Source organism: Chiloscyllium punctatum, chromosome 9, assembly GCF_047496795.1.
Source record: "Chiloscyllium punctatum isolate Juve2018m chromosome 9, sChiPun1.3, whole genome shotgun sequence".
NCBI classification, from domain to species: domain Eukaryota; kingdom Metazoa; phylum Chordata; class Chondrichthyes; order Orectolobiformes; family Hemiscylliidae; genus Chiloscyllium; species Chiloscyllium punctatum.
Genome location: NC_092747.1, coordinates 75660469 through 75945295, shown reverse-complemented (window position 1 = coordinate 75945295; position 284827 = coordinate 75660469). Strand labels below are relative to the sequence as shown.

Sequence of the window (284827 nt, the reverse complement as noted above, 5' to 3'; positions counted from 1 at the left end):
AGTTGCTGGTGAAATGTTGGTTGTGGCTGCACTCCCATGAAAGGGATGCAAGGAGGATTAGGGTCAACAGCAAGCCCAGTAATAGCAGCAGGCCACTGCAAAGGTCAAAGAACAAGTAGAAGTCACAGTTGTAGGATTCCTTGGGATGTTTTGGGCTGTGGAAGAGCCAAAGGTTTTTGCCCATGAATCTATTTTCTGAGCATAAGTGAGTATCAATGCAGACCCATCTGTCCCAGATCACTGAGGTATACCTATGCCAGCTGCTAGTGTGAAGCTGTCCTTCTCCCACTGGCTCTCAAGGTCACTGCAGTTCCAAACCCCTCTATTCCAGGAAGCGACAGTGACCTATGTGGAATCTCTCAGTCAAGCATCCACAAATGTATCCAGCTAGTGACCAATGTCATCTCTACAAGGTCACACTGGATCTTTTCGTTTGACTTCAGTGCTGCAGCCTGGGAATAAGATTAAGGAATAAAACTGGATTACCCCAGGTACGTGGTGTTATCGATTTACATGTGTGGTACTGAAAGGGCCCCAACAGCACTATGGAATTCAACAGGAAGGGATTCAATTTGATTAATATTCTTGATTAATGATCAATGATCACTGTTACCACTTGCTGAAATTTGTGCCAACTGCCCTGGCAACTGCAATGACTGGTACACCCTGAAGTATTCCTATTTACATTTGAGGTTCCAGATAGGTTCCAAGGATGTTTGCTTGGAGACAGGATACCAACAGCAACCATTTCTAACGATGGCATTATGCAACCTTTTTGACCAGGGCTATTGGCTGTTTAAAAATGTGGTTTGACTGATTGGACCAGGATGTGGGGGTGCTCATGTGGATAATATGCTATGTTCTGTATCATTGGAGGAGGCAAGGAGGTAATGTGATAAACACTGAGAAATGGATAAATGATCCACGATAGTGCTCACCTGTGTCAGGCTCTACAAGCCAGACAGGACCTGCTTGACATCCAGTTTCAGGAGATGAGAGCGAGGAACGTACGCAATCATGAGTTATAATATAGTCACTAGCAATCATGCCAATGTTTGCATTGTGGGGGCAAACCTGCAGCCTTACTAGTTTTGACTTTTTTTTAATGGCTTTAATTGTTCACTTTGCCTGATTACTTGCCAGTATGTGATGTTCCACAATCAGACAAGATGCAGGACTGCAAGGGACATTGGAAACAGAGTAGCAGTTAGACTGTGGAGCGATTATAAAAGGGGACCCATTTTAGGACAGTGCTTTGTAGACCCTTTGCTTTCTGCTGACCTCCTTTGTCCATGGACGTCAAATGAACATAATTATGTATGTTATGGACGAGGCCAGACACCCTCAAAATAATTTAAGAAGGTAGCCCAGTACCTAACTTTTCTAATCTTAAGCAGCTGTAAATTAGATATTCCAGGAGTGATGGAGCTGGCCCAATCACTTGCTTTGAAATAAAACAATTTATTTACATACAAACAAAAAACAGAATGTGGAATAATGTAACTTATTCGAAAACCTAATCGACTCCATTACATCTTAATGATGTTCCAAATGCTTGCAACATGCCTTAAACACCTCCTTGGCAAAAAAAAAGGTAAATTCAAACACCGGTTCTTACAGGATAGATGTCAGAGAGAGTCAATCCCAGGAATCATTGTACTGTTTTTGTCAATGGTGTAGGAAACCCCCAATTACCTTTTTGTTTTTGGTTCTAAGTTTGTTCACTGAGCTGGTAGGTTTGCTTTTGTCCATGAAAACAAACCTCTAGCTCAGTTAGCAAATATACATCCAGAACCTCAACCTTAGTTACAAATCTTCTCAACTTGCTAACACCTTTGTTTTTGCATTCAGTAGGGCCATTTATCCATGTGCAATACTGTGGCTCAAGAAGTGATTTGGGTATTTGGCAAATTCACTTTTAGCCAGGCTTATCACTAAGCCTCCCTCCCAAAGTTTATCAAACAATTTTGATAAACATTGCGAATGTTCCTTCCGTGTGTGACTAAAATTCACCAAGTCGTCGATATATATCACACAAGTGGTTAATCCGGAAATGACATACTGGTCAGTCTTTGAAATGTGGCCGGTGCATTTTTCATACATTATTTTAAATTGATTACAGTCCATTTGGAATTACGAAAACCAAATTTGTCTTCAGTCTTTCCTCTGAGCAAGTCCAAGTTAGAAATGTAAGTTGCTTGCCCCACATTTTCAAGATGTGAAGGAGCCAGTGTTGGACTGGAATGAACAAAGTTAAAAATCATCCAACATCAGGAAGAACTAGTTTTCAAAGCATTGCTTCTTCATTAGGTAGCTGTGGAACAGGATCATAAGACACAGAATTTGTAGCAGAATATTAATGTCATGAAATTGAAATGATTATATTGAACAAACCTAGATTGCTGTTAAGTCTTTCATCTTTTAGAATGGGTTGCAGATTTCTGTTCATTAATATGTAAATCTCAGAATTTCTTTTAAATCGCGTTCTCAAGTTAACTTAAGGTTTTATAACAAAAGGTGACATCTCAGCTCAGTATCCCAATCTTGAGTCAGATTGGTTCCATTTCTAAAGTAGGGATTTGTAAAGTATTACATAGATTGATTGCCTGTAGGTTGTGCGCTTTTTGAGCAAAATAGAATGTAGCCGCACATATAAGTCTGCACATGCAAACCCCATAGATTTGTGTGTGCATGCATGAGAGGGAGTGTGTTTGCATGTATATATGCTTGGTAGTGTGAGAGAGAGAGGATCTGCGTGTGTGTGTGTGTGTGTGTGTAAGAGTGTGCATTTTTTAAAACAAAACCTTAAGTTAATTCGAAGTTCTGTGATTTACATATTAATGAACTGAAACCTGCAACCTATTCTAAAAGATGAAAGATTTAACATCAATCTAGGTTTGTTCAACATATCATTTGTTACATGATACTATAACCTTTTGCTATAATTTTGTCTTATAATCCCATTCCACAGCTACCTGATGAAGGAGCATAGGTCTGAAAGCTAGTGCTACCAAATAAACCTGTTGGACTAGAACCTGGCGTGCTGTGGTATTTGAATTTGTCTATGTTTTCAATACAGTCTTACAAGTGTAGAATTGGATACATATCAGTCTTTGTAACTGCATGGACTTTATGATAGTCCACACATAACCATTGGATACCACTGGTTTTGGTACCATTACTATGGTTGAGCTCCAGAGTCAATTCCACCGCCAGAAAACTCTGACTAAAAGAGCCAAGTATTGGTTAAGCGTCTGAATTCAACACCTGGAACAAAAGACGCTAACACCAAAACGTAGAGTCCTAGAGATGTACAGCACAGAAACCGACCCTTTGGTCCAACTTGTCCACGCCGACCAGATATCTCAACCCCATCTAGTCACACCTGCCAGCACCTGGCCCATATCCCTCCAAAGCCTTCCTATTCATATACCCATCCAGATGCCTTTTAAATGTTGCAATTGTACTAGTCTCCACCACTTCCTCTGCCAGCTCATTCCATACACGCACTACACGGTACATGAAAAGTTGCCCCCCTCTCCTCCTCCCCTACCCCCTCGCCCCCTCTCCAACAGGTTTAATTGGAAGCACACTAGCTTTCAGATCGACGGTCCTTCATCAGGTGATTGTCTCTTTTATATCTTTCTCCTTTGACCCGAAACCTATGCCCTCTAGTTCTGGAATCCCCTACCCCATGGGGAAGATCTTATCCATTTATTCTATCTATGACCCTCACAATTTTATAAACCTCTATAAGGTCACCCCTCAGGCTCCAATGCTTCAGAGAAACAGCCCTAGCTATTCAGCTTCTCCCTATAGCTCAAATCCTCCAACCCTGGCAACATCCTTGTAAATCTTTTCTGAACCCTTTCAAGTTTCACAACATCCTCCTGATAGGAAGGAGACCAGAATTGCATGCAATATTCCAACAGTGGCCTAACCAATGTCCTATACAGTCACAACATGACCCCCCAACTCCTTTATTCAATACTCTGACCAGTAAAGGAAAGCATACCAAATGCCTTCACTATCCTATCTACGTGCGATTCTACCTTCAAGGAGTTATGCACCTGCACTCCAAGGTCTCTTTGTTCAGCAACACTCCAAAGACCTTATTATTAAGTGTATAAGTCCTGCTAAGTTTAGCTTTCCCAAAATGTAGCACCTCTCATTTACCTAAATTAAACTCCATCTCAGCCCATTGGCCCATCTGATCAAGATTCTCTTGTAATCTTAGTTAACCTTTTTCGCTGTCCAGAACACCTCCAATTTTGGTGTCATCTGCAAACTTACTAACTATACCTCTTATGCTCACATCCAAATCATTTATACAAATGACGAAAAATAGTGGACCCAGCGCCAATCCTTGTGGCACTCCATTGGTCACAGGCCTCCAGTCTGTAAAACAACCCTCTCACCACCACCCTCTGTCTTCTACCTTTGAGCCAGTTCAGTATCGAAATGGTTAGTTTTCCCTGTATTCCGTGAGATCTAATCTTGCCAACCAGTCTCCCGTGGGGAACCTTGTCGAATGCCTTACTGAATTCCATATAGATCACATGTACCGCTCTGCCCTCATTAATCCTCTTTGTTACTTCAAAAACAACTCAAATCAAGATTTGGAGATACCGATGTTGGACTGGGGTGTACAAAGTTAAAAATCACAACACCAGGTTATAGTCCAACAGGTTTAATTGGAAGCACACTAGCTTTCGGAGCAATGCTTTTTCATCAGGTGATTGTCACCTGACAATCACCTGATGAAGGAGCGTCGCTCCGAAAGCTAGTGTGCTTCCAATTTAAACCTGTTGGACTATAACCTGGTGTTGTGATTTTTAACTCAAATCAAGTTTGAGACATGATTTCCCATGCACAAAGTCATGTTGACTATCTTAATCAGTCTTTGCCTTTCCAAATACACATGCAGCCTGTCCCTCAGGAGTCCCTCCAACGACTTGCCCACCACCGACATCCAGCTCCCTGGACTATAGTTCCCTGGCTTGTCCTTACCACCTGTCTTAAACAGTGGCACCACATTAGCCAATCTCCAGTCTTCTGGCACCTTACCTGTGATGATCGATGATACAGATATCTCAGTAAGAGGCCCTGCAATCATTTCCCTAGCTTCCCACAGACTTCTAGAGTACACCTGATCAGGTCCTGGGGTTTATCCACTTTTATGCATTTCAAGACATCCAGCACTTCCTCCTCTGCAATATGGATATTTTCCAAGATGTCACCATCTATTTCCCTACATTTTATATCTTCCATGTCCTTTTCCGTAGTAAACACTGATACACAATATTTGTTCAGTATCTTCCCCCATTTTCTGTTTAATCAAAAGAGATATCTCAATAAAACAAAATCAAGAAAGAACCCACTCTAATCACTACTGCAGACCTACTGTAAGGCAATGCTTAAAATATTCACTTGTTCACTTTTATCTGTTTCTCTACTGTGACCTCTCCCAAACAGGTTCCTCCAAGATTAGTTGTGAATTTCACTGTTAATTTTCTCAGACAAACTAAAGGGTAAAGGGACGGCTGGAAAATGGGAAGCTTTCAGAAATGAGAACCAGAATCCAGAGAAAGTATATTCCTGTCAGAGTGAAAGGGAAGGTATAGGGAATGCTGGATGACTAAAGAAATTGAGGGTTTGGTTAAGAAAAAGAAGGAAGCATATGTCAGGTATCGACAGGATAGGATAGATCGAGTGAATCCTTAGAGTAATGAGGAAGTAGGAGTATACTTAAGAGGGAAATCAGGAGGGCAAAACGGGGATATGAAATAGCTTTGGCAAATAGAATTAAGGAGAATCCAAGGGTTTTTACCAATATATGAAGGGCAAAAGGGTAACTAGGGAGAGAATAGGGCCCCTCAAAGATCAGCAAGGCGGCCTTTGTGTGGAGCCACAGAAAATGGAGCTACTAAATGAATATCTTGTATCAGTATTTACTGTGGAAAAGGATATGGAAGATATAGATTGTAAGGAAACAGATGGTGACATCTTGCAAAATGTCCAGATTACAGAGGAGGAAGTCCTGGATGGCTTAAGGTGGATAAATCCTGAGGACCTGATCAGGTGTACCTGAGAACTCTGTGGGAAGCTAGAGAAGTGATTGTTGGGCCTCTTGCTCAGGTATTTGAATCATCGATAGTCACAGGTAAGGTGCTGGAAGACTGGAAGTTGGCAAATGTGGCGCTACTGTGTAAGAAGGGTGGTAAAGACAAGCCAGGGAACTATAGATGGTGAGCCTGACCTCGGTGGTGGGCAAGTTGTTGGAGGGAATCCTGAGGGACAGGATGTACATGTATTTGGAAAGGCAAGGACTGATCGGGACAGTCAACATGGCTTTGTGTGTGGGAAATCATATCTCACAAACTTGATTGAGTTTTGTTTGAAGAAGTAACAAAGAGGATTGGTGAGGGCACAGCAGTAGATGTGATCTATATGGACTTCAGTAAGGCGTTCGACAAGGTTTCCCGATGGGAGACTGATTAGCAAGGTTAGATCTCATGGAATACAGGGAGAACTAGCCATTTGGATACAGAACTGGTTCAAAGGTAGAAGACAGAAGGTGGTGGAGGGTTGTTTTTCAGACTGGAGGCCTGTGACCAGTGGAGTGCCAAAGCATTGGTGCTGGGCCCTCTACGTTTTGTCTTTTACATAAATGATTTGGATGCGAGTATAAGAGGTACAGTTGGTAAGTTTGCAGATGACACCAAAATTGGTGGTGTAGTGGACAGTGACGAGGGTTATCTCAGATTACAACAGGATCTGGACCAGAGGGGCCAATGGGCTGAGAAGTGGCAGATGGAGTTTAATTCAGATAAATGCGAGGTGCTGCATTTTGGGAAAGTAAACCTTAGCAGGACTCTTAATGGTAAGGTCCAAGGGAGTGTTGCTGAACAAAGAGACCTTGGAGTGCAGGTTCATAGCTCCTTGAAAGTGGAGTCGCAGGTAGATAGGATAGTGAAGAAGGTGTTTGGTATGCTTTCCTTTATTGGTCAGAGTATAGAGTACAGGAGTTGGGAGGTCATGTTGCGGCTGTACAGACATTGGTTAGGCCACTGTTGCAATACTGCGTGCAATTCTTGTCTCCTTCCTATCTGAAAGATGTTGTGAAACCTGAAAGGGTTCAGAAAAGATTGACAAGCATGTTGCCAGGGTTGGAGAATCTGAGCTACAGGGAGAGGCTGGAGAGGCTGAACAGGCTGGGGCTGTTTTCCCTGGAGCGTCGGAGGCTGAGGGGTGACCTTATAGAGGTTTACAAAATTATGAGGGGCAGGGATAGGATAAGTAGACAAAGTCTTTTCCCTGGGGTCAGGGAGTCCAAAACTAGAGGGCATAGGTTTAGGGTGAGAGGGGAAAGATAGAAAAGAGACCTAAGGGGCAACCTTTTCACACAGAGGGTGTATGGAATGAGCTGCCAGAGGAAGTGGAAGAGGCTGATACAATTGCAACTTTTAAGAGGCATTTGGATGGGGGTGTGAATAGGAAGAGTTTGGAGGGATATGGGTCAGGTGCTGGCAGGTGGGACTAGATTGGGTTGGGATATCTGGTTGGCATGGACGGGTTGGACCGCAGGGTCTGTTTCCATGCTGTACATCTCTATGACTCTATAACTCCAATGTCCAGTGATACATGCATTCAAACAGCAAAGGCAGTAACTATGCAGATTCATTGCTATGTTAATTTGCAATGTGGGTTTTTTCCTTGCTGTCTTTGAGTCCAGCAACTCTAATTCAAAATCAGAACTATAGATCAAATCCTGCGAAGACCCACCAATCTGTCATGGACCAGCCCAGACCCCCTCAAAACATTTTACTAAAGTAGCCCAGGACCTAAGTTTTCTAGTTGTTGTAAGCAGGTGGACATTCCAGGAGTGATGGCCCAACTACTCCATTTTAAACTAAACAGAATAACGTAACTTATCTGAAAACCCAATCAGCTCTATTGCAATTTAGTAATGCTGTTCCAAGTACTTGCAACATCCCCATAAACACCCACTTTACAAAAAAAGGTAAAATCAAACACTGGTTCTTCAAGAGAGATTTCAGAGAGAAAGTCAGCCAGAAAACCTTTGTTGAATCCGGGAACCTTCTCCTCTCAGCTATTTCCTTTGACCAGCACCTTCAAACTGACTGCTTGCTAAAACTAAACTCGGAGAACTGGCCACTCCCCTTTTAACACTCAAGTGTTTTGAAAGATTTAAAAGCCTTCTCAAGTAGACATTTCCAGACACATTGGAATCTTTGTCTTTTGTGGGTTTTTTTTCCTCACAAGACGTCATAGTTAAAGGAGCAGCATAGTCACAAAGTGTCAGTACCCTATTTCTCTATCTTGAAAGATACACAAACCTTACCTGCCTCCTGTACTTCTTGCTCTCCAACTAACAAGCAAGAGATGAAGAACAGATTTGATTTCCTGCCTCTCATCTATGTCGTTTGTTCTGTTCTTTTTTTAGATTAGATTACATTACATTACATTACAGTGTGGAAACAGGCCCTTCGGCCCAACAAGTCCACACTGACCCACCGAAGCGCAACCCACCCATACATTTACCCCTATACCTAACACTACGGGCAATTTAGCATAGCCACTTCACCTGACCTGCACATCTTTGGACTGTGGGAGGAAACCAGAGCACCTGGAGGAAACCCACACAGACACTGGGAGAACGTGCAAACTCCACACAGTCAGTCGCCTGAGGTGGGAATTGAACCCGGGTCTCTGACGCTGTGAAGCAACAGTGCTAACCACCGTGCCGCCCTCTCCGTGCAAGGAGAGAAAGTAAAGGCCCAGTTAGGGAGAAGTGGAGTGGTTCGAAAGAATGGAACATTGGGATTAGGAGCGGGGGACATTCAACTCTATTCCATCATTGAACATGATCATGGCTGATTTTATCCTGGTCTCAACTCCACACTCTGGCCTGGTCCCCGTTACTATTTATCCTGCTTTTCATCAGAAACCTATCTCTTTTTTTTCCTGAATCTGTTGATTGGTTCTGCCTCCACTGCAGTCTGGGGTAATGAGTTCCATAGATTCACAATTCTCTGAGAGCTGTAGTTTCAGTTTGAACCTACTTCCTCATACGTGATACCCGTGATCGCTTGTTCAAGATTGTTCCACAAAAAAGAATATCTATTTAACGCTCACTTTATCAATCCCCTTTAGCGTTTTGTATGCCACAATCTGATCCCTCCTCCCATTCTTCTGATCTCCATTGAGTACGAGTTCAAGCTATTCAACCGCCCCTTGTACAACAGCCCTTTCATCCCTGGAATCAATTTGGTGAACCTCGTCTGAACTGCCTCCACTACGACCACATCTTCCTCAAATACTGGATGCAATACTCCGGATCTTGCTAACCACTTTACTTTTATAATCCAGTCCTTTTGCAATAAATGCCAGGATTCTATTTACCTTTCTTATTATATTCTAAATGTGCATACTCACTTTCTGTGGGTTCATGCACATGGTCACTCAGATCCCTCTGTGTTGAAGCACTTCCATTTACCCATTTACCCATCTGCCAGATACTGGTCCATTCTAGCCTATCAACATCCATCTGTAAATTTGTTTTCTCTTTATCATAACCTGCCTTCCCATCTAATTTAGTAATAGAACTTTACAGATGATATGTTGCACTCTGTCCCTGTTTAGAGATGATTTATCTATGTGGTAAATAGTTAAGGTCTAAGAATTGAACTCTGCGCCACCCTACTAGTTACATTGCACCATCCAGAGAAGGACCTAATAGTCCGATTCTCTGCTTTCTGTCAATAAGCCAATCCTCTATCCAAGTCATTACTCAACCCTTAACACCTTGAGATCTAACCTTCTGCGGCAGCTTGTCAAATGCCTTCTTGAAGTCTACATATACCACATCCACTGGACCCCATTATCCACCTTGCTGGTTACATCATCAAAGAATGACAAGTTGTCAACCACAACTTGCCCTTCATGAGACTGCATTGAGACTGGTGAATTGAGTTTTGTTTTTCCAAGTGTTCAGTTATCTCTTCCATTATGATTTGATTCCAGCAAATTATCCACTACGGAGGTCAAAATGTTATTTTTTCTACAGTTTCTATAGATCTGTAGTTTCCATTTTTTTGCTTTCCTTCTTTCAAATGAGTGTCATTTCATCATACTTCCAATCCATTGGTACCTTTCCATAATTCAGGAATTTTGGAATATCATAACTAATGCATCCCCTATCCCTACTGCTATCTCCTCTAATAACCCTCGGCCATGGGGACTTACCTGCTTTAATTCTCATCAGTTTACTTAATACCTTCTTCCTAATTATAGTAATTTCACTATGTTCCTCTGCAGTAATTGCAGTAGTTGGGAAGAAATCATCTTCCACTGAGGAAACAGACAAAAGTTTGGTTTAGTGCCTGCCATTTGAGTTTCCCATTTTCATCCTCTAAAGGACCAACATTTATTTCATTATCCTCTCCCTTTTTATATATTCATAGAGGGTTTTGGTATCAGTGCTAATGTTTATTGCCAGTTAACCTTAGCTCATTTGATTTTGTTTTTAATAGCAGTTTGGCATTTAAAGTTCTCTCAATCCTCCAGAGTGCCACTAACTTTTGCAGTATGACATGCCCTGGTTTTCACCTTTGTTCTCCTTGGCTTCCTTATATGGCAATGGATGATGTTTCACTTTTCTACAATTTCTCTCCCTCTCAGGAATATACTTTTATTGAGTTATTTATCACTGATCTTTGACTGGCCTGCTCCTTCGTATTTTTGTCCAGTCAACTGAAGCCAACTCCTTCCTCGGGCCTGTGTAATTACGTTTGCCGAACACTCGAACTCTTATATGCAGCTCTTTAAATCCAAATTTGAAACTGTAGCATGTTGTGGCCACTCTTTTCATGACCATTTATCAATCCTTTCTCATTACATAATACCAAATCTGCAGTAACAAGTTCTGTTTGGCTCCATAACTTGTTGCTCTAAGCAGCAATCCATCATCCACTATATGAATATTTCTTCCAGGCTACCATTGCCAAATGGGTTAATTCAATCAATATGCATGTTCAAATCACCCATAATCATTATTGTGCCCTTTTCATAAGCCCTCATGATTTCCTGATTTATCCTGTGCCCTACTTCAGAAGTACTGTTCTGGAGCCTGTAAATTTCTTCCTCTTTTGCTAACATCCTTGTAAATCTTTTTTGCACCCTTTCCAGTTTAATAACATTCTTCCTATAGTAGGATATCCTCAGCAGTGGCAACATTTGTAGATATTCTTGAACTATTTCGGAATGCATATTTCTCCAATTTGTTTTGTTACTGGGTATTATTTTCAAGAAGCTGAAAGAACATAGTTAAAAATCACGTGACACCAGGCTATAGTCCAACAGGTTTATTTGGAAGCACTAGCATTCACAGTGCTGCTCCTTCATCAGGTAGCTGTGGAGCAGGATCATAAGACACAGAATTTACAGCAAAAGATCACAATGCCATGCATGCAACTGATGTGATATATTGAACAAACCTAGCTTGCTGTTAAGTCTTTCATCTTTTAGAATGGGTTGCAGGTTTCAGTTCATTAATATGTAACATAGAGCAAGAGTGAAAAAGAGAGCAAGATTTCGAGTTCTGTTAAAATCCTACAACATGGGTACAGGCCCTTTGGCCCAGACTAGTCTATGCGGATCAAAATGGCCATCCACGCTAACACCATTTCCCTGCACTTTGCCCATATCCTTTTAATCCTTTCCTATCCATATATTTGTCCAAATCCCGTTTAAGTGTTGTTAATGTACCCGCCTCAACCACTTCCGCTGGCAGCTCATTCCATATGCATAGCATCCTCTGTACAAAAAGATTGATCTTCAGGTTCCCATTTATTCTTTCCCCTCTAACCTTAAACTGATGTCCTCCAGCACTTATTCTCCAACCCTGGCAAAAAGACTGAGTGCATTCACTCTATCTATACCTTTCATAATCTTATTCATTTCTATAAGATCCCCCCTCAGCTTCCTATACTCTAAAGAAAAAAGTCCTAGCTTGTCCAATCTCTCCCTATAATTCAGTACATTGAGTCCTGGCAACATCCTTGTAAATTTCTTCTGAACTCTTTCCAGGTTAATAACATCCTTCCTATAGCAAGGTAACCAAAACTGAACAAAATACTTCAAGTGCGGCCTCACCAATGTCCTGTACAACTGCAATATAACTTCCCAACTTCTATACTCAATGTCCTGACTGACGAAGGCCAGTGTGCCAAAAGCTGCCTTCACTGCCCTGTCTACCTGTGACTCCACTTTCAGACAACCGGGCACCTGAACTCCAAGGTCCCTCTGTTCAGTTACACTCCTTCAGGCCCTACAATTCACTACAAAACTCCTACCTTGATTTGACTTTGCAAAATGCAAGACCTCACACTCATTTATATTAAACTCCATTTTCCATTTCTCTGCAGCTTTCCCAGCTGATCAAGATCCTGCTGCAATTTCTGATAACCTTCATCACTGTCCATGGTACTGCCTATTTTAGTGTCATCTGCAAGCTTATTAATCACGCTTTGATATAGATAACAATATACAATGACAAAGATAAACAGCAATGGGCCCAGCACCGACCCCTGCAGCACACCAGTAGTCACACGCTTCTAGTCCTGCAAGCATCTTTCCAGTATTATCCTCTGCTTCCTACCATTGAGTTAATTTTGTATCCAATTTGCCAGCACCTCCTCTTGATTCCATGTGATCTACCTTCCCAAGCAGCCTACCATGTGGAACTTTATCAAAAGTCTTACTGAAACCCACATCGACTAAGCTGATTGCCCTGCCCTCATTAACCTTGCTAGTCAACTTATCAAAGAACTGCAACAAATGTGAGAGGCATGAACTACCACGCACAAAGCAAACTGACTACTCAGAATCAAGCCCTGTCATGCATAAAAAGCATGTATATATTATCCCTCAGAATCTTCTCAAATAACTTAGCTACTACAGATGTTAGGCTTATTGGTCTATAGTTCCCAGGTGTTTCATCGTTTTTGAATAAGGGCATAACACTCACTACCATCTAGTCTTCCATAACCTCACCCTTGGCTAATTCTGATGCAATTATATCAGTCATAACCCCCACAATTTCTTCTCTAGCCTCTTGCGGTGTTCTTGGAAAGAGCTGGTCAGGACCAGGAGAGATATCCACCTTGGTACATTATAATAGGTCCAACACCACCTCTACTTTAACATGGACTGTCCCAAGATATCATCACCAACTTAACTCAGTTCCAAGTCTTAATGTCTTTTTCCATGGTAAACACAAGTGGACAAATATTCATTGAGGACCTCGCCATCTCCTGTGGTTCTACACATACATATCCACTTTAGTCCTTGAGGGTCCTATCTCTCACTTTTTTTCCTTTAATATACTTAAGCAATCTTTTTGGAATCATCCTAATCTTCTCAGCCAAAGCTATCTCGTGCCTCCCTTTTACCCTCCTGATTTCCTTCACTAAACTCCTGAATCTCCTACAAACCTTCAGGGATTCCCACTATCCCAACTGCCTGTATCTCAGGTATGCCTCCTTTTTTTTCTGTTCAAAGCGTCATATCTCTTGTCATCCAGAGTTCCCTACTCCTGCCAAACTTGCCCTTCACGCTCACAGGAAGATATAGACCTTGAACTCCAGCTATCACACTTTCATAGGCCTCCCATTTGCCAGAGTTCTCTTGGCCTGTTCCAATCAACCCCTTCAAGCTCCTGTCTAATTCCATTAAAATTTGCCTTGCCCCAAATTAGAACTTGAACCTGTGGACCAGAACAAAGAACAAAAAAAATTATAGCGCAGGGGCAGGCCCTTCAGCCCTCTAAGCCTGCACTGGTCCAGATCCTCTAAACCTGTTGCTTATTTTCTAAGAATCTGTATCCCTCTGCTCCCTGATTATTCATGTCTCTGTCTAAATGATGCTATTGTGCCCATCTCTACCACCTCCACTGGCAACACATTCCAGGCATCCACCACCCTCTGCATGAAGAACTTTACTGGCATATCTCCCTTAAATATCTCCCCTCTCACCTTGAACTCATAACCCCTAGTAATTGAGTCCCCCACTCTGGAAAAAAAAATGCCTTGCTATCCACCCTGTCTATACCTTTCATAATTTTGTAGACCTCAATCAGGTCCCCCCTCAATCTCCATCTTTCTTTGAAAATAATCCTAATCTAATCAACCTCTCTTCATAGTTAGTGCCCTCCACACCAGGCAACACCCTGGTGAACCACCTCTGCACCCCCTCCAAAGCATCCACATCCTTTTGGTAATGCGGCCACCAGAACTGTACACAGTTTTGTTCCTTTCCATAACTATTCAAAACTTAATAGAACTATGGTTACTGGTCCCACTGGTCACTCCACCACTGTCACCTCAGTCGTCTGTCCTGCCCTATTTCCCAAGAGTAGTTCAAGTCTTGCCCCTTCCTGAATAGGATCCTCGACATACTGCTTGAGAAATCTTTCCTGAACACACTTAAAGTCATAGAGATGTACAGCATGGAAACAGACCCTTCGGTCCAACCCGTCCATGCCGACCGACCCTCCGAAGAGCAACCCACCCAGACTTATTCATCTCAATCAGATCCCCTCTCAGCCTTCTAAACCCAAGTGTATACAAGCCCAGTTGCTCCAATCTTTCAGCGTAAGATAGTCCCGCCATTCCGGGAATTGACCTCGTGAACATACGCTGCATTCCCTCAATAGCCAGAATGTCTTTCCTCAAATTTGGAGACCAAAACTGTGCACAATATTTCAGGTGCGGTCTCACTCGGGCCCTCTACAGCTGCAGAAGGACCTCTTTGCTTCTATACTCAATTCCTCTTGTTATGAAGGCTATTAGCTTTCTTCACTGCCTGCTGTACCTGCATGATTGCTTTCATTGACTGATGTACAAGAACACCTAGATCTCATTGTACTGCCCCTTTACCTAACATGACTCCATTTAGGTAGTAATCTGCCTTCTTGTTCTTACCACCAAAGTGGATAACCACACACTTATCTACATTAAACTGCATCTGCCATACATCCGTCCACTCGCCTAGCCTGTTCATGTCATCCTGTATTCTCCTAACATCCTCCTCACATTTCACCCTGTCACCCAGCTTTGTGTCATCAGCAAATTTGCTAATATTACTTTTAATACCTTCATCTATATCATTAATGTACATTGTAAAAAGCTGCGGTCCCAGCACTGATCCCTGCAGCACACCACTGGTCACCACCTGCCATTCCAAAAGGGAGCCATTTATCACTACTCTTTGTTTCCTGTCAGCCAACCAATTTTCAATCCATCTCAGTATTTTGCCCCTAATACCATGTGCCCTAATTTTGCTCACTAACCTCCTATGTGGGACTTTATCAAAGGTTTTCTGAAAGTCCAGGTATACTACATCCTTTGGATCTCCCTTGTCCATCTTCAGTGTTACATTCTCAAAAAAATCCAGAAGATTAGTCAAGCATGATTTCCCCTTCATAAATCCATGCTGACTTTGACCTATCGTGTTACTGCTATCCAGATGTGTCGAAATTTCGTCCTCCAGCAATTTTCCCACCACTGAGGTCAGACTAACTGGTCCATAATTCTCTGTTTTCTTTCTCCCTCCTTTCTTATAAAGTGGGACAACATTAGTCACCCTCCAATCCTGAATCTGTAGAACATTGGAAAATAATCACCAATGCATTCACGATTTCTAGAGTGACCTCCTTCGGTATCCTGGGATGCAGACCATTAGGTCCCGGGGACTTATCAGCCTTCAAACCTAACAGTCTCTCCAACACCATTTCCTGCCTAATGTAAATTTCCTTCAGTTCAGGTCCTTCAGCCACTACGACATCTGGGAGATTGCTCGTGTCTTCCCCAATGAAGACAGATCTAAAGTACCAATTCAACTCTTCTGCCATTTCTTTGTTCCCTGTAACAAATTCACCCATTTCTGTCTTCAAGGGCCCAATTTTAGTCTTAACCATTTTTTTCTTTTCACATACCTAAAAAAGCCTTTACTACCCTCCTTTATATTTTTGGCCAGTTTACCTTCGTACCTTATTTTTCTTTGTGTATTACTTTTTTAGTTATCCTCTGTTGTCCTTTAAAAGCTTCCCAGTCCTCCGATTTCCCACTCATCTTTGCTATGTTATACTTTTTCCCTTTTGTCTTTATATGGTCCTTAACTTCCCTCATCAGCTACAGCCAACCCTGCCTCCCCTTAGGATCTCTCTTTCTTTTTGGACTGAACTGATCCTGCATCCTCTGCATTATACCCAGGAATACCTGCCATTGTTGTTCCACTGCCATCCCTGCTAGGGTATTGCGGTGGAACAACAATTGGTGTTCAACGATTTCTGGAGTTGTTGAACCTTTGAACCCTCCGACCTTTTTCTATTGGTGGTTGGCGATTCCTGGAGTTTTTGAACTCCAACCTTTTTATATTGACGGTTGGCAATTCTTGGAGTTGTTGAACTCCGACCTTCTTACATTTGTGGTCGGCGAACTCTGGAGTTGTTGAACTCCGAACTTTTTATACAGATGGTGGGTGATTTCCGGAGTTGCTGACCTCCGATCGAAGTTCTTGAACTCCGAACTTTGAACCCTCTGACCTTTTTATATTGGTGGTTGGCGATTCCTGAAGTTGTTGAACTCCAACATTTTTATATTGACTGTTGGCAATTCTCGCAGTTGTTGAACTCCAACCTTTTCATATTGGTGGTCAGCGATTCTCATAATTGTTAAACTCTGACCTTTGAACCCTCTGACCTTTTTTATACTGGTGGTTGGCGATTCTGAGAGTTGTTGAATTCCGACCTTTCTTTAATTGGTGGTAGGCAATTTCTGGAATTGTTGAACTCCGATCTTTGAACTCGGACTGTTTCTTAGATGTAGTGATTGAAGTCGATCCGCTTTAAAAGGTATATAGAAGGTCAGGGACTTTCTCAGAATTATGTGTGGGATATAGGTAAATTAATGTTACTTCTGCAATTCTGCAATTCCATTTTACAAAGTAAAATGAACTCACACCAGTGTGTAATTGTTTTAGCCAAGAGCTGAGTCAACAAGAATGGAAACGATGTGGAGGAAATATATAATTGTTTTTGTATTAGCTAAAACTGTATGTCAGAATGAAATGTGACTGCAAAACAATGGTAGACATTACAGGCAAGTAGATAAGATGTTTGAGGGGATGAAGTTAAGCTAGATACGCCTGTACAAACAGTAGATATAAACATCTGTTTCCCACTTTTACAGAAACAAAGGAACAAACCCCAATTAAAAGGGTCTTAGGGATCAGAACGGCCTCGGGAAAGGCACAGATGGAGGGGGTAGATAATGATGAAGAAAGAATATGCCCAACAATGACCTATAGCGGGATGAGGTCAAACGGCCTTGTGAGGCCAGAAATAAGCATTTTGTCACATACAAGGCCGGATAAGGCAAGAGATAAACAGGAGTAATGGGTGCCGGTCTTAGGGAAGTGGAGGATGTAAACAGGGGAGGAGCAATGTAAAACAAAAGAAACCAAATTATATAAATATTGTGTATGAATTGAATTTGATGTGTATGTCCTCTGCCTTATAGACACTGGACATCACACCCACTTGCAAGTGTAAAATAAATGACACGACTGATTCAGATCTTGTCTTGGACTGAAATTATTGAAGTGAGTGATCTTTGTTTCTCACAATTGGTGGCTCGTCCGGGATGTTCTTCCATCGCCGGGGGGAGTGGCTGGCCCTGGACACTGGGAAGATGTGTCCCGTTCCCCATTGAGGAGCGGTCTCGTGTCCCGGTTTTGTCCACTCCCTTGGATGACTGGTACGAATCCCACAAGAGAGACATCTGAATCAGACAGTGATAGAGATTTTTTGCAGAGATTAAGAGACTCAATGTGGAGATATTCTGGAATGAACCCTGAGAACCCAGTGACACAGGGTCTTTTGAAAGTACATTTTGTGGCAAAGGCATGGCCAGACATACAGAGAAAGATACAGAAGATAGAAGGGTGGAGTGAAAAGCCATTAGATGAATTGTTAAGAGAGGCACAGAAAGTGTTTGTAAAGAGAGAGGATGAGAGACAAAAATAGAAGGTGAAAATGATGGTAGCTACGGTTGATGAGGTAGTTAAGAAAAGAATGGAACCAATAGTGAGCAATCGGAGCGGCGGGTGGCAGCATGTCGGACAGAGAGGACAAGGGGGAGAGAGAGAGGACAAGGGGGAGTATTTGATAGAGGGTTCGAGCGACAGGGGCAGAGCTGGAGGTCTCCACAGGCAGGATACTATTATTGCGGAAAGATAGGGCACTTTAAGCAGGAGTGTCCTGCTCTGAAAAGGGAAGAGAGGGCAATTCCGCTTATGATTTTTGATGAAGAATAGGGGTGTCAGGGGTTCCTGCCCTCGGGGGCCCACCTTGATAAACCTGAAGGTGGGACCGTGTAGGGAAGAGGTAGTCTTCCTAGTAGATACGGGGGCAGCATAGTCATCACTGAATTTTAAACCAAAGAAAGTAGAAATGTCGACACGGTCAATTACTGTTTCGGGGATAAAAGGGGAAGGCTTTACTGTTCCAGTATTTGAACCTATGATGATAGAAGGTCCTAAGGATAGGGTCACAGGGGAACTGTTGTATATCCCTGATATAGGAAGTAACTTACTAGGGAGAGACTTAATTATCCTCTTAGAACTGGGGATTAGAATTCAGGAAAAAGAATTAGTTGTACAAATGGCAATGTTGACAGAGGACATGGAGAGAGAGAGATAGACCCTATTGTATGGGCTAGGGAAGGGAATCGTGGAAAACTACAGATCCCTCCCCTTGAAGTAAATTTAAAAAAAGGAAAGGGGACGTTGTCTGTGAGCGACAATATCCCATTTCCATAGAAGGTAAACGAGGACTGCAGCCAGTAATTGAAGGACTGATTAGAGATGGACTGTTGGAGCCATGTATGTCTCCTTATAATACTCCAATACTACCAGTGCGGAAATCCGATGGAACTTATCGATTGGTGCAGGATTTGAGAACATTAAATCGAATAGTACAGATCAGGCACCCAGTGGTGCCAAATCCCTATACGTTATTAAGTAAGATCCCTCATGACCACAAATGGTTTAGTGTGATAGATTTAAAGGATGCCTTTTGGGCTTGTCCCTTGGCAGAGGAAGGTAGGAATTTGTTTGCCTTTGAGTGGGAAGACCCTAAGTCAGGACGGAAACAGCAATACCGGTGGACTGTGCTCCCCCAGGGGTTTACGGAATCCCCGGATTTATTTGGACAGATGTTAGAACAAATATTGGAGAAATTTAGCAGCCCCAAGGGGACTACCCTGCTGCAGTATGTAGATGACCTCTTAGTAACAGGAAAAAGAAGAGAAAGAGTAGTAGAAGCCACTAACAAATTATTGAATTTCCTGGGCCAGCAAGGACTGCGGGTATCTAAAAACAAACCACAATATGTGGAGCAAGAAGTGAAATACTTGGGACATTTAGTTAGTGAGGGAAAGCGAAAGATAAGCCCGGAATGGATAGAGGGAATAGTGGGGTTGCCACTGCCCAGCACTAAATGGGAGTTACGCAAATATTTGGGTCTCACGGGTTATTGCAGATTGTGGATTGATTCCTATGCACATAAGACTAAGAAATTATATCTCAAACTATTAGAGGGGGAACCAAAATGTCTAAGTTGGGATGATGAGGAAAAAGAGATCTGATCCATGCCCCCGTGTTAGCCTTACCTTCCCTCGATAAACCTTTCCACCTCTTTGCTACCGTGGATAAGGAAACGGCTTTGGGAGTATTAACCCAGAGGTGGGGAGGAATGAGACAACCAGTAGCATATCTTTCGAAGCTATTGGATCCAGTATCCCGGGGGAGACCTGAGTGTGTGCAGGCTGTGGCTGCCACTGCGCTGTTGGTGGAGGAAAGCAGAAAGCTTACATTTGGGGGAGCCCTAATAGTAAGCACTCCACACCAAGTGAGAACGATCCTAAGCCAAAAATCTGGGTGATGGTTGACAGACTCGCGGATTCTGAAATATGAGGCAATATTAATAGAAAAGGATGGTCTAGTGTTGGTCACTGACAATTGTTTAAATCCAGCTGCCTTTCTTTGGAAAGGGGAAGGAGACTCTCCTCAGAATCCAGGGCATGACTGCCTTGACATTATAGAATACCAAACTAAGGTCCACATGGACCTGAGAGATGTTCCACTTCATGCAGGGGCTAGACTTTTTATAGGCGGATCATCCCGGGTGACTGAAGGGAAAAGACATAATGGGTATGCAGTCGTAGACAGGACAAACGGTAGTGTGGTGGAGGCAGGAAGGTTGCCAAATGGGTGGTCAGCTCAGACTTGCAAACTCTATGCATTGGAAAGAGCCCTTAGGGCATTAGAAAATAAAGAGGGAACAGTATACACTGACTCTAAATATGTATTTGGTGTTGTGCGCACTTTCGGCAAGGTATGGCAGGAACGAGGGCTGATCAATAGCCGGGGGAAGGAATTAGTACATGAAGAATTGATTAAACGGGTCTTAGAATCCCTATTACTCCCCCGAGAAATAGCAGTAGTACATGTAAATGGTCATCAGAAAGGAAATGAACCAGATGTGAGGGGAAATAGATTAGCTGATGAAGTGGCTAGGGAAGCCACCCTGAACCCACAAGAAGTGGTGATTCATTCCCTAATACCTACTGTCCCAGGTCCTCGGGAAGCTCCTATATTTACTGAAAGCAAAGAAAATGAATTGAGAGATTTAGGGGCTGTAAAAACAGCAGACGGGCATTGGAGGTTACCTGATGGAAGGGGAATGTTAAACAAAATGATGATGCGAGAGATTATGGCTGTCCTACACCAAGGCAGCCATTGGGGAGTACAAATAATGTGTGATTTGGTTCTTAGAGAATATGGATGTAAAGGAATATATACAATTGCTAAACAAATGTGTGAGGGATGTATCATATGCAGAAAGGTAAATAAGAAAGTCTTGAGAAAACAGACCCCGGGAGGAAGAGACCCAGGATTGAGACCTTTCCAGAGTATACAAGTAGATTATACTGAACTCCCCAGGGTAGGGAGACTAAAATATATGCTGGTCATAGTAGATCATTTATCTGGTTGGGTTGAGGCATACCCCCTAGCTACTGCCACTGCGAGTGGAGTGTCTAAAACAATATTGGAGCACATAATTCCCCGATATGGGCTCGTGAACCATATTGATTCCGACCAAGGAACTCACTTTACCTCTAAAGTGTTACGGGGGGTAATGAAAGGGTTGGGAATTTCCTGGGAGTTCCATACTCCATGGCACCCGCCATCATCGGGAAGGGTTGAGAGAATGAACAAAACACTCAAACGACAGCTCTCTAAATTGATAATAGAAACCAGACTCCCTTGGACCAAATGTTTACCTATGGCTCTCTTGCGAGTACGAACAGCCCCAAGGAAAGACTTGGGACTATCTCCCTATGAAATCTTATTTGGATTACCTTACTTGGGAACGAATGGAGAATTGCCAATTCCCGAAACTAAAGATTTGTTTTTAAAGAAGTATATACTGGGCTTCTCCTCCTCTTTGTCTTTCCTCAGGAAACAGGGTTTATTGGCACAGACTCCACCCCTTGAATTCACCGTTCATCCCATCTGGCAGGGCGATTGGATCTTAGTAAAATCATGGACAGAGACTAAATTGCAGCCGGACTGGGAAGGGCCGTACCAGGCTCTTTTGACTACCGAAACGGCAATAAGGACGGCGGAGAAAGGCTGGACTCATTACACTCGGATCAAAGGGCCAGTGGACCCTCCCGTGGAGAGCCGAATCAACGCAAGATCCGCTGAAACTCAGACTAAAGAGACTTTGAGTAACTAATTATGCAGTGGCGACGCGAGCGCAGGATTATTTCTGTAAGATTGTATATTAAGTCGTTTTGTGCTTCAGCATGATGTTTAGAATACTGGGAATGCTTAGAGTTATGATGCTAGTCCTCTTAGTATTGGGATTTTGTCAAATATCATTTTCATATGTATTATTAACGGTTCCTGAATCTGATAATCCACAAGTAATAGACGCTGATGTATGCAGCTTAGTAAATTGTGGGGATGTAGATAATCAGAGACAGTGCCGCAGCTCTGAGATACATCTTAAGTCCTATGGGGATGGCCTTGGGGATGGTACTTAGTATAATGGTCTTGTCACAGTACACCGGACCCCCTTCTGACCAGCTCGCGATTGTCCTGATAAAAAGTTTAACCCAATATACCTGACAATAAGGAAAACCACATGGCACGAAACAATCCTGGGGGGGGGGGGGGCACCTATGAGATACAATTAAATGAAACATTTGGGATAGAAATGAAAGCAAATGGGAAGGATTTCTTAAGCTGTTGTTTCCGAATTAGTGTAGGACAGGGAAAACGGGTAGAATTACTGGGTAATAAGATACAATCTTTCACCCCTCCCGCTGATCCTAAAGTAGTAAAATTTATAGAGGTAAAGGACTTGAAACAGACCATTGAAATAGAAACTGGGTACGGGGATGCAAATGCCTGGGTTGAATGGGTAAAGTATACTGTAAAAAGTCTGAATAAGAGCAATTGCTATGCATGTGCCTCTGGTAGGCCAGTGGCCCAGGTGGTTCCCTTTCCGCTCGGGCGGAAGCGAGGCAGGAAGGGCCTGAAATGTATGATAGCCCTGTACCAGGATGAGACTGCATGGAATGATAGGAATTGTACCTCCCTATCTCTGATGTTCCCTCCCTTGGAGAAGAAAGATGCAAAAGTTCACCCCATATTTTCCGTCGCCGTTGGAAATCACACATCGTGTGTGCGTAGACGAGGTACAAGTCGGTCGAGAGATTTGGGGAAGCTGAAATTATGTACAGAGATTAAGAATGTTACTGAAAGGGAACTACTCAGCACTAAAGGTTCCCCGAGTGGATCTGTGGTGGTACTGTGGAGGCAAAATATTGAGACCCACGCTACCTCCAGATTGGAGAGGGATATGTGCAATTGTACAATTGGCAATTCTTGGCATTTGAGAAGGAAAAGATAGTAGGGAAAAAGGGAAGGGGTAAGAGATTACTGTTAGACACTTCTTTTGATGACAGGATTTATCTCGATTCGGTAGGAGTCCCTAGGGGAGTACCTGATGAATTCAAGGCTCGTAACCAGATTGCAGCAGGCTTTGAGTCAGCTCTCTTTTGGTGGGTAACAATTAATAAAAATGTAGATTGGATAAATTACATTTTCTATAATCAGCAGCGATTTATACATTATACAAGAGATGCGGTTAAAGGAATATCAGACCAGCTTGATGCGACAAGTAGGATGGCATGGGAAAACAGAATGGCCCTTGATATGATTTTAGCAGAAAAAGGGTGTGTGTGTGTGTGATGTTAGGAGGAAGCTGTTGTACCTTTATTCCTAATAACACTGCACCTGATGGTTCAATTACTCGGGCCTTAAGGGGATTGACTACCTTAGCAGGGGAACTGACTGAGAATCCAGGAGTAGACACATTCTCACAGGATGGCTTGAATCCTGGTTTGGAAGGTAGAAGGGGGTGGTGGTTTCTATCCTTACTTCCCTGATAGTAGTAGTCGGGGTATTGGTGGCCATTGGCTGTTGTATCATACCCTGTATACGAGGGCTCACCCAAAGACTGATTGAAACAGCCCTGATGAAACAGGTGCCCCTAAAAGAAAAATGCAGAAGATAACAAATGGTAATTAAAGAAAAGGGGGAAATTGTGGGATATAGGTAAATTAATGTTACTTCTGCAATTCTGCAATTCCATTTTACAAAGTAAAAATTCCATTTTACTCACACCGGTGTGTAATTGTTTTAGCCAAGAGCTGAGTCAACAAGAATGGAAACGATGTGGAGGAAATATATAATTGTTTTTGTATTAGCTAAAACTGTATGTCAGAATGAAATGTGACTGCAAAACAATGGTAGACATTACGGGCAAGTAGATAAGATGTTTGAGGGGATGAAGTTAAGCTAGATACGCCTGTACAAACAGTAGGTATAAACCTCTGTTTCCCACTTTTACAGAAACAAAGGAACAAACCCCAATTAAAAGGGTCATAGGGATCAGAACGGCCTCGGGAAAGGCACAGATGAAGGGGGTAGATAATGATGAAGAAAGAATATGCTCAACAATGACCTATGGCGGGATGAGGTCAAACGGCCTTGTGAGGCCAGAAATAAGCATTTTGTCACATACAAGGCTGGATAAGGCAAGAGATAAACAGGAGTAATGGGTGCCGGTCTTAGAGAAGTGGAGGATGTAAACAGGGGAGGAGCAATGTAAAACAAAAGAAACCAAATTATATAAATATTGTGTATGAATTGAATTTGGTGTGTATGTCCTCTGCCTTATAGACACTGGACATCACACCCACTTGCAAGTGTAAAATAAATGACACGACTGATTCAGATCTTGTCTCGGACTGAAATTATTGAAGTGAGTGAGCTTTGTTTCTCACATATGAAAACCTGATTTGGGTGAATTGGCCAAATTCAGTACTTAAATTGCTTGGTGAAAAGAAAATATTGTGATATTTTATAACAAAAGTTTTAAATGCTTATAAAATTAATAAGGCTTTGTGAAATTCCGATTGTTGAATAATAAAATGTTTGAGTCGGTACTGTAAAAGAAAGTGGTTTTAAAATGGGTAATTATATAGATAAAGTGGAAGATCCATCTTCCACGTCTGTGAAATTATGTGAGAAATTTCCAGAAAAATCAGAGGCTTTTAGAAAACTTTCTGGAGCCTTAAATAAAGCATTGAATGATGAGCAGTGGCCACTAGGTGGCCCTAGAATTATTCAATTGGTTGAATCAGTGTTATGTTCATGGCAGGATACTGCCACTAAATTGGGGATTGAATTAACTGCTGATGATACCATGAAATCTGTCGAGGTCCTCAAAAATGAATGTGCTCAAGTTGAACGTCAACAGAAACAAAAGGAAAAGTCACTAGTGGCTGGTAAGCAAACAGAACAGTTCAATGGTTGGCCTTGGTTTAAACCCAGGAGACATTGGAAATTCAGATTAAGATGAATGGTGTTCTTATTTGTCGTCGCCACTACTGTAACCTCTTCTTGAGGACAGTCAGTACCTATGTGCTTTCACCTTTAATGGACAAAAGTTAACGTGGACTCGACTACCTCAAGGTTTCATTCATTCTCCAACACTTTTTTCTCTCAGATTCTACAGAAACAATTGTGGTCTTTAACCCTGACAAGTGGATCTACACTAGTCCAATATGTTATTGACCTCCTTGTAGCCAGTACTGATGAAGAATCAAACCATTCTGATGTTGTTCTCCTCCTCAATTACTTGAAGTACTTAAGAAATGCAGTCTCACCACAGAAAGTTTCCATCGCACTATGTCAAGTTTCTAGGCTTCATTATATCTGCTGACTCACACTCTCTGGAACAAAGCTGATCACTCCTATTTTCAACTTCCCAGCCCCATTCATCACAAAACCAGTGTGCCAATGGCTGGGAACTTCTGGTTAACTTCTGCAGACAGTGGATTCCCATGCGGGTCTCCTCATTAAGAAGCTAACTCCATATTCCTCCTACGAAGGTACCTTTACCTTCTCCTCAGAAATAAAGCAAGCCTTTGTTGAATTAAAGCAGGCTTTGTCACAAGCTCCAACTCTGGGAAGACCTCAATATGACCGACCCTTCCAATTGTACTGCACTATTCTGGATGACAATGCCTCTTCAGTATTTACACAACTTCATGGAGATAAACTTCGCCCAGTTGCCTATTTTTCTACTAAACTTGACCCTGTTTGTTTAGGACGTCCTCACTGCACCCAGATTTTAACTGCCATTTATCTCAGTTTACAATCCACAGAAAATCTTACACTACAACAGGATATTGTCAGCTACAGTTCTCATTCAGTAGTTGCCCTCTTGGGAAATTTACAAATTCAACATTTGATGGCTGCTTGCCAAAACTGCCAGTGAAATAACAAAACAACAGTTCCTTAACAAGATCTAAAATATGATAGCATACGCTGGCTACGTAGCTATCCAGCTCAGAAATCAATCCTTAAAAAAGAATAACAGTAGCATAGTGTCTGTGTGACCACCCGGTTCAGGAATCAGTTGCCAAAAATAAAACAACAGTAACACACTGGCTGTGTGGCTCGCATGCACAGAAATCAGTTCTCCAACTGTAACAAACTGGCTGTGTCCAGCCAACTCAGAAATCTGTCACTTGACCTCAGGAGATTCTAATGTCCTAGTTATATTATTTTTTAATGTCCTAGTTTTTTGCTTCAGAGTCAGTCTCTTGACTGAGGAGATTCTGATGTCCTGGTTATATTTTATTTGAGGAGATTCTGATGTCCTGGTTATACTTTTTTCCTTTCTTTAATATTTATTTTTCTCAACTGAGGACATTCCAATGTTTTAGATTAGATTAGATTATTTACAGTGTGGAAACAGGCCCTTCGGCCCAACAAGTCCACACCAACCCACCCAGACCCATTCCCCTAACACTACTGGCAATTTAGCATAGCCAATTCACCTAACCTGCACATTTTTGGACTATGGGAGGAAACCAGAGCACCCGGAGGAAACCCATGCAGAAACGGGGAGAATGTGCAAACTCCACTCAGTCAGTCGCCTGAGGAGGGAATTGAACCTGGGTCTCCAGCGCTGTGAGGCAGCAGTGCTAACCACTGTGCAACTCACATGTCTTAGCAATAGCTTTTTTTGAGTAGATTATAATGGCTACTTTTTTTATTTTATCAAACTGTACAAAATACAAACAGTAAACAATAAACAGCAGTTTACAATGAACAGCAATTTACAGGGGAAAGAGGCAGCAAGGTCTAACCCCACTATACAACCAATTCACAGGGAAATCGCAAATCCTACCTTAACTTACCAAAGAAGAAACAGTAGATACAAACATATACAAAACAGTCCAATAATCCGAAAAATAAAACAGTGAATATTACACTGACACCACAAGTGTCAACACCACTGCCCCTCCCACAATCCGGCCACTGAAAGGCAGCCTTTGCTATGCACCTTGCCTGCCCCATGCCTTTCTGTTCTCCATCCACCCTAACACACCTTCCAGCCACCTCCAGGACAGCCCATATCTAACCCCCCTGGGACATCTGCACTTAGGACAGCGCACACACTTTTCAGCCCACGGCCTGTCCCTATGCCCCTTCCGGCTTTCGTCTGCCCTGACACACATTCCGGCCACATTTAGGACAGCCCATCCTGTATCCTCATCGGGATGATGCTGCTCAGGATGGCCTACCTACCTTCCAGCTCTTGGAATGGCCTACTCATCTTCCCGCACTCGGGACAGCCTACCCATCTTCCAGTTCTCGGGGGGTGACAGCTTTCGGGACAACTAACAAAGCTTCTGGCTTTCAGAACAACCTACTCACTGTCCAGTTCACAGGAAGGCCTGCCAAACCCAGGGACACACAATATACAGTGCAGGTAATAAAAACAATCATCAAAAACTGAGTCCATTATCAAAACAAAGTCCATGCACAGAGGTAAAGTCCATGCCAAAAGGCATAGTCTGCTCCTGAAGCCAGCAAATGCATACCTCACATCACACAAACAGGTGTTCAATCTCTACTGAGGCCTTATGAAGGTACAGTTGACTGACAGGGGCTCAGTCGAAATACAAAAAGGTGAAAACACATGCACAAAGTGCAAACAATAAAATCCATAGTGCAAGTTGCCAAGCCCTGCCACAAAATCAGCATAGTCCTTGACCGAAAAACAAAAAGAGTTACACACAGGCTGCAACCAGCCAATGAAATAACAAAATAACAGTTCCCTAATAAGAACAAAAATATAACAGTATACACTGACTACATAGCCAGCCGGCCTCAGAAATCAATCTTCAAAAAGAACTAATAGTAACAGTTGTGTGACCAACCAGTTCAGGGATCAGTTGCCAAAAATAAAACAACAGTAACACACAGGCTGTGTCCAACCAGCTCAGGAATGTGTTCTCAAAAAATAATAGTAACATACTGGCTGAGTGGCTAGCCAGTTCAGGAATCTGAGCTAGCCACTTGATCTGAGAAGATTCTAATGTCCTAGTTATATTTTATTTTTGAGGAGATCCTAATGTCCTGGTTACATTTTTGTTTGAGGAGATCCTAATATTTTTTTCCCGTCACCAAGTCACCTTTTATTTACTAGTTCACAGTAGACTAGCTGTGGTCAGCCAGCTTATAGTTAGTGTTCTCAAAACTGAGGAGGTTCTAATCTCCTGGTTTTTTAAAAATTTTATCAAACTGTACAAAATACAGACAACAATGAACAATAAACAGCAGTTTACAATAAACAGTAAATTACAGGGGAAGGAGGTGACAAGGCCAAACCCCAAACCTCACCGTACAGCCAGTTAACAGCTGACAATCCCACCTGAGCTTAGCGAAGAGGAAACAGTAGACACACATACAAAACAGTTCAATAAACCATATAATAAAACAGTGCATAGTTTGTTTTTATGTTATCAAACTGTACAAAATACAAACAAACAGTCAATAATGAACAATAAACAGCAGTTTACAATAAACAGTGATTTACAGCAAGGCCAAACCCCAACACAACCATACAACCAGTTCACAGAGAAATGTGGAATAAACCCCAAATCCCACCTTATCTTATTGAAAAAGACACGGTGGACACAAACACATAGAAAACACTCCAATCTACCGAACAATAAAGAAGTGCATATTACACACATCCCTGGCAACCCAGCAAATAACCAACCCCTCACACCTTCCAGTCGCTCAAAGTCAGCCTGCCTCTACACCCCTTCCAGCCCTAGGTCCGTCCCATGACCCTTCCAGGTCTCGGTCCAACCTGACACGCCATCTGGCCACTTCAAAGTCAGCCCATACAAATACCCCAACCTGGGTATTTCCTGGGACAACAGCATCTAGGGTGGCCTACCCACCTTCCGGTTCTCCATCCGCCCTCTGCAGAAAATACGGAGGCATGGGATTGAGGGTGAATTAGTGGTTTGGGTCAGAAATTGGCTAGCTGAAAGAAGACAGAGGGTGGGGTTGATGGGAAATGGTCATCCTGGAGTTCAGTTACTAGAGGTGTACCACGAGGATCTGTTTTGGGGCCACTGCTGTTTGTCTTTTTAATAAATAACTTGGATGAGAGCGTAGAAGGATAGGTTAGTAAATTTGCAGATGACACTAAACTCGGTGGAGTTGTGGACAGTGTGGAAGGATGTTGCAGGTTACAGAGGGACATAGATAAGCTGCAGAGGTGGGCTGAGAGGTGGCAACTGGAGTTTAATGTGAAAAAGTGTGAGGTCATTCATTTTGGAAGGAGTAACAGGAATACAGAGTACTGGGCTAGATCTCAGTGTCCATTTGCATAGATCCCTGAAAATTGCCAGCCAGGTTAATAGGGTTGTTAAGAAGGTCTATGGTATGTTAGCTTTTATTGTTAGAAGAATTGAGTTTCAAAGGCATGAGGCCATGCTGCAGCTGTAGAAAACTGGTATGGCTGCACATGGAGTATTGTGTACAGATCTGGTCATCACATTTTAGGAAGGAGGTGGAAGCATTGGAAAGGATGCAGAGGAGATTTACTAGGATGTTGCCTGGTATGGAGGGAAGGTCTTATGAGGAAAGGCTGAGGGACTTGAGGTTGCTTTCATTAGAGAGAAGAAGGTTAGGAGGTGACTTAATAGAGACATACAAGATGATCAGCGGATTAGATATGATGGACAGTGAAAGTCTTTTTCCTCGGATGGTAATGGTTAGCATGAGGGGACCTTGCTTTAAATTGAGTGGTGATAGATATAGGACAGATTTCAGAGGTAGGTTCTTTACTCAGAGAGTAGTATGGGCAAAGAATGCCCTGCCTGCAACAGTAGTAGATTCACCAGCTTTAAGGGCATGTCAATCATCTTTAGATAAATATATGGATGATAATAGAATAATATAGGTTAGATGGGCTTCAGATTGGTTTTCAGAACCTTCTCGCTCACAATAAGACTTTTGCCTGGTATGGAAGGAAGGTCTTATGAGGAAAGGCTGAGGGACTTCAGACTGTTTTCGTTAGAGAGAAGATGGTTAGGAGGTGACTTAATTGAGACATACAAGATGATCAGAAGATTAAATAAGGTGGGCAGTGAGACCTTTTTCCTCAGATGGTGATGGCTAGCACAAGGGGACATAGCTTTAAATTGAGGAGTGATGGATATAGGACAGATGTCAGAGGTAAGTTTGTTACTCAGAGAGTAGTAAGGGCATGGAATGCCCAGCCTGCAACAGTAGTAAGCTCGCCAACTTTAAGGGCATTTAAATGGTCATTGGATAAATATATGGATGATAATGGAATAATGTGGGTTAGATGGGCTTTGGATCGATTTCACAGGTTGGCACAACATCAAGGTCTGTATTGTCCTTTTTCTATATTCTGTGTTCTACACACCTTCTGGTCTGTGGACAACCCTGACGCAACTTCTGCCCACCTCTAGGATAGCCTGTCCCTATACTTCCCCGGGGCAATGTCTTCAGGATGGCCTTCTCAATAGCCCTCAACCCACCCCTTCACAGCTTTTGGCTTTTGGTCTGCCCTGTCACATCTTCTAGCCACCACTGTGACAGCCTCTCTTGCCCCTTCCTCAGGACGATGATGATTAGGGCATCCTACCCACCTTCCGGCTCTTGGTCCATCCCTATGCACCTTCCAGCTTTCAGTCCACATTGAGACTCCTTACACCCACCTCTAGGACAGCCTGTCCCAACACATCCCTGGGACTCACGCTATCTACCCACTAGCTCTCAGAGTGACAGCTTTCAGGATGACCAATGAATCTTCTGGCTCACAGTAAAGCCTGCTGGAACAAGGGACACACAACACACAGTGCAGGTGATAAAACCAACCATTAAAAAAGTTGAGTCCGTGACCAAAACATAGGCCACTCCAGTATGCAGAGTCTACTCCTGTACGTAGCAAATGCACACTTCACAGCACACACACAGAGGTGTTCAATCTCTGCAGAGAGCCACCCCCAGAGGCTTGGGCCTACCGTCAGAGACAGAGTTCATTTGAAAACTGCAGTTGACTCACAGGCGCTCAGTCCAAACACTGAAAATTGAAAACACATGCAAAATAGTAAGTGCAGACACTAAAGACCATAGTGCAAGGGCTAAATCCTGCCACAAAATCACCATTGTCCTTGTTCAAAAGTAAACAAAAAGAGTCACACACAGGCTGCAACCAGCCAGTCAACAACAGTTGACTGAACTGAAATACAACAGTGACACACTGGCTGTGTGGTCAGCCAACTCAGAAATCAGTCCTCAGAAAGGAATAACAGTAACAAATTGGCTATGTAGATTAGCCAGTTCAGGATTCAAGTCTAAAAAAAAACAGTAACATACTGACACTGTGTGGACAGCTAGTGCAGGAATCAGTCACTTGATCTGTTCTAGTTATTTTTTTGAGGCGATTCTAATCTCCTGGTTATTTTTGAGGAGATCCTATGTCCTGGTTATATATTTGGTGAGGAGATTCTAATGTCCTTTTTTTTTGACGTGTGCATGTAGGTACACAGTGAAGAAACAACGAGTGTAAAAACCGTTACTCACATTCCAAAAAGCACTGGAGTTGCCAGTGACAAGCATTGCCCCATTCCTAAGGGCGAAGCTTGAGTGAACAAAAAAGTGAAGGGGAGACAGGCGTTAAATCAAGTTAGTGGTGGTAGGTGAAACAAAGCATTCCAGGCCCCATGGTGCCCACCTCTCCCTGAAAACTTCAAGGATATTGGAGAAGGATATGGTCCTTCTCCAGGGACACCCAGGGCTGAACATAACCACAGGAAGAGGGGAAGACAATCAGCCACCCCAATCCCCTCCATGGTCCACTGCCTGGACATTTAATGGTCAGCCTGGCCCATGAGGAGATCCTCTGACCTACCCTTCCCTCTCCTAGTTTAGAAAACTAAGTGGGGACTGCAGATGGCCCCACTCTGTATATACATGGTCCACAGACTCCACAGCCCCACTGAACAAACCGATGGACTGGGAGTCCCTGAAACACTGCAATCTGCGGTTACAGGTGGCTGCTGCATTCAGCATCCTCCACTGCAGATCCCCAAATGAAAGGAGGAGGACTCCCGCATATAGAGACCTCCACTGGGGATCCCCACCACCAGGTGGCATGCTAAAGTATGTCCAGGCAGTGGATAAAGGAGAAGAGGTGGATAGTGTGCAGCAACAGTTGATATAGGGCCCAGCATTTTACATCCCTAAAGAGGACAAATCTAAAACCCCGGAGGTGGCTCAGGTTGTGGGGCACAAGCTCCCGTGGGAGGTACGGGAACTTGGGTCCGATGTGAATTTCCATCTGGGCAAGGGGACACGCAGATGGGTTTCCACTGCACACCTGAGCATCCTCCAACTGGTTCACAATGTTGGGTCTGAGCACTGCCATTTTAAGGCGTTGAATGGCTGTGGCCATGAAGCGGACTTTTACCCCAACCTGCTTGCCAATTCCTGTTTCAGCAGCCAGCCTAGGCCCTCAACACCCAGCAGGTTCCCAACTCTGGTCATCCTCTCCACGATGGCCCTCTCCTCTGACAGCCACTCGAACCTATGAGTACAGAGGTGTGGATTCCGGAGCAAAGGCTCCCTGACAACAGCTGCTACTCCTAACAGAGGGTGGGTATGACACGAGTTGACCATGTTCCATACAGTGATCAGGTCCTGGTAAAAGACAGGCAGCATCCTTAGGGCGACTTCCAAACTGTCATGGTTGATAAACAGGAGCCATGTGTCACAGTTGAGGTTGCACAGCTGGTGGAAAAAATCTGTCACCAGGGCGAACCTAGGAAGAGGCTCAGTGTAAAGATATTGCTGCAAAGTCTGAGGTGGAAAGTTGCCACCTAGGTGCAGACACACACCAACGACTGACTCATAACCTGTGCCATGACCCAGTGTGTCTTTTTGTTCCAGAAGAATGAACCAATGTTCTATGGATGTCAGCGACAAACCCAGGGATGGGACCAAAGGGATCAGCCTTTACTACAGCATGGCAGCCACCAGCTGGTTTATGACTAGCACTCAACTCCTGTAAAACAGCACTTGGAGCAGTCCTGTCCAGCAGTCTAGGCGAGCTGAGATTTTGTCCTCCTGCTCCTGCCAATTCACCAGCCAGGCTGAGGTAGACCCCGAGATGGATGGCTGAACCCCTGTAACTCCTCTGGCAGAGGGTTCACCTGCCACAGATCAACCAGGAGCCTTGAATACTTGGCACAGTTGATCCTGGTGGAAGACACCATCGTGTATACCGCCTGGCACGCGTGCATCCTCCTCATGTCAGCCGGTCAGTTAAAGTGAGCACATCATCAGCGTAAGCCAATTCGGCTACCCCCTTGCCTGTGCTGTGTTGAATCAGCCCCAACAACCACCTCTGCAAGAGACACAGGAAAGGCTCCATGCACAGGGAATACAGCAGGCTGGACGAGGGGCAGTCTTGATGCACCCCTCTCCCAAAGTGAAGGGATGCTGTCAGGGACCCGTTAACTTTAATCTGACACTCTGTGGTGGTGCACAATATTCAGATCTGGGTGACAAACTGCATCCCAAACCTGAATGCCTGTAGAGTCCCAAGCAGACACTCATGATTGACCCTGTTGAACACCTTTTCCTGATTGACAGACATGAAGGTGCTTGGCTGACCAGCCCATCGACATAAATGGATCAGGTCTTGGAAGTTGTTGTGAATCCTCCATGCCTGGACTGTGTATGACTGTTCAGGGTGCATCATGTGAGCCAACATGGAAGCCAGACAAGAAGCCAACACTCTGGCAAAAATTTTATAATTCATGCCAAAGAGGGAGACCAGATGTCAGTTCTTCAGAGAATTAAGGTTGCCCATCTTGACCACCCTGCACCAAGACAGGGGCAGTTGTCTGGCATTAAGACATTCCCTCAGAACTTGCACGTAGTTGCACTCCAGGACATCCGGAACACCCTGAAGAACTCCAGTCAGCCCGTCCAGCCCCTGAGACATGTCCCTTGAGACCCAGTCGAGAGTGCCGGTCAGCTCTTTGGGTGACAGGATCATCGAACCTTCTGATGTAGGTCCTCCCACAGAAATCTGTGAGCATTCTCGCTGGACGTGCTAAAAGTGTGAACCTGAGCCCTGATGCCCTCCGGAACAAAGACAAGGGACCCATCATCACAAGGAGCTGCTGATGGGTGCCACGCCTTTTTTGCAGCGAGTAGAAGGGGGAACCATGGTCTAGGTCCCGCAAGAGCTGGATCTGCGACTTCACGTACGCGCCCCAGGACCCAACAAACTGCAGGTCTCTGAGTGCGGCCTTTTTCTCTTCGTACACCCCCCACAGGGCTAGGTCCACATTGGGCTGACCGAGATATGACTCCAGATCAACCACCACCTTCTCCAACTCCTCGATACTGAATTTCTGCCTCTTCGTTGACTCCCTCGCATACTCTTGATAGAAAATGCGAATGTGAGCTTTGCTCACATTCCACCATAGCCTCAAGGAGGGGAAACGCCTCCACTTTCTTCTCCAGCCAGCCCAGAACTCATGAAACGAGTCCCAGAACCGCTTGTCCTCCAGCAGCAGGTTGTTAAAGTGCCAGTACGTGGACCTGAGCCAGGTGCCGAACAGAAAGTGTTCTACCCAACAGGGTAGAACAATTCGTGCACAGCACGAATTGAGGCTGCTGGAATGTGGGAGGTGTACACCCGAGAAACGTATAGACGGTCAATTTTGGATTCTCTGATGCGAAGCACACTACTGCTAATATGAAGATTACCATAGCCACCCTCAACATCAATGGCAGCAGGTAGTCACAACTCAGAGTCCACGTCTTCCCGATCCATTGGTGCAGGAAGTAGGTGGTGTGCTTTCTGCAAGAAACCCAAACTACCCCAGGAGATGAAGCCACCTGGCTCCTGGAGTGGCAAGGGAGTGTCTACATGAGTCACCTCACCCGCAGATCTGGCAGGGTGGCTATCCTGTTGGCCTCACATTTTCAGCTGGAGATCTTGGAGGTCAGTGAACCTGTGCCAGGCTATTTGTTTCACCTGATGATATGACAAGGGGTGGTGGTGTTTCACTTTGTGAATGGCTACGCTCCCACAGTCAGTCCAAGGGAAATGCACTTCCATGGAGAAGTGTCCGTGGAAGTGAAGGCGACGGAGTCAGGATGGAGATTCTGCAAATGCCCACCAGGTTGAAAGACTTGACCAAGGCCCCCAACTTCCTCCCCTACACCAAATCAGACCGGGCACTGCCATGGTCCCTGTCCTCGTGGATGCAGTAAAATTCTCCCCTGAGGACAACACACTGGCCTTCATCAATGGAGGTTACAGCAACAGACATTTCTCCCCAGAAGTGCTTTTCCCTTGGTCCGACTGTGGGAGCGTAGCCGTTCACAAATTGAAGCACCCCCCACCTTGAGCCACACCATCAGGTGAAGAAAATGGCTTGACACAGGCTCCCTGACCCCAAGGATCTCCAGCTGAAAATGAGATCCAACAAGATAGCCACCTCACCAGACCTGCGAGTGTGGTGACTCATGTAAAGCACCCCTTGTCACTCCAGGAGTGAGGTAGCTTCATCTCCTGGGTAGTGCGGGTTTCTTGCAGGAATCACACCACCTACTTCCTGTCCCAATGGACTGGAAAGACCTAGAATCTGTGCTGTGACTTCCTACTGCCAGTGATGTTGAGGGTGGCCATGGTAGCCTTCATGTTAGCAGTACCACCACCAAAACAATTAACACTTACTTTACTGGGAGGATGAGGGAGGGGCACAAAAATCCCCTGCCCTCCCCAGGAGTGCACCAAGGAATTTCCTGACCAGCTTTTGTTTGTTAATGTCCAGTCTGTGTGCTTGACGAGCTGCCTAAGCTGATCAGTAGACTAGATCGAAAGACCTGTAGTGGTCGAGCACCCTTAGGCACTTTCTTGGCGGAGGGCACCTGGAACGCACCCCCACACCCCACCACTGAGCCTGATCCCTCCTCCGGGCAGTCACCCTTGCTCACCGGCCCCTTCCCCACTGAGAGAGTCCAGGTTGGTCCGACACTGCCCATTTTGAGGGTCACCAGCAGGAACCTCCTCAGTGCACTCCATCAAAGAATGCCCCAATATGATCGGCTGGAGGCTCATGACCCTGGTCTTCTCTTGACACCAGGATGCCTGGCTCCTCGGGGTAATGATCCTCTCCCATGGCCAAAGCAACCAGGGAAACGGTCTGGGAGTGAGGAGTGAGGAAAACACCTTCCTCCCCTCCACCACTCTATGACCCAGCAGAATTAAAATGATCACAGCCTACTCTGCGACCTACATGGGACTCTAGATCATCCCTGGGGGCTGGTAGAATGGCGGCAGCAGAAGAACTTGCTGCAACCCCTGGGGCTCCAGGAAGGTCAGGCCACTGTGCGGGAGAGGCAGGAGGCCCTGCTGGCTCACCCCCTGCAGAAGGAGAGTGCCGCAGACATGCCATGGGGAGTCTGTCCCGGAGAAGATAGTGGCTGTTGTAGACGCCCACCCTGGTGGTTATGGGGTCTCATGCTCCTCCCCCCAGCTTCTCCAGGAATATGATTGGCTGGGGAAAGGCAGGGTGTATGGTGAGGGCAGAGAAAGTCAGAAGTGTCCCTGTCCTGGCCCGGGTTATCAGATGATGTTGGGCGAGGCAGGGGCCCAGCCATCTCAGGGTGTAGGGCAGCAACAGATTCCCCTAGTTCAGAGCTGGAGGCTGTATGAGTGGTGTAGGGTATGGGCTCAGGGATCCCAAGGTCAGGTGTCATGGGACAGGGTCCAGACACGGAAGGCCAGAGGTTCAACACATTAGGATAGAACACAAGTATGGAATCAGATGGCTGGAGGTCAAGATTCACGTGCTGGAATGAATCTGGCTTGGCCATAGAGGCATTGTCGCACGAGGCGGGGCAGGTCGAGGGTCCATTTCCGAGGAGGGACATGGGACATATCCAAGCAGGTTGGCTCTGTGTGGTACATCTTCCCCCTCGCCTTCCATCCGGCTGGATGCTCAATCCCTTCCCCACTAGAGGCTGAGGTGCCATCAGCTTCTGGTTTAGACTCCACTGATGAAGTCTGTGATTTCATCTTAAAGGGAGGGAGAGTGGAGGTGGCAGTGCCACCTGTGGCTGCTGGTGTGGGCTGGGAAGCCTTCTGGCTAGTAGTTCTTCCTTATATGCCCCATCTTGTGACACAAGTGGCACTGCAACACTGTGCACCATCCAGGAGACTTGGTAGGCCACGCCTTCAATGAGCCCTTGATGATGTCCTCCTGGGCCAGGCCAGTGAACACCTGGCTCCGGAAGGAATAAACATGTTTGAGGGCACACTCCTTCAGACCGAGCAGGAGTAGCCACACACATGACTGGACTTTCCCCAAAGTTTGGAGATGGAGGAGGTGGAGATGACTGGCAATGAAGGGTGGTACGTTGGAGATCATGACTCTCTGGGCAGTAATCTCCAACAGTTGACAGGAAGAAATGAAGGGTGGGACATTGGAGATCATGACTCTCTGGGCAGTAATCTCCAACAGTTGACAGGAAGAAATGAAGGGTGGGACATTGGAGATCATGACTCTCTGGGCAGTAATCTCCAACAGTTGACAGGAAGAAATGAAGGGTGGGATGTTGGAGATCATGACTCTCTGGGCAGTAATCTCCAACAGTCAACGGGAAGAAAGGTCCTGCCCGCTGTTAGGCGTTTCTGCATGGTCACCTGCTCGATCTTAAGGAAGAAAACAGCCAAACATGCGGGCCACAGTGAAGATGACCAGTGGGCCAACCACATTAACCATGGCCTTACTGCAGGTCTCAATAATCATGTTCAGGTGGGAATAGGCCTTCACCCCTCAGTATTTCATCAGGTGCCTGAGGGGGGGGTTGAGGTTGCAGCCAGGGCTGGAACAGCTGAGCCTAAGACAGCAGATATCATTAGCTTATATTACATACAGTGTGGAAACAGACCCTTCAGCCCAACAAGTTGACAACAACCATCCAAAGAGTAACCCACCCCGACCCATTTCCCTCTGACTAATGCACTGAACACTGTGGGAAATTTAGCATGGCCAATTCACCTGACCTGCAGATCTTTGACTGTGGGAGGAAACCCATGCAGAGAATGTGCCCTAGACAGTTGCCCGAGGCTGGAATCAAACCTGGGTCCCTGGTGCTGTGAGACAGCAGAGCTAACCACTAAACCACTATGCTGCCCCATCCTGGTGGAAGTACGGTTTGTACCTGCCATTTTAGGAGAAAGTGAGAACTACAGATGCTGGCGATCAGACTCAAAAAGTGAGGTAGTGGAGAAGCGCAGCTGGTCAGGGAGCATCTGAGGATCAGGAAAGTCAATGTTTCAAGCATAAGCCATTTTAGGGCTCGCTATGGTGTGCTGCTGTACAGCCCCAGGTGGTCTTCTTCTGCACCGGCCTCAAGCAATAAGGGTAATCCTGATGCTAGAAGGCGCTGACTGTGGCAGCGACAGTCCCAGGAGTTGGCGAGTCCCAGGCAATAGCAGTGGAGATAGGGCAAGGCAGTAGCCGTGGTGGCAGGCACAGGCAGCAGCAGCAGTAATAGTCTCAAGTGTTGGTGGAGCCCAGGCAGCAGCAGTGGAGGCAGGGCCAGACAGCAAGGGTGGACATAGGCTTAGGCAGCAGCAACAATCCCCAGTGTTGGTGGGGTCCAGGCAGCTGCAGTGGAGGCAGGAAGAGGCAGCAGCAGGAGCAGCAGCAGTGGTGGTGGTGGTGGTGGTGGCTGCTTATGTAGGTGAATACAGTCTAGTAAAAGAAAAAAAAATGAAAAATACAAACACAAAGAAGAAAGCCATAAGGCAAATGTCTCCTAGTCTGGCCAGCCAGCTCAGAGTCTGTCCCTGACTGATTAGATTAGATTAGATTACTTACAGTGTGGAAACAGGCCCTTCGGCCCACAAGTCCACACCGCCCCGCCGAAGCGTAACCCACCCATACCCATACATCTACATCTACATCTACCCCTTACCTAACACTACGGGCAATTTAGCATGGCCAATTCACCTGACCTGCACATCTTTGGACTGTGGGAGGAAACCGGAGCACCCGGAGGAAACCCACGCAGACACGGGGAGAACGTGCAAACTCCACACAGTCAGTCGCCTGAGGCGGGAATTGAACCCGGGTCTCCGGCGCTATGAGGCAGCAGTGCTAACCACTGTGCCACCGTGCCGCCCACTCCAGGAACACCCAGGCTCATCCTTCAAACCTGTAAGGCCTTGCTCTTTCTTGTTTTGGGTTATCTTCTGGATTACACGGTAGCAAGATAATGAGATTCTGAGGAGCTTCTAATCTCTTAGTTATATCAAGCTTTTTCTATTTTCTTTCCAAGCCAAGTTGGATTCAGTTCCCTGAACTGAGGAAATTCTGAATCCCCTTTTTCTCCTTTCTCTTTTAAAAAAAAATCCACACTAACGCTTATTTTACCCCAGCACCTATGTCATGTGCATGTAGGTGAAGGACACAGTGAAAAAACAAGAAGTGCAGAAAACTTTATTCATATTCCATTACCAGGAAGAAAAAACACCCGAGTGGCTGTGGCAAACAGTGCCCTTTTCATCAGGGTCAACATCCAAGTGATTGAAAAAGTGAAGGAAAGCGTAGGGATTAAATCAAAATAGAATCGGAGGGTGAAATAAGGTACTCCATGCCCTGAAGTGCCCACTTCTCCCTGAAAACCTCAAGGGCACTGGTAGATCCTGCATGCTCCTTCTCCAGGAACACCCAGGCTCATCCTTCAAACCTGTAAGGCCTTGCTCTTTCTTGTTTTGGGTTATCTTCTGGATTACACGGTAGCAAGATAATGAGATTCTGAGAAAGTGAGGAGGCACTACAGAGAATATTTAGGATTTGTGGTATGGGAAGTTGGGGGCTGCACTGCAAGAGTGGGGTGAGGAAAATTGTCCTAGGCAGTAGTGAGAGTGGCAAAACATGAGCCTTGCTAGGTCCTGTAGTAGAGGTACAGTAAGTGTGATACAGTAAGTGCAGAGGAGAATATCACTGTCATTTCTGCAGCAGTTGCTGTTCCTCCACATCCTAGAGATCACACTGACCCAGATAAAAACCTTGTACCAAGTTGCCATATTCTACTGTTGTCTCCTCATCGGGCTCTCCAGGAAAGGATTTTTCTCCTTTGCACCACCACTTCTATCTGAATCTCGCTGTTGGAGAATCACAGTGGCATATTCCCTCCTCTACCATTTTCAAATACTGTCCATGAATGAGCAAGGCAGCTTTGTTAAGCCAGTGCTTGTCCATAGTGCAAAGTGGACTAAAGGCGATGCCAATGCAAGGGATGCACTCTTTCAGCAGACATCTGCTGGGTGAGGAGTCATTATCATGCATCACAAAAATAGAATTTTGATGAGAAAGATGTCAAAGCCTTCTTTGCTTTGTTTGAAAGATTAACTAGACAGCTGGAGTGGTCAGAGCACTTGCGGATAATGCTAGTTCAGACTGCTAGGCAGAGCTAGTGAGGTATTTGCACACTGTCAGATGAGGGGTCAAGAGTTAAGCAGATGTCAAACAGACTATTTTGAGTTCTTATGAATTGGCACCAGAAGCACAAAGACAGCGGTTCAGAAACTTAAAGAAGGAACCAGATAGAACTTTATCAGAACCTTGTGTCAGCAGTTAGATAGAATGAAATATCAGCAGTAAGCAGTCAGAGATTGGGGGAGGGGGAAACAGATTGAACCGGGAGGTCAGACAATGGGACGATTATTTCCCCAGAAAACGGCATCTCTCCGAAATGGGAAGGACCTCATGAGGTAATGATAACAGTTTTAGTAAGTGAAACCGGCATAGGGAAATGGTGCCGCCCTTCCCATATAAAAATATATAATCACTAACCGCCAACTGACAAGGTAGACAAAAGACAGAGAATTATAGACCGGTTAACTTAACTTCTCTAGTGGGGAAAATGCTTGAGTCTAATATCAAGGAAGAAAAAGCAAGGCTTCTAGATGGAAATTGTCCCATTGAACAGGCACACCATGGGCTCATGAAGGCAGATCATGCTTAACTAATCTCTTGGAATTCTATGAAGACATTACTAACAGGGTGAACACCAGGGACCCAGTAGATACAGTGTATTCTAGATTTCTAAAAGGCATTTGACAAGATGCTGCACAAAAGCCTGCTGTATAAGATAAAGATACAAGGCATTACAGGCAATATATTGGCATGGATCCAGGATTGGTAAACCAACAGGAAGCAAAGAGTGAGAATAAATGAGGACTACTCTCATTGCCAATCAGTGACTAGTGGTGTGCCACAGGGATCAGTGTTGGGATTACAATTATTCACAATTTACATTGATGATTTGGAGTTGGGAAACCACATGTATTGTGTCAAAGTTTGTGGATGACACCAAGATGAGTGACAGAGGAAAGTGTGCAGAGGACTATGAAACTTTGCAAAGGGACATCAGTGGTTTAAATGAGTGGGCAAAGGTGGGCTTCATCTGGCAGATGAGGTACACTGTAAATAAATAAAGTCAACCATTTCATTAGAAATAACAGTTATAAAAAGGACTATTATTTGAATGGTAAGAAATTGCAGCATGTTGCTGTGCAGAAGGACCTGGGTGTTCTTCTGCAGGAATCACAGAAGGTTGTTCTGCAGGTGCAAGTGGCAATTAAGAAGGCAAATGGAATTTTGTCCTTCATTGCTAAAGAGATTGAGTTTAAAAGCAGAGAGGTTATGTTGCAGCTATATAGAATGCTGGTGAGGCCACACCTGGTGTACCGCTTTCAGATTTGGTCTCCTTACTTGAGAAAGGATGTACTGGCATTTGAAGGGGTGCAGATAAGGTTCTGGATTGATTCTGGAGTTAAGAGGTTTGTTTATGAGGCAAAACTGAGTAGACTAGGATTATATTCTTTGGAATTTAGAAGAATGAGGGGGATCTTATAGAAACATATAAAATTATATATAGAAACATATAAAACCACTAGTCACTGATTATAGGATAGAAGTAATGAGGATGTTACCACTGGCGGTTGAAACTAGGACAAGAGGGCATAGCCTCAAAATTAGGAGGAACAGATTTAGGACTGAATTGAGCAGAAACATCTTCACCCAGATGGTTGTGAATCTATGGAATTCCCTGCCCAGTGAAGTGGTTGAGGTTTCCTCAAGTAAATATTTTTAAAGCTAGAATAGATAATTTTTTGAACAGTAAAGGAATTAACGGTTATGGTGAGGGGGCGGGTAAGTGAGCTGAGGCCATGAAAAGATCAACCATGATCTTATTGAATGGCCAAATAGGCTCAAAGGACCAGATGGCCGACTCCTGCCCTGGTTCTTATGTTCTACCTGGCAAGGTCTTGTGCTTTGTCTTCCTGTCTTAACAGAGTACTCCTCATCGGAGCATGCTCATCGGTGACCTTCCGAGTCAAGGTCATATGCGGTCTGGGTTGACACACACCAACAATGACTCCGGCAAAAACATAGAAGAGTGAGATTTATTAAATCGGCTTAAGGATTCCTGCGCGGATGGAGAGATATGGATTGAACCATTCAAGAAAGGACAGTTAGTCATGTGCTGCCCTTTTGATGTGTAACTACTGTATAATGGAATTTCAGTGACAGTTTTCTACCAAATAAATAGCGAGAGTGACAATTCCTTGTTCACGTCTCAGACCCCCTATCCCCGCTTGAATTCTATCCTCAACAGCACCAGAGGCTCCAGTTTGCAGGGTCAGCAAGTTGTGGTAATTGAAGGATATTGCGGTTTGCTGATGCAATCACAAGGAGATAGGCCAGGTAACATTGGAGCAGAAAAGGAATTTAGGAAACTCAGACAGATTCATACTTGTATCTGAAGTGTAGACAATGTGAGCAAGAGACCAAAACGTAGGCAAGATAGTAAATCGAGGTGCACAGGAAAACTGACATACCAGATTAGGATTGGGCAGCAATCTACCCCAGTACCCCCGACATGAAATGAAAATATAACATATTTACAGAGCCACAGTTTATTCGTAGAACTCCCCTACCTATCAGGGTACTCCCGAAGTTGGAAATAGTTACCATTAGGTTATTGATCCAATTGAATTTATCTCTCCCGCACCAATGCCTGAGAGCAATGAAGAATCTCTTTGCGTCTTTTGCACTGGATTGCTACTCGTCCAATACCAACATCGAGTCAAGTGTGGCCGATTGCCAGCCGCTGGGGCCGGCTATGCAGCAGGGGTTGCGACAGTCAATTTAGTTGACTTGGCCTCCCCGCAACAGTAGTTAATGAACCTAAAGGGGGAAATCAAAAGTTAATGCGAAGGGGGTTAGATTACCAATACAAGATGATCAGTATTGGTGTCTGAGATGCTAAGATTCATGTTAAAACCATTTCCTCGCAAAAAGACACTGAGAAGGCCACCCAGGTTATCTGCATGAGAATCAACAATAATACAAAGGCTGCCCGCAAACTGTCTCTGTGCGCGATGATTGCTTCCTACATTCTGACAGACTACCAAATTCAATGACCATGCCTTTGAACCATCAACCCCCAACTTGGATCCAAGATCGAGGCCTCCAGCAGTGGGTTGCAGACATACACCCTTGCACCAGGGAGCTGGCACAAATCCTTGTTGTCATACCCCATGACGTGCCAAATGTACTCAGCATAGTCTTAAAAGTTCCAGAATATGCTAATACATCCTTACCTCTGTTCTGTCTCCAGGATCTGTGATATTTTAATGGAACTGAACATTGGACCCTCAGAGACTCCGCATGCTGGACAGTAGAAGAAGGTGGACAAATAAAAGCTGTCAACAAGGAAGAATGGAATACATTTTGTATATGCCCTACCAATGCGATTTCCGAACATCTACTATGGACTTCGCCACTACGACAGTTGCGATATCCAAAAGGAACAAATCCAATTAACATGTTATATGCTAGTGAATCAACAAGGATACGTTGCTTCCCCAGCAGTGCATTGTACCAAAAGACACCTGAACTGCTCCCTTGAGGGGCACTTTCTGGTTATGACAAACTTAGAGTCATAGAGATGTACAGCATTGAAACAGACCCTTCTGTCCAACCCGTCCATGCCGACCAGATATCCCAACCCAATCTAGTCCCACCTGCGAGCACCAGGCTCATATCCTTCCAAACCCTTCCTATTCATATACACATCCAAATGCCTCTTAAATGTTGCAATTGTACCAGCCTCCACCACTTCCTCTGGCAGCTCATTCCACACACATACCATCCTCTGCGTGAAACTGTTGCCCCTTAGGTCTCTTTCATTATCTTTCCCCTCTCACCCTAAACCTATACCCTCTAGTTCTGGACTCCCTCACCCCAGGGAAAAGACTTTGCCTATTTACCCTATCCATGCGGCACAGTGGCATAGTGGTTAGGTGGCACGGTGGCACAGTGGTTAGCACTGCTGCCTCACAGCGCCAGCGACCCAGGTTCAATTCCTGCCTCAGGCAACTGTCTGTGTGGAGTTTGCACATTCTCCCTGTGTCTGTGTGGGTTTCCTCCGGGTGCTCCGGTTTCCTTCCACAGTCCCAAAATGCGCAGGTTAGGTGAATTGGCCATGCTAAATTGCCAGTAGTGTAAGGTGAAGGGACAAATGTGGGGGAATGGGTCTGGGTGGGTTGCGCTTTGGCGGGTTGGTGTGGCCTTGTTGGGCTGAATGGCCTGTTTCCACACTGTAAGTAATCTAATCTTAAAAAAAACTTGCCCACCACTGACATCAGGCTCACTGGTCTATAGTTCCTTGGCTTGTCCTTACCACCCTTCTTTAACAGTGGCACCACGTTAGCCAACCTCCAGTCTGCTGGCACCTCACCTGTGATTACCGATGACACAAATATCTCAGCAAGAGGCCCAGCAATCACTTCTCTAGCTTCCCACAGAGTTCTAGAGCACACCTGATCAGGTCCTGGGGATTTATCCACCTTTACCCAATTTAAGACGTCCAGCACTTCCTCCTCTGTAATCAGGACATTTTGCAAGATGTCACCATCTATATTCCTACAGTCTATATCTTCCATATCCTTTTTCACAGTAGATACTGATGCAAAATACTCATTTAGTAACTCCCCCATTTGCTGCGGCTCTACACAAAGGCCGCCTTGCTGATCTTTGAGGGGCCCTATTCTCTCCCTTGTTATCCTTTATGTGTTTGTAAAAAGTCTTTGGATTCTCCTTAATTCATTTTGCCAAAGCTATCTCATGTCCCCTTTTTGCCCTCCTGATTTCCCTCTTAAGTATACTCCTACTTCCTTTATATCCTTTAAGGATTCACTTGATCTATCCTGTCTATACCTTACATATGCGTCTTTCCTTTTTCTTAAATAAAGCCTCAATTTCTTTGGTCATCCAGCATTCCCTATACCTACCAACCTTTCCTTTCACCCTAACAGGAATTTAACACCCTAACACCCTAACTTTCATTGAATTCTCGTTATCTCATTTCTGAAGGCTTCCCATTTTCCAGCCATCCCTTTACTTGCGAACATCTGCTCCCAATCAGCTTTCGAAAGTTCTTGCCTAATACCATCAAAATTGGCCTTGCTCCAATTTAGAACTTCAACTATTAGATCTGGTCTATTCTTTTCCATCATTATTTTAAATCTATGATAAGTATGATCGCTGGCCCCAAAGTGCTCCACCACTGACACCTCAGTCACCTGCCTTCTGTCAATTTTGCACCTTCTCTGGTAGGTACATCCACATATTGAATCAGAAAATTGTCTTGTACACACTTAACAAATTCCTCTCCATCTAAACCCTTAACACTATGACAGTCCAAGTCTATGTTTGGAAAGTTAAAATTCCCTACCATAACCACCTTATTATTCTTATAGATAGCTGAGATCTCCTTACAAGTTTGTTTCTCAATTTCCCTCTGACTATTAGGGGGGGTCTATAATACAATCCCAATAAGGTGATCATCACTTTCTTATTTCTCAGTTCTACCCAAATAACTTCCCTGGATGCATTTCCAGGAATATCCTCCCTCAGCACAGCTGGAATCAAAAATGCCACTCCCCCTCCTCTCTTGCCTCCCTTTCTATCCTTCCTGTAGCATTTATATCCTGGAACATTAAGCTGCCAGTCCTGTCCATCCCTGAGCCATGTTTCTGTAATTGCTATGATATCCCAGTCCCATGTTCAAAACCATGCCCTGAGTTCATCTGCCTTCCCTGTTAGGCCCCTTGCATTGAAATAAATGCAGTTTAATTTATTAGTCCTACGTTGTCCCTGCCTGCCCGACTCGCTTCTGCTCTCAACTGTACCAGTCTCAGATTGATCTCTTTCCTCACTATCTCCCTGGGTCCCACCACTCCCCCACCGCACCCCCCTCCTCATCTTACTAGTTTAAATCCTCCTGAGCAGCTGCAGCAAATTTCCCTGCCAGTATATTAGTCCCCTTCTAATTTAGGTGCAATCTGTCCTTCATCTACAGGTCACTTCTACCCCAAAAGAGATTCCAATGGTCCAAAAATGTGAATCCTTCTCCCATACACAAGCTCCTCAGCCATGTATTCATCTGCTCAATCCTCCTATTCCTGCCCTCGCTAGCTCGTAGCACTGGGAGTAATCCAGGTATTACTACTCTCAAGGATCTCCTTTTTAAAGTTCTGCCTAACTCTCTGTAATCTCCCTTTAGAATCTCAACCTTTTCCCTTCCTATGTCATTGGTTTCAATGTGGACAATGACCTCTTGCTGGCCCCTCTCCCCTGTGAGAACATTCTGCACCGTCTCTGAGACATCCTTGATCCTGGCACCAGGGAAGCAACACACCATTCTGATTTTTCGCTGCTGGCCACTGAAACGTCTGTCTGTACCTTGGACTAGAGAATCCCCTAACACAATTGATCTCTTGGAACCCGACGTACCCCTTGTTGCATTAGAGCTAGTCTCAATACCAAAAACTTGGCTGTTCGTGAGAATCCATCATCCCCTACATTTTCCAAAACTGCATACCAGATTGAAATGGGTATATCCACAAAAGACTAGCTGCCTTCCTCTCTGGAGTTAACCCATCTATGTGACTGTATCTGAGACTTTGCCCCCTTCCTATAACTTCCATCCATCACATATTGTTGCTGTTGCAAATTCCTCATTGCTTCTAACTGTTTCTCCATTTGATCTGATAAGATTTGTAGCCAACAGCATTTATGGTAGATATAATTCACAGTAACCCTTAAACTCTCTTTAAACTCCCACATCTGAAAAGAAGTATGTACCTGATGAAGGGCTTTTGTTGAAATGTCGATTTGCCTGCTCTATTCCTGATGAAGGGCTTTTGCCCAAAACGTCGATTTTCCTGCTATGCTTTTCCAGCACTACTAAAGAAGTACATATCACTCTATTAAAGGTCATTTTTGCTCCTTCACAATCTGCAGAACCAGAAAATAACACTGTCTTATTCCTCTACAAACACTGCCCCAGGTTAAATTAGTAGGTATGGCTTATATTTTAAGTTTAATTAAGAAACATGTCTCGAAAAACATATAATCAAGAAAGAACCCACTCTACTCACTACTGCAGATTCTCTGTAGGCCGCACTTAAAACAACAATTAACTTACCTGATTCTGTGCTGTGAACTTCACCCAACAGTTCCTCCAAGATCAGTTGTGAATTTCACTGTTTGTTAATTTTCCCAGATGCAATCCAATATGCAGCGGTACATGAATTCAAACAGCAAAGGCAGTAACTGTGCAGGTTCTCTCTCTCTCCTGCAATGACCTCACCATGTGCTTTCTTTGTCTGTTCTTCTCCCTTTAAAAAACTGCTGTTGTTTTGACTTTTTTTTCCCCAAAGTTCCAAAACAATGCATATAAAACAGTAATTGCTGCTCCTGGAATTCGAGGAAATCATCTCCAGCACCTAAAATACCTCAAAAAAGGTGTTACAGCCAGAAATTTTTCCCATCCTCCATCTTGGATTACCTGGAAGAAATCACTGCCGGGAGTCTACTGAACCCCTCCCTACCAGCACCACCCACACACCAGGATATCAAGGTAAAGGCAAATCTCACGGTATCTTCCACACTGGAGGCCAACTAATGCAATTGCTGCAAGACCTCCTCCCACCCTTACCCCCTATCCACCATGACTGACAACAATTATTAACTGAAGCCCAGGACGTGGAATAGCAGTGTATACAAGAAGGAATCCAGATTAAGGAGACTAAAGTCAAGGTTGAGTGAGTTCTACAAGAGACCAAATGGTAAGAGCGGTTCTGGAACTGGGGATTAAATATTAATATGCACCGTTGGATCAGGATTCTCTCTCACATCCTCGTATTGTTATAAGTGCTTGCCTTGAACATGTTTACCATTTTCGCCTGCCGTATGTAAAGGATGCTGGTGTCCGCACTGCACGCAGGGAATAACTTATCCTCTTAATAGAAAAATCAGTAATGAAGCAGTCTGTATGCAGGCAGCTAAATAGTATCTAACTGACCTCATGGCCATATGGAGAAAGCGGGGACTGCAGATGCTGTCAAAAAGTGTGGCACTGGAAAAGCACAGCAGCATCCGAGGAGCAGGAGAGTCGACGTTTCGGGCATAAGCCAGTCATCAAGAATGAAATCAGCACCTCATATTCTGCCTGACCTGCTGTGCTTTTCCAGTGCCACACTTGTCGAAGCATGACCGTATGGGCCAGGAGGGGGGAATACTGTAGTAGGAGAATGAGGAGTGTGGGATTCTTTTGGGTGAGAGAATACTAGAAAGAATATCAGGCTTATATAGAGTCATATAAGTGTGGAAACACACCCTTCAGTCCAACCTGCTCATGCCGACCAGATTTCCACAATCCAATCTAGTTCCACCTGCCAGCACCCGGCCCATATCCCTCCAAACCCTTACTATTCATATACCCATCCAAAAATGATTTCACCAAATCAGATATTATATATATACTTAATAAAAGCAGAGGTGGTTAGTAAACTGATTATTGCAACTGGGTCTTGAGATTTCACTCACTATTGCCAGTTTACTCATTTATTCATATTATTTCATGGTAGTGCTATTTTGATAGTAACTTTCTCAAATGGGACTGAGGCCCTATTCAATATGTATCTAACAGGTACGTGCTAATGGAGAAAACTTGACCTCCAATCTATTCAAGTCCTAGTAAACGGTTCTGAGGAGACATTAGTATTATAATCTTATCATAGTTTTGGGTGACTTAATAGAGGGACCACGGTTTCATCAATAAATGAATGAATGAAATGCGGTTAGTAAACATAAGCAAGTGACCACATAAGGGAACAGGCACTCTGTTTGAATCCGACTAGTAGATATGTAATATGTAATGCCCAACAATCTGAAGTAATCAAAATGCCTAGTTAATTGAATTATAAATTTGATGTCGTTGATTTAAAGGACTGATGTAATTAACTGCCTAGTCAAATGATTTACACACTTGATGTAATTATCACCCAGTTTGACTTATGGACTTGATTTGATCAACTGCACAATAATAGTTAATTTTGATGTAAGAAAGTATAAAAATAGTATAGTGCAGTTGTTTGACAGAGTGAGCTTGATTGTGCGGCGTGACGCTGTTGTTCCTCTCCTTGCTGTAATCGATTACCATTCGAATAAACTGCTGTTCCTGCTGAATTCTCGACACCTTCAGAGTCTTCTTGCCTAAAAGACCGAGGTAACTTCTACAAGAGGGAAATCAGAAGAGTAAAAGAGGACCTGGCAGATAAGGTTAAAGCTAATTCCAAGAGGTTCTACAGCTACAGCAAGAGGGTGGCCTTACCTTACAGCAAATGGTAAGGTCCCCTTAAATATCAGCATGGCCATCTGTGTGTGGAGCCACAGGAGATGGGGGAGGATTTTAAAGAATATTTCCCCTCTGTGTTTATTGAGGACAGGATTACAGATGCTAAGGAAATAAGGGAAACAAGTGGGGATGTTTTGCACCTCAAACATATTACTGAGAGGTGGTGTTTGCAGCCTTAAAATGCATTAAGGTGGATAAATCCCCCTGATTAAGTCCATCCTCGGACGTTGTGGGAGGACAGGGAAGAAATTTCAGAGGCCCTTGCAGAGGTTTTTGCTTCATCTTTAGCCATTGGTAAAGTTCCGGAAGACCGGAAGGCGGCTAATGCTGTTCTATTGTTTAAGAAAGGTAGCAAGCCAGGGAACTATACACAAGTGAGCCTGACACCAGTGGTAGGTAAGTTATTGGACAGGATACTGAGGGTCAGGATCAACCAACATTTGGATAGTAGAGGTCTGATTAGGGCTAGTCAGCATGGATTTGTGCACAGGAAGTCACGTCTCACAAATCTGTTAAGAGTTTTTCAAAGAGGTAACTAAGAAGATAAATGAGGGTAGGGCAGTAGATGTTGTCTGCATGGACTTTAGTAAAGCCTTGACAAGGTCCTGCACATCAGGCTAGGTCATATGGGATCCAGGCAGTGCTACCTAAGTAGATTTAAAATTGGCTCAATGATTGTAGGGGGGGAACCGGAGCAAACACGCGCCGAATGTGCAAGTGCAACACAGACAGTTGCCTGAGGCACCCCGCCACCCCAAAGGTTTTGGGGACCTTTGCTATTTCTTATTTACATAAATGATCTGGATGTGAATGTACTAGGCATGATTAGTAAGTTTATGGATGATACAAAATTAGGAGATATTGTTGGTAATGAGGAAGGTTATCAAAAATTACAGAGGGATCTTGATCAGATGGGGATGTGGGCTGAAGATTGGCAAATAGAATTAAAGATAGAAAAGTGTGAGGTGTTGCACTTTGGAAAGTCATACCAAGGTAGGACTCATACAGCAAATGGTAAGGTCCTCAGGAGTGTTGTGGGACAGAGGCACCTAGCAGTACATAGTTTTTTGGAAGTGGTGTCACAGGTAGACAGGGTGAGGAAGGCACTTAGTTTGGAAGGCCTTCATTGGTCAAGGCAACAAGTATAGGAATTAGGACATTATGTTACAGTTGTATAAGTCATTGGCGAGGCTGTATTTAGAGTGTTGTGTACAGTTTTGATCTCTCTGCTATCGGAAAGACACAGTTGAACTGAAAAAAGTACAAAGAAGATTTATGAGGATGTTGCCAGGACTAGTAGGCCTGAGCTATAGGGAGAGGTTGGCCAGGATAAGACTTTATTTCTTGGAATGTAGGAGAATGAGGGGTGACCTTACTGAGTTATGTAAAATCAAGAGGGGCATAGATAGTATGAATGCATATAGTCTTTTTCCCAGTGATGGGGAATTGAAATCTAGAGGGCATAGGTTTAAGGTGAGAGGGGAAAGTTTTAAGAAGGACCTGCGGGGCAAGTGGTGCGTATACAGAATGGGCTGCCACAGAAAGTGTTGAGGCAGGTACAATAGTAGCATTTTTTTAAAAATGGAGAGTTACATGGGTGGGAAGCGTTTGAAGGAATATGGACCAAATGTGGGCAATTGGAACTACTGAGTGGGCACCAAGGTCAGCATGGAGCTGTTTGGGCTGAAGGGCCTGTTTCTATGCTGTATGACTCTGTAACTGTACGAGGCAGGGACACTAAGGGACACGAGAGGGAAGAGCCTGTAAAACAGGCCAAACATCTACTTAAGCAAAATAAATTTGCAAACTGTGACTGACTTTTTAGGACATATGGTTGTCCTGGATCAGGTGTTGCCAAGGAGAGCAAAACTGAAAGCTGTTCCCAAAATTAAATGAGAAATCTTGAAGTTTTCAGGAACGTGTGAATTTCATTGGAAGTTTCTGTGTGATTTCAGTACAATAGCTGTACCTTTAACAAATGTATTAAAGAAACAAGCAAAAATTATAAGGCTAGCAGAATGCCAAGCTGCATTTGAAAAACCGAAGGCAATCTTAACAAATAAACCAGTGTTAGCCAACCTAAGTTTCCTGAATTCTCATAAAGATGCTAGTGATTTGGTGGTGGTTATTGGTTTGCTACAGGCTGATAAGTCAGAAATAGAGAAGATAGTGGAATACTTCTCTAAGAAACTAAACCAGTATCAGAAGTTAAAATTTAAATGCTATTCTAGCAACTGTTCCATCTCCCCAGCCTCAAATGGACTTTCCATTGTGTTAGGCAAAGCTATGACTTTCACTCTTCTCAAAATATTCCCTGGACATAAATAAACTCCAGCCACAGATAATTTCTTAACTACAGGGGGTCACCAATTTATGAATTTCTTAGTTACAAATACTTGTACTTATGAACAAGATCTGATGTGAACATTTCCTATCATTCATGACAGTTATTTTATATTGTACAGTATTGTGTTCAAACTTGTGTACAAATCGACTTATGACATTCTCAAGAACGAAACATGGAACTGCCTGATAGTTCAGATAGCAAGTCACACTCCAATTACATTTTGTACATTGGAACTAGAATGTACTCTCCACTTATCCTATTAACCAATTCTTTGGCCTGAAACGAACTCTCCCTGTAGGGAAAGCTAAATTGGTTTCCAGTCAGATAGTTTGGATATTCTCTGTCTCCCTTAGAATAAAATGAGCTTGGATTCTTCCTTTGAAGAAAAAAGGGTTAAACTACTTTTAGATTGGAAGTCCTCATATCTGTCATGTACCTGATTTATTTCTTCATTCATAGCTGCTTTTGTGGGCGGCATGGTGGCACAGTGGTTAGCCCTACTACCTCATAGTGCCAATTCCTGCTTCAGGCAACTGACTGTGTGGCGTTTGCACATTCTCCCTGTGCCTGTGCGGGTTTCCTCCCACAGTCCAAAAATGTGCAGGTTAGGTGAATTGGCCATGCTAAATTGTCCATAGTGCTGGGGGAATGGGTCTGGGTGGGTTGCTCTTTGGAGGGTCGGGTGTGGACTTGTTGGGCCAAAGGGCCTGTTTCCACATTGTAAGTAATCTAATTAATGTCTACCTCAGATCTCTTATTTAAAGTTAAACCGACAATCTGACCTATGGCCTTTTCCTTCTGAGTTTGATTTTTGGATTCAGAAAGAAATAAGGGATTGTTCTATGAAGAGAAATTGAGCAGACATGCAACACAGTTATGGGTTATGGCTTACGGCGGATGCAAGGAAATGGAGTTGAGTCCAAGATTAGAACAACCATGATCATATTAAATAGTGCAGAGAAGGCTCAAGGGGCTGAATTGCCTACTCCTGCTTCAATTTCTTAATTCCATTTCCTTTTTGTTATCTTTTTTTCTGTTCTTTCTTTATCAAAAGGATTCTGGGTAATCCAAGGAGGACAGAAAAAATTTGTGACTGTAAGAGTTGCTTCTTTTTTGAGGTATTTTAGGTGTTGAAGGTGATTTCCTCAAATTCCTGGAGCAGGAATTACTGTTCTATAAGCTGTTGCATTGTTTTGCAACTTTGGGGGATAAAGATCAAAACAACAGCACTTTAAAAAGGAGGAAGAGAGAAAAAGGCAGAAACCATATAGTCAGAAAAAGAAACCTGCACTATTGTCTGACACAGCAGTGAATCTGCACATCTACTGCCTTTGCTATTTGAGTTCAAGTATCTCTGGACATTGGAGTGTGTCTAAGAAAAATGGTAAAACAGCAAAATTCACAGTTGACCTAGGAGGAACCTGTGTGGGAGAGCTCACAGCACAGGAGACATTTTAAAGTGTAATCTTGCTGTACGTGTACAATACTGAATAGGGTGAGTTTTTTTGATTATGTTTTATTGAGACCGGTTTCTTGATTCAATTTTAAAAATATAAAACATGAATACTAAGTTAGCCTGGAGCAGTTTTTTTTAGAGCAGTACCATGGTGCTATTTTCTGGGCCTGTAGATTGTTAAGGGAGTAAAGATGGCCTTTAGGAGAGTGATGTGCTGTTCATTTCAGATGTGGGAGATTAGGGAGAGTTTCCATGTTACTGATGATTATGTCAGCAGGAAGTGTCTTTGGTTGCGAATCCTATCAAATTGAATGGATTGATTGGAGCAGCAGTTTGAGGCAATGAGGAATTTACAGGAGATCGGGGTGTGATAGATGGCAGCTATAGGAAGGGAGAAAACTGATCAATAAGTCAGGCAGATTGGTTACCTCCAGGAAAGATAGGAGAGGGAGGTAGGTTGTGCAGGAGTCTCTTTTAGTTATTGCCATCTCAAACAAGGTATGCTGCTTTGGAAAACATAAGGAGTGATGTATGCTCAGGGGAATGTAGCATGGACAGCCAAGTTTCTGCTACCAAGACTAACTATAATATAACAAGGGGTATGTCAGGTTCCAAGCGATCGATCATGACAAAGGACTCTCTAGACAGAGGCACAGACAGACATTTCTGTGGCCGACAGAGAGAAATCAGAATGGTGTGTTGCCTTCCTGGTGCCAGGATCAAGGATACCTTGGAGAGAGTGCAGAATATTCTCAAAGGGGAGAGGGACAAGAAGGAAGTTGTGCCCATTGGAAATAACAACATAGGAAGGGAGAAGGATAAGAATCTGAAGGGAGAATAGGCAGGAATTTAAAAAGAAGGTCCTTAAGGTAGTAATATCTAGATTACTCCCAGTGCCACAAGGTAGTGAAGATAGGAATAGGAGGATAGGGTGGATGAATGTGTGGCTGAGGATCTGGTGCAGGGGAGAGCGTTCAAATTTTTGGATCACTAGAATTTCTTCTGGGGTAGAAGTGACCTGCATAAGGAGGACAGATTGCACCTGAACTGGAAGGGGACTAATAAACTGGCAGGAAGATTTGCTAAACCTGCTCAGGAGGATTTAACCAAGTAATTTGGGGGGGTGGGACACAGGGAGATAGTGAGGAAAGAGATCAGTCTGAGACTGGTACAGTTGGGAAAAGGAACGATTCACACATTCAAGGCAGGCAGAACAAAGCAGAGAATGAGGTTGGGCTGATAAATTAAGTTGCATTTATTTCAGTACAAGAGGCCTAACAAAGATGGTGGTTAGGAACATAAATCTAGGATATCATAGCTATTATAGAGATGTGGCTCATTGGTGGACAGGACTGGCAGCTTAATGTTCCAGGGTAGAAATGCTATAGGAAAGATAGAAAGGGGGGCAAGAGAAAATGGGGAGTGGCATTTTTGATAAAGGACAATAAAATGGCTATACATAGGGAGGATATTCCTGGGAATACATCCAGGAAACTTATTTGGGTAGAACTGAGAAATAGGAAAGGGATGATCACCTAATCGGGATTGTATCATAGACCCCCAAAATGGTCAGTGGGAAATTGAGAAACAAATTTGTAAGGAGCTTTCAGTTATCTGTAAGAATAATAGGGTGGTTATGATAGGGGATTTTAACTTTCCAGACATAGACTGGGACTGCCATAGTGTTAAGGGTTTAGAATGAGACGAATTTGTTAAGTGTGTACAAGAAAATTTTCTGATTCACTATGTGGATGTACCTACTAGAGAAGGTGCAAAACCTGACCTACTCTTGGGAAATAAGGATGGGCAGGTGACTTGAGAGGTCAGTGGGGAAGCACTTTGTGGCCAGCGACCATAATTCTTTCAGTTTAAAAATAGTGATGGAAAAGGATAGTCTGGATCTAAAAGTTGAAGTTCTAAATTGGAGGAAGGCTAATTTTGATGGTATTTGGCAAGGACTTTCAAAAGCTGATTGGGAGCAGATGTTCGCAGGTAAAAGGATGGCTGGAAGCATTCAGAAATGAGATAAGGAGAATCCAGAGACAGTATGTTCCTGTAAGTGTGAAAAGAAAGTCTGGTAGGTATAAGGAATGCTGGATGATGAAAGAAATGTAGATTTTGGTTAAGATTAGATTAGATTACTTACAATGTGGAAACAGGCCCTTCAGCCCAACAAGTCCACACCGACCCTCCAAAGAGCAACCCACCCAGACCCATTCCCCTACATTTACCCCTTCACCTAACACTACGGGCAATTTAGCATGGCCAATTCACCAATTAACCTGCACACTTTTGGACTGTGAGAGGAAACCGGAGCACCCAGATGAAACCCACACAGACAAGGGGAGAATGTGCAAACTCCACACAGACAGTTGCCTGAGGCAGAAATTGAATCTGGATCTCTGGCGCTGTGAGGTAGCAATGCTAACCACTGTGCCACCATGGAAAAGAAGAAAGCATATGTCAGGTATAGACAGTAGAGATCAAGTGAGTTCATGGAAGTGTATGAGCATACTTAAGAGAGAAATCAGGAGGGCAAAAAGGGGTCATAAAATAGCTTTGGCAAATAGGGTTAAGAAGAATCCAAAGAGTTTTTATAAATACATTAAGGATAAAAGGATAACTAGGGAGAGAATAGGCCTCAAAGATCAGCAAGGCAGCCTATGTGTGGAGCCGCGGGAGACACAAAATGACTATTTTGCATTAGTGTTTACTGTGGAGAAGGATGTGGAAGATATAGAACCTGGGAAATAGATGGTGTCATCTTGAAAGATGTACATTTTACAGAGGAGGAGGTGCTGGTTATCCTGAAATGCATAAAAGTGGATAAATCCCCAGGACTGGATTAGGTGTACCCTATGACTCCATGGAAAGCTAGGGAAGTGATTGCTCGGCCTCTTGCTGATATACTTGTATCATCTATCATCATGGGTGATTTGCCGGAAGACTGGAGTTTGGCTAACATGATGCCAGTGTTTAAGAAAGGTGGTAAGGAAAAGCCAAGGAACTGTAGACAGGTAAGCCTGACAATGGTGGTGGGTAAGTTGTTGCAGCGAATCCTGAAGGACAGGATTTACATATATTTGGAAAGGCAAGAACTGATTAGGTATAGTCAGCATGGTTTTGTGTGTGAGAAATCATGTCTCAATAACTTGGTTGAGTTTTTTGAAGTAACAAACAGGATTGATGAGGGCAGAGCGGGGACATGATCTGTATGGACTTCAATCAGGTGTTAGACAAGGTTCTTCACGGCTGACTGGTTAACAAGGTGAAATACACCTCGTGAAATACAGGAAGAACTAGCCGTCTGGATACAGAACTGGCATGAATGTGGAAAACAGTGGGTGATGGTGGAGGGTAACTTTTCATACTGGAGCCCTGTGACCAGTGGTGTGCCACAAGCATCAGTGCTAGGTACGCTACTTTTCATCATTTATATAAATCATTTGGATGTGAACATAGAAGGTATAGTTAGGAAGTTTGTAGATGACACCAAAATTGGAGGTGTAGTGGACAGCAAAGAAGGTTAACTCAGAATACAATCTTGACCAGATGGATCAATAGGCTGAGGAGCGGCAGATGGAGTTTAATTTAGATAAATATGAGGTGCTGCATTTTGAAAAAGCAAATCAGGTCAGGATTTATGCAATGGTAAGGTATTGCTGAACAAAGAGACCTTGGAGTGTAGGTTCATAGTTGCTTGAAAATAGAGTTGAAGGTAGATAGGATAATGAAGAAGGTGTTTGGTATGCTTTCCTTTATTGGTCAGAACATTGAATCTAGGAGTGGGGAGATCATGTTGCAGTTGGACTGGACATTGGTTAGGCCACTCTTGGAATATTACGTGCAGTTCTGGTCTCCTTCCTGTTAGAAGGTTGTTGAGAAACTTGAAAGGGTTCAGAAAAGATTTACAAGGGTGTTGCCAGGGTTGGAGGATTTGAGCTTTAGTGAGAGGCTGGGGCTGTTTTCCCTGGAGCGTTGGAGGCTGAGGCGTGACCTTATAGTGGGTTATAAAGTCATGAAGGGTATGGATAGTATAAACAGACAAAGTCTTTTCCTGAGTGGTCTCCTCTACACTGGGGAGAAAGGACACCAACTCGCAGAACATTTCAGGGACTATCCCTGGGACACATGCACCAAACAACCCCACCGCCCTGTGGCCAACCACTTCAACTCCCCCTCCTACTTCGGCTAGGACATGCAATTCCTGAGCCTCCTCCACCACCAAATCCAAGCCACCTGATGCCTGGATCAAGAACGCCTTATATTCCACCTTGGGACCCTCCAATCACATGGCATCAAGGTTGACTTCATCGGTTTCCTCATATCCCCTCCCCCAACCTCATCCCAGTTCCAACCCTCCAACTTAGCACTGTCCATTTGAACTATTGTACCTGTCCCTCTTCCTTCCCATCAATCTGCTCCATTCTCTCCTCCAACCTACCACCATCACCACGCCCTCCCCCCCGCCCCCAACACCACCACATGCATCTACCTATTGTCTTTCCAGATATCTCACTCCCTACTCTTGTCTTTATCTCTCAGCACCCTTTCCACCCCACATTCCTGGTGAAGGACGTATCATCGATTCTCCTGCTCCTCAAGATGCTGCCCGAATTGCTGTACTTTTCCAGTGTCACATTTTAGGACTGAGATGAAGAAGAATGTCTCCACTCAGAGTTGTGAACCTATGGAATTCTCTAGCGGAGAATGCAGTTGTAGCCAGTTTTTTTAGATATATTCAAGAGGGAGCTGGACTTGGTCCTTGTACTATAGGGATTAAGGAGATTTGGAGAGAAAGTGGGAGTGGGAGATTGAAATTGCATGATCAGCCATGATCATATCAAATGGACAAATAGTCTACTTCTGTACCTGGTTTTTAAGTTTGTATGTTGTCCATCAGAACAAATAACAAAGGCATTACTATAGAAGCTGTGAATGATGTCCCATTTCAAAGCAATGGCTTTAAACTTTATTCTGGATGGCAACAGAAGTATATTTGCTGCCCTTGTCCTTTTCAATAGTAGTGGTTACAGATTTAAAAGATGCTGTGTAAGAATCCTTTGTGAATCTTTGCAGTGCATCTTATAGATGATGCACACTGATATTACTGAGTAATGATGGCAGAGGGAACAAATATTTGTGGATATGGTATCAATCAAGCAGATTGCTGGGTCAAGTTTCCTGACGATTGTTGGAGCTGCACTCATTCAGGAAACTGAGGTGCATTCCATCACAATCCTTGTGTTTTGTAGATGGTGGATAGGCTTTGAGGAGTCAGGAGCTGAGTTACCCACTACAGGATTCCTAGCCTTTGACCTGCTGTTGTAGACATACTATCTATGGGACTAGTCCAGTTCATTTTGTAAGTAATCCCAAGGGGTTGTTAGTGGAAAATTCAGCAGGAGCACAACAGAAGATCGAGCATGCTCAGAGATTATGCAAAAATCTCAATACTAGTTTCCAGTGATTCATCTCCAGACAGAGGCAAATTACTGACTACCCATTCAAGATAGCAAAATTCATGAATGTTTAATCTATGTCCCCCAATCAGACATTCAAAACATTCTCAAATTTAGAAGATTCGATATAATTGGAGAGGAAGCTGACTTATCGTGGAGAAGTTATGAAACTGAAAGAGCTGCATCTGAAGTGGGATGCTTACAATGATACCATAGCCAAAGTGAATCAGATTGATATGATGAACTCTTTGTATTAGATGTTGAGGACTATAACACCATACAACCAAGGAACTGCAGTATGCTATTCAATCATCTGAGTTCCTCTATCATATCTGAACTGTTCCACAAGGTGTTCCACAAGGATCTGTTTTGGGACCATTGCTGTTTGTCATTTTTATAAATGACCTGGAGGAGGGGCTTGAAGGCTGGGTGAGCAAGTTTGCGGATGACACGAAAGTCGGTGGAGTTGTGGACAGCGAAGAAGGATGTGGCAGGTTACAGCGGGATATAGATAAGTTGCAGAGCTGGGCAGTAAGGTGGCAAATGGAATTCAATGTAGCTCAGTGTGAAGTCATTCACTTTGGTAGGAGTAATAAGAAGATGGATTACTGGGCTAATGGTAGGCTACTTGCTAGTGTGGATGAGCAGAGGGATCTTGGTGTCCATGTACACAGATCTTTGAAAGTTGCTACCCAGGTAAATAGTGCTGTGAAGAAGGCATATGGTGTACTGGGCTTTATTGGTAGAGGAATTGAGTTCCGGAGTCCTGAGGTCATGTTGCAGTTGTATAAGACTCTAGTGTGGCCTCATCTGGAGTATTGTGTGCAGTTTTGGGAAGGATGTGGAGGCATTGGAACGGGTGCAGAGGAGGTTTACCAGGATGTTGCCTGGTATGGTAGGAAGATCGTATGAGGAAAGGCTGAGGCACTTGCGGCTTTTCTCATTGGAGAAAAGAAGGTTTAGGGGAGATTTGATAGAGGTATACAAAATGATTAGGGGTTTAGATAGGGTTGACAGTGAAAAACTTTTTCCGCTAATGAAGTCAGCTGTTACTAGGGGACACAGCTTTAAATTAAGGGGTGGTAGATATAGGACAGATGTTAGGGGTAGATTTTTTACTTAGCGGGTTATGAGTTCATGGAATGCCCTGCCAGTAGCAGTGGTGGACTCTCCCTCTTTATGGTCATTTAAGCGGGCATTGGACAAGCATATGGAGGTTATTGGGCTAGTGTAGGTTAGGTAGGCTTCGGTCGGCGCAACATCGAGGGCCGAAGGGCCTGTACTGTGCTGTATTTTTCTATGTTCTATGTTCTATGTTCTAACTGCGTCCAATATGAATTTTGCATGAATTGGACAGTCTTAGAACAATATAATTGTCTTTCAAAATAACTTCTAAAATTACTTCAACAAATAAAATGTGACACATTGATTTATTTTGAATTACATTATACGTTTCTTAACATAGTTATTTTTTATATTTATTATGTATTTATGCTCAATGTATAAGTCAATCCCTGTTTTTGGGAAGATTTTTAGAGGCTTCAGAGATGGAGTTAAATGTAAGAACTTATGATTTTCTTTGAAATGGAAAATGTCAGCAATTCTCTCATCCTGTTTTATGCAATTTCTTTGACTTGAAAGGCACATTCTATTTGAATTGTAAACTTTGGCCAGACATCAAAAACTTACAGTTTCTTGATAAATACATTGTGCAGCATTTAATTTCTAGAATAATGTACATGATCAAACCCTGCCATACTGGCCATCCCATCTCTCCCTGAAAGTTTCAAATAGCTATGTGGTGACAAGTGAAAGATCATGTCAATTTGGAAATCTCTTGATTGAGAGTTGTTTTCAAAGCTTTCAAAAGGATGGGGTGACATTGATTGAATTTCACCACTATGCTATTTTTCCCAGCATGTACTTAAGGGAATACAAACTTTCACTTGAAAAAGCAGTTTCTATTCTAGAACCTTCCATCTCTGCAATTTGATGATTTTGGCCTCATGCGCCACCCCACAATTACTAGCTTCATCCTTTTATAACAGAATTAAAAGGAAGTGCAGAAATATTTTGCTTGTAAGTGACAATACATATTTCCTACAGTATGGTAAACAAAGTGAAGGGAAGGGCTCTTGCCCAAAACTGTTCCTGTTGAAGGGCTCTTACCTGAAACATCGATTCTCCTGCTCCTTGTATGCTGCCTGGTCTGTTGTGTTTTTCCAGCACCATGTTCTCGACTGTGATCTCCAGCCTTCACTTTTTCCAAAGTGAAAGGAATGTCAAGATAGAGGAAAGAAGATTAGTTATTTCTTGGAGCTTTATATTCATAAATACCATTTATCAATATGTTTGGAGATTATAGGGAGAAATAGACCAAGGCCACTTCCTAGGCAGATATTTGGATCTTACAAATTCTTGACAAATTGGGAACTGTAAGACAGAAAATCAGGTCTGAGCCAAAAATGACTCCGTCTTTGAGCTGACCTAGAACATAGAACATGGAACAGTACAGCACAGTACAGGCCCTTTGGCCCACGATGTTGTACCTGGCATTTATCTTAATCTAAGATCAACCTAACTTACAAACCCTCAATTTACTGCCGTCCAAGACAATTTACTTGTCCAGCAGTTGCTTAAATGTACCTAATATCTCTGACTACTACCACTGCTGGCAGTATATTCCACACACCCACTACTCTCTGCATTTCCTCTATATCTTCCTCCAAATCACCTTAAAATTATGACCCTTTGTGACAGCCACATCTGCCTGGGGAAAAGTGTCTGGCTATCTACTCAATCTATGCCTCTCATTACCTTGTACATCACTATCAAGTCACCTTTCTTTCTTCTTTTCTCCAGCTCACTTAACCTCTATTCATAAGACAAACCCTCCAATCCAGGCAGCATCCTGGTAAATTTCCTCTGCACCCTCTCTAAAGCATTTACATTCTGATCGAGGCAATCAGAAGTGGACACAATATCCCAAGTGTGGTCTAACCAGGGTTTTATACAACTGCAGCAAAACCTCACGGCACTTAAACTTAATCCCCCTGTTCATAAAAGCCAAAGTAGCATATGCCTTCTTAACGACCTTATCAACTTGGGTGATACCTTTATGGGACTGTTGTAAGTGCACCCCAAGATCCTTCTATTCCTCCACACTGTCAAGAATCCTGTATTTAGCATTCAAATTCTACCTTCCAAAATGAGTCACTTTGCATTTATCCACGTTGAACTCCTTCTGCCACTACTTAGCCCAGCTCTGCATCCTGTCAATGTCTTAGTGTAGCCAGTAACAGCCCTCAACACTATCCACAACACCACCAACCTTTGTGTCATCGGCAAACTTACTAACTGACCCTTCCATTTCTTCATCCAAGTCATTTATAAAAACTACAAAGAGCAGTGACCCAAGAACAGATCACTGCAGGGCACTAATGGTCACTGGCCTCCAGGTGGAATACTTTCCATTCACTACCATTCGCTGTCTTCTTTCAACCAGCTAATTCTGTATCCAGACAGCCACATTTCCCTGTTTCTCATACCTTCTAACTTTCTGAATGAGCCTACCGTGGGGAACCTTATCAAACGCCTTACTGTAATTCATATACATCACATCCACTGCTTGATCGTCACCAACTTTTTAGATTAGATTACTTACAGTGTGCAAACAGGCCCTTTGGCCCAACAAGTCTACACCGACCCACCGAAGCGCAACCCACCCAGACCCATTCCCCTACATTTACCCTTTCACCTAACACTACAGGCAATTTAGCATGGCCAATTCACCTAACCTGCACATTTTTGGACTATGGGAGGAAACTGGAGCACCCGGAGGAAACCCATGTAGACATGGGGAGAATGTGCAAACTCCACACAGACAGTCGCCTGAGGCGGGAATTGAACCCAGGTCTTTGGTGCTGTGAGGCAACAGTGCTAACCACTGTGCCACCGTGCCGCCCACTTGTCTTGTCACACCCTCAAACAACTCAATAAGGCTTGTGAAGCATGACCTACCCCTTTAATCAAACAGTGATTTTAGAAATAGTCATAAATCCTATCTCTCAGAATTATTTCCTATATCTTGGTTCCCACAGATGTAAGACTGACTGGTCTGTCATTCCCAGGGATTTCCCTGTTCCCTTTCTTGAACAGAGGAACAACATTCGCCTTCCTCCAATCATCTAGTGCTACTCCTGTAAAGAGTGAGGATGCAAAGATCATTGCCAGAGGTGCAGCAAGCTCATTCCTCACTATCTGGTGTGTACCTGGGGTGTTATCCGTCTTGATGCTTCCCAGAATTTTCAGCACATACCAATCTGTTCAAGCATATTAGCATGGTCCATGGTGTTCTCACTATCAACAAGGTCCATTTCTCTAGTGAATACTGAAGCAAAAAAACACATTTAGGGCCTCTTCAGACTCCAGGCACATGTTCCCTCCTCTTTCCCTGGTCAACCCTACCCTCTCTCTGATCATTCTCTTACTCCTTATGTAAGTGTATAATGCCTTTGGATTATCACTAATGTGCCACCTGAAACACTTGTGGTGTTGGCATTGATGATAATGTATGGTAACAAATAGAAATTAGTATTATGTATACTACTGCTAGAAAAAAAAACAAAGTAGAATACATAATGAGATATAGTTGGTCACATTTCTCCAAGCCAAAATAAAAATGCCTTTTCATAAATCTTGAGGATCACCCCTTGACAGATTCATATTTGAAGGAGCATATATTTTGATGAAAAATAATAATTTTCATTATTGCATCAACTTTAACTTAGCAAAATGTCCCAAGGAACTTTGTAGCAGCATTACCAACCATTACCTGGCAAGTTATATACTGCTTCTGATTTTAGTTCAAATAAATTAGAGCAAGTAAAAATAACACGAAATATAAATTGGACTGCCTAGTTGCTATTACTTATTTTACATTGCACAATGTCTATATCTAATCCTATGTATCAACATTAAAATATGTCATATGGCACCTTCTTGAAAATTATATATGTATATTGTCCATTGCATTCTCTTAATGGATATACAATATGGTTTCTTCAAAACGCTCATTTAGCCAACCATGATCCATGCATTACAAAACCACATCTTCCTCCTCTGACAATGATATAGCATTTGTCACCCTTCAGTCTTTTGTGACAGCATCTATTTAGAAAGACTTTTAAATAATCTCAGATGAGACTTCCATGAAATGCTTTATGAACCCTTATGTATGTAACCTTCAAATTACCTTTGTATAGCCATTAATATAGCCTCCGTTGTACAGGGAATTGATTGGATCACAAGACTGGCTTTTCAATGACAGAATTCTAGATAAAATAATGCAACGTATAAAATTTGAACATACCTGATATTTGTGGTTATAGTAATTTTTACCAAGTCACAAGAAAAGTAAAACAAACCCCTAATTAATTCTAATGAAGGCAAGTGTACACACAACTATTGATTACAGGTGGAAAAAGGTGTTCACAAGTCTTTGCAAGGCAGACTTACAATGATTCCCTGGAGACAGCACAAGGGTCTGAGTGACATACTTAGAGTCATAGAGGTGTTCAACATGGAAGCAGTCCAACTTGTCCATGCTAGCCAGATATCCTAACCCAATTTTTGGCTTTCATTAACAGGGGGATTGAGTTTAAGAGTCGTGAGATCTTGTTGCAGCTCTATAAAACTTTGGTTAGACTGCACTTGGTCGCCCTAAAATAGGAAAGATGTGGATGCTTTGGAGAGGGTTCAGAGGAGGTTTATCAGGATGCTGCCTGGACTGGAGGGCTTATCATATGAAGAGAGGTTGACTGAGCTCGGACTTTTTTCATTGGAGAAAAGGAGGAGGAGAGGGGACCTAATTGAGGTATACAAGATAATGAGAGGCATAGATAGAGTCGATAGCCAGAGACTATTTCCCAGGGCAGAAATGGCTAACACAAGGGGTCATAGTTTTAAGCTGGTTGGAGGAAAGTATAGAGGGGATGTCAGAGGTGGGTTCTTTACACAGAGTTGTGAGAACATGGAATGCGTTGCCAGCAGCAGTTGTGGAAGCAAGGTCATCGGGGACATTTAAGAGACTGCTGGACATGCATATGGTCACAGAAATTTGAGGGTGCATACATGAGGATCAATGGTCGGCACAACATCGTGGGCTGAAGGGCCTGTTCTGTACTGTACTGTTCTAGGTTCTAATTCTGTCCTATTTGCCAGCACTTGTCCCATATCCCTCCAAACCCTTCCTTGACATATACTCATTCAGATGCATTTTAAATGCTGCAATTGTCTCAGCCTCCACCTCTTCCTCTGGCAGCTCATTCCATACACACACCACAATCTGCATGAAAATGTTGCCCCTTGTGTCCCTTTTATATCTTTCCCCTCTCACCTTAAACGTATGCCCTCTAGTTATAAATTCGCCCATGCCATGGATATTTATCCTTTCCATGCCATCTCACGATATTATAAACCTCTATCAGGTCAACGCTCAGCCTCCAACGCTCCAGGAAATACAGCCCCAGCCTATTCAGCCTCTCCCTTTGGCTCAATTCCTCCAACCCTGGCAACATCCCTGTCAATCTTTTCTGAACCCTTTCAAGTTTCACAACATTCTTCCAATAGGAGGGAGAATAGAATTGCATGCAGTATTCCAAAAATGACCTAATCAAAGCCCTGTACAGCTGCAACATGACCTCCCAACTCTTATACTCAACGTTCTAAGCAATAAAGGAAAGCATACCAAATGCCTTCTTCACTATCCTATCTACCTGCGACTCTACTTTTAAGGAACTATAAACCTGCATTTCAAGGTCTCTTTGTTCAGCAACCTTCCCTAGGACTTTACCATTAAGTGCATAAGTCCTGCTTTGATTTGCTTTTCCAAAATGCAGCACTTCGCATTTATCAAACTTAAACTCCATCTGCCATTCCTCAGCCCACTTGCCTATCTCCTCAAGATCCCATTGTATTATGAGGTAATCTTCTTCATTGCCCAGTATACCTCCAATTTTGGCGTCATCTGCAAACTTAAACTATACCTCCTATGTTCACAACCAAACAATTTATATAAATGACGAAAAGTAGTGGACAGAGCACCAATCCTTGTCACACTCCACTGGTCACAGACATCCTATTGAAGAATTCTGTGCACTCCATCCAATGTATTGCTCTGCAGAATTGACTAATATCAGGAATTCACACAATAGCAGTGCCACGTGAAAATAACAATGAACTGTGATGGTTTAGCATCAAGTGAAGCTGTAGGTTGTTTCTTTAAGCCTGCCTTCAAAGTTCGGACTGCCCTTTTCATCAGATCATTAGATGATAGATAGTATGATGTTATCCTTCTGACGCCATTTGACTTTAGGAAGTACTCAAACTCCCTGCTGATGAGTGATGGCCCATTGCCTGTGACCAATAACTCCAATGTCTATGTTTTGAAAAGTACGCTCATAAACTTTCAATCATAGTCCCAGTACTTGACAAATGAACTCTATGCATGTCCAATTGTTTTGAATGGACTATGACAAAAAACAGCCCGTGATAGGACCAGCATAATTGACATGTAACTGAGAACAGGGTTTTAACTGCCATTGAGGAGAAAGTGAGGACTGCAGATGCTGGAGATCAGAGCTGAAAATGTGTTGCTGGAAAAGCGCAGCAGGTCAGGCAGCATCCAAGGAGCAGGAGAATCGACGTTTCAGGCATAAGAAGCGTTTCCTGAAGAAGGGCTTACGCCCGAAACGTCAATTCTCCTGCTCCTTGGATGCTGCCTGACCTGCTGCGCTTTTCCAGCAACACATTTTCAGCTTTAACTGCCATTCCCATGAATGTGGGGGAGCTGCTGGCAACAATTTTTGTCCTTGTTGTTACTCCAGGTAAAAACAAGGACTGCAGATGCTGGAAAGCAGATTCTAGATTAGAGTGGTGCTGGAAAAGCACAGCAGTTCAGGCAGCATCCGAGGAGCAGGAAAATCGAGGTTTTGGGCAAAAGTCCTTCATCAAGAATAGAGGCAGAGTGCATGCAGGGTGGAGAGATAAATGCTCAACACCCTGCAGGCACTCTGTCTCTATTCCTGATGAAGGGCTTTTGCCCGAAACCTCGATTTTCCTGCTCCTCGGATGCTGCCTGAACTTCTGTGCTTTTCCAGCACCACTCTAATCTAGAACCTTGTTGTTACTCTAGGCATTGCTCACCAACATTGCTGTGTCAGCATCCAATCCTGGCCACCATACATAACTTCTAATCAGTATCTTCATTTTGGAAATCCCTGGATGACGCAGACAGTGGTGAACTTGTTCAGGATGACTATTCTTGCTCCCTAAAATAATATACTGTCCACTGTGGTGATCTGATCTCACAGGGTCCAGAAGGTTTCAATTCTGGTCGTAATGGCCCTTTTGTTGTCCCATCATAACCACCAGATGTTTTAGTTTTGCCAGTGCCAGGTCTTTACGTTCCACCATCTCATATTGTCAGTGGCCATCGAAGGATGTCCAGAAAGGTTAAAATCACAACAAACTCTTCTATTGGCAGCACCACTGGTGGTGCATCTGCCAGTGGGAGGCGGTTCAAGACATACCATTTGCCGCTTGGACTCCAGGATGGTGTTCCAACTTGTAATTGTACATAGTCAGAATAAGAGTCCACCACTGAATTTGATCTGAAGCTATGGGCAGCATGGTTCTCTCCTGTTTAACTAGCCCCAGCAGGGATTTGTGGTCTATCACAATGACAAATTTATGTCTGTTAAGATATTGATGGAACTTTCTTACACCATAGATGACTGTCAAACCTCCCTTTTCTATCTAGGTATACCTGTATTTGGCATCAACTGAAGTCCAGGAAGCATACGCTATCGGGCATTTCTCTCCACTGAGCTACTGGTGAGCCAACTCTACCTGATACTACATATGGCCTGGTGCCGCATGTCAGCACCACAGTTCACTTGGGATCGCAGATAACAATAGCTGCTTCTTTATTTCCCTAAAAGCTATGACTTGGCTATGAGACCAGTTCCAAGGCTGACCCTCTTTCAACAGCAGATGTAAAGGTACCATAATGGAGGCCAGGTTATATAAGAATTTTTGGTAATAATTCACCAATCCAAGGAAAGACTCAAACTCTGGTACAGATGTGGGACCCAGGGCACCTTTGATCACTCACTTTATCTTTCAATGTATAGGAGAATGTAGATGCTGGAGATTAGAGTTGAAAAGTGCGGCACTGGAAAAGCACAGCAAGTCAGGCAACATTTGAGGAGCAGGAGAATCAACATTTTGGGCACAAACCCTTCATCGGGAATGTGGAGATGGGGAAGGGGGATGAGAGATAAATAGGACGGGAAACATCAGCTCTTTTCTCTCCTTACAGATGCTGCCAGACCTGCTGAGATTTTCCAACATTTTCTCTTTTGGTTTCAGATTCCAGCATCCGCAGTAATTTGCTTTTATTTTAATCTATAAACTAGAATGAGTTAGTGCAGAGAAAGTTTGCAACTATCCACGTGAAGGTGCATGGCACTGAATGTGGATTTCAGGGAGCAATGAGAACAGTCTTCCAAGGAATATTGAATGTCTAGAAAGTATCTGAGTCTACAAAAACATGAAGAGTCAAACTCCAGTTGGAATCCATGTGGAATGTGTAGCAACACAGTTGCTGTTGCAAAAGGACCATTTGAACCATTACACATTCCTCAGTCACCCCCAACATTCCATTGCCTTAATATGGCATACTTTATGTAAATACAGACACTATTCAGGACAAGTAGCTTGTAGCCATTCATAAACATCCACTCCCTTCAACATTAATGCTATCTAGGACAGAGATGAGGAGAAATGTCTTCACCCAGACAATGGTGAGATTGTATAATTCTCTGCCACTGGAAGTATTTGAAGCCAAAACATTGAATGCTTTGAGTAAGGAGTTAGAAGGGATCTTGGTATATGGACGAAATGGGAACAGGGAACTATTGGATGACCAAACTGATCATATGGAATGTGGAGCAGGCTTGAAGGGCTAAATGGTCTATTCTTGCTCCTATTTCAAGTCTGTGTATTACTGCAGAAAGGGCAGCATATAAATGGGGCCACAACCTTAAGCTCCCTTCCAATCCACTTTTCATCCTAACTTGGAAATATATTGCCATTCCCTCAGTCTCGTTGGTTAAAAATCCTGCAACTCCCTCCCTTATGATATTACACATATACCTATAGCATGTGGACTGCAGTGGTTCAAGAAGGTGTTACGTTGGCTCAATGGTTAACACCGATGCCTTACAGTGCCAGGTACCTGGGTTTGATTCCGGTCTCAGGCGATTGCGTGGAGTTTGCATATTCTCTTTGTGTCTGCATGGATTTTCTCCGGGTGCTCCAGTTCCTCTCACATTCCAAAAGATGTGCAGATCAGGTGAATTGGTCATGCTAAATTGCCCATTAGTCAGGGGTAAGTGCAGGGAAATTAGTCTGGGTGGGTTATTCTTCGGTGGGTCGGTGTGGTCTTGTTGGGCTGAAGGACCTGTTTCCACAATGTAAGGAATCGAATCTAATCTGAAAGGTAGCTCATCACCACCTTCTCAATGGCAACTAGGGATGGTCAGTAATTTTTTTTCTGCCAGTTACACTTATATGAAGACCCATGATTAAATAGAAACTTACATATTCTAATTGTTCTTCCAAATCAATGATATCAAATGATTTGAGATCATAAGGAGTGTTCCAAAACTGTGCAGAAAGTTGTTGAGATTTCCTGCTCAATCTACTCCTGTGGTTAGTATAATTAGTTTGTTAATAAAGATGTTAGTTTACAACTGTTATTATGCTATCTCCAAACTTGCCTAGAAATCTGAAATAGTTCAGGTCAGTTTGGTCCTATACACATTTAACAGCAGACTTGATGATATTTTATTATATCAAGGGTACAAACAAGAAACAACTAGCTGTTCAGGATTAGTTCTCCTACTTAGATGCTGGCACTGGTTAGGGTAGTCTTCTCACACAACAGAATATTTGGCAGAGTTACTTGAAAACTAGTTAACAGAGGAGACAGTGGGCTACCTAGGATATCCTCCAGCAAAGGGTGGATCCACTGCCAATCACTCCATATCCACATTATAGTAAGAAATATATCTCATTTTTGTGATGTTTGCCTAGTCAGTAATGTTGTATGTCAAGCATACCAGAAGACAGGTGGTTTAAAAGCAATATCATCATAGTAGCAGGAGACTTTTGTCAATGGCGCAAAATATTAAGTATAGGTAGTGCAGCTCTGCAAGTGCTCATGGGGAAACTACATATCAGTAAGTCTCACATCAGTGGGAGGAAAGCAACTGGAGAAAGATCTGAAGGAGAGAATTAATCTTCATTTGGACAGGCCAGATTTGATTAGTGATAGTTAGTATGGCTTTGTCATAGAGAGAACAAATTGATTGAACTTTACGAGGAGATGACCAGGTATGTAGGCAAAGTTAATGCAGTTGGAAAAGTCTTTGACAAGGTCTCACATGTCAGTGTGGAGGAATAGAGGGATCTGGGTGTGCAAGTACATAGATCCCTCAAAGTTGCCACCCAAGTGGATAGGGTTGTTAAGAAAGCATATGATATTTTGGCTTTCATCAACAGGGGATAGAGTTTAAGAGCCATGAGGTTTTGCTGCAGCTCTACAAGTCTCTGGTGAGGCCACACTTGGAATATTGTGTCCAGTACTGGTTGCCCTACTATAGGAAAGATACAGAGGCTTTGGAGAGAGTGCAAAGAAGGTTTACTAGGATGCTGCCTGGACTGGAGGGCTTGCCTTATGAAGAAAGGTTGAAAGGCTCGGACTTTTCTCTCTGGCGAGAAGGAGGAAGAGACGAGACCTGATAGAGGAATAATAGAGTCAATAGCCAGAGACTTTTCCTCAAGACAGGATTGACTGGTATGAGAAGTCATAGTTTGAAGATATTAGGAGGAAGGTACGAAGGAGGCATCAGAGGTAGGTTTTTTACACAGAGAGTTGTGAATGCATGGAAAGCGTTACCAGTGGTGGTGGTGGAAGCAGAGTCATTGGGGATATTTAAGCAACTGTTGGACATGCACATGGATAGCAGTGAGTTGAGGGGTGCGTAGGTTGTTACTATATTTTACATTAGGATTAAATCTCGGCACAACATAGTGGGCCAAAGGGTCTGTTCTGTGCTGTACTTTTCTATGTTCTATGTTCTAAGGTAAAAGCACTTGGGATCCAAGGTAACTTGGCAAGTTTGATCACAAAATTGGCTTTGTGGTAGGAGAGAGAGGGTGACGGTAGAAAATTGTTCACATGGCTTGAAGCCAGTATCTAGTAGTGTAACAGAAATCCGTGCTGGATCCCTGAATGTTTGTGAAAACTGGCTAACCGGTAGAAGTCAGAGAGTGGTGGTAGATGGTAAATATTCAGCATGGAGTCCAGTTACAAGTGGAGTTCCGCAGGGATCAGTTCTGGGTCCTCTGCTGTTTGTAATTTTTATTAATGACTTAGAGGAGGGAGTCGAAGGGTGGGTCAGTAAATTTGCAGATGATACAAAGATAGGTGGAGTTGTGGACAGTGAGGAGGGCTGTTGTCGGCTGCAGAGGGACTTAGATAGGATGCAGAGCTGGGCTGAGGAGTGGCAGATGGAGTTCAACCCTGCCAAGTGTGAGGTTGTCCATTTTGGAAGAACAAATAAGAATGCGGAATACAGGGTTAATGGTAGGGTTCTTGGTCAGGTGGAGGAACAGAGGGATCTTGGGGTCTATGTACATAGATCTTTGAAGGTTGCCACTCAGGTGGATAGAGTTTGTAAGAAGGCCTATGGAGTATTATCGTTCATTAGCAGAGGGATTGAATTCAAGAGTCGTGAGGTGATGTTGCAGCTGTACAGGACTTTGGTTAGGCCACATTTGGAGTACTGTGTGCAGTTCTGGTCGCCTCACTTTAGGAAAGATGTGGAAGCTTTGGAGAGGGTGCAGAGAAGATTTACCAGGATGTTGCCTGGAATGGAGAGTAGGTCGTACGAGGATAGGTTGAGAGTTCTCGGCCTTTTCTCGTTGGAACGGCGAAGGATTAGGGGTGACTTGATCGAGGTTTATAAGATGATCAGAGGAATAGATAGAGTAGACAGTCAGAAACTTTTTCCCCGGGTACAACAGAGTGTTACAAGGGGACATAAATTTAAGGTGAAGGGTGGAAGGTATAGGGGAGATGTCAGGGGTGGGTTCTTTATCCAGAGAGTGGTGGGGGCATGGAATGCGCTGCCCGAGGGAGTGGTAGAGTCAGATTCATTGGCGACCTTTAAGCGGCATTTGGATAGGTACATGGATGGGTGCTTAATCTAGGATAGAAGTTCGGCACAACATCGTGGGCCGAAGGGCCTGTTCTGTGCTGTATTGTTCTATGTTCTATGTTCTAAGAGAAATAACTGTAAATTCTGAAGTCTCAGCTGGAATCTGCTACAAATAAACACCTGATAGAGATTATAGATACCTTACCAAAGCAACATGAAACTCATGGAAAGAAATGAGCACTTATTATACCAGAGCATTGTAGGCAATGAATCAAAGGCAGATAAGCAGGATTAGTGCAGCTTGGCATTTGTTGGTCGGTATAGACAGAATAGGCTGAATGGCCTGTTTCTTTCCTGTATTATTATATGGAAAGGAACTGCAACTGTTGCAGGTTAAGATCAATTAACTAGTACAAATTGTGGAAGCTCTGATATTGATGTCAAAGTAACTAAAGAAACAGTGATGGGATAGGAATTTCTGCAAGAAACTCAGTGACAAGCTATAGAGAAAATAAACATCTTGAAAAAGGTAGAAGACAGCGGGTGTTGGTGGAGGGTTGTTTTTCAGACTGGAGGCCTGTGATCAGTGGAGTGCCGCAAAGGTCGGTGCTGGGTCCACTACTTTTCGTAATTTATATAAATGATTTGGATGTGAACATAAGTAAATTTGCAGATGAAACCAAAATTGGAGGTTTAGTGGACAGCAAAGAAGGTTACCTCAGATTAAAATGGGATCTTGATCAGATGGACCAATGGGCTGAGGAGATGGAGTTTAATTCAAAAAATGTGAGGTGCTGCATTTTGGGAAAGCAAATCTTAGCAGGACTTATATACTTAATGGTAAGATCCTAAGGAGTGTTGCTGAGCAAAGAGACCTTGGAGTGCAGGTTCATAGCTTCTTGAAAGTAGAGTCACAGATAGATAGGATAGTGAAGAATGCATTTTTTTAATGCTTTCCTTTATTGGACAGAGTATTGAGTACAGGGGTTGAGTAGTCATGTTGCAGCTGTACAGGACATTGGTTAGGCCACTTTTGGAATATTGCATACAATTCTGGTCTCCTTCCTATTGGAAAGATATTGTGAAATTTGGAAGGGTTCAGAAAAGATTGACAAGGATGTTGCCAGGGTTGGAGGATTTGAGCTATAGGGAGAGGTTAAATAGGTTGGGGCTATTTCCCTGGAGCGTCGGAGGCTGAGGGGTGACCTTATAGAGATTTATAAAATCATAAGGGGCATGGATAGGATAAATAGACAAAGTTTTTTTCCTGGGGTGGGGGAACTAGAGGGCATAGAACATAGAATATAGATTTGGGAGAAGATTTGTAGCTCGGGTGCTCATTGTTGTGGTTCTGTTCTCTGAGCTGGGAATTTGTGTTGCAGACATTTCGTCCGCTTTATAGTGATATAAATATGGTGATATAGTGATCACTATAAATGCCGGAGGAAACATCACAGATGCGCTTCACAGGAGGCTCCCAAGCACTGAGGATGTCACCTAGACAGGGGATGAAACGTCTGCAACACAAATTCCCAGCTCGGCGAACAGAACCACAACATAGAACATAGAGCAATACACTGCAGAACAGGCCTTTTGCCCTCAATGTTGCGCTGACCTGTGAACTATTCTCAGCTTGTCCCCCTACAATATCCCAAATTTATCCATGTGTTTATCTAGAGATTGTTTAAATCTCCCTAATGTGGCTGAGTTGACTACATTAGCAGATAGGGCATTCCATGCATAAAGAACCTGCATCTGACATCTGTCTTAAATCTATCTTAAATCTATCACCCCTCAATTTGTAGTTATGCCCTCTCGTACAAGCTGTCATCATCATTCTAGGAAAATGACTTTCACTGTGTACCCTATCTAATTCTCTCATCATCTTGCATGTCTCTATTAAATCCCCTCTTAGCCTTCTTCTTGCCAATGAAAACAGGTTCAAGTCTCTCAGCCTTTCCTCATAAGACCTTCCCTCCAGACCAGGCAGCATCCTGGTAAATCTCCTCTGCACCTTTCCAATGCTTCCACATCCTTCCCGAAATATGGGGGCCAGAACTGTACACAATATTCCAGGTGTGGCCGCACCGGCATTTTGTATAGTTGCAGCATGACATTGCATCTCTGGAACTCAATCCCTCTACGAATGAAACCTAACACACTGTATGCCTTCTTAACAGCACTATCTACCTGGGTGGCAACTTTCAGGGATCTATGTACATGGACTCCAAGATCCCTCTACACATCCACAATACCAAGAATCTTTCCGTTGACCCAGCACACTGCCTTCATGTTATTCATCCCGAAGTGCATCACCTCACATTTAGGTGCATTGAACTCCATTTGCCACCTCTCAGCCCAATTCTGCAGTTTATCCAACCTGTAAAACTCTTTCCACACTGTCCACTACTCCACCAACTTTAGTGTCATCTGCAAATTTATTAATCCATCCATCTATGCCTGCGTCTAAATCATTTATAAAAATGACAAACAACAGTGATCTCAAAACAGATCCTTGTGGCACACCACTAGTAACTGGACTCCAGGCTGAATATTTTCCATCAACCACCACTCGCTGCCTTCTTTCAGAAAGTCAGTTTCTAATCCAAACTGCTAAATCACCCTCAATTCCATGCCTCTGCATTTTATCCAACAGCCCACCATGTGGAACCATATCAAAGGCTTTACTGAAGTCCATGTGTACCATGTCAACAGCCCTACCCTCATCTACATGCTTGGTCACCTTCTCAAAAAACTCAATGAGGTTTGTGAGACACGACCTGCCCTTGACGAAACCATGTTGACTATCTGAAATCAAATTGTTGCTTGCTAGGTGATTATAAATCTTATCTCTTATAATCCTTTCTAAACCTTTCCTACAACAGAAGTAAGGCTCGCTGGTCTATAATTACCTGGGTCTTCTCTACTGCCCTTCTTGAACAAGGGCACAACATCTGCAATCTTGTACCAAACCTGTAGACAATGATGACTCAAATATCAAAGCCAAAGGCTCTGCTGTCTCCTCCCTAGCTTCCCAGAGAATCCTCGGATAAATCCCCTCTGGCCCAGGAGATTTGTCTATTTTCACTCATTCTAGAATTGATAACACCTGTTCGTAACTAACCTCAATCCTTTCTAGTCTAATATCTCATACCTCATTCTTCTTCTCCACAATATTCTCCTTTTCCTGAGTGAAAACCGATGAGAAATGTTCATTTTGCACCTCTCCGATCTCCACAGGGTCCACACTCAACTTCCCACTTCTGTCTTTGATTGGCCCTATTCCTATCCTAATCATCCTTTTAGAACATAGAACATAGAACATAGAACATAGAACAATACAGCATAGAACAGGCCCTTCGGCCCACGATGTTGTGCCGAACTTCTATCCTAGATTAAGCACCCATCCATGTACCTATCCAAATGCCGCTTAAAGGTCGCCAATGATTCTGACTCTACCACTCCCACGGGCAGCGCATTCCATGCCCCCACCACTCTCTGGGTAAAGAACCCACCCCTGACATCTCCCCTATACCTTCCACCCTTCACCTTAAATTTATGTCCCCTTGTAACACTCTGTTGTACCCGGGGAAAAAGTTTCTGACTGTCTACTCTATCTATTCCTCTGATCATCTTATAAACCTCGATCAAGTCACCCCTCATCCTTCGCCGTTCCAACGAGAAAAGGCCGAGAACTCTCAACCTATCCTCGTACGACCTATTCTCCATTCCAGGCAACATCCTGGTAAATCTTCTCTGCACCCTCTCCAAAGCTTCCACATCTTTCCTAAAGTGAGGCGACCAGAACTGCACACAGTACTCCAAATGTGGCCTAACCAAAGTCCTGTACAGCTGCAACATCACTTCACGACTCTTGAATTCAATCCCTCTGCTAATGAACGATAATACACCATAGGCCTTCTTACAAACTCTATCCACCTGAGTGGCAACTTTCAAAGATCTATGTACATAGACCCCAAGATCCCTCTGTTCCTCCACCTGACTAAGAACCCTACCATTAACCCTGTATTCCGCATTCTTATTTGTTCTTCCAAAATGGACAACCACACACTTGGCAAGGTTGAACTCTATCTGCCACTCCTCAGCCCAGCTCTGCAACATATCGAAGTCCCTTTGCAAACGACAAATGCCCTCTTCACTGTCCACAACTCCACCTATCTTCGTATCATCTGCAAATTTACTGACCCACCCTTCGACTCCCTCATCCAAGTCATTAATAAAAATTACAAACAGCAGAGGACCCAGAACTGATCCCTGCGGAACTCCACTTGTAACTGGGCTCCAGGCTGAATATTTACCATCTACCACCACTCTCTGACTTCGACCGGTTAGCCAGTCGAATTGGCCAAATTTCCCTCTATCCCATGCCTCCTGACTTTCCGCGTAAGCCTACCATGGGGAACCTTATCAAATGCCTTACTAAAATTCATGTACACTACATCCACTGCTCTACCCTCATCCACATGCTTGGTCACCTCCTCGAAGAATTCAATAAGACTTGTAAGGCAAGACCTACCCTTCACAAATCCATGCTGGCTGTCCCTAATCAAGCAGTGTCTTTCCAGATACTCATAAATCCTATCGCTCAGTACCCATTCCATTACTTTGCCTACCACAGAAGTAAGACTAACTGGCCTGTAATTCCCGGGGTTATCCCTATTCCCTTTTTTGAACAGGGGCACAACATTCGCGACTCTCCAGTCCCCTGGTACCACCCCCTTTTATTCCTCACATACCTATAGAAAGCTTTAGGGTTCTCCTTTATTCTATTTGCTAAAGACTGCTCATGTCCTCTCTTTGCTCTTCTTAACTCTCTGTCTAAATCCTTCCTAGCTGATCTGTAATTCTCCATTGCCTCATCTGAACCATCTTGCCTAATCAGCACATAAGCCTCCTTCTTCTTCGTAACAAGAGAGGCAATTTCTGTTGTAAACCACGGTTCCCTTACCTTATCACTTCCTCCCTGCCTGACAGGGACATACCTATCAAGGACACACAATATCTGTTCCTTAAACCAGCTCCACATTTCCATTGTCCGCATCCCCTGCATTTTGCTCCCCTATTCTATGCATCCTACTTCTAGCCTAATCGTATTATAATTGCCCTTGTGCCATATATAACTTGACCTATCCCTTTCCATTGCCAAACTAAACATAACTTAATTATGGTCACTCTCTCCAAACTAAACAACTAAATCAAACACCTGGCCTGGTCATTACCAAGTACCAGATCCAGTGTGGCCTCTCCTCTTGTTGGCCCTTCGACATACTGTGTTAGGAAACCCTCCTGTACACATTGGACAAAAACTGATCCATCTGACATAATAGAGTTATAGCATTTCCAGTCAATGTTGGGGAAGTTGAAGTCCCCCATAATGACCACCCTGTTCCTTTCACTCCTGCCCAGAATAATTTTGCTCATCCTCTCTTCCACCTCCCTGGAACTCTGCGGAGGCCTATAAAAAAAACTCTAAGCAGTGTGACCTCTCCTCTCCTGTTTCTAACCTAAGCTTACACTACTTCAGTAGACGGGTTCTTATCAAAAGTTCTCTCAGCCATCGTTATTCTATCCTTGACTAACAAGGCCATGCCTGTTCTTAATGAAAGATCTAAACCCTGGAACCTGCAACATCCATTCCTCACCCTGCTCTATCCATGTCTCCGAAATGGCCACAACATGAAGTTCCAGGTACTTATCCATGCTACAAGCTCACCTACCATATTTTGGATACTTCTGGCGTTGAAGTAGACACACTTCAAACCAGTTTGCTGTCTGCCAGCACATTCCTGTGACCCTGAAATCCTGTCCCTGTCCTTCCTACTCTCATCCTCCTGTGCACTGCAACAACACAACCCATGTAGCAAGTGGGCGGCACGGTGGCACAGTGGTTAGCACCGCTGCCTCACAGCGCCAGAGACCCGGGTTCATTTCCCGCCTCAGGCGACTGACTGTGTGGAGTTTGCACATTCTCCCCGTGTCTGCGTGGGTTTCCTCCAGGTGCTCTGGTTTCCTCCCACAGTCCAAAGATGTGCTGGTCAGGTGAATTGGCCATGCTAAATTGCCCGTAGTGTTAGGTAAGGGGTAAATGTAGGGGTATGGGTGGGTTGCGCTTCGGCGGGTCGGTGTGGACTTGTTGGGCCGAAGGGCCTGTTTCCACACTGTAAGTAATCTAATCTAATCTAACACCTCCGGTTCCCATCCCGTTGCTGAGCTAGTTTAAACTCACCTGAATAGCACCAGCAAATTTCCCACCCAGGGTATTAGTATCCCTCTGGTTCAAGTGAAGACCGTCCTGTTTGTACAAGTCCCACCTTCCCCAGAATGAGCCCTAATTATCCAGGAATCTGAAACCCTCCCTCCTGCACCATCCTTGCAGCCACATGTTCAGCTGATATCTCTCCTTATTCCTTGCCTCGCTATCTCGTGGCGCGGGTAACAAACCAGACATAACAACTTCTGTTTGTTCTAGCTCTCAGCTTCCACCCTAGCTCCCTGAAATCCTGCCTTACATCCCTATCCTTCTTTCTACCTTCGTGGACAACGACTTGAGGCTGGTCAACCTCTCCATTTAGGACCCCAAAGATACGAGCCGAGACATCATGGATCCTGGCACCTGGGAAGCAACACACCAACCGTGAGTCTCGTTCGTTCACAGAGACCTGGGCCTCACTGCATACCCCTGGTAAGTCTTCCCCCTCAACAGTATCCAAAACAGTATACATGTTTTTCAGGGGAATGACCACGGGGGATCCCTCCACTGACTGACATTTCCCCCTTCGAACAGTTACCCAGCTTTCTTCGTGCCTCGGAGTAACTATTTCCCTGTAACTCTATTCTGTCACAGCCTCTGCCTCCCGAATGATATAAAGTTCATCCAGCTCCCGCTCCAATTCCCTAACACGGTCTTGGAGGAGCGAGAGTTGGGTGCAATTCCTGCAGATGAGGAACATTGCTCTCCCTGCACTGCCATCCCTACTAGTCCCCTTATCACAAAGTAAAAATGAAGAGACGCTTACCTGATATGTCCCTGGTCTTTAAGATTAGAGAAGGTGGTTGGGTGGGATGCCCTACAAAGGTAGGGTCTTGGGTTGAGAAAACACTGACTTATATAGCTGGATGGAAATAAAAATAAGAATGTCCCTCCTTTCCAGAATCCTCTGCTCTCTGACTTCAAATTTAAAAGCACAAATGAGTGACTAATAGTCAGAGGGAAATTGAGAAACAAACTTGTAAGGAGATCTCAGCTATCTGTAAAAATAATAGGGTAGTTATGGTAGGGGATTTTAACTTTCCAAACATCGACTGAGACTGCCATAGTGTTAAAGGTTTAGATGGAGAGGAATTTGTTAAGTGCTTACAAGACAATTTTCTGATTCAGTATGTGGAAGGTGCAAAACTTGACCTACTCTTGGGAAATAAGGGAGGGCAGGTGACTGAGGTGTCATAGAACATAGAACCTAGAACAGTACAGCACAGAACAGGCCCTTCAGCCCACGATGTTGTGCTGACCATTGATCCTCATGTATGCACCCTCAAATTTCTGTGACCATATGCATGTCCAGCAGTCTCTTAAATGACCTTGCTTCCACAACTGCTGCTGGCAACACATTCCATGCTCTCACAACTCTCTGTGTAAAGAACCCACCTCTGACATCCCCTCTATACTTTCCTCCAACCAGCTTAAAACTATGACCCCTCGTGTTAGCCATTTCTGCCCTGGTGTCTGGTTATCGACTCTATCTATGCCTCTCATTATCTTGTCTACCTCAATTAGGTCCCCTCTCCTCCTCCTTTTCTCCAATGAAAAAAGTCCAAGCTCAGTCAACCTCTTTTCATAAGATAAGCCGTCCAGTCCAGGCAGCATCCTGGTAAACCTCCTCTGAACCCTCTCCAAAGCATCCACATCTTTCCCATAATAGGGCGACCAGAACTGGACACAGTATTCCAAGTGCAGTCTAACCAAAGTTTTATAGAGCTGCAACAAGATCTCATGCTCTTAAACTCAATACCCCTGTTAATGAAAGCCAAAACACCATATGCTTTCTGAACAACCCTGTCCACTTGGGTGACCATTTTAAGGGATCTATGTACCTGCACCCCAAGATCCCTCTGTTCCTCCACACTGCCAAGAATCCAATCCTTAATCCTGTACTCAGCTTTCAAATTCGACCTTCCAAAATACATCACCTCGTATTTATCCAGGTTGAACTCCATCTACCACTTCTCAGCCCATCTCTGCATCCTGTCAATGTCCCGCTGCAGCCTACAACAGCCCTCTATACTGTCAATGACACCTCCAACCTTTGTGTCATCTGTAAACTTGCTGACCCATCCTTCAATCCCCTCATCCAAGTCATTAATAAAAATTACAAACAGTGGAGGCCCAAGGACAGAGCCCTGTGGAACACCACTCACCACTGACTTCCAGGCAGAATATTTTCCTACTACTACCACTCACTGTCTTCTGTTGGCCAGCCAATTCTGTATCCAGACAGCTAAGTTCCCCTGTATCCCATTCCTCCTGACCTTCTGAATGATCCTCCCATGGGGAGCCTTATCAAATGCCTTGCTGAAGCCACATACACCACATCCACAGCTCGACCCTCATCAATGTTTCTAGTCGAATCCTCAAAGAACTAGTCAGTGGGGGAGCACTTTGGGGCCAGTGACCATAATTCTATTAGATTTAAATTAATAATGGAAAAGGATAGACCAGATCTAAAAGTTGAAGTTCTAAACTGGAGAAAGGCCAATTTTGATGGTATTAGGCAAGAACTTTCGAAAGCTGATTGGAGGCAGATGTTCGCAGGTAAAGGGATGGCTGGAAAATGGGAAGCCTTCAGAAATGAGATAACAAGAATCCAGAGAAAGTATATTCTTGTCAGGATGAAATGGAAGGCTGGTAGGTATAGGGAATGCTGGATGACTACAAAAATTGAGGGTTTGGTTAAGAAAATGAAGGATGCGTATGTCAGGTATAGACAGGATAGATCGAGTGAATCCTTAGAAGAGTATAAAGGAAGTAGGAGTATACTTAAGAGGGAAATCAGGAGGGCAAAAAGGGGACATGTGACCAGTGGAGTGCCACAAGCATCCTCTACTTTTTGTCATTTATATAAATGATTTGGATGCGAACATAAAAGGTACAGTTAGTAAGTTTGCAGATGACACCAAAATTGGAGGTGTAGTGGACAGCAAAGAGGGTTTATACAGAGAGTTGTGAGAGCATGGAATGCATTGCCAGCAGCAGATGTGGAGGCAGGGTCATTGGGGACATTTAAGAGACTCCTGGACATGCATATGGTCACAGAAATTTAAGGGTGCATACATGAGGATCAGTGGTCGGCATAACATCGTGGGCTGAAGGGCCTGTTCTGTGCTGTACTGTTCTATGTTCTATGTTCTATCTTGACCAGATGGACCAATGGGCTGAGAAGTGGCAGATGGAGTTTAATTCAGATAAATGCGAGGTGCTGCATTTTGAGAAAGCAAATCTTAGCAGGACTTATACACTTAATGGAAGTTCCTCGGGAGTGTTGCTGAACAAAGAGACCTTGGAGTGCAGGTTCTTGGCTCCTTGAAAGTGGAGTCGCAGGTAGATAAGATAGTGAAGAAGGCGTTTGGTATGCTTTCTTTTATTGGTCAGAGTATTGAGTACAGGGGTTTGGAGGTCATGTTGTGGCTGTCCAGGACATTGGTTAGGCCACTGATGGAATATTGTGTGCAATTCTGGTCTCCTTCCTGTCAGAAAGATGTTGTGAAACTTGAAAGCGTTCAGAAAAGAATTATAAGGATGTTGCCAGGGTTGGAGGATTTGAGGCTGAACAGGCTGGGGCTGTTTTCCCTGGACCGTCGGAGGCTGAGGGGTGACCTTATAGAGGTTTACAAGATTATGAGGGGCATGGATAGGATAGATAGACAAAGTCTTTTCCCTGGGAGCAGGGAGTCCAGAACTAGAGGGCATAGGTTTAGGGTGAGAGGGGAAAGATATAAAAGAGACCTAAGGGGCAACTTTTTCATGCAGAGGGTGGTACGTGTATGGAATGAGCTGCAAGAGGATGTGTTGGAGGCTGGTACAATTGCAACATTTAAGAGACATTTGGATGGGTATATGAATAGGAAGGATTTGGAGGGTTATGGGCCAGGTGCTGGCAAGTGGGACTAGATTGGGTTGGTATATCTGGTCGGCTTGGACAGGTTGGACTGAAGGGTCTGTTTCCATGCTGTACATCTCTATGGCGCTATGACTCTATGACTCACCACTCCCAGCAGGCCCCTGGTGCAAGCTCCCGCCCTTCAAGTTGCTGCTGCCGCTGAAAAACAGAAATGGAGGACTCCCATGCTCATGGTAATTTTTTAAACATTCAAATCAGTGACTCACTGCTCCAGGCACGCCCATGATGCAAGCTCCCACCCTTTGAGTTGCTGCTGCTGCTGCTGTAAAACAGAAATGGAGGACTCCCGCACTCGTGGTAATTTTTTAAAGGTTCAATCTCACCGCTCCCGGCAGGCCCCTGGTGCAAGCACCTGCCCTTTGAGTTGCCGCTGCAAAACAGAAAAGGGTTGAGTAACCCTTTTTCAGAACGTCCTCCAAATAGTTAAAGAAGACCTGCTTCTAACAAACCCATGCTGTCTCTTCTTAAGTATAATATAACTCTCTAAATATCTGTTTCCACTGATTACCAGGCCAGAGTTTCTGGGGAAAGCTTGTTCCCATGCCAGCTATTCTTTCTTACAAAAGAAGAAAGCCCATTCTGAGGGGGGATGCTGCTCAGAAATGTGGTGCCATACTGTCATTCTGACAGTTCTTTTATAAAATGTAACTATCAGAGAAAGGACAACCACACCTTTTCACTGCATTATCAGCTGTATATTTTCAAATGATGGAATGAAATGGTCCTGATTAGATTAGATCCCATACAGTGTGGAAACAGGCCCTTCAGCCCAACAAGTCCACATCAGCCCTCCAAACTTCAACCCACCCAGACCCATTTCCCTCTGACTAATGCACCTAACACTATGTGCAATTCAGCATGGCTAACTCACCTGACCTGCACATCTTTGGAGTGTGGCGGAAACTGGAGCACCTGGAGAAAACCCATGCCGACACAGGGAAAATGCACAAACTCCAAATAGACAGTAGCCCAAGGAGAGAATCAAAGTAAGATCCCTAGCACTGTGAGGCAGCAGTGTTTAGCACTGAGCCACCATGCCACCCAAATTGAAATGAAAACAAAATGATCCTTATAGCTACAGAAAATGTTTCAACATGTAAGGTACATGTTTAAGGTCTTATGGGACACTAGTAGTGTACTTATCTCTGGGTCAAGAAGGCCTGGCTTCATTTAAGTCCAACTGTTCCAGGAGTGTGATAACATCTCCAAAGAAGTTGATTAGAAAAAATGTCTATGAGGCAAGTGTGAGAAGATGATGGATCAGTAGGTTACCAGCTGTGATAGGGTTAGTGTGCCAGTTTGAAAACTGCATCAGGTAAATATTTTATTATCTGTGTGGGCTGGAGGAATCAGGTGTGATGGAGAGGAATTGGGTCTATGATATTCATGCTGGGTTGTTACAGACCTCTGGGTCTGATGTGTGATCTGTGCAGGTAGTGCATTCATCCCTTCCTGATCAGCAATCTTCATTTAAAGAATGATTTCTCCATTTGGGCATACTTGTCTGCTGTTATAATGGTGCATCTGGCACTCATTTATACTACGTAAATTGGGGTGACAACTGTTTCACACAGATCTCAAGCATTTTGACTGGCACCCCAGGGCTTAAATCTGGCAATGGTTTAGCTGTTTGTCAAACAACATTTAATTTTCTATCTTTTCACCTTCATTTTGTCACTCACCAATACTGCTTCAGTCTTCTGTAACTTTTTTGCAATTGGAAGAGAGAACTAAGAGCAGTATGACTTTGAACTGGAAACTTTCCATGCGAGTGTGTGTGTTTCTGCTTTCAGTGATTGTCTTGAATGCATCTGTGAAGGATTTGCTCAATTTCTTTATGATTTGGTGATTTTTACCACTGTCTGTGCCTTTCCATTTGCCTGGTGTATGATTAGATTAGATTAGATTACTTACAGTGTGGAAACAGGCCCTTCGGCCCAACAAGTCCACACTGCCCCGCCGAAGCGTACTCACCCATACCCCTACATCTACATCAACCCCTTACCTAACACTACGGGCAATTTAGCATGGCCAATTCACCTGACCTGCACATCTTTGGACTGTGGGAGGAAACCGGAGCACCCGGAGGAAACCCACGCAGACACAGGGAGAACGTGCAAACTCCACACAGTCAGTCGCCTGAGGCGGGAATTGAACCCGGGTCTCCGGCGCTGTGAGGCAGCAGTGCTAACCACTGTGCCACCGTGCCGCCCCAAATGATGTTGAATTTTCCAATCATTTATAAGCAACTAAATTCTTTAATTGTGAATATCACTCCTCTTATTAAATGGAGCAATAAAGGAAAACCAGAGAACTGCAATCCAGTTGGCTAACATCTGTAGTGAGGACATTGTTGGAGTCTGTAATCAAAGAGAGGGTAACTAAATACCTTGAAAATTTTCAGTTAATCAGGGAGGGCCAGCATGAATTCATGGCATGTAGGTCATGCCTAACTAACCTCACTGAATTTTTAAAAGAGATGATGAAGGGAGTGGACACAGGAATGACATAGATGTTGTTTAAATAGACTTCTAAAAGGAATTTGATAAAAACACATGTAAGAGACTGTTAACCAAGGCAGAAGCCCACAGAATTGAGTGGGAATTGGTTGAGTATTTGAAATTGGTGATAGAAAATAGGAATCATAAGTTGATTCTCTTAAATGATAAGCCTATAATGCTCTCATCATAAAGTGTGACCAACAAGATTGTACAAATGCTGGTTGTTGAGCTAAATGTGGGAGTTTGAATATAACTCAAAATCTTTTGTATTCTTAGAATCTAAAACTGTGGGTAAAGGAAGGCTGACATTTAAGGCTTTTCTTTTCTTTCAGGATGAAGGAAAGTATTTACAAGTTCTCCTAGTACTATAGCTATTTGTTCCAATGAAGCTAATTAAGTAACGTGGTTAGATTTGGTTCTTGCAAGCCTTATACTACAAAAGATTGGCCTATAGTGTTCGTAGCACAGAGTGACTGACCAGCAAGAGTGTTAGGACTGGCCATCACTGGGTAGCACAAGATGGCTGCCCTCAACTATTGCTGACAATGTTGCAGCTAAAGCATAGATAATAAAACTAACATTCGCAGATAGCAATATTTGAATAATAGGATAGTTATAGCTAATACATACATTTGAAGAGCATTCTTTAAGCCATGGATAAAGCAATGCCAATTTTCGAGGTCATAACTAACATTACTTGACATTTTATTCAACTATATAAGCCATAGATAAAACAATTCTAGACCTCACACTATTAATTGTTTAAACAATATTTATAGAACTAAATTAGTTCATAAAATGATTCAAACCAGCCCACAAATGATTCCTGATGAAGGGCTTTTGCCCGAAACGTCGATTTCGAAGCTATTTGGATGCTGCCTGAACTGCTGTGCTCTTCCAGCACCACTAATCCAGAATCTGGTTTCCAGCATCTGCAGTCATTGTTTTTACCTCACAAATGGTTAACACCAGTCACAAGTTTTCTCTCATTCTTTCTCTTGCTCGCTCAAGTGATAACTGTGGGAACTGATCAAAAGTCAGCATTCTTTTGTTTTACCGAGAGTGAGAAATTTCTAATTAACTGTCAGTTCTGGCAAAAATTACTTGAACAGGAAACTTTGTGGAAAAGTTTCAGAAAACATTAACTATGATTGAGCCACGAGCCTGTCCATCTACAAGTGAGCCAATCATAGAGCGTCAACTCGATTCTACTGACCAATGATGATCTAGAGGCGGGGTGTGTGCATTCTAACAAAATGTATAAAGAAAGACATTTTGAAGCCTGTGTGATCTGATATTTTCTTTTTTGGTTCTTTGTTATGTCCTACTGCTTTTTTTGGTGCATTTGTGATTTTGTGCTTTTTTTGTACTATATTCTGTATCTGAACTATTCAAATAAAAACGTCATATTTTTGAGTCAACTTCCATGACCTGAACTCTCATTGAAAGATCTAGCAAAAAGTGTGTTAATGCTGGGACTTGAGTTAAATGTGAGAGTTTAAGAAAGTTTTGGGAGGAAGTATTGCTCTGTCTTGTTCCGGCCAGTTTTGCAAGGGCCTGCTTTGTGGTCAAGGTGCTGCTGGTTAAATCTAAGAGAGAGTTTAAGGTGAATAACAGGCTTTGTTGAGGAGGCCAAGCAGCAGCAAGGTAATGGTAAGACTTTTTTTCTCCCTAAGACTACCAGATTTTAAAAGTGCAGGGATGGTAGTCACTGGGGTGGTTTGCTCCTCCTGTCAGATGACGGAGATCAGGGAACATTCAAATGTTCCTGGCAACTATGTCTGCAAGAAATATGTCTGGTTGCATCTCCTCAGACTGCATGGATAGGTTGGAGCAGCAGTTAGAAGCATTGGGAAGGTGTTTCCACTGGTAGGACAGACTAGAACCCAAGGGCACAGCCTTAAAGAAAATTGAAGACCTTTCAGAATGAAGAGAAGAAACTTCTTCAGCTAGAGTGCTGGATCTATAGAATACATTGCCACAGAAGGCTGTGGAGGCCAGGTCATTGAGTGTAGTTAAGACCTGAAATAGATTAGTTATTGATTGTTGAAGGGAGCAAGAGTTATAGGGAGATGGTGGGAGAATGGGATAAGAATCTTAGCCATGATTGAATCACAGAGCAGATTTGATGCGCTGAATGGCCTAACTTCTGCTCCTATGTCTTATGGTCTTGTAGATGACCCTACTAAAGAAGGGACAAAACTCAACCTTCTCTTGGGAAATAAGGTAGGGTAAGTGACTGATGTGTTAGTGGGGAGCACTTTGGGACCAATGATTATAATTCTATTAGTTTTACAACATTTATGGAAAATAATAGGTCTTGTCCACAAGTTAAATTTGTAAATTGGGAAAAGGCAATTTTGTTGATACTAGACAGGAGCTTGCAAATATTGATTGGTGGAGGCTGGTAAAGGGACATCTGGCAAGTGGGAGGCTTTCAAAAGTGAAATAACGAGAGTCCAAGGCCAACATGCTCCTGTAGTGTGAAGGGAATAGTTTGCAGGTGGAGGGAACACTGGATAACTAGAAATATTGAGATTCTTGTCAAGAAAAGGAAGGAGGCATATGTCAGCCATGGGCATTTGGGATCAAGAGTAGGGGGTGTAGGAGTACACTAAAGAGGGAAATCAGGAGGGCAAAAAGGGGACATGAGATAGCTTTGTCAGATAATATTAAGGAGAATCCAAAGAGATTTGACAAATATATAAAGGGCAAATGAGTAACTAGGGAGAAAATAGGGCCCTTTGAAAATCAATGAGACCACCTTTGTGTGGAACCACAGGAGACGATGAGAGCCTAAATGAATATTTTGTCAATATTTACTGTGGTGAAACACATAGAAGCTAAGGAACTCAGGAAAATTAATAATGATGTCTTGAAAAGAATCCACATTAGAGAAAAGGGGGTCCTGGAGGTCTTAAAGTACATAAAAGTAAATACATCTCCAGGACCTGTACAGTGATATGTACCTCTTGTCAGATGTGGGAGTTTAAAGAGAGTTTAAGGATTATTGCAGATTATATCTGCCATAAATACTTTTGGATGCGAATCTTTTCAGATCGAATGGATCGGTTGGAAAGACAGTTAGAAGCAATGAGGAATTTGCAACAGCAACAGTATGTGATGGATGGCAGTTATAGGAAGGGGGGAAAGTCTCAGATACAGTCACATAGATGGGTTAACTCCAGGAAAGGTAAGAGAGGTCGGCACCTAGTACAGGAGTCTTTTGTGGACATACCCATTTCAAACAGGTATGCAGTTTTGGAAAATGTGGGTGGCACGGTGGCACTGTGGTTAGCACTGCTGCCTCACAGCGCCAGAGACCTGGGTTCAATTCCCACCTCAGGCGACCGACTGTGTGGAGTTTGCACATTCCTCCGGGTGCTCTGGTTTCCTCCCAAAGTCCAAAAATGTGCAGGTTAGGTGAATTGGCCATGCTAAATTGCCCGTAGTGTTAGGTGAAGGGGTGAAATGAAGGGGGGTGGGTTGCGCTTCGGCGGGTCGGTGTGGACTTGTTGGGCCGAAAGGCCTGTTTCCACACTGTAAGTAATCGAATTTAAAATGTAGGGAGTGATGGATTCTCAGGGGAACGTAGCACAAACAGCCAAGTTTCTGGTATTGTGACTGGCTCTAATGCAACAAGGGGCACGTCGGGTTCCAAGAGATCAATTATGTTAGGGGATTCTCTATTCCAAGGTACAGACGGATGTTTCAGTGGCCAGCAGCGAAAAAGCAGAATGGTGTGCTGCTTCCCGGTGCCAGGATCAAGGATGCCTCAGAGAGGATGCAGAATATTCTCAGAGGGGAGAGGGGCCAGCAAGAGGTAATTGTCCACATTGGAACCAACAACACAGGAAGGGAAAAGGTTGAGATTCTAACGGGAGATTACAGAGAATGAGGAAGAAATTTTAAAAGGAGGTCCTTGAGAGTAGTAATACCTGGAATACTCCCAGTGCTACAAGCTAGCGAGGGCAAGTAAAGGAGGATAGAGCAGATGAATGCAAGGCTGAGGAGCTAGTGTATGGGAGAAGGGTCTGTTTCCACGCTGTACATCTCTATGACTCTATGACTCTAAGTGTATCACAAATGGCCTGGGGAGAAGCTAGGGAAAAACTGCTGAGCAGAGATATTTGTATCATCAATAGCCATGGGTGGGGTGTTGGAGAAATAGAGAGTGGCTAATGTTTGCCATTATTTAAGAAAGGCTTCAAGGAAAAGCTACAATCTAATGAGCCTGACATCAATGGTGTGTAAGTTGTTGGAGGGGATTATAAGATACAGCATCAAATGCATCTGGAAAGGCAAGGACTAGTCAGCATGGTTTTGTGCTTGGTAAGTTATGTCTTACAAACTTGATTGAGTCTTTTGTGGAAATGACTAATAAGATGGATGAAAGCAGATTGGTACACATTTAGCAAGGCCTTTGACAAGGTTATGCATGGTACACTGGTTAGGAAGGTTAGATCATGTGGAATGCAGGGAGAACCAGCCTATTGTATACTTAAGATTAGATTCCCTACAGTGTGGAAACAGGCCCTTTGGCCCAACCAGTACACACTGACCCTCCGAAGAGTAACCCACCCAGACCCATTTCCCTCTGACTAATGCACCTAATAGTATGGACAATTTAGCATGGCCCATTCACCCGACCTGCACATCTTTGTGACTTGTGGGAGGAAACCGGAGCACCCGGAGGAAACCCACGCAGACACAGGGAGAATGTGAAAGCTCCACACAGACAGTCACCCGAGTCTGGAATTGAACCTGCAACCCTTGTGCTGTGAGGCTGCAGTGCTAACCACCAAGCCACCGTGCTGCCCTAAACTCGCTCTACCGACTGAGTTATCCGGGCCTGTGTAGTTGACATAGTTGACTTGATGGACACAGCTACCTGATGAAGGAGCAGTGCTCCAAAAGCTAGTACTTCCAAATTATCCTGTTGGACTATAACCTGATGTTGTGTGATTTTTAACTTTGACTGTAGGAGACTGAGGGTGATGGTAGAGTGTTACTGTTCAGATTGGAGGCCTGTGACTAATGGGGTGCTCAAGGATCATTGCAGGGTGCACTGTTGTCTGCCATTTATATAAACAAGTTGGATGAAAATATTGGAGGTTTGGTTAGTAAGTTTGCCGATGATGCAAAAGTTGGGTGGCATGGTGGCTCAATGGTTAGCACTGCTGCCTCACAGCACCAGGGACCCAGGTTCGATACCAGCCTCAAGCCATTGTCTGTGTGAAGTTTGCACATTCTCCCCATGTCTGTATGGGTTTCCCCTGGGTTCTCCAGTTTTCTCCCACAATCCAAAGATGTGGAAGTTAGGTGAATTGGCAATGCTAAATGGTATTCAGGGATGTCTAGGTGAGGTGCATTAGTCAGGGGTGATAGAGTCAGGGAATGTGTCTAGGTGAGTTACTGTTCGGAGGGTTGGGTGAAATAGCTTGTTTCCACACAGTAGGAATTCTTGATGGTGTACTGGACAGTCAGGAAGTACAGTCAGAGTACAAATGTGATCCTTATCAACCCAGACCGAGGAATGGCCGGCAGAGTTTAATTCTGATAAATGTGATTGTTGCATTTTGGTAAGACAAACCAGGACAGGATTTACACAGCTAATGGTAAGCCCTGGAAAGTGTTGTTGTACAGAAATCAAGGGGTGCAGGTACACACTTCCTTGGAAGTGCCATTATAGGTAAACAGGGTGGTAAAGAAGGCATGTGGCATGGTTGCCTTAATTGTTCAGAGTATTGAGTATATGAATTGGCACAATATGGTGTTGCTGTACAGGACATTGATAAAACAACATCTGGAGTGCTGTGCACAATTCCTGTTGCCGTGTTATTAAACGGGAAAGCAGGCAAAAAAGATTTACAATGGCATTACCAAGACTGGAGGGTTTGAGTTATTAGGAGTGGTTGGAAAGTCTTGGACATTTTTCCCTACAGTGTAGGAGACTGAGGGCTGACTTTATAGGTATTTATAAGATCATGAGGGGTATAGATTAGGTGAATAGCCAAGATCTTTCCCCAGGTTAGGGAGTCCAACACTAGAGGATGTTGTCTTAAGATAAGAGGGGAAAGATTTAAAAGGAAGCTGAGGGGCAACTTTTTCACACAGATGGTGTTGCGTATATGGATTGAGCTTCTAGAGAAATGGTAGAGGTCAGTACAATAACAGCATTTAAGAGACACTCAGATGGATACATGGATAGGAAAGCTTTAGAGAGAAATGGAACAAATGCAGGCAAATGGGACTGGTTCAGTTTAGGAAACCTGGTTGACATGGATCAATTGGGCTGGAACTTTCTTGCTATATGACTTAGAGTCATAGAGTCATAGAGATGTACAGCGTGGAAACAGACCCTTCGGTCCAACCCGTCCATGCTGACCAGATATCCCAGCCCAATCTAGTCCCACCTGCCAGCACCCTGGCCATATCCCTCCAAACACTTCCTATTCATATACCCATACAAATGCCTCTTAAATGTTGCAATTGTACCATCCTCCACCACTTCCTCTGGCAGCTCATTCCATATACGTACCACCCTCTGCGTGAAAACGTTGCCCCTTAGGTCTCTTTTATATCTTTCCCCTCTTATCTTAAGACAACATCCCTAAACCTATTCCCTCTAGTTCTGGACTCCCTAATGCCAGGGAAAAGACTTTGCCTATTTACCCTATCCATGCCCTTCATAATTTTGTAAACCTCTATAAGGTCACCCCTCAGCCTCCGACGGTCCAGGGAAAACAGCCCCAGCCTGTTCAGCCTCTCCCTATAGCTCAAATCCTCCAACCCTGGCAACTTCCTTGTAAATCTTTACTGAGCCCTTTCAAGTTTCAGAACATCTTTCCAGTAGGAAGGACACCAGAATTGCACACAATATTCTAACAGTGGCTTAACTAATGTCCTGTACAGCCGCAACATGACCTCCCACCTCCTGTACTCAATACTCTGACCAATAAAGAAAAGCATAACAAACGCCTTCTTCACTATCTTTTCTACCTGCAACTCCACTTTCAAGGAGCTATGAACCTGCACTCCAAGGTCTCTTTGTTCAGCAATACTCGCTTCTCCCCACCCCCACCCTCCTCTAGCTTATCTCTCCATGCTTCAGGCTCACTGCCTTTATTCCTGATGAAGGGCTTTTGCCCGAAACGTTGATTTCGCTGCTCGTTGGATGCTGCCTGAACTGCTGTGCTCTTCCAGCACCACTAATCCAGTATTTGATTTTCAGCATCTGCAGTCATTGTTTTTACCTTACCATTAAATGTAGAAGTCCTGCTAAGATTTGCCTTCCCAAAATGCAGTACCTCACATTTATCTGAATTAAACTCCGTCTGCCACTTCTCAGCCCATTGGCCCATCTGGTCCAGATCCTGTTGTAATACACCTCCAATAAACTTCCAATTTTGGTGTCATCTGCAAACTTACTAACTGTACCTCTTATGCTCGCATCCAAATCATTTATGTAAATGACAAAAAGTAGGGGGCCCAGCACCGATCCTTGTGGCACTCCACTGGTCACAGGCTTCCAGTCTGAAAAACAACCGTCCAGCACCACCCTCTGTCTTCTACCTTTGAGCCAGTTCTGTAATCCACTTTAGGATTCCAAGTTGACAGAATGTGGCTAGTGTGTAGTTATCTTTATTGGATGAGAAAGGACAGAATGGGGTACTGTCTCAATGATATGAAGTTAAATACATTGGATGTCCAAGGAGACTTGAGAGTTCAGTTGCTTAAATCTTTAAAATGTTACAAACAGGCATAGAAAATAATCAAGAAAGCTAGAGCAATTCTGGTTTTCTATCCAGAGACTGGAGTACAAGGATGCAGAAGAAATGCTGTAGTTGTTAAACCATGATTAAACCCAGGTAGAGTTCTGTGTGCAAATCTGGGCACCACACCTTAGGAAAGATATACTGGCCTTGGAGGGAGTACAATATAGGTTTACAAGAATGATACTTGGACTTCAGGGATAAAGTTACGCAGAGAGATGATACAAATTAGACCTTTTCAGTCTAGAATTTAGAAGTCTTCAAGATATTAACAGGAAAGGACAGGGTATACAAAAATAAACTATTCACATTGGTTGGAATTTCTAGAATGAGGGGACATAGTCTGAGAATTAGGGCCAGACAGTTCAAGAGGGATGTTCGGAAGCATTTCTACACACGCAAAAGTAGTAGATATTTGAAACTCTCTTCCACAAATGGCAGTGAATGCTGGGTCATTTGTTAATTTTAAATCTGAGGTAGATCAATTTTTGTTAAACAAAGATATTGAGGGAATTGGTCCAAGGGCAGGTATATGGAGTTACATGACAGATCAACCATGATCTCATTGAACAGGCTCAAGGGTTTGAATAGTTTACTCCTCTTCCTATGTTCCTATATGAACTAAGTGTCATTGTTGTTCATGATGTCAGGAATGCTATAATGTGTTTTTAGGCATTTAACAATCTCATGTTGAAGCCAACTGGTTCATTTCCCATTGAGTGAGAGTATTGTCTACATGACAAGTTAGCCAGTTTCTGTGAGTGAAAGAGATCTACTCCCAGTTTCATTCATTATCCATTTGGAATGCCTTGTGTCAACAGCAGCTTGTTTACTTGGTACTCATTGTAAGCACTGATGTGTTGTTTGATGCTTTTGTTCCTGTTTAGCTATTTGAAGATTTTTGCATTTGCAAGTTGTGGCAAAATTCCTTTGGTTGTCATGGAATAGGATGATCTTTACTGGCTTTTATTTATATCTTTTGGGCTAATGCATATTCTCAGCTTTTCTGATTGTTTCACCATCACCATGTTGTTGATTCATTCTACAACAATTGGCACTTTATTCATTACTCACTTATTTTCCAGTTCTTTTAGTTTACATTTCAGGCTGACCATGAGAGCAACTGGAACTTTCATCAAGGTGGTATTTCCCCTAGAAGATATTGTGACCCAGTTACCATATTGTTGTACTCCTCTCAGATCCAAGGTTACATGGTTAGTATGCTGCAGCATGTTGCAAGTCTGTTTCAGCATATTGAGAGTTACAAGTTTAAACTTTAGACTTGTCCTGGCTGAAGTGAGTGGAATTTGCTGGCAATACCACACGGGATAAATGTGGATTTCAATAGCTTCCGCATTTCCCTCTCCCCACATTGTCCCAGTCCCAAGTCACCAACTTGGCAACGCTCTCCAGATCCGTCCATCACTGCCTCTTCTGACCTATCACCTTCTCCCTCACCTTCATCACCTAACACTTTCCCAGCTACCTTCCCCCAACCCCACCCACCTCCTGTTTATCTCTACACCCCAACCCACAAGTCTCATTCCTGATGAAGGGCTAATGCCTGAAACGTCGATTCTCCTGCTTCTTGGATGCTGCCTGCTGTGCTTTTCAAAATCACACTCTTGACTCTGATCTCCAGCATTGCAGTCTTCACTTTCATCTTGACAACGGCCATCCAGAATGGAAAACTCTAGATCCTTGTTTACATTTTTGGACTTGGCTGGCAAAATGTACTGTCGGTTTGGCATGAGTATCATATAGCCTTACCATGTATTTGAAGTCTTCACTGCTGTGCTGCCATGTTGCATCACTTCACACAGATCTGTGAAGGTTATGATGTGGGACACCATTTTGACATTTTACGTTGACTCTTTCTGCAGTCTTCAACCCAACAGTCACAAACTATGTCTCATCTGTTAACTTTATTAATCAAAATTGTTATACAGTATAAATTGCTTCATTAGAATCTACAGCAGATATCTCTTTAGTGACAGGACATGTTGGACGTGTTCTCTTTCTCATGAAGTCTTTTACAGTATTTTGATGGGCTGAACAGTCTAATTTCTGCTTCTATGTCTTATGGTCTTATTAGTGTTTTGTATTTTGACTGTGATTATTTTGCCCTTCTTGCCTGGAAGATTTTTCAGCATAATGCAGGATTTGATCTGTTCTGCTATGAATATGCTACTGACTTATTGCTTTGACACTTCTGCACACAACAATTGCCCTCTTTAGTGTAACGCATTTTCTCATTCAAGGTCCCTTATGTGCAATACAATCCTATCTTTAACGAGATCATCTTTTAATTGCACAAATTATAGGTTTCTATGAGCTGAGTTAATGACATTACATATTGATCTTTTTTTACTTTTTGGTCCCTAACACTCAATATACACCATTCATATGTAACTCATTTGGATTTCATAACATGTTTCAAAGTTTTAAAATTTCTACCTTGTGTTTTTTTCCGGATTTCAGAGTTTTAGGGTAGACTATATTCTAAAACAATCTCTTCCCAACAGTGATAAAAATATAGTGACTTGTAACTCTTCTGACAAATTTGTTGCTATTTAATAATTCAGCCATTGTGTATGGAAGTAATTCCAGTTTTGTTTCAAACCTTCTATCATTTAAATATGAGTTGGCAAGAGAAAGTTGCAACCATTATTTTCTGAACCAGTGTTTCCACTATGGTTGGCACTTTTTGTTCTTCATTTTCAATTTGCTTTATTGACAGCTCATAGCTCTACCTGTGAATCTCTGTAGGTAGCTGTGTTTTTGTATGGCACTGCCACTTCTGATACTATGTTTTGTGTGTATAATGCTGCATTACGTTCAGTACAATGTTTTCTTAAAATGAACTTAAAATTTCTGCCTGTGGCATGTGTGCTTAATGGTAGAGAACAGTTTTGCATGACTTAATCTCAGACTAGGGTAGAGTGGTAGATTATGCAAAGCCCTGCTGCTATCTCCATCCTGACATTCTTAAGCAGCCTGGAATACAAGCTTAAAAAAATGAAGAACTGCAGATACTGGAAATCTGAAACAAAAACAGAAATCACCAGGGAACCTCAGCAGGTCTGGTACCATTTGTGGACAGAAAGCAGCATAATATTTTTGATTGGGTGACTCTTTTTCAGAACTGATTGTAGCTAGGAAAAGGTGGTGTTTATGCTAAAAAAAGTCTGAGAGTGAGGATGGAGTAGACGATGGGTGGAGATAACTAGAGAGAGAAAACAGCAGTTGAGCAGACAAAGGATGATATGATGATTAGCCAGGGAGAAAGAAATATTGCTAATAGGGATCATCAGTGAATGAAAATGAGTTATCTGTGATGAAAACAACACAGGTATTAAAAGGCTGGGGGTCTGGGAATGGGTACAGGGCATGGAAGAAGGTGCTTATGCCCTAAAATTGTTGAACTCGATAGTCAGGGTTTCAGGGTCCCCATGAAGAAAAAGATGCTCTTCTTCCAGCTTGTGCTGAGCCTCACTGTTTCACTGCAGCAGGCCCAAGATGAAAATATTGGGTCAGAGAATGTGGCGATATACTGTGCAGTGGGCAGCTGGAAACCTGGAATCATTTTAATGGACAGAACATTCCACAAAGTTGTCATCCAGTCTCCATTGGGAGATGAGACCACATTATCAGCAGTGAATACAGTAAACTAGATGGAATGATGTGCAGGTGAATTGCGACTTCAACTGGAAGGTGTACCTGGGGTCTAGGGTAGTGAAGAGGGAGGAATTAAATTGTAGGTGTTACAACCTCTGGAATTGTATGGGATGGTGCTATGGGGGGATGTGTGGAGGCATTGGGAATAGAAGAGTAGTGGACCAGATTGTCCCAGAGGAAAGAAGTCCCCGCTCCCTCTCCCTCCCTACCACTCTTCAGCATACATTTATTTACAAGTAGCATTTTAACTGCTTCTCAGTCTCATTAGATCTCACTTTCCAGGATGCTTTCTGTCTTCTGTAGTGAAAATAGATTCAAGTCATTATCTTGTCTGTAAATTTCTTTTTTCTAATTACTGTTTTTCTGCCTCTCCCTGCAAGTGAGCCATATTTATTTTCACTTTTTCTCTAGTAACTTTCAAAATTGAAAATGCTGGAAATACTCAACACATCAGGCAACATTTGAAATCAGAGAAAGAAAAGCCTTGAATAATGAGACCCATTAACAGACTATTGAATACGATCAGAGAATACAAAATCAGAAGAAAAGTGATAGAATACAGTTATAGTTGACCTCTAAGCAGAAAACAGACTGTGGATCTAAGTTTTTTGGAATGGCAGAATTGGGAAGTAGTATTCAGCAAGGATCTGCCCTGGGGTCCATGCTATTTACAATGTGCATTAACTGTTCTCACTGTGGATTCAGAAACATAATTTCTAACTTTGTGGATGATATCAAATACAAGGAGAACTGCTACAACTTAAAGAAGGATATTAATACACTTGTAAGATGACAAATAACAAGCAAATGAAGTTCAATATAGAGAAATGTGAGGTAAAACATTTTGTAGAAAGAAAAGAGATGTCACTTATTTCTTGGAGGTACATTTTTAAGTTGGAAAAGAAAAAAAATCTTACGGAGTACAAATACAGCATCACGAAGGGTTAGCAAGGCTATTACAAATGCAAATCGTACTGTGGACTTTATCTCTTAAGGGACAGGATTGAAAAGTGGGAAAGTTATGGTAAATGTCTAATGATCCTTAGCTCACACTTCCAATACTATATGCAGTCTTCATTATCATACTTACAATGGATCTAGAGCATTAGAGAGGGAAGATTCACAAGGATAATACCAGAAATATATGGGTATTGTCCAGACATGACTGGCAGGTTGGATCTCTACCAAAAAAGGTTAAGGGTGAACTAATAAAGCATTTGAAATGGTGAGATTCAAATAAAATCAACACAAAGAGCACTTCTGAGGCAGAGCAAACTGTTGAGAGTGTTGAACTTTGAAGTGAATACTATAGATATAATAAAGGGGAAGCTAGGTAAGTAAGCATATGACTGAGACAGGAATGAAAGGGTCATGATGATAGATTCAATGGCATGGACTGGTTGGGCTGAGTGGTTGGTTTCTGTCATATACATCCTGTGTTAACTTTCCAGATTACTTCTCATAAGAACTGAATTTCAGATTTCCAGCATCTGCAATATTTTGCTTTAGCTGATTGAAGTTATCTGAACATCACTGAAACCTCACACTCGTTTTCACAAATATCTCAGTTGTCAGGATTCTGTTTGTAATGTCATTGTGCTTTTAAAGGAAGCATAGTAAAACAAAGCACTCATCGACAGGGACAGAGTACTCAAAAATTAATATTCTTTTCACTTTCAAAATAACCGAACAGTCATGCAACAAAAACATGCAGAGCCAGTTTGTTTAGATTTTGAGCTAAGAGGAGACGCTCGGGACTGTTGGCTTGACAGCTGATCACGCTCAGATTCTTAGTTCTGACTCCACTCAGCCACCGCCGTTTGCATATTCGGACCTCAGTGCTGATATCACAAAAGGCTGGGGCTAAATTGTTTGTTTTGTAGCAATTTGTCTAATTGAACTGCTCCGTGAAATCTTGGCCTAAGATGTTTGACACTCGCTGTGTGTATTGCACCAAATTCAGCTAACTTAACAGTTTGATTTTCGAGCAATGATTTAGCTTTCCATTTTAACCCGCATGATTATGGCTTGTTTATTAATTGTAATAGATAACATGGCTGTTTTATAAAAAGGTAAACTTTGGTTTGTAGGAGCAAAACCTTTTCGATGGAATTGAAATTGCTTGTTCTGTGACCAGCGTTTTTAATAACTTAATAGAACCCATATCAGGGAAAGGCAAATCACCGGGAGCATTCTGTTGTGTGTCAAAGCGAAAGAAAGAAACGGCCGAATTGGGAGATTAATTTTGAAGAATTATTCATTTAGTGATAATTAGAAACCCAAACCCGTTGACAATTCCACCCGTTAAGGAAATACGTTTTCAATCTTTCTTATGAATAAAGTTTATTTGGGTTGCATTGTCTAAGAACTGTGGTGTAAAATAATTTTAACAATCACACAACACCAGGTTATAGTTCAACAGGCCTATTTGAAAGTACAAGTAAATAAATTAGCAGTTTCCGATTGCATAAATGCAAACGCGGTCAAGTAGCTTATATAGAAATCTACAAACAGTTGATTAAAAATGAAATTTTCCTTTTGTTTTTACTTTTTTGCCAAGATTTAACGTTTAGATCGCAACAACTTTAAAACCACTTCATCGGCCCGTTAAAGCAGTTTGCGGCGTTCTGTGGTTGTGATGGGCGTTATATGAGTATAAATATTTCTTCGTTTTAACAATGCTCTAATCGCATTTAACTTCATAATTAATTAGTTGCTTTGCTATTAAAAACACTTCATGCTTGTCACTGGCCACGCGGGTGTTTTCCTATTTTCCTGGGAAAAAATAAAAACACTTCATGTGGCTGTACTATGGTGCCGTCCCGTGCCTCCGCTTCTCGTCAGAAGATTAATTACAGGGAAGACTCTGGAATGTTATTGGTTAGAGCCAATGTAACACCCTGGTTTTATTAGTCTAGGCTTCAGCCTTAGCGTACACGCCTGTGCAATGATTGGTCAAGAGGCGGGACGCTGGCCGCTGTCCTGTGTAATTGAGCGGTTGGAAGAATGCAATTGGCTGCAGCTGTTAAATTGTTATGTGAAACTCCAGAACAGCTGATGGGGGAAGATGGTGAGCGGCGTTTTGCTCGATGCGTTGAAGTCCTGTTTTCATGGTTGTTATGTGTCCGAGACTAAATGCTGGCTTTTATTTACATTGATTCATGTTCACGTGATGGTTAATTTCTACTGCGGCTTTGTGCAGCGAGCGACTCTAGATCGTCATAAATGATGCTCATATCTCTAAATTGCAAAGAAAACAGGAACACTATGAACTCAGAAAAGCTCTCGATTGCCTACATGATCTGCACAAGCTGTCAGAAAATCCTCCGAAAGGTAACCTTTTAATCTAGTTGTTACTTGTTATGCGATTCAAAATCCATAAAGTCGGCTTCTACGGCTTGGAGAATGGGGAAAGTCACTAATATGCCCTCCATGAGCTGGTTAAAGTGGGGTATCTCGAGCACACGCCTAATTGATATTCCACTTAAAAAGTGTAGAAATTGGATACTTTGGTTCACGCACTTTGATTTTCACTACATAACCCGCCAGAGCTTTGCGAGTTGGATGTGTAGTTTAGCTTTTAAATTGTTATGGGCAATATTTACAAGATCAGTCCAACCGAATTGACCATCTCTTGGTTCGATCGTGGACTTTTTTTTAGCTGCTTACTATCGGCGGTGAGATGTCAATCAAAGTTGTTTTTTCCAAGTTGCGTCCACGGAGCTCCTTGCGTTTGCTGTTTGTGCTGTTGTTTTATCAAAAAAACAGGTGTATCTTATAACTGACCACCGTTTCCTTGACGAAAAGACTGCCGTGAAATTGTTCCCTTCGTTCTTCGACACTTCATTCTCCCTCGCTCGTTGGAACGGGACTTAAATAACTCTACAAAAAATTCTTCTAACCTTTAATCGGTTTTTAGAAAAGAAAATTGACTAATTTTCACTCTGGAATGTCCAATTTCACTTTATTTGGTCATCTCCACTGTTGTACAGTCCTTGATACTGTTGAGCAGCAGCGCTGATAATGCAATTTCATTACATCTTTCCATTTCAATTTGGAATGGTTTTAAATTTCTTTTTCCGACTGCTTTAGTACCCGGTTTATGTTTCTTTTAACACTTATGTCCGCAGTCAATCTTAATCTCCTGCAGATCTGAGGGCAATTTTAACGTTCATCCATTTTTTTTCTATCTTTTGGGGCAGTTAAAGATAGAAATAATTTGGGAGAATAAAATCGGATCCATTTCGCATTTGAATCGAGGTGCAATTAAATGATCAGTTTTGTCAACGTTGATTCCTCTCTGGGAGACACTAGGAGACATTCCATAGTTAGAGTTTCTGCCCTGGAAGTTGTTGTCGTCGAATTCGGCCTCAATGTTGCTGTCAAGGAACTGTCTGGGGTGGGGGTTGTGTGAGGAAGTGTCTATAAGGGTGTGTGTGGGTGTCTGTGTGTACGATGGTCATCACCTGTAATGTGACATGAACCCAAGGTCCTGGTTGAGGCCCTCCCTATGGGTACTGAACTTGGCTATCAGCCTCTGCTCGGCCACGTTTCTCTGCTGCCTGTCCTGAAGTCCACCTTGGAGGATGGTCACCTGAAGGTCTGAGGCTGAATGTCCTGGACCACTGAAGTGTTCCCCAACTGGGAGGGAACCCTCCTGTCTGTTGATTGTTGTGCAGTGCCCATTCATCTGTTGTCGTAGCCTTTGCTCAGTTTCCCCAATGTACCATGCCACCAGGCATCCTTGCCTATAACGTATAAGATAGATAATGTTGGCTGAGTTACATGAGTACCTGCCATGTACAAGGTGGGAGGTGTTCCCATGTGTAATAGTGGTATCTATGTCCACAATCTGACACTCCTTGCAACGTCCACTGTGACAGGGTTGTATGGAGTTGTCCTGAGAGCCAGGCAGTTTGCTACGAACAATGATCTGTTTGAGGTTTGGTTGTTTATGGCAAGTAGTGGAGGTGTGGGGAAGGTCTTGGTGAGGTGCTCATCCTCATTGATAATGTGTTGCAGGTCACGAAGAACATGGTGTAATTTTTTTCAGCTCCTGGGAAGTACTGAACAGCGCTTAGCTTAAGACTGTGATGACTGACATCATTGCAGTGATTTCTCCGATGGCTTAACCATGTTCGACTACTTCATCAATGGCCTTCATGAGGTCTGAATTGGGAATGGTAGCATTGTGCAGGGTTTGGCACTATTTGGGGTGACTTAAATACTGGAATGGTTCACACACAAACAAGGGGGCATAGCTTTAAATTAAGGGGGGGTAGATATAGGACTGATGTTAGGGGTAGGTTCTTCACTCAGCGAGTCGTAAGTTCATGGAATGCCCTGCCAGTAGCAGTAGTGGACTCTCCCTCTTTATGGGTATTTAAGCGGGCATTGGATAGGTATATGGAGGATAGTGGGTTAGTGTAGGTTAGGTGGGCTTTGATCGGCGCAACATCGAGGGCCGAAGGGCCTGTACTGCGCTGTAATGTTCTATGTTCTATGTTCTATGTTCTATGTTCTATGTTCTATGTTCTATGTTCTATGTTCTATGTTCTATGTTCTATGTTCTATGTTCTATGTTCTATGTTCTATGTTCTATGTTCTATGTTCTATGTTCTATGTTCTATGTTCTATGTTCTATGTTCTATGTTCTATGTTCTATGTTCTATGTTCTATGTTCTATGTTCTATGTTCTATGTTCTATGTTCTATGTTCTATGTTCTATGTTCTATGTTCTATGTTCTATGTTCTATGTTCTATGTTCTATGTTCTATGTTCTATATGGAATACACTCCATTTCTCTGGATGAGAGAGGTTTGAAGCACACCCCCAACTGGACACTGTCCAGGACAAAGTAGCTTACTTGACTGGCATCCTACCTACCACCTTCTGCATTCACACTAGCACTGATGCACAGTGGCAGCATTATGTACCATCTACAAGATGCATTGCAATTATATAGCAAGGGTCTTCGATATTCCAAACCTTTGGTTTCTATTTTACCTAAAGAGAAGGGCAGTAGGTACAAGGGAACTTCAAATCCTGCAAGTACCTCTCCAGACTACTAACTTGGAATTAAATTACTGTAACTGGGTAAAAATTTAAGTCCATCTCCAATAGTACTCTAGCAGTACTTGCACACCTGATTTCTGCAGCAGTTCATGAAGGTAACTCATCGGTTTGTTCAGTGGCAATTAGGAATGGAATATCAATGCTGGTCTAAATTATTATTAACAAGCAAAACCAATGTGTTCTTAGTTGGTCTCCATTTGAAGCTGAAATGCTGAGATCTGTCTTCTCCTTGACAACTAAATATCCTCAAGTTTCTATATCTATTTAACTTAAAACTGTATATAAGGCTAGTTTGAATATCTGTGTACATAAGGTCACAATTGTTCTCCAGTAATCCTTGCTCTGGTTCATTACCACAGTTTTAGAAGTACGTACAGAGTTGCTGATTTAACAGCAAATTATTCAGACTTCTCAAATACTAGCATGTCAGTGCTTAGCAGTTATCAGTCTAGTTGGATGTGGTGAAATGAAAAGATTGGAGGAATGTTTAAATTATCCATATTGTGTTTTCACCCCCATTTAATTTAATTCACCCCATTTTGTGTGTGTGTGTGTGTGTGTGTGTGTGTGTGATTGCTGACCTACGTTGTTTCTTGGCCTAACAATGCCTTTTTGTTTAGAATTCCCACACCCTTGAAATCCTTCCAAGGGATTTCTCTGCCCTAATGCTAATTTCCTCCACCCCTACAAACCTTCTGACTTGAGTTTCTCCAACTTTACGTCGGCTTCAGCTGGCTAATCTCAAAAGTTAAACTGAGGACCAAGTAGATATGCCAGATGTTTCTTCCAGTTGCTGTCAGAAATGCATATGCGCACAAGTTGTTTTCAAATTAAGTGACTGAGGAAGAATGCAAATATGTACAGACTTCACTGTTGATTAAAGATAATATAAAATTCTCCTTTAAGTCCATTTTGTTATTGTCTTTAAATATTTTCTTTGGCTAGTGATTTCATATGTAAGCATTACAACACCAACTTTTTTTGTCAAAAAATGCATAAGTAATTATACAATGAAGTTGCAAAGTTTGTTTCAACGTCTGACTCTGTTTAGTTAGGCATTTTTGATTGGGTATTAACTGTGTAGGTGTAGTTTGACTCCTTGAACAAAAGGCCTAACGACATGTGATGTAGGCCTGATATCAATGCCAGTCTGACTCTGAAAAAGACAGTGTTGCAGAAATTTTATAGTAAGGATATTATTTTTTCTCTAATGACACATACTTTTTTTTAGTCTTTACAGGAGTTAGCAATTCCTCTGTGCTTATTCTCTAGTGTCCATTAATCACCCTCGTTATGCTGACCTATACTGCCTCTTGGCCTAAGGTGCCTTGTTTTGGTTTGGAATTCTCACTTCTTCAAACCCTTTCATGGCCTTTTGATTTGTACTTGAGTACATATGACAATAAAAAGTGAAAAGTGTATAATGTGGCACAAGGTGCCATCTTCTGTACATGTACCTAGGTACAGAATTGTAAAAAGGTAAGCAGAAGGAATAAGGTTAAAAGTTAAACATTGCAGTAATTCCATTAAAGTGTAAAACATAAAAAGTTAAAAGTTGCACACTGCAGACTTTTCACTTTAAAGTAGAAAAAAGCTGAAAATTCAAACATTAGTCAGTCTTAAATGCTTAGCAATGGTGCGACTGTACCTTGAAAAATCACCTTGAGACCAGAAGTCCATGCTGGAGTACTGAGTCCACCCAGGCAGGTCACCAAAGAAGGAGAAAAGGAAACAAGTGGAATGAATGAGCATCCTACTTTTCTGCCATCTTGGCACCTTGGTCCTTCCCTACCTACTTATGTAACCTCCTCCAGCCCTACAAACCCTTTGATTTCTGACCTCCTCCGACTTTGGCCTCTCAACAATCTCCAAGTTTGATTGCTCTGCTATTGTCGGGCATGTTTTCAGTTCCATACATCCTAAGATTTGGTATTCTGTCCCTAAACATCTGTGCCTTTCTCCAATGTGGTCCTTATAACCTAATTGATTAAGTCATCTGCTCGAATATTACCTTAATGGGTTTGGTGCCAAATCTTCAGATTCTGTGCCTCAGGGTTTGGGTTTTAAATGGCGTAGATTTAAAAACATTGTTACTCATAAGTGTTTGAACAATTTTATGCAAATTTTATGCCTACATTTGAACAATTTTGATGTTGTTGTGCCTCCATTCAACACTCGTGAGGTGTTTAAATTTTAATAACTTTAATTTCCAAATAGCTTTTACTCCCAGTGGCCTTGGACATAGAAGCAAAAGTGGTCCATTCAGCTGATGGAGGCTGATTTTTCTCTTTCAATGAGATCATAGCTGCTCTGATCATCCTCAACCTGACTTTCTTATCTTGTTCACGAGAACCTCTAATTCCCTTACTGATTAAAAATGTGTCTATCTCAACCTTGAATGAAATCAATCTTGTCTATCCAGTTAGCAGCATTCCAATACAGCTTCCTCTTTTAAACATTTACACAGATTGTGCTTCAGCCACATTTTGATTTTTTTATTTTTCACTTTTGTGCTGTTTACTGAATTGCAAACCTAATAAGAGTGCCTGCACAAGACGTGGTGAGTTGCAGTATTTGCAAAATACATTGGGCAAAATTTGAATAGTCACAGATGACCGGTCTTTGTGGTAAATAATACTTAGCAATCGGTGTTAATTCAAGCTTGGCCAATTTTGAATTGGTTCATTTTGCAAGTCTCTAACTCCTTTTGCTGAATAATTTTTCACATTGAGATACAAATATATATTCTATTACTTGGAATAATACGTACATGGTATATAACTGAGGTGGGGTTCCTCTATTTCAGTAAGGGATCTTACATTAAAATGCATGTTTTATGACCTCAGCATTTTAATGCAAAACAAATACTTTTTTTTGAAGTTTGCTCCCTTTGTGGTCATAAAAGAGAAGATGTCATCCAGTTTGTGTGCAGTTTTTATTTTAAAACTAGATATTCAACATGACAGAAATATTGAGGGATAAATTGACTAACTCTCCAGGAATAAAGTTACAAATCACGCAACACCAGGTTGTAGTTCAACAGGGATTTGACTTGTCCGACCTTCTTTTCCACCTATCCACTCCACCCTCTCCTCCCTGACCTATCACCTTCATCCTCTCCCCCACTCACCCATTGTACTCTATGCTACTTTCTCCCCACCCCCACCCTCCTCTAGCTTATCTCTCCACGCTTCAGGCTTTATTCCTGATGAAGGGCTTTTGCCTGAAACGTTGATTTCGCTGCTCGTTGGATGCTGCCTGAACTGCTGTGCTCTTCCAGCACCACTACTCCAGTATTTGGTTTTCAGCATCTGCAGTCATTGTTTTTACCTTGTAGTTCATCAGGTTTAATTGGAAGCACTAGCTTTTGGAGCACTGCTCCTGACAACCACCTCATGGAGTAGCACTCCGAAAGCTAGTGCATCCAATTAAACCTGTTGGTCTATAACCTGGTGTTGTGATTTGTGACTTTGTACACTCCATCTGCATCTCCAAATCATGACTACTACCTCCAGGAATAACTCTCCTGTTGTACTCACTTGGAATAGCACTTGCAGTAACTAGAAAAACTACATCAGCTACTCCAATCATGTGTTTTTTTTTATTTTCATTCAGAAGGCTTACTCATCCAGTATTAACTGCCCTAATTTTCAAACCGTGCATGCAAAATATCCTACCCATTTCAAGTCCGTTAATGTGTTTGTTGGCTTAAAATCTATATACAAGAGGTGCTAGACTCGAAGGTTTAGAGAAGAAATTTCACAGCTTGCAGCCTTGGCAACTGCCAGAAGTTAAGTGATTAGTGTTGGAGTTTCTCAGGAGCCAGAAATAAGTGTTGATATCTTTGGGGAAGGTTGTGGGGCTGGACAAAATTTTAGTCAAGGAGGAGAGTAACCGTGTTGAAGATAAGAATTAAAATCTTAATGAAACATTGATTTAATTGGGAGCTATTGTAGTTCTGTGACAAAAAGGGTGACTTAGTGAATTACACTTGAGCGTTTTGGGTAAGCTTGAACGTATGGAGGGGAGAAAAATGGCAACAAGCAAGGAGTGCATTGGACTAATCAGATCCCAAAGCACGTTGAACAAATTTTCAAAAATGAAAACTTGTATGTTGGAAAAACCATGGAAAGGCATGACTTGGTGATTGACATCTCATTGAGTCTAGAGAGGAACAGTGAAGATGAGATCATAGGATGACATTTCCTGGACTATGTCCAGCCTGAGCTGGCAGTCTTATTGTAGAGGTGGTTTAAAAGAGATGATCAGCAATGTCAGTGCCAAAATTTCCCTTGTAAATGTTGAAGGAGGGGTACAAGTCTGCATGCAATGTTGTGATGAATGTTTACAGGAAGAAAAACAAGACTTGCTCTGCAAGGCCAAGTTTATATTTGACTCAAAGGGAAAGGTGAGAACTAGGGCACTGATGTTTTAGAGAAATTATCAGAGCACTGTCATGTAGTGAAAAGCTGAGACTACCTTGGCAAGACCAAGCTGCCTGGTCACCCTCCAGATAGATGAGTTGAAACATTCCAGGAATCAGAGGGAGGTGAAAATAGGTGTCCTCAATTAAGGCACACATGACCATATGAACAAAGTAACATTAGAAATAAGAGCAGACATTGATCATTTGGCCCCCTGAAGCTTGCTCTGCCATTCATTAAGATTAACATTGATCTGTTTGATTTGAATTCTACACTCTTTTCTACTCTTGATTCTGCTTCCTAACAAGATCTTACTCTGCTCTTTCTGAAAAATGTTGAATGAGCCTGCCTACAGCATCTTCTTGGGCATAGAGTTCTGAAGTGCTTCTCCTATCCTGACAAGGTGACCCCTGTTTCTTGACTATTGCACCTTGCCGAAGTAATGCAGTTTAAAGACCAGTCACTCAATCCCTATAGATAGAAAAAGACCATTTCGTCCTTTTGAGTCTGCATCAACTCCCTGAAGAGCATCCCATCCTATCCCCATAACCCCTGCTTTTACTATGGCTAGCCCACTAGCAATTTACTATGGCCAATTCACCTAATCTGCACATCTTTGGACTGTGGGATGAAACCAGAGCACCCAAGGAAAACTTGCAAACTCGCCGTAAACAGTCCTAGAACAATACAGTGCAGAACAGGCCCTTCGGCCCTCTATGAAATCTATCCAAGGCTGGAATCCATGCAAGTCCCTGGTGTTGAAAGGTAGCAAAGGTTTTTTCCTCTTTTGAAAACTCCAATGGAAAGGAGCTCAGCTTGTCCAATTTGTCCTCTTAAGATGACAAACTCATTCCTGGTATCAATCTAGTTAAATCAACTCTGAACTGCTTTCAATGCATTTACAGTTTTCCTTATATAAGATAATGAAGACAATATGCAGTATTCAAAATGTGGTCTCACTAATATTCTGTACAGAAGCATTGCTCTTCGATGTTCAATTCCTATCTTAATAAAGGATAGCATTCTAATAGCCTTGATTATGTGCAGTACCTGTATACTAGCTTTCTGATAAGGTATCAGAACACTTCAATTACTCTGCATGTAGGAATTCTGCAGTCGATCTGTTTGTCATCCTTCTTCTTCTAATCTTGATTCCAAAATGAACAACTTCACACTTTCTCTTTTTTTTTACTGCACCTGCCAGATTTTTGACCATTCACTTAGCCTATCTTAATTACAACTTATTTTATATTTTCATAACACACTTACTTACAAATGCTTTCTTGGTGTTGCTGCAAATTCAGTTGTCATGTCTTTTGTTCACATCAAAAAAAATTTATGTAAATTGTAAAAGGCTGAGTCCACAGAATTGACTTCTGCAAGGCTTTGCTCATCACATTCTGCCAATCAAGATCCATTTGTGCAAACTGACTCACTGGTAGAAAACCATCTTCTAACAACACTGATATGTTACCATCTACATGAGCTTTCACTTTCAGTATTAATCTTTTGATATGACACCTGATCATATGCTAACTAGAAATCAAAGTATAGCACTGTTACATGCTTTCCTTCATCCATATATTATTCCTTCAAGGAGCTCCAGTAAACTGGTAAAATATTATTTGTCAAAACCATGCTGACACTTTCTGATCAGCAGGAAGCTGGAAGAACACAGCAAGCCAGGCAATATCAGGAGGTAGAGAAGTCGACACTTCATAGTCCTAAAGATGTACAGCATGGAAACCGATCTTTCGGTCCAACTCGTCCATGCTGACCAGATATCCCAACCTAATCTAGTCCCACCTGCCAAACATTGGCCCATATCCCTCCAAACTCATTCATACACCCATCTAGATGCCTTTTAAATGCTGCAATTGTACTAACCTCTTCCACTTCCTCTGGCAGCTCATTCCATACACATACTGTGTGGAAAATGTTGCCCCTTGGGTATTTTTCACTATCTTTTCCCCTTGCTCCCTAAACTTATGCTCTCCAGTTCTGGACCTCCTCACCCCAGGGGAAAGACTGTCTATTTATCATATCCATGCCCCTCATGATTTTATAAACCTCTAAGGTCACCCCTCAATCTCTGATTTTCCAGGGAAAACAGCCCCAGCCTATTCAACCTCTCCCTATAGCTCCGATCCTCCAACCCTGGCAACATCCTTGTAAATCTTTTCTGAACCCTTTCAGGTTTCACAACATCTTTCTGCTAGGAAGGAGACCAGAATTGCACACAATATTCCAACAGCGGCCTAACCAATGTCGTGTACAGCTGCAACATGATCTCCAACTCCTGTACTCAATACTTTGACCAATAAAGACAAGCATACCAAATGCTGCCTTCAATATCCTATCTACCTGCAACTCCACTTTCAAGGAGATATGAACCTGCACTCCAAGGTCTCTTTGATTAGATTACATGACAGTGTGGAAACAGGCCCTTCAGCCCAACAAGTCCACACCGACCTGCTGAAGCACAACCCACACACTTACCCCTTACCTAACACTATGGGCAATTTAGCCTGGCCAATTCACCTGACTTGGACTGTGGGAGGAAACCGAAGCACACGGAGGAAACCCACGCAGACACAGGGAGAATGTGCAAACTCCACACAGTCAGTCGCCTGAGGTGGGAATTGAACCCAGGTTTCTGGTGCTGTGAGGCAGCAGTGCTAACCACTGTGCCACCGTGCCGCCCTATGTTTGTTCAGCAATGCTCCCTTACCATTAAGTGTATAAGTCCTGCTAAGATTTGCTTTCCCAAAATGCAGCAGCTCACATTTATCTAAATGAAACTGCATCTGCCACTCCTCACCCCATTGGTCCATCTGATCAAGATCCTGTTGTAATCTGAGGTAACTTTCTTTGCTGTTCAATGCACCTCCAATTTTGGTGTCATCTGAAAACTAAGCATACTACTTGTACTCCCATCCAAATCATTTCTAAATGACAAAAAGTAGTGGACCTAGCACCAATCCGTGTGGCACTCCACTAGTCACAGGCGTCCAGTCTGGAAAAACAACCCTCCACCACCACCACCCATCCTCTCTCTCTTCCTTTTTAGAGCCAATTCTGTATCCAAACTGCTAGTTCTCCCTATATTCCATGAGATCAACCTTGCTAATAAGTCTCCCATAGGGAACCTTGTCAAATTTCAGGTATATCTGTTCTTCAGGAAGAACGGTTAGATTTGAAACTTTCTTTTAAATTACTTCTCCACCTCCTGATGCTACCTGGCTTGCTATGTTCTTCTAGCCTGTCTAATTTGTATTCCAGCATCTGTAGTTTTTTTTTCCCTGCCTGACTCTTTCTGATAACCTACACACAAGTAAACTGTATTCTTAATGAATTAATTCTAACACTTCCCTGTGGCAGACATACAGTTCAGCTGTGTGTGTCTACAGTATCCTGTCTCCTGATGCTCCACACCCTCACCCACCCCTAAATACATGGTTATATTGTATTTTTTTACACTCCAATGGAATTCTGAAAAATCATTGTATCTACTATCTCATCCACCTGTGTTTTCAAGATCTTAAGATGAAATCTGTCTGGATCCTGAGACTTTGTCTATAAGTCCATCAGTTGCAGAGCACTTTCCTTGTAACTAGAATTTCAATAAATTCGTTCTCCTTCCACTTTCTGAATTACAGCTATTTTTGTATTCTCTGTAGTGAAAAAATATTTGTTCATTTTTACCTACAATTTATTTAGTATCTCCAAATTTCCCATTCTCACTCCTGAGAGCCAACCGTCCTGTTTTTAAAATGCCTGTATAGATACTCTTGCTATCCATTTTGACATTTTTCACTAGCTTTCTCTGTACTTTTTATATAATGTCTTCCATCTGTTCAAGCCTTTTAGTCATTCTTGGCTAGTCTTTATATTCTGCCTGTTTGTTTTTTCTTGTTTTACCTGCCTCTGCACAGTTGTGCTTTTTCCTAATGTTTTGCTGCTTTCTCTAACTACTTTAGTCACAGATGGTGAGTCCTGCCTTTTAGAATTTTCTTTCGAAATAGGAACGTTTTTGTTCTGAAATCTGTTTGCATTTCTATCTATCTATTTCCCCCAGCCTGCTATCCTTGTTCATTTCAGCTAGCTCTGTTTTCATGTGTGCATAATTGCCCTGACTTAGATTTAAAACACCAGTCTCTGATCCAGTCATCTTCCTTTCAAATTGGATGTAAAATTCAGCCATTATGGTTACTTCCATCCAGAGGTGCCTTAATTCTGATCCTGTCATATTACACTATGCCAAGTCTAATATAACCTACTTTTGAGTGGTCCTAAAGTGTGCTGCTGTGAGAAACTAAAGAGCTCTCCATCAGATTCTCATTGACTTTTCTGCTGATTAGATTTTACCAGTTTGTATGTAGATTAAATTCACGTGAGTTTTCCTCCCTTTTTATCTACAGCTATATATTTTGACTTATAGTGGTTATTGTTAGGGGACTTGAATACTGTTCCAACTATGGATTGCTTTCCTGTTATTCCTTAGCTCCACTCAACTGGTTCTATATCATCTCCTCAGCCAAGCATGTCTAACAAAAGGAGATTCTTGATTAACAGTGCTACCGCCACCTTTACCTAGCTTCCTTTTTCTTGAATGTCATATACATTGTAGTATCTTTTTTTTTCTTTGAGATGTCATCTAGAAACCATGTCTCCATAATGCTGATGAGAACTTTTATCTACTTGCATTTATAGGAAAGATGTGGATGCATTGGAGAGGGTTCCGAGGTTTACCATGATGCTGGCTGGACTGGAGGGCTTATATTATGAAAAGAGGTTGACTGAGTTTGGACTTTCCTCATTGGAGAAAAGGAGGAGAGGGGACCTAATTACAAGATAATGAGAGACATAGACTCTGGCTATCGACTCCATCTATTTCCCAGGGCAGAAATGGCTAACACGAGGGGGCATAGTTTTAAGCTGGTTGGAGGAAAGTATAGAAGGGATGTCAGAAGCGGGTTCTTTACACAGTTGAGAGCATAGAATGTGTTGCCAGCAGCAGTTGTGGAAGCAAGGTCATTGGGAACATTTAAGAGACTGCTGGACATTCATATGGTCACAGAAATTTGCGGGTGCATACATGAGGATCAATGGTCGGCATGGCCTGTTCTGTGCTGTACTGTTCTATGTACGTTTGATTGATTTTCCCTTTGTAAATACCACATGCATTCAGACACAGAACCTCCTTAGTTTTGTCTTTTTATCTTTGTAATACTAATCTCATCTTGGTGTATTTCTGGGTTTTTCTCAGGTCAGAAGCTCATCTTTGAAGAGTCTGGCTGATGTAGGAACAGGATGGAATCAATGATACCACTCCTGGATTTATTAAAATACAGTCCTAGCTCTAGCTATCCTCAGATGTTTAATCACTACTTCGGAGCAATGGAGGGAAGAAGGTCAAAGTACAGTCAGTACCATTTACAACATCTCCTTCTGCATTTGGACATGGTGTCATTTAGAAAGACCTGGATAGATTTTAAGCTTAAGCTGACCAGTAGCAAACAACATGTCGTACACAAATGCCACTAATAATCATCTTTCCTGACTTTCAGTGGAATTACAAACACTGAATCCTCTTTATCCAATATCCTGAGGTTGACCTTTGACCAGCCACATAAATGCAATGGTTCCAACACCTATCCATGCCTCTTGTGATCTTGTACACTTATGTCAAAGCTTCCCCTAGTCTCCTACACACTTAAAGTTCCAACAGCAGTTCAGAAACTAGTAATTCTGTAGTGAACCATTCCTGATTTCCAAAGCTTCTCCTCCCATCTTGAAGGAACAAGTGAAGTTTGTGATGGAATACTGCCCAATTGCTTGGATGAGTACAGCTTCAAAACTCTGTAAATCAGGACAAATCATCCTACTTCACTGGCAATCAAATTTAACTATTTTATTCTACCACTGATGCAAGGACAAGACTTCTACAACTAATGGTAGAGCCCTTGGCAGTGATGTAGAACAGACTTGGAGGTTTAGGTACATAATTCTTTTGAAGCCTGCATCGCAGACAGGGTGGTTACGAAGGCGTTTCATGTATTTGCCTTCATTTGAGTCATTTTTGAGTAGGGGAGTTGGGACATCCTGTTTACTTTTATACAGGACATTGAGTACTGTTCACCCTCCATTAGGAAAGATATTAATAAGCTGGAGAAAGTTGAAAAGTGATTTACCAGGATGTTGCTGGGAATGGAGGGTTTGAGATATTAAACTGACTGGAAAGTCCTTTTTTTGCTGGAGTGCAGGAGTTGAGGAATGACTTTGTTTGTTTATAAAATCATGATGGGGCATAGGTAAGGTAAATAGCCAAGGTCTCTTCCTTGTGATGGAAGAGTTCAAAACTAATTGGCATATTTTTTAAAATGAGAGGAGAAAGATTTTGGAAAGGACATGAAGGGCAACTTTTTTTTTAACTTGGTTTTTTTTCCACACGCTAACAACTGCCAGAGAAAGCTGTGGATGCAGGTACAGTTAAATATTTAAGACATTTGGATAAATTCATGAATGGGAAAGGTTTGGAGGGATATGGGCCTGTTAGTGCGGATGAAATGATCTCAGTCCGAGCCCAGAGTGCGGTTCGACAATCGGTAATTTTATTAGTGTTTAAATGCCGGCGGAGACCAACCGAGGTCCGAATCTCGATCGCTCTCCCGTTCCCCGCGCGATGTTACAAGTTATAGACTTCATGAGTCAGGATGTAGGAGATTGGGTATGAATGAGTGTGAATGGTGGCAATCATGGCTGGAGTATGTGTGAATGTCAAGCTTCCTGCCGTCCTCTGAGTCGGCAGCATACACAAAAGGTGTGCTGTTTATCTTTACGTAAATGGGTCCGGGTGCTATCTGCTTGCCTCTCCGTGAGGGCTGGAGGCTCGCACCCCCCCCCTTTGTTACTTCCAAAGTGTCTGTTAGATTCATCCTGTTTGTTTGGTGTTTGCCTTTTGTGTAGGACTGTTTTGCATGATCAGGTTATGGGTGTGTGTCAGTTGGAACCTTGACGAAATTATAAGGTGGATTTTGATCTGTGAGTCATGACCATTGTCTGGAGTCCTGACTAGTGTCTGGTCCGGTGTGTATTCGGATCTGTGTTTGGGCCCCCTTCTCCCGATCATGTGGTCGGGCTGGCAGCTACTGTTTTAAAATGAATACTGTTTGCTTTAAAATGGATACTGCTAGCTCTCCCGATTTGTGGGCATTGCTCCACCGTAAACACGGGGCGGTTTATCCCCCCCCCCCCCCCCCCACCCCTTTCAGGCCAAACACAGGTAAGTGGGAATAGTTTAATTTGGGAATGTGGTCAGCATTTGGCCCAAAGGGTCTATTTCCATGGTCTGATACTATGGTTGGGTCTTTTGAGTCAATGTTTGTTCCTAATTCCTAATCTCCTGCCTATCAGGGGAGGGACAGCAGATTTATGGAAATGAAATAAACTGAAAGTTCTGTAAGCCATATAATGACTCCAAGATAGATAACTCTTCCTTCTATGTTGCTGAATCAGAATTCTGGAACTTTCACTTAATGGTACAATGTACAGATGGATTGCAGTCAGTTCTGAAATCCATTGACTACCACATAAGGGCAATTGGGAATGGACAGAGAATCAATATAGTATTTAAAAAATGGAGTTTGGAGGAAAGTGATTGTCCATTACTGGGTAGTGGACAAGTGATTTAAGACTTAGTTTTGAAGAAGTCTGGAAGTGGATATCATCACTATAAACATAGAAACTATTGGTGTGTGTTTATAGACATTGCAGAGGGGTAGCAAGTAAATGGGAAGTGAGTGGAGGGATGCTGAGTGGACTAAAGCGTGCAAGTAAGAATGTTTGTTTGCAAATTGCTCTGCTCTGACTTTGGCTAGATGAATGGAATCAAGTGAGTGCAGTTCAAAGTGGTTGGAAGAAGCCTGTGACTTCATTTGGTCACACCATCTAGGGAAAGCATCCCAATTTTTCTAGTTTCACAATGTAATTAAATTTACCAATTCTAAACCTTCTCATTTTGCACTCTGATAAACTAAAAGAGATAGTTAGAATAATTTTGTCAGGCCTCTGAACATTGATATTAAGATTTTCTTTTGATTTACCATGATAAACAATATCTTCAGCATTGAAAGCTAAAATTATTACTTTGAAATAGAAGATGTATCTAGTTTCTACGATATTGCAGCCTGTTTTCTTCTTAGGTTGCCCAACTTTTGGTGAGGTTCAATTATATTTTAAATGGATGTTTCAATCCAATTATTTGGTTTAATATAAAGCAAACATTGGTATGCCATGGCAAATTTATTGTACTAGACTTAGTTCATAACTGGTGTCATAATGGAAACTTCAGAAGTGATTATGTAAGTGGGGGAGAAAAGCCTGATTGCAATGAATAGTCTCTATTTACAACTGTAATTGTAGTTTTGGTATCTATATATAATCTTGAATAATGTCAGCAATTACCATGTTAGTGTTAATCTCAACAGTATCATTCAGCTTTTGGTAGTGTTTTCCATTTTTATTTTCTCATGAAACATGATGCATATTTTACTGTAATAGTTTCAAAGTGTAATTCTATTTTAATACTGCAAGAGGCTGAGTAAAGTTCCATTCAACACAAATACTAGTAGATTTTGGCTGCACAGCCCATTCCAACTATGTTCCACTACCATTATTCTCAATGCCCAGCCACAATGTGCACCACAAAGCAGACTACAACGGATGGAGTCAAGTGAATATGTAGTGGTTGGGGAGGGGGTGTGGTGGGGAAGGAGAGTTAAACCATAATTATCCAATTGTTGAAGTTAACTGATCCACTTAAACTAATTGACTTTTGTGTACTTGTACTAAATTTATGCGTAATTTAGTTTGCATTGTGGAGCTGGGAGAGTAAACCGCTCATCTTTGTTTTTACCCTAAAATCATGACTGCAGATGCTGGAAACTAGATTCTCGATTAGTGGTGCTGGAAGAGCACAGTATTCAGGCAGCATCTGAGGAGCAGTAAAATTCACGTTTTGGGCAAAAGCCCTTCAGGAATACAGGCAAAGAGCCTGAAGGGTGGAGAGATAAGTGAGAGGAGGGTGATCTTGACCTTGCCCACCTACTACAACTGTTCATATCAGTTTGAAACTGCCTAAATTTAGCTTTGTTTGCTTATTTGATAGCATTAGCTTGTTAAAACCAGCACAATATGTAGACTCATGAAGTGGTCATACCAACTAGGATGTAATAACTTAATTTTATTTCTCGAGTATAATTTGCAAAATCAGAATCTTTCCTTCATCCTGTAGGCCAGTTATTTCCCAGTTAAGGTAGCTAAAGGCTGGGACACATTTTGGTTCTGTTAATGTATTAACATGCTGCAGATTACAAATAAAGGAGCAATTTAAGTACGAATGGCTAGGAACTCTAGTCTGACATTAGAGGGGAATTGGAAGATAGTGGATAAACAACTCCTGCTGAGATAAAGCTAGTGAATCCTCTTCCTTTTGGACCACCAATTTTCATCTGCAGCAAGTGTAGGGCAGTGACTGATCGCTCAGTGGAACTGCTGAGCCACACTAGGGGATGTTTAAGAGTTGACTACCAATCCATCTCCTCCACAGACTGATAAGCTGCCAGAAATTTAGTCAGTTGATATTCAGTCAATCTTTTTACAGAAAGATTGGAAGTCAACTGTGCATGTATTTTGAGCAATTACATTCAGTTTAAGTTTATTTGAAGTCTTGACTATCTCCATTTCCCCTCACTGCTTATTCACTTGACTTATCCTTCAGATTTAGCTTTGTAAGCTTTGCCATGAGCATTATGGCTGTATGTTATGAATTGTGGCTCATCTGCTATGGAGCACAATTGTGTTTGTGTAACCAAAAGTGTCTCCAGGTTCTAATGTTTGTACAGGAAAGCTAATATTGTACACAGGGTTATAAAGCTTAGTTGTGCTGACTTCCATAACCTAGAAGCTTGATTTAAAGTTTGGTGTCATGATGTTTCAAGCCTTAACATTTGTATCATTCATGATCAGTACTGCTCCAGGGGTAGAATATTGTTGCTAACAAAAGGAGTACATGGGCAGACTGGGAAATGATCTTAGGCAAGAGGCCTGTCTGGGTAGTGAATATTGAGGAAGTGTCTGCACCCTTTAAACACTGGATGTCTCCACACACTTGAAAGGTGTATTTATTGGCTGTGAAATAAAAATATTGTTTGTGAAGCTCCCATGGTGACATGAGTTGACAGTCTTTATTCCACCCCCATCCTGGTCAAAGAAACTTGACAAGGTGCTGTGTTGCGTGGAAAATCTGCTATGCATTATATATTATATCCACTTGAAAGGGCAAGTAGGGCTTAATTTGTCTTACCACAAGATGGCATTTGTGTACTTTTTGGTACTCCTCCACTGGAATATCCATCTTGATTTTACTGCTCAACTTCTGGAGTGGGTCATGAACCAACAGCCTTCTGGTTTGAAGGCAAAAGTGTTAGCAGCTGTAACATGACTGGGGGAAGAAAAAATGGAAGATCTTTAGAGGAATGGAAAAACAACATTTTTTTTTCAAGAGCTCTGATAGAGAGTGGTGTTTCATGGAATTAATTCACTTCCACAAGCACAATGTTGGGATGCTGTTTATTTCAAAGATTAGATTAGATTACAGTGTGGAAACAGGCCCTTTGGCCCAACAAGTCCACACCGACCCACCGAAGCACAACCCACCCAGACCCATTCCCCTACGTTTGCCCGTACTGTTAGGTGAAGGGGTAATCTAGCATGGCCAATTCACCTAACTCGCACATCTTTGGACTGTGGGAGGAAACCCACACAGACACAGGGGGAATGTGCAAATTCCACACAGTCAGCTGCCCAGGTCTCTGGCGCTGTGAGGCAGCAGTGCTAACCACTGAGCCACCGTGCCACCCACAATATATCTGACCTATAATTGTCAGGCAGTCTAGTCAGTGAAATTTATTAAAGTCTCAATTATTTGTTAGGGGTGCTCCAAAATCTTGAAGAGGAAACTGAGCCCTAGCATGACTGCCTTCAGAAGGAAGTAAAAATTAAACCAATGTGGAAAATTTTGGATTACTTTGGTCTGCACAAGCTGCATTTTGAAATATGTATCATACACTTTTGTATTCTTAAAGAAAATATAGGGCCAGGGATTGTAGAAGGATTGGATTTCCTCAGAAAATGAGGATGCAATTAGTCAGAGTTCTACAGCAAGGAGGCAGACTCTTCGGCCTAAATTGGTCTATGCCGATCAAAATGTCCATTCATACTAACCCCATTCCCTGTACTTGGCCCATGTCCTTCTAAAGCCTTTGTTTTTTTTTTAGACTTAAATTTCCCTACAGTATGGAAACAGGCCCTTACCAAAGAGTAACCCACCCAGACCCATTCCCCATCTATGTTTACCCAATTTAATGTACCTGAAACTATGGGCAATTTAGCATGGCCATTTTACCTGACCTGCACATCTTTGGATTGTGAGAGGAAACCAGAGCATCTGGCGTAAACCTAAGCAGACATTGGGAGAATGTGCAAACTCCACAGACAGGTGGGAATCTAATCCAGGTCCCTGGCATTGCATCAACAGTACTAACCACTGAGCCATCGTGCTGCCCAATACATCTCCACGTATTTGTCAAAATGTCTTTCAATTGTTGTTAATATACCCGTCTCAACCATTTTCTTCTGGAAGTTCATTCAATATGCACACCCACCCTCTGTTTAAACAAAGTTGCCCCTCAGATTCCCTTTTTTTTTTCTTTCCCCTCCAAACTTAAACTGATGCCCCGTAGGCCTCTATTTCTGGGAAAAAGATTGAATGCATTCACCCTATCCATGCCTCTTGTGATCTTGTACACTTAGGTCAAATCTTCCCCTAGTTTCCTAAACACTTAAAGTTCCAACTTGTCCAACCTCTCACTATAATTCAACCCTTGTCCTGGCAACATCCTTGCACTCTTTCCAGTTTAACAATATGCTTTCTAGAGTAAAGTGATCAAAACTGAATACAATACTGAGGCCTCACCAGCATCATTGACGACTGTAACATAACTTCCCAACTTCTATACTCCATGCCCTGACTGAAGAACTATTTTCCCAATGCCCTGTTTACCTGTGACTCCACTTTCCGAATGATGCATCTGAACTCCAAGGTTCCCCTGCACTATACTTTTGTAAGTCCTACCATTCACCATGAAACTCCTGTCTTTGATTAGATTTTCCAAAATGTAAGACCTTACACTTATCTATATTAAAACCCATTTGCCATTTCTTGGCTCACTCCTCCAGCTGGCCAAGATCCTGCTGCAATTTCTGCTCACTTGCCTCCATTGTCCATAATTTAGTGCCATCTGCAAACTTGCTAATCACACCTTGTACATTCTTGTCCAAATTGTTGATCTAGATAACAGAAATGGGCTCAGCCCCGACCCCTGAGGCACTCCACTTGTCACAGGCCACCAGTCCGACCAGTATCCTTCCACTATACCTTCTGCTTCCAGCCATCAAGCCAATTGTGTATCCAATTTGCCAGCTCACCCTGGATTCTGTGCAATCTAGCCTTCCAGAGCAGCCTACTATGTGAAACATTATCAAGGGCATACTGGAATCCATATAGATTACCTCTACTGCTCTACCCTTGTCAACCTTCCTCGTTACTTCATGAAAGAACTCTAACAAATTTTGAGGCATGATCTCCCATGCACAAAGCCATGCTGACTCCTCCTAATCAAACCCTACCTTTTCAAATGCATATATAATCTTATCTCAGAATATGAGATTGGTCATATTTGTTTCAATTTTAAAATTGTTGTCCATGTCCGCTGACTAGCTGGAAAGCATTGGGACCAAGATGAGTTTTGTTCTACTCAGGGTTGTGAATCTTTGGAATTATATACTCCAATGGGCTGTTGAAGTTCAGTCGCTGTATGTTAAAGATTGTTGTTCAGAAGTGTCACTGACACGATATAAAGGGATATAGAGATAATGTGGGGAAAATGCATTAAATTGTTTGACCAGCTGTGATTATATTGAATAGCAGAGTAGGCTGAATGGCCTACTCCTTGTCATTCGTTGTGGAATTTCCTCACTAAATTTCTCTGCTTCTCCCAAACCTATCCCTTTTTTTTTTCAAACTTTTGGTCACTTTTTTTTTCTTTAAGATTCAATGTAAAGTGTTTTGCAATGTTAATCAGTCACAAATGAATCAAAATTCTTTGCCACATTTTATAACATCTAATCAGTAACTTGCAGTACTTTGTCTTAATTCAGGAGGTAGAACTTAGTTGAATTTTTCCTACACCTTTTTCATTCCAGATTGATTCCTGGAATGGTAGGTTTGTCATAAGGAGAGATTGGATTGACTGGATCTATTCTAAACTTTTTTTTCAATGAGGCAATCTGAAAGGCCTGGGCAGACTGCTGGAATGATGTTTGCTGTGGGTGGGGACATCCAGAACAAGAGGTCATGGTTTTGGGGATGTAGTAGGTTACTTCAGACTGAGATTAAGAGAAATGTCATTGTTACTCAGTAAATTCTCTATTTTAGGAGGGTCTAAAAGTGAAGTCATTCTGTATATTCACAGAAGAAATATCTTTCTAGATGCTAAAGATGCCAAGTGATACGGGTAGAGACGCCTTGAAATAAAGGATCAGTTATGATCGTGTTGATATTTTCTAAGACTAGTCTCATGTAAAGACTAGCCAGTGAGATCCAGATTTTGTTAACTGTCAACTTGTCAGAAAACAGTTTATGTATGGTAGACTGTACATTGTTTGATTTGTAAGTGATTGGCCCTGCCTGCAAGAAGAGTTAAGTGCTCAAAACTGAGCTTCAGTGAAATCTGCTCACTAGTTTTGAGTAAGCATCTCAAAGACTAGAACCCAAAAAGCCAAAGTCAACTGTTGTTTAAAGGAACTTTTTACCTTCAGAAATCCTGAATGTACTAGCCAATCGTTTTTTTTTTAATGGTATATATCTTGATTTGATCAAGTGGGGTTAACAATTGTCCTACATTGTAATTCCAGGAAGTGAATGATGTATTTAGTTTTACCACTGTTTTTCCTGTCAATCTATATAAAACAGGATAGTTTCAGGACCAAGAAAACCAATTACACTTGTAAATATTGCCTAAAAATTCAGTTTTTAAAAAAAGGTAATGAAGCACTATACTGGCAATAGGTTAAGGATATGACCACTTTAGGGATGCTGCTTTGTTCCATTGAGAATTGTGCAAGCTCTCCTATTCTTCAGTTGTGAAACAACAAAATATTGTAGCCACCAGCCAGAGATGGTTTGAGTCACGCCTGTTTACAGTGCAACTGTCAGTGTTTGAGTTGAATCAATAAGTTAGCTATTAGTATTTTACATCCTATCTCCATCGGCATTCTTGGTCTAATTCTGGTGTCTGGTTTTCACAGTAGTGTTAATATGAATTGCAATGTAACTAATGGGGTTTTAGGTTGGGTGGTTAACTAGAATTTCCCCCTGCATATTTTGCCTTAAATTGTTGAAAGTGAGCTAATTACGTTGTGGTGAGGGGAACTTAATGAAGAGATTAGCAATTGTGCACCTCCTTTTTAATGTAACTTCAAAGTCTCCATGTCAAATTGAAAATAACATGGACAGAAAGAAAATGTTTAAAGGAGGGTTTTAAAAACAGGAGAGAAAGTGCTTTCCAAAATCTAACACCAAACTTCTGAAGGAGTGAAACTTAACACCTCTGGCATGAGAACTAATTTCAAGTATTGACTGCCATCAAGTAGGTGTCCCATTTTAAACTGGTATTTTAGATCAGAATGGACAAGCATTTTGAAATATGCCAATAAATAGCTATTGTACAAATAGAAGAACTAACCACCTTTTTTTGTTTCCAATTGAGTCAGCTGATAACTTGCTTTTTTATACAAAGCACATTGTGTTGGCTCTTTGGCCTATGTCTTATGAATTGATACATTTTAAACCACTTTTTAGTCTGAGTGAAGTTTTTTTGTAGCTTTTGCACATTAAATAGCAGTGTTTAATACTGGTTGCAAATCTAAACCACTGACTTTGCTAGATTTGCTGAGGTCCGCACCCCCTAACAAGCCACTGTCCCCTCCTGGCACCTTCCCCTGCCACAGGAATTACAAGACCCGTGCCCACACCTCTTTTAAAATATTGTCTCTTTCTTCCCCTCCTCCACCACCACCACCAAGCCTTTACCTCCATCCAAGGCCCCCAAGGAGCCTTCCAGTTTTTTTTCACCTGCACTTCCATATGTCAGTCATTGTATCCATTTTGCTCCTGATGCAGTCTCCTCCACATTGGGGAAACTGGATCCCTCCACCCCATGGCCGAACACTTCAACTCCCCCCCCCCCCCCCCCCCCCCCCCCCCACCTCCACTGCTGAGGACATGCAGGTTCTGGGCCTCCTCCATTGCCACTCCCTCACACCTGATGCCTGGAGGAAGAAAGCCTCATCTTCTTCTGCCTCAGGCTCCTTCAACTGCAGGGCATCAATGTGGACTTCACCAGTTTCCTCAGTTCCCCAACACCTACCCTCCCCAACAAAAAAAAAATTCCAACCTTGCAGCTCAGCACCGCCCTCATGTCCTGTCAATCTTCCTTCCCACCTATCAACTCCACCCTCACCTATGACCTGTTGCACTCTTAGCTACCTTCTCCCCAGCCCCACCCCTCTCCCATTTATCTCTCTGCCCCCTCACTGTCTCCTATATCCACTGTGTCCTTTGGCAACTGTCCTCATTGTCTACAACTGCATCAATTTTTGTCATCTGCAAACTTGCCAATCAGGCCACTTACATTCATAATTGTTTTTTATGAAATCTAAACTGAGCTGCCAGTGCTGATCATTTGAAGATCACTGATCTCCTAGTCAGAAAAACACCCCTCCACAACAAGGTGAAAGTGGATATGGTGGGTGCTGGAGATGACTGTCAAGGTTAGCATGGTGCTGGAAAGAAAGGGTTTCCTCCATGAAGGGCTTTTGTCCAAAATGTCTATTTTCCTGTTCCTTGGGTGCTACCAGCACTACTTTAATCTTGAACCCTCCACAACAATCGTATGTATTTTTTTTGACCAAGCCAATTTTATGAAAGTTACCAACTCCATGTAGATCCTCTGTACCAGCAAGCATTGAGGGACCTTGGGAAATGCTTTACTAAACTGCACAGATAATTCATTACCTTATCCTCATCAATCATCTTTAATTCTTTTTTGAAAGTGACAGACAAGTTTAAGACCAGCTCTTCTCTACACACAGCCATGGTGACTATCCCTATTAAGTCCATTCTTTTCCAAAGGCAAGTAAAACCTGTCCTTGAGAATCCTCTCCAATGATTTCTCTACCACTGTCAGGTCGGTGGCCTGTAATTTCCTGGATTACCCTATTGCCTCCTTGAACAAAGGAACTGCATTGACTGTTCTCTGGGGCCACCTCTGTGGGTAAAGAAGATACAAAGATGTCTGTAAAGGCCTTAGCATACCTCCTCCCTCAGTATGTGTGGGATAGATCTTCTTGATTTCAAGACATCCAACGCCACCAACTTAATATTGATGTGCCTTAAAATATCAATATACCACTCCCTAATTTTATCCTCCATGTTCTGTGAATACAAATGTGAAGTACTCGTTAAGGACCTCACCCATTTTTTTTTTCCCCTCATGCATAAACTCCCTGTTTTGTCCTTGAGTGGCTTTACCCTTTCCCTAGTTAACCTTTCTCCTCATTGTAAGAATAAAATGTCTTTTGGATTCTCAATTCTACTTGCCAAGGATATTTCGTGGTGCTTTTTTTTAGGCCTCCTAACTTTTTGTTTAAGTTCCTTTCTGCTTCCTTTTATACTCCCCAGGTCTTGTCTGACTTCCATTTTCTAAACCTTACATTTGCTGCTATATCTTTTTGACTGAATGTTAAATCTTTTGTCATCCAGGATTCCTGAATCTTGCTATCCTCAAGTTTCCGCCTCTTGGGAACATGCTGGTCCTGAACTCTGATCAACTGGCTCTCAAAAGACTCCCCTATGCTAGCTGTAGATTTATCCTCCACCAACTGCACCCAATCTAATTTCTCCAATTCCAGTCTAATATTGTTATAATTAGCCTGCCCTAATTTAGTCATTTGTCTGACAACCATTCTTATCTTTATCCATAACTACCTTTTTTTTAAAAGTTACAAAATTATGATCTATGTTCTCAAAGTGCTCCCCAACTGAAACTTTAGATCAGCTGGCCATGCTCATTCTACAATCCAAAGTCTAGTACAGTATCTTCTCTAGTTGGGTTACCCACACATTGTCTGAAAAAGGCCTTCTGGATGTGCCTGAAATTCTATCCCATCTAAACCTTTTGCACTAAAATACTCCTCAGTTTTTTTTTTTGTTTTTTTTTATAAAAAACATTTTAAATCTTTCCTTCATCTGCATACATATTTATTTGTTCCTGGCTATTGGGAAATGTATAGTATAATCCCATGATAGCAATTGCACCTTTCCATTCCTGAGTTTTACTTATGTGGACTCACGATGAGCCCTTCAAGATTTCCCCTTTCAATGCAGCAGTGATGTTCTCATTAATCATCAGTAATGCAACTTCTCCACTTCTTCAAAATCTGCCTATCACACCTGAAGCATTTCTGATGCCTGGAACATTGAGCTGCCAGTCCTGCCCTTCTCAACCATGTTTATGCAATAGCTACAATGTCATAGTTCCATGTGCTAATCAAGGTTAGAGGCTCATCTGCCTTACCATTACGTATACTACTTTCATTTAAGTACACTTCAGACTGCCAATCCCAACATGTTCATTAACCTGACCATTATAATGCTCCCTATTAGACTTTGCCTTCTCAACTACTTGACATTCTGTCCTGATTTCCCACGTTAGTTCAAACCTTCAGTGGCACTAGCAAATTTCCTTGCAAAGATATTGGTGCCCCTCTAGTTTAGGTAAAGATTGTCCTTGTACAGGACCTGGAAGAGAGATCAATGATCAGAATATCTGAAGGCCTCCATCATATGCTATCTCTTGAGTCATACATTCAAATACATTATCTTCCTATTTCTGGCCTCCTAGCATGAGGCATTTGTGGTAATCCTGACCTATCAAACCCAAAGGTTGTGCTTTTCCTGTTTCTGCCTAACTCCCCAAATTCCCTTAGGCAGAAAGAGACAAAAGTCCTGACAATGTCATAGTACTGATATGAATAATACCTCTGGCTGCTTACCCTACCCTTTGTGTGTTTTGTATCTGTTCAGAGGCATCCTTGATTCTGACAAAGGGGGCAACACATTTGTGCCTGCAAGCAAGACTCCAGGATACAAGAAATGTTCTTATCTGTGCCCCTGAATATAGAGTCCTCGTATCACCAATTTACAGCTAGACCCTCCCTGCTATACAATAGAGCCAGTCGTGGTGCCACTGATCTTGCTGCTGCTTTCTTCTGAGGGCATCAACTTCTACATCCATGACTCCTTTAAAAAAAAAATTTATCTATGAAACTTTGCTGCCTTCTGTATGCTTCTTAGTTGCGTCTCCAACTGATTCGTACAGTCTGAGGAGCTGCAAGTGGACACACCTGCAGTCATAATTTTCAGGGCCATTTAACTTGTCCCTGATCTCTCACATCTTACAGGAGGACTGTACCACTTCACGAAGTACATTGCCTTCCATCAACTATTAAATTAAAATGCACAAGTACTCTTTAGTTGAGATCTTTGTGTAATGAAATAACTCAGATTTTTGAAAAGGATTCACTGTAGATAAATACTGAACTGAAATACTAGGGATGGAAGATGTTAATCAAAAACAGATCAGGTGGGTTAGACATTTTACAGGAGTCATAGAAACTTTTTTTATAGGTGATAGACTTTTATCGTCTGCAATTGCTGTATATTTGGTTTTTCATGTGTATGTAGGCTAATGAATAGATAATTCAGGTAAGCAACCCTGATACTGCAAGCTGCATAAGGGCAATGCCAATGACTTATCAATATCTAACTATATATTCATTGCCAAATGTTTTTAATGATGCATTAGTTTGCACTTTTTTAAAACATTGATTCCTTGTGGTCAAGGTGTTTGGGATGGGTATTTAATTATCATGTCGTCCTGGTCGTGAGAATATAGTCCAATTGTGAAATTTTTGCACTTATAGGTAATAGTGCTTTAAAGAATAGTAAAAGCGCTCAAAGCATTTTGAAATTGGCAGGAATTTGAAAGGTTCATTCTTTTTTTTTCTTTCAGCCCTAGTGCATTGGTAGTTTAATCTCAATCATGCTAGAGACCGTCCCAGAGATCTCTTTGGTGCCCCCTTGCACTTTTGTCCTGACCTTTTTTGAATTAGATTAGATTACATACAGTGTGGAAACAGGCCCTTCGGCCCAACATGTCCACACTGCCCTGCCGAAGCATAACCACCCATACCCCTACATTTTACCCCACTATGGGCAATTTAGCATGGCCAATTCACCTGACCTGCACATCTTTGGACTGTGGGAGGAAACCAGTGCACCCGGAGGAAACCCACGCAGACACAGGGAGAACGTGCAAACTCCACACAGTCAGTCACCTGAGGTGGGAATTGAACCCAGATCTCTGGCGCTGTGAGGCAGCAGTGCCACCCATAAGAACTCATTCATACGATCAATATTGATCCACTCTCCAGGTATTTTATTCAGATTCAATCTTAGTATTTGACAGGCTATTGGGAAATTTAAGCAATTTTTAAGTCTCTTGTTTTGAGTATCCTTCATTGCATTCTTTATGAAGCCCCATTCCATTTAAAGCCTAGCCATTTTTTTTTCTAATTGATCAATCTTTTGTATATGCATATATTGAATAATCTGTCTAAACTGAAAGTTGGAGTATAAAATGCAACTGGCAGTGTTTGCTTGTGGGATATGTCCACAAGACATGAGAATAATAAATAGTTTTAAAAGTTACACTTACCTAATTTTTTTTAAAACGGACTTTTGGACTAAAACATGGCCACTGCCGATAACTAACGTGGACTTCCAATCAGTTCTGCAATCAGTTGTTGGCAGTACAGAGCTTGGGCATCATCCACTTGGAATCTTGCACCCTTACAGTCAAACACACAGGAACAGGCAATGCTGTGTCTCTCCAATAGGAAGAACATATAAGAGTTATCAATACCTCATTATGCTTGAAGTAGTACTGACTTTTGCCCAACATCTCATTCAAACAAGGAATGATGCATATTGATTAGAGGCTTAACCTTGTTTTATTTCTGGAGGTGCTAATGGTCCCATTTATACCCTAAAGTATAAATGGGACTATTACTTGACTACTGGCCACAAGAATAGAAGCCTGTTGTTTCAAGAATACTTCCGGTGTAAATAAAGGGTGACTTGGTGACAGGATACCAGCCTCTGGAGTTACTTCAGACTGCCCTTGATATCAAGGCAGCATGTGATTGTGTGTGGAATCGGAGTAAAACTGAAGTCAGTAGGAATTGGGCAATTGCCATTGGTTGCTAAGAAAGTGGTGGATGGTGGTGGTCAGTCATTTTAACAAAACAAAAAGCCAGTTTTTAAAAATGTAAATGACTCCTTAATGGGCCCATCTCATGACCAAAGCTCCACTTGATCTTTGGTAAATAAGTTGGTTTTTTTGTGTATTTTGGCCCCCTTTCCTCTGTCTGTCTGGTAATAGTCTAGTCTTTAGTTAACATCACATTCTGCTGGGAATCTAACTGGTGATACCATAACCAATCCGAGGACTGGTTAAACCTGGTTTACAATTAAATTATCTTCAAATCTGGAAGAAATCTGCCTTTATGCTTTAAGTAGATTACGTCTGTTCACTAATATCATCTTGATAGGCATTCTTCAAAATTAAAGAAATTCTATAACTTGAGCCATTTGTACCCACCAAAAGCCAAGCTATTGTTGTAAAGTACCTGACTGAATGCTAACTTTCTGGATTCAGCCAAATTTTGATTTTCTTTAGATTTTTTTCTTAATTTTGAACTCCTTTTTTCATTTTGTTACAACATACATGATTAGGATATTTAAAGAAAAACACTTTTGAATCGCTGAATAAATCATTCTTGACTGATTAGGTGTTATTTACAAATGTTATTTACAAATTCAATTTTGAAATGGAAGGTGAGGGGAAATATGGCATAACCTGTTTGGTTTTTTAAATTTAAAAACTAAATGCCTCTGCCTCCAGACAGCAGAGGAGAAACATTAAAATAATTCAATTATCTTGCCCTCTGCTCTGTAGTAGGGGTTTGTTTTCCTTGCATGAGAACATAACTATTTTAAGAGCTAGAATAGGCCAGTCAGCCCATTCTCTCCTCTGCCATTCTCTAATTTGACTATTCCATATTCCTGCCCACACGGTGTGTCTTTAGTTTCTTTATCAGTGAGTTGAAAAAACAGCCTCCTCCATGCTTAAAAATATTCAAAGACTCTTCTACCATCTTATGGAGAAGATAGAAGATAACTTTTTTGTTGGAAGTGAGTCTTTCAAATTATTCTTTCACCTGCCTTAAAGGAAGATATTTTATTTTGAAAGTGGTCCCTAATTTTAGATTCTCTTGCAAGAGGGAAACATGCCTTCCACATCCTCCCTTTCAGAACTCTCAACTGATCTTGTTTCGATTAAATAATTTTGTCTACTGGAGCTTAGTGATACGAAGCTCATAAGACAACTTGATCATTTTCAGCTGGTAGGTTGGTAAAGCTTTTTTGAACCACCTGCAATATATTTTACATCCTTCCTTGAAGGAAAGCAATACTGAATGTAATACAATAAGAGTTGGAGATCTGAAACAAAAACAAATTCCTGGAGAAACTCAGGACATCTGGCACCACCTGTGGGAAGAAAGTGAATGTTTAAAGGCTGGTGAATGATGAGTCACCATGCTTCAATGCATCAATTTCTGTTTTTGGTATTATACACAATACTTCTAGTGTGGTCTCACCAATGCCCTGGGCTAGTGAAACATCCCCTTTCTGCAAGGGGAGTTGAATTCAAAATAAGAAATGACCACCTTCTATTTTAGGCAGAAGTGGGTACTGCAATTGCTGGAGATCAGAATCCAGATTGAGTGGTTATGCAGCATCCGAGGAGCAGGAAAATGGATATTTTGGGCAGGAGCTCTTCCTGATGCTGCCTGACTTGCTGTGCTTTACTAGCATCAGTCTAATCTTGACCCCTTCCTATTTTAATTAGTACTAATTAATTGCTAAACCTGCTTGCTTTTGTGATCCATGTTCAGTACTATAGTTGAAAAATGTGGTGTTGGAAAAGCACAGGTCAGGCAGCATCTGAGGAGCAGGAGGTTGCTGTTTCGAAGTAAGCCCTTCCTGTTGTGCTTTTCCAATGTCACCTTTTTTTGACTGATCTCTAGCATCTGCAGTCCTCTTTGTCAACGTAGTGATACAGTCAAATCCTTTTGAATTTTAGAGCCCTGCAGTTTCACTTGTTCCCATATTGCATTCAATTTGACATCTCTTTACCCATTCATTTTATAATCTCCTTCTGTCCACTTTTGCAACTTTTCTACATACTTTGTCATACTTTTTTGTCCCATCATACATATTTGTAAGTTGTAAAAAACTTGAGGCCCTGTCCATGACACTGTTAATTTGACAACTCGAAAAATGCCTATCTATTTGAAAATCCACAAACCAGACTGTCCTGTTAGGGACATCGTATCAGCCTGTTCCTGACCCATCAAGCTAATTTTGTTCTACCTTGACTCCATCCTCTCTCCACTTGTCTCGACCTGGCTCACCTATGTGCATGGTTCCTGATGTCCTTTTTATGATTAAATTAGATTCCCTACAGTGTTGGAAACAGGCCCTTCAGCTTAACCAGTCCACACCGACCCTCCAAAGAGTAATACACCCAGACCTGTTTCCCTCCAGCTAATGCACCTAACACTATAGCCAATTCATCTGACCTGCACATCTTTTTGATGGAGAGGAAACTGAAACACCCAGAGAAAACCCATGTAGGGAGAATGCACAAACTCTCTCGCAGTCCCCAGAGATTGGAATTGAACCTGAGACCCTAGTGCTGTGAGCATTGAGCCACCATGCTGTCCTCTGCCATATCAAAAGTTGTCAGTTCCCTGGTTCCAACTATTTGCTTCTTCACAATGGATGTCCAATCCCTCTGCTCCATTTCCTGTCAGGATGGTCTGAGAGTTTTCTGCTTCCTTAATCAGAGGCCTGATAATCCATATCTGCTACCATTTGTCCACCGCTTCATTGAATGTCGTCTTTTCCCCCCCCGTGGGTGGCAGTGGTTAGCACCGCTGCCTCAGTGCCAGAGACCTGGGTTCAATTCTCACCTCCGGCAACTGTCTGTGTGGAGTTTGCACATTCTCCCTGTCTGCATGGGTTTCCTCCACAGTCCAAAAATGTGCAGGTTAGGTGAATTGGCCATGCTAAATTACCCATCGTGTTAGGTGAAGGGGTAAATGTGGGGGAGTGGGTCTAGGTGGGTTGCTGTTCAGAGGGTCGGTGTGGACTTGTTGGGTGGAAGGGCCTGTTTCTACACTAATTAATCTAATCTTCTTTTCCCTGAACAATTTCTCCATCTCGCTTCTGCCAAGTCAAAGGAGTAGCTATGGGTACCAGTTATGCCTGCCTCTTTATGGGGTACATGGAACAAGCCTTGTTCCAGTGCTACAATGAACCTCTCCCACAATATGCACACTCTCTTCAGTACATCAATGACTCTTTTGGTGCAACTTTTTTTTTTGCCTCCAATTTCCATCCCTCTATATAACTTCCACATCATTTTCTGACACTTCTCTTCCTTTCCTTGACTTTCCATCTCCATTTTGGGGAATAAATTTCACTGACTCCTAATAACTACCTTCACTACTGATCTTTTGAATCCTTATAGGACATGGGATATAATCACTTTCTCCCAGTTCTTAGGATTGGGTCCTCCTTGTTTTTTTTTACTTTTCATCCCGCCAGGCTCCCCATCCAAAGGATCATCCTCCATTTCAGGCAACTCCAGCAGAACCTAACCACTGAGCTCAACTTTCCTGCACTCTCCCGTCTGCATTTTTTGTTTTTTTTTTAGGGACCAGGCCCTCCAAGACATAGTCCACTACTCCAATGGCCATCAATACAAAACCACCCCACCCCCGTGGCACTTTGAGTTGTCATGAGTGGTTAAGGGGAGCTAGTGCATGTAGTTAATGTAGATTTTTATAAGACTGTGTAAGGTCTCCCATTCGCGATTAGCATGCAAAATTGAAGTGCATGCAATAGGAGATAGTGTACTCAAATGGAATGTGAACTGGTTGGTGTACAGTAAACCAAGAATGAATGGGTCTTTTTCCAGATGGCAGGAAGTGACTAATGGAGTACTGCAGGGATCACTGTAATAAACTCTCAGTATGATTTAATGTGATGTCAGATCTCCAAATTTGCAGATGATACACAGCTAGGTGGGGGTGGTGAGCTGTGAGGAGGATGCAGAGATTTCTTTAAGTTGAGTGGGCCAATACATGGTAGGTGGATAAATGTGGATACATTTTTAGTGACAAAAACAGCCAGATTATTGTCTGGCTATAGATTTTGAAAGGAGGAGCTGCAATAGTACATCTGTCCTCGTATGCCAATTGATGAAATAAACATGTCACTGCATCAAGCAGTGAAGAAGGTAAATGGTATGTTGACCTTTAATGAGAGGATTCGATTTCAGGAGTGGTTATGTACAGGGCCTTGGTGAGACCGGGGGAAAGTAAGGCCTGCAGATGCTGGCGAACAGAATAGAAGGATGTTGAGCTGGAAAAGCGCAGCCAGTCAGGCAGCATCTGAAGAGCAGGAGAGTCGACAAGATTAGATTTAGATTAGATTACTTAGTGTGGAACCAGGCCCTTCGGCCCAACAAGTCCACACCGTCCCGCCGAAGCGTAACCCACCCATACCCCTACATCTATATTTACCCCTTACCTAACACTATGGACAAGTCGGGCATAAGCCCTTCATCACCACCTTGGTGAAACCATGCCTGCAGCGCTGTGCAGTTTTGATCACTATCTGAAGAAGGATGTGCTGGCTATTGAGTGCAACAAAACATTAATTCCTAGGGCAGTAGGACCTAATTAGATTACATTAGTGTGGAAACAGGCCCTTCAGCCCAACAAGTCCACACCAACCCCCTGAAGCGTAACCCACCCATACCCCTCCATTTACCCCTTACCTAACACTGGGCAATTTAGCATGGCCAATTCATCTGACCTGCGCATCTTTGGACTGTGGGAGGAAATCTGAGCACCCGGAGGGAACCCATGCAGACACTGAGAATGACTGTGGAGTTTGCACAGTCGCCTGAGGTGGGAATTGAACCTGGGTCTCTGGCACTGAGGCAGCAGTGCTAGCCACTGTGCCACCCTAATGCACAGGGAGTGACTGGTTAGGAATGTTCACTGGCGTTTAGAACATTGAAGGGGGAGTTTCATGGAATGCCAATAGGATTAGATAGGGTAGTTGCAGGAAGGATGTTCTCTCTATCTTTTAGACTGTGTGATTTCTAAATTTTAGACTCTCTCAGACAATGGGCAGACTGAGATGAGGATAAATTTCTTTACCCCATACTGTAGTGAGTCTGTGGAATTGTCACAGGAAACTGAAGGCTAAAGCATTGAAAACTTTCAAGGAACATGTAGATATATCATGGCCATAATAAGCTCAAAGGGTCTGGGGAGAATGTAGGAATAGGGTATTAAGTCAAATGATCAGCCATGATCCTATTGAATAGCATAGCAGGCTTGGAAGACCTACTACTCCTATTTTCTATCTTTCATTAACTTTTAAAGATGTCTCCTGAAGGATCACTGGCATGGGTGCTTATTTTTAAATTTTCCATCTGTTTAATTGCCTGTTGCAGCTCCCCCAGAGTATTTAGTCCTTTAGTGGATTCAACTAGAGGATACTAGTTTGCGTAGTATCTGCTGCTACCGATCTTTTTATTTCTTTTTGCTGATGTGGAGCTGTTAGTTTCTTTCATGGTACTGTCATGTTTTGAGAAACACTGTTATGAGAATTAAGATTTTGACTTTGCAGCCATTAGTACCATTTATAGATAAGAAAATTGTGTTGTCAGGATGGTACTTGGTTTTCTTTTCCCACTACAGTTTTTATATATTGTTGGTTTTTAGTATCAGCCTTGAGCTGTTAGAATGTTATCTTGGTTTGTTCTGCCAAACAGTGAAGCCTGCTTGTTTTTGTTCTATGACAGCTTTGTTGAACAAGATCTGGTGACTATGTTCTGACCTAATGATCTGAACACATGTCAAGTATAGCTGACTTAATTTGATTCCACTGTTTTGAAATTGAGTTGGGCATGTTAGTTTCGATTTGATTTTTGTGAGCTGCCTATGGAATTCCTTTGGTCAGGCTACATTCAATTAAGGCATTGATCAACTTCGTCTTGCAGTCTTCAGTTCTTACAATTTGTATTTGATCAATCAATGTTCATCAATAAAACATGTCATTCTGTGTAGCAGGCATCCATCTCCCACATTGATTGACTGTGATACAAACATCACTTGGGTGTTTTGACTTGAACAATCTGAGATGCCAGTGCTTTGATATAGGATATTCTACTCTCTTTAATAGAAGTACTTTGCCAGTAGGAGGATACTATTTGCATTGACCTTTCCCAATTGCTGTTCTATTGTTACTCCACCAGACAAAGCAAAGGACAGTCTTAGCATGGAAGTATTAATGAATGATTTTGTCTTCCATTTGTTTGGGATGACCAAGTCCTTTTTTAATGGAAACTTTCCTTTATATCTTCACCTTGATTTAGATTACTTAGTGTGGAAACAGGCTCTTTGGCCCAACATATCCACACTGACCCGCTGAATAGAAACCCACCCCCTACAGGAGGAAACCCATGCAGACACTGGGAGAATGTGCAAACTCTAAACACAGTTGCCCAAGGCTGGTATTGAACTCTGGTCCCTGGTGCTGTGAGGCAGCAGTGCTGACCACTGAGCCACCATACCGCTCACCTTAGCCAAGGATTGGTGCATGAATGCTGGCTGTAGCATATGGTTTACAGCTGAGCTGGAGACTTTAATGCTATGACCTCTTTCACCTGAGTTCTGGCAGAGCATTCAAGATCCTAATCTAGGTGACACTATATATCTTTATGGATAGGAGTGTCTTGTCGGTCTTGCCTTTTCCAGGAAGTGTGTGTATGTTCATTCAGCTGTCCTCTTGAGGAAGGTGGGTCACACTGGGGATAGTGTATTTGTAGTTCATGTAATGTGATTGCAGTTCTTCCAGCTGCCGATCACTTATCAATGAGTATTGGAGCATTAAGTTGTAAAATTCTGGGGGTGTTCCAAGCCAGGAGAATGTCATAACCTATTTCTAGGGCACCTTTTATTTGGCTTTTCACCCAATTAGGTGACCAGAGGGTATCCTATATCACTCACTGATACTGCTATCGAAAGACACTAGTTCCAACACCAGTGGCTAATCACTTGTGCATCTGTTGACTGTAAACTTTTTAGGGCCCAGGTATTGCTACAGGACTTGACAAAGGACTTGGACTCCTGTCAAAGTTTGCACATGATTTTCATTTAACATGGGGAGCTTGGGGCACCAGCATTGTCTATGTTGTCTTTCTACAGATTTTCTGGTCAGATTTTGTTGATCTGACAAGTGCTATGACTAGGACTATCTTGATACTGCAGCCTGTTTTTGTTTCCTCCTTTTGCCAGTTTTGCTGTTGCTTACTTTCTGACTATACTTTTGTCAGGCACCATCCCCATAACCTAGCAACCATAGGTGATACTAATTTGCACAAGATCCTGAAAATGCACAAGCCTCTTCCCCTGTGTCAAAATGACAATCCACAAGAGGATTTGGAAGAAACATTTTGAATAAATATCAAATAATGTGGAAACTTTTAGCTTGTCCCTTTGTTTTGTGAAAAAAATGTCTTTTAACTGTTCTTGACATGGAGCACATTACTCAAAATAAGCACCAATTTATAACTTTTTCATGTCAAGAATGAGTTACAGCGGCAAGATACTTCTAATCTAAAAAAAGTATATTGAGCTTTTTGGGGCAAAGTGGGATAGTTTCACTGGTAGTGAACTGAAGGTACTTTTAAAAGAATATAGAAGTGGGGAGGTTGGAAACAAAAATTGTACTCCATTAAATATCTATATTCTTGCTGTTGAAGGAGTATTAGTAATTTGCAGTAAATTTTGCAAATTGTACAAGATTGGTATGCATCTATAGGGAAATAAATTAAATGGCAATCCTAGATAGTGTGCCAATGAAGTGGTTGCTTTCTCCTGATTTGTTAAACAACTTGTGTATTTTCAGCAAGTTTAGATATGTAAGTAATACATAGTAGTGATCATTATTTCGAAGGTTAATTTTACCAGAGTCACAATCTAGAGATTGCAGTCAAAATAAAATCATGAGTCCTTGTGAAACATTAACTCTACTCCAAGTGGCTGAAATTTCCTCTAGTGTGTTAAAGAAAAGTTGTTTATATTGTTATTTGCAATAGATGTCCACAAAAGCCATTAGCTGCTTCTCAGTTCTAAATAACAAACTGTAGTTTGGAAAAGCCAGAAATTAAATGAAATTTTGAGCACAGTTTGGAGTGACTACTAAGGCTAGAAGCAGATTTAGATTCTGACTTGTCCCCTTTCTAGATAAAGAATAACATTTTTGAGAAGTCAGGAAGGTGAAGTATAAAATTCCCACGTCTGATCTGCTTATTGGTTGGTGTCCGTCACTTGCCCCAACTCTGCCCTGCTCCGTATTTAACCCATCCATGTACCTATCTTAATGTTCCTTTTTTTTTGTGTGTCTCTGTGTGTCTCTGTGTGTCTCTGTGTGTCTCTGTGTGTCTCTGTGTGTCTCTGTGTGTCTCTGTGTGTCAGATTCACTCGAATGATTCCTGGACTCCCTCTGCTAAGTTACGAAGAGAGTTTACAGTTAAGTTTGTATTTGTTGAAATTTTAAGAGGCTAAGGGGTGGCTTAATTAAAGTTTTCAAGTCATTATTTTGGCAGAAATTATTCCACTATTAAATTGGCTCCAACTTCTGTAATGTTTCAAATCCAAAATTGGTTAAAAAGGTATTAAGAATGGACAAAGTCTGTACAAAAATTGCTGGAAGAACTTCATTCTGGCAGCATCTGTAGAAGAAAGAAAAGTTAACATTTCTGAAGATGGGTTACTGGACTGTTCAGGTTCAGTTCTGAAGAAGGGTCACTAGACCAGCAATGTTAACTCTGCTTTCTTTGCAAGGGCTTTAGCCCCTTAGGGCTAAATTTCATTTGCTAGTTCCTTATCATGAGTAGTAAACAGATTTCTTGACTACAGCAAATAATTGATAGAGTGCAAAATTAGAAATAATTAAGTGTGTGAGCAATCTGTTTTCCATCAATGACCTTATTTACTCATTTGAGTGGTTGATTTACAGCAATTATTCCTTATTGTAAAAGTGCAGTTTGATAACTAATATTGTAACAAAGTACATTTATAACAAATCATTTTATACTATTCTAAAACAACAGTTTGAACTGGATTAACATATGAGCAAGTTGCCAAAGGGTTTTTGAGTCTTGGAATTAAACATTCAACATGTTGGTATTTTAATGCCAGAAGTGCAAAATGAATAATTGATTAGGTTGCCTCATTGTAGAAGACAGTGAAAGTAAATTCTACATCCAGTGCATACTTGTTTGAATACTAAAACTGATTTGGATTTTGTGCAAATTTAATCCCAGGATGGCGAGAGAATTTACTTCACATTTGTGTACAAGTGTTATTATTGTGTTCTTGATCTTGGAACAGAAGGATGGGACAAGAGTTGGGACAAAAGCACCTGTGGTGTTGTATCTGAAAGTTGATGCATAGGTTTTTAGGTTGACCACTGTAGTCTTTATTTGAATTTAAATTTGAATCAAGCACTACACTTGACTCATGTTCTTCAAAATTCTAGCATTTGTGCTAGAATAGTTAAATGGTCATTTTTGGATTGGTGTAAACTTCTGACTCAATTTTTTTTTGTCTTTTTTCAACTGTGTAGCTGCATCACCAGATATTAAAAATCTTGTCTGTGAAAAGGTGGATAAGTGTGCATTTTTAATAAATTTTTCTATGCAGACCCTCCCTCCTTTCCTTCCCTCAGAATTCCTTAATCCCAGTGAAAGGACATGAATCGTATAGTACTCAACATTTTGGTAGGTGTTTAGGCAGCAGAGTAAACTTAATGGAGGCTTTCAGATTATTGTCTGTTTTGTTTTGAAACGCTTCCTTTTTAGTGATAGTTTTCAAGATGTAAAAACTGAGCTACGTTTTCCAATAGTTTTATTATTAATCTCTATTGTAGGCATTGAATTTTTATAAGTGTGTTTTGGTCAAGAACTTTGGTCTTCCTGGTGTCCGACACAAGTCCCATTTTTTTTCTCTCTGTTAGGCTTCAATGAATCCAAGTACTCCTTTGGGCTGCAGACTATCTTGTACCTTTTTGTGAGCACTCTGTTCTACTACTGATAAAGTAACTGTTGTCTTGTTTACTGGGGCTTGTGAATTGTGAAGTGCACTGGTTCCTTTTGAATGGCTGCATCAACTTCCACATGTAAAGATTAAATAACATCAGCAGGATTCCTTCGCAGTGTGGTGGTATTGTGGATACACTATATCATTCAAAACCTAGAAACCTGTTTTATATCATTCTATGGCATGATAGGCAAAAAGGAGAAAGTGAGGACTGCAGATGCTGGAGATCAGAGCTGAAAAATGTGTTGCTGGAAGAAGTGCTTATGTCCGAAACATCGATTCTCCTGCTCCTTGGATGCTGCCTGACCTGTACTTTTCCAGTAATGCATTTTTTGTGATAAGCAAGACAAAGGTCTAGTGAAACAATAGTCCTACAACAAAAAGACTTCAGAAGCCAAAAATATTGACAAGGTTTTTTTAATCAAATCTAAAGTTTAATAAGGCTATGTTTATATTTGTACCAAAAGTATGGAGAAATCATTATTTCCTCAAAGTACATAATGTCTTAAATGAAGTGGTCCGAGGAAAAACTGAATACTGTCTAGCTTAAATTGAAAGATCACCAGAAATAAATGTCTTTGTCAGACTATGACCCAAGTCTTTATTTTAAGGCTATTCTGGGTGGATAAGGTTTAGTTCCTGACACGGGTACAGACCAGCTCATTGTTTCCTTTGAAAGGAGCCATCTGAGGCAAAGCGGGTTGGGGGGATCTGATTGAGGTATACCAAATTATGGAAAGCATAGACAGTGAGAATCTTTATCCCATGGAATACATGCCTAAGACCAGAGGACACCAGTTTAAGGTGAGATGTGGAAATATGAGGGAAAAATTTTTTCACTCAGGAATGTGCTGCCTCAGGGGGTGGTGGAGGCAGGTAGTCTCATGGCATGTAAAAACCCCGGCATGCACACTTAAAATGCCAGGGCACAGCACACTATGGACCAAGTGTAGGTAAATAGGATTAGTATAGTTTAGAGTTTGTTAGCTTAGACATGGTAGGCCGAAGAACCTGTTTCTATGCCGGCTGTCTGTCTGTCTCTACATTGAACTTGAAAAGGGTTTAAACAAAAGGGGGGGGGGGGGTGCAGAAATTGTATTGCTATTAGACAGGACCTGTGGAATATGCACAACAAAAATGTAGAGTCTGTTTAAGGAACACTTGTTGCAAGTGTTGGATAACTTTGTCCCACTGAGACAGGCAAGGAATGATCAAGTGAAGGAGCCTTGGATGACCAGAGGGGAGAAACTTCTTGTCAAGAGGAAGAAGGAAGTTTACTTAAGGTTGAGGAAATGAGGATCGGGTATAGCTTTACAGGATTACCAGGTAGCTAGGACCAAACTCAAATGGACAGATGGTGGGAAGGATTAGGGGAAACCCAAAGGCGTTCTACACATGAGGAATAAGAGAATGGCCCTGCCCCCTCTGTGATCAATCAGGGATAGTGGAGCAAACTTGTGCCTGGAGTCTGAAGAGGGTAGGAGAGGCCCTAAATGAATTTTTTTTTTTTTGCTTCGGTATTCACTAGATAGAGGAACCTTGTTGATGGTGAGAACACTGGACCAGGTTAATTAAGCTTGAACAGAATTTTGAAAATTTTAAGTGGATGTGCTGGAAATTCTGAGAAACATAAAGATGGGCAAGTCTTTGGGGCCAGACCAGACCCAAGGTTACTGCAGGCAGTGAGGAATGAGATTGCTGCTCCTCTGGTGATTGTCTTTGCATCCTCACTCACCACAAGGGTAATACCAGATAATTGGAGGAAGGCAAATCTTGTTCCTCTGCCCAAGAAAGGGGAATCCATGGGAATGACAGTCAGTCAGTTATATCTCTGGTAAACAAGGTACTGGAAAGGATTCTGAAATGCACTTTATAACTATTTGGAAGAACATTGTTTGATTAAAGATAATCAATATGGCTTCGTGAGAGGCAGGTCATGCCTCAAGCCTTAGCTCTTTTGAGGATGTGACGAGACAAGTTGACTAAGGTTGAACAGTGAATGTGGTGTACCTGGATTTCAGTAAGGCCTTTAAGGTTCCCCATGATAAGCTCACTCCTAAATTTTAGGAGGTATGGGATACAAGGAAATTTTGGCTGTCTGGATACAGAATTGGCTCGCTGAAGGAAAGCAACAAATGGTAGTGGATGGAAAGTATTCTGCCTGGTGCCCCACAGTGATCTGTTCTTGGACCTCTGCTGTTTTCAGTTTTTTTATAAAACTGACTTGGATGAAGAAGTGAAAGGGTGCCTTGTAAGTTTGCCAATGACACAAGCCGGTGGTGCTGTAGATTGTGTCAAGGGCTGTTACAGGCTACAGCAAGACATTGAAAAATGTGAAATGATTCATTTTTGGAGGGGTGAATTTGAATGCAGAATACTGGGTTTAAAGACCGGATTCTTGGCAATGTGGAGGAACAGTGGGATTTTGGAGCCCACATACAAAAATTCCTCAAAGTTGCCACCCAAGTTGGTGGGGTTGTTTTTAAGGTGTATGGTGTTTTGGCTTTCATTTTAACAGTGGATTGAGTTTGAGCCATGAGAGTTTGCTGCTGTATAAAACCGTGATTAGATCACACTTAGGATATTGTGTCCTGTTCTGGTTGCCTCATTATAGATCCTTTAAAGAGGGTGCAGAGGAAATTTGCCAGGATTGGAGGGCTCCTCTTATGAAGAGAGATTGAGTAGGTGAGTGAGTGAGCTGGGGCTTCTCACTGGACAGAAGTTGACTTGTTACAGGTGTACAAGATAACAAGAGGTATAGAAGATAAGCAGAGACTTGTCCAGGGCAGGAATGGCTGTCAGCAGGGATCATCGTTTTAAGGTGATTGGAGGGAGGTATAGGGGAGGTGTCAAAGGTAGGTTCTTTATGCTGAGTGTGGTGGATGCATGGAATGCACTGCCAGTGGTAGTAGTGAAGTCAGACATTAGGGACATTAAGTGACTACTGGACAAGCACATGGTGGCAGTAAATTGGGGTGTGTAAGTTAGGTTGAGCTTGGATTAAGACCACTGCTCAGCACAACCTAGTGGGCTGGAAAGGTCTGTACTCTGCCATGTTCTATAATTTTACAGGTAGATATGTGCATTAGAAGTTGAATCCATGCAAGAGTCCCTTAGAATTTGGAAGATTTTTAATTTTTTTTTCTCCCTCCAGTGGCACTATAGTGAAAAGGTTGTGACTGCAAGATGGACAGCAATAATGGTTAATCAATGTGAGCTGATAATTTTAGACCAAACCATTTTTTGATTTTTTTCAAGGGGTAGAAACTGAAAGAGTCAAAGGAAGGCAGTTAGCCATGGTAGAGAGGAGTGGATAGCTGGGCATACCCCAACATCTACTCCGGGTTGGAAAGGGAGGTAGAGAATAATAGAGGTGAAAATCAAAGGTTTAAATTTCCATTTCAATAAGTGGGAAAGAGTGTAGGTATGCTCACTGAGCTGTAGGTTTGATATCCAGATGTTTCATTACCTGGCTAGGTAACATCAGTGGCGACCTCCAAGTGAAGCAAAGCTGTTGTCTCCTGCTTTCTATTTGTTTGTCCTGGAAGGGGTTCCTGGGGTTTGTGGTGATATCATTCCTTGTTTGTTTTGAGGGGTTGATAGATGGTATCTAGATCTGTCTTTGTTTATGGCGTTGTGGTTGGAGTGCCAGGCCTCTAGGAATTCTCTGGCATGTCTTTGCTTAGCCTGTCCCAGGATAGATGTGGTGTTCCAGTCGAAGTGGTTTTTTTTCATCCATGTGTAGAGCTACAAGGGAGAGAGGGTAGTGTCTTTTTGTGGCTAGCTGGTGTTAGTGTATCCTGGTGGCTAACTTTCTTCCTGTTGTCCTACATAGTTAAAAATCGCAACACCAGGTTATAGTCCAAGTTTAATTGGAAGCACACTCGCTTTCGGAGTGACGCTCCTTCATCAGGTGATTGTCCTACGTAGTGTTCGTGCATGGAATTTTGTAGATGAGATTGGTTTTGTCCCATGGGTTGTACTGGGTCTTAAGTTTGTTAGTTTTTGTCTGAGTGTTGGTGGGTTTGTGTGCTACTAGGATTCCGAGGGGTCTTAGTAGTCTGGCTGTCATTTCTGAAACTTCTTTGATTATGGTAAGGTGGTTAGGGTTTCTGACTGTTTGGTCTGCTTGTCGTGGTTTGTTCTTGAGGAATCTGCGCACTGTATTTCTTTTGAGTATCTGTTCTTCTTGAATACGTTGTATAGGTGGTCATCTATCAACCCCTTGGAAAACAAACAGGAAATGATGACACTGCCACAAACCCCAGGAACCCAGGAGAAAGATATAAATAGAAAGCAGGAGACAACAGCTTCGCTTCACTTGGAGGTCGCCACTGATGTTACCTAATCAGGTAATAAAACGTCTGGATATCAAACCTACAGCTAAGTGTGCAAACCTGCACCCTAAACCTCAACCTGAGCTACAAACCTTGCATAAGTGAGAAACTTTTGCTAGGACTACTGGAAGTTGCAAGGAAAGTAAAATTTTGTAAAACATGTCAAGTGATATGGATACCTATGTGATTAAACCAGCAATTTTAAAACCTCCCACTTTTTGGAGAACCAGTTTGGTTTTGTGTTAGTAGATTGTACAATACCTTTACCCAAAAAATGCAAGCAGGGTATCTCTATAACTTTACTGTTTATAGACTTGTGCTGGTTAGGATAAATGCTGCTAAGGAAAAGTTAACTCCATTTTTATTTCTTTTGTGGTCTACAAGTTCCAACGTTTGGTTGGTTTTTTTTTGTCTGTCTGTGTCTGTCGCCAACTATGTATTATCCACCTTTTTTATTTGTGGTGATTTGAAGAACTGCTGTCAGTCTCCAAACCATAATTAATACATGTTGCAAACACCTGCAGGATTAGCATGGAAAACTAGGTTCCTTACTATTTGCTATTAGATTCTTCAAATTAATTGACTGGATTCAGTCCATTTTGAATTGAGATATGGCCTGAGATGATGGGTATATTAAGAGGCTTTTAAGACCAAAAGAAAAATCCTAAATGTTAGAATACATGTCTATCTTTGTAGCAAAACTCCTGGAGGATGTAACATAAGCTTTTCAAAGTTTCATAGGCAGACAAACATGGTAACAACTAGAATATTTCAAGGAGAAGGTATTTGTTTGCCTTTGCAATGTGAACCTCTAAAAGCAAATTCAGTAGGCCATGCAAGGTTGTTCAGGAAGCTAGTGACTTATCTGATGATCTTAATCATAGGAAGAAGAATCAGTTAGATCATGTGTATTGAAGCAAATCAACTTTATAAAATAGTTGAAGATGTTTCGACCTCTCAAGGAAGTAGTGACCAGGCTGAATGATTGATCTCCAGCAGCGATGGCTGCCTTTCTTTGTGCCAGGTAGAACTCTAATCCAGTGAAGAGATTTTCTTTTCTCTTGATTCTTATTTGCTAGAGCTTCTTGATGCTACGTGGTATCAAGGCAGCATTTGACATCAAAGGCTATCACCCTTGTTTCCATTTTTTTTAAATTATGATTTAGCCCAAACGTAATTCTAAAGAAGTCAGACCGACAGGGTCTGGTAAACCTAAGCTGAGCTTAGTGTGCAAGGACAGCAGTTGACATCCCCATCCATTACTTCGTTAGACTGGGGTTGACCAGGTTGAACTTGTCCTCCTTGTTTCCACATAGTTGGATAGATGCCAGTGTTGCAGTTGACGGGTGCACCTTTAGTTAGGGTACAGCAAGCTCTGGAGTTTGTTTTCAATACTTTTGAGTGGAATCTTGTCAGAGCCCAACAGCTTTACAATATCTCATACCTTCAAATGTTTTCTTAATATCAAGTGCAGTGAATCACTTTATTTGATGAAGGACTGACATGATGCTGGAAATCTTTTTGGAGATCAAGATGGGTTATCCACACAAATTCTGGCTAAATATTGTTGCAAATACTTGCCCTTTGCACTGATATGCTGGGCTTAATGTGTTGCTGGAAAAGCGCAGCATCAAAGGAGCAGGAGAATCGATGTTTCGGGCATAAGCCCTTGAGGATGTGCTGGGATTCCCCATCATTTGAGGATGGGGATATTTATGGAACTTCCAGTAAGTTTGTCTGCAACTATTTATAACTGGATGTGATAGTACTGCAATGTTTAGATCCAATCCATTGACTGACTGTGAAATTGCTAGCCTCTTTTATGTGCTGCTTATGCAAATACTCCTCTTGTGCACCTTCACCAAATTGACGTCTCATTGTTTGGATGTCCTTGTGCTAATCCTAGGATGCCCTCCTTCAATGGAAGGGTGCCAGTGTCTATCCCCTGGCTTGATAGAGTGGAGGAATATGAAGTTGAAGATTGTGTTTGAGTAGAGTTCTGCTGATATCAACAGAACCTCGTGGATGATTGGTTTTAAGTTGGTGGATCTGCTCAAAATTTATGCTATTGAGCACAATGGTAGTGCAACACAACACCATCCTCCATGTCAAAATGAGATTGAGTCTGAAGCAATGTGTGGTGATCTTTCCTACAAATATGGTCATGGTTAAGGCAAACTGGTGAGGATGTGGTAAAGTTCCCTCCGGTTGATTCATTCCTGATAAGACCTAATCCAGCAGCTACATCATTTAAGACTTGACTAGCTAGTTAGTGATATTAACAAATAACTGGGTGGGAAATTTCAGTGTCCATCACCAACTGTGTATATTGCCACTGCCATTAATGTGGCCTTTACCATTTGAGAAGTATTGATTCTTCAGCTGAGCTGGGGTAGGGATGGATTGGATAAGAGGTGGAATCTCCACCCTTCAGGCACTCTGCCTGTATTCCTGATGAAGGGCTTTTGCCTGAAACGTCGATTTTACTGCTTCTCGGATGCTGCCTGAACTGCTGTGCTTTTCCAGCACCACTCTAATCCACGCTAAGAGGTGGAATAGTTAACAGTATCACCTACATTTGACTTGACTCATTGAAATTTCAGGGGTCTTGGAGTACATTGAGCACTCCTCCCTTTTAACAGTAAAACAACAGCATCCATGTTTGCCTCTGCCCTGCTGGTGGGTCAAAATGTAACCAGCACTGAAAATGGTGATAGCTGATTTAATTATGTGGTGTGAAGTATGATTCTGAATGTGACTATCCAGCTGTTGCTTGATGAGTCAGTGAGACAGTTGTCTCAATTTTTGGTGTTAGCTCCGAGATGTTAGTATTGAGGACTTTGCAGAGACCATGTGACTGAATTGATCATTATTATTTCCTGGGATGAAGGGCCATCCAGTGTCATTCCACTTTTTTTTAACAAGAGTCCTTTGTAGTTTGATATAACAAAGCAGCTTGCAAGATCATTTTAGAAGCCTTTAATAGTTAGTTACATTGTGGTTTGGGGTTGCATGTAGGCCAAACTAGGTAAGGAAGAAGGATTTCTTTCCCTAAAGGATGATCATGAAACCGATTTATATCTGGGTCACCACAGTGATATCTCTGAATTGTAGCAATTTTTCTTATACCTGACTTCTTTGGAAACAGGACAAGGTAATGCATACAGCTTTCAATTATGTCCATTTAAGAGCTTCAAAGGGGTTTGTATCATTGTGTAAAGGCTTTTCCTGGCAGATCAAAAATATTGGTAAGATGCAGGTCAATGCTGAGTGGGATGGTCTGTATTGGCCAATGTCAAGCCTGGTCATGTTTCAGCAGTTGCTGTAAAGTGTTTTTTTTTGTGTGGTGTGCCAGTTGGAAAGGAACAACTTGCCCAACTTGCTAACCATGGAGAAAGTGAGGACTGCAGATGCTGGAGATCAGAGCTTAAAAATGTGTTGCTGGAAAAGCACAGCAGGTCAGGCAGCATCGAAGGAGCAGGAGAATTGACTTTTCGGGCATTCCTGAAGGGCTTGTGCCCAAAACATCGATTCTCCTGTTCCTTTGCTGCCTGACCTGCTGCGTGCTTCTAGCAACACATTTTTAATCAACTTGCTAACTATGCCCTTAAGTGGCTGGATTTCATTGATGGAAGAAAAAACAAAATTTATTGATTGTCACTTTTTGACACTCCAGAGCTGTTGACAGTGTGAACCAGGAAGTTGGTAGTCTTCTAGGTGAGGTGAGTCCTATACGTTGCAAATTACCACGGTAGAGCCAAGGATGTAAATATCATCTGTGGCATATGGCTACATAAAGGCCCTCCAGGAAGTCAATTCTACGTTTGGAAGTTTTTGAAGAAATTGCAAATTATAGACCATTTAAAGTTGTATGTATCCAAAGAGGAACAAAGTTGGCTGTTTCGATTTTTGCCATCTAGCTGGTACTATCAAAAACTATTATTTGTATCTAATTTTAGAAGGACCGAGCTTTTCTATGCTCTTGGTAGAGACCGAGGGGTGAATTTTGTCATAACATACCTTGATTCATTGCATAGTTGACTCCAAGTAACTGTTGGGATTAGCTTTAGGTTCACTTGCTGGGCACCAAGTAGTGGTGACTCCTGATAGGACCCCCGCCCCCTGTTTAGCATGGCTTTAAGCTCCTTGTTCTTTTAGATCCTTTTTTAAAAAAGGACCTTTTTTTTTCTTGAATTAAATAGATTTGATTGGATTGGTATGCAAGTTGGTTTTGTGGTGATATGGCTATTTTGCAATTTACAGTCTGGTTTGGAAGCTCTTTCTTGAAGTTGTTTGGGCTGTGTTCCTGTTTTAGCTGATTGAACCTTGCAGATGCAAGTCTGTTCAAACGCTTTCCTGAGGAACTTCTGCACTGATGTTTATGCATTTTTCGATGGTATTTAATCAGGAGATCTGATTTTTGAATAACAAAGGATTTTGGTGCTTTGTCTTGTAAAGAAAAATGGCAATTATCTCCCTGGTCAGACTTGGCTGGAGCAACTCTGGTTTCTACTACAGCATAGTATCTGAAAGGATGGTGACACTGATCATGTGCCCGGTTTTAAAAAAAATGTCTGATTTTGCTATTGACCATTTTATTAGTTGAAAATTGCCCTTTTTTTTTGATTCCAAAATGGTATGAGGCTTGGACTCCAGTTTAGTCAGCATCAGAAGATGTTTATTGGTAGCCAATTGTTTTTGTTTGAGTTGGTGCTAAAAGCTAGCTTTCACAGTATTTTATACTTGAAAATATCATTGACACCCCAAAAAACAGCAGTTGTCCTTTTTTATGAATAATTTGGACTTTCATGTTTTTCCTCCCTCAATGGGGACATCAGTTAATAGTGGTGGCTGCCTTCTCTAGTTTCCAGCTCTGAGAAGTTCTCTCTGGTTCCCTCCACTCCATACTACTTTGGTAATTCCTTTAGACATCAGTTGAGTAAAGTCTTTTGCCTCCAAGCCTTGTCTACTGAAGTCTTCCTGTTCTGCGAGCCTTTTGAAAGCCCAAAGTGAGAGTCAAAGGCTGAAAGACTTATTTGTATTTAGCAGGTTCTTCATAACTTTTTATCTTTTTAAAGTATTATCAGTTGATGGTATACAGGAGCACCACAAATCTGATTATTCTCTGGTTTGAGTATGGAGGTTAATGACACCAGCTTGTCTAGCATGAGGCCTCCCATAGGTTTAGGGGTTTGAATGGAGGCAAAACTTTCTGCATTACCCCACTGCTAGTGGCTGTCATGGGATTTTCATGTTAGTAGTTCTGATTATTGTTGTGCCAGCTGTGTTCACTTTCTCCCTTTTTTTTTCCCCAGCGGTAGCTGGAATCCTTGCTAAACAGTTTGCAGATTACTGCCATGTGTAAATACAAAGGCCAGTTGCTGGATGTTTAGTAACAGGACTGGAAGAATATTTACATGGAGGTCATAGCTTCTGCAAAGTTTCATGGGTATTTCCTACCTTGGATCTCCATTCCACATGATCTCACCACTGCATGCTAACAAACAGTTATTGATCCCTGTACTACATAAAATACCCAATTTCTTTTTGACCTTGTTAATGCAAGCTCTAACTGATTCCATTAAACTCATGATACCTCGCCCACCTGATGTTAAGAGGTTTTGGTATTGGAGGTCAGCAGGTGGTGTTAAAAGTTAGCCACTTTCTGACACTGGTCAGTTTCAGCTTTGAGGTTTGTCACATCTTAGATTGCATGGACTGGAAGATTTGTTGATTTTGAGCAAAACCGTGCAGAAGATTTGGCCAACAGTTCCACTCAAAACCATTTAGTGCCATAGATGTATAGCATGGAAACAGACCCTTTTTTTTAGTCCAACTCATCCATGCCAACCAGGTATCCTAAATTAGTCTAGTTCCGTTTACCAGCACTTGGACCATACCCCCCCCCCCCCCTCGACCCTTCCTATTCATATAGCCACAGATGTATTTTTTAAATGTTGTAATTGTACTGGCCTCTAACATAACCTCCTGGCAGCCTATGGCAGGGCAAAGGTAATAGAAGTAGACTGTGGGATTCAACACTTTGTACAGAAATAAATGCAGACGTTCATCTGCATTTTCAATGGTGTATAATGTCTATATTTTTGGCTGAGTTGATTTGTTAGCTTCTGGTTTAAAACTTGTGCTTTTGAGATGTGATTATATTCTAGGTTTTATATCCAGTTCCATGCATTTAACAGTAATATCGGAAGTGCTAACATTCCAGAGAGATTAAGTAAAGCTTCTCTTCTGGAGGAACTGGAATGGAAAGATTTAAGTGGGCTGAATGATATTTTTCAACTGCATTTAATTTATGCTTATTGAATGTAGCTTTTTAAAATCTTTACACAAATTAAGACACTTTGCTATAATGAATATCTAAAGATTCTATAAAGAATTCTCCACATATTCCTACATTTAAGACTTTTTGTTTAAAAGTTCTTGAGATCCTTATGGTTCTTCTTTGGCAATCACTGTCAAACACAGGAAGTGAATTTCCTTCGAAGTACAAAATGGGGATATTCACTGTGTGCAAAGTGTTCAGTGCCATTCATAACTCCTCCAATTCTGAAGTCCTTGTACAGCAAGACCTCGACAATATATCCAGGTTTGAGCTGACAAAATGGTAAATAACGGTCAATGACCATCTCAAATGAATGTAACCATCTCTCTTGATGCTCAAGGCATCATTGTATCCTCCCACTATCAACATTCTGGGCGTTGACCAGAAAGTGAACTAGACCAGCCATTTAGATATTGTAGCTACAAGGCATATCAGACTAGAATTGAGCAAAATAACTGTTATCTCCCCAGTGCTTGGTCACCATTTCCATTCTGCAAGACAGGAACGTGATGAAATACTCCCCCATTTATCTGGATTGTTTTTAGTACCCAGGACAATGCCAATGCACAATTTAATTTTCTTTCCCTTCATTACTAGTGCACAGTGACAGCAATGTGTACAAGATGTACTGCAGTAACTTCAAAATCTGTCACCTCTACCACTCTACAGCAAATACATGGGAACACCTCTACTTGCAAGTTCCCTTCCTAGAGACACTAGCTTGACTACAAGATACTTCATGGCTTAGAGTAGAAATGGTTTCCCTCAGGTGGGGAATACTAGGATCCATGGGCACAGCCTTAGAATTAGAGGGGTTCAATTTAGGACGGAAATAAGAAGCGATTTCTTCAGCTAGAGTGTGGTGGGCCTGTGGAATTAATTGCCACGGAGTGCTGTGGAGGCTGGGACATTAAATGTCTTCAAGGTAGAGATTGATAAATTCTTAATCTCACAAGGAATTAAGGGATTTGGGGAGAATGCAGGTAAGTGGTGTTGAAATACCCATCAGGCATGATTGAATGGCAGAGTGGACTTGATGGGCTGAATGGCATTACTTCCACTCCTAATTCTTATGGACTTCTTCATACATCACTTCCACCAATATTGCTGGATTAGAATCCTTTAAACTTGCTCTCTTCCCTGCATGCCAAGTACTGCAGCAGTTTAAGGTGGTGGCTCAGTACTACCATCTCCATGGTAACTAGGGATGCTGGCCCAGCCACCACCATCTACATCCAATGAGTGATTTAAAACTTTATATTCTCATGGGCAATCCTTTTCTAGGCAGTTTCTCCTCATAGCGGTTTCAGTTCACTAGAATAAAAATGATGCCACTGTGACTAGTTTATAGCTTTTTAATACTTTTTGAATACAATTTTTAATTTCTACATAATTTGAAATAATTGAAAGATTAAAACAAGAAGTTCTAGCTCCATATTAGAGTTTAATTATCATTTATCCTCACCTTTAAGTCATAGAGCTGTACAACATGGAAACAGACCCTTTGGTCCAACTCATCTGTGCTGACCAGATCCTAAACTAATCTAGTCTCATTTGCCAGCATTTGACTTCTATTCCTTAAACCCCAGTCCAAAGAACAAAGAATTTACAGCCCAGGAACAGGCCCTTCAGCCCTCTAAGCCTGAGCCGATCCAAATTTGTATCCCTCTGCTCCCTCATACTCTTGCATCTGTCCAGACTCAGTTTAAATGAATCTACCATGTCTGCCTCTACCACCTCTGCTGGCAACACGTTCCAAACACCCACCACCCTCTGAAGTACTTGCCGCATGTATCCCCCTTAAACTTTCCACCTCTCTCCTTGAAAGCATGACATCTCATTTATTGAGTCCTTCACCCTGAGGAAAAAGCTTGTCTCTACCCACCCTAACTATACCCTTCATGATTTTGTAAACCTCAATCAGGTCCCCCCTCGGTCACTTTTTTTTTGTGAAAATAAACCAAACCTATTCAGCCTCTGTTCATAGCTGGCACCTTCCATACCAGGCAACATCCTTCATAAACCTTCTCTGCTCCCTGTCTACATCCTTTTGGTAATGTGGCACCAGGAACTGTACACCGTATTCTAAATGTGGCCGAACCAATGTCTTGCACCGTTTTAACATGACTTATCGCTCTTGTATTCAATACCCTGTCCAATGAAGGCAAGCATACTATATGCCTTCTTGACCATTTCTATCCACCTGTGCAGCAACCTTCAGGATACAATGGACCTCCACTCCCAGATCTCTCTCTTCATCAACTTTTCCCAAGGCTCTTCTGTTCATTGTATAATTCGCTCTAGAATTAGTCTTGCCTAAATTTATTGCCTCAAATTTGTCTAGATTGAAAGCCATCTGCCACTCTTCTGTCCCACTCTCCAGTCTATCTATATCCTCCTGTATTCTCCTAACAGTCCCTCTTATGCTTTCTGCTATTCCACCAATCTTTGTCATCTGCAAACTTGCTGATCATACAAACAGTGCCCTCTTCTAGATCACTTATGTACATCACAAACAACAGTAGCCCCAATACTGACCCCTGTGGAACATCACTGGTCACATTTCTCCATTTTTGAGAAACTCCTTCAGCTACTACTGTCTCCTGCTTTTTCCACCTAGCTAGAACACCTTGCACACCATGTGACTTCACTTTCTCCATTAGTCTACTATGGGGAACCTTCTCAAAAGCCTTTAAGTCCATGTATATGACCTCAACAGCCCTTCCTTCATCTAACAACTTGGCCACTTCCTCAAAGAATTCTGTCAAGTTGGTAAGGCATGATCTCCCCCGCAAAAAAACATGTTGCCCATCACCGATCAGATCATTCCTTTCCAAATATAAATAAATCCTATCTTAGTACTCTCTCCAGCAACTTCCCCACGACCAACATTGTCAGGCTCACTGGTCTGTAGTTACCTGGAATATCTCTACTACCCTTGTACAGGGGGACAACATGAGCAATGTTTCCGTAAGCTTCTCTGTAGCATGGCTCTTTAAAACTATGACCTTTTCTAGTTCTGGATGACTCTCCCTTCCAAAAGACTTTTGGCTATTCATTCTATCTGTGCCCTTATTACTGAATAAATAAGATTTCTATAAGGTCACCCCTCAGTCTCTGATCCTCCAGGAAAAAAATCCCTAGGCTATCCAACCTCTCCATATAGCTCAAACCCTCTAATCCTAACATCTCTTGTAAATCTTCATGAACTCTTTTAATGTTTAACAATACCTTTCGTATTGTATTGAGACCAGAATTGAACATAGTATTCCAATAGTATCCTAACCAATGTGACATCCCAACTTCAATTCTCAATGCACTGACTCTGTTGTAGCGATGCATGATTAAGTTGACCAGATGGCTGCTTTTGGTTTTTTAGCTGACACTAGATGGCGAAAAGGGTTTGACTGGCTATGTACAGCAGACAGACTGTAGTCTCCTTTTATAGACATCATGGATGAGATGAGTTCTTATTCAGTAAAAATATTTAGAATTCTTGAAGTAAGCCTTTTTTTTTTAACCAAAAGGCACTTGAAATGAATTAAGTGAATAGGTAGTGAAACACTTAAATCTGTCTCTATCATCACTGCTTTGTTGTAATTGTAATTTTAATGAGCTTGTTGGTTTGGTGAACTGCAATATCACATTTTTGAATATGGTTGTTAGGCAGCTTGGCAGTTTAAAATTGTAGCAAAATGTTTTGGAAGTGCCACTGTTAGTGTAATCTTCCATCCGCATGTCACCCCACTCCATTCTTCCCCTTTTCCCGTCTCTTTCCCCACCCCCCCCACCTCAAAACAAACTTGGCCCCCTTCCTCATATGCCAAATGTATCTTTTCACCAACCTACTAACATGCATGTCGAACTTCAGAAATCTATAGACAAACACACCAAGCTCCCTTTGCGCAGAATTTCCTAGTGTCATACTGTTGATTTGATTTGATAAAGTATTCTTTCCAAAGCATATCACTGCACTTTTCAGTGTTGAAGTCCATCTGCTGCTTATCTGCCCATTTCAAAGTAGCAACACTGCTAGGTTATAGTCCAACAGGTTTATTTGCAATCACCAAGCTTTTGGAGCACTGCCCCTTAATCAAGTGAAGTTAGGCTCCTCCTCGCTTGACAAAGGAGCAGCATTCCAAAAGCTTGATTTCAAATAAAACTGTTGGTCCATAATCTGGCAGTGTTGGGATACCTGACTTAGTCCACCCTAGTCCAATATTGATCCTATTGTGTTTTCAGATTAGAATTACATCACAACATGAAGTTTACACAGTCCAAAGCAATGTTGCCTCTCCATAATTTTATGATCCTAGTAACACAGATAAAACAAGCATTTGTTTTTTGTGGAATTGTTGTCCAATGTAGGTTTTCTGAAACTCTTCTACAAAGTTTAACTTTTTAAAGTAGTGATTTAACTGACAGTAAAGTTGGATTTTAAATTGTAAAAGAGGAAGCAAATGTTTAGGCTGAATCTTGAGCTGAACACACTATATGATCCCAGCTGATGTCAATATTGACAAGTCAGATTTGAAATTGAAACCAGGCCTGTTAGGATCTGAAGAGAAAGGTGAGGACTGCAAATGCTGGATCAGTCAAAAAGTGTGGTGCTGGAAAAGCACAGCCTTGGATGCTGCCTGACCTGCTGTGCTCTTCCAGTGCCAATTTTTTTTTTTCTGACTCTTAAGATCCAACTTGTTTTTAATTGTAGAGGTCAGTTGCAGAACACTGACAAGAGACTGCCAGTGTACATTAGCATAAAGAAAATATTTTAACACAATAATGAAATGATAGCTGAATGCAGAAAGTTTGGAAAATTTTATTGTAGGCAATAGGAAGGATTCGAGTTCAGTTTTCCTTTTGCCTTTGTCAGTAATATCCTTTCCAAACATCCAAATTTCAGGGGCACTAATATCTTAAGTTCCTAGATTCAGGCTGTTTCAGCTGCAACTGGTTTCCTTTTGGTGAATTTATTTGCTTTCATTAAATGCTAGTATTAGCTTGTATTTCTCCTGAGACCACTTTTTTTTTTATATATTGTGCAAACTTAACTGTCCAACAGCCTAGCCTCCAGTCCCTGGCACTCCAGACAGTGACTGACTTCTGGATTGCTCTGTTCTGTTTCTGTGCCATTGAACTCTTGTGTGTGTGGCAGAAATACTTTTTGCCAATGTATTGAACTGTTTGGCTCCCTAGTGTTTCAAGTTTTTAAAACGTCAAGAGCATCTCAACAAACTCTTCAGCCTCCAGTTCACAAATGAGACTGCAAATGAATAACCATGTTGTTATCTTTATATGTAAAATACACAACTTTGAAATTTTTTGGTTTTATATTGTCCTTTTATTAATGAGGTTGGGGTGGTGACTTGTCAGCTTCCAGGACCAGAGACTGATCTGTCAGATTAGGGTGGCACGGTGGCACAGTGGTTAGCACTGCTGCCTCACAGCACCAGAGACCCGGGTTCAATTCCCGCCTCCCGCGACTGACTGTGTGGAGTTTGCACGTTCTCCAAGTGTCTGCGTGGGTTTCCTCCGGGTGCTCCGGTTTCCTCCCACAGTCCAAAGATGTGCAGGTCAGGTGAATTGGCCATGCTAAATTGCCCGTAGTGTTAGGTAAGGGGTAGATGTAGGGGTATGGGTGGGTTGCGCTTCGGCGGGGCGGTGTGGACTTGTTGGGCCGAAGGGCCTGTTTCCACACTGTAAGTAATCTAATCTAATCAAGTCTCCAATATAAGAACAGATGCTGGAGAAACTAGCAAGTCTTGCAGCATTTCTGAAGAGGAAAAAAAGTGTTTTGAATTTAACTCTTCAGAATTTAACTCCACACTGTACGTAATCTAATCTAATCTAATCCAAGTGGGATTAGCAGAAGGAATGGAATCAGTGGGAGGGGAGGAAGTGGGCATCAGTATCTTGTTAGAATTTGCATCCTTTAACATCTGATTTAATGCAATGAATGTGAAGAATAAAATGGGATTAGGGACCAGACCAGCTTTTGAAGACAGTGAGGTGGTGATGAAGAGATGTTGTGCACATGTGATGGCACCTGGCACTTTTTGTGGATGTGGTAGGAGAGCTGTATGAGGAACTCTCTACATTCTGTAGATACCTGTAATCCTGGGTGGATTTGAAACACTAAGGATAATACTTTGGTTGGAAACCCTGTGGGGTAAGGTAGAACCAGAGATGGTCACTGAGGTAGGATATGTGACTCTGACAGGGAGTCTTGGCAAACACTTCACTTTCATTGTGAAACTCTAGAGGGAAATAGAAAGCAAAGAGGTAGAAAAAGTCAAACCGAAATCCTGACGACTGAAGAGTGGAATGTCTTCAAGATGGGCATACCTAGAAGAGAAGAAGCAATGAATTAAACAAATATAAACAAAATATTGAAGATGCTGGAACTCTGAACAAAACAAAAGTGCTGAAGAAACTGGAGTATCTGTGGAGAGAGTAACAGGGAATTTTGAGTTTTTGTTTTGGAACACTTGAATCTTCAGATGGCTGAAAAGCTAAATTTCTGATACACAAATATTTCTTGCAAAGTTCGCACCATATTTTGTGGTGAAATAGAATTGGCAGTCTCAGGTTGACTTTTTCTTTCTCCATTGCTGCTATTGCACAACACAGTCAGGTTGTTGAGCCTTGACATGATGATGGATCAGGATGTGCCAAGATGGTCCATCCATCAGAGTTGTTTCTTCAGGAATAGTGCATTGATTTCCAATATGCAGCTTCATCGAGGAAGCTTGTGTTGGTCTGTTGAAACTCCTATTTGCTAGAAAGTCTCTGGGGTCTTTAATGTGACTTTGGTAAACTGTCCAGGTTCTGGAATAGAAGAGATGGACAATGCAATAGCTTTGTGGACCAGGACCTATTTTTAATTTTTGTTGAAGTCCAGAGACACAGTTATCAAGACCCGTTGCAGTTTCAAGCAGGAAAACATTGACATGGTTGACTTGGAGCTGAACTTCTTCTTTGGTAGTTTTTGGATTGGTGACTGCTGAAATTGAACTATTTCACCAGAGCCACCCTATCTGTGTATATACTGCACAAAGTGCAGAAAATGCTCACCTGACTTGGGAAAGGTTGGTAGAGGATTTTTTTGTTGTCTTTGGTATTTAGGGAGAGGTCAAGCCACATTTCAAGGTGTTGAAAAGATGGTATGTCCTTTGCTATGTGATGCACAGGGTATGCAATCATTTTCAAACTGAAGCTCCTAGATATTGGTGAGATTTTGCCTTTGCCTGAATGACAAAGGTTAAAGAACTTTTCTGTCCAGGCAATATTTAGATACACTGGGAGATTGTCAAAGCGCAAGAAATGGAAGCAGAATTAGGCTATTTGGCTCTGAGTCTGCTCTGCCAATCTATCTAATTAATATACTTCTCAAACCCATTCTTCTGCCTTCTCCCCATAAGCCTTTGTCCCCTTTTCTAATCAAGAACTTATCTATGTCTTCAATACATTCAGTTGCCTTGGCATCCACCACATTCTCTGGCAATGAGCTCCATAGATTCACCAACCTCTGGTTGAAGTAGTTCCTCTTTTCTGTTAGAAAGGGTCATCCCTTTTTTTGTGTGTGCCAATTCCCTCCACTTATCTCTCCTACTAATGGAAACATCCTCTTCTCCACATCTACTCTTTCTAGGCTCTCCATATTCTATAAGTTTTCAATGAGAACTCTCCAATAAACTCCATCCATTACAGACCCAGAGTCCTCAACAGCTCCTTTGTATGAATAAGCCTTTCATTGCTGGGATCTGGACCCTCCAATGTCAGCACATCTTTTCTTTGATATCAGGCCCAAAACAGTTAACAATATTCCAAATGTGGTCTGACCAGAGCCTTATGAAGCCTCAGTAAACCTCTCCACTCGTCAATCATTTCAAGACAGCTAGAATATAACTATTCATTTGCTTTCCTAACTGCCAACTAATCCTGCATGCTAACCTTAAGAGAATTCTGAATTAGGACGCCCTTTTTATGCTTCATATTCAGACTCCGATGTACAGCATGGAAAGACCCTTTAGTCCAACTTGTCCAGGCCAACCAGAGAACCCAATCTACTCCCCCTTGCCAGCACCCAGCCCAAATCTCTCCCAACCCTTCCTATTCCTATACCCAGCCAAATATTTAAATATTGCAATTGTACTAGCCTCCATCACTTTTTTTTTCCTCTGGCAGCCCATTTCTCTTTCTTTTTTCCCCCCACCCCTGCCCCCCCACGCACACCACTCTCTTTTTAAAAAAAAAAGTTGTCCCTCTAGTTCTGGACTCTCCCACCCCCAGGTAAAAGACCTTGTCTGTCTATTTACCCTATCCATGCCCCTCATAATTTTGTAAACCTCTATAAGGTCACCCCTCAGCCTCCACTCCAGGGAAAACAGCCCCAGCCTGTTCAGCCTCTCCCTATGGCTTAAATCTTCCAACCCTGTCAACATCCTTGTAAATCTTTTTTTTTCCTGATCCCTTCCAAGTTTCACCATATCCTTCCATTAGGAGGGAGACCAGAATTCCATGCAATATTCCAACAGTGGCCTAACCAATGTCCTGTACAGCTGCAACATGACCTCCAACTCCTGTACTTGATACTGTCTCTCTTTCTAATAAAGGAAAGCATACCAAAAGCCTTCACTATCCTACCTATTTGCGACTCTACTTCCAAGGAGCCATGAACCTGCACTCCAAGGTCTTTGTTCAGCAACATGCCCTAGGACCTTACCATTAAGTGTATAAGTCCTGCTAAGATTTGATTTCCCAAAATGAAGCACGTTGTATTTATCTAAATTAAACTTCATCTGCTGCCACTCAGCTTATTGGCTCATCTGATCAAGATCCTGTTTGTAATCAGAGGTAACCTCCTTCGCTGTCCACTACGCCTCCAATTTTGGTGTCATCTGCAAACTTACTTAGTATACTCCTTTTTATACTCCCATCCAAATCATTTATATAAATGAAAAGTAGTGGATCCAGCACCACTGGCCACAGGCCTCCAGTCTGAAAAATAACCCTCCCACAACCTTCTACCTTTACCTTTTTTTTTGAGCCAGTTTTGTATCCAAATGGCTAGTTCTCCCTATATTCCATGAGATCTAACCTTGCTAATCAGTCTCTCTTGGGGAACCTTGTCAAGTGCTTTGCTGAAGTCCATGTAGATCATGTCCACTGCTCTGCCTTCCTCAATCCTCTGTTTACTACTTCAAAAACAACCATTCCCTATTTGGAAAATAGTGTGCACCTCCTTCCTACCAAAAGTGCATAACCTTACACTTGCTGACATTGTGTTCCATCTGTCCCTTCGCACGTCTAAATCCTTTTGCAGCCTCTCTCACTTTCTCAACACTACCTGTCCCTCACCTGTATTTATCATCCGCAAACTTAGCAACATGCCCTCAGTTTCTTTGTCCAAATCGTTAATGTATAAAGTGAAAACTTGTGGTCTGAACATTGCCTGTGCAACTGTACTATTCACTGCCATCCTGGAAAAGATCCTTTTACCCCACACTCAGCCCTCTGCTAGTTAACCAATCCTCTGTCAGTAACCATAGGTTATTAGCTAGCTTAGCATAATGTTCTAGTCAAAAGCCTTCTGGAATTCCAAATCGATCGCGTTCATTGACTTTCTGTGGTGTAACTTTTTTTTTCCTTTTACATCTTGTCAACAATACTAACCCATCTGTCAGGCATTTTGTTTCCTTGTTATAGCTGAATCGGTCCTATTCTCACACATACAGTTTACAAAAATCCTACCAATGACCAAGTCAGGCTAATCAGCCCATAGCTTGTTCTTGTGTGCTCTCCCCCTCTCGCTCCCATGCCCTCGTGCCCTCGCTCACTCACGCGCTCTCTCTCGTTTCCAGGCCTTTGCACCCTCCTTTATTTCAGTGACTTGTGGTTAACTATTTAAAGTTTTTTTAGAAAATCTTTATTAACAAACATTTTCCTTTTTTAAAAAAAAATCAAAATGTAACGTTACAACAAAAACAAACAAACCAATACTATATGAAATAAATCAAAGCTGCACAATAAATATTGTCACTCCAGCATCTCAACCTTTTTTTTTGAGATCATCAAATATTAAACCCACATTTGTTTGAAATTCATCCCCTCAGGGCATTAGATTTATTAAACCAAACTATCATGGCTAGACAAAATCACTATTTAAAATGGCAGACAGATCTGCTTCCTAATAATTCAAAAAAGGCTGCCATGTCTTTATAAAAATTGTCCATTTCTGGTGCACCATATTTGAGAGAGTCCAAAGGAATGTTTTCCCATATTTAGCTTATGCCACCCTGACAGACCCTGGTGGGGAGAAAAGGTGATCTCGAAGCCTTTCACAAAAAGTGAAAATGTTTAAAACCTTCCCCATTTACATCTAAGGGAGGTAAACTTAGCAGACCCATGAACATGGAGACCAAGTCTACTTTGACTTTTTGATCCCTGCGACCCTTTCTGTTACTCCTGCCACAGTGCTCCAGTATGCACAGAGCCTGTGGCAGGACCACAATGAATGTTGGTACCTATATTTATCTTACACTGGGACACATTGAGAATGCTAGGTGAAAGTGAGAACTGCAGATGCTGGAAATTTAGTCAAAATTAGATTTGTGCTGAAAAAACTGGATTCTTGATCCCTGCTCCTCGGTTGCTGCCTGACTGCTGTGCTTTTCCAGCAGCACTCTAATCTTGACATTGAGGATGCTCCCTATTTAAATTTTGCAAGATGATCCAGGGTCAGATGAGCCCTATGAAGAATCTTTAACTGCATAACATGGGTCCTGTTACATAATCAAAAATCCTCTTTGCATTCTCTGTTTCCGGAGTGATCTCCACTCATAAATCTTTCCCAGTTCACATAAATGCTGTATTGCCTGAGGAACCGCCACCCTCACCCCAACCAGTAAGTGATAGAATTGCTGAAAGAGGGCTCTTAGCCTGAAGTGCCCTTTTTTCTGTTTCTGATCTTTTGCACTCTATTAAAAGCGTGGTCTCCTTTAGAATAAAGTCTCTAATCTGCTTCACTGTCCTCCATGCTTTGACAGTGTTCGTAACAATTGGAACATTGATAAGAGGACACTTTGCCTGGGAGATCTCAATGTCCAACCATGTTGACACTGAACCCACAGGCTCAATCGTTTACAAAAAATTGGAGGGAGCTCATAATGGCTGGGAGGTCCACTCCTGCCAAACCCTGGGGCAATTGCATCTTCACAAGCTTATAAAAGGGCAGCATAGTGGCTCAGTGGTTAGCACTGCTGCCTGATAGTGCCAGGGACCTGGGTTGGATTCTTGCCTCTGGCGACTGTGCAAACTCTACATAGACATTCTCCCAGTGTCTGCATGGGCCTCCTCCCACAATCCCAAAAAAAGTGCAGGTCAGGTGAATTGGCCATTCTAAATTGCCCATTTAGTGTTAAGGTGCACTAGTCAGAGGTAAATGTAGGGTAGGGGAATGGGTCTGGGTGGGTTACTTTTTCAGAGGTTTGGTGTGGACTTAATGGGCTGAAGGGTCTGTTTCTATACTGTAGGGAATCCAATCTAATCTAAACCAATAAGGGCCATTTATAGTGCTGAATAAGAACTATACAAGCCATTCAATTTTTGAAATGTATGCCTAGGAAAAAGCAAAAGGAGCATCTGTAAAGGGCACAATAAGGAGGAAGACCAATGCGACCATGATATTGGAAGTGACCCCCCCCCCCCCCTCCCCCAAAACTCATCTTTTGAAGCTCTTGTTCAATCTTGTCAAACAACGGAACAAAATTAGCCTTTAATAACTGACCGAAAATAGGGGTGATAGAGGCCCAAGTAAAGAAAACCTACTTAAGCCCACTTAAAGGACAATCCACCTTCAAAATCCGGTATTCCCTGAAGCCAACCTTCCCCCAACACCCCCCCCCCCCAATAGGCATAGCCTCCAACTTGGAAAAATCAATCTTCTAACCAGAGGAAGAGCCAATGAATTAATATACATTGTATCAAATAGGGCACTGAAACTGCCAGGTTCGAGGAAAAAAAAATGAGAACATCGTCTGCATATAATGTAATCTTCTGCATCTTGGACCCAATGTTTTTTGGGGCAACTATATTAGGGTCCCCATGCATGGCCCCTGCCAATTGCTCAGTCACCAAAGTGAAGAGCAAAGGTGAATGGGAACAACCCTTGCTGACTGCCCCTACCAATGTTAAAATTCAAACTTTTTATACCATTAGTGAGAACCACCACCAGAGGATAACTGTTTTCCCTTCTCTTCTTTCTACCTCTTCTTTTTTTTTTCCCCCCAGCCCCCAAAACCCTTGCCCAACACCAGTAAGCACTTCACCCAGGCCAAACCACTCCAGGGTATATATTTTTAAAAGAAAGTCATTTTTTACCTGACCAAGTGCCTTCTCATCCAGAGAAACCACCATCCCTTGAACCGATTTGCTGCTGGCACAATTGAATTATGATATCCAACAGTTAACAACCTTCTTTATTATGTTCTTAAATCTCTGAAGAAATTGTTGGAAACATATCGTATTCCTTCATGGTTGTGCACTGAGAAAATGCAATGTGCTATAGATTGATTAGTGGATAATGAAATTTGCAATGTGTAGTAACTTTTTAATGCACAAAATATGTGAAGTAGTTGCATTGAAGTGGATGAATGTAAAAATGGCATTCTTGAAACCAGAAACCTGAAAACCAAGGTGAAGGATTAGTAAGGTATTGTAAAGAATATGATGTGGATGGCAGAATCTTTACAGCAATCATAGATTTTATATGGTGCAGAAAAGGCCCTTTGCCCAATTGAATCTGCACTGACTTGACATAACCACTAAAGCTGCACTAATCCTAATTTCCTGCACTTGTCCTACATCCTTGCATTTTATGGTGTTTTGAAGTGCTCATCCAAACCTTTTTTTTAAAATAGTGGAGGGTCCCAGCCTCTCTGCACTTCCCAGATAGTGCAGTCCAGATTAACAACACCCACAGAGTGATGGTGTTTTTCCCAGACCCCTCTGAATCTCCTGCCCTTTTAAAAATCTTTCCACTTGTGTCAGTACATTATTCTGTTTTCTGAAACTTGTAAATAATTTAGGCAAGAAATGTTTGTTTTCGTGAGTACAAAGCAATTGTTTCTATAATGTATAGCAATCTCAATTTTTAAATTCTTTCAGCAATGACACTAAACAGTTACATTTTTTTTTCATCAGCAGAAAGAGGTGAGGGCCCCTCAGCCTGTAACAACTGGGCCAACTGCTTTCATACCAGAGAAAGAGGTCAGTTTTTTTAACATTAACTAATATTCGAAGTAGTCAACATTTTTGAAGGGCTTGGTTTGTGAACTTTTTATGAATAATAAGATTAATTTTATGTGAGCTTCTTTAGCATGGTCAGTAGAGTGTGTGTATATATGGCAATTTTAAGAACGTGGGACTAAGGCATCTGAACACATGGCTGCATTGATGCTAGTACAGCAAAGGAACAGGTGCTTCAGCCATCCAATCCTGTGCTGATCATCGTGTCCTAACTAAACAAAAATACGAGGCTTCTGTCCTCCAGTCCATATCCACACAGCTACTACATGCCCTTTGAGTATGTATGTGTCAGGCAGGGAGGGAGTGGTTAAATGAGGAAGTCATGATTCACTAAAGAAGTTGAATTGCTTTTCAAGAGGGAAAAAAGACTTATGTTAGAATGAGACATGAAGGGTCAGTTAGGGAGCTTGAGAGTTAAAAGTTGGTCAGGAAAGACCTAAAAGAGCGCAAAGAAGAGCAAGGAGGGCACATGAGAATTTGTTGGCAGAAGCAAGAAAAACCCTAAAGATTTCTATAGGTTTATCAGGAATAAAAATGGCCCTAATCTTAACTCTAGTCAATCCAGCATAGTACTGGGAAATTGCATGTGGAGTCAGGAGATAGGGGAAGCGCTAAATGAATAGCTTTCATCAGTATTCACTAGAAAAAGACAACCTTGCCGAGGAGGATACTGAGATATAGGCTACTAGACTAGATGGGATTGAAGTGCATAAGGAGTAATTATAGACCAGTGAGCCTGCCTTCAATTGTGGGTAAAGTGTTGGAAAAGGTTCTAAGATATAGATAGATAGGATTTATAATCATCTAGAAAGGAATAAGTTGATCAGGGATAGCCAACATGGTTTTGTGAAGGGTAAGTCATACCTCAAGCCTTTATTGAGTTCTTTTAGAGTGACTAAACAGGTGGATAAGGGTAAAGTAGTTGGTGTTGTATGTGGATTTCGGTAAGGTGTTTGATAAGGTTCCCTGCAGTAGGCTATTGCACAAAATGTAGAGGCATGGGATTGAGGGTGATTTTTAATAGTTTTGATCAGACATTGGCTAGCTAAAAGAAGACAAAAGCTGGTGGTTGATGGGAAATATTTATCCTGCAGTTCAGTTACTAGTGGTGTACTGCAAGGATCTGTTTTGGACCCACTGCTGGTTGTCCTTTTTTATAACTACCTGGATGAGGGCATAGAAGGATGGGTTGGCAAGTCTGTGGAAGACACTGAAGTCAGTGGAGATGTGGATAGTGTCGCAGGTTGCAAGGAACACCGATCAGTTGCAGAGCTGGGCTGAGATGGCAAATGGAAGGAGATGGCAGATGGAAGGAGCAACAGGAAAGCTGAGTACTGGGCTAATAAGATTCTTGGTGAACAGAGCCTTGAAAGGTGCCACCTAGGTTGATTAGGGTTGTTAAGACATACTGTGTGTGAGCTTTTATTGGTAGAAGGATGGAGTTTGAGTGACTGGGTCATGTATAAAACTCTGGTGCGGCCACACTTAAAGTATTGTGTACAGTTCTGGTCACCGCATTATAGGAAGGATGTGGAAGCTTTGGAAAGGGTTTGGGGAGACTTGGATGTAGCCTGGTATGGAGGTAAGCCCTTATGGGGAAAGGCTGATGGACTAGACAGTTTTCATTGGAGAGAAGAAGATTGAGAGGTGACTTAATTGAAACTTGTATAATCAAAGGGTTAGATAGGGTGGACAGTGGGAGCTTTTTAACTCTGGTGATGGATAGCATGAGGGGGCATAGCTATAAATTTGAGGGTTATAGATATAGGACAGGAATTGAAGGTATTTCTTCAGAATAATAGGGTCGTGGAATGCACTACCTGCAACAGTAGACTTGCCAACTTTTTAAGGGCATTTAAATTATCATCCAATAAATATGGATGAAAAATGGGTTGGTGTAGAATAGATAGGCTTCAGACTGGTTGTACAGTTCGGCACCACTTTTGAGGGTTGAAGGGACTGTACTGCGCTGTAACGTTCTACCCTCTCTTGCTTCCCCATTCATAGCTCCATCCGGATGCCGTTTAACTATCGTCAGCGTGCATACTTTCACCACCTCTTTTGGCAGTGCTTTCTCAGCTCCTACCACTGTCTGCAGGAGAAATATCCCTCACGTGTCTCACTTGAACCTTTTTCCCCTCTCACTTCGAACCTGTGCCTCCTTGTAATTTGAAACTTCAACCTGGGAACATGCCTCCCTATCTAGGAATATATAACAGTACAGGCCCTTCGGTTCTCAATGTGCTGACCTTTTATCCTACTCTAAGATCAAACTAACAGACTCTTTCTTTTTTTTAAATTTACTGTCATCCATGTGCCTATCCGAATCTCTTAAATGTCTGTAATGTAGAAGACTCTACTACTACAGCTGACTGTGCATTTCACATATCCACTTGTAAAGAACTCTGAAATCTCTCCTCGACCTTCCTGCAATCACCTTAAAATGATATCCCCTTGTGATAGCCATTTCTATATTAGGAAAAAGTCTGACTATTCACTCTATCTATGCTTCTCGTCATATTGTACACCTCTGTCAAGTCACTTCTCATCCTCCTTTTGCACCAATGAAAAAAGTCCAAGCTTCTTCAACCTTTCTTCATAAGACATGCTCTCCAGTCCAGGCAGCATCCTGACAAATCTTCACTCTAAACCTTCCACGTCCTTCCTATGATGTGATCAGAACTGAACACAATATTTCAAGTGTGGGCTATAGAGCTGCAGCATGGCCTCATGGTCTTAAACTCAATTCTGAAAATGTGTTGCTGGAAAAGCGCAGCAGGTCAGGCAGCATCCAAGGAGCAGGAGAAACGTCAATTCTCCTGCTCCCTGGATGCTGCCTGACCTGCGCTTTTCCAGTAACACATTTTCAGCTCTGATCTCCAGCATCTGCGGTCCTCACTTTCTCCTTTTAAGCTCAATTCCCCTGCTAATGAAAGCCAACATTCTGTATGCCACCTTAATAACCTTATCAACTTAGGTGGTAACTTTTGTGGGCACTGAACCCAAAATCCCTCCGTTCCTCCACACTGCCAAGAATCTTGCCTTTAACCTTGTACTCTGCATTCCAATTCAACCATCACTTGTTTCCACATAGAATTCCTTCTACCATTTTCTCAGCCCAGCTCTACATCCTGTCAATGTCTCATTGCAATCTACAATAGCCTTCCACACTATCTATAACTCCTCCCAAATCTGGCAAACTTTACTAACCTAACCTTCCAGTTATTCATCCAAGTCATTTATAAAATTCTCAGAGCAGTGGTTCTAGAACAGATCCCTTGCAGAACATTACTGGTCACTGAGCTCGTTTCTTTCCATCTCCTAACACACCCTCTGTTTTCTATGGGCCAGCCAATTCTGTATCCAGTCAGCCAAATTTCCCTGTATCCCATGCCTCTTTATTTTCTGAATGAAACTACCATGGGGGACCTTCTCAAACACCTTGCTAAAATCAATGTACACCATATCCACTGCTCTACCTTCATCAATGTGTTTTGTCACATACTCGAGGAATTCAATATGGCTTGTGAGGCCCTTATGCCCCTCAGAGCCATGCTGACTATCTCTAATCAAACTTATTGTTTTTCCAGTAATCATAAATCCTGTTTCAGAATCCTCTCCAATAATTTGCCTCCACTGACTGACTGGTCTGTAATTTCCAGGATTATCCCTATTCTTTTCTTGAATAAGGGAATAATATTTGCTACACTTCAATCATCTGGTACTACTCCAGTGGACAGTGAGAATACAAAGGTGAAGCAATATCTTCCTTTGCTTCCTGTAATAACCTTGGGTATATGCCATCTGGCCCTGGGGGACCTTTTCTATCCTTATGCATCTCATAATTTTGTGGATCTCAATCAGGTCTCCCCTCAGCTACCATCTTTCCAGTGAAAACAATCCTAGTCATTTTAACCTTTCCTCATATCCAATGCCCTCCAGACCAGGCAACATCCTGATGAAGCTTCTTTGCACTCTCTCTCCAAAACTTCCAGATCCTTCTGGTGGTGTGGTGACCAAAACTGCACACGTTACTCCAAATGGGTCTAAAAACTCTTGTATTCCATGCTTTGGCTGATGAAGACAAATATCCCATATGTCGTCTTAATCATTTTTGCCACTTTTTTTATGGAACTGTGAACCTGTATGCCCATATTTCTGTATGCTAATGTTCCCAGGGGTTCTATCATTTACTCTATACTTCATAGCTAAATTTGATCCTCTAAAATGCATCACCTCGCATTTGTCTGGATTAAACTCTATCTGTCATTTGTGTCCAAGTTGCTAATCCATCTATATTATGTTATATCATCTTTAATCATCATTGCTACCATCAACGCTGCCAGTCTTCATGCAATCTGCAAACTTACAAATGAGAGCATCCACATTTTCCTCTAATTTATATATAGTAAACACCAGAGGACCTACGACTGGTCCCATGGATCACCACTAGTTACCTGGCTCCATTCTGAAATGCATCCATCCACTGCTACCCTTTTCTATGACCAAGCCAGTTTTGTACTCCTTGAGCCAGCCCACTCCAAATTCCATGTGAGTTTAGTTTTTGTACCAATTTGTTCTATGGGATTTTATTAAATGCCTTACTAAATTCCATATAAACTACATCCACATCCACAGGGTGGGTGAGTCTCCAAACAGCGCACAGGCACCTCCTTTTTACTATAACTTTTTGACAGGTTCAACCTCTGCCCTGTACAGGGCAATGTTAGATTTATCTGGGGAGAACTCAAGGGAAAGTGTGGAACGAGAGGGAGGGCAGGAGTTCCATCCAGGATCAGTCGTAGGTCCTCTGTTTACTATCTATAAATGATCAGAGGAAAATGTTGATGCTCTCATTAGTAAGTGTGTAGATTGTGCCTGCGCTCCGATCAGTCCAGGACTGTTCTTGGTAGCACTTTTAATCACTGTAAACAAAGGACACTATCAGTGTTGGGCGCACTTCTTTGATGTAATGTTTCTGTCGGGACCTCTATCTCCTTCGGAGAGTTGATATTTGGATAATCACGGTTCCTCTCTTTACCGAGTCATAAGTAAGTAAACAATAATCTAAAGGTGGAAGTTGGTCTTTGAAGTGGTTGTGCAATTGGAAAAACGACTCCAGTTTAAAACAGTTGTGAATGAGGATGGTGTAGGTGGCAAAGCTATGGAGTTTGTGACCGTGCCAGAGACTTCAGGTTCTAGTTTTGTTTTAAAAACCTGCTTATCAAGATTGTGTACGTTTTTATGGATCACCTTGACATGGAAGAGATACTGGCAGATTAATAGAGTTGGACATCCATAGAATACTGTATAGGTTCCTGGTGTTTGTGATGAAATATACATTTGAAGAAGAATGCCAAAGACTTTTGGGAGACTGAGATAAAATGGTGTGGAAGTAAGAAGAAAACACTTGACTAAAAATGATCTGATCATAAATGTGATAGGTGAGAATGGAACTAAAATAGGTGCTTTAGGAATAATTTTTTTTGAAAAACAAAACCCCCACTACTACTCCAGTCAAACCATTAGTGGAAGTACTGGAATGTTTCTGTCACTGAAATGTCCAGAATAAGAGACATTCACCAGGCTTCTTTAATACACACACAATAATAAATTTATTATAACACAATCTTATTCTTAAAACAAATGGCAGACACTGGTTAGTATCTAAGTTACGACCTGTGATTTTAAATTAAAACCCCTTAATTGTAAATATAGACATAAATTACATTCAATTTAAAAAGGCAACAGTCACCATAGAAGTAATGCCTTTTTCTTGAAAATAGGGCAAATTGGGAAAAATATCTTTCTTTCTTTATAAAAGTCCACACACCAATGCAATGACTTGTGTTCTACTGGGTTTCCCGTTGATGAAATTGAATTGCTGAAAGTCATAGACTGATGAAAGGCCTTGCAAATGAAATTTCAGTCTGGATGAAAATCAAACTGGTTTGAAGTCCTTGGAAAGTGATCACGATTCATCGATGTAGTTTCTTTAGGATAGTCAATATATTGAGATATGGAAACTCTCTAACAGGTTACCACAATACTTATACCAAGAGAGAGATTTGCGTTTGCTACAAGCCCATTTTTCTCCCCCCCCCCCCCCCCCCCCCCCCCCTCCCCTTGACTATTTTGAACTGTAAAACCAAACTAGTCCAGAAATGGTTGCAACTGTTTTTTTTCAATGTCTTTTCAAAGCTAGATTTTACCAATAATAAAGAACCATAAAACTTGCCTCTTATTCTCTCAAATCTCTCTCCAAAGACACTTGACTGTCTTTCAGCAGCAGGTAAACTCTAATGTAAATTAAACTGTTGATTTTATTTCTAGGACACCATATAGTAAGTACTTTTCAATCCAGAAAGTATTGAAAAACTTTCATCTTTACCAGTGTTTTGCATGTTTGAGCGTATGAATTCCCAACAGAGGACAGCAACTTCAAGTCACAGTGAAGGTGATTAAGGGCTATAAATAGGTTGTACCAATCGCTGTTCCATTTTTGTGTGTGTGTGTGTGTGTGTCTCTCTCTGGAAAAGCACAGCCGGTCATGCAGTATCTGAGGAGCAGGAGAATAGACGTTTCAGGCAGGCGAAACGTCTATTCTCCTGCACCTTAGACACTGCATGACCTGCTGTGCTTTTCCAGCACTACACACTCTACTGATCTCCAGCATCTGCAGTCTTCACTTTCTCCTAGCTGTTCCATTTTAAAATGTTGCCATTTGTGATGACTGGGGTCACTTTTTGTAGTGACAGGTGTAAAAATATTTTTGCAGATTAGTAGTGCTGGAAGAGCACAGCAGTTCAGGCAGCATCTCCTGCTCCTTGGATGCTGCCTGGACTGCTGTGCTCTTCCAGCACCATTAATTCAGAACGAGATTACTGATAGTAGGCTAGGAAGAAGTTAATGCTGACTAAGTGTCAGCAAAGTTTGTATAGTTAAAAAAGGTTGGCTATGCTAGGAGCAATTAATACAGAACCGCACCTGGGCTGTGGGTGATGAACACAGGTATTCATGCTTGGTAAGCTTAATCTTGAGCCCTGAAGGCTGTAATGTATCTGGGGTAAAATGAGATGTTCCTGCAGCTTGGGTTGAGCTTTGCTGGAGTACTGTATCTGGCCTGAGACTAATGTTCTCGTGCAAACAAACTAGAAACTCTTTCAGAGTGGGAGTGTTAGGTAAAGTAGTCGTCGGGTCTGCATTTCATCTCCCCAATGTAGAGGAGACCATGTTGTATGCAAGGGATATGATAGATGAGATCTAAATGAATTGTGGGTAAATTGAGGAGGGAGGTGGTAAATGGGCAAATATTGAGGGTGAGAAATTGTTGGAGAATCAGACCTTCAGGAATATTGACAAGAAGGATGAGGGATATGGTAAAACTGATGGCTTATAGTACTTTGCAGTCACTTGTGGGTTTAAAGCAGGCCCCTATTATCCATGTGGAATGGAACAGTTGATGGCGGAAGTGCACAACATGGTCGGCAATGGCACCACAGCGCTCTCTCTCTCTCTGGCTCTCGCTCGCTCTCGCTCGCTCTCGCTCGCTCTCTCTCGCGCTCGCTCGCTCGCTCTCTCTCGCGCTCGCTCGCTCGCTCTCTCTCGCGCTCGCTCGCTCGCTCTCTCTCGCGCTCGCTCGCTCGCTCTCTCTCGCGCTCGCGCTCTCTCTCTCGCGCTCTCTCTCGCGCTCTCCCCCACCCATGGAATATGGCATCATGGGAAAAGAAGTGACCGATTTGATAACTGGGTGAATGAAATGGAACCCATAAATTCCCTCTCCCTTTCTCCTGTGTAGTTGGGATAATTCTGGGAGTCAGTGGTTTATAAGGGGTATTGGTGGGGATCATTGGTGCTGGAAAAGCACAGCAGGTCAGGCAGCATCTAACTAGCAAGAAAATTGACGTTTCGGGTAAAAGTCCTTCATGCCACCTTGACCTGCTGTGCCTTTCCATCACCACACTGATCTTTACTCTGACTTCCAGCATCTGCAGTCCTCACTTTTGCACAGGGATATTGGTGGCCAGCTTATCCCCAGAAATGAAGGAACAGCTTTCAAGCGAGAGAAGAGCAAAGTCAGTTAGAGAATTTGGAATGTAAATGAAGAAAAGGCATAATTCTTCTTGAAACAGATGGTTTAGATTAGATTACTTGATGTGGAAACAGGCCCTTTGGCCCAACAAGGCCACACCAACCTGCTGAAGCGCAGCCCACCCAGACATTTCACCCCTTCACCTAACACTACGGGCAATTTAGCATGGCCAAAACGTCTAACCTGCATGTTATTGGACTGTGGGAGGAAACCGGAGCACCCGGAGGAAACCCACGCAGACACGGAGAATGTGCAAACTCCACACCTGTGCCTGAGGTGGGAATTGAACCGGGCCTCTGGTGCTGTGAGGCAACAGTGCTAACCACCGTGCCGCTCATGTGTAAGGCACTATGTAAGGACCATGAACAAGTTGCATTGTCAACTTAAGAGTCAAAAAATGAGACTGGCTGAGAGGATGAGTTTAGAGTGGTCATGATATCAAGAAGATCAAAGCCAATTGACCCCTTGAGCCTGCTCAGCCTTTTATGGCTGAACAAAGAACACTACAGCACAGGAACAGGCCCTTTGGCCCTCCAAGTCTGTGCCAGCACATTTTGTGCTCTTCCATACTAAAACTACTTTTCACCTGCAGGATCCACATCCCTCTATTCCCTTCCTATTCATGTACTCATCCAGGTAATCCAGGCAGATCATCAAGCTCAATCCTCTAATCTCGCCACCCTCCTTCATATTAGATTAGATTAGATTAGATTACTTACAGTGTGGAAACAGGCCCTTCGGCCCAACAAGTCCACACCGCCCCGCCGAAGCGTAACCCACCCATACCCCTACATCTACCCCTTACCTAACACTATGGGCAATTTAGCATGGCCAATTCACCTGACCTGCACATCTTTGGACTGTGGGAGGAAACCGGAGCACCCGGAGGAAACCCACGCAGACACGGGGAGAACGTGCAAACTCCACACAGTCAGTCGCCTGAGGCGGGAATTGAACCCAGGTCTCAGGCGCTGTGAGGCAGCAGTGCTAACCATCTCTTCATCCTTTTGGATGCGAGCTATTTCTATCTCTTTTTATAAAACAAGTGTTCTTGCCTCAACTGTATTGTGGTAATGAACTCCACAAGCTCATTACCCTGAGTGAAGACTGTTCTCCTGATTTTGTCTGAAGACTTACCCCTTGAAGGGTCAAAGCTTAAGTTTCAGACTTCCCCTCTCATGAGGAACATCTATCCTGTGTCTAACTTACCTAATCCATTTAAAGAAATTGTAGGTTCTGCGATTTCCTCAACTCAATCCTGCATTTTTTTTGAACTTCAGTGGATATGATCCTAACTGAATTAAGCTGTCCTCATATGTGGTCTTGCTAGCCATACCAGGAATTAATTTGGTAAAATTTCACTGCACTCCCTCTCTAGCAAGAACATGCCTTCCTCAGATAAGGAGACCAAAACTGCATACATTATTCCCAGGTGTGGCCTCACCAATACTCTGTATAATTGCAGCAAGACATCCTTCTCCTTTGCTCGAATTGTATTGCTATGAAGGCCAACATACAGTTTAGTGTCTTTACTACCTGCTGCACCTACAGGCTTGCTTTCAGCAACTGGTGCACAAGGAGACCCAGGTCTTGTTGAACATTCCATTCTTTCAATTCACAGCCATTCACATAATTACCTGCCTCCTCCTTTTTCTACCAAAGTCAAAAACCTCCCATTTATACACCTTATACCACATCAGCGCCTCTGCCAAATCACATTGCAACATTTCTGCATCCTCTTCACAACTCTCCCTTTCACCTTGCTTTGTGTTATCTCAAAATTTGCAGACATTATATTTAATTCCACCATCTAAATCATGAACACATTGTGAATACCTGGGGTCCTAGTACTGAACCCTGCAGTATTGTCTGCCTGACAATGAACAATCAGTAAAATACTCACTTATTCCTGCTCTCTTTTGTTTTCTGTCTGCGGACAACTTTTCTGTCCATATCCGTGCACTAGCTCAATTCCACTTACTTTAATTTTCTATATTATGTGGGACTTGATCGAAAGCTATCGGAAAGTTCAAATAAACCATATCCACTGGCTCTCCTGATCAACACTAGTAGTTACACCCTTAAAGGATTCCAGTAGTTTTGTCCAGCATGATTTCCCTTGTGTAAGTATGTGTTGTTTGTGTATGATTCTACCACTGTATTCTCTGTATGCTCTACCTTAAATGCTTGATTATGGAATCTATATCTCTTCCACGACTGACGTCAAGTCTCACTGGTCTGATTTGTTCTGTTTGCAGAGAGTTGTTGCCACTGTAGTGTCTGCTTCTGAAGCAATGGGTACACAGCTATGAGCTCCCTTTGTGTTTATTTTTGAATTAAACAAAAGAATGAGTGCATGGAGTCAGATTCACACAGACCTGAGGTTTTAGTTTTGCTTTCAGTTGGGGATTTGAAGCTGATAAGGCTTACTGCTAAATTGTTTTGTTTGGTTTTTCCTTTTTCCTGGACTGGAGGAGATGGCACATGAAGAAATTCCATTTTGTTGAATTTGCCTTTGCCAAAGGTATATTTATGGGATGCTACTGCATTGGAACATTGAATAATAAACTTTCTAAAATAATATATTACTTTTCCATTTCAATAAAAAGTATGCTGCTTTTGTTTGTATTCTAACAGTTGTAAAAAGTGTGTTTTAAAGCCTAGTATTGGATGAATTGAATCATATCTGGAATGTAATGCCTTACACTTGTCTTTAAATTAAATAAAATGTTATGGTTTTGGCTGTCTCCTTGACATGTTTCTTCTTTCCTTTTTTTTTGTTGTCTTTGTTCGTCCTTTTTTAATTATTAGGGGTGGTCATTTCTTTTTTGACAAGTGGGGTCGATATATGGGTGGGATGGGTTGGATGCCTACTTTTTATGTTGTGTGCAGAAGATGTATGTTTTCTTTGTTTCTGTTTTGTGCCTGGGTTTGGGGTGTGACTTCAGCTGGAAGGAGCCATACAGTTGAGTGAATTTTGTTGGTCCATGAACTGGGGGTTCTTGTCAAGATTAAAATCATAATTTTGGGGATTCAAGGTGCCAGTGATCTAACAGGTCTGCCTTACTGAGCTCTGCAGCACAATCCAGGCAAAGTGGTGCTTTCACCCTCATGAGCCATTTTCATTTAAAAATTGGCAGTCCCCAGAATTTCTAAATATCACTTTTTGATGTTCAGGGAAGATCCCTAAAGGGAAGGGGCTGCATGGATCACAACATGCAGGGCACACCCCTGTAGCAATGGACACGCCTGTGGCCGCTGCACTGACTCCCAAGGATGTGCCTTTGAACTTACCAGAGTAGCAGAGTTTGGTCTGAGTTCATCAAACTCCAGATTGAATAAGCACTGGAGGAGTCCTGGGCCAGACTGGAATCAATCTCGCTCATGCAACAAAAGCAGAAGATCAATATCTTGCACAGCGTGTGGAGGAGGTAGAGCAGCAAAATGCTGTGGGGATCCTCTTGGGGTGGATTCAGGCTCTGAAAAAACAGATGTGAGCCTTAACCCAACAGGTGGACAAACTCTAAAAGCGAGGTTGAAGAAAATATCTACATTATCAGGTTTCCAGAATGAAAGGAAGGAGATCAGCTGGTAAGCTTCCTGGAGCATTGGCTCCCACAGCTCCTGGGACTGGGAGCAGAATCTGGCCAGGTGTGAGTTGAGCAGGCTCACCGGATCATGGTGTGCAGGCCCAGGTTGGACCAGCACCCGTGCCCAGTCCTAGCTCAATTTCAATGTTACATAGACAAACAAATGGTTATGGAAGCTTCCAGAATGTTGGGGGAAAAGTCATATCTTTTTTTTTTTAGGACTGTTCTGGGACTGTGATCCAAAAGAGGAAATCTTACTATGAAGTAAAGAGGAGGCTAAGAGACTTGAATATTCAATGCTCGGTAAGGTACCAAACAGCATTGTGCTTCAGCCATGGAGGGTCTGGGCATAATTTGGATTTAGCAGAGAAGGCAAAGAAACCAACTGCTTGGGCCAAATACAATGAACAATAGTATTTCCTTTTGTTCTGTTGTTTACTTTGTGTGCCTGGCTTTGTTCCTGTAATATGTGGGATTGTTTCTTTTTTTTGTTGTTGTCTTTGCTAGTCCCTGTTTTTGTTTTATTGGGGTAGTCATTTCTTTTATTGACAACAAGTGGGGTTGATATCAGTGGGATGGATTGGATGCCTATTTTTAATTTGTGTGTAGAAGATGTATGTTTTTTGTTTCTGTTTTTGCCTGGGTTTGGGGTGTGACTTCAGCTGGAAGGAGCCATAAAGTTGTTAGTGAATTGTGAGAGTGCCCCCTGTGGGCAAGGGGAAAAGTCTTCAGTTATTCATTTGTTTAGTTTTAGGAGTAGTTATTAGAATTTTTGCTTTGATAGTGTTTGTAATTTTTAAGAATGTCTGTCTCCATTCAGTGCATTATGAATAAGGTTCTTCCTCTTGGTGGGGGTGGGGGCAAGGTGTCATGGGCTGCATACGGTTAGTTCATTTAGATGCACCTGGAACATGAAGGGGACTGACTTACCAGTTACAAGAAAGTGCTCTTGAGCCTCAGAAGGTGGAAGAGTTGATGTTGGTCTGCTACAAGAAACTCCTCTCTAAGTGACGAGCATCTAAAGATACAGCAGGGAGGGTTTGGCTGGTTTTCTTATCTTTTAATTCTGAAAGCAGATGAGTGGCTATCCTTGAACAGAATAATTGACCATTCCAATTGATATACCAAATCAAGGGTAAGCAAGGGTGATTTGTGATCCTCAAGGCCCTAATACATGGGGAGGAGTACGACATTTTCAATGTCTACTGCCCCCCAGCACACAACCCTAAAACTTTTAACTGATGTACTTTCCAGGCTGATGGCCCTCAGTGGACCACCTATTTATAAGGGGAGACTTCGACTGTCTTATGGATCTCAAGCTGGATAGGATGCCAAGCGGTCTTTCAGGAATCTCCCTGCAATCCAAACAGTTGGTGGATCTATGTAGAATTTGGGGTTTGTGGATATGTGGTGATGCCTTCAACCTCAGGGAAGGGATTTTACTTCAACCCGCAAACATGCCATACAATGATCAATGTTTTTGCCCCACTGACTCTTTTAGCTTCAACGCTAACCCATCAGATAGGGAATATAACCATTTTAGACCATGCAGCAGTGTATTTGGAGGGTAATGGGACAAATACATGGTACTGGCACATGGATACTTTTCTCTTGAAAGACAGTAAGTTTAATTGAGTTTTTAAACAAGGGAGTTTAAAACCTTCTGGGATATTAATTTTGGTATGGCCAGTAACCATTGGTGCTCTGGAAGGCTGCTGAGGCATATTCAAGGGATATAGTTATCTCTTACTCTGACCTGGAAGAGACTGGGAAAGCAACAGTGTATATTTGAGGCCCGGTTAACGGCAGCCAAGGTGGCATATTTTGATAGCCCATCCGTGATTAAATTATGGTGGGTTACAGCTCTAAGGGCTGCTCTGAACTCAATGCTCAGCCAGGCAGTGAAGAGAGAAGTCTTCCTTCATAAAGTGAAGACCATTTCAGCATGGTGATAAGCCAGGTAGATACTTGGCATATCTAACCAGGAAGAAGAGTGGTCCTCAATCTACCATCTCCATTAGAGAGGGTACTGGTACTCCTACTCATGAGTCCAAACAGATCAACGCAGCATTTTGGAAATTGTATGCGGAGTTATACTGGTCAGAGGGCTGTGCGGATGGGTTGGTGATGATGGAGTCCTTTTCTGAGAACTTGGATCTTCCAAGTATAACTTTGGAGCAGACCTCCCTTTGCCCCTCTGGCAATCCAAGAGGCAGCAAGGTAGATCCAAAATGGCAAAGCACTTGGCCCAGGTGGATTCCTGAGCAAGTTTTAGAAGGAGTTGAGCCAATGCTGGGCGTGTATGTAACCATTCATATAGTCAGGACCGCCTCCGGCGCGCTCACAGAAGCTAATCCTTTCCTTCTTGAGAGGGAAGGATCTGGAATACAGCACCTCATATAGACCTAGCTCACTGCTAAATGTGGATTTTAAAATTCTGTCTAAAACATTAGCATTGACGCTGTGGAAGGTAGTGCCCTCAATTGTCAAAGACCACACCGGTTTCATTTTAAGTGTTGCAACATTAGGAAAGTGTTGAATATCATCCAGATGTGCCAGCAAATCCTGGGCTTGTAGTCTCCCTAGATGTGGGAAAGGCATTTGATCAGGTGGAATGGCCGTACCATTTTTGCCTTGGAATGGTTTGACCTTGGAGCAGGAGGGTCTTTGCCAGGTGGGTGGCAGTGTTGTGAAGCAATCCCATGGCAGTAGTTTTCATGTGTGGCATAAAATCAGACAATTTTGGTATTTGGTCGAGACAGCCAACAAGGCTGCTTTTGCAGCTACTGTTTACTTTAGTGATTTGAACTGCTGGTGGAGAATATTTGGAAGGACCCCAAAATAGTTCTCCCAGAAGTGAGAATGAAAGACCATAGTCTGCATAGAGTGATTCTATGTCCTTGTCTTTCTGGCTAACACAACAATGTCTGTGCCCTGTTTAATACAAAATATTTATTTGGCTCTTCTGAGTATAAAATTAATTTTGAAATCTGAGGCCATGCCCATGGGAGGCCTTATGGAAATACCTGACCTTTTTAAGATGGAACTCTATTTCCTTTTAGGTGGTCGCAGGGAGGTTTCCTATATTTGGGTATTTTCATTAATCCCACCTGTCACCAATTGTACAAAGCTAATTTCATGCTTTTGAAGATGAGACAGAACCTTCAGCATTAGGAGAAGCTACCAATATCCTGGTTGGGTCGAAAAGCTCTGATCAAAGTGAATGTTGTTCCTTGTCTAATATACCCCATGTGAATGTGCTCTCTGGTGCTACCGAGGCAGATGCTACAGAAACTTAATGGTTGGCTTGGATTAATGGCTGCATGTGCCCTCTTAAGTTTGCTAAACTGCAACTTCCAATGGGATTAGAATTCCAATGGTAGATCTCCCAGACTTCAAAAGATATTAAATAAGTTTTTTACTGTTTTATGTGAATGATTTGGGCTTGTCAGAATCTGAAGTCACTATGGCTCAATGAGACCTCCCAAGCAAATGTCCCTTTAATTTGCTATTTGTGGACAAGATGAGAAATGTTGTGGCGTACTGGAAAAATCTGATCTTAATTAACAGTCAGCATGAAGAATGATGTTGTAGAGAGGATAATTTACATGAGACATTCCCACTCACCCTCCTATTAGGAATACCGGGATTTAGGCTGGGATTGATGGATTCGGGCTTGAAGTTATGAGTCTCTCCTGTTTTGGACATCAATTTGAGGAGGAGGTTGTCATGATGTCTTTTGATCAGCGGAGTCATAAATATAGGCTATCTAGTAGGGACCTCTTCCACTATTTTCAGATCAGGTCCTTTTATACAGAAAAGGACCATGTTATTGGTTCATCCCTTAAGTCTGATGTGGAGAGGAGAGTGCTTTGGTCGATGGGCACTGCCTCAATTTGTACCCTCTCTTTTACAAGATAAAAATATTGAAAGGCTTTACAGAATCTGGAATCAAATTGGTAGCAGAAATTTCATCAGAAGTATGGGAGGATATCTGGGAGAATGTGAAAAATATTTCAATTTGTAAATAAAATGCAAGCCATGCAACTAAATATTCTTCACAGAACCCATCTGGCACCAGAGCAGCTAGCAATCCTTTTAAAAGGAGCAAACCAGACATTGGTACTCTCACACATTGCTTGTGGTTGTGCCATTAAATTTGCAGATATTGGGATGCCGTAGCAAATGTGGTGGAGGAGATCTGGGGGTTGGGGTTAAGGCAGATCTGGTATCCCTCATTCTGGGATCACTGAATCTGCCTTCCCTAGATGAACATGGGAAGAAATTGATTAACATTCCTAAATATTGCACAAAGAACATTCTGATGATCTGGGTCTTGGAAAACCCCTGTGGCCTTTTGGGATGGTGTAGGTTGGTGTTGGAGCATGTTCCCCCAGACTTCCTTAAAAGTATGGTGCTCCAGAAAACAATACTTTTATAAGACCATAGTGGTTCTTTTTGAATCTCTCAGACTTGTCAGCCATATTAACTAGCGTCTTTGTACAGCCATGAAGACACTATCTGGTGGGTGGGGACCCTGAGAGGAAGAATCCCAAATAAATACGGTTATGTTAACTGATCCCAATAATGGGAGCTTTGGTGGAATGCAGCAGAGTGGTGTAAGTTAAGTTAGTTTAGCCCAATCCAACCTAATTTAATTTAACTTGTCTATTTATTGAATTGTAGTATGGGAAGGTTGTCCTTTTTTGGTATTTTTGATATGGTTTGTAAAGTAGCGCAGTAGTTTAATGTTGTTGTACCATAAGATTATAATAATATCTCTCGTAATTTTCTTGTTTAAAATTTAGGATTTTTTATTCAAAGTTTTTTTAATGTTGGGTTTAGGGTTATTGGACTCTTAAGATAGTGAATGTTGGTGATCTTTAATTGGTTTAAATAGGATGTGCCTTGTATAATAATGTCTTTCATTGGTAACAGTTCTGCATGTGGAAGAAGTTACTGGTGAGTAAGGCAAAGCTTTTGGAATTAGCAAACCAGTTGAGGTTGCTTTTGCCTGTGAGGAAAAGGAAAACAATTGCAATATTTACAATTGCAAGGAATGCAGTTGAAATCATTTGGGAATAACTAAAATTCAATTGCAAATGAAGCAGCTTGAATTAGAGGCAGTGGCAAGGGAAAAAGTGAAAGAATCTCCCTGTCAGAATTGGAGAAAATGAGAGAACTTTCCAACTTCAGAAGTTAGAACTGAATGGTGAAGTGAACTTTAAATGGTAAAAGGTAGGAGTAGTGATTAGGAGAGAAGAGCAAACTCATCATAGCTAAAGGATTAGTGGGGATCTGCTTAAATATATCAAGAATTGTCTAGGTTCGAGAAGGATGTAGACGCCTTTGTCATTTCACCTGAGAAAGTGGCTAAACAGATGAAATGACTGGTGACCATCTGGGTATTGATTTTCAAACAAAGTTGATAGGCAGAGATAGTGAGGTGTTTGATCGAGAAGGTACCTGGGGAGAAGGATGAGGTGACAAAACTATATTAAGTGCACAAGAACTAGTGCCAGAAGCCTAGAGACAATATTTTAGGAATTGAAGGAGGTAACCTGTCCACTTATGTGTAGAATTGGAAAGGATAAAACAAAGTAACTTTGGTATCTGGATAAGGTCACTGAAAATAAATCCAGACATGTGATGCTCTTTAATAAGACTGGTGTTCTGGAGAAGTTCAAAATTCACTTCCTGAAGTAGTGAACTTGTGGAAGAGCAGAGAAGTAAAACTGTAAGTTTCACAACAGACATGGCAGATGATTGATTTGGCTCATAAATCAAAGTTTGGCTTGTGTGACCAGTTTCAATCTGTGAACGGTAGACATTGGGAGAGAAAAAATCCTCAGGTGGGAAGGGCAAAGAAGATGCCACTGAAAGTGGCAAGGATAATTTACCACAGGTGTTTTAAAGGAAACCTTCCATGACAAGAGGAAGGGAATGAGAAACCCTCTTGTGTTTTCACTGTAGTAAAGTAGGCCACATGAAGTCACTGGATTTGTAGTTTTTAAGCTCTGGGAAGATGGACGCGACAAAACCGGGTGAGCCAGCGGATTTTAAGATGCTAAAGGAATGTATCGTCTGGTCAGGGGTTATAGAGTCAGAGTTGCATCGCATGGAAACAGATCATTTGGTCCAATTTGTCCATGCCAACCAGATATCCTAAATTTAAACTAGTCCCATCGGCCAGCATTTGGCCCATAGCCCTCTTAAACCCTTTCTATTTGTGTATCCATTCAGATGTTGTAATTATATACCAGCTTCCACCACAACTTCTGGTAGCCCACTCTATACATGCGCCACCATAGTGTGAAAAAGTTGTCCTTTTAGGTCCCTTTTTTAAATGGTTTAGTTGGGGGGGAGAACAATGTGCTCCAGTTTTCAACGCCCCTATCCTGGCTGGTTACTTTTTTATCTATGACCAGCATTTTGTAAACTGAAGCACCAGAGAGAAAAGTCCCACCCTATTCTGCCTTTCCCTAAAGCTCATACACTCCAATCCGAGCAACATCCTTGTCTGAATGCTTTCAAGTTTCACAATATTTTCCTAAAGCAGGGAGACCAGACTTGAACACTGTTTAGGCCACTTTTGGAATACCATGTCAAGCATAGCCATAGCATGACCTCTCAACTCCATATTCAATGCCCTGACTAAGAGGTAAGTGTGCCAAATGCCTGGTCATCACTTTTAACTGGGACTCTGCTTTTAAGGGACTATGCACCTGCACCGCTAAGTGTTTCTGTTCAGCAATGGTCCCTAGAACCCTACCATTAAGTGTATAAGTCCTGCACTGATTTGCTTTGCCTAAATGCAACATCTCTCATTTATCTAATTAAATGCTATTTGCCATTCCTCAGAACATTCTGATCACGTTTGAGATAACAACATCCTTCAATATCAACCATCCAATCAATTTTGGTGTTATCTGCAAAGTAACCAATCCTCCTATATTCACGTTCAAGTCATTTACAAAAAGCATTGGACCCAACATCAATCCTTGTGGCATGCTGCCGGTCACAGGCCTCCAATCAAGAAACAATTCTCTACCACCATACCACCTCTATCGCCTAGCTTCAAGCAAATTTTGTGTCCAATTGGCTAGCTCTACCAGGATTCCATATGATCTAACCTTGTTAACCAGTCTACCTTGAAGTCCATATGGACAACATCCACCACTCTGCCTTCATCAATCTTCTTTGTCACTTCAAAAAAAGCTCAAGTTAGTGAGACATGATACCCCATGCACAAAACCATATCCCTGATCAGTACTTTTGCAAATACATTAAAAATACCATCCCTCGATCTCCTCCAACAACTTATCAACATTGCCAGCCTCAATATTGAGATCAACACCTTCAAGTTGTGAACCTATTCTTTTTCCCTTCCCTTTTTTAGCTTTTCTTGTTTGATTCTGTTACCATGTCTCCCCCATTCCCACCCCCCCCCCCCCCATGCTACTGTCCTATTCTTCCAGTCTGACCGTTAGAACAATAGTATGTCTATCATTCTCAGATCAGATTAAGTGATCATAATATATCAACATCTTTTCTCCCCAGCACTCTATATACCCTCCTCTGACTATTGCATAAATGCTGTCCTTACCATACTTCAAATCAGCTCTGAGTTATCCCGACTCAAAATATTAGCTTGCTTTCTGTCCATGGATGCTATCTGACCTGTTGTGATCTCCAGTATTTTGTTTTCTGTTTAGTTCCCTGGCTTTTCCTTACACTTAAATAATGGCACCACATTAGCCACCCTCCAGTCTTCTGGCACCTTGCTTGCTATTGAGTGGCCTTTTGATCAGATTAGATTCCTCAGTGTGGAAACAGGCCCTTCGGCCCAACAATTCCATATCGACCCTCCAAAGAGCAACCCACCCAGACACACTTACCCTTGACTAATGCATCTAACACTATGGGCAATTTAGCACGGTCAATTCACCTAACCTGCACATTTTTGGATTGTGGGAGGAAACTGGAGCACCTGAAGGAAACCCATGCAGATACTGGGAGAGTGTGTGAACTCCACAGTCACCCAAAGTGGGAATTGAACCTGGGTCCCTGGTGCTGTGAGGCAGCAGTGTTGACCACTGAGCCACCATGCCGCCAGTTTCCCTAGCTTCCCATAAAATTCTGTGATTCACTTCAGGTCCCAGGGATTCCAGCATCACTGCAATATAAACAATTTTCAAGATATTACTATTTCTCAGAACTCTCTCTAGCTTCCAAATCATTCTCCACAGTAAATACTGGCATGAAATACTCATTTAGTATCTTACTCACCTGCGGTTCCACACATTGACTGCCTTGTTTCCCTTTTAAGGAGCCCTTGTTACTTTTTTGCCCTTAATGTATTTGTAGACTCTTCTAGGAATTTCCATAACACTATTTGTCAAAACTGCCTCATGTTCTATTTTTGCCCTCCCTGATTTCCCTCGAGTACTCCTACTGCCCTAATTCTCCTCTAGGGATTCAAATGATGCCAGCTGTCTGTACATTTTGACCAAAGTCTCAAATTTTTCTAGTCATCCAGCATTCACTACACCCACCAGCCTTGCCCTTCATACTGCTAGGAATATATATTGCCTCTCATCTCATTTCTGAAGGCCCCACTTTCCAACCATCCCTTTACCTGGGAGTAGCCTTTCCCAATCAATCTTCTTGGAGGCTCTTGCCTAATGCTATCAAAATTGGCTTTTCTCCAATTTTTAAAATATTAACTTTTTAGGTCAGGCCTATCTATTTCCATAACTATCTTTTAAATCCAGTCGTGTTCCAGGTATGTCCGCATACTGAATCAGAAAATTTTCTTGTATGCACTTAACAAATTCCTCTCCATCCAAGCCGTTTAACATGATGGCAGTCCCAGTCTATGTCTGGAAACTTAAAATCCCTTGCTGTTAAAGCAATATCATCATTCTTCTTACAGGTATGAGATCTCCTCTTTTTTTTAGAAATTTGCTTGTCCATGTCCAGCCGACTACTGGGAGCTGGACTATTGCCTTTATAGTACAATCTGAACAAGATGATCATACCTTTTTTCCTATTTCTCAATTCCACACAATTTCACTGGATGTACTCCCCAGAATATCCTCCTAAGTGCAGCCATAATGTTATCCTGAACCAAATATCCGCCCCTATCCCCACTCGCCCCACATTAAGTTGTCCATCCTGCCCTCCTTTGAGTGTTTCTATAATAATTATGACATCCCTTCCCCTGTTCTCGACCATTTCCTGAGTTCAATTGCCTTGCATATCTGGTCTCTTGCCCTGATATAAATGCAGTTTAATTTCAGTCTCTCTGCCTTGCTCTTGCCTGCCTTGGCTATTGGACTTACCCGTCAGAAAGTGCCTGATCTCTTTCAAAAATGTATTGTATGGATAAGGTTTATTTGTATGTATCAGGAGGAATAGGTCATGAAATGAAGATTTTGAGATGATTTAGATTCCCTACAGTGTGGAAACAGGCCTTTTGGCCCAACCAGTCCACTCCGAACCAACCCTCTGAAGAGTAACCCACCCAGACCCATTTCCCTCTGACTATTGCACCTAACACTATGGGCAATTTAGCATGGCCAATTCACTTGAACTGCACATCTTTGGAGATATTTCAGAGTAAGGAAAACTATAGCCAAAATGCAAAATGTTTAATGCTCTGGACTGCATAAAGATGTGATTGAATTTTGCCAGACATGTCTCTCACATTGCGTAATAGGAAAACATCAGGCAGTGATAAAACTAGCACTCTTCTTTCTCGTTCCTGCATTTGCGGAACATTTTGAAAGAGTCTTAATTGATTGTGTAGAATCCCTCTCTAAAAGAAAACATGGGAATCTGTATTTGTTGGCCATAATGAATTTCCAGATGCCATTCTGTTTTGCAATGTCACTGCTATAAGCATTGCAGAAGAGATACTCAAATGTTTTACTAGATACACACTACCCACAGAGAGACAATCTGATAAAGGATCAAAGTTATTCAAGGAAATTATGGCTAGCTTAGAGTAAACTAACTGTGTGCACTGTCCAGAATTGCTGACCGCAATAGAACTGCGGTATCAAACTTTAAAGACCATGTTTAGGGCTTAAAGTTAAGACTATCCAGAGGTTTGGGATAAAGAAATTCAATTTGTCTAGTAATTATGAATGCACTTAATGAATCAATTAAATTCAATTCATTTTGAAGCAATTTTGGGGTGTGAGGTGAGAGAACCACTGAAATTAAGGAGAAATCGTGAGTGAGAATTCAAAGACATTTGGACTGTCAAGTGCTAGGAGAGATTAAATAGGATGATTGATAGCAATTAAGTTGCACAGCATGAAACAGGAAGCAAATAAGATCAAAAATTCCTGCACAAAAACAAATGGCTGGAAAAGCTCAGTAGGTTGGCAGCATCTTTGGAGAGAAATTGGAGTTAACATTTCAGGTCAAGTAAAGTAACTTTTCTTTTCTTCAGAATGTTAACTCTGATTTCTCACTACAGATGCTGCATTTTTTCCAGCAATTTATTTTTATTTCTGATTTATAACATCCTGCATTGTTTTGGTTTTTATCAAAAATTTGTAGTTTCATGAGTGGAGATAGTGTTAATATTATCACTGATTGTAGGTGAACCTTTCAAAGCAAGATTGAGTGGGTCTAATAAGATTGCAAGAAAATTTGAGGTGAAAATATGACAAAAATGCCAGATAGGAAAGCTGTCACGTGAATATGCTCAAATGGTCCTTTTGATAGGAAAGCAAGAGGAAAAATATGTTACTGGTTACAACTCAAACTGCAGAACCAAATTCGGAGGATTCTGAATTTAGCATTGTCCCATTTAATTTGAAGAATGAGGAAGTTCTTAAAAATTGGTATAAATTACTGATTTACCTTGAAAGAGTTATTACAAATCATATGTGGGAATAAGTTGGGGGATACTAAACTGATTTCCTGTATCTACATCTGCACAATCTTGTTCCAATTAAGCAATATCCTCATAGGCTTAACTCTAAAATTGAGATTAAAAGCATAAGTGAGGTCAGCTGCAGTGAATGGAACTCACCCATAGTGATATTGCCAAAACCAGATGGCACTCTGATTGTGTGGACTACAGGTAAATCAATGCAGTTATACAATCCGATTTGTATCTTGTTCCATATTTGGAAGACTGTATCAAGAAGGTGTGACAAGCAACTTGTATTTCTAAGCTGGATTTGGTCAAAGAATACTGGTATGTATCTTTATCCAAAAGAGTGAAGGCAACTTTGGCATTTGTGACAGATGAGCTGCAATGGTATTGTTCCTTGAGAGATTTGTTTTCTGCTATTTCTCTCTCTTGCAGAGAAAGTATGCCACAGAGGTGGAAGAATGTCTGTCTGCATCAGAAGCAGTGGGTAAACAGCTTTTAGCTCTTTAAAACAAATAATGACTCCATTAGATATAAGGAACATGAGTGAATGAATTCAGGTTTATACTGACTTAGTTTTGCTTTCAGTTGGAGCGAGATGTTGAAGTTGATAGATATTCAAGTACATTTACCAATTATTCCTTTCTCATTGCATAACATCTAGTCCATGATAGCATGTTCTATGGTTGAGGGACAAAATTTTAACTTGTCTTCTAACGTTTCTTGTCCCATCTCTCGTGGTTTTTTTTTTACTGTGGCCTTGTTTGTTTGATTCTGGCCATTTTTCTTCCTCTGCCTACCATTAATTGCCCTTTTTTTTCTGACGTTTATTCATGTCTTTTGATTCCATTACCCTGAACATAAGTTCCTACCCTATCCCACCCCACCCCACAAATTTTGTTTTAAAGCCCATTGCAACCACTCTAGCAAATATTGCCCCAAGAGCAACAGTCCAGCTCCTGCCCTTGTGTAACCAACCCAGTTTATACTGGTCCTACCTCCCCTAGCAACAGTACCAATGTCCCAGCTCTCTCTCTCTCTCTCTCTCTCTCTCTCTCTCTCTCTCTCTCTCTCTCTCTCTCTCTCTCTCTCTCTCTCTCTCTCTCTCTCTCTCTCTCTCTCTCTCTCTCTCTCTCTCTCTCTCTCTCTCTCTCTCTCTCTCTCTCTCTCTCTCTCTCTCTCTCTCTCTCTCTCTTCAACCATATGTTCATCCAACATATCTCAGGAAGGATGAGCTGACTGACCGAAGCACCGTAGTTCAGGAAGCCATTTAAGTGGGGGAAGAGAAGAGAAATGTTGTTATAGTACAGTTAGATGCTATTCTGTGACCAGGATAGAGAGACCTGAAGGTTGTGTTGCCTGCCTGGTGCTTGGGTTCAGGGTATCTCATCTGGCCTGCAGAGAAACTTTAAATGGGAGGGTAAAGATCCAGTGGTCGTGGTCCATGTAGGTACTAATGACATAACAGAACCTCTGCCCTAGTTTTAATCTAAGGGACTATGAATAGCTAGGAGTTAATTAGATTACTTAGTGTGGGCAAACAGGCCCTTTGGTCCACCAACTCCACACCGACCCGCCGAAGCACAACCCACCCAGACCCATTCCCCTACATTGTATCCCTTCACCTAACACTACAGGCAATTGAGCATAGCCAATTCACCTAACCTGCACATTTTCTGACTGTGGGAGGAAACCCACGCAGACACAGTGCAAACTCGACACAGACAGGTGCCTGAGTCGGGAATTGAACCCAGGTCTCTGGCACTGAGGCAGCAGTGCTAACCACTATCAGTAGCAGTTTAAAACTAAGCCCTGAATTCTGAGTTGTGCTGAAGGACATTTGATTTTTTAATGCTACATGCGCTCATGTATAGGAGTGTAGTGTACAATGTCGCCACACACAAGGTATCATCTGTACAAGCACCTAGGTACAGGGTCTTAAGAACAGAGTAAAAAGAAAGAACAAGGTTAAGTTAAACATTGCAGTAACTTCACACAGCAGAACCAAAAAGGTGGTAATCTCTGGATTACTACCTGAGCCAACTGGCACACGATCAGTAAGATTAAATAGGTAAATGTGTAGCTGAAAGATTGGTGTGGGAGAAATAGGTTTGAATTCATGGGACACTCTCATCAGTACTGTGGGGCCTGTTTTGATGGGATAGTCTTCATCCGAACTGTGCTGTGACCAGAGTCCTAGTGAATCACATACCATTTGTGGGTGGCATGGTGGCACAGTGGTTAGCACTGCTGCCTCAGTGCCTGAGACCCGGGTTCAATTCCCGCCTCAGGCGACTGTCTGTGTGGAGTTTGCACAGTCTGCGTGGGTTTCCTCCCACAGCACCAAAGATGTGCAGGTCAGGTGAATTGGCCATTGCCCGTAGTGTTAGGTAAGGGGTAAATGTAGGGGTATAGGTGGGTTGCGCTTTGGCGGGTCGGTGTGGACTTGTTGGGCTGAAGGGCCTGTTTCCACACTGTCATGTAATCTAATCTAATTTAATAACTAAGGCTGTAGACATGGCTTTAAACTAAATGGAGGAGGGGGGGATGGAAGTGTTCAGTTATAGGGGAAATGAGAGAATCTGAATTAAAGGAGGAGCTAAGAGTGCAAAACTGAGGTTATTAAAATATCCACAGACACAAATAGGACAGATATATGGAAAGGATTAGCAATCCAATTTCAAGTACACTGGATAAGTGAATGACAATGAGAAGAGGGACGGTTCATTCAGGACTGAAGATGTTGTATCTGAATGTATGCAGTAGGGAGCTGAATATTTAAGGGTATACATTCTATTGAAAAGAGGCAGGTAGGCAGAGGGGGTGGGGTTGGCTTATTGGCAAGAATGAAATTTAGTTAATAGTAAGAAACAAAATAGGGTCAGATGGTATAGAATCTGTGTGGGTAGAACTGAGGAACTGCAAAATGTTTTTAGAAAAAACATAGTTGGAGTTATGAACAGTGCTCCAAACAAGAGTCCGGAGCTGGGTGCAAGATATGCCAGGAGATAGAAAAGATGTATAGGAAAGGCAAAGTTACATTGATCATTAGGGATTTCACTATCCAGGTGGATTGGGAAAATCTGGTTGGTAGTGGTTTTCAAGAAAATGAATGTGGAAAGTCTACAAGATGGCTTTTTGGAGCAGCTTGTCATGGAGTCCACTAGGGAACAGGCAATACTGGATTTAGTGTTGCTCAATGAGGCAGACTTAAGTGAACTTAAGCAAAAGGATGCCTTAGGGGAGGCTATGATCATATGATTGAATTTATTCTGCAATTTGCAAGAGGCAAAATGGAATCAGGTAACAGTAATACTGTTAAATAAAGGCAACTACAGAGACATGAGGGAGCTGCTGGGTAGAATTGACTGGAAGAAGAATCTAGATTAGAGTGGTGCTGGAAAAGTATAGCAGGTCAGGCAGCATCCGAGGAGCAGGAAAATAAACGTTTCAGGCAAAAACCCATGATCTGGAATAGAATACCTACTTGACTGGAAGAAGAGCCTAGCAGAAAAGACAGTGGAACAACAATGGTAGAAGTTTCTGGGAGTAATTTGGGAGATGTGGCAGAGATTCATCCTGATGAAAAAGCATGGCAAAGGACGAATGAGGCAACCATGGCGGACTAGGGAAGTCAGAGATAGTAGCATATAACATGGAAAACCAGAGGATTGGGAAGCTTACAAAGACCAGAGGGGAAAAAACAAGAGGGAGAAGATTAAATGAGAGTAAGCTAGCCAGTAAAATTAAAAGACTAAGAATTTATTTAAACATATAAAGGCAAAAGTGGACATTGGGTTGCTGGAAAATGACACGAGAGAAATAGTAGTGGGGAACAAGAGAATGGCTGAGAAACTAAACAATTACTTTGCATCAGTCTTCCAGGCGGAAGACCTGAGTAGCATCCCAAACCTTCAAGTGTGAAGGGGCAGAGCGGAGTATGGTAGACATCACCAAGGAGAAAGTGCTAGAAAAACTGGCCTGAAGGTGGATATATCACCTAGATCAGATGGACTGCACTCCAGAGTTCTAAGGTAGATAGCTGTAGAGATAGCAGAGGCATTAGTGGTGACCTTTCAAGAATCACGAGAACCCAGGAAGATCCCAGAGAACTGGAAAATTGCTAATGACTCCTGTTTTAAGTATAAAATATTTCAGCGCAGTACAGGCACTTTCAGCCCTCTGTGGTTCCACAGGTCAGTGCAACAATCTGAAGCCCATCTAACCTACACTATTCTACTCTTGTCCATATACTATCCAATGATCATGTAAATTCCCTGAGAATTGGTGAGTCTACTACGGTTGCAGTCAGCGCATTCCATGCCCCTGCTACACTGAGTAAAGAAACTACCTCTGACATATGACCTATATCTATCACTCCTCAATTTAAAGCATGTCCCTGCATGCTAGCCATCACCATCCGAGGAAAAAGGCTCTCGCTGTCCAATCTATCTAACCCTCTGATCATCTTATGTCTTAATTAAGTCGCCTCTTGGCCTTTTCTCTCTAATGAAAACAACCTGCAGTCCCTTAGCCTTTCATTGTAAGACCTTCCCTTCATACCAAGCAACATCCTAGTAAATCTCTGAACCCTTTCCAAAGCTTCCACATCCTTCCTATAATGCTGTGACCAGAACTGTACACATTACTCCAAATGTGGCTGCACCAGAGTTTTATACAGCTGTAACATGATCTTGTGGTTCCAAAACCCAATTGCTCTACTAATAAAAGCTAACACGCCTTAACCCTATCATCCTGGGTGGCAAGATCTGTGTACCTGGACATCGATCTCTCTGCTCACCTACACCATCAAGAATCTTGCCATTAGCCCAGTATTCTGCATTCCTGTTGCTCCTTCCAAAATGAATCCCCTCCCACTTTTCTGCATTAGATTAGATTAGATTACTTGGGTCTCTGGCACTGTGAGGCAACAGTGCTAACCACTGTGCCACCGTGCCACCCAAACTCCATTTACTCTGCAGCTGATCTATGTCCCTCTGTAGCCTACAACATCCTTTGGCACTATCCACAACTCCACCAACCTTTGTCATCTGCAAATTTACTAACCCATCCTTCTATGCCCTCATCCAGGTCACTTATATAAATGACAAACAGCAGTGGACCCAAAACCGATCCTTGCAGTTCACCACTAGTATCTGAACTCCAGGATAAATATTTCCCATCAACCACCATCCTCTGTCATCTTTCAGCTATCCAATTTCTGATTCCAACCATTAAATCACCCTCTATCCCATGTCTCAGTATTTTGTGCAATAGCCTACTGTGGGGAACCTTATCAAACTCCTTACTGGAATCCATGTACACCACATCAAACGCTTTACCCTCATCCACCTGTTTGGTCACTATCTCAAAGAACTTGAGGTTTGTGAGGCTCAGCCTACCCTTCACAAAACCATGCTGACTATTCCTAATCAATGTATTCTTCTCCAGATGGTTATAAATTCCATTTCTTATAACAGTTTCCAATACTTTACCCACAACCAAAATAAGGCTCACAGGTCTACAATTATAAAGTTGTCTCTACTCCTCTCCTTTAGCAAGGGAACAATATTTGCTATTGTCCAGTCTTCTGACACTATTCCTGTAGACAAGAATGACAAAGATCAAAGCCAAAGGTTCTGCAATCTCCTCCCTAGCTTCTGAGTATCCTTGGATAAATCTCATCTGGCCCAGGGGACTTAGCAATTCTGGAAATTATGCACCTCAATCCCATCTAGTCTAGTAGCCTGTATCTCCGTATTCTCCTCGACAAGGTTGTCTTTTTCTAGTGTTAATACTGATGAAAGCTATTCATTTAGCACTTCCCCTATCTCCTCTGACTCCACATGCAACTTCCCACTGTTATGCTTGATTGGCCCTCATCTGACACTAGTCATTTTTTTTATTCTTGACATAGCTATAGAAATCCTATTTTTTTTAGGGTTTTCCTTCATCCGATCCGCCAATGACTTTTCATGTGCCCTCCTGGCTCTTCTGTGTGCTCTCTTTAGGTCTTTCCTGGCTAACCTGTAACTCTCAAGTGTCCTAACTGAACTATCACATCTCATCCTAACATAAGCTGCCTCATTTCCTCTTGAGAGATTTAACTTGGTAAACCTCCTCGACAACCTCCTCCCTGCCTGGCAGGTATATACTTATGAAGGACACACAGTAGCTGTTCCTTGAATAAGCTCCACATTTCTATTGTGCCCATCCCCTGCAATTTCCTTCCCCATCTAATGTATCAGAAATCTTGCCTCACATTATAATTGCTTTTCCCCCAGCTATAACTCTTGCCCTGCTATATATACCTATCCCTTTCCATCACTAAATATTACTGAATTGTGATCACTATCGCCAAAGTGCTCACCTACCTCCAAATCTAACACCTGGCTGAGTTCATTACCCAATACCAAATCTAATATGGCCTCACCACATGTTGGCCTGTACCAGGAAACCGTCCTGTGCATATTGGACAAAAACTCACTCCTAGAAAGTACTCTATATAGTATTCGCAGTCAATATTTGGAAAGTTGAAGCCCCCATAACAACTACCCTGTTACTCTTGTTCCTATCAATAATCCTCTTTGCTATCCTATCCTCTACATCTATTTGGACACCAATAGGAAACTACCAACAGTGTAACCTCCTTTCCTGTTTCTAATCTCAGCCCATACTACCTCAGTAGAACAGTTCTCGACGCCTTTTCTGCAACCATAATACTGTCTTTTTCTAACAGTGCTGCACCACCCTCTCTCTTTTTTTTTTTAACCATTTTCTCTGTTCTTGCTGAAACATCTAAATCCTGGAACCTGCAATAACCATTTCTGTCCCTGCTCCACATGTGTCTCTGAAATGGCCACAACATCGAAATCCCAGGTACCAGCTCATTCTGCAAGTTCATCCACCTTATTCCAGATGCTCCTGGTGTTGAAGTAGGCATGCTTCAAACCAACTTCTTGCCTGCCGGTGCCTTCTTTCAATCTTGAAATCTTAGTTCTGACTTCACTACTCTCAACCTCCTGTATACTCTAACTACAATTTTCGGTTCCCATCCAAAGAGCATTAGCAAATTCCACCCAATTCCTCTTCAGGTGAAGAAAATCCTGTTTGTAGAGGTCCCACCTACCCCAGAAAAGAGCCCCAATTATCCAGGAATCCAAAATCCTCCCCCTGCACTATCCCTGTAGCCACTTGTTCAACTCCTCTCTCCCTATTCCTCGCTTTGTGTGGCACAAGCAACAAACAAGAAACAACTTTGTCCTAGCTCCACCCTAGTTTCCTGAAGTTCTACTTTAAATCCCCATTTCTCTTCCTACCTATGTCAGTGGTTCCAATGTGTCCCATGACTTGGGACTGCTCCCCTCAAGGATCCTGAAAACCTGATCATAGACATCACAATCCCTGGTACCTGGGAGCAACACAGTGATTCTCTCTAGTTCCCACAGAACCTCCTCTTTGCCCCCTAACTATGGAGTGCCCAATAACTTGCTCCTCTTTCCCCATTTTTTCCCTTCCCTTCTGAGCAGCAGAGACAGATTTTGTGCCAGAGACCCATACCCCATGCTTACCCCTGATGAGTCGTCCCCGTCCACAGCATCCGAAACGGTATTGTTGATAGAATAGTTATTGGTTATATATTTGTTGAGGGGAATGGCCACAGGGATTCACTGCACTGCCTACCGGTAACCCATCCACCTTCTTCCTGTACCTGAGATGTGATTACCTCCTTGTAACTCCTCTCAATAAACCCCTCTGCCACCCAATTGATCTGAGGTTCATTCTGCTCCTGCTCCAATTACCTAACTGTTTTTGAGGAGGAGGAGTTGGGTGCACTTCCCACAGATGCAGTCTGAGGGACACTAGTGGTGACCCTTACCCTCCCACATTCTGCAGGAGGGACATTCAACTGCCCTAACCTCCATTCCCACTATGCTATTCCCAACAAGACTACTGCAAACCTTTTTTTTTAAAAAGTCACCTTGCCAATTGGTGTACAGAACTTTTTTTTTGGTTGGAGGAGGAGGCTGAGTGGGAGACGCTACCTGAGTAGTTTTGGGTAAAGCAGCCACCCAAATATAAAACCTCACTTAGCCAATGTACCATGTCTGCTCCAGCTCTGTGTTCCACCTAAACACATGGTAAACCTTTTTATATCTTTTTAAATGTTACCCTCCCGTCAGGTCTCTGACCCTTGCTGTTGCTCCTCCTCCAAATGCTGTCAACAAAAAGAGGAACGCTGGACTCCTGAAGTAAGCTTTCATATCTTTTTTTTAAAATTACCTTCCTGTTGGGCCTCTGGTCGTGGCTGTTGCTCATCCCACTCAACTGCCACCGAGAGAGTCAAGGGAATGAACAGCTCGTTTAGTTCTTCTACCTGGTATCTCAAGCAGCCCCTATTACATTGACTGACCCACCGACCGACCGACTCACCCACCCACCCCTCCCAGATATCAAAAACTATCAGCTTGTTGCTATCTTACGTGAATGATTGGGCTGGGGGGCGGGGGGACCCTCACTCACTTTGGACATGTGAAGCATCTCTGGCAAGATGCCCACTTATTAATCTGCTGTTCTTAGACAAAGTGAGGAAGTTAAGGACTGTTGCCATAGCCCAATAGTCATCAATACTGTCAAGGTGTGGAGGGCAATGCATCAGGGTGAGACCAATATTGCCAAAACATCATTTTTGACACCCATAGTTGGTATGTGGGCTTTCAGTCAGGAATGATAGACGGTGGGTTTAAACTATGGACAGCTAGGGGTGTATCTTGCCTGGGTTATTTAGTCGAAGGGAACAGTTGGCTCAGAAATATGAATTGCCCATTTTGCTTCTTTCAAATTAAAACTTCATACAAAAAAGACCACACTTCTAACTGATCCTTATAAGTCTGACATGGAGAAGAGGGTATTGAGTGCTGAGGAGAGGAGCCCTTCAGCCCAACCAGTCCATACCTGACCCATTTCCCTCTGACTAATGCACCTAACACTACGGGCAATTTAACATGGCCAATTCACCTGACCTGCGCATCTTTGGACTGTGGGAGGAAACCGGAGCAGCCGGAGAATGTGCAAACTCCACACAGACACTTACCCGAGTCAGGAATTTAACCTGGGTCCCTGGCGCTGTGAGGCAGAGTGCTAACCACTGAGCCATTGAGTTGTAATTAGGAAGACAAATGCAATTTATTTTGAGGACGTAAAACTAGTCAGTCCACGTTTGGAGTATTGTGCACAGTTTTTGGACCCCATATCTCAAAAGGATGTACTGGCGTTGGAGTGTGTTCATAGGAGGTTCACTTGAATGGTCCCAGGACTGATCAGCTTAACATATGAGGAATGTTTGAGCACTCTGGGTCTATACTTGGAGTTTAGAAGGATTTGGGGGTGGGGGGAGGGGTCTATTTGAAGATTACTGAATGGCATGGACAGAGTAGATGGTGGGAAGATGTTTCCATTGGGTAGGAGGGACTAGGACCTGAGGGCACACCTTAGAGCAAAGGGAAGACCTTTTAGAATGGATTTGTGGAATTCATTGCCACAGAAGGCAATATTTAAGACTGAGATATTTAGTTGGGTTTCTCAACTTGATACTCAAGAACCTATCAGCCGTGACTGAATGGCGGAGCAGACCCGATGGGTTGCATGGCCTAATTTCTGTTCCTGTGTCTTATGGTCTTATATCCTGCTATTTCTACTCTGACTAGCATTTGGCACTGGTAGTAATCCAGAGATGAATATCTTTTTAAGGTTCCACTTTTCAGCTCTCTTCCTACTTTCTTATGTTGTGCTTTTGTGAACTCATCACTTTTTTAAAAAAAAATCTCTTTTGTTGGTACCAATGTGTACCATGACCACTAGCTACTCCCTCTTCCCTTTCCCCTTCCAAGATGTCCTCTCACTGCTGTAAGACATAGAACGAAAGGAAATGATGCAACACAGGTGGGCCATTGGCCCAACTTGTTGATGCTAGCCCAAAGACACCCAGGTGCCTTTTTCCCCTCCTATCTACTGCACATTGTCTGTAGACTTGCACTGGAGGTGCAGATCCAGATATCTTTTGAAAGGTTTCTGTCTCCACTACCAACTCAGGCAATAAATTCCAGGCGACTACCAATCTCCATGTAAAAAATATTTTCTTCTTGGCCCCTCTAATCGTCTACCACTTAGCTTGACTCTGTCCCCTGTCTCTATCTCTCAATTTTGTATACTTCGATCATGTTGCCCCTCCACCTTTTCATTCAAAGGAAAACAACCTCAACCACTCCTATCTCTTCTCCTAGCTACAAATCTCCAGCCCTGGCAATTTCCTAATACATCTTCTCTGTACTCTCTCCAGAGCAGTCATGTCCTGCCTATAGTATAGTGACCAGAATTGTGCAAAATAGTCCAGTTAGGGCATCCCCATCATTGGCCCTAGCACTGGGGAGGCAATGTAGTATCTTGGAGTCATCTTTGCCACCAAAGAAACACTCATCTGTTCCCCTTACAATTGAATTAATAATAATTATTATTATGGCATCTCCTCTCCTGCGCAGCAGAGCCAACCATGGTGCCACAAATTTGACTGTTGCTGTTTCTCCCTGAGGTCATTTCTCCTGAACAGTATCCAAAGTCTGTTTTTGTTTTTCAGGGGAATTACCATCAGGAATTCCTGCACTGCCTGCCTCTTATTTTGCCTGATTGTCACCCATTTGCTTTCTCCCTGTGGCATCTTAGCCTGCAGTACGATCTCCTCTATATACATGCTATTCACGATTCTCTTATCTTCACAGATGCCCTACTATGTGCCCAGCTAGGCTTCCAGAATCTACAGCTGGAGACACTGCCTGCACATATGCTGATCCAGTGCCTTGTTTGCCATAGAGCAGAAGCACCCCACAGTTTTGAGCTCTCCTGCTATAACTTACTCCTTTAAGCATCTTTCAAAAGATTTAATTTAATAATATCAATTTATCTGGGGCTCTTTCTTGATCCTTACTTCAGAATACAGCCTTTAGAAAATCACAAAGACCTTCCGAACAATAAGTGATAAAAGTTGTAAATATTTACCTGACCTTACCTACAACTAACCAATCAGCATTCTCCCTTTGGAATCTTTACTCCTATGGTTTTCTTACCAAAAAACTTTTTGTTACAAAAATTATATTTTGTTCATAAGACATTCTTATCACCATTCGCTGGTACTAAATCAGGATCCATCCTCCTCTTTCCTAAGGGAAAGCTTTTTGTTTCACCCCAACAAGTAAGGGGGAATACTCTCTTCCTAGTCTACTTCACCATGACACCGACTGTAAGGACACTCCTCTCAGATGGCTTCACTGTTATACTTTCTGCAAGAATACAGACATAATGGAATTTTAGAGAGAGTTAGTGTTGGTGGGAGCATGTTTGATTTGATGGACAAGAGATAAACCAAGGAGAGGGAAAGTAGTTTGCAGAAATGATCAACAGTGATAGCTGATTGGAGGTCATAACCTTTAAAACAAAATTGTTCCTTGTACTTGTGAGCTGGAGAAAGGAAAGGGAAGGATTTAAAAGAGCACTTCATAGTGTAGACAAAAAATGTGAAGATTATTTTCACTTCACTTTTAGGATAATTCTAGAACTGTGCATAATATGAGGAAAAGCAGAAGGCCTGAAGGGGCTTGGCATGTTTTAGCAGGATGAGACAAGAGAAGGCTCAGCCTGTTTTGTGCCACGTGCACTTCTTTGTATGGGCCTTTATTTCAGTAATGAAGAAGTAGGCTTTCCTTGAGGCCATCCAAAACTTTGTCCATATCTTAATTTGCAACAAGTCTAATTTCCTTATCCCTGTACTTGGTGAAAATTTGATCCCTGTCAAAATCAAATTGCCGCTGACCTTGTACGTCTATGTCTGTAATATCTCCAACCTCTCAATCCTCTAAGATACCTGCACACCTCTAATTCTGGCTACTTGTAAATCCCCATTATAATTATTCCACAATTAGTGACTCTGCCTTCATTTGCCAAAACTTTCACCACATCTCTCTACCTCACTTCCCTCTTTTTGAACAAGTCTTTAGACCTATCTCTTTGACAGGTTTGTGTAGTTTTTAGATTTTGAGAGATACTTTAATTCCTAATCCCTCCTGTGCGATCCTCAGACGCTTTTGTATCATTAAAGGTGCTATGGTGGTTGCTGCTGTTGTGGTAATGGTAGAAGACATATATGCAGCCAGGGTAGGAGTAACTCACTATTAGTTAGCATTATGTGCTGTTCCTGGACCTTGAATGCTATAAGAAAAATGGTTTTACTCATCAGTTGTGTTCTGAACATTAGCATTTTTCTACTATAGCTCCTGTTGTGTCCCTTTTTAAGGCCTTGAATTTAACTAGCTGTACATTGTTCTGCAAAATGGTTTTACGGGGTTCAGATACTATTGATATCACTTTAGCTGGGGATTGGCGATGTAACTATTAGAACAAAATGTTGTTGATTCATTGCCTTTATAAGCTACACTAACTTTTAACATTTTACTGGTTATTTATGATTAGAATTTACTTGTTTGTATGAAGCACTAGTTTTCAGTAAATACAGGAACCTGGTCAGTGTTTGCTATTAACTTTAATCCAACAAACAAGTTCAAGAAAGGGACTTTGAATTAACTTTTTTGTGGTGACCCTGGGAGTTGTAGGGCTTGAGAATTAAAGCATTCTCCTAAGTGGGTCATAAGAAAGAAAATTGTTCAAGCATTAGCTATGCAGCACAATTTTGTTGAATACATTAATAACTAGACTAGAAAATCATCTTGGATTAGTGGTGCTGGAAGAGCACAGCAGTTCAGGCAGCATCCAAGTAGCTTCGAAATTGACGTTTCGGGCAAAAGCCCTTCATCAGGAGGCTTTTGCCCAAAACGTCGATTTCGAAGCTACTTGGATGCTGCCTGAACTGCTGTGCTCTTCCAGCACCACTAATCCAGAATCTGGTTTCCAGCATCTGCAGTCATTGTTTTTACCTAGAAAATCATCTTGGTCAATTACATGAAGCTGGGTGAGGAAACTGAATAAACTAAGTAATGTTTCAGTTGTTTTTTGTTTAAGTAGCGTATTCTTCAATAGGATTGCTAGGATGAGTAAGATTGAACACCTACACTCTCCTGGAAATGTTTCCGTAATAAAGTCATACAATTATTGACAAAATGATTTTGTTCACAGCCTTTTTTAGATTAGATTAGATTACTTAGATTAGATTAGATTAGATTACTTACAGTGTGGAAACAGGCCCTTCAGCCCAACAAGTCCACACCGCCCCGCCGAAGCGTAACCCACTCATACCCCTACATCTACATTTACCCCTTACCTAACACTATGGGCAATTTAGCATGGCCAATTCACCTGGCCTGCACATCTTTGGACTGTGGGAGGAAACCGGAGCACCCGGAGGAAACCCACGCAGACACGGGGAGAACGCCTTCTTCGTAACTGCTTTGTATCCCAAGTATCTAATATTGAATTTCATTGACTTTCCTTGTCTCTTCCACAAAGCAGGTCGTATTTTTGATCAAGGTTTTGTTTTTTGTTTTTGTTTTGTTTTTGTGGTGCAAATATAATTTTTCTGTTATGTCTGATCATAGTGTGTAAAGTGTTTAGTTTTGTAATTTTATTCATCAAAGGACATTTTGTTTTCTTGCAATTTCTAGGTAATGTGCTTCCGTGGTGTCAGTGTTCAGGGACAGATGTAATCAATTGAGGCTGAACAGCCAGTGGGCATCGTCCAAATGCATAACAGCATGGGTTATGGCCTTGTAGGCAAATTTTAAAATCTTGGAATAGAGATGTCAAAGCAGGACCCGAAAATTAGCAATTTTTGGATTATTCCCAGTGCTTTGTTTCAGGCTATGGAAGTAGGAGGATAGTTGCACATAAATATATGGCTGGAGAAATGTGAGGAGGAGGGCATTCGATTATTGGGATGTTATGAAAGGTTGTTGGGGAGTTGGAACCTAGGCAATGCCTATGGGGGGGGACACCTGTGTAGGGCTGAGACCAATATTACACTGGAGCCATTTTCTGGTGTGGTTGGTGATACTTTAAATTATTTTGGCTTGAAAGGATAAATGGGATGCATTTAAGATTGGGTGGGATTAGACTTACAGTATTAGACTGTGGAGATAAGGTGCATTGAGACTGAGGAATGGAGCTGATGAGGTTTATCTAAATGCACAAAGTCTGAAAATAAGGTTGGTGAGCTGAAGGCATCATCAGGTACATGGGAATATGATTGGGTATGGAGGCCTATCGCAAAGGGCTAGGTTCCTAAAATACACCTTGACACAAGATGTTAAAGCAAGTTGGGAATGAAAAGGAAGAAGAGGTAGCCATATTAGTTAAGGAATTACAGCCATGCTAGAGGCGCAAATCAAGGACATTATTTACTGGGTCATGTTTTGAGTTAAAATGCACTAGTAGTACAGTTAGCTTGTTTTGGAGGCCACCAACTAATGCCAAAATACTGAGGCACAGGATTTTAAGAAAACTAGAGCTGTAAGAATGAAGGGATATTGGTAATTTTGGAAGGGAGGAATTTACTTTTGCTATCGATGTCTATATTCTGATAACTAAATGAGATAGGAATGGGAGTGAACGTTTTAATTGTATTCTGGGGAATTTTCTTGATCAATTTATTACCAATACAATGAGGAAAGATCTGGTTCTCATGATAATGGTGGATTAAGTAAAGTAGTATTGGGGGAACATTTCAGGCAATGGCTTTCATACTTTTAAAATGTTTTTAGTTTATTGATGGAAAAGGATAACAAGCAATTTATGGTAAAAATGCTTAATTGGAAGAGGTCCAGTTGATGGGTTGATCTGTCCAAAGTAAATTGGAATGGAAGGTTGACAAGTAAGACTATAATAAAATCAAGGTGCTTAGTGAAGATCTTGATTGGATAGGGTCAAGGAATTGTCTCTGAGGGAGCAGAGAGGAAAAATTTAAGCTAGACCTTGCATCCTTTTTAAACTTCATGATTTTTTGTGATAGCTGACATGTCGGGTAGATAAGACCAATAGAAAGTGATAAGCAAAATGTGTGGGGAGAGATGGACAGTTAACATAATTTCAATATGTCTACAGGAATATAATTAAAAGGTTTGTAAGAGGAAGAGATCTGATTTGGAACCAAAAACAAAGTCTATGATCTATACCGAGATCTTCAATGTCATAATTTATTACTTTGTCTTTACCAGGGAAGACAACACAGTTGAGGTTGTATTAAGCAGAACATATTAAGATAATAAATGGATTAAAGGTTGATAGAGGTATTAGAAAGGTTGGTCATAACAGTGACACTAGGTTCAAGTAGAATAATCTAAGGATGCTAAGAAAAGAAGGGGTGAAATTGCAGCAATACCAAAAATAGTCTCCAAAAACTTCCTTAGACACGTGTAAGGTCATAAAGTATCAGAGAATTCTAAACTTTTGCTCCAAAAATGAGGGGAATAACCCAGCAACCACAGCCCAGTTAGTTCTCATTCTTAAAAAAAAGTTAAACTTTTTGAAAATAATACTGCAAAGTATAATTAAGTCACTAGGGTGCATGGATTAATTAAAGAAAATTGCTACCAATTTGTCAATGGCAATTTGTGTATAACTAATATGATGAAGTTTTTTTGATATTCTGGAAAGGGTTTAATAGGGCAGCAGATGATATGGTGTACATGGACTTCACAAAGCTTTTGATAAGGTACTTCAAAATTGATTTGAGTTAAGTTGTGGCCTATAGAATAAAAGGGATGATGGCAGAATGAACGCAATTTTGGCTGCCGAACAGGAAACAGACTATTGGTGAATGTTGGTTTTTATACTGGAGGAAGGTAAACAGTTCCTCCAGCAGCCAATACCTCAAAAATGCTTTGACTATTGTTAACAACTTGGACATGGATATGCACAATTTCAAAATATGCAGCTGACCCAAATTTTGGATGTGTGATGAGTAATGACTTCAAGAGGATATAGGCTGGTGAAATGCTTAGAAATGTGGCAGATGAAACTTAATACGGAGGAGTGGGAAATGCTGCATGTTTTCCTAAATGAGCAGCGATATAAACTGAAGAATACCATTCTTTAGGAACAGAAGGTCTGGAACAAAAGAGAGTGTGAAGAAAGGTGCATAAATTTGTTAACTGTGGGGCAAATTCAGAAAATTGTGTGCATAGACAGGGCATTTGAGATCAAAAATGAGGGATATGACTATCCTTTTTTATAATGAATCAGTCCTCCACTTGGAATAGTGTCTAATTCTGCACAGCATTTCAGGGAGGGTGTGAAGGATTTTATTTATGTACATTGATTGGAAACATTGGGGTTTTTGTTTGAAAGTTGGGAGGAGATTTGATCAGAAGGAGTCTCGATAGGGTAGTGGGAAGTTGTTCTTAAGAGTGGAAGGGTCAAGAAAACAAGGACACAGATTTTTAATGTGATTTGCAAAAGAATCAATGTTGACATGAAAATAAGCGTTTAAGGATATTGAATGCTATCATATACATTAAATGTATATGATAACAGATTCAATAGGTTCTTTTATTACAAAATTGGGTAAGCATATATAAAAAAAAAAATCCACAAGGGTTGGGGTGAAGCAATGGGACCAACAAAGTTGCTCTTGAAACAGTTGGCAGGGGCTTGACTGACTGTCCCCTTTCTACCATCTAATTATTTTATTCGTGTTGCAGATCGTCCAAAATAATCCTGTAGATGGGAATACCAATTTGCTAATCCTGGAAGAATATTCCACCACAAGGCACAGTGACAATACCACACGAATTATGGGTTTGCACCCTCAATACTTAGAATCGTTTCTTCGGACCCAGTACTACATACTACGCATGGATGGACCACTCCCCTTTGAATACAGGCATTACTTGGCAATAATGGTAAAGTAAATGGAATGTAAACACTGAGCATTTAATTATGCAGCTAAAGTTATTGCTGGAGTTTTGTCAAATAACTACACCAAACGAATGACAAAATTTAATTGCTTTACTGACACTTCAGTACCACAGTTTCCTGTTTGTGCAACAAACACCTAAAATGTCTGGCAAAGATGGCTGCCACTTGAGCCTGTGCAGAGTGCAACTAAGATGGCCATCACCTGGATGTGCACAGATGGCACCAGTGTTCACAACTTTTACCTGAACTCTTAATTAACTGTAAGGTGTTTGGCAAGTCGTAGGGGATCTTATGTGCACCGTGAAGAAAGCTTTGGCTGGCAGCTGGGCTGATGTGAAGAAGCCCTGGTCTGAGGTCAGGTTCAGTATCCGGAGACAAGCTCCCTTGTGCTGACAAGGTGAAAGGCACCTCTGTAAAGTGGCGAAGAAGGAAACCTGAGGGAAAGTGAAAAAGAAGCTGAAGAAACAGCACAAGGAAAATTAGTGAACAGAACCATAGCTAAGAATCGGCTTTTCCAAATTCACCCCATTTCTCAAAATAGATTAGATTAGATTACTTACAGTGTGGAAACAGGCCCTTCGGCCCAACAAGTCCACACTGCCCCGCCGAAGCGTAACCCACCCATACCCCTACATCTACCCCTTACCTAACACTACTGGCAATTTAGCGTGGCCAATTCACCTGACCTGCACATCTTTGGACTGTGGGAGGAAACCTGAGCACCCGGAGGAAACCCACGCAGACATGGGGAGAATGTGCAAACTCCACAGTCAGTCGCCTGAGGCGGGAATTGAACCCGGGTCTCTGGCGCTGAGGCAGCAGTGCTAACCACTGTGCCACTGTGCCACCGTGCCGCCCATAGGTGAACCAGTAAGAAAATTCTGTCCTGTTGTCAAACTCATTGTTAGTGCAGAATATTCAAATTAATACAACAACAAAGTACTGCAAATACTGAACTTCATTTGAATTTAACATTGTTTCTCTTTCATAATAAAGGTGTCCAGTCAGCATTTTACTTGATTACATGATGCATATGCACACTTAATGCCACCCAGTGGTAATGTTTACATGACACCTAGTTGCCATATAACGCACAATTGGAACCTGTTGGACTATAACCTGGTGTTGTGAGATTTGTAACTTTGTACACCCCAGTCCAACACCGGCATCTCCAAATCATGTATACTTTTTCAGATTTTTAGCCACTTTAAATATGTTTTTTTTAGCTCAGTGGGGCTATACAAACCTGCATTGTATCCCACTCAGGCAATTTGGACGGACAATCTAGATTGATGCAACTGTTTAGGACTAAACATAACATAAAAATTTCCAACCTTGGTATTGCCTATACCCTCTTGCAAATGCATGTAAAAATATCCCAGTACTAGAAGAGGTGTTTTCCCCAGTGTTAAGGCCAGTATTGTCAATTGCCATCACTAAAAGATTATTCGTCTATCATCAAATTGCAGTTGTGGATCCTTGATACATGTAAATTTGTTTTCCCTATATTGCACCAATGATCACTCTTCAAAAGTATTTGATTAGCTGTAAAGAACTTTAAGATGGCATGATGTAATAACAAGTGCCATCTAAATGCATAAATATAAAACAAAGAAAAACAAACAACATTGTGGGCCAAAAGGCCTGTTCTGTTCTGTACTTTTCTATATTCTATGTTCTAACTTTGCTGGAAATCTGAAACAAAAACAAATTGCTGGACAAACTCAGCAGGTCTGGCAGCACCTGTGGAAGGAAAGCAGACAATGTTGAGTCTCGTGACCCTTTTCCAAGTCTGAAGGGTCCAAGGACTCAAAATTAACTCTGCTTTCTCTCCACAGATGTCAGATCAATTGAGTTTCTCCAGCAATTGCCACGTAAATGCAACTCATTCATTCACATCAGAATTTTTAAGCAAGATTTGTTTCCTTTCAGCAATCAATGTTTGAGAATGACTGTATGTTTAGAATGTCATCACGATAAGGAAACCTGGAGCTCCCAAGACTATTCACCGAAAACAAAATGAGAACTATGTTTATATTTGGGCATGTCTAAAGTGATTCTCTTCTATTTTATACGTCCATATTTTCTACTGTTTGGGAGGTTACTGAATAAGTAACCTCTAACAGATGCAGTCTGTCTTTTTATACAAGGTTGTCATTAGTTCATTGAAGTATGAGGTACTTAATAAAAAAGGAAAAGGTTGTTCAATTGGACTTTGCAAAGTGTTGCTTTGTGAAATCCTCAGGTTAAACAATTTGAGTGAACACATCATTGCCAAGTAGGGAGGCAGTAGCTTTGCAGTATTGACAGTATCTGGCTAAAGACCCAGACTAAAGTTTTGAGGGAAAAGGTTTGAATTTGAATCGCACCATAGTGAATGATGAAATTCAATAAAATCTGTAATTAAAGCAGGTCTAATGGTGATTGTGTATAGGGTCATAGAGTTGTACAGCACAAAAATAGACCCTTCAATCCAGTTCATCCATACCAACCCAATATCCTAAATTGTTCTAGTTCCATTTGCCAGTATTTGGCCTGTGTTCCTCCAACACTTTCCTATTCATGTACCCACCCAGATGACTTTTAAATGTTACAATTATACCAGCCTCCACCACTTCCTCTGGCAGCCCATGCATCACCCTCTGCTTTAAAAACCACCAAGATCTCTTTTTAAATCTTCCCCTCTCACCATAAACCTATGCCCTCTAGTTTTGGACTCCCCTACCCTGGTGAAACTATCTTGGCTATTCACCATATCCATGTCATTCATGATTCTCTAAACCTCAATTCTGCAGAAAAAGATAACCCCAGCCTATTTAGCCATCTCAAACTTTTCTTAAATCCTCCAACTCTGGCAACATTGTAGAGCAATGTGAAGTGATCAAAATTTAATATAAAACAATTACAGCTCTTTCCTCTGCATGTTCAGTGCTAATATGCTTTTTTTTTGATATTCCCTAACCAGGCTGCTGCCAGGCACCAGTGTTCCCATTTGGTAAACACTCATGTAAATGAGTTCTTGCAGGTTGGTGGAGAAGTGGAGTGGCTAAATGGCTTGGAGTATGTCCCACAGAAACTGAAAAATATCAATGAAGTCAACAAAATCCTTGCACACAGACCTTGGCTGATCACAAAGGAGCACATCAAGGTAAATCTTCAACAGACATTTGAATTAATTGTAGGCTTCTGGTAAACTTCTATATTCAGGCATTGTATGTTCTGTAACTATATATCTGTACTGAATGAAAAACTGATTTATTTTTCATAAATCAATGGAGAAAATGCTGGCTTTGCAATTTGAGTAAAATGCTAACATAACATTATCTTAAATATTTGCTACCCTATATTATAATGCCAATAACTTGTTTTTTTTCTCTTCCATTTTACATTATATTTTTGGTAAATTGAGAAATTTTTTTTTGTTCCTCCACTGTGTACAAATTTCACTTCCTCTTCTCCTTAAAAATATCAGGAGTCTTTCATATGTCATTAGCTGAAGATAAACTTGTACCAGATAACCATAAAGTTCCCTATTACTGTTGATGAATTTTCTGTTGATTTTTCAACATCATTTGAATTTTCAAATGACAAATTGCAACCATTGTTTTAAATTGAGCTCAATGTTTTGTGTTTTTACATAAAAATATATTTTGTTATGGCAAAGAAATTGATTATTCATTCGCTCTTGTCCACTATCATCATTTAGCTTTTTCATACAAAGTGATGTATTCATGAACAGTGGATGATGGGAGAAATCGTACGACTCGCCAAGAAAAGGGAAGCATACATAAGGTCCAGGCAGTGAAGAACAGAATGTGGGAGAATAGGACCAGTCTTAAACAAGGAATCAAACGAGCTAAAAAGTCATGAAATAGTTCCAGCGAACAGAATTAAGGAGAATCCCAAAGCCTTTTATTCTTAGCGGGTAACTAGAGAAAGGACTGGTCCATTAAAGGATAAGGAAGGAAGTTTTTGTCAAATCTGAGAAAATGGGTGAGATGCTGAATGATCACTTTGGATCAGTGTTCACTGAGGAGAGGGACATGATGAATGTTGAGATTAGAGATAGAAGTTTGATTGCTCTGGATCACATTGACAGAAGTAGGGAAGATGTGTTGGGTAGGCTCGAGGTTAAGGTGACAAATCCCCAAGGACTGGATTGGGTCTATCACAGGTTGCTGAGGGAGGCAAGAGAGGAAATAGCTGGGCCCTGACATATCTTTGTAGCATCCTTAAACACAGGTGAGGTACCAAAGGACTGGAGGGTTGCTCATCTTGTCCCCCTGTACAAGAAGGGTAGTAGGGATATTTCAGGTAACTATAGACTAGTAAGCCTGATGTCACTGGTGGGAAAGTTGCAGGAGAGGGTTCTAAAGGGATATGATCTATTTATATTTAGAAAAGAGTGGGCTTATCGGTGATAGGCAACATGGTTTTGTGCAGGGGAGATCATGCCTTACCAACTTGAGAGTTCTTTTGAGGAAATGGCCAAGCTGGTAGATGATGGAAGGGCTGTAGACTTTAAGGCTTTTGATAAGTTCCCCATGGTAAACCTAATGGAGAAAGTGAAGGCACATGGTATGCAGGGATAAAGTCGGATAAAGAACTGGTTGAGCAACAGAAGACAGTAGTAGTTGAAGGGAGTTTCTCAAAATGGAGAAAGGTGACCAGTGGTGTTCCACAGGAATTGGTGGTGGGGCCACTGTTGTTTGTGATATACATAAATGATCTGGAAAAGGGCACTGTTAGTATGATCAGCAAGTTTGCAGATGACATGACGATTGGATTAGTAGAAAGCACAGGGGACTGTTAAAGAATACAGAAGAATATGGATAGACTGGACAGTTGGGCAGAGAAGTGGCAAATGGAGTTCAATCCAGGCAAATGTGAGGTGATGCATTTTGGGAAGTCCAATTCTAGAGTGAATTATACTGTAAATGGAAGAGCCTTGGGAAAAGTTGATGAGCAGAGAGATCTGGGAATTCAGTCCATTGTACCCTGAAGGTTACTGCACAATTGGATAGTGGTCAAGAAGGCATGGTATGCTTACCTTCATCGGATAGGGTATTGGGTATAAGAGCTGGCAGGTGATATTAAGATTGTACAAGATATTGATTTGGCCACATTTCAAATACTGTGTACAGTTCTGGTTGCCACATTACTGAAAGGATGTGGACGCTTTGGAGAGGGTGCAGAGAAAGTTTGAGGATGTTGGGATGTTGCCTGGTATGGAAGGTGCCAGCTACGAAGAGAGGTTGATTAGGTTAGCATTGTTTTCATTAGAAAAAAAAGATTTGAGGGGGCACCTGATTTGAGGTCTACAAAATCATGAAGGGTATAGATAGATAGGGTGGATAAGCTTTTCCCCAGGGTGAAGGATTCAATAACAAGGTCACGCTTTCAAAGGCAAGAGGTAAAAAGTTTTTAAGGGGGATACATGGGGCAAGTACCTTACCCAGAGGGTGGTAGGTGCCTGGAATGCATTGCCAGCAGAGGTAGTGGAGGCAGGCATGTTAGATTCTTTTAAGATGCATCTGGACAGATGCATGAGTAGGTGGGGAGCAGAGGGATGTAGATGCTTAAGAATTGGGCGACAGGTTTAGACAGTGGATTTGGATCAGCTCAGGCTTGGAGGGCTGTACATGTTCTTTGTTCTAGATAGTCATAGCTTTCTTAGCAACACTGACCAAACTTTAGAACAACAAACCAATGTAAACCTTTCCACTGAACCCACTGGAGATCCTCCCAAACAAATTGAATTGCAAATATCTAACTGAATTAAGATTGATTAATTACAACTTTAGTTTGGGTCCTCTAACAAAGTGGATGTACAAGAATATAGAAAATAGGAGTAGGAGAATGCCTTTTGAGTGTGCTTGTGCATTCAAATAGGTCATGGCTGATCTTCCATTTCAACCCATTTCCATTTTCCCAAATTCCCAGAGTACCATTGATGTTTTGAATATGTATCCAGTGATATCCACAACAGTAGAGAATTCCAAAGATATACAAGTCTTTGGAAACATATCTCTGTCTCATTCCTACATGGCTGACACTTAATTTCTGAAATTGACAGTGTGGGAATTCTTGGGGTCTTTAAACAATCAGGAGAAGCATCTCTTCAGATTTCCCCTATAAAACCTAAGAATTTCCCATATTTTGATGAGCTTATTTTGTGTTCTTTTAAATTCTAGATCACATGGGTCTAATCTACAGTCTCAAACTTTAAGGGGCATAAGGCAAACATTTTAATTGGAAAACATTTCTACTTTTAGTACTGGATGCTGGATAAGTGGTGTGAGAAATCAGAATTGGCTGAGTGAGGTGGTACTATGGTAGCGTTGGCTGTTGTCAGCATACGTATGGAATCTAATGTAATGTTTTGGGTAAAATTGCCAAGCGGCAACACAGATGAGAAATCAGAGGAAGCAATGGTTAGGTTCAGATTAGTTACACAGGATTATCATATAGTGTGGAGAGGGCAGCATTTATGCAGTGGTGGGGAGGGGATTGGGTGCTGGGGGAGAAAGGGTGTAGACAGTGTAGATTAAGTGATTGTTCTGCTGTTCTCATTCCAATGGTGTGTCTAACTGACAACCTGGAAAAAACAGTTCTTCTGGAACTGGAGAAGGGGGAAAGAGGTCATGCTGACAGCATGCAAAAAATAAAGCTTTTAAAGAAACAAAGCTAAAAGGAAAAAGAACGGGAGTGGGTTCATGATCTGAAGGTGTTGAACTCAATAGTAAATCCAGAAGATTGAAAAGTGTCTTGTCTGAAGAAGAGATGTTGTTCCTTTAAGTTTGTGCTGAATTCGTTGAAGTATTGCAGTATGCCAAGGATAAACAAAGTGGGCATGCGAGCAGGATGCAGTGTAAAATTACCAGCTGTGGAAAGGTCTAGGTCATGCTTGCATACGGACTGGAGGTGTTCCACAAAGTGGTTACCAGGTCTGGTTTCGGTTTTTCCAATAACTGACTAGGTCACTTTTGATGCAGCGAATGCAATACACAAGATTGGAGAAGGTACAAGTGAAATGCTGCTTCACCTGGAAAAATGTTAAGCCCTTGGATGGTGAGCAGGGAGGTGATGAAGGGGCAAGTGTTGCACCTTGTATGGTTACATAGGAAGGTATCATGGAGAGGGGGAGTGGTGTTGGTAGTCGAGGAATGAACTAGGGTGTCCTGGAGGAAAGGGTCCTTGCGAAATACAAATGGAGGATTGAGGGGAAGATTTGTTTGGTGGTATTCTGCTGAAGTTACCTGGAATGGCGGAGAATGATTCTTTGAACGCAGAGGCTGTTTGGATAGAAAGTCGGGATAAGGGGGACCCAATCATGTTGAAAGTGATAGGAAAGAGCAAGGGCGGAAGCATAGTTGATAGGTCAGATGCAGTTCAGGGTCTTTCAACTGTAGTGGGTGGGAAACTCTTTATGGAAGAAGGAAGCCATAGCAGCAGTGCTGTTTTGGAAAGTGGCATCATCTGAACAAATGCAATGTAGATGAAGCAACTGAGAGAATGGGATAGAATCCTTAGAGGACATGGGTGTGCAGAGCTGTAGGGAAGGTAGTGATGGGAGTTAGTGGATGGCAGTGGAAGTTTATTCCCCAAAATGGAAACTGTGGTCAAGGAAAGGAAGGGAAGTGTCAGAGATGGACCATATGAAAGTTAGTGAGGTGGAAATTTGAGGCAAAATGAATGCATTTTTCAAGGTCCAAATAGGAGCATGAAGTTGCACTGAAACAGTTGTTGAAAAGAATTGAGGTATCCTAACAAAGAGGTAGACATAAGCAGTACACATGTGGGTGCCCATAGCTGCTACTTTGACTTGGCAGAAGTGAGATGAATTAAAGTAGAGATTGGACTTGTTCTTTCTCCAAACAGTGAAGCAGAGAAAAGTGATAATGGATTGGCAGGCCTCTGGTTGAGGAAGAAGCTGAGAGTGCTCAGACCATCCTGTTAGGGAGTGGAGGGATAGAGGGATTGGACATTAAAGGTGAAGAGGTGGCAGTTGATATGGCAGAGGACACCAGAGGAATTGTGCATGTAGGTTAGCAGGTTCTGGACAAGTGGAGAGAGGATAGAGTCAAGGTAGGAGGAAATGAGCTCAGTAGGGCAGGAACAAGCTGTAATAATGGGCCTACCAGGAAAGTCTGTTTTATGGACATTGGGAAGGATGTAGAAGTGGACTATCAACTATAAGGTTGGAGGCAATTGTGGAGGGGATGATTTAGAGGTGATGAGGTTGGTGACAGTCCTGGCAATATTGGCTTGATGTTTGGATGTGGGGTCATGGGCCAGGGGAGGTAAGAAGTGTTACAGTTGACATTGAGCCTCTGCAAGGAAATATTCAGTGTGCCAGATTACAATGGTACCACACTTGCCGGTGGTTTGATAGCAAAGTTCGGGTTGGATCTGAAAGAGTGAAGTACAGCAATTTTAGAAGGGAACAGATTAGTATGGGTGAGAGGTATAAATGCTTCTCCTTTCACACTATGAATTCATAAGAGTCATCTGGACTCAAAACATTAGTTTTCTGTCTCTCCATGAGTGCTGCCTGATTTTCTGATTGCAGGATTAACTAGAATATATAGCATTGAAACTGGCCATTAGGCCTATACTTGTGTTTTTGCTCCATTTGCACCTCCTTGATCTTTTCTCGTCAAAGTCTAACATTATATACCTATTTAGTTCCTTTCATCTATTTGCTACAGTTAAATACTGTTTGCTTAACTTTCTCCCTGCTGAGTTCCATCTTCCTCCCAGTCTGAGAGAATAAACTGCTTAAGGATTCCCTTAAATTTCTTTGTGACCTATCATATGATGATGCTTCCTAGATAAACACTCCCCCCTCAGTGCTGAAGCATCTGCACTACTAAATTTTTTTCATAATTTTAAATACACTTGAGATTCAGCCAGTCAACCTTTTCCCTGATGATTTGTATCCATGCATTTCTGGTATCAGTCGTAAATGTTCACTGCACCCTTTCCATTTTTATTAATAACCTTTTCTTAATATGGCAACCACAGTGGTCTTTTGTTTACTCCACTTAACCAGACACAGTTTAATAAAAGTTCAATATAAATGCCCTTTCTTTAATGCTAATCATCCAGAAATAGCTTCTGGTGTTTGTTTTCAATTTGATTTTACACCTGGATTTATAAAATTACCTTCAAATTATGAACACCTCTTTTATATTTTTCAAGTTTATAATCCGTCTCTGAATCAATTATGTTGCCTATGTCTGTCTTTTGAGTGTTTCTGACTATATTTCAAAGTTTCAAAATTGTATAGTTTCAGTAAACAAAAACTAATTTTATGTTTTCATTTTTAGAATTTGCTTAAAACTGGGGAGAACAGCTGGTCTCTTGCTGAATTGGTCCATGCTATGGTCTTGTTAGCTCATTATCACGCATTGACCAGCTTTGTGTTTGGAAGTGGCATCAATCCAAAGATTGACCAAGATGGAGCACCAGCTGTCAGCAATTTCTGTCTGTGCAATGCCAGCAATGAGAACAACATGGAAGAAGTCACGTTGATGTACAACAGTCCTGGAGTTAGTGTATGAAAATAAGGATTCTAATTAGTTTTTATCCATAAGAATAGAACGAGAATTGGGATATTCAGCCCATTGAGTTTTCTCCATCATTCAATCATGTTCATGACTGAGATCTCAATCCCATCTCTTGCTTACGACCATAACCCTTCATCCTTTTACTATTCAAGAACCTATTTATCTCTGTCTTTGAAGGCCTCCATAGCCTTCTGTGGAAAAGAGTTCCACAGATTCTGTACACTCTCTGAAGAAATTTCTCCACATCTTAATTCTAAAAGGACTATCCCTTCATTCTGAGGTTGTACCCTTGGGTCCTAGTCTCTCTTTCATCTTTTCCACATCCATTCTATCCAGGCCTCTCAGTATTCTGCAAGTTTCAATGTGAGAGCCCCCTCAGCCTTCTAAACCCTGTTGAATACAGACCTAGAGTCTGCTCCTCATAGGACAAGACCTTCATAGAATGCCTACCATATAAACAGAGGCTTTTTGGCCCATCCAGCTCATAGTGACCCTCTGAAAATCATCCCACCCAGACCCATCCTATGACTTGGCATTTTCCACAGCTAACCCACCTAACCTATACATCCCTGAACACTAGGGCATTTTATCATGGTCAATCTACTTAACTTGCACATCTTTTTGACGGAGATAAAACCAGAGAACCCAGAGGGAACCCATACAGACACTGGAAGAATGCAAACTCCACAGACAGTTGCCTGAAGCTGGAATTGAACACCAGTCCCTGGCACTGGGAGGCAGCAGTGAACCACTGAGCCAAAGTGCTCTAAGTTAATTTGTTAAAATAGGCAACTAAAATCAGATCATATATTTAGTTTTGCTTAGTTTATCCTTTAAATTATAAAATTCCACATTTTTAATGATAAATGTTAATTAACTGCATAAGAAATAGTTTGTTGTTTTTAGAATATTCCATTCGTGTTAGATACACTAATTCTGCAACTAAGGAAGTGTTTCAAAACTGAGTGTTCATTTCCTTGTTCAGAAACTATTGGGATCCAATGGGTTTCTTTTTGTTTCATTCCTACTTTTACCTATGTTCTTCTTGCCATCTAGATTTTATGCTCATGTTAGACATTATTACAGATTTCCTATTTGTTTCGTTACTGACTGTTTTTTCTCCTCAGCTGGAATGAATGCATGTGAAATGATGCAGAATAGGATTATAAAGTTCATCCCCAAACATCCAGATCACATGGTCTAAACAAAAAGGATAGAATTTTTAAAGACAGTAGTTGATCCGCAGTTAAAAGAGCTATGTGCAGGTTTGGATGTCATTAAAGAAAGTGTATGGAAAGTTTTATTGATTTATGTCAGTTTAAAAGAGATTGTGAACATGCTTGGAAATATTAGTACTCTTCCTTTTTGCAACTGAAGTCTAAATGAGTTTTTATTAGTATTTTAAAAATTCTGTTTGAAGGATGAATATAAAGTTTTATTTTTGGAGAGGGTGCAGGGCGGGCAGTTATAGTCAGAGTCCTAGAGATGTACAGCACAGAAACAGACCCTTCAGTCCAACTCCTCCATGCTGACCACGTATCCCAACCCAGATTAGTCCTACCTGCCAGCACCTGGCCCATATCCCTCCAAACCCTTCCTATTCATATACCCATCCAAATGCCTTTTTAAATGTTGCAATTGTACCAGCCTCCTCCACTTCCTCTGGCAGCTCATTCCATACACGTACCACCCTCTGTGAAAATGTTGCCCCTTAAGTCTCTTTTATATCTTTTCCCTCTCACCCGAAACCTATGCCCTCTAGTTCTGGACTCCCTGACCCCAGGGAAATGTCTGTCTATTTATCCTAGCAATGCCCCTCAGATTTTATAAACCTTAATGCAGTCACCCTCCAGCCTCTGATGCTCCAGGGAAAATCGTACTAGCCTATTTAACCTCTCCAGAGAGCTCAAATCCTCCAACCCTGGCAACATCCTTGTAAATCTTTTCTGAACCCTTTTCAAGTTTCACAACATCTTTCCGATAGGAAGGAGACTGGAATTGCACACAATATTCCAACAGTGGCCTAACCAATGTCCTGTACAGCTGCAACCTGACCTCCCAACTCCTGTACTCAATACTCTGACCAATAAAGGAAAGCATACCAAATGCCTTCACTATCCTGCCTACCTGCAACTCCACTTTCAAGGAGCTATGAACCTGCTCTCCAAGGTCTTTGTTCAGCAACAGTCCTTAAACCTTACCGTTAAGTGTATAAGTCCTGCTAAGATTTGCTTTCCCAAAATTGGTGACCATTCATCAATTTAAACTCTAGGAGAAGAAAGGTTAAGGAAACTTCTAAGAAAATTCTATGTGCCAACATTTTATGCAAAGAATAATAGAGGCCAAGTTTATTACCCATCCTAACTTTGAAATTTCACTTATTTAATAACTTCCTTTCTTTTTATTGTTAGATCAAAGTATGTTTCATAAAAACGTAGAACATAGCAGCTGGAATCAGCCATTCAGCCCTTTTGAGCCATTCAATATGATGGCTGTTCGTCCAACTCAGTGTCCCATTCTCTCATTCTCCCTGTATCCTTTGATATCTTTAGCCCTAAGGACTAAATCTAACTTGGAGAAGACATTCAATATTTTGGTCTCAGTCACTTTTTTTCTGCAGAGAATTCTGCAGTCTAACCACTCTTTGGGTGAAGAAATTTCTGTTCCCCTCTGACCTAAATGGGCTGCTGCTCAGAATGTGACCTGTGGTTCTGGATAGCTCCGTCTTCAGGAAAATTCTTCCTGCTTTAATCTTGTCCAGTCCTGTTATAATTTTATAGGTTTGAGATTCCCCTCTCATTCTTCCAAACACTCGCAAACGTGGTCCTAATTAATTCAGGAGAAAGTGAGGACTGCAGATGCTGGAGATCAGAGCTGAAAATGTGTTGCTGGAAAAGCGCAGTAGGTCAGGCAGCATCCAAGGAGCAGGAGAATCAACGTTTCGAGCATTCCTGAAGAAGGGCTCATGCCCGAAACATCGATTCTCCTGCTCCTTGGATGCTGCCTGACCTCTGCGCTTTTCCAGCAACACACTTTCAGCTCCTAATTAATTCACTCATTAAAATGTTCAGCTTATCATCCCAGAATCGGTGCATAAACTATTGTTGCACTACCCCCATAAACCAGAACATCCTTGCTCTGATAAGGAGACCAAAACTGCACACAGTATTCCAGATATGTTCTTACCAATGCCCTGTATAATTGCAGTAAGACATCCTTGCTGTTGTATTCAAATCATCTGCTCTCCGGGTCAACTTACCGTCTCCATCACACGATGTGCTTGTATACTCAGTTTGAGCGACTATACAAGAATACCCAGGTCTCATTGCACCTCAGTCTTTATGAATCCATTACCATTCAGATAATTTGCCTTCCTGTGTTTGTGACCAAAGTGGATTATCCCGCATACATCCACATTGTACTTCATCTGCCTCAAATTTGCCCACTCACTCAACTTGCCAAATCACTATAGCATCACTGCATCCTCTTAGTTCATCCTGGCACAAAGATTTATCATCCTCAAGCTTGGCAATTGAATTTCCTGCACAGAAGCGGGTGTCTCATCACCAAGTCACCCTTTCCTTACTAGTGTACAGTACAGTGGCTGTGGCCAGCCAGGTCAGTCAGCCCTCAACTGAGGAGATTCTATTGTCCTGGTTTTATCCATATTACCTTTTTTCTGGAGTCAGTCGCCTGAACTGAGGAGATTCTAATTTTCTGGTTTTTGTATATACTTAGGCTTCAGATTGATTCCACTGGTCCAGGTTAACAATCCCAATCAAGAGTATCATCATCAACAACGTTGACCTGGTTCCAGTCATGACCTCCCTAAGTCCAGGAATGTAAGCCTGGTATCTTCTCTTGCAATGCTTTCGCCTCTGGTATGGTTTTTCCGAATCAGACTCGTCTTGGCTTGTCTTCAGTCTTGAGTCCAGACTGTGTCTGAAGAGCATCCTCCTCTTCTTCTGGGCAGTAACGACGTTGAGGCTGCATCTATTTCAGACTGGGGTTTCCTTGACACAAGATGGAGTGGGAGCACCTGTTTCTGCTGGCCCTTCTGGCTATTCTGAGGGGCCAGGTATATTTTGCTCCTGCCCTGTTTGTGAAGTAGTCTTTCAGGTGATCCACATGTTTGTTCAAGACTGTATCATCTACCTGAACTTTATAAGTCATGTGACCTGACCTTGCATCAACCTTGCCATGTACCCATACAAGGCCACTTCCATAGTTTGGGCACCAAAATTCATCCCCTGAAATTTTTTTTTCCTCTTGTTTAGAGGAGGCATTAGCATTCCTGCTGCCATTTTGCCACCCCTAGGGTCTCGGAATATCAGGTTTAAACTGGTGCAGACTCTTCTCCCTATCGGTGACTCTGCTGGAGCTATACCTATTTTTGCATGTGGAGTGTGTCTAAATCAAATAGGAATGAGGACAGTTTGGTCTCAGTTGGTGCTGTAGGCTGCTTCTTTAAGCCTGTCTTGAATATTTGGACCACTCATTCCACTAGACCTTAGAAACTACATGGATGGTACGGAGCAGTTGAATGCCATTGGACTTTAGGAAATATTTTAATTCCCTATTGGTAAATGATGTCCCATTTTCTCATGACCAATGCTTGCGGGAGTCAGTGTATCACTAATGATGCTCACAGCTTCTCAGTTGTCATTCCTGAGTTTGCTGAATGAACATTTTGCAGGTCCAACCACTTTGGGCGTCCACAATGACCAGGAACATTCATCCCATGAAAGGACCAACATAATTGATATGCAACTGGGTCCAGAGTTTACCCAGCCGTTCCCATTAATATGGGGGTGCTGCTGGTGGCAAGTTTTGGCTTTGTTAACATTTCGGGCACTCCCCCACTAACATCCTGGGAACCCCCAGATGACCTTGGTGGAGTTTGGCCAGTATCTGGTGGTTACCTTTGCTTGGATAAACACCCTTGCTCCCCATAGTAACATGTGATCCTCTCCAGTTATCTGGTGTTGCCAGATCCAGAAAGGTTTCAATCCTGGTTGCAAGAGCCCTTCTGTTTCCTCCATTTCCACCAGTTTAGATTGATTACTTAGTGTGGAAACTGGCCCTTCGGCCCAAACAAGTCCACACCGACCCGCCGAAGCGCAACCCACCCAGACCCATTCCCCTACATTTACCTCTTCACCTAACACTATGGGCAATTTAGCATAGCCAATTCATCTAACCTGCACATTTTTGGATTGTGGGAGGAAACCCACACAGACACTGGGCGAATGTGCAAACTCCACACAGTCAGCTGGGGCGGGAATTGAAGTTGTTCCAGTTATGTTGGGAAAGAATTTTGTGTCCACAATTGGATATTATCAGTGGTGACTAGAAAGGTGTCCAGAAAGTTTAAAACCAAAAGTGACTCTTCCAGAGAAGGCACCAACAGTCTAGTATCTGCCAGTGGGAGATGGCTCAAGGCATCCGCATTTAGCCACTTGGCTTCCTGGATGGTACTCTAACTTGTACTTGTATGCATCTGAGAATAGGGATCCAATACTGAATTCTACCAGAAGCTATGGGTGACACTCCTTGTCTCCCTTCAATAGCCCTAGCAGGTGTATGTGATCTGTTACTATGAAAAATTCACACCCATAAAGGTACTGGTGGAACTTCTTCACAAATGTGACTGCCAAACCTTCCTTCGCTATCTGAGCATATTTGCATTCAGCATCAGCCAAAGTCCGGGAAGCACGCACTATTGGCCATTCCTCTCTGGGCCACTGGTGAGCCAACACTACCCCCAATACTATACAGGGAGGTATTGCACATCAGCATGACTTCTAGCTTTGGATCAGAGATGATGGTTGCGTTTTCATTTCCATAAAGGCTGTTTCTTTGTGACCATTTCTGAGGCTGACCCCTTTTCAATAGTAGTTGTAAGGGTGCCAAGATGGACGGCAGGTTATGTATGAATTTTATGTAATAATTTACTAACCCAAGGAAATGCTGATGGATATGGGAGCCAGGGCTCCTTTGGTCACCCTCATTATGCTTCCAATGGGTGTAACCCAAGTAGGTCACTTGGGGTACCTAGAATACAGATTATTTTTTTCCCCCATCTAAGGCATATAACCACCTGGGAAAAATGTTTAAGCGTTATGTCCCAGTTGAAGTGCTCTTTATTGGTCTTCCCATTATCAGTATGTTATCCTGATAAATGACAACTTGGGCTAGCCCACAATGTTCTCCATGGTCCATTGAAAAAGAGTGCAGGCTGATACCCCAAAAGCAGTCTTGCAGTTGGTTCTGCTATAATGTGTGCCTTCAATGCAAATGGGCTTTAATGCAATTGAAGTTTGAATGTAATTTGTAGAACGTTAGCTTCCCTTCGCTGTATTGGCTATAAAGCGATTCCAGCTCCATTAGTTTACATGTTGCGACTATTGCACACTTTTCTTACCATTGCACGAGAATGGAACTATCACATTAAATCAGAACTCCATATAGGTATGAATTGTGACATACTTCTAGGAATTCTCATCTAGTTGCAATTGTAGGTAGGCATAGTTCATATCCAGCTTTGTAAAGGACAGTTTCTCTTTCCCCCCCCCCCCCTTTGCCAACTTTGCATCAAGTCCTCTATGCAAGGGATGGGGTATCTATCCAGCTGCAAGAAGCAGTTTACCATCTGCTTAAAATCCCCACAAAGGAGAACTTAGCCATCAGGACTCCCAATCAGTGGAACCTGTGCTGCCTATTCTGTAAACTGCACTCTCTCTAGCCTCCTGATTTCCATCTCTACTTTCTTCCATGAGGCAAATGGCACTGGGCGTGCCTTAAAAAATCTTGAAATTGCATCCTGGTCAACATGTAAAGTGACTTTGGCTCCTTTGATAGTCCTAACCTTGGAAAATCTCATCAGTATTTCACTGAGGCAGCCATTTTCCAATGAAAAAATGTTGAGCCTATCAAGGTGAATTTTGCTCTGATAGGCTTGGGCTCAAGACTTTTGCTACCATCAGTGGAAACTGCACCAAATGCTTCTCATAGACTGGTACCTAAGTTGTACCCTTAATCTGCAACTGTTCCCCACTGTATGTTCTCAGTCTGGTTGAGGCCTTCCATAAATTTTAAGGGTTGGAGTCCCAAGTAAATCGTGTTACAGACAGATTTCACAATCATACATACAGCTGTGCCAGTATCGAACTCCATGTGAACTGGGTGATCATTTAAACCAAGCATGAATATTAATTGACTCCAATTTTGGTGTCACTAAAGTAATTTATTTGTTCCAATCCACATGTAAGGGAGCTTTCCAGGGTCTGCATTCTCCTGAGTACCGGGGTATGATTTTTTTTTTCCTATTCGAGTCAGGCTTTATAGGATTCCTTTACTGTTTCCAGTCCGCACCCCACAGCAACTACAGTAGCTTGCCAGCCCAAATCATGAAGAAATGTTTCACCACTTGGCTGAGACTGTTTGTTGTGAAGTTTTGCTGTGGCTTAGCCTAGTGACCCTCTGCTAAGGACATGTCCTGTGTGAGGTTCTGTGATTGCCTACACTTAATGGTGTTCCCCAAGCTCAGTTGGGTAGGTGAGGATATCCACTTCCGTTGGGATGCCCTGTAGATCCATGCTCCACTTACCATATTTTCTAATGACCCAGCTGCAGTGCCTGTTTGAAGTCCAGTTGGGCTTCAGCTAGTAGGCCTTCTGCATGTTTGTCACTAATCCCATGTACCAAATGGTCTCCTTCAAGCTTAACCCAAAATCACATGCCTCGGTCAGTCATTGTAACCTTGTTAAAAATCCCGATACGGAATCCCCTGGTTCTCCAACAGTTGAATAAAACCAATAGCATCTGATTAGAGGAGGTCTGGGGTTTTAATATTTTTTAACCAACTGTCAACTATTGGAAGGTTTTACTGTCTGGTGGTTCTAGGGAAAATTAAGCCCCTTGTAACCAAAAATGTTGCGGGTCCACATGCAGTTAGAAGGATTACTCATTTCTTTTCATCTGCCCCAGTGTCATTTGGCTAGGAAAAAAAATATTGCATTCTTTCCACATACTGGGCCTAATCTTTGACAACAGGGTCAAATGAGTCAAGCTTCCTAAATAGAGGCATGATGCCAGAAATGCTTACCCCAACTCCAGTATGACAGTTGCAAGCGGATGTTATTTAATCACATCCTGTTTTCTACCGTCACCACTAAAATAACTGTACAGAGGCCGGTGGCCTGACACCAAATCACCCTTTATTTACTAGCTCACAATACAATGGCTGTGGCCAGCCAGCTTGGAATTAGTCCTCAACGGAGATGATTCAAAAGCCAGTTCCCCCACAAACAAATAAAACCAAACACTAATCCACAGTACGCTGGATTTCAGTCAGTCCCTGAATTGAGAATATTCTAATCTCTTGGTTATGCTTTTTCAAATCCTCAACTGAGGGGATTCCATTATCCTGGTTAAATTGGTCAGCCAAGGCCGTGATGATTGGCCCAGGTTAACAACTTCGATAAAGAACCTCTTGGTAAGGTCCGTCTTGTTCCAATCACTACATTGAAATTACATTCCATCCACACATCTAAATCATTAAAATATACAGAACAACCTTGATTATCCAAATGAGACGGGCAGGAAGTATTCTTTTTGGATAACTGTTCAGATAACATTTTTACGGGACCTTGAGATCTTGTTCAGATAATCCTAAATTTGGATAATTGACATTTAGATAACCAAGGTTGTTCTCTAGTATAAATAGCTGGGGTGCAAGCATTGATTGATTGGTGTGATACCTCACTGTTCACTGGCTGCCACTCAGGAAATGACTCATTTATTACTATCCTTTATTTCCTGTCTGCCAATCAGTTTTCTATCCATGTCAGTACACCACCCGTATCTGGAAAGATGATCAATACATTCACTATTTCTAGGACCACTTCCTTAAGTATCCCCTTTGGCTGTTTTATGATGCACCTCTATGGTAGGTTGACCTGTTGACCCAGAGGTAGGGAAACTACCATTGTGCTACAAAAGCAAGTCAGTGCACATGTGCAGTTTCTGTCATACTGAAGATTTGTGCAATTTTTTTATATTGAGCTGGTGACCTAATGTATTATCACTTACTCATCATTCACGCAAGTGCAGGCATTACATCCAGTTTGCAGCTATAGAATTCAGTATCATACATTTAATCACTTTTTTAATGTGCTCTAGCTCCCACCAAACTTTGCCAAGTGCTTAAGTGTTGTCCTTGTTGATCTCTCCCTTAAAATGTGTTTGCTCTTTTCCTAGAAGAATTTCTAGATACTGTCATTTAGGCCATTTTGGAGACACTTTTAAATTTACATACTGAAGTTTTTGACTGTAGTTAGGTGGTCATGGGTCTGCTACATAAACACTGGTAAATGAAAAGAAAACTTTTGGAAATGAAAGTACAAGCTGCTCGGAAATATCTATCTGAATCCTATCATGACTATTTTTTTGGGGCAGGGCAATCACTACTTTTAGGTGCACTAAATTATAGACCGTGATTTTGTATCTTGGAATGGCTGAAAGCTTTCTTAACACAGCATCTAAGAGGAAGATTGCTCATAAGAATCTGAGTTACTTACAAAACACAATATGAAGGACATGAAACTGACTTTTTTTTTCTTTCCTGTGTTAAAATTCTACACTAATTCTTTGGTAATTCCTTAAAACATGATTTTCTGTTCTATTCTTTCACACTTAACATCAAAATGCATCTCCTTAACCAAGACAGTACTTTCCAGTTTGTTTGTGCAATATTTCTGATACTGATGCCCTCTTGTATTTGTAATGTTGCACTAGGTTTATAGCCTATCATCCAGGTGACCTCTCAATAACTTTATTCTGCAGTTTCTAATTAAGCAAAAACATCTTAATAGCTGAAGTAATTTAAGGATTTACTATCTCAATTTTGGCCTGAATACCAAGTTCTGCAACTCAGTACAGTTCTAAAATGTTTCATAGACTTCAGATTCTGTCAGTGAATTGGAGGTTCTCATGGAGAGAATGAAGAAACTTCAGGAGGAAAATGAGGAAGAAGCATCACAAGAAGAGATGGCAACACGTTTTGAAAAAGAGAAAAAAGAGAGCCTTTTGGTAATTACTGGAGGTAATTCAATCTTTTATTTATAATCTTAAGCTTTTTAAAAATTTGTAACACTTGCAATTCTGCCTTTAAATATTTTTTTTCCCTAATTGATCAAAGTTGTGGTCTGAGTAATCTATAGAACAATCATACATGTTTTCACTTTGTATCTCCTTCTTGTCTATCTGACCTTGATCCCTAAAATAAGCTTGTAATCTGCATTGGGGTCAACTGCTCATCAAAGATATAGGGACGTATTGATAGAATGATTATTTTAATGGGAAATTAAAATTTATATGCATTGCTATGGAGGACCATAAAACATAGAATGCTACAGTGCAGTACAGGCACTTTAGGCCCTGATGTGCTGACCTGTGAAACTAATCTGAAGCCCATCTAACCTACACTATTTCATTTTTTGACCATATGTCTATCCAATGATCATTGAAATGCTCTTGAAATTGGCAAGTCTACTACTGTTGCAGGCACTGCATTCCACATTCCAACTACAGAGTAAAGAAACTACCTCTGAAATCTGTCCTAAATTTATAGCTATGCCCCTCCATGCTAGCCATGATCTGAGAAGAAAGGGTCTTACTGTCCACCCTACCTAACCGGCTGATTTATCTCATGTCTCCAACTAAATCACCTCTCCACCTTCTATTTAACGAAAACAGCCTCCAGTCCCTCAGCTTTTCCTCAAGACCTTCCCTCCCTACCAGGAAACATTCTAGTAAATCTCCTCTGAACCCTTTCCAAAGCTTCCATATCCTTCCTATAAGGCAGTGACCAGAACTGTACACAATACTCAAAGTGCAGCCGCACTAGAGTTTTGTACAGTTGCAGCATGACCTCATGGTTCTGGAACTCCATCCTTCCACTAATAAAAGCCAACACAGCATATGCCTTCTTAACAGTACTATCAACATGGGTGGCAACTTTCAGGGATCTATGCACATGGACACAGATCTCTCTGCTCATCTACACTATCATTGATCTTACCATTTGTCTAGTACTCTGCATTCCTGTTGCTCCTTCCAAAGCGAATCACCTCACACACTTTTCTGCATTATCTCAGCCCAGCTGGCAGCTTGTGTCCCTTTGTAACCTGCAATATTCTTCAGCACTATCCACAACTCGACCGACCTTAGTATCATCTGCAAATTTAGTAACCCATCCTTCTACGCTCTCATCCATGTCATTCATAAAAATGACAAAACAGTGAACCAAAAACAGTTCTTTTGGTACATGATGAGTAACTAAACTCCAGGGTGAATATTTCCCATCAACCACCAACCTCTTTCAGCTAGCCGATTTCTAATCCAAACTGCTAAATTGCTTTCAATCCCATGTCACTGTATTTTGTGCAATAGCCTACTGTGGTAAACCTTATCAAACACTTTACTGAAATCCATATACACCACATCAATTACCTTGCCCTCATCCACCTGTTTGGTCACCATCTCAAAGAACACAATAAGGTTTGTGAGGCACGATCTACCCTTCACAAAACAGTGTTGACAATCCCCAATCAACTTATTCCTTTCCAGATGATTATAAATCCTATCTGTTGTAGACATTTCCAACAACTTACCCACAAGTGAAGTAAGTCTTACTGGTCTATAATTACCAAGGTTGTCTCTACTCCCCTTCTTGAACAAGGGAACAACATTTGCTATCTGCCAGTCTTCTGGCACTCCTCCTGTAGACAATGATGGATGATTTTGGGATAGTGTAGGGGGACGAGCTGAGAATAGTTCACAGGTCAGCGCAACACCAAGGGCCGGAAGGGCCAGTTCCATGTTCTATAAAGATCAAAGCCAAAGGGTCTGCAATCTTCTCCCTGGCTTCACGAAGAATCCTAGGAAAGATCTAATCTGGCCCAGGGGACTCATATTTTCACACTTTCCAGAATTACTAACATCACCTCCTTGCAAAGCTCAATACCATCTAGTCTAGTTGCCTCTATCTCAGTAGTCTCCTCGACAACATTTTCATCAATATTCTCACTAGAAAAAGACCACATTCATTTAGTGCCTCCACTGTCCCTTCCGATTCCATACACAATGTCCCACCACTATCCTTGATTGGCTTTAATCTTACCCTAGTCATTCTTGCATTCCTGATATAGATATAGAAAGCATTCGGGTTTCCTTGATCTTATCTGCCAATGAATTCTCAAATCCCCTCTTGGCTCCTCAATGCTCTCTTTAGGTCTTTCCTGGCTAACCTGTAACTCTTAAGTGCCCTAACATAAGCCGCCTCCTTCCTCTTGACAAGAGATTCTATTTCTTTACTAAACCACGGCTCCCACACTTGACAACATCCTCCCTGCCTGACGGGTACATACTTATCAAAGATCTGTGGTTTATGTGCCTAGAATAAGCTCCACATTTCAATTGTGCCCACGCCTTATAGTTTTTCCCCATCTTATGCATCCTAAATCTTGCCTAATCACATCATCATTGCCAGCTATAACTCTTGCCCTGCATACCTCTCCCTTTGCATCACTAAAGTAAACATAACTGAATTGTGATCACTATCACCAAAGTGCTCACCTACCTCCCAAATCTAACACCTGGTTGGGTTCATTACCCAGTACCAAATCCAATGTGGCTTCACCCCTGGTTGGTCCCTCTAAGAGTGTGAGGAAATCCTCCTGTGCACATTGGACAAAAGGTGACTCATCTAAAGTACTTTATAGTATTCTCAGACAATACTTGAAAAGTTAAAGAACCCCCATGACAACTACCCTTGCTGTCTTGCTCCTAACTAGAATCATCTGCTACATTTTCCTTTACTTCTCTGGAACTATTCGGAGGCCTTTAGGAAACTCCCAACAACGTGACCGCTCCTTTTCTGTTTCTAACCTCAGCCTATACTACCACTGTAGATGAGCCCTCAAACATCCTTTTCTGCTGCTGTGTAATACTGTCCTTGATTACCAATTGGATGTAGGTTTGCTCGCTGAGCTGCAAGGTTCATTTCCAGACGTTTCATTACCTTACTAGGTAACAAACAAACTAGATGAGTTAGACCCCATCTACCACCCCTGAGAAAAGGAACAGGAAGTGACTTCACTACAGGAAATAACATCACCAACCCAAAGAAACCCAAAACATATAAATAGAAAGCAGGAATTTTCAGCATTGCTTCATCTGAGGCCCACTGAAGATGTTACATAGTAAGGTAACAAAACGTCTGGAAATAAACCTTGCAGCTCAGCGAGCAAACCTACGTCCAAAACCTCAACCTGAGCTACAAATCTTCTCAAAACACGCTTGATTACCAAAGCTACACCTTTTTACCATCTGTTCTTACTGAAACATCCAAATCCTAGAACCTGCAACAGCCATTCCTGTCTTTGCTCTATCCAAATCTTCAAAATGGCCATAACATCAAGTCCAAGGTATAAATACATGCTGCAAGTTCACCCACCTTATTTCAATGCTACTGATGTTGAAATAGAGACACACTTCAAACCAACTTCTTACTTGCTGATGCCCTCTTGTGACCGTGATACCTTTCTGATCTCACTACACTCAACCTCCTGTAAACTGGAACCTCAATTTAGGTTCCCATTTCTCTGCTAAATTTAAACATTCCTGGAGAGCATTAGGAAATTTTCTCCCCCAGGATATTGGTACCTCTCAGTTCGGGTGAAGACCATTCTGTTGGTAGAGATCCCACCTACCCCACAAAAAGCCCCAATTATCCATGAATCCAAAACCCTCCCACCTGCACCATGCCTGTAATCTCCTGTTTTTCTCTCTCTCTCTCTCCCTGCACGCTCGCTTGTTGGTACATATGTGGACCATGACTTGGGGTTGCTCTCCTCCCCCTCAAGGATCCCAAAAACACAATCACATACCCTGGCACCTCTGAGGCAACATGTCAACCACGAGTGTCTCTTATTCCAACAGAATCTCCAATCTTGTCGCCCTGACTATGGAGTCCCCAATGACTAATGCTCTGCTCCTCCCCACCTTCCCTTCTGAGCAACTGGCACAGAATCAGTCCCTGAGATGTGTGCCCCATTGCTAACCCCTGGTATGTCATTTCCACCCCAAAATGGTGTATTTTGTTGAGGGGAACACAAGGGATCCCTGCACTGCCTGATGTCTCCCTTTCTGTCCCCTGATGGTAACCCATCTACCACCTCCTTGTACCTGGGGTGTGACTACATTCCTGTAACTCCACTCAATCATGCCCCCTGCCTCCCAAATGATCCAAAGTTCATCCAGCTGCAGCTCCAGTTCCTAAAGCTGTTTTGAGGAGCTGAAGTTGGGTAGACTTCCCGAAGATGCAATCAGCAGGGACACTAGTGGTGATCCTTACCTCCCATGTTCTGCAGGAGGAACATTCAACTGCCTCCATTCCCACTATTCTGAATTCTCAGCAAGAGTACTGAAAAATATAAATTAAAAACTAGTCACCTTACCAATCTGGCGCACAGAACCTTTTTTTCTTTTTGTTAGAGGAGGATGGGCAGGAGACATTACCCAAGTATTGTTTTGGGTAAAGCATCTGCTCAAATATATAACCTCACTTACCTATCAGTCCCATGTCTGCACTGCCTGTACACCAGGTAAGTTTTTATACCTGTAAATTTACCTTCTCATCAGGCCCCGGTCCTCGCTGTCGCTCCTCCCACTGCAACTGCTGCCAAATAAATTCTAAGAAAAAGTCAATGGTAGGAATAGGCCACCAAATAGGAACAACATATTGAGGTGGGCAATAAACAATGAAATAACTGATATTTTCACAGGCATTAGTTATCATAGGGGATTTTAATCTACATGTTGATGGGACGAGTCAAGTTGCTCAAGGTAGCCTTGAGGAGTTCACTGAATGTATCTGTGATCATTTTCTTGAACAGTATTTAATGGAAGTAACGAGGGAGCAAGCTCTCCTAGACCTGGGGCTGTATATTGAGACTAGAATAATTAACTATCTTGTAGGTAGTGATCCTCTTGGAAGGAGCAATCATAAGATGGTTGGCTTTAGAATACAGATGGAAAATGGGAAGATAAAATCCAAAACTAGGTCCTGTGCTTAAACGAAGGTGACTACAATTGAATGAGGGAGGAGTTGGCTAATATAGACTGTAGTAAAGACTTTATGGTGTGACAGCTGAGGAACAGTGGAGGTCTTTCAAAGCAATTTTTGTGTTCAGCAAGAGCATATACCAGGGAAAATCTGTAGGAAAGGGGATAATCTGTCATGGATGTCTAAGGAAATATGCCTTCTCTTTCCCTTTGATAGCCTAAAAAGTGGCAAAGACCAGTGGGGAAACTAGAAGACTGGCAAAACTTTAAAAGGCCAACAGAAAGCCATTTAAATAAAAAGCTATAATAGAAAATAAGATATATTTTGAGCTAATTTACTTTCAAAGACAGATAGCAAAGGAGTGGCTAAGGTAAATATTGGTCCTTTAGAGAATGAGAAGGGGAATTTAATAATGGGAAATAACAGGCTTTGAACAGGTATTTTGTGTTGTTTTTACAGTGGAGAACGCTAACAGCATGCCAGTAATTGACAAAGATTAAGGTAGGTGAGAACCTAGAAATGATCATTATCATGAGAGAGGTAGTGTTTGGCAAACTAATGGAGCTAAAGGTAGACAAGTCTCCTGGCCCTGATGCTGCACATCCCAGAGTATGAAAAGAGGCAGTGGGTGAAATAGCAAATGCATTGGTAATTTTTTCCAAAATTTACTTTGGGGCAGTTCCAGCAGATTGGAATACAGCAAATATGATGCCACTGTTCTTTTTTTAAGAAAGGAGGTAGACAAAAGTTGGGGAATTGCTGGTTAGCTTAACTTCTGTAATGGGCAAATGCTTGAATCTATCATCATGGGAGAAATTGAAAGACATCTAGATAGAAATTGTCCCATTGGGCAGATGCAAAACTGGTTCACGAAAGGCAGGACATGTTTAACTAATTTGCTGGAATTCTATGAAGACATTGGGTGCAGTGACTGACAGGGCCAGTAGGTTAGGTGTATCTAGATTTCCAAAACACCTTTGACAAGGTGTGCATAAGATAAAGGCTGCTGCATAAGATAAAGGTGCACTCCCTAATGGGCAATGTATTAGCATGAATAGGATTGGTTAACTAACGGGTAACAAAGAATGGGGATAAATGAGTGCTTTTCCGGTTGGCAATCTGTGTAGTAGCATGCCTCAGGGATGAGCGTTAAGACCACAATTGTTTACAATTTACGTAGATGATTTGAAATTGGGGATCGTGTGTCAAAGTTTGGGTCAGTTGGAGAGGATTCTGAATGTTTGCAAAGGGACATCGTTTAAGTGATTTGAGTGAAGGTCTATCAGATGGAATACGATGTTGATAAATGTGAAGTCCTCCAGTTTGGTATGAATAACAAATAGGACAATTATTTGAATGGTAAAACATTGCAGCATGCTGCTGTGCAGAGGGTCCTGGGTGTCCTTGTGAATGAATCACAAAGTTGGCTTGTAGATGTAACAGGTAGTTAAGGCAAGTAGAAATTTTGTCCTTCAGTGCTAGAGGGATTGAATTGAAAAGCAGGCAGGTTGTTACAGCTGTATCGGATGCTGGTGAGGTCACACCTGGTCTCCTTAATTGAGAAAGAATGTACTGACACTGAAGAGGATGCAGAGAAGATTCACGATGTAGATTCCAGAGTTGAGAGGGTTGACTTATGAGTAGACCGGGATTATATTCATTGGAATTTTGAAGAATATGGGGGGAATTTTACAGAAGCATGTAAAATTATGAAGAGAATAGGTAAGATTGGATCAGGGAGAATGTTCGTTTGCACTGGCAGGTGAAATGAGAATAAGAGAATATGGTCTCAAACCTAGGGGTAGGAGATTTAGGACTGAATTGAAGAGGAACTTCTTTAACCAAAAGGTTGTGAATCTATGGAATTCCCTGCTCGGTAAATTAGTTGAGGCTTTTTCATTGAATATTTTTAAAGTTAAGAATTTTTTTAAACAGTAAAGGAATTGAGGGTTTTGGTGAGAGGGTGGGTAAGTGTAGCTGAGGCCATGAAAAGATCGGCCATGATCTTATTGAATGGCGAAGTAGGTTTGAAAGTCCAGATGACCACCAGCTATTTTGTTCTCTTTTAGTACATGAATTATTACTTGCTTCCACAGTCTTTACAGGCATTGTATTTCAGATTATCAGCATAAATTGTGAAAAAAAAATCTTGTTACTGAAAGTCCTGCCAATGGAAACCAGTCTATCAAACTTGCACATGCATCATAAATGCGTAGACTACAAACGAGGGAATTAGGTAATGTGGTTGTAATCATTTAATAATGAAAAAAAATGATGACAACTGAAGTGTTTCCAAGCTGTGACATTAAGTCAATTGCAATCTGCAGTGAAGTAATCCTTTTATGGTTATACACAAGTGAGCTATTTGTCAGCTTAGTGGGAATCAACAACTTGCATATTAAGCTATTTGCATGTTTACTTAGTAACACTGATGCTAGGTTACAGTGATCTTCAGCCATTATTTCAGATTGTTTTTGTGGATATGTTGTTCCTCCAAATTGACTTGAACAGGGATAGTTTCAGCTTTTTGCTTGAAAAATATACACACTGTGCACTGAGATTGACCCTTATTTAAACCCAGACCATGTAGTCTGTCAATGACTAATGATGGACTAGAAATTCCTAAATCTTGAGATAAACCTCAGGTCACAGTTTCTCTTTTTGTACTCATCAAATGAGCCAATGAACCAGTATAAGCTATATTTGATCTCTAATCAAAATAGTTTACCTCTGGAGGAATACATTTTGTTTCCACTTGTGGGTTAAAGGAAAGAGCTGTAAGACCATAAGACGTTGAAGCAGGAATTAAGCCATTCAGCCCATTGAGTCTACTCCACCATTCAATAATGTTTCTTAAGTTTCTTAATCCTGCTTTCTCTCCATAATCCTTGATCCCCCTTGACACTGAAGACTGAGATAAATAGGTTCTTAAGTCAATGACATGCCTCTACAGCCTTCTGTGGAAATGAATTCCATGCATTCATCACACTTTCCATCTGAAGAAATCTCTCCTTTTATTTCTGTTCTAAAAGGCCTTTCCTTTACTCAAAAAGGCTACATCCTCAGGCCCTAGTCTCTCCCATCAATGGAAACATCTTCCTAACATCTACTCTGTCCAAGCCATTCAGTATTTTGAATGTTTCAAATAGATTCCCGCTCATCCTTCTAAACTTTGGAGTATAGACCAAGAGTCCTCAAACATTCCTCATTGTTAAGCTTTTCATTCCTGGGACCATTCTCATGAACCTCCTCTGAACAAGCTCAGAGGCCAGTACATCCTGAGATATAGGGCCCAGAACTGCACACAATACTCCACATGTGGTCTGACCAGAGCCTTTTTTAGTGCCTTGGAAGTACATTTCCTGCTTTTATGTTCAAGTCCTTTCAAAATAAATGCCAAAATTGCATTTTCCTTCCTAAATAATGCTTCAACCCACAAGTTTATCTCAAGAAAATCCTGGACCAGAACTCCCAAGTCTCCTTACACATCAGACTTCTGAATTTTCTCACCATTTAGAAAATAGTCCATGCCTTTATTCTTACTGAAGTGTACGACCTCATACTTGCCCACTTTGTACACCATCTGACACTTCTTTGCCCACTCTCCTAACCTATCCAAATCCTTCTGCAGCGTCCCCACCTCATCAATGCTACATGTCACTCCACTTATCCTTGTATAGTCTGCAAACTTAGCCAGAATGCCCTCAGTTCTTTTATCCAGATCGTAATGTATAAAGTGAAAAGTTGTAGTCACAACACTCAGCCTTGCGGAACACTTTGTCACCAGCTGCCATTCCGAAGAGGATCCTTTTTATTGTGCACTCTGCCAGACAGCCAAGCTTCTATCTATGCTAGCACCTTGCCTCTAAACAATGGACCCTTATCTTACTCCTACATGGCACCTTGTCAAAGGCCTTTTGGAAGTCAAGGTAGATCATTTCCATTGGCTCTCCTTGGTCTAACCCACTCATTACTTCCTCAAAGAATTCTAGCAGATTTGATGAAACCATGCTGACTTTGCCCTATTTTACTATATACTTCCAAGTATTCAGAAATGTACCTACTAAAGAAGGTGCAAAACTTGACCTACACCTTGGGAAATAAGGCAAGGCAGGTGACTGAGGTGTCAGTGGGGGAGCACTTTGGGTCCAGTGACCATAATTCTATTAGATTTAAAATAGTGTTGGAAAAGGATAGACCAGATCTAAAAGTTGAAGTTCTAAATTGGAGAAAGGCCAATTTTGATGATATTAGGCAAAAACCTTCAAAAGCTGATCGGAGGCAGATGTTCGCAGGTAAAGGGATGGCTAGAAAATGCGAAGCCTTCAGAAATGAGATAACAAGAATCCAGAGAAAGTATATTCCTGTTAGGGTGAAAGGAAAAGTATAGTGTAGGTATAGGGAATGCTGGATGACTAAAGAAATCGAGGGTTTGGTTAAGAAAACTAAGGATGCATATGTCAGGTATAGACAGGATAGAACGAGTGAATCCTTAGAGTATAAAGGAATTAGGGGTATACTTAAGACGGAAATCAGGAGGGCAAAAAGAGGACATAAGATAGCCTTGGCAAATAGAATTAAGGAGAATCCAAAGAGTTTTTACAAATACATTAAGGACAAAAGGGTAACTAGGGAGAGAATAGGGCCCCTCCAAGATCAGCAAGGTAGCCTTTGTGTGGAGCTTCAGAAAATGGTGGAGACACTAAATGAATATTTTGCATCAGTATTTACTGTGGAAAAGGATATGGAAGATATAGAATGTAGGGAAATAGATGGTGACATCTTGCAAAATGTCCCTATTACAGAGGAGGAAATGCTGGATGTCTTGAAACGCATAAAAGTGAATAGATCCCCAGGACCTGATCAGGTGTACCCTAAAACTCTGGGAAGCTAGAGAGGTGATTGCTGGGCCTCTTGCTGAGATATTTGTATCATTGATAGTCACAGGTGAGGTGCCGGAAGACTGGAGATTGGCTAACGTGGTGGCACTGTTGAAGAAGGGTGGTATGGACAAGCCAGGGAATTATAGACCAGTGAGCCTGATGTCTGTGGTGGGCAAGTTGTTGGAGGGAATCCTGAGGGACAGGATGTACATGTATTTGGAAAGGCAAGAACTGATTAGGGATAGTCGACATGGGTTTGTGTGGAAAATCATGTCTCACAAAGTTGATTTTTTTTTTAAAGTAACAAAGAGGATTGATGAGGGCAGAGCAGTAGATGTGATCTATATGGACTTCAGTAAGGCGTTCAACATGGTTCCCCATGGAAGACTGATTAGCAAGGTTAGATCTCTCCGAATACATGGAGAACCAGCCATTTGGATACATATGGTGGAGGGTTGTTTTTCAGACTGGAGGCCTGTGACCAGTGGAGTGCCACAAGGATTTGTGCTGGGTCCTGTACTTGTCATTTACATAAATGCTTTGGATGCGAGCGTAAGAGGTACAGTTAGTAAGTTTGCAGATGACACCAAAATTGGAGGTGTAGTGGACAGCGAAGAGGGTTACCTCAGATTACAACAAGATCTGGACCAGATGGGCCAATGGGCTGAGAAGTGGCAGATGGAGTTTAATTCAGATAAATGCGAGGTGCTGCATTTTGGGAAAGCAAATCTTAGCAGGACTTATACACTTAATGGTAAGGTCCTAGGGAGTGTTTCTGAACAAAGAGACCATGGAGTGCAGGTTCATAGCTCCTTGAAAGTGGAGTCACAGGTAGATAGGATAGTGAGGAAGGTGTTTGGTATGCTTTCCTTTATTGGTCAAAGTATAGAGTACAGGAGTTGGGAGGTCATGTTGCGGCTGTACAGACATTGGTTAGGCCACTGTTGGAATACTGCGTGCAATTCTTGTCTCCTTCCTATCTGAAAGATGTTGTGAAACCTGAAAGGGTTCAGAAAAGATTGACAAGCATGTTGCCAGGGTTGGAGAATCTGAGCTACAGGGAGAGGCTGAACAGGCTGGGGCTGTTTTCCTCTGGAGCGTTGGAGGCTGAGGGGTGACCTTATAGAGGTTTACAAAATTGAGGGGTATGGATAGGGTAAATAGACAAAGTCTTTTCCCTGGGGTGAGGGAGTCCAGAACTAGAGGGCATAGGTTTAGGGCGAGAGGGAAAAGATATAAAAGAGACCTAAGGGGCAATGTTTTCAGAGGGTGGTACATGTATGGAATGAGCTGCCAGAAGATGTGGCGGAGGCTGATACAATTGCAACAATTCAGATACATTTGGATGGGTATATGAATAGGAAGGGTTTGGAGGGATATGGATTGGGTCCTGACTGGTGGGACTCGATTGGGTTGGGATATCTGGTTGGCATGGACGGGTTGGACCAAAGGGTTTTGCTTCCTGCTGTACATCTCTATATTCTAAATTTTATGCTTGACTATGGACTCCAGGATCTTACAGACCACTAAGGTTTGGCTAATCGGTCTGCAATTATCTGCCTTTGGCCTATCAGCGAATGGTACATATCTGTTGACAGGATGGGGTGGAGTAGTCAAATAGCATTCTGACACTCTATTTAGGCTTGCAGATGGAAATCATGTGGGTAAGCTCACAGACCATTATTTTGCCCTTTTATATTTCCATTATAAAAATGGGTACAGCATTTTTACACAGCATTCCAATTACCTCTATATTTGTGTCCATAGAAGAAGAAAAACAAGTAGCTGGTATGTTTTTGTTCATAATTTTAAATAATTAATATATTGAGAAATGGCGGGGCAGTTCCCAAGTCTGTAGTGCACATCCTATTCCATGAGACTCCAGGACATTTCTTGCATTTCAGATCATTATATGTGCAGGAAGTATCAAACTGCAGTGGCTTGATTTTTGGGATTGAGTTTTTGCTATAATGACACCAGTTGCAAGGTTGAGAGCTTTGTTGATGCCACAATTATTGATGTGGACATCTACAATTTAAGCGTTTAGGTGTAGAGAGAAACTGAATGAATTCCCAACAGGGAATGCAGGAGTGCCCTGTCTGCAGTCCACAGATCATTTTGTTCTGGGAGTTAAAGTTAAATTAATTTAAAATCACTCTAGAACATAAAACATATAACTTTATAGCACAGTACAGGCCCTTTGGCCCTCGATGTTGCACCAATCTGAAGTCAATCTATCCTACACCTATTTCATTTTCATTCATATGTTTATCCAATGACTATTTAAATGTCATTAAAGTTGGCAAGTCATCAACTATTGCAGGCAGGGAATTCCATGCCCCTACTACTGAGTAAAGAAACCACCTCTGACATCTGTCCGATATCTATCACCCCTCGATTTAAAGCTATGTCCCTTCATGCTAGCCATCACTCTGAGGAAAAAAGCGCTCACTATTCACCCTATCTAACCCTCTGATTATCTTTTATATATCTCAATTAAGTCACCTCTCAACCTTCTCCCTCACGAAAGCAGCCTCCAGTCCCTCAACGTTTCCTCATAAGACCTTCCCTCCATACCAGGCACTATGCTAATAAACTGCCTCTGAACCCTTTCCAAAACTTCCACATCCTTCCAATAATGGAGACATTGAATTTCCTGCTCTTCGGATGCTGCCTGACCTGCTATGCTCTCCCTATTACCACCCCACCTACCTTTCCCTCAGCCACACTTCTTTCCTTAACACCCATTTATGTCTGAGCTCCCTTCCCCCACCCCAGTTCTGATGAAGGACACAAAATAAAAACATTCCTGCTCCGATGCTGTCTGAACTGCTGTGCTCTTCCAGCTCTGTGTTTTATTGACTCTGACATCCAGCGTCTACAGCCCTTACTACCTCCAGGGCTTAATCTTAGTTTTTTATTTTACAGTAAATTGCCTCTGAATCCTTTCCAAAGCTTCCACATCCTTCCAATAATGCGTTGACCAGAAATGTATGCAATACTCCAAGTGCAGCCACACCAGACTACAACATGACCTCGTGGCTCCAAAACGCAATCCCTCTCCTAATAAAAGCTAACACAGCATATAACTTAACAAACCCTATCAACCTGGGTGGCAACTTTCAGGGATCCATGTACAAGAACACAGCAGAACACTGTTCATCAACACTGCCAACAATCTTACCATTAGCCCAGTACTCTGCATTCCTGTAGTTCCTTCCAAAATCAATCCCTTCACACTTTTCTGCATTAAACTCTATTTGCCACCTTGCAGCCCAGCTCTGCAGCTTACTTATGTTCCCTGGTAACCTGCAAAATCCTTTAGAACTGTGCACAATTCCACCGGTGTCATTGGCAAATTTACTCCCCCATTCTTCTATACACTCATCCAGGTTGCTTATAAAAATGACAAACAGCAGTGAAGTAAGACTCTCAGGTCTATAATTACCAGGATTGTCCTACACCACTCCAATCTTCTGACATTATTTCTGTAGACAATGATGACATAAAGATCAAAGCCAAAGGCTTGGCAATCTCCTCCCTGGTTTCCTAGAGAACCCTAGGATAGATCCAACCTGGCTCAGGGGATTTGCCTATTTTCACACTTTCCAGAATTTCTAACACCACCTCCTTGTGAACTTCAATCCTGTCTATAAACCCTGAAAAATTATAAAATCCATTTCCTCCTTAACAAAGGAATTTTAAATTGGAGATATTGAGCTAAACATCTGACAATATCTTGAAGCAAAGTATGTCAGAATTAAGTTAAGTAGAACTTGGAATTTCTCTGTTTTATTGCCTGGATGTTTGCTGAGAGAGGTGCAGCTTGGATCTGATCTGTGCAATTTGCAGCTCTGAGAAATTAGCCAAAGTAAATGATAAAACATGAGCAGAAAAAAAACCTAACTTCATTTTCACTGTATGGAGTGCAAGTAGGGCTTCTAACATGATGTATTGTATCCATTGCTCCCAATGTGGTTTCCTCTCCATTGGAGGGATCAAGCGCAAACTCTGGGACCAGTTCACAGAGCATCTGCACTCTATACATTCCAATAAACACTACCTCTGGTCGCCAGCTATTCCAACTCCTTCTCCCACTCCCTTGATGACATGTCAATCCTGGGCAACCTCCAATGTCAAAATGAGGCCACCTCTAAACTGGAGGAACACCTTTTATAGTCTGTCTCGGGAGTTTGCAGACCAATGGCCTCAACATAGAGTTCATCAGCTTCAAAATCTCCCCACCCCAACCTCATCCCATTCCAGCCCGCCCTCCCTCTCCTCACCTCTTTGACCTGACCTAATCTGTTCCACTTCCTGCTCCACCCTTCCCACTGACCAATCACAGTAACCCCCTGCCTGTGTCTACCTATCACCAGGGCAAAAGTGAGGACTGGAGATCTGAGTCAAGATTATAGTGATGCTGGAAAAGCAATGTCAGACAGCATCTGAGGAGCAGGAAAATCAACGTTTCGAGCAGGAGCCCTTCATCAGGAATCCTGCCCAAAACATCGATTTACCTGCTCTTCGGATGCTGCCTGACCTGCTATGCTTTGCCAGCACCACTGTAATCTTGACTCTACCTATTATCACCCGACCTATCTTTCCTCAAGCTGCAATCCCCCACTTATTTCTGAGCTCCCTTCCTCCTCCCCAGGCCTGATGAAGGACACAAAAAATGAAAATATTCCTGCTCCGATGCTGTCTGACCTGCTGTGCTTTTCCAGCTGAGTGTTTTTATCAACTCTGACTTCCAGTAACTACAGTCCTTATTATCTCAAGGGCTTAACCTTAGTTTTGATTTCACAGGGGAAAAGAAGCTGAAAGATTTTAAGCTGGGGGACTGGAACTTGTAGTAGTATCACTGTCTCTTGTGGTAGAAGAAGGTACTTGGCAAATTAGCTTGGAAGCATTGAGGTGGTAACTAGGAAGGAAAGGAGGCATTCACAAAGTAGTAAATGGAATGCCTACCTCTGAGAATAGCTGAAAGTTTTGAGTTGAATTGATTTCCAGAGCACTGTTGCATACCTTTGGATGATCAGAAAATCAAATGGGCGGCACGGTGGCACAGTGGTTAGCACTGCTGCCTCACAGCGCCGGAGACCCGGGTTCAATTCCCGCCTCAGGCGACTGACTGTGTGGAGTTTGCACGTTCTCCCCGTGTCTGCGTGGGTTTCCTCCGGGTGCTCCGGTTTCCTCCCACAGTCCAAAGATGTGCTGGCCAGGTGAATTGGCCATGCTAAATTGCCTGTAGTGTTAGGTAAGGGGTAGATGTAGATGTAGGGGTATGGGTGGGTTACGCTTTGGCGGGGCGGTGTGGACTTGTTGGGCCGAAGGGCCTGTTTCCACACTGTAAGTAATCTAATCTAATCTAATCTAAATATGTCTCTGATACCATGAAGTGCAATAAAAAATCCTTGGGAAGAAGAAAGCAAAAATGGGTGAATAATGTATGTAGTTATAAACTACATTGTTAATAGTGCTTGTTTTGTTTATGAAAGTGAAATCATGTGGCATCATTCTACTTTATAAAATGGTGGAAGGTCAGGATGTTGACAGTTTGACAATTCAAAATTGGTAGAAAAGCAATCTTTGAAGACATAACATGTGCAAAGTGTGCAGTAGTCAGAATCAAGTGGGCCAAATGTTTACATGGTGCACCATCCCTGATGGTCGTACAGGAAGTGGATGTCCCTTTACGTGCTCACTTATTTAAATATCTTTTTGATTACAATGAAAATTTGAATTGCTGGTGGTGTTCATGATTAGATTACAGTGTGGAAACAAGCCCTTTGGCTTAACAAGTCCACGCCGACCCTCTGAAGAGTAACCCAGCCAGATCCATTTCCCTCTAATTACCCCTATGGGCAATTTAGCATGGCCAATTCACCTGACCTGCACATCTTTGGACTGTGGGAGGAAACCGGAGCACCTGGAGGAAACCCACGCAGACACGGGGAGAATGTGCAAATTCCACACCCAATGGTGGAATCGAACCGGAGTCCCTGGTGCTGTGAGGCAGTGGTGCTAACCACTGAGCCACCATGTTGAAGGGAATAGTTTTCACTGATATTACAATAAGTACTAGAGTTCAAGTTGAGCCAAGTAAATAAACTTTAACCTGGTGTTGTGTTTTTTTTAAATGTACATAGTCCAACAGGTTTATTTGGAAGCAATAGCTTTTGGAGTGCTGCTACTTCATCAGGTGGTTGTCTGATGACCTGATGAAGGAGCAGTGCTCTGAAAGCTAGTGCATCCACATAAACCTGTTGGACTATAATCTGGTGTTGTGATTTTTAACTTTGTACACTGCAATCCAACACCGGCATCTCCAAATCAAAAGTAAATAAAAGCATACTGAGGGGGGAATTTCTATGTTCAATGTCCACAATACTCATGGTACCAGCCAATGGTTCTACCTGGAGCAAGAATTCACAAAAGCCATACAATGAGGGAAGAATCCAGTGACTAGAAACAAATCATCACTGGATATGAATTCAGAATGAGAAGTCTGAGATTTTATGGAGTGAAATTTGAAACCCAATATATCTGATTCTGAGATGGGAATGTCATCACGAAGCTAAAAAGCCTGGCATTTGCAGTTGAAACAACAAAGTTCAGTGACCAATGTCAAAAGGTTATTGGAGAAGCAAATACTAATAATTGTACAATTTAAATGTACAGTCTTTACATTTTTTGTATATAACAGTACTGTGCTCTGGTGCAAGATAGCAAGTCTAAGAGTTCCCAGAAATGGGACAATTGATTGATGTCTAGCTTGAAGTCTTTTAGTTACCAGGATGTATTGTATCCAACTCTCTGGATACAATAGTAATCAAATGTCCAATAGCACCTTATGTCCTGACCTATGTACATCTTTTAGCATCACCAACAGCTTGCATTTCTCCTTCTCGTTAGTTCTGTTTCAGTTATTACACTTCTAAAATGGTTATAGTCATACAGCACATAAACAGACCCTTTGGCCCGACCCATCTATACTGATCAAGCTTGCCAAACTAAAATATTTCCATTTGCCTGCATTTGTCCCATATCCATCTAAACTATTCCTATTCATGTACCTATCCAAATATCTTTTAAATGTTATTACTGTACCTGCATCTATCACTTCCTCTGCAATTCATTCCAGTCAAAATGTGTAATGCTAGAAAAGCACAGCAGGTTAGGCAGCATTCAAGGAGCAGGAGAGTTGATGATTTGGGCATAAGCTCTTCAACAGAAATGTGGAGGGGGAAGGGGCTGAGAGATAAATATGGGGGTGTGATTCAGGAAGTTGATAGGTCAGTGGGGAGGGTGGAGCGGATAGGTAGGAAGCAAGATGGATGGGTCAAGAAGGCACTGCTGAGTTGGAAGGTTGGATCTGGGATGAAGTGGTGGAAGGGGAGATTTGGAAACTGGTGAATTTGACATTGCTATGTGGTTGGAGTGTCCCAAGGTGGAAGCTGAGGCGTTCTTCCTTCAGTTGGTGTGTGGGTTTGGTTTGGCATTGGAGGTGGTCCAGGACTTGCAAGTTGAAGTGGTTAGCGACAGGACGGTGGTGTGTTTTAGTGGTTGCATCCCAAAGATGTTCTCTGAACCACTCTGCAAATTGGCATCCTATCTCCCTGATTTAGAGGAGATCATAATGAGAGCAACGAATGGAGTGGGTGAATTGGCAGGAAAATCTCTGCCAGATTTAGAATGGTCCTTTTGGGGCCTTGGTCGGAGGTGAGAAGTGGGGGTGGGGGTGGGGGAGGAGATGTGGGCACAGGTTTTATACCTCATGGCGGAAAGGGAAGTTGCTGGGTGTGGAAGGTGGGTTAATGGGGTTATGTGAACTTAACAAGGCAGTCACAGAGGGAATGGTCTCTGCAGAACACAAATAAGGGTGGAGAGGGAATTATATATTTGGTAGTGGAGCCTGACTGTGGATGGTGGAGTATAATGTGCTGTATCTGGATGTTAGTGCGGTGGTTCTATTCCTTTTGCTGTTGGAGGGGTGGGTTCGAGGATGGAAGTGTGTGAAATGATGGTTCTAGGGTGGAGGGCATTGTTGATCACATGGGAGGGGAAATTGCAGTTCTTGAAAGAGGACCACCTCTGGAATGTTTTGGAGTGGAATTGTTCCTCCTGGCAGCAGATAATGGAGGCTGTGCTTTTCCATTAACTTTCAATTGCCTCTTCAGCATCCTCTTAAAAAAAAGTTGCCCCTCCGGTCATTTTAATTTTTTTTCCTCTAACTTTAAAAATATGCCACCTAGTTATAAACTCCCCCCTCAACCTGAGGAAAAGACCCACTTTATCTATGCCTCTCATAATTTTATAAACCTTTGTAAGGTCACCCTTTGACTGCCTCTTCTCCAGTGAAAAAGGTTCCAGTCTATCCAGCAGTGAAATTCTTTGGCACAGCTCAAGAATATAAAAAGACACCTTTTTATAGGTGCAAGAGTCGTGCAAAAGTCCCTGCAGTGTGCACAGAAGCTGTTTTGGTCGATCAAGTCTGCACAGACTTTCTGAAGTGCATTCCACCCAGATCCAAAGAGCAAAACAAAGAAAATTTATAGCCTAGGAGTAGGCCCTTTAGCCCTCCGAGCCTGAGCTGATCCAAATCCACTGTCTAAACTTGTCGCCCAATTCCTAAGCATCTGTATCCCTCTGCTTCTACCTACTCGTGCATCTGCCGAGACACATCTTAAAAGAATCTAACATGCCTGCCTCCACCTTAACCTCGAGCCTACCCAACACATCTTCCCTACTTCTGTCAATGTGATCCAGAGCAATCAAACTTCTATCTCTAATCTCAACATTCATCATGTCCCTCTCCTCAGTGAACACTGATGCAAAGTGATCTCGCCCATTTTCTCAGGTTCGACACAACCCTCCTTCCTTATCCTATAATGGACGCGTTCTTTCTCTAGTTACCCGCTTGCTGCTTATATAAGAATAAAAGGCTTTGAGATTCTTCTCAATTCTGTTCCCTGGAACTATTTCATGACCCTTTTTAGCTTGTTTGATTCCTCATTTTAAGAATGGTCCTACTCTCCTGCTATTCCTCTAGGGCGTGTTCTGTTCTTAGCTGCCTCGACCTTATGTACACTTCCCTTTTCCTCTTCCTCTTGGCTAGTTTTATGATTTCTCCTGTCATCCATGGTTCATGGATCGTGTCTTTCCTATCCCTTGTTTTCAAAGGGACGTGCCTCTCCTGCACTATCTTCAACCTATCTTTGAAAGCCTCCCACATATCAAATGTGGACTTCCATTCAAATAGCTGTATCTAATTCACATTTCCAAGCTCCTGCCTAATTTTGATATAACTGGCCTTGGCCCAGTTTAGTACTCTTCTCTTAGGACCACTCTCCTCTTTGTCTGAGTTTTCTAAAACTTGCAGAATTGTGGTCACTGTTCCCAAAGAAATCCCCCACCGCAACTCTACCACCTGGCCTGGCTCATTCCCCAACACCAGGTCCAATATGGCCCCTTCCTTCATTGAACTATTGACATACTGCTGTAGAAAACTCTCCTGTACGCTTCTGACAAATTCTGCCCCGTTCAGATCTCTAACATCAAGTGTATCTCAGTTAAGGTTGGGAAATCTCCCATCACCCTGTTGCCTCTACATCTTTCCATAATTTGTTTACCTATTTGTTCTTCTACTTCATGCTCACTGTAGGGAGGCCCAATAATGTAACTGCACCATTCTTATTTCTCAGCTGCACCCATAATGTCTCAGTACTCGAGTCCTCCATAGTGTACCTTTTACTTCCCTCCCTGTCCTGTCTGAAGTGATACCTGTAAGTGTGATGTATTTGGATTTCCAAATAGTATTCCATAAGGTGCTGCATCAAAAATTAGTAAATAAAATAAGAGCCCATGCTATGTAGATTGTTTAGCCAACAGGAAGCCAAAATCATTTTCAGGTTAGCAGGATGTAAACAGTGGAGTATCATATGCATCAGAACTGGAGCTGTAGCTATTTACAATCCACATCAGAAACCTCATTGGAGGGACTATGGTTGTTAGATTTACTGATGGCACAAAGATGTGTAGAAAAGTAAGTTGTGAAAAGGACAGAAGGAGTCTGCAAATTAATATAAATGCATTAAATGGATAGGCAAAGCAAACATCTCCATTTCAGCAGAAAGAAACAAAAAATAGCAAGTTAAAATGAAACGACTTAATAGAACTTTACAATATAGAATTTGGTGTTCTAGTACATGAATCACAAAATGTTTGTATTCAAGTACAACAAAGGCAAATCTAGTATATTTTAAATAAGTATTGCTGTAGTTGTAAAAGATCTTGAACGCAGTCTCACTGATGTACAGTATGAAAGTATGTAATTTCATTGGAAGCAGGAAGACTCAGATTGACTTAACGGAGATGAGGATGAGGAGATTGCATTTGAGGTATAGTTGTGCAGGTTGGACAAATCGATTAGAATTCAGAAAAATGGGAGGTGATCTCCGTGAAACGTGATATTCTGAGGGGAATTGACAGGAAAAATGCAGGTATGTTGTTTTGCATTTGGGAATGTCTCTAACTAGGAGGCCTTGTTCAAAACTTTGGTGTCTTCCATTTGAAGCTGAAATAAGGAGCATGCATTTTGAGTCCTGAGCCTGTGGAATTCTGTAGCCCAGACAGTTGTGGAGACTGGGTCATTAAGTACATAAGTACAGCTGAGTTAATTAGATTTTGATCTATAAGTGAATGTAGGCTGATAGGTGGGGAAAAAAGGAAGTGGATCTGATCAACAATAATATAAAATTGCAGAGCTGGTTTGAGGAACTGAATTGCCAACTCTAGCTCCTAATTCTTCTATAATGGGTGCATAACTGGCAATCCAGTGACAAATTGAAAATTTGATCTATAACCTTTAGTTTAAACTGCTTGATGTCCAAGGATCATTTTGGCATGCTTACTTTCTGATCCGTTCTATTACAATTCGCACATTTGATATGGAGAGAATCTTGCCATGTACAAGTCACAACAAAGAAATAGTTTAACTTTATTGCAGTTGTATCTCTGTTCAGTATGAACAAATGGAAAATATACTTGGATGCTATATGCTAAATTAATTAGATTAGATTCCCTACAGTATGGCAACCGGTCATTTGGCCCAACAGGTCCACACCAACCTGCTGAAGAGTAACCCACCCAATTAATTAGCTTTTCTCCTTAGATTTTTGATATTACTATCATATTTTGATTGATTTGGGAAAAAAAAACATTATTTACTTTAGCTCTTTTGACATAGGTTTTTCCCTTAAATATGATTTAAGATTCTATTAAATGAAGTGAGCTGGTCACCTTGTTGTATGCTGTGTCTAAATAGTGAGCTGACAAACTGCTGATTGATGTAGTTGAATCAGTTTGTGCTCACATCTGCTTGTGACCAGTATGCTGGTTAGAGTTCAAGTGCATTACTGTATGTAGTTGTCATCACATCATAGGAAACTTCTAAACCCTGAAGTCAATGCAAACGGAGATCAATGTGCAGTATCTGGTGGAAGGAATGAGGGAAACAACTAGATTAGAACATTTCAAATTCAAAATTACTTGACCAAATAAACTTGATACATAAAGCGAGAGGTAGATTTAGAGTGGCACTGTGCAATTTTGGACTGGTATTAGGAAATGTCTTTTTCCAGAAAAAGTAGTTGAGACCCACAACACAATAATTTTAGGGACTGCTTTTATTAGAAAAGTGTACTACGGGAAAGTGAATGAACATCTCAGCTGAAGAAATATTGAATTTTTGCAGATTTACAGTATGACCATTAAAGAAAATATGACTATTTTCTGAAAAGAAATCTGATTTGAAATTTGTGAATTCATGTAATATTGCCCAGATGTACTTAACATGAATTTATTAATAACTGCATGCTGGTCAGTTGACAAAAGATTATTGAAGGCCAAGAAAATTGCCTTTTTTAAAAAGAAAATCCCTTCCACCATAAATATTCAACAAAATATTTCAGTTTTGCTATTGTTTTGTTTTCTTTACCATAGGAAGAGGCTGAATTTATCCTTCATGCCTGTATTACTTATACATTGAACTTAATGACCCAACAGCCTATGAAGAGGAGTTGATTCCAACCTCTTACATGTCACGATATGTAGACGACCCAAGCTTTGGGTATAAAGATTTTGCCAGACGAGGAGATGACCATTTACCTACGTTCAGAGCGCAGGTAATTTGTCTTCCAATTTGTGGGGAAGGGTGAGTTTTGAAAACAACAGAAATGGAGCTCGCTCTTATTTTAAAAAAAAAATAATGAAATGAAATGCATTGTTTCAATCAGAAGAGCTACATATATTTGGGAATGAAACTGTCAAGATTCTGGTGCTGGAAAAGCACATCACCAACCCAAAGAAACATAAATAGAAAGCAGGAAGCATCAGCAGTGTTTGGTCTGGAGGCTCACTGAAGATGTTACCTAGAATGGTGATGAAATGTCTGAAAATGATCCTTCCAGCTCAGTGAGCAAACCTACATCCATTAAACACCATTTTAACCAGCAAGTTTAAGATTAGAAACGGAGCTATTTATGACGGTTGAAATTCAAGTGATAAGCTTGCTCAACAAATGTGTCCAAAATTCAGCATTCATCGGAGGCTTAATGTTCAGATTTTCACACATAGAAACATGGTAACCTGTTTAGTGAAATGGATAATACATCACTTACATCCTTCTGATTGTTCGAAACCTTGTGTATGGAGATTCACTCCACTAAGGAGTGATAGTAGGCAAATATTTTTGCTTGCTGTTCAGCCCCCTGTTTTACTGTACATTTTTTAACCTGTTCCCTGATGAAAGAAAGTGATCTTATATTGCTATATATTTTTAATCTTATTCCTTCATATGTATTTCTATTTATCTTGCATATTTCTGCAGGATTATTGCTGGGAGGACCATGGTTTTTCTCTTGTTAATCGACTTTATTCTGATATTGGTCAACTGCTTGATGAAAAGTTTCATGTGGTCCGTAACCTAACCTACTACACCATGGCTACACATGAAGATGTAGACACAACCATGTTAAGAAGAGCTATATGGAACTATGTTCATTGCATGTTTGGCATAAGGTAGGGCTTCATAACCAAAAATGAATTTTGTGACTCTTCAAAGAAATTGCATTTGCCCTGGTGAACAATTCTGAACAATTTACATTACGCATGAGCAAATAGTCTTAGTCTTAATCAAGTTTATTTAGTCTGCTCCTTCACATCTTTGCTGTATAACCATAATCTAAATGACCTGAAACTTTGACATACTGTCATCCTGTGCCATGAGCTCTAGAAGTGAACACTGTTGTCTGTATAAAGTTATATAAATAAACATGAATGTTCTTTTTAAAATCTGTGCTGACTCCTGCTAAGCATTTCCTCTCAATGGAAACATGTGGTGAAATGTTTCCTTTCTTCTAAAATAGTCATTGATGCATTTGTTTTTACACAGAACAGTGAGCAAAGAACAATACAGCACAGGAACAGGCCCTTTCACCCTCCAGATTCTGGAGTAGAGTGGTGGTGGAAAAGCACAGCAGTTCAGGCAGCATCCGAAGAGCAGGAAAATCGACGTTTCGGGCAAAAGCCCTTCATCAGGAATACAGGTAGAGTGCCTGAAGGGTGGAGAGATAAATGAGAGGTCCTCCTCTCATTTATCTCTCCACCCTTCAGGCACTCTACCTGTATTCCTGATGAAGGGCTTTTGCCCGAAACGTCGATTTTCCTGCTCTTCGGATGCTGCCTGAACTGCTGTGCTTTTCCAACGCCACTCTACTCCAGAATCTGGTTTCCAGCGTCTGAAATCATTCTTTTTACCCTTTGGCCCTCCAAGCCTGTCCTAACATATGTTGGTTTTTTTGATTTTATTTTAACCAAAATATGACATTTAACCTTAACTTTGCCTTAAAAATAATCATGTTCCTTGATTGCAAAAACTTCAACTAATTTGACATTTGGTTGTTTTGGGTTAAGCTATCAAGTTGACAGTGATTTCATTACAATAAAACCAAGAACTGTGGATGCTGGAAATCTCGAACAAAAACATAAACTGCAGAAGAAACTCAGCAGGCTCAGTTTCTGATGAAGAGTCCCTGATGATGCCAGACCTGCTGAGTATCTCCAGCAGTTTCTGCTTCTGTAGCAGTTTCATTAACTTGTTCTCTTTCCCCTTTGATAATTGAATTGCCGTAGCCCTTTTGTTAATGGTATTCTGTGATTTTTCAAATTTAAAACTCATTTTGCACAAAGTGTAGATATTGTAGATCCATAATAAGTTATGGCATGGGTGACAATTAGATGGGATGTGAGGTTTCGTTTTTGTGATGGCAGGTTGAGCTGCAGAAAGAAAGGCTATAAAATGTTTTGTAGTGTGCTGAGCATTACCTCAGTCTTTAGCAAGTCTATACCTGAAGTATAGTGAGTGTCATAAATACTCATTTACATGAAATAGTCTTCAATTAAGTACCAAGCTTCATAAAGTTAGTTGTATGAAGAAAGCTTCAATTGTGAACCAATTGTGGCCTTGGTTCACAATTGCATAAAAGTATTGTGCATCATTTGGGCTTTATGCAATTGTAGTGAAAGGAAAACAACTGTTCCTGCTGATCCCTATATGGCACTAGTACAAGTTATCTGTTGACTAGTTGGTATTTGTATGCCAAGGACATGCCATGTAGAGAAGGAAGAGTGGATAGAAAGTAATGTTTGGATGTGAAAGAAGGATGAGAAGATCTGACAGAGGGTAGTTCTTGAGAGAAGGTACTAGACAACTAGGTGTGGACGTACTGTAAAGCTGGTGGAGTTAAGCCATGATTACAGGCAGTGATTATAAGTTGGATGATGGATCTGGAAGATGGGCTTGGTGCTGTCTGTTTAAAGGGTACTGTGGTCTGAATTGAAAGTGTTGGTGCTATAGGGTAATCTTGGTTAAAGTGAAGGAGTCCCATTTGATATGGGGTAGAGGCAGTGTCAGATATTCAAAAGACTCATGGGGTGTGCCCTGGGACCAGATAAAAAACATTGACCAGGATAATGGGACGATTCAGGGTCAGAGCGAATATTTAGATGGTCACAAATGTCCTTCAGGTATCTATGGGAACATTAATAATATCTAGTGTTGAGTGGGTGGGGCAGTGGTGCACAAACTAATAGAGGGGAGAAAAGAAATTATGGCTGTGTCAGACAAGGTGACAGGAATAGGACAAAGTGCAGGAAAATCATATTCATCGTAATCTTCTCATTCTGAATGAGAGTGCCCTTGTATGATCTGTCAAGGGCAACCTGATCTTCATGTTTTTTCCACTGCCAGACCTCTATTGCTTTCCTGGCATGTGCATCTAGCCCTGCCTTCCACCCTTGATTTTTGGGAATGTAATTGAGACAGATAAGGGAGAATCGGTGGATCTGGTTGACTTGGATTTTCAGAAACATTTTCAATAAATTCTCATAAGTGGTTGGTGTGCAAAATAGCACATGGGATCTGGGATAAACAAGAGCAAGAGCAGACATTCTGTATGATCACCGTGCCATGCTCCTGCTCCCCTTGACATTTTCAGACTCCTGAAATCTGTCTTTTTCTTAAACATATTCAGTGATCTGCCCTCAAACTTTCTGTGATGGGCTCACCACCCTCTCATTATCCTCATCTCAGTCCAAAATGGCCTACCCATTTCCTGAGATTATGAATCTTTATTATGGCTGCCCCATACAGAGGAAAAATCTTACCTGCCAGAACGTTTTAATTTTCCCTGAGATTCCCCCTCCTACTTCTGTAATCCAGTGATCAGAGGCCCTTGTCATTCCAGAATCAGTGTGGTGGACCTTTACTGCACTGCCTCTCTGGTAAGTAGACGTTTTCTTAGATAAGGGGATCCGACCTGGACACTACTTCAGATGCACATGGCTGTAGTAAGACTTCCTTATTCATGTTCTCAGGTCCTCTTGCAATAGAGGCCAATATACCATTTGTTTTCCTGGCTGTTTGGCTATACCTTCACATTTGTTTTCAGTAACTGTTGTACAAAGATATTCAGATCACTTCTCAAATTAATGTTATCCAATCTAGATAAACTGTTCCACTATGTTTATCCTGCTAAATGTAGGAAAATTGACGTTCATTCAAATTATCTTGCCTTTATTGTGCATTTGCCTCGCACAAATTGTCTAAATTCACCCTGAATGCTCCTTGCATCATCCTCATTACTCACTATTCTACCTAGTTTTGCACCATCAGTAAAATTTGAAATATTACATTGATACCCTCGTATGTTGATATATTGGCCCAAATGTTCTGATCAGAAGCAGCACAGATTGGAGTTGCACATCCAGATGATGCGGAATCAGAGTCAACAAACTCAATGGGAATTGCTTGGGAATCTGAACAGCCCAATGTACAATCGCTTTGCCAATGGAATTCTCTGCAAAAAAAAAGCCTTAAAACAGAGAATTTAGATAGTTTTGCATCTAATATTTGTCTCTGAGTACAGGGGGTGCAGGAGTCCACTTGGAAATCAGAGGGGAGAAAAGAGGACATGTGATAGGTTTGGCAGATTGGTGTCATGGTGAGCAGTGGCAGATTGGTGTCATGGTGAGCAGTGACAGATTATCTAAGATTATCTAATGGTATCTTGATCAACTGGGCCAGTGGGCCAAGGAATTTAGTTGGAGTTTAATTCCGACAAATGCGAGGTTTCGTGTTTTGGTAAGACAAACCAAGGAGGGACTTATGCCATTAATAATCAGGTCCTGGGGAGCGTTGACCACAGGGGTGCAGATATACAGCTCCTTGAAAGTGGTGTCACAGGTAGACAGGGTGGGGCATCCATCAGTCACAGATTTGAGTACAGGAGTTGAGATGAGATATTACAGCTGCACAAGACATTCTTAAAGCCACGTTTGAGGTATTTCATACAAACTCATCACCCTGCCATAGGAAGGACGTTATTAAACTGGAAAGGCAAAAAAGAGGTTACTGAGACTGGAATGTTGAGTTATTCGGATGTAGCTATTAGAGCAAAAAGGGTGTTCTGCTGAGAAATTAGGCAGGAGGGTGAAAAGTAGGTACTCTGGTAATAATATCTGGATTAATGTCAGTGCCATATGTGTGAGAGAGTAGGAATAGGAGGATAGAGCAGATGAATGCATGGCTCAGGAGGTGGAACAGGGGAGAAGGAAACACATTTTTGGATCATGGGAATCTCTTCTGGGATGGAAGAGATGGGTTGCACCTAAATTGGAAGGTGTCTAATATACTAATGGGGAGATTTTCTAAAGCCACCTGGAAGGGACACAGAGATAGTGACAAAAGGGATGTGAAGTTGGGGAAAGGAGCAAGTCAAATAGTCAATGCAGGCAGGAACAAACCAGAGAAGTCATGTATGAATAATAAATTAAACTGCATTTATTTCAATGCAGGAGGCCTGACAGGTAAGGCAGTGAATTCAGGGCATGGTTGGGAACATGGGACTGGGATATCATAGCTATTACAGAGACGTGGCTCAGGGAAGAGCAGGACTAGTAGCTCAAAGTTCCAGGATGTAGATGTGAATAGGAAGTATAGAAATAGAAGTAGGAGAGAAGGGGGAGTGGTGCTTTTGATTTAAGGATAATGTGACTGCTATACTTAGGGAAGATATTCCTGGCGATACATCCAGAGAAGTTAGTTCTGTGGAAGTGAGAAATAAGAAAGAGATTATCACCTTTTTTTTTTTAACTGGGATTGTATGACCTTTCCCTCCCTCCCCCCTCCTTTCCTCCCCCCCACCCCCCTCTTCCCCCCCCACCCCCCTCTCCCCCTCCCACCCCCCTCTCCCCCTCCTCCTCTCCTTCTTCCCCCCCCCCCCCCCCATGACCCTCTCTAGTGTGCAAGCAGGCTATTTGACCCAATGAGTCTACACCCACCCTTCAAAGAGCATCCAATCATCACCCCCACCCCACCTGTCCCTGTAATCCCACATTTACAATGGCTAATCCACTGAATTAAGTTTCCAAGCATCGACTAGGACTGTCATGCTATTAAGGGTTCAGATGGAGAGGAATGCAAGGGTGTTAAAGAAAATATTGCTATTTAGCATCTACTATAGAAGGTGCAAAACTCTGCCTACCCTTGGGAAATAAGTTAGGGCAGGTGATGGAGGTGTCAGTGGGGGAGTACTTTGGGGCAAATGATCATAACTATTTTAATACAAATAGAATTATAGAAAAGAATAAACCTGATCTACAAGTTAAAGTTCTAAATTGGAAGAAGGCTAGTTTTACAATATTAAGCAAGAACTTTCAAAAGTTGATTGGAAGCAGATATTCGCAGGTAAAGGGACAGCTGGAAAATGGGAAACCTTCAAAAATGAGTTAACAAGAGTCTAGAGACAGTATATTCCTGTTAGGGTGAAGGGCAAGGCTGGTATCCATATTAAAAATGAAGAGCTACTGGAGTCTTAAAACACAAAGGTGAATAAATTCCTGGGACTGGACCATGGAACTCTGTGGGAAGCTCGAGAAGTGATTGCTGTGCCCCTTGCTGAGACATTTGTATAATTGAGAGCCACAGGTGAGGTGCTGGAAAACTGGATGTCAGCTCACATGGTGCCACTATTTAAGAAAGGTGGAAAGGAAATGCCAGGGAACTACAGACCAGTCAGCTTGATTTCAGTTTAGGGAATGCTAGATGACAAGTGAAATTGAGGTTCTTGTCAAGAAAAAGAAGGAAGCATGTGCCTGATATAGACAGCAGATGTTGAATGAATCCCTCAAGTACAAGGGGGCAATAGGAGTATATGCAAGCAAAATCAGAAAGGTAAGAAGGAGACATGAGATGGCTTTAACAAATAGCATTAAGGTGAGTCCAAAGGGTTTCTACGAATTCATTAAGGACATGAGAGTACTACATACAGTTTTAGTCAGCCTATTATAGGAAAGACATAGTTAAACTGGAAAGAGTGCAAAAAGGTTTTACGAGGATGTTTCCAGGACTAATAGGCATGAGTTATCAAGAGATGTTGGCCAGGATAGGACTTCATTCCTTGGAACGTGGCAGAATGAGGGATGACCTTACTGAGGTGCACAAAATCCTGAGGGGCATATTTAGTATAAATGCATATAGTCTTTTTCCCAGGGATAGGGAATTGAAGACTAGAGGCCGCTGGTTTAAGGTTAGAGGGGAAATATTTAAGAGCAACCTGAGGGCAACTTCTTCAGAAAGTGGTGCATATACGGAATGAGCTGCCAGAGAAACAGGTTGAGACAGATACAATAGCAATATTTTAAAAAACATTTGGATAGGTACATGGATGGGAAGGGTTCAGAGAGATATGGACCAAATGCAGGCAGTTGGAACTAGCTGAGTGGACATTATGGTCAGCATGGGTTGAAGAGCCTGATTCCTGTTGTTTCCATTACTGTATGACCTTATGACTCTAAGAGTAACTAGGGGGAGAATAAGGCCCCTTAAAGGTCAGCAAGGCTGCCTATATATGGAATTGCAGGAGATACTAAATGAATATTTTGCATCAGTGTTTACTGTGGAGAAGTATGTGGAAGGTAGAGAACTTAGGAAATAATTAGTGATATCTTGAAAAGTATCCATCTTAGAGATGGAGATGCTGGATGTTTTAAAATGGAAAGGTGAATAAATCCCTGGGACTGGACCAGGGAACTTTGTGGGAAGCTAGGGAAGTGATTGTTGGACCCCTTGCTGAGATAGTTGTATAATCGATAGTCACATAGTTCCACTATTTAAGAAAGGTGGTAAGGAAATGTCAGGGAACTACAGACCAGTCAGCTTGACTTCAGTGGTGGGCAAGTTGTTTGAGAGAATTCTGTGTGATAGAATCTATATGTATTTGGAAAGGCAAGGACTGATTAGGGATAGTCAACATGGCTCTGTGCATGGAAATCATGTCTCACTAACTTGGTTGAGTTTGTTTGAAGAAGTGGCAAAGAGAATTGATGAGAACAAAGCAGTGAATGTTGTTTGTGTGGACTTCAGTAAGGCATTCAACAAGATTCCGCATGGTAGACTGGTAAACAAGGAGAAAGTGAGGACTGCAGATGCTGGAGATCAGAGCTGAAAATGTGTTGCTGGAAAAGCGCAGCAGGCCAGGCAGCATCCAAGGAGCAGGAGAATCAACGTTTCGGGTATAAGCCCTTCTTCATTCCTGAATAATGCAGGTTTGCTCAAGAATTCAACCATTGCGTTACAGAAAAATCACTTGTAAATAATTTGGGTATGAATGGTTGGTAAGTCTTGCAGTTTACACCAAAATTGGACAGCAAAGAAGGATACCTCAGGCTAGAATGCACTGAGGACTGGCCAAAGTAGTTTTATTAAGATAAATGTGAGGTGCTGCATTTTGGAAAGGTAAGTTGGTGCAGGACTTATTTACTTAATGGTAAAGTCCTGGGCAGTGTTGCCAAACAAAGAAAACTTGGGAGTGCCTGTTCATAGTTCCTTGAAAGTGGAGTCACAGGTAGTTAGGATAGTGAAGAAGACATTTGTTACACTTGTCTTCATTGGTCAGTGCTTTGAGTATCGGAGTTGGGAGGTAATGTTACAACTGTACGGACATTAATTCAGCCACTTTTGCAATTCTGGTCTCCCTGCTCTGGGAAGGATGTTTTAAACTTGAAAGGAATCAGAAAAGCTCTGCAAGAATGTTGTCAGGGTTGGATGGGCTGAATAGGCTGGGGCTGTTTTACCTGGAGCATCAGAGGCTGAGGGGTGAACTTAATGATTTATAAAATCATTAGGGGTAATGGCCTGGGTGAACAGCCAAGGTCTTATCCCCAGGGTAGCAGAGTGCAAAACTAGAGTGCATAGGTTTAGGATGAGAGGGGAAAGAGGGACGTAAGGGGCAACTTTTTCATGCAAAGGATGGTCTGTGTATGTAATTAGACACCAGAGGAAGTGATTTATACAATTACAACACTTAAAAGGCATCTGGATGGGTATATGAATAGGAAGGGTTTGGAGGGATATGAACATAATGCTGGCAAATGGGATTAAATTAAGGTTATCTGGTTGGCATGGAAGAATTTGACTGAAGGGTCTGCTTCCTTAATGTACATCTCTATGACTCGAAATATGTTAAGGGGAAAAGATTAACTCTGAAAAGAATATGGCCTCTTTAATGTGGCCATTTGTGTGGAATAACAGGAAATGGGTGACTTGGAAAATGAATGGTTTGCATCAGTATTCATTTTGGTGAAGGATGTGGAAGTTAGGAAACTTGGGAAAATAATTTTAGTGATGTCTTGAAAAGAATCCAGTTAATGAGGAGCTACTGGCAATCTTAAAATGCATAAAAGTAGACAAATCGCTGGGACCTGATCAGGTGTATCCCAGAACTTTGTGCATAATGAGGTAAGAGTTTGCTGGGCTCTTTGAGATATTTGTATTATCAACAGCCATGTGTGAGGTGCTGGAAGACTGGAGGGTGGCTAATGTGTGGTGTTCTTTAAGGAAGCTGGTACGGAAAAGCCAGGGAACCTTGTGCGATGAGCCTGAGGTCTGTGGTGGTTAAGAGGGACAGGATTTACACACATTTGGAAAGGCAAGGACTAATCAGAGTTAGTCAACATGGTTTTGTTTGTGAGAAATTGTCTCACATGAGTTTCCTTTATAGTTTTACAGCAATTAAGATGATAATTGAGGCAGTTGTATGTTCCTCCTGCAAGATGTTCGAGCTCAAAGAGACTTCCATTGCCACTGATGACTACACCTGTGGGAAGTGCATCCAGCTGCAGCTCTGGGGAGACCATGCTAGGGAGCTGGACTGGATCCACTCAGGATCATCTGAGATGCTGAGCGCTTCATAGATAAGCGTTTTAGTGAGGTGGTCACACCTAAGGTGCAGGCAGAGAGTAGTTGGGTGATCACTAGGAAAGGCAAAGGGGGTAGGCAGAGAGTGCAGGAATCCCCTGTGGCTGTTCCCCTTGAAAACAAGTATACTATTTGGGAATGATCTATGGGTAAGCAATAATAGTCAGATTTGGTGGTGCTATGACTGGCTCTGAGGCACAGTGGGTAAAGGTAAACAGGACCTCAGTGATAGGAGACTAAATAGATAGGAGATCTTGTGACTGCAAATGGCAATCCAGGATGGTGTGTTGCCTCCTTGATGCCAGGGTCCAGGATGTCTGAGTGACTGCAGAATGTTCTCAAGAGGGAGGGTGAGCAGCCAGAAGTCATTGTGCGCATTGGCACAAACTAAGTATGACTTGGAGGTGCCAGTGTTGGACTGGGATGGACAAATTTAAAAATCTCAACACCAGGTTATAGTCCAACAGGTTTGTTTGGAAGCACTAACTTTCGAAGCACTGCTTCTTCATCAGGTGGTTGTCACTGGATGAAGAAGCAACACTTTGAAAGCTAGTATTTCTAAATAAACCTGGTGTTGCGTGATTTTTAACAAATGAAGTATGTAGAAACAGTGATGAGGTCTGCAGAGTGGTTATAGAAAGTTAGGAAAAATGTTTAAAAACCAAGACCTCCTTGGTGGTGATCTCAGGATTACTTCCAGTGCCATGTGCTAGTGAGGGTAAGAACAGGTGGATATGGCAGATGAATGCATGGCTTAAAAAATTGGTGCAGGTGTCAGGGATTCAGATTTTTAGGTCATTGGGATTTTGTCTGGGGCAGAGATGACCTGTTCAAGAGGGATGGGTTGCACCTGAACTGGAGGGAACCGATATCTTGGCGGCCAGGTTTGCTAGTGCTGCAAGAGAGGCTTTAAACTCTGTTTAAAGGTAGCTGGGTGGGATCATCAATAGCAAGGAGGCAAGTGCAAGGCATAAAGGAGATACAGTAGTCAGATTTTACAATTGGGGGAAGGGAAATTACGATGCTGTAAGACAGGATTTGAGGAGCATACGTTGGGAGCATAGGCTGTCAGGGAAGGATGTGGTGGAAATGTGGAACTTTTTCAAGGAGCAGATACGACGTGTCCTTGATATGTATGTACCTATCAGGCAGGAAAGAAATGGTCGTGTGAGGGAGCCTTGGTTGACGAGGGAGGTTGTATGTCTAGTAAAGAGGAAGAAGGAGGCTTACATAAGGTTGAGAAAACAGGGTTCAGACAGAGCAGTGGAGGGATACAGGATAGCTAGAAGGGACCTGAAGAAAGGGATTAGGAGAGCTAAGAGAGGGCAAGAAAAATCCTTGGCGGATAGGATCAAGGATAACCCCAAGGCATTTTATGCGTATGTGAGAAACCTGAGAATGATGAGAACGAGGGTAGGTCCGATCAAGGACAGTAGTGGGAGACTGTGTATTGAGTCGGAAGAGATAGGAGAGGTCTTGAACAAGTACTTCTCTTCAGTATTTACGAACGAGAGGGACCGTATTGTTGAAGAGGAGAGTGTGAAACGGACTGTTAAGCTAGAAGAGATACCTGTTAGGAAGGAAGATGTGTTGGACATTTTGAACAACTTGAGGATAGACAAGTCCTCCGGGCCTGACGGGATATATCCTAGGATTATGTGGGAGGCAAGAGAGGAAATTGCAGTACCGTTGGCAATGATCTTCTCGTCTTCACTGGCAACGGGGGTGGTACCAGGGGACTGGAGAGTGGCGAATGTTGTGCCCCTGTTCAAAAAAGGGAATAGGGATAACCCCGGGAATTACAGGCCAGTTAGTCTTACTTCTGTGGTAGGCAAAGTAATGGAAAGGGTACTGAGGGATAGGATTTACGAGTATCTGGAAAGACACTGCTTGATTAGGGACAGCCAGCACGGATTTGTGAAGGGTAGGTCTTGCCTTACAAGTCTTATTGAATTCTTCGAGGAGGTGACCAAGCATGTGGATGAGGGTAGAGCAGTGGATGTAGTGTACATGGATTTTAGTAAGGCATTTGATAAGGTTCCCCATGTTAGGCTTATGCGGAAAGTCAGGAGGCATGGGATAGAGGGAAATTTGGCCAATTGGATAGAAAACTGGCTAACCGGTCGAAGTCAGAGAGTGGTGGTAGATGGTAAATATTCAGCCTGGAGCCCAGTTACAAGTGGAGTTCCGCAGGGTTCAGTTCTGGGTCCTCTGCTGTTTGTAATTTTTATTAATGACTTAGATGAGGGAGTCGAAGGGTGGGTCAGTAAATTTGCAGACGATACGAAGATAGGTGGAGTTGTGGACAGTGAGGAGGACTGTTGTCGGCTGCAGAAGGACTTAGATATGATGCAGAGCTGGGCTGAGGAGTGGCAGATGGAGTTCAACCCTGCCAAGTGTGAGGTTGTCCATTTTGGAAGGACAAATAAGAATGCGGAATACAGGGTTAATGGTAGGGTTCTTAGTCAGGTGGAGGAACAGAGGGATCTTGGGGTCTATGTACATAGATCTTTGAAGGTTGCCACTCAGGTGGATAGAGTTTGTAAGAAGGCCTATGGAGTATTATCGTTCATTAGCAGAGGGATTGAATTCAAGAGTCGTGAAGTGATGTTGCAGGACTTTGGTTAGGCCACAGTTGGAGTACTGTGTGCAGTTCTGGTCGCCTCACTTTAGGAAAGATGTGGAAGCTTTGGAGAGGGTGCAGAGAAGATTTACCAGGATGTTGCCTGGAATGGAGAGTAGGTCGTACGAGGATAGGTTGAGAGTTCTCGGCCTTTTCTCGTTGGAACGGCGAAGGATGAGGGGTGACTTGATAGAGGTTTATAAGATGATCAGAGGAATAGATAGAGTAGACAGTCAGAGACTTTTTCCCCGGGTACAACAGTGTTACAAGGGGACATAAATTTAAGGTGAAGGGTGGAAGGTATAGGGGAGATGTCAGGGGTGGGTTCTTTACCCAGAGAGTGGTGGGGCATGGAATGTGCTGCCCGTGGGAGTGGTAGAGTCAGAATCATTGGCGACCTTTAAGCGGCATTTGGATAGGTACATGGATGGGTGCTTAATCTAGGTTAGAAGTTCGGCACAACATCGTGGGCCGAAGGGCCTGTTCTGTGCTGTATTGTTCTATGTTCTATGTTCTAAATAGAAGGTTGAAGATATTGGTCAGGCTGGAACATGGCAGGGAGTGTCGGATCAAATTGCATTTATTTCAATGCAAGAGGGCTGATGAATAAGGCCAATGAACTCTGGGCATGGATAGGTACATGGGAATGGGATATTACAGCCATTACAGAAGCATGGCTAAGGGAGGGACAGGACTGGCAGCTTAATGTGCCAGGCTATACGTGCTTTAGGTGGGGCAGAGGTGAGAGGAGGGGAATTTACATTTTTGATTGAGGTGAGTATCACAGCATAAATCAGATGAAATAACAGAAGGATCATTCAATAAGAAGGGGTTGTACTATAGGCCCCAAGTAGCTAATGGGAATTAGAGGAACAAATATGCAGTGAGACTGGGGAAACTTGCAGGAGCAAAAGGGTTGTCATAGTAGGGGTTTTAATTTTCTTCACATAGACTAGGACTGCCAGAGCTTTAATGGCTTAGATGGGGTGGAACTTAAGTGCATTTAGGAAAGCTTACTCAAGCAGTATATAGTGCCCTACTCGGGAAAGGGCAAACCTCGACTTACTCTTGGGAAATAGGACAGAGCAGATGACGGAAGTGATAGTGGGTGACTTTTGGACCAGTCACCATACTTCTATGAATTTTAAAATTGTTTTTGAGAGGGCAAAAATGGTCTACAGATTCAAGCTCTAAATGGGGGCAAGGTGAATTTTGATGAAATTAGGAGCTTGCAGGGGTTGATTGGAATACTTTGTTTCGAGACAAAGGGACCTCTGACAAGCGGGTGGCATTTAAAAGTGTGATAACTAGAATTCCAGGTGAGGGTGAACGGTGAAGGGCAAGGTTGGCAGGAATAGGAAACCCTGGATGACAACAGTTATTGAGACTTGGACTCGGAAAAAAAGGTGTGGTTCCAGTATAGGTGGCTGGGATCAAAGGAATCCCTGGAGGTATACTGGGAATACATGAGCTTACTGAAAAAGGAAATCAGCAGGGCAAAAAGCAGGCATGAGATAGCTTTGGCTGAGAAGATTAGGATGAATCCAAAGAGATTCTTTAAGTATATTAAAGGAAAAAAAATAGCTAGAGAGAATAGGACCCCTCAACGACCAAAGTGGACATATAGTTGTGGAACCACAGGAGGTGGGTAAGGTTCTCAATGAAAATTTCTTCCGTGTTTACCATGGAGAAAGAAATGAAGACATGGGAACTTGAAGTTAGTGGTGATATCATAGTAGAGTAGATGTTGGATGTATTAGAATACATGAAGGCAGATAAATCTCCTGGTCTTGACCAGATATATCCAGGAGCACTGCAAGAGGCTGATATGTTTGCATCACCACAGGTGAGGTCCTGGAAGACTGGAGGGTAGTGCATGTACCATTATTCAAGAAGGGCTGCAAAGAAAAGCCTGGTAACTGTAGACCAGTAAGTTTAACATCTGTAGTGGGTAAACTACTTGAAGATTCTGAGAGATGATATAAATGCATTTGGAAAAACGGTTTGATTAGGAGTAGCCATTCATGGCTTTGTGTGTGGGAAATCATGCTCACAAATTTAAGGTTGTTTAATGAAGTGACCAGGAATGTTAACGATGGTAGGCATAGTCTATATGGATTTCAGTAAGGCCTTTGGTCTACATGGTAGGCTGTTCTAGAAGGTAAAATTGCATGGAATCCAGGGTGAGCTAGCAACTTGGATACAAAATTGGCTTGATGGTAGGAAGCAGAGGGTAACAATGGAAGGATGCTTGGTGGACTAGAGGCCTGTGATTAGCGGTGTCAGGGGTCAGTGCTGAGCCCATTACTGTTTGTTATATCAATGATTTGGATGAGAATATCCAAGACATAATTAGTAAGTTTGTAGATGATACTAAACTAGGCAGTATCATGGACAATGAGGAAGGTTTTCAGAAATTGCAGCAGAACCTTGACCAGCTAGGGAAGTAGGCCAAGAAATGGTAATTGGAGTTTAATATAAACAAGTGTGAGGTCTTGCATTTTGGAAAGTCAAATCAAGGTAGGAGTTTCATGGTGAATGGTAGAGCCTTAAGGAGTATAGTGAAACAGAGGGATCTTTGAGTTCAGGTGCACAGTTTTCTAAAGTGGACTCTGGGGTAGACAGTGGTGAACAAGGCATTTTGGCACGTTTGCATTCATTGGTCAGTGCATTGTGTAAAGGGGTTGGGGCATCATATTGCATCTGTACAGGACATTGTTGAGACCTTCAATTCTGGCCTCTATGCTATAGGAAAGATGCTGTTAAACTTGAATAGGTGCAAAAAAAGATTTTAAAATATTATTGAGACTGGAGAGTTTGCTATTAGGAGAGGCTGAATAGGTTAGGACATTTCTTCCCTGAAGTGTAGGATGTTGAGGAGTGACCTTTTTAGAGATTTATAAAATCACTGGGGGCATGGATAGGATGAATAGCCAAGATCTCTTTCCCCTCTTTTTTCTCTTTCTCCCCCCCCCCCCCCCCCCGCCACCTCTGAAATGAGGGTAGGGGAGTCCAAAACTAGAGGACACAGGTTTAGGGTGAGAAGAGATTTTTAAAGTGACTTTTCTTGCAGATGTTGGTGCATGTATGGAATGAGCTGTCAGAGGAAGTGCTGGAGGCTGATACGGTTACAACATCTAAAAGACAACTGGATGGGTATATGAATAGGAAAGTTTTAGAGGGATATGGGGCAAATGGGACTACACTAGTTTAAGATATTTTAGTCAACATGTGCTGTATGACTCTAATACTTGTGACTAATCCTTCTTAATCCTTGCGGCATATCTCAGAAGTGACTTTTTTTTTTTGCTATCTTCTGTGAAGAGTTGTCATTTCCTTTTAATCCGTTATCAATTCTTCATTTCAGATTATAAGAGGCCTACATTTATCTTCATCCATGTTCTTTTCCTTTTTACACACTTATAGAAGTTCTTACAGTCAGCTTTTATGTTCTTTGTAAGTTTACTCTTGTGCTCTATTATTCTGCCCTTAACTGGCAACTTTATGCTTCTTTGTTGAACTCTAAATTGTTCCCAGACCACTGGTGTACTGATGCTTCTAGAAACTTTAAATGGCTCCTCTTTAGGACGGCATGGTGGCTCAGTAGTTAGCACTGCTTCCTCACAGCACCAGGCTCCCAGGTTCAATTCTAGCCTTGGGTGACTGCCTGTGTGGAGTTTGCACATTCTCCCTGTGTCTGCGTGGGTTTCCTCCCACAGTCCAAAGATGTGCAGATCAGGTAAATTTGCCATGCTAAATTGCCCATAGTGTTAGGCACATTAGTCAGAGGGAAATGGGACTGGGTGGGTTGCTCTTTGGAGGGTCGGTGTGGACTTGTTGGGCTGAAGGACCTGTTTCCACACAGTTGGGAATTTTATATTACAGTTTATTTTGTTTGCAATTGTTGGGCCAGTTTTTAAGTTGTAGTCCTTCACTGAAAAGGAATCTATAATTATTACAATGCATACATTCACTTCTTTAATATTAGATACTTACCTATCCAGTGTTACGTCATGTAATGAAGTTACCCAGTTAATTGCAGCCAACCCATCCCTCATAACTTCAGAGTTCCCTTTGTTTGAATTTGGGACTCTCATTTCAGATTGGACATATTCACTTTTTAACTCTAAAAAATTCCATCATGTTATAGTTACTTTTTTGTCCTAAATAATGTCTAACAACAAGATTATTAATTACCGCCTTCTGAAAACCAAATCTAGGATCGTGTGTTCCCGACAAACACAGAACGTTGGAGGAATTCAGCAGTCTGGCATCGGTGGTGAGAGAAATAGATACCATTTGAATCTAGTATGCAACTATTTGAGAACTGAAAGATTTCTTCTAACAACTGGTTAATTCTGTTTCTGTATCCACTGATGCTTCCAGACCTAGTTGGATTTCTCCAGCATTCTGTTTCAGATTTTGTTTCAGATTTCCAACATCCACAGTATTTCGTCTTTTATTACGAGCCGTTCCTTAGTTGGTTCTCATCATGTTGGTCCAAAAAATCATTGTGTGTGTCCCTGTAGATATCTCTAATTGCAATCATTGTCTTTCAAATAATTTATATAATAGTTCATTTGTCCACCTTTATTGCGAGTGTCCATGCATTTAGATTTAATACCTTGTAGATTTGCACTTTTTTTTTTAAAAACAGTAATCCTGTTTACTGTTAGTCCCTGTTTAGTCTTTCATTTTTGATTTTTATTTTTCTATCATTCATTTGCATCTTTGTTTCCCTCACTTTAGACTCCAGCTCAGATTCATAACCTGTGGCACTCTGGTTTAAGACCCCATGATAGCTGGGACTCTAATCCTCTGAGGGCGCAACGGCACCCCCCTCCCCTCCCTGAAGTTACCGCACTCCTGGAGGAGTTCCAAGTCATTTGTTATCCTCTTGCCTAGCCCCTGCTGCACTCAGCACATGGGTAGAAAAATGAAATGCCCATCAGAGCATGTCAACCTGACTTTCTGTGGTAGTCACTACACGTGAATGAAGCCCTGCATTCAAATGCCTTGGACATAGCAGAATTCGTGGCATGCATTGTATCCTCCACACCCCATGTAAAGTTGCGTGTTATCCCTGCAATCTGAGCCATACTTATTAATGCATTTAATACATCTCCAGAAGGCTTTTTGTGGTGATGACCAAAGGGTTGCCATCATTAGAACTGAGCAAGGGTCTTGCTCCTAACACTCATCTGTTCATCTTGGGTCTCCATGTCACATCATCCCTCAGTTGCTTGGATTTGACTGTACTGTGTTCCCAGACCTATACTGAATCATCCATTAAAGGAAAGTAACTGTGCTGGTGGAAATGGCCAATGAAGCAGGTGATGGTGTAATCTCAAGAGCAATGGTCTGTAATGTGGAGTCTTTGAACAGCTTTTCCTGTGGCCTGATCTTGCCTGGTGAGGACTAGAGATAATAAAGAATGTTGTTAAGAATCATTACAGTGAATCAAATCCATCCTGTATGCTCAATTGGTATCAGCAAAAGAGTGCCTCTACTTCCCTAGTAGATGCTCGTATTGGACTGGGGTGTACAAAGTTAAAAGTCAACAACACCAGATTATAATCCAACAGATTTAATTGTCATCAACCACCTGATGAAGGAGCAGTGCTCTGAAAGCTAGTGCGCTTCCAATTAAACCTGTTGGACTATAACCTGGTGTTGTGATTTTTAACTTTGTCTACCTCCCTACTTCTGGATATTCCAGTCACCTTGCCTGTTATTGGAGAAATCGGAATCTGATCAATGATCTCCTTTACATCACCTTGATTCCTCCTTATCTATCTCTTCTCCTGGCCATTGTGTCTTGTTTGTCCTGCATGATAAAGTATAGACTTAGTGACATATGAAGTGACACCAAACCTCACTGAATGCGTGCATCCTTATTTCTCAGACAGGCCTGTCAGGCCCACTTTGCATTCAGGTGCACACAAGGGACAATTCCACAAACTGCTTCAATTACCAAGTGATACTTATATTCCGCATTGCTGTCCATCCATGCATATGAATTCATGATGACCACGGGAGAGATTTCTGCTGAAGATGCAACACTGGCACTTATCTTGGTAGACTGGACCAGGTTGTTACCTGCACTGCATGTAAACTCTGCACATTACCACACAGTTGTTCACTTCCATCCAGACTACTTATCATGTTTGGTCAGACAACCATCTGACGTTGTTAACAGGAAGAGTTACCTGGCTTTGCCTAAAGGCCTGGAGGAGAACCTGCAGGAGGCATTGCTGAGCTGTGGGGCTGATTTTCTGCAAACCTTGGACATCAGCTCTGATCTGATGTTTCAATTAACTTTCTTCAAGCACGTTTCAGCACTGTGGTGTTCCAGCATTACCACACAGTCTCCCTGTTTGAACAGAGGCTCTTTAGACACGGCAGTAACATCACTGAACTAATAATAGAGGCCCAGGCTAATGAACTGTGGAGATGGGTTCAGATCTTTTTACAGAGAATTAAAGTGCAATAATAAATATCATGTTATCTCAACGATATTAACTATAACAATCAATTGTTGTAAAATTCTACCTGGTTCACTATTATCCTTTTGAGGAAGGAGATTGGCTATCTTTGCTTCATCTGACCTACATGTGACACAAGGCCCACAGTAATGTGGTTGATTCTTGATCATCTTCTAAATTGGCTGAGGAATCTTTGCATAAAGGCGATAAATAACAAATAATGGCTTTGCCAGTGATGTTTATATCTTGGTGATGCATTCATAGAACATAAAACATTACAGCGTAGTACAGGCCCCTTGGCCTTCAATGTTGCGCTGACCTGTCGAAATCAATCTAAAGCCAATCTAACCTATGCTATTCCATTTTCATCCATATGACTATCCAAAGACTATTTAAATGACCTTAAAGTTGGTGATTCTTCTACTGTTGCAGGCAGTGTGTTCCACGCCCCTACTACTGAGTAAAGAAACTACGTCTGACATCTGTCCTATATCTATCATCCCTCAATTTAAAGCTATGCCCCCTACTGCTAGCCATCACCATCTGAGGAAAAAGGCTCTCACTATCCACCCATCTAACCCTCTGATTAACTTGTATGTCTCAATAAAGTCACCTCCTTCTCTCCAACGAAAACAGCCTCAAGTCCTTCAGCCTTTCCTTCTCAGACCTTCCCTTCATGTAGGCGGCACAGTGGTTAGCACTGCTGCCTCACAGCGCCAGAGACCCGGGTTCAATTCCCGCCTCAGGCGACTGACTGTGTGGAGTTTGCACATTCTCCCTGTGTCTGTGTCCCACAGTCCAAAGATGTGAAGGTCAGGTGAATTGGCCATGCTAAAATTGCCCATAGTGTTAGGTAAGGGGTATAGGTGGGTTGCGCTTCGGCGGGGCGGTGTGGACTTGTTGGGCTGAAGGGCCTGTTTCCACACTGTAAGTAATCTAATCTAATCTAATCATACCAAGCAACATAGTGGTAAATCTCCTCTGCACCCTTTCCAATGCTTCCACATCCTTCATATAATGCCGCAACCAGAACTATATGCAATACTCCAAGTATATTTGCACCAGAAATTTGTACAGGTTCAACATGACCTCATGGCTCTGAAACTCCATCTGTCTACCAATGAAAGCTAACACAGTGTACGCCTCCCTAACAACCCTACCAACCTGTGTGGCAACTTTCAGGGATCTATGCACATGGACACAGCCATTTCTCTGTTCGTCCACATTACCAAGAATCTTACAATTAGCCCAGTACACTCTATTCCTGTTAGTCCTTCCAAAGTGAATCACCTCTCACTTTTCTATATTAAACTCCATTTGCCACTACTCAGCCCAGCTCTGCAACTTATCTTTGTCCCTCTGTAACCTACAACATCCTTCCAGCCTGTCCACAACTCCACTGACTTTAATGTCATGCATAAATTGACTAATCCATTCTTCTATGCCGTCATCCAGGTCATTTTGTAAAAATGACAAACAATAGTGGCCCCAAAACTGTGGCACACCACTAAATTCCAGGATGAACACTTCCCATCAACCACCCCCTCTGTCATCTTACAGCTAGCTAATTTCTGAACTGAACCACTATATTGCCCTCAATCCCATGCTTCCATGTTTTCTGCAATAGCTTATCATGGCGAACCTTATCAAACACTTTTTACTGTAATTCATATACCACATCAACTGCTTTACCCTCATCCACCTGTTTGGTCACCTTCTCAAAGAACTCTATAAGGTTTGTAAGGCACAACCTACCCTTCACACATTCCATGCAAAATACCGATACTTGCAATTTTAAATGTCAGAAATAGTGAGACAAGAAAATGTAGAAGTGGCATGTGGTTGCTTTTATGATGATGGGACAATCACGATTTTGACACAATCTTAGTCACAATGTGAAATAAACTGCAATTGTGATTTTATTTATTTTGCAATTGCTACTTAAGACTTCTAGAAGATTTCCTATTTGGAATTGATTACTTTGTTTTGTTCAAGGTATGACGATTATGATTATGGTGAAATCAATCAGTTATTAGAGCGAAGCCTGAAGGTTTATATTAAGACAGTGACCTGCTACCCTGAAAAAACCACAAAATGCATATATGATAGCTATTGGCACCAATTCAAACATTCTGAAAAGGTGAGTGCGTCTAACTTGAGAAATTATTTCTTGTTGAGCTCGATGGGTCTGTTGGAAATCTAACATACTTTTTAAATATTTAGCAAAAATGCAAAACAAATCTTACATTCCTCTTCTTATATAAATGTATTTGAGCAATAAATGTTGAACATTCTTTCCCTACCATTCTATTTTGTGGGCATTAACTCGAGTTGTCATTTTGTAGCACCAAGAGTCCATTTTTTTTTTTTCTCTCAGTAACCATTATTTAGTCTTTGAGTCTTGGTTGTAAGTATAATGTCCACTGATTTATGACAGTAGCATGGGCAATAATGAAAATCACCTGCTCTCATGGGTGAATGGTTAACCTACAAATTGTACTCTTCTTCAGTCTTTAAGTGTGGACTTCACTTTTTTGGTTCTATAACAAATGGTTTTGTTCAAGCTATAGCTGTAGTGAGTGATAAGTAAAATTTGCGCTGCATTCCATTCTTTTCTATCTACAATGCAACAGCTCTGTTCAGATGAATTTCCTGAAGCACTGCACTGTTGCTCTGACAGACTGAAACTAACAGTCTGGAGATCAAGCTCCATAGAATTTTTTTTCAGGATTGAAATCCATCGATATTCAGGTGTCACAATTTAGAAAGTAGCATGTTCTAATTGTATGTTTCTCTTTTTCACCTCCACTACGACCTCATGCTAATAAAATAGTATTATGAAGAAAAGTCCTACTGGAATCAAAACATTAACTCTGTTTCTCTTTCCCCAGATGCTGTCAGATCTAAGTTTCTTGAGCATTGAGTGTTTGTTTCAGGTTTCCAGAATTCACAGTATTTTGATTTTCAGCATGAGGCCTGAATAGCGACAAATATGTCATTTCTAGTTTCTTGTGGTCCTTGTAATTATGCCTAACTAGTCAATGTACCCTATAATGCTTGCTATCTTATAATTCAGTGCACTTTGTAAGATATGCCTCATCTTAAGGCTCAATGGTGTTTGTATTTTCACTGCTAATTAGATAGGATCAGCTAAGAGATGAGAATTGCTGAAGTGTGTCACCATTCCCCCACCTCAAAAATGATATTTTAATTTAAATTTGTAAGTTTCTTTTAGTTTATGATTTTTTTTGTAGTACCCTCAAGGGGCTGCTAATCTTTTTTTTTGTTCACTTAATTTGATTCATTTTCAATATTCGAAAGGAGCTCTGTACCCCCAACTTTGAGCGACCAGTGGATGGTGGAAGTGAGGATTGCAGATGCTGGAGAGTCAGTTGAAAAGTGTGACACTGGAAAAGCACAGCAGGTCAGGCAGCATCTGAGGAGAAGGAAAGTTGATGTTTCGGGATCATTCCTGATGAAGGGCTTATGCCTGAAATGTCAACTGTCATGCACCTTGAATGTTGTCTGATCTGCTGCACTTTTCCATTGCCACAGTTTTCGACTATACCAGTGGCTGCTGTCAAAACACAAAACACCCAGCACCTTTTTCATGGACAACAATCAGCTATCAAGGTTCTATGCTTCACAATTCCTGCCATTAGCCCCTCCAACTCTGGTCATTTGCTCCTTTTAAGGCACACTTTGTAGAGCCTTTGTATTTGCTTTAAGTTTATTGATCTGCATGAATAACACCCAAATGATGTTTATCTTCTTGTCTGATAACACTCTTGTGTAGCATCCTGGGTTGTTTTCCTATGTTGGATGCACAATATAAATACAAATTTGCTGTGGCTGTGAATTACACCTAGCCTTTTAATTGTCATTTTGCTCCTTAGTGTCTCGGATTGCATTTCATCTTAATCTACCACAAGTTCTTAAGTACATTATTTTACAAAATATTCCCTGGAACCTTGAGATTAGTCAGTTATTATCTATTGAGACAGAAATGGTTCTAACATAGCACTGTTCCTCAGATTCATCAGATATTTATGCATTGCATGTCATGTAGACAGTACATAACTTGAATTCCAGAATGGTCTGTTTTAGGCAAGCACCTTGTTTTTCAAACATGCTAAAAGGGGTAAGGTATTTGTTGCCCTGGTCTCACCACTTGTTATCTTCCCAGATTCCATGCTGTCTTCTCTCTGAAGCCTATGCTTTGTTCCCATCCTTGGCTAAACTCTGTTGCTTTGTCTTTCTTGGCACAGAATGGGGACATCTATTTCCAAATAAAACCTCCTAGGGTAAAGCTGGTTCAGCCACATTACTTTTTCACAGAAACTCTGCTGAACCAGCATATGAATGTGTTTATTTGTTATGGACCAGACCAAACCCCTTCAAACTATATGAAGAGGATAGCCTAGACCCAAATTATTTCTTATTTTAAAGGCAAGTGCCAGGAATTGTGGTCCAGTTGCATTTTAATTAGTCAAACTACAAATTTGAAGTAAAACACACCTTATTCATACACTATAGTTAAAATACAAACAGAAGAAAGAAGAAATTGGAATAACCTAACTTTTTGGTGAAAACGGCTCAGTGGTTAGCACTGCTGCCTCACAGTGCCAGTGGCCCAGGTTTGATTCCAGCCTTGGGTCTGTGTGGAGTTTGCACATCCTCCCCGTGGCTGCATGGGTTTCCTCCCACAGTCCAAAGATGTGCAAGTTAGGTGAATAGGCCATGCTAAATTGCCCATAGTGTTAGGTGTATTAGTCGGGGTGAATGTAGGGGCATGGATTTGGGTGGGTTGCTCTTAGTAGGGTCAGTATGGACTACTTGGGCCAAAGGGCCTGTTTCCACACTGTAGGGAATCGAATCTAAACATTAACTGTTCTAATATAGTGATCCTCCATCAACACACTTTTGGCAAAGGCCAACTGAGTGAGTAATACAGATTGTCTCATACAATTCTAGCAACAGGAAGAGAACTCCCAGTTTTTATCTGCAACTGAGGAAAAACAACTTCCACATCCAGTTTCAAGATCTCAGCAACTGCTACTAAAAATCTAAAACTAAAAACCTCGGTTCTGCAGAAGCTTAGCTCCACCTATTCAGGCTGCTTCTATTGTTCCAACTTTTTAGATTTAAAAAAACTTCACATTTCACCTCTGTCTTAAAACCGCTCTTCACAAAACGAGGACAAAATACATCTCTGAAAGCCACAATATCGTCACAGTGGCTTGGCATTTTTCTATTTTAACCTGACTACTTTCTTGAATAAGAATAAATGAAAACAGATCTTAAGTAATTTAATTGTTACTTCTGAAGTTAATTAAAACACACTACCTCATTCTAATCCAGCTAGAAATTCATGTGGATTTACAAATTAACTCCTGTCATACCCAAATTGCACACTAATTGTTTGGAGAACTTGCTCCTAATTTTTTCTTAAGTGTGCCAAAACATCAATTCAGATACGCTTTAAACTAGTTGAGAATATGTTAGGAACCTTGACATCAAAAAATCCTTCAGTAACTCTATGAATTTGAGACAAAAGGTAAGGCTTTTTGAAAAATAATTAACATTTTATACTAGAATCTCTAACAATAAGAGAAACCACTGTGAAATGCTGAAATTCTCCAGAACTAATTAGTGTACCATTTTTATTTTGTTAACTATTTACAATGTATAAATTATTTCTACATTTTGGAAGTGCAATTTATTTTTAAAACAATAACTTTACCAGGTGCTTGCTTCTTGTATTTTTCCATCAGATATTTTTCCAATTTTAAACTGATGAAACAATTTGAGGCTGCTCATAATTTGTGCTTCCACTGCTGCATGTAGTTGTTCCATGTTTTCTGATTACTCTGTTCAAAGATATTATTATACACTTTTGGAGCAGATGGGACTTGAACCTGACCCTCCTGGGTCAGGTGTGGTGATGCTACCACTCTGCCACAAGAGCTCCGTACAATTGTTTGATCCTGACTATTAGAGCAGCTGTTGTCGATATGAATACTGAGGCACGAATAAGTAGAATGGATGGCTTTGAGATATGTAGAGAAGAGGTGTTGGAAATTCTGGCAAGGGTGAAAATAGATAAGTCCCCTGGGCCTGATGGCATTTATCCTAGGATTCTCCGGGAAGCAAGGGAGGAGATTGCAGAGCCATTGGCCTTGATTTTTGTGTCCTCTTTGTCTACAGGAGTAGTGCCAGAGGACTGGAGGCTAGCAAACGTGGTTCCCTTGTTCAAGAAGGGGAGTAGGGATAATGCCAGAGGACTGGAGGCTAGCAAACGTGGTTCCCTTGTTCAAGAAGGGGAGTAGGGATAATCCTAGTAACTATAGGCCAGTGAGTCTCACTTCTGTTGTGGGCAAAGTCTTAGAGAGAATTGTAAGGGATAGGATTTATGCACATCTGGATAAGAATAATGTGATCAAGGATAGTCAGCATGGTTTTGTGAAGAGCAGGTCGTGCCTCACAAACCTTATTGAATTCTTTGAGAAGGTGACTAAGGAGGTAGATGAGGGGAAAGCGGTAGATGTGGTATATATGGATTTTAGTAAGGCGTTTGATAAGGTCCCCCATGATAGGCTACTACAGAAAATACAGAGATATGGCATTGAGGGTGAGTTGGAGGTTTGGATTAGGAATTGGCTGGCTGGAAGAAGACAGAGGGTAGTAGTTGATGGCAAAGGTTCATCTTGGAGTGCCGTCACTAGCGGTGTTCCGCAAGGATCTGTTTTGGGGCCATTGCTGTTTGTCATTTTTAGAAATGACCTGGAGGAGGGGCTAGAAGGTTGGGTGAGCAAGTTTGCGGATGATACGAAAGTAGGAGGAGTTGTAGACAGTGAGGAAGGATGTGGCAGGTTACAGCGGGATATAGAGAAGCTGCAGAGCTGGGCAGAAAGGTAGCAAATGGAGTTCAATGTACCTAAGCGTGAGGTGATTCACTTTGGTAAGAGTAACAAAAAGATGGGGTACTGGGCTAATGGTCGGATACTTGGTAGTGTGGAAGAGCAGAGGGATCTTTGTGTCCATGTACACAGATCTCTGAAAGTTGCCACCCAGGTAAATAGTGCAGTGAAGAAGGCATATGGCGTACTGGCTTTTATTGGTAGAGGAATTGAGTTCCGGAGTCCTGAGGTCATGTTGCAGTTGTATAAGACTCTGGTGCGGCCGCATCTGGAATATTGTGTGCAGTTTTGGTCGCCATACTATAGGAAGGATGTGGAGGCACTGGAACGGGTGCAGAGGAAGTTTACCAGGATGTTGCCTGGTATGGTAGGAAGATCCTATGAGGAAAGGCTGAGGCACTTGGGGTTGTTTTCATTGGAGAAAAGAAGGTTTAGGGGTGACTTGATAGAGGTGTACAAGATGATTAGGGGGTTAGATAGGGTTGACAGTGAGAACCTTTTTCCACGTATGGAGTCAGCTATTACAAGGGGGCATAGCTTTAAATTAAGGGGGGGTAGATATAGGACTGATGTTAGGGGTAGGTTCTTCACTCAGCGAGTCGTAAGTTCATGGAATGCCCTGCCAGTAGCAGTGGTGGACGCTCCCTCGTTATGGGTATTTAAGCGGGCATTGGATAGGTATATGGAGGATAGTGGGTTAGTGTAGGTTAGGTGGGCTTTGATCGGCGCAACATCGAGGGCCAAAGGGCCTGTACTGTGCTGTATTCTTCTATGTTCTATGTGTATTTGATGTGGTGGTTCATCTGCTCTAATCCAATTAAATGTTAACATTACAACCATTAGAGCAAGATTCAATGGATTACCAAATGTCCCAGTTGTCTCCAAGTACACATGAAATAATTCATTAGTTGTGAAGTGCAGCCATATTGTGGCTTCGACCCTCAACCTTCCAATTTGAGCAGGTGTACCAACTAAAAGAGGGCTGCCTCTAGACCAGAAAGTTGATTTACAAATGAAAAGTTCCACCTGCCCCAGTGGCTCGTAATAACATCCATGAATAGATTGATTTAACATGTGTTCATGGAATGTGGTGCAGTGGTAGTGCCCCTACCTCTGAGACATGGTACCTGTGTTCATGTCATAAATGTATGTCGTAATCTGTCTGAATAACACTATTAAGATGTACATGATCAACTGAACCAAGCTGACTCTTGTACTATTGTGATTGCTGAAGTATGATGATTTCTAGTTCAACATCATCTTCAGCATTTTATCCCATGATCACTGAAGTATTTAGTACTGAACTGGTGCATCTTGAATTTGCATAATCTCCAAAGACAGTGTTCTGTTATGACTTAGATTTATGACAGCATATCCTGTATTTTGAGATTTGAAATTTACTTTATAACACAACTGGAGGTTTCTCTATATATCACATGTACCATACAGCATCCTTTGAAGACAAGAGGCGGTGCAGTCTGCCTCCTAATCAGCACCATCTGGTGCAGGGACATAGGGACCCTGGTGAGTTACTGCTCCCTGGACCTAGAATATCTAACAGTGAAATGCCATGTGAGTTTACCTCTGCTATCCTGACAGCAGTCTACATGGCTCCTAATGTGGAAGTGCTCTTGAGGAGATGGTGTACTCGAGATAGGTAAAGCTTTGTAGCATTCTGTCACAAACAGAGACTTCAATTAAGCCAACCTCGAGGGTGCTACCAAAATATCATCAATCTATCTCCACTCTCACCAGGGGGCTGAACATCATTTGGGGAATGGGTCTCTGTGGGTTGCGCTTTGGTGGGTCGGTGTGGACTTGTTGGGCTGAAGGGCTGTTTCTACACTCTCTAAGTAATCTAATCTAGTCTAATCATTTAACCATTGCTACACAACCATCAAAGATGCCCACCACTCCATATCCAGTCCACATTTTGGAAATTCAGATCGCACGACTTTGTTCTTTCTCACAGCTTACAAGCAGAAGTTGAAATGTGAGGACCCATTATAGAAAGTAGTACAGTGCTGGTCTGAGGCTTCTGCAGAACTGCTTGAATTGGTGGACTGATCCATATTCCAGAATATAACTTCCAAACGAGGTGAGTATGTCCACTGTCACGGACTTCCTTAGCAAGCGTGTAGAGGACTGTATGCCAAAGAACTCGACCTGTATGTTCCACACTAGAAACTGTGGTTGAACCGGGAAATCTATTGACAACTGAAGACCAGGTATGCAGTGTTCAAGTCAGATGACCATAACCTTTACAGGAAATTCAGATACGACCTTCATAAGGCCATTAGAGATGCCAAGAGGCAAAGGATTTTATCTGTGATTGTACTATTTTTACTTTGAGAAAATTTCTGTTCCTTTGGAACTTAGATGGAAATTATAAATGAAATATACTATTAAACATCAGTTGAGTACAAATATCACTTAAGCACCTTTTACCATGGAGCTCAGCTGAAGAATAAGATGAGCAGCAGCAGTATGGATTTAGTTTGAGACCCAAACTAACCATTTGGACAGATGCTGTCTGTGGTGAGGCCTAAATGATATATGGACTACAAAGTGAAGCAGAACAGAATAGTGGACAAAAATAAATCCCGCCCCTGCCCATTCCTCTCATGCACTCAATACATTCTATTCTTGGTTTGAATAGAAGGTCAGTGAAACCATCTCATCTACCCTGACAGCCTCAGATGCACCTGTCACTTGCAGACATCAGATTGACCTTCTTGAGATTGAACCTATGGAAAGTGACTGGCATGCATTCAGATTCTGTGTGGATCAGCTGCGGGAGTATTTGCTGACATCTTTAACATCTTTGCTACAACCAGAGGTCGCCAAGCTACTTCAACAAAACCACCATTCAGTACCAAAGAAAGCACATGCCTCATTGACCACCACCCAGTGGCTCTGACCTCCATAATTATGAACTACTTTAAGAGGTTAGTCATGGCTCATACCAACTCCCACCTCCCAGTGTGCCTTGATCCCTTACAACTTGCTTACTGCTGGAACAGGTCCATGGCAGATGCTATTTTCTTTGCCCTCATTCCCTCATTCTCTGGAATGTCTGGATATTAAGGATACCTACGTCAGGCTTCTAATTATTGAATACAGCTCTGCCTTCAACACTATAATCCCAAACAAACTAATTTCTAAACTCAAAGACATAAGTCTCTGCTCCATCCTTTGCAACTTGATCCTTGACTTCCTGAGCTGGATATTAAGCAATTACAAGACTGAATATAGTAAAGAGTACATGATGGTGTGGTGTAAAGATAACAACCTCTACCTCAACGTCAGCAAAACTGAAGAGCTGGTTGATTTCAGGAAGCGATGAGGATGGCCTGACCCTATCTACATCAATGAACCTGACGTGAAAAGGGTCAAGTTCCTAAGAGTAACTATCAGCAATCTGTCCTGGACCACACATGTTGATGTGAAGGTCAGGAGGCTAAGGAAATTTGACATTATAAAGTTGAAGGCATGTACTGTACCTTTTTGAGAGTGAAAGCTGTTTTACATAGAACTTGCAGGCAACTGTCGTGCGATTAACTAGCTATCTGTATGTACTAGAAAATTCAAAATATAACATTTGGTTGTAAACTAGATACCTTCGTTGTTTTGACCACCATTCAAATCTAACCAATCGCTTTAAAATATGCCTCCGATACTAAAACCCAATCAAGTTTGGTTGTCAAAAACAATAAATTCAATGAGGCAATCCAATGTTTTGGGGGTATAAAGAAGCAGGCATTTTGAGAGTTAGCCAAAGAGAGAGAGAGAGAGAGAGAGAGAGACTGCCATTCAAAACATACACTATCAAAGGTACATTTTTCATATGAAGCAAAAGACCAATGATGCCCAGGGAGATCTATAACCAGAGGAAGGAATCACCGAAGATGATTGCTGCTGTCTGATTTTGAAAATTAAACTGATGTAATTTTAATAGGGGTGTGTATATTTTAGAGAGTTTAAGGTAGAAAGAGAAAGAAGGCTTATAGTTATAAATGTAATTGTTTAATGTGCAATTTTAGATTTAAAGAATAAATTGATATTTTTCGTTAAATAGTGGAATTTGGGAGTTCTGTCACTCCTACTTCAACAGATTACGAGTGAGGTGAGCTTTTCTGGGTGTTTGATTTAATTAGCAGAGAGGTTCACTGCTGGGTATCACCAAATTTTATAGATACACCATAGTAAGAATTCTATCTAGATGCTTCACAGCTTGGCACAGCCCCTGGTCTGCCCAGGACCATAAGAAACTGCAGACAATTGTGAACATAGCCCAGACCATCACACAGGCCAACCTGTCTTTCATTGACTCCATCTACACTTCTCGCTGCCTCAGAAAGATAGCCATCATCATCAAAGACACTTGCCATCCAGTTATAATCTCTTTCAACCCTTTGTCAGGCAGAAGATGCAAAAACTTAAATGCATGTACGAACTGGTCCAAGGACAGCTGTTATTAGACTTCTGAACGGATGTCCTTAAATTTCAAATCATGCTTTTGTGTACCTCCTTTGCAGCCAAACTTTGTATTCCTCACCTGTTCTAGCACCCTGTGACCTTTGTATGGTATGATTTGCCTTTACTGCACACAAAATACAAGGAGGACGGGTTGCACCTAAATTGGAAGGGGACTAATATACTGGCAGGGAAATTTGCTCGAGTTGCTCAGGAGAACTTAAACTAGTAAGGTGGGACGTGGGACCCAGGGAGATAGTGAGGAAAGAGATCAATCTGAAACTCGCACAGTTGAGAACAGAAGCGAGTCAAACAGTCAGGGCAAGCAGGGATAAGGTAGGACTAATAAATTAAACTGCACTTATTTCAATGTAAGGGGCCTAACAGGGAATGCAGATGAACTCGGCATGGTTAGGAACATGGGACTGGGATATCAGAGCAATTACAGAAGCATGGCTCAAGGATGGGCAGGACTGGCAGCTTAATGTTTCCGGATACAAATGTTACAGGAAGGCTAGAAAGGGAGGCAAGAGAGGAGGGGAAGTGGGATTTTTGATAAGGGATAGCATTACAGCTGTGCTGAGGGAGGATATCCCCGGAAATACATCCAGGAAAGTTATTTGGGTGGAACTGAGAAATACGAAAGGGATTTATTATTGGGATTGTATTATAGACCCCCTAATAGTCAGAGGGAAATTGAGATACAAACTTGTAAAGAGATCTCGGCTATCTGTAAGAATAATAGGGCGGTTATGGTAGAGGATTTTAACTTTCCAAAAATAGACTGGCACTGCCATAGTGTTAAGGGTTTAGTTTGAGAGGAATTTGTTAAGTGTGTACAAGACAATTTTCTGATTCAGTATGTGGATGTACCTACTAGAGAAGGTGCAAAACCTGACCTACTCTTGGCAAATAAGGCAGGGCAGGTGACTGAGCTGTCAGTGGGGGAGCACTTTGGGGCCAGTGACCATAATTCTATTAGATTTAAAATAATGATGGAAAAGGATAGACCAGATCTAATAGTTGAAGTTCTGAATTGGAAAGAGTTCAGAGGAAACTTACAAGGATGTTGCCTGGTTATGGAGGGAAGGTCTTACGAAGAAAGGCTGAGGCATTTGAGGCTGTATTTGTTGGACAGAAGGAGGTTGAAAGGTGACTTAATTGAGACATAAGATAATCAAAAGGTTCAATAGGGTGGACAGTGAGAGCCTTTTTCCATTATGTTAATGGCTAGCACAAGGGGCATAGCTTTAAATTGAAAGGTGATAAATATAGAACAGGTGTCAGAGGTTTGACACCTGAGTAATAGGGGTGTAGTAAACCCTGCTTGCAACAGCAGTAGACTCACCAACTTTAAGGGCATTTAAAAGGTCACTAGACAGACATTATGATAGAAATGGAATAGTGTAGGTCAGATGGGCTTTGAATTGGTTTCACAGGTCAGCCTAACATTGAGGGCCAAAGGGTCTGTATTGCCCTGTAATGTTCTATGTTCTATATGGCAATTAAAAAAAATCAAATCGAATCAAAATTTGCTTAATCCAAACATCTGTTTTAAAAATAAATTGTTCAGAAATGGTGTAATATATAATTGAATGCAGGTTATATCTTAGTTTTTAAACTTGATCTTGATTTTAGCTTTAGATCTGTGTAGCTTTGTTAGTTTCAAGTTAAAAGCTGTAAATGGTTTCCTTTCCATTGAACTTATTGATATTAATTTGTACTTAATTAGCTGCCTAATTTATCATGACGCACAGATATTCAAGATACCTTTTCACTAGTAAATTTGTGTTGAAGATTTGAATTGTGCTGACAAAACAATTTACCTTTTAATGTTTTTCCTTTTTTACTTCTGCCTTTCCAAATACATATTTTAAATGAAAAGCAACGACTGATTAGGGATAGTCAACATGGCATCGCGAATGGGAAATAGTGTTTCACTAAATTGATTGATTGAGTTTTTTGAAGAAGTGAGAAAGAAGTTTGAAGACATTGTCTCTATGCAGTTCAGTAAGGCGTTTGACAAGGCTCTGCATGATAGACTGGTTAGCAAGGTTAGATCACGTGGAAAACAGGGAGAACTAGCCATTTGGATACAAGGTTAAGTCTTACCTTCAAGCCAGAACGTGATGGTAAAGGATTGTTTCTCAGCCTGCAAGCCTGTCACCAACAGTGTGCCACAATGGATCAGTGCTGGTTCTACTGACTTTTGTTATCTATATAAATAATTTGGATGTGAATATAGGAGCTATGGTTTGTAACTTTGCAGATGACACCAAAATAGGTGATGTAGTGGACAGCAAAGAAGGTTGCCTCCAAATACAATGGGTCTTGATCAGGTGGGCAAATGGGCTGAGGCGTGACAGATGGAATTTAATTTAGATAAATGAGGTGCTGTGTTTTGGTAGAGTAAATCAGGGCAAGACTTGTACACTTAACTGTAAGGTCCTGGGCAGCATTGTTGCACAAAGAAGCCTTGAGTGCTGGTTCATAGTTCCTTGAAAGTGGAGTTGCAGGTAGACAGGGTAGCAAAAATGAGATTTGGTACGCTTGCCTTTATTGGTCAGTGCATTAAGTGTAGGAGTTGAGGTCATGTTGCAACTCTATATAACATTAGTTTGGCCAGGATTGGACAGTTTGAACTGTAAGGAGGGGCTGAATAGGCTGGAGCTATTTCCCCTGTAGCATCAGGAGTTTTATAGAACTCACAACATCATGAGGGGCATGGATAGGGGTGAATAGTCAAGATATTTTTGCCAGGGTGGAGAGTCCAAAACTAGAGGGCATATGTTTAAGGTGAGAGGGAAAAGATTTTAAAAGGGATCTGAGGGGCATCCTCTTCACGCAATACATACATGCACCATCCTAATGAGCTGACAGAAGAAGTGGTGAAGGCTGGTACAATTACAAATTTAAAAGATGGGGATATGAAACAGAAAGGTGTAGATCAATGTGGGCCAAATTTTGGCAAATGGGACTGAATTGATTTAGATTATTTGGTTGGCATGGATGAGTTGGACCAAAGGGTTCGTTTCCATGCTGTAAATCTGTGACTCTGAATCCTCATTTTGGAAGAGTGAATGGATTTTTAAATTTGGATATGCAAGTAAACTTTCACTTTGGAGAAAGTGAGGACTGCAGATGATGGAGATCAGAGTCGAAAAGTGTGAGCATCAAAGCCCAGCAGGCAGGCAGTTTAGGAGCAGGAGAATCGAAGTTTCAGGCAGAACTCCTTCATATTTTTGAAAGAAATGTTTTACATTGGGTCTTCCCAATGGAACATAATTAAGATCACCAACTTCAAATGGAGCACAGAAGGTAACATTCAGCTCATGTTTGTGCCAGCTGAATAAACTAGTCAGCCATTTTAATCCCACTTTCCAACTTTACTTGGTCAGTAACCTTGCAGCTTAGTGTTTCTGGTTCAGATCCAGATTCCTTTCAAGTGTTGATGGTTTCCACCTTAACCACCAAACTGGACAACAAGTTCCATGTGCTTACCATTGTCTGGGTGCAAGTGTTTCTCCTCATGGTCCCTGCAGTCACCTTAAATCTGTGTCTCTGGCAATTGTCCTCTCCAGTAGGGGAGACACTCTATCCAAGCTCCACTTTATTTAGTACATCTCAAGTAAGTGGCCCCTCAGCCTCTACTATTCTAAGGAAAACCACCCTAACTTATCCAATCTTTGCTAATGCAGTGACTTTCAAGTATTGACAACATTTTTAAAAATCTATCAAAACTTCTTATTCCTCTATTCTCCTTTTCTTTCAGATCCATGTTAATTTGCTATTGATGGAAGCACGTATGCAAGCAGAACTTCTTTATGCCCTGCGTGCTATAACTCAGTACATGACATGAAATTCAGGGAAGATATTTTCTCCAGGAATTTTGCTTGCTGACTAATGAAGATGTGAAAGAATGCTGATTCTGAATTGTATCAGGATTGTGATGATGAACATGTTCTAGAAGCTTGTCCTGAATTTTTGCTATTATGTGCAGTTAATACTGTAGAATGATGAAAATGTTCCTAGGATTAACACTGAAAAAACTAATGTCACAACTAATAACTCACCGATTCACATAACCTAGTTAATATATTTGCCTGTGCTATTCTCATTTGCAATCAGTTGTAATGTGAAGTGGTTTGTGAAATATGGGGTGAAAGACAACCTTAATGATTTGAAAAATGTGAATTGAATCATAAAATTTCTAGATGTATTGTTGCTTTTAAAACTAGCATGGGCAGTTTACCTTTCTGAGTTGTTTCCGCATTTGCATTACAGTTGAATTGTATTTGCACATGTACCTTCATAAAGTAAGCTAGAGTATTTCAGTAAGCCAAAAATGTAAGAACTGGACCCACTATAGACAGATAAATAAGCAATTTAAAATGTGATTTGGAGGCGCTGGTGTTGGACTAGGGTGTACAAAGTTAGAAATTACATAACATTTACACACACCTCATTTACTGCATCCGCTGCACCCGATGTGGCCGCCTCTACATTGGGGAGACAGGCCGCCTACTTGCGGAACGTTTCAGAACACCTCTGGGACACCCGCACCAACCAACTCGACCACTGAACACTTTAACTCCCCCTCCCACTCCACCAAGGACATGCAGGTCCTTGGCTTCCTCCATCGCCAGACCATGGCAACACGACGTCTGGAGGAAGATCACCTCATCTTCTGCCTAGGAACCCTCCAACCACAAGGGATGAATGCAGATTTCTCCAGCTTCCTCATTTCCCCTCTCCCCTTCCCCTCTTAGCCCCAACTCTTGAACCCCCTCTCCAGCCTATCACCCTCACCTTAACCTCCTTCCACCTATTGCATTCCCAACATCCCTCCCCCAAGTCCCTCCTCCCTACCTTTTATCTTGGCCTGCTTGGCACACCCTTCTCATTCCTGAAGAAGGGCTTATGCCCAAAACGTCGGTTCCCCTGCTCCTTGGATGCTGCCTGACCTGCTGCGCTTTTCCAGCAACACATTTTTCAGCTCTGATCTCCAGCATCTGCAGTCTCACTTTCTCCTAGAAATCACATAACACCAAGTTTTAATCCAACAGATTTATTTAGAAACACTAGCTTTCAGAGTGCTGCTCCTTCATCAGGTGGTTTTGGAGAATAAGATTGTAAGACACAGAATTTATAGCAAATGTTTACACTGATGTAGCTGAAATTATACATTGAAAAAGACCTGGATTGTTTAAGTCTCTCATCGTTTATGATGACCATGTTGGTTTCAGTTCTTTCATATGTAAATTGCAAAACGTTTTTTTTTAGGAAGTTACATTCTCAAGTGAACTTTAACAACTAGTGTCATGTCGGCCCAGATATTATACTGAAGGTGTTAGCTTCCCTGTGTGGGTATGTCTGTGCCATAATGGTCAGGTGATTCTGGACGTGTGGGTGTGTGGGGGGGGGGGGGAGGTGGCGGGGAGAGAGTGGGGGAAGAGGATGGTTCCAGTGTCTGAGAGGTTGTATGTGTGAGAGTGTAAAGGGGTTTAAGTCTGAGAGAGGGTGTGCGGGAGTGTAAGTGTGAGTGAGAGGGCGTCTGTCTGTATATAGTGCAATGGAGTTACCTGTCATGTGATATGAACCCAAGGTCCCAGTTGAGGCCATCCCCATGGTTACCAAACTTGGCTATATCAGCCTATGCTCAGCCACTTTTCACTGTTGACTATCCCGAAGTCAACCTTGGAGGACGGTCACCAGAAGCTCCAAGATTCACTGTCCCAGACCGCTGAAGTGTTCTCCAACTGGGAAAGAGCACTCCTATCTGTTGATTGTTGTGTGATGTCATTCGTCCATTGCCATGGCCTCTGTTTGGTCTTGCCAATGTACCATGCCTCAGGGTACCCTTGCCTGCAGTGTATGAGATGGACAGATAATTTTGGCTGAGTCGCATGAGAACCTGCCACGTACATGGTGGGAGGTGTCCCCATGCATAATGGTGGTATCCATGTCAACATTCTGTGACACATCTTGCAGTGTCTACTGTGACAAGGTTGTATGGTATTGTCCTGAAAGCCGGGCAGTTTGCTATGAACAATGATCTGTTTGAGGTTTGGTGGCTATTTAAAGGTGAGAAGTGGAGGTGTCGGGAAGGCCTTGGCAAGATGCTCTTCCTCACTGATAATGTGTTGCAGACTGCGAAGAACATGGCGTAGTGTTTTGGCTCCTGGGAAGTACTGGCCAGGTTGGTTGCAGCTTGTGTCTGTCTCCTGTCTCCTCAATCATCAATCAACAGACAGGAGTGTTCCCTCCCAGTTGGAGAACACTTCAGCGGTCTGAGACACACTATCTCGGACCTTTGGGTGACCGTCCTCCAAGGTGGTCTTCAGGACAGGTAAAAACGAAAAGGGTTGAGCAGAGGCTGATAGCCAAGCTCCGTGACCATGGGGATGGCCTCAACTGGGACCTTGGTTTCATGTCACACTATAGGTGACCCCATTACACTATACACACACGCAGACAGATGGGGATACAAGACAGATACACATACACACTCTCCTACAGACACACCCACTATCGCAGACTGTCTCTCATACACTCATGTAAATACTTCCACACACACCTTCTCACAGACTTAAACCCCTTTACACTCACACACCCTCTCACAGACACTCATAACCCCTCCACTCGCACACGGACACACACACATATATAAAAGTTTGTGGGGTGAATTTATACTTGCAGAATTATATTTTACTTTGCTCAAAAACTGCATGAATCCATGTAAAATTCCGTACATCAGTTTTTTAGATTATGCCACAATGGTCAGACTGATTCTAGACAGACCCACACAAAGAAGCTCATACCTTCAATACGTTAACTAGGCCGACAAGACACTAATTAAAGTGCATTTGCGAATGTAACTTTTTAAAAATTTTGCGATTTATATATGAAAGAACTGAAACTAACGCGGTCATTCTAAAAGATGAGACTTAACAAACATCCCAGATCTTTTTCAATGTATAATTTCAGTTGCATCACACTGTAAGCGTTTGCTATAAATTCTGTGTCTAACTATCTTATTCTCCACAACCAGCTGATGAAGGAGCAGCACTCCGAAAGCTAATGTTTCCAAATAAACCTGTTGAACCAAAACCTGATGTTGTGATTTTTAAAATTTAAAACGTGTTTGTGTGTGTGTGAGAGAGAGAGAGATCGATAACCTGTTTTACTTGTTTATCATCCTCCGTCCTATTCAATTTGTTACAAGTATTTCTTTTGTCCAGAATTGTAATTTCCAGAATGAAATTTGGGTTTGAAATTTCAACAAAGAAATAATCCACTTCAATGTCAATGACAGGATTATCTCAACCAAATCAAAAGCTTGTTAATTTTGATAAGATTACTCAGCCATTTGATTGGCAGTAGGTAATGAATTGTTGAAGTTGGGTTATAGTAACTTTAGATATTTATTTGTATCGTACGATAATCAAGACACCTTGCTGTAAACTGTTTGCTAAAGTTCACTGTCCTTTATTTACTACTATTATATTACATTGTTTATGGTTTCCTTGAGGAAATATTCCCTAAGAATTTGTATTGCTTAAATCAATACTAAGAGTTGGAGTTCATATCTAGTTTTAGTACATTTACTTTAACATTGCTTGAACTTTACAGTGCCAGAGACCCGGGTTCAATTCCCGACTCGGGTGACTGTATGGAGTTTGCACATTCTCCCCGTGTCTGCGTGGGTTTCCTCCGGGTGCTCCGGTTTCCTCCCACAGTCCAAAGATGCGCACGTCAGGTGAATTGGCCATGCTAAATTGCCCGTAGTGTTAGGTAAAGGGGTAAATGTACAGGAATGGGTGGGTTACGCTTCAGCGGGTCGGTGTGGACTTGTTGGGCCAAAGGGCCTGTTTCCACACTAAGTAATCTAATTTATACGTTAGAGTGCTTAATGCTTTGAGCCAGGAGAATTACTTCAGACGTTGACAGTACCAACATCTGAGATTTGAAGAATTGGTTGTGCTTGAAAATACTTGTCTACAATAGCTTAGTTCAGAATATTAATTGGGGAAATATACTTTAAGATTCAAGTGCTGTACATTTTAAAACACGAAATAATAAATACTAAATGTTGAAGTTATAGTCTGAGAAACTGGTACCATGCTGAAGACTACTTTAATCTGCCACAATCTTTTCTTCAAATACAATTTAAAAAAAAAGAGATCTTTTGAGATTAGATCATTTGTTGAGAGAAGTTGGGTTCCAGTGGTTCCATTTTAGGAGCAATAGTGTCAATCTCGCCAATTCATAATTTGTATTTGGCTGGAGAAGCTGATACCATTACCTTCAAAATGTAAATTCTGCTGTTTGTCACAAAACATCATGACTTTAAAAATATTGCCAGAACATGGTGCAGCAAAATTTCAGAAATGAAAAGTTTGCATCTCCTCAAGTTTAAGACCAACAATGACTATTTAAGAAATTATTTTGGTGGGGGGTGCAGGGAAGGGTGAAGTTGGAATTTTTCAAAGGCAAGTTCAGATGCCTTAGAATTTTTACTTTCTTGTTCTGCAAAACTTGTTAAAACAAACATTCATCAGATGGGTTATCTAATTTAGTACCTAATATCTTTTCATAGCCTAAATGAGGTTTGATGACATTAAAGCTTGTTTGGACCACTGGAACTAATGATGAAATTAGGTATGAAGGTGAGTAAAGACGAGTACGAATACCGACAGTTTCCCTATTTTGGGTGGTGTTTGAAAATATACAGGAGTTCCTTTTGTGAGGTGTCAAATTGTTGATTGGTCAACAATTTAGATCCTTTTACCCTCCCTTTCAATCAACAACCCCAACCTCTATGTACACCACCACTCGATATCTGATCTTAATTGATTTCAGGATTGCCTGAACTTGGAAAAACATAAGCAAGGTTTTGCCTCTCCTGAGACATGATGCAACAGGTGATAGGCAAGGCAAATAATTGGGTAGGGTATTATTGAGCTGCCCAATCGTTCCTGTCACCTCAGCTATCAAGTTCTGGGTGGGAAGGTCATCTTGATATGCCACCAATTAAGGTCCCTATTTTGTCAATTAACAACAACTTAAGGAACTTAAATCTCCACTGGCTTAATTACCTGCCTCCCTGGCAGGCGATATAAGTAATTGATTTCCCAACAGAAATTCCAAGACATCATCCTGCTGTTAGGTTTGGGAGGGTTTGCCTTGCCTCAGTCAACACCTCGGCAACTGCTTGCAGACTGCCAAAAGAAAATCCTTGTAATCTGACTGGTGCAGCTCTTCATTGTCTGGCATAGGCTCCAGTGATGCTCTCCACACTGGAAAATCTCAGCAGGTCTGGCAGCATTGATAAGGAGAGAAAAGAGCTGACATTTTGAGTCTAACCGACCCTTTGACAAAGGGTCAGTTAGACTTGAAACGTCAGCTCTTTTCTCTCCTTATCGATGCTGCCAGACCTGCTGAGATTTTCTAGCATTTTCTCTTTTGGTTTCAGATTCCAGCATCCACAGTAATTTGCTTTTATGCTTTCCACACTGTTGGCCAGCTACTTCTAGCAAAGCAACACTTCAGTAGTGAAGCTTCCTTATTAGCAAATTTGGGTGTCCATTTGCACACTTGGGTATAGAGAGCACTAATATTAGTCACAATCTCCATGTGGTGTATAATTTTAAAAGGTGACACCAGCAATGTTATTCAAATTGCTGTCCCCATGTACTGTATTGTGAAGAGAATTCCATCAAATGTTCACTGGGCTGTAAACATTCAAAACAACAACTAATGTGGATTGATGAAGGCAGAGTGGTAGACGTGATCCATCTGGACTTCAGTAAGGAGTTTGACAAGGTTCCCCTTGGAGACTGGTCAGCAAGGTTAGACCTCCTGGAATAGAGGGAGAACTAGCCATTTGGATACAAAACTGGCTTAAAGGTAGAAGACAGGGTGGTGATGGAGGGTTGTTTTTCAGATTGGTGGCTTGTGACCAGTGGAGTGCCACGTGGATTGGTGCTGGGTCCACTACTTTTCGTCATTTATATAAATGATTTGGATGTGAGCTTAAGAGGTGTGGATAGTAAGTTTGCAGATGACACCAAAATTGGAGGTGTAGTGGACAGCGAAGAAGATTAAAATAGGATCTTGATCTGAGCCGAGGAGTGACAGATAGTGTTTCATTTACATAAATGTGAGGTGCTGCATTTTGGGAAAGCAAATCTTAGCATAACTTGTGCACTTAATGGTAAGGTCCTAGGGAGTATTGCTGAACAAAGAGACCTTGGAGTGCAGGTTTGTAGCTCCTTGAAAATTGAATTGCAGGTAGACAGGATAGTGAAGAAGGTATTTGGTATGCTTCCCTTTATTAGTCAGAGTATGGAGTACAGGAGTTGGGAAGTCATGCTGCAGTTGTACAGGACATTGGTTAGGCCACTGTTGGAATATTGCGTGCAATTCTGGTCTCCTTCCTATCAGAAAGATGTTGTGAAACTTGAAAGGGTTCAGAAAAGATTGACAAGGATGTTGCCAGGGTTGGAGGATTTGAGGTATAGGGAGAGGTTGAATAGAGTAAGGCTGTTTTCCCTGGATGTTGGAAGCTGAGGGGTGACCTTATTGAGGTTTATAAAATTATGACTGGCATAAGTAGAATAAATAGACAAGGTCCTTTCCCTGATGGGCAGGAGTCCAGAACTAGAGGGCATAGGTTTTGGGTGAGAGACCTCGGGGCAACTTTTTCACGCAGAGGATGGTGCGTGTGTGGAATGGGCTGCCAAAGGAAGTAGTGAAGGCTAGTACAATTTAAAAGGTATCTGGATGGGTTTATAAATAGGAAGGGCTTGGAGGGAAATGGGCTGTGTGCTGGCAGATGGGACTAGATGGGGTTGGGACATCTGGTCAATTGTGGACAAGTTGGACCAAAGGGTCTGTTTCCCTGTTGTACATCTCTAACTCTATGAATGTGACTAATACACCTTTTGTGTACCTGTTATGATGCAAAATGCAACTTAAAAGGAATAGATATAATTTAGAATGTCTGTTTTAATGATTAATAGTTAATAATAAATTAAAAACTCAAGGATTTAACAAACAAGATGGTGACAAAGTAACAGAGCTGTTCAAACTTCTGGATCTGGGGCATGTCTGCTCCCATCTGCTTTTTTTCTTTTTTTTCTGTTTTATTTTCCTTTTTAAAGCCTTCTGCGATGAGGTCATCAGCACAGGAATGAGAGTGGGCTGTTCACTGAATTGGCAGCTGTCTTCCAGCATTTGTAGGTTGTGTCAGGATGTTCATGACTCCTCCTATCAATTGGTAGTGGAAACAAAGTTCCTCCTGAAAATCAGCAGCATTGGGATGGACAGATGGACAGAATATTTACGATCTGGATGTTTTTCTTTCCTTTGGCTTTGTTGTTTTTTAATTCTCGTTTTTGTAACCAAGTTGGTGCCGAAGAATGGCGACTTTGTGCACTTTTCACTGTACTCCTATATTCATACTTGAGCATACATGACAATAAAATCTAATTCTAACTGGAGTGATTTGGCATTCATAGTGGATGTTTTGATATGCTGACTTCTCATAAGATTATTAAAAATACTAGTTACTTTTGTGCCAAAATTATCAAATATGTCGAAATTGCGTAACACGCTACAAGTATTGCTAAAATGAACACATTGCCAGTTTTCAACTGTAAATATTGGTTTTTCAAGAAACAAGAGTCTTCTGTAATTTGGATAACTGTTTGTAAAGGCACAGCATTTACAAAAATGGGTTTATCCTATTAAAATTCAAGTTGATAGTTTAAGCATCTGTATCAAATGTTCTTAAC

The 284827-nt window shown here is 41.9% G+C and overlaps 1 protein-coding gene across 5 annotated transcripts; it reads left to right on the top strand.

Annotated features, from left to right (window-relative positions):
- Window positions 1–99637: 99637 nt before the first annotated feature.
- LOC140481518 (sestrin-3-like) lies at window positions 99638–278091 on the top strand. Of its 5 annotated transcripts, none has more exons than XM_072577841.1 (11): window positions 99638–99918; window positions 161529–161591; window positions 173532–173615; window positions 200904–201104; window positions 204086–204268; window positions 210453–210680; window positions 220653–220797; window positions 242775–242893; window positions 243598–243788; window positions 263629–263773; window positions 276802–278091. In XM_072577841.1, exons 1-11 carry the CDS (start codon window positions 99811–99813, stop codon window positions 276886–276888), a joined length of 1554 nt encoding a protein of 517 aa, XP_072433942.1. In that variant the 5' UTR covers window positions 99638–99810; the 3' UTR covers window positions 276889–278091. The 5 variants fall into 5 exon arrangements, with proteins under 5 accessions (XP_072433942.1, XP_072433941.1, XP_072433944.1 ...); XM_072577840.1 differs by having other exon boundaries at window positions 161526–161591; XM_072577843.1 differs by lacking the exon at window positions 173532–173615 and having other exon boundaries at window positions 210453–210674.
- The last annotated feature ends 6736 nt before the right edge of the window (window positions 278092–284827 follow it).

Bases quoted from the DNA above. Each gene is read 5' to 3' on its own strand.
- LOC140481518 (XM_072577840.1), top strand. From the start codon at position 99,811: ATGATGCTCATATCTCTAAATTGCAAAGAAAACAGGAACACTATGAAC. The intron at 201,105-204,085 runs GTAAAGTAAATG...TTCCCTAACCAG, and splicing joins GGCATTACTTGGCAATAATG to GCTGCTGCCAGGCACCAGTG. The intron at 220,798-242,774 runs GTAATTCAATCT...ATGACCCAACAG, and splicing joins CCTTTTGGTAATTACTGGAG to CCTATGAAGAGGAGTTGATT.